At 49.1% G+C, this 286,203-nt stretch overlaps 4 protein-coding genes and 2 long non-coding RNA genes across 21 annotated transcripts; 5 read left to right on the forward strand and 1 right to left on the reverse strand.

The window, feature by feature from the left end:
• Nucleotides 1–29,845: 29,845 nt before the first annotated feature.
• Nucleotides 29,846–34,721, forward strand: CKS2 (CDC28 protein kinase regulatory subunit 2). Its single transcript, XM_036933100.2, has 3 exons — nt 29,846–30,039; nt 33,075–33,202; nt 34,389–34,721. Exons 1-3 carry the CDS (start codon nt 29,981–29,983, stop codon nt 34,439–34,441), a joined length of 240 nt encoding a protein of 79 aa, XP_036788995.1. The 5' UTR covers nt 29,846–29,980; the 3' UTR covers nt 34,442–34,721.
• Nucleotides 34,722–36,790: 2,069 nt separating this feature from the next.
• On the forward strand, nt 36,791–102,898 carry SECISBP2 (SECIS binding protein 2). Of its 13 annotated transcripts, XR_008996424.1 has the most exons (19): nt 36,791–36,946; nt 37,819–37,964; nt 44,338–44,593; nt 44,822–44,945; nt 46,519–46,745; nt 48,999–49,077; nt 50,503–50,651; nt 53,753–53,878; nt 55,085–55,174; nt 56,397–56,529; nt 78,541–78,707; nt 79,348–79,486; nt 80,685–80,835; nt 81,461–81,681; nt 95,483–95,637; nt 95,908–96,100; nt 96,422–96,538; nt 100,925–101,097; nt 102,359–102,898. XR_008996424.1 is itself a non-coding variant. In XM_036933090.2 (18 exons), the coding sequence occupies exons 1-17, from the start codon at nt 36,911–36,913 to the stop codon at nt 96,523–96,525; spliced, it is 2,496 nt and encodes an 831-aa protein (XP_036788985.2). In that variant the 5' UTR covers nt 36,791–36,910; the 3' UTR covers nt 96,526–96,538; nt 100,925–101,844. The 13 variants fall into 13 exon arrangements, 12 of the variants coding, with proteins under 12 accessions (XP_036788985.2, XP_036788986.2, XP_057354427.1 ...); XM_036933090.2 differs by lacking the exon at nt 102,359–102,898 and having other exon boundaries at nt 100,925–101,844; XM_036933091.2 differs by lacking the exons at nt 100,925–101,097; nt 102,359–102,898 and adding an exon at nt 98,280–98,388.
• Nucleotides 98,249–196,753, reverse strand: SEMA4D (semaphorin 4D). Of its 4 annotated transcripts, none has more exons than XM_057498442.1 (17): nt 131,276–131,601; nt 129,991–130,136; nt 127,422–127,484; nt 125,857–125,955; nt 122,539–122,632; nt 121,821–121,934; nt 120,795–120,946; nt 119,592–119,767; nt 119,351–119,507; nt 118,098–118,320; nt 117,217–117,332; nt 114,288–114,460; nt 114,150–114,193; nt 110,709–110,918; nt 102,895–103,104; nt 100,102–100,199; nt 98,249–99,596 (listed from the first exon to the last, which is right to left on the reverse strand). In XM_057498442.1, the coding sequence occupies exons 1-17, from the start codon at nt 131,379–131,381 to the stop codon at nt 99,591–99,593; spliced, it is 2,187 nt and encodes a 728-aa protein (XP_057354425.1). In that variant the 5' UTR covers nt 131,382–131,601; the 3' UTR covers nt 98,249–99,590. The 4 variants fall into 4 exon arrangements, with proteins under 4 accessions (XP_057354425.1, XP_036788980.2, XP_036788981.2 ...); XM_036933085.2 differs by having other exon boundaries at nt 98,249–99,601; XM_036933086.2 differs by lacking the exon at nt 110,709–110,918 and having other exon boundaries at nt 98,249–99,601.
• A 482-nt stretch (nt 196,754–197,235) lies between these two features.
• On the forward strand, nt 197,236–199,761 carry LOC130683173 (uncharacterized). Its single transcript, XR_008996788.1, has 3 exons — nt 197,236–197,919; nt 198,394–198,508; nt 199,374–199,761. It is a non-coding gene; the product is annotated as an uncharacterized LOC130683173 (long non-coding RNA).
• Nucleotides 199,762–262,763: 63,002 nt separating this feature from the next.
• On the forward strand, nt 262,764–264,633 carry LOC130683174 (uncharacterized). Its single transcript, XR_008996789.1, has 3 exons — nt 262,764–263,025; nt 264,171–264,218; nt 264,313–264,633. It is a non-coding gene; the product is annotated as an uncharacterized LOC130683174 (long non-coding RNA).
• A 12,666-nt stretch (nt 264,634–277,299) lies between these two features.
• GADD45G (growth arrest and DNA damage inducible gamma) lies at nt 277,300–278,778 on the forward strand. The gene is made up of 4 exons (XM_036933101.2): nt 277,300–277,458; nt 277,645–277,746; nt 277,877–278,090; nt 278,173–278,778. The coding sequence occupies exons 1-4, from the start codon at nt 277,406–277,408 to the stop codon at nt 278,281–278,283; spliced, it is 480 nt and encodes a 159-aa protein (XP_036788996.1). The 5' UTR covers nt 277,300–277,405; the 3' UTR covers nt 278,284–278,778.
• Nucleotides 278,779–286,203: the final 7,425 nt, after the last annotated feature.

Raw genomic sequence — 286,203 nt, forward strand, 5'->3', positions numbered from 1 at the left:
GGTGTGGGAGCCATTGAAGCACAACATTTCTTATCCCTGCAGTAAAGGCTCCTCACCTGGGCCATAATTCTCTGGACTATAGATGTCATTTTTCATGCCTAGGTTCCATAACATCTTGGAGCTCAGCATATGCCTGCCATCTAACAGGGGAGAATAGTAAATCACCCTGATTGGGCTACACAGCACGAAGTGCAACCATAAGCCAGTTGAGGAGGGAATAATTTCCTGGGGTCTGATGTGCATTTTGTAATCACTGCCTCAAGGCAGGATGAAGTGTCAGCGGAGCCAGATTTGCCATCTCTGATCCAGACAGAACAATTTCATCCTCCCCATGTCCCAAAGAAACAGGAGCCAAGTTGATATTGACTCCAAGGGCTTCTGCTAAAATTGGAGCCCAAATCCACCAGCTCAGCCTGACTGTAGGGGTGGAGCATAGAGTGCTACACCACCTGGGGAGGGAGCTGCTTCTCTCCCAGAGGAAACCTCAGTTGCTGTGTCTTTATTTTCTTTACAACCACTGGGAGTGCTTTCAGTAGACGAGGGGTCAGTGCCCTCAGCACCACGCCTTCATCCTTCTGGAGCTCTTCCATTTCTGGGGCTGATGGCACCTTTCCACTCCCCTGACTGCCTCCTCTGCTACAACCTTTACCTTTTCTACAACGCCTCACAGCAATGCTACCTCAGTCTTCAATGGCTCTCTTACCTTCAGCTCAATACCTCGCAGCTGGTCTTCTCGTGCTGCCTATTCCTGTGCTTCCCTCAGAAGCACATCCTTCTTCTCCATGGCCTTTGCCTCCTTCAGAGCACCAGTGCTGCTGTCTCATTCTTCAAATAATCCCTTACCTCCTCCATGGATCTTGCAGCTCATGTTCGCACACTGCCTCTTGTGCTTTTTGCAGGGGTCCATCCTTCTCCTTGATGACCTTTACCTCTTTCACAGTACCTCACAGCAACACCATTTAATTTTTTAACAAATCTTTTACTTCCTCCACTGCACCTTCCAGCCAGTGTTCTTGTGCTGCTTCCTCTCATATCAATGTCATTTCATTCTTCAGTGAATCCACAGCAGTTTGCAGCTTACATTCTCATGCTACCATTTCTTGTGTCTCTTTCAGGAGCGTGTTCATCTCAACCGTAGAGTATTTTAATACTATGAGAAACGGCCAACCCACAGTTCCCATAGCCTCACGGGCACTCTACTTCTCAAATGACCTATTTATTACACCAAGAGCCGCCTCTACTGCTACAGGTATCATCTCCACCTGCCTCCAGTCCTGGATTGGGGCTCAGCCTTCTAGGAGGCAAGCCCTCAGACCACATGCCCACTGGGGAACACTTGATTATCTCCCCATTCATAGGGGCAGCCTGCTGAAGCACCCCTCCCATAAGGGCAGCCTGTTCTGTTCCTCAGTCAACAATGAATCCTGCCCACATTGCCAATTGTCTTGCTAATGGTTTCAGCCCCAGGCAATCACTATGGATTCAATGAGACAGAGGAATGACAATGGAACGTTCTTGAGGTAAAAGCGTTTATTACCCAGCTTTGTTCTCCCTGCATAGGTTGAGCACTGGAATTCTGTCTGCATCCAACAGTCTGCAGGTCTGCAATCCTCCTTCATCTGCCTCTACCCAGAGCACTGGGCAGGGCTCTTTATATAATGACTCATCAATAATAGCTTATTGCCTACGGGTGTGGAAGCAGTAGCTTAGCAATAGGCCAACGACATCAAGTAGTTTAGGTTCAGGTGAGGATCCTGGCCACAGGAACTTTAATTTTCCCTACAACATTATACACTCTAAAGCATATTAAAAGTCACACCATTTGGCACTGTGACAGTTCAGAGGTGACCATCTAAGGACAAAGAGAGGGCATCATCATATTTCCTAGAAATCCCCTCCCTGTTCTGAGAAAACCCCACCTACCCCAATGAATATTCCACCCCCTGCTTAAAGTCCAGCTATAAGGCCACCCACACGATCCACACAGGGCTGCTCACTTCTGGTGCACACTGCACTCCCTCCCTGGGTGGGTGTTTTTGCTTTATTACACTACTAGGCTGCTCACCTCTGCTGCATGCTGTACTCCTTTCTTGAGTGTGTGGTTTTGTTTATTAAACTACTCCTTGCTTGCACCTGCTTGACCTGCCATTGAATTTATCCTCAATCAGAGTCAAGAAGAACTTTCTCCCAGGTTGAGGTCTCACCTACTGTACAGGGAGATCTCCCAGGATTGGTGTTTTGCCAATGGATTTCAGCCTCAGGCAAGTTTGCTATAGATTCAGAGACCAAAGAAATTGACAGCAAAACGTTCTTTGGGGTGAAAGGGTTATACCCAACTTTATTTCCAGGTAGCAGTTCAGTCACTTAAATACCATTCACTCAGAGCAAGCCAGCATGCAGCAAGCCAGTCTCAGACTCTGGGCCCCTCTGTCCTCACAGCTGTCCTCTGAGCCCCTATGTCCACACAGCCTTCCTCTGGACCTCTCTGCACAGTCATCCCACACAGCCATCCTCTGGGCCTCTTTCCTCAGCACTGCCACCACTCCAGCCTCTGCTTTGCTCTCCTGGAGCCTTGCAGCCCTGCCACCATGGCATGCCCAGAGCATGGGATGGAGCTCCTTATATAGAGTCAACAGCCAAGTATTGCCCACAGGTGTGCAGTGACCTAGTCAACCAGGGCCAGGTGAGAATCCTGGCCACAGAAACTCTCATTTTATCCACACTCCAACCCTCCAGGATTCTCTCCCCTCAATCTGTGTGCCCTTAGTCCTCTGCAATGGTCCCTGTGCAAGGAAGCTCGAACATTCTTCTCCAGCCTCTCCAGCAAAAAGTCTTGCAGACACATAGGCCAGACTCATGGCTCCCTCTCTGACCTCTGCCTCTTTGGTCTTAATGGCTGGAACTGCTGCTCTGGTTTCAGTTGTTACCATAGTTCCAGTAAGATCCTATTTGGCTTCCCATCTAATTTCCTTCCATCTACTCCTGCCCGTATCAAATCAACCCTCATCTGGGTCCTCATAACCCTCATGAGGCCCCTCAAATTCCTCCTGTGAGTAACAGGTCTTATTTTTTTCCAGGTTCTCATTGCTTCAGCTACATTGTGTCACCTCGCATTTTGTAATCACTGCCTCAAGGCGGGCTGCACTGTCAGGGAAGATAGCTTTCCCGTCTCTGATCCCGGCAGAACAATTCCATCCACCCCTAAGTCCCACAGCCACCAGCTCAGCCTGTGTATAGGGGGGGACCACAGAGTGCTCCACGACCTGGGGAGGGGGCTGCTCCTCTCCTTGGGGAACTTGCAGCTGCTGGGTCTTTATTTTCTTTACAACCACTGGGTGTGCTTTCAATAGAGGGGCTAGTGCCTCCAGCACCAGCCCTTCATCCTTCCCCAGCTCCTCTACTTCTGGGACTGATGGCACCTTTCTCTCCCCTCCCCCAAGTGCCCCCTCTGCTACAGTGACCCGCAACAGTGCCAGCTCAGTCTCCAGAAGGTCTCTTACCTTCACCTCAATGCTTCACAGCTGACGTTCTCATGCCACCTCTGCCTGTGCTTCCCTCAGGAGCTCGTCCTTTTCCTTGATGGCTTCCTCCTCCTTCAGAACACCTGGCAGTGCTGCCATCTCATCTCCAGTGGCACCTTGCTGCCAGCGCTCTTGTGCTGCTCCTCCCGCATCCAGGCTATCTCCTTCCTCAGGGAATCCACAGAGGTTTGCAGCTCGCGTTCTTGTGCCGCCATTTCTTAGATCTCCTCTGTAGACCTTTCTAAGACTGTGAGAAGCAGCCAACCCACAGTCCCTGAGGCCTCCCGGGAACTCTGCTTCTCAAAGGATTTGCTAACTATACCAAGGGGCACCTCTACTGCCTCAGGTGTCAGCTCCTCTTGCCTCCAGTCCTGGGGTGGGGCCCAGTCCTCTAGGAAGCAAGCCACCTCAGACCACATACCCACTGGGGGACAATCCACTGTCTCCCCACTCACAGGGGCAGTCCGCTGAAGCACACTTCCCATAGGGGCAGCCTGTCTTTTCCATTTGTCAACAATGAACCCTGTTGACTTCGTCAATTGTCTTGCCAATGGGTTTCAGCCCCAGCAAGCTTGCTATGGATTCAATGTGACCAAAGAAAATGACAGCAAAACATTCCTGGGGTGAAAGGGTTATACCCAACTTTATTTCCAGGGGGCAGGTCAGTCACTAAAATCCTGTTCACTCAGAGCGAGTCTGCATGTGGCAAGCCAGTCTCTGCCTCTGGGCCCCTCTGTCCACACAGTTGTCCCGCACAGCCATCCTCTGGGCCTCTGTCCTTGGCGCTGCCACCACTCCAGCCTCTGCTCTGCTCTCCTGCAGCCTTGTAGCCCTGCCATCATGTCGTGCCCAGAGCACTGGGCAGAGCTCTTTATATAGAGTCAACAGCCATGTATTGCCCACAGGTGTGCAGTGAGCTAGTCAACTATGGCCAGGTGAGAATCCTGGCCACAGGAACTCTCATTTTATCCACAACTGGACTTCCCAATGATGGTGTGATCTTCTTGGGTCACCTCTGATGGCACAGGATTTTCATCTGCTCTGTACATATGATGTGAAGGTATTGTCCAGTTACTTCTCTTTATGATTATGGTTTTTCCATTCACAAGTTAATACATAATTTGGGGGGATTAAAGATGGTGGTGTGAGAGGAGAGACAGAGCCTTCCTCCTAAAACTGCATACAATTAGAAAATATAGTGAGTGCAACTAAAACTGAGAGAGCAACAAGAAAGAGGACTGCGCCAGACTGCATACCCCTGGAGAAAAGAGCAGACCTCATGGAACAGGGTTAACATACTAAAGCTGTGGCCCAATGGGACCCAAGCCCTTCCTCCACCCCAGCTCACCAGTGGGAGGAAAAGAAATGGAGCAGAGAGGGAGTGGAAGACTTGAGACTGTTGAATACCTAGCTCCGGAGATCTTCTCTGGGAGCACAAACCTACATTTCATGGTGATTTCATGATACTTGGATGATTATGGGATTGGAAAGCTAAGACAGGAAGAATTCCTGGAGATACTGAGATTCCAGCCACTTGTGGTAACCAGGGATCCATATCTGGCTGCTCTGGGACAAAAGCATATACCTGTGTGCTCGGCCCACTGGTTCAGGCTGTGGAGACAGGCATAGCAGCCAGGAAGCAGGAAACAGCTCTTCCCTCCCCCTAGGCACCAATACTGCTCCGGGGAAATCCCCGACATTGCTTCAGGGCTGAGCAGCTCCAGAGAGTAGAGCTTATGGACACTAGAGGGCGCCATATACAAATATGAAATGCCCAAGGAACCTGGTCAAGAGTAAAATTAATATAACTCCAGAGAAAGATTTAAATGACATGGGCCTTATGACTCTTCCTGAAAGGGAATTCAAAATAAAAATCATCAACATGCTAATGGAGGTATGGAAAGACATCCAAGAACTCAGGAATGAATTCTGGTCAGAGATCTAATTGTTGAAGAGCACAATGGAGGGTATCAAAAGCAGATTGGATACAGTGGAAGAGATGATAAATGAAATAGAAACTAGAGAAGAGGAATACAGAGAAGCTGAGACACAGAGAGAAAAAAGGATCTCTAAGAATGAAAGAATACTGAGAGAACTGTGTGACCAATCCAAATGGAACAATATTCACATTATAGGGATACCAGAAGAAGAAAAAGAAAGAAAGAGAAAGGAATAGAAAGTGTCTTTGAGGAGGTAATTGCTGAAAACTTCCCCAATCTGGGGAAGGAGATAGTCTCTCAGGCCATGGAGATCAAGAGATCTCCCAACACAAGGGACCCAAGGAAGACAACATTAAGACATATAGTAATAAAACTGGCAAAGATCAAGGATAAGAACAGACTATTAAAAGTAGCCAGAAAGAGAAATAAGATCACATACAAAGGAAAGCCCATCAGGCTAACATCAGACTTCTCAGCAGAAACCTTACAGGCCAGAAGGGAGTGGCATGATGTATTTAATGCAATGAAGCAGAAGGGCCTGGAATCAAGATTACTGTATCCGGCAAGATTATCATTTAAATTTAAAGGAGGTATTAAACAATTTCCAGATAAGCAAAAGTTGAGAGAATTTAGCCCCCACAAACCATCTCTACAGTCTATTTTGTAGGGACTGCTATAGATGGAAGTGTTCCTAAGGTTTAATAGCTGTCACCAGAGGAAATAAAACCACAGTAAAGAAAGTAGAAGAGCTAATTACTAAGCAAATGCAAAATTAAATTAACTATCCCCAAAGTCAATCAAGGGATAGACAAAGAATATAGAATATGATACCTAATACATAAAGAATGCAGGAGAAAGAAAAAGGAGGAGAAAAAGAAAAGAACCTTTAGACTGTGTTTCTAACAGCATATTAAGTCAGTTAAGTTAGACTCTTAGATAGTAAGGAAATTAACCTTGAGCCTTTAGTAACCATGGATCTAAAGCCTGCAATGGCAATAAGTACATACCTATTGATAATCACCCTAAATGTAAATGGACTGAATTCACCAATCAAAAGACATAGAGTCACTGAATGGATAAAAAAACAAGACCCATCTATATGCTGCCTACAAGAGACTCACTTTAAACCCAAAGACATACACAGACTAAAAGGAAGGGATGGAAAAAGATATTTCATGCAACTAATAGAGAGAAAAAAAGCAGAGTTGCAGTACTTGTACCAGACAAAATAGACTTCAAAACAAAGAAAGTAACAAGAGGCAAAGAAGGACATTACATAATGATAAAAGGGTCAATCCAACAAGAAGATATAACCATTATAAATATCTATGCTCCCAACACAGGAGTACCCACATATGTGAAACAAATACTAACAGAATTAAAAGGGGAAATAGAAGGCAATGCATTCATTCTAGGAGACTTCAACACTCCACTCACTCTGAAGGACAGATCAACCAGAAAGAAGATAAGTAAGGAGACAGAAGCACTGAACAACACAATAGAACAGATGGACCTAACAGACCTCTACAGAACTCTACACCCTAAAGCAACAGAAAACACATTCTTCTCAAGTGCACATGGAACATTTTCAAGAATAGATCATATACTAGGCCACAAAAAGAGCCTCAGTAAATTCAAACAGATTGAAATTGTACCAACCAGTTTCTCAGACCCCAAAGGTATGAAACTAGAAATAAATTATGCAAAGAAAATGAAAAATTCCACAAACACATGGAGGCTTTACAACAGGCCTCTAAATAACCAATGGATCAATGACCAAATAAAAACAGAGATCAAGCAATATATGGAGACAAATGATAACAGTAATTGAATACTGCAAAATCTGTGGGATGCAGCCAAGGCTGTGATAAAAGGAAAGTATATTGCAATACAGGCCTACCTCAAGAAAGAAGAGCAATCCCATATAAGCAGTCTAAACTCACAATTAATGAAACTAGACAAAGAACAACAAATGAGGCCCAAAGTCAGTAGAAGGAGAGACATAATAAAGATCAGAGCAGAAATAAATAAAATTGAGAAAAATAAAACAATAGAAAGAATCAATGAAAGCAAGAGCTGGTTCTTTGAGAAAATAAAATAGATAAACCTCTAGCCAGACTTATCAAGAAAAAAAGAGTTAACTCACATAAACAGAATCAGAAATGAGAAAGGAAAAATCACTATGGACCCCACAGAAATACAAAGAATTATTAGAGAATACTGTGAAAAATTATATACTAACAAACTGGATAACCTAGAAAAAATGGACAACTTTCTAGAAAAATACAAACTTCCAAGGCTGACCAAGGAAGAAGCAGAAAATCTGAACAGAAAAATCACCAACAACGAAATTGAACTGGTAGTCAAAAACCTACCTAAGAACAAAACTCCTGGACCAGATGGCTTCACCACTGAATTTTATCAAACATTTAGTGAAGATGTAATACCCATTCTCCTTAAAGTCTTCAAAAAAAATAGAAGAGGGAATACTTCCAAACTCATTCTATGAGGCCAGCATCACTCTAATACCCAAACCACACAAAGACACCACAAAAGAAGAAAATTACAGACCAATATCCCTGATAAACATAGATGCAAAATACTCAACAAAATATTAGCAAACTGAATTCAAAAATACATCAAAAAGATCATCCATCATGATCAAGTAGGATTTATGCCAGGGATACAAGGATGGCACAACATTCAAAAATCCATCAACATCATCCACCACATCAACAAAAAGGACAAAAATCACATAATCATCTCCATAGATGCTGAAAAAGCATTTGACAAAATTCAACAGCCATTCATGATAAAAACTCTCAACGAAATGAATACAGAGGGCAAGTACCTCAACATAATAAAGGCCATATATGACAAACCCACAGCCAACATTATACTTAACAGCAAGAAGCTGAAAGCTTTTTCTTTAAGATCAGGAAGAAGATAAGGATGCTGTAGATAAAATGAGAGTTCCTGTGGCCAGGATTCTCACCTGGCCCTAGTTGACTAGCTCACTGTACACCTGTGGGCACTACATGGCTGTTGACTCTATAAAAAGAGCTCTGCCCAGTGCTCTGGGCAAGACATGGTGGCAGGGCTGCAAGACTGCAGGAGAGCAGAGCAGAGGCTGGAGTGGTGGCAGTGCCGAGGACAAAGGCCCAGGGGATGGCTGTGTGGGACAACTGTGTAGAGAGGCCCAGAGGACAGCTGTGAGGACAGAGGGGCCCAGAGGCAGAGACTGGCTTGCTGCATACAGACTCGCTCTGAGTGAATGGGATTCTAGTGACTGACCTGCTACTTGGAAATAAAGTTGGTATAACCCTTTCACCCCCAAAGAACATTTTGCTGTCAATTTCGTTGGCACACTGAATCCATAGTAAACTTGCCCGGGGCTGAAACTCATTGGCAAGACAATTGGCCAAAGTCGGTAGGGTTCACTGTTGACCAAGGAAAAAGACAGGCTGCTCTTATGGGAGGGGTGCTTCAGAGGGCTGCCCCTGTGCATGGGGAGACAGTGGATCATCCCCAAATGGGTATGTGGTCTGAGGTGGCTTGCCTCCTAGAGGACTGGGCCCCACCCCAGGACTGGGGGCAAGAGGAGGTGACACCTGAGTCTGTAGGGGTGGCCCTTGGTATAATAAGTAGATCCTTTGCGAAGCAGAGTTCCCGGGAGGCAGCAGGGACTGTGGGTTGGCTGCTTCTCACAGTCTTAGAAAGGTCTACAGAGGAGATCCAAGAAATGGCAGCATGAGAAAGCAAGCTGCAAACCTCTGTGGATTCCCTGAGGAAGGAGATGGCCTTCATGCAGGAGGAGGCAGCATGAGAGCACCAGCAGCAAGGTGCCATTGGAGATTAGATGGCAGGCTGCCAGGTTTTCTGAAGGAGGAGGAGGCCATCAAGGAAAAAGACAAACTCTTGAGGGAAGCACAGGCAGAGGTGGCACGAGAACATCGGCTGCAAAGCATTGAGGTGAAGGTAAGAGACCTTCAAGAGACTGAGCTGGCACTGTTGTGGGTCACTGTAGCAGAGGAGGCACTTGGGGGAGGGGAGAGAAAGGTGCCATCAGTCCCAGAAGTAGAGGAGCTGCAAGTTCCCCAAGGAGAGGAGCAGCCCCCTCCCCAGGTCGTGGAGCACTCTGTGGTCCCCCCCTATACGCAGGCTGAGCTGGTGACTGTGGGACTTAGGGGTGGATGGAATTGTTCTGCCGGGATCAGAGATGGGAAAGCTGTCTTCCCTGACAGTGCAGCCCGCCTTGAGGCAGTGATTACAAAATGCGAGGTGACACGTACAGTAGCTGAAGCAATGAGAACCTGGAAAAAATAAGACCTGTTACTCACAGGAGGAATTTGAGGGGCCTCATGAGGGTTATGAGGACCCAGATGAGGGTTGATTTGATACGGGCAGGAGTAGATGGAAGGAAATTAGATGGGAAGCCAAATAGGATCTTACTGGAACTATGGTAACAACTGAAACCAGAGCAGCAGTTCCAGCCATTAAGACCAAAGAGGCAGAGGTCAGAGAGGGAGCCATGAGTCTGGCCTATGTGTCTGCAAGACTTTTTGCTGGAGAGGCTGGAGAAGAATGTTCGAGCTTCCTTGCACAGGGACCATTGCAGAGGACTAAGGGCACACAGATTGAGGGGAGAGAATCCTGGAGGGTTGGAGTGTGGATAAAATGAGAGTTTCTGTGGCCAGGATTCTCACCTGGCCCTGGTTGACTAGGTCACTGCACACCTGTGGGCAGTACATGGCTGTTGAGTCTATAAAAAAGAGCTCCACCCCATGCTCTGGGCACGACACCGTGGTAGGGCTGCAAGACTGCAGGAGAGCAGAGCAGAGGCTGGAGTCGTGGCAGTGCCGAGGACAGAGGCCCAGAGGATGGCTGTGTGGGACAACTGTGCAGAGAGGCCCAGAGGACAACTGTGTGGGATGACTGTGCAGAGAGGCCCAGAGGACAGCTGTGTGTACAGTAGGGCCCAGAGAGACACTGGCTTGCTGCATACAGACTCGCTCTGAGTGAATGGGATTTAAGTGACTGAACTGCCACCTGGAAATAAAGTTGGGTATAATCCTTTCACCCCAAAGAATGTTTTGCTGTCAATTTCTTTGGTCTCTGAATCTATAGCAAATTTGCCTGGGGCTGCAACCCATTGGCAAGACAGATGCCCACTCTCTCCACTTCTATTCAACATAGTACTGGAGATCCTAGCCATGGCAATCAGACAACATAAAGAAATAAAGGGCATCCAGATTGGCAAGGAAAAAGTTAAACTGTCCCTGTTTGCAGATGACATGATATTGTGCATAAAAAACTCTAAAGAATCCACTCCAAAACTACTTGATCTAATATCTGAATTCAGCAAAGTTGCAGGATACAAAATTAATACACAGAAATCTGTGGCATTCCTATACACTAACAATGAACTAGCAGAGAGAGAAATCAGGAAAACAATTCCATTCACATTTGCATCAAAAAGAATAAAATACCTAGGAATAAACCTAACCAAGGAAGTGAAAGACCTATAATCTGAAAACTACAAGACACCCATGAGAGAAATTAAAGAAGATACTGATAAATGGAAACACATCCTGTGCTCATGAAGAGGAAGAATTAATATTGTCAAAATGGCCATCCTGCCTAAAGCAATCTACAGATTCAATGCAATTCCTCGCAAAATACCAACAGCATTCTTCAAGGAACTAGAGAAAATCATCCTAAAATTCATATGGAACCACAAAAGACCTCGAATAGCCAAAGCAATCCTGAGAAGGAAGAATAAAGCAGGGGGAATTACACTCCCCAACTTCAAGCTCTACTACAAAGCCACAATAATGAAGACAATTTGGTACTGGCACAAGAACAGACCCATAGACCAATGGCACAGACTAGAGAGGCCTGATATAAACCCAATCATATATGGTCAATTAATATATGATAAAGGAGCCATGGACATACAATGGGAAAATGAGAGTCTCTTCAACAGATGGTGCTGGCAAAACTGGACAGCTACATGCAAGAGAATGAGACTGGATTCTTGCTTAACCCCATACACAAAAGTAAACTCAAAATGGATTAAAGACTTGAATGTAAGTCATGAAACCATAAACTCTTAGAAGGCAGCATAGGCAAACATCTCCTGAATATAAGCATGAGCAATGTCTTCCTGAACCCATCTCCTCAAGAAAGGGAAACAAAAGCAAAAATGAACTCATGGGACTACATCAAACTAAAAAGTTTTTGTACGGCAAAGGACATCATCAACAAAACAAAAAGCATCCTACAGTATTGGAGAATATATTTGTAAATCACATATCCAACAAGGGGTTAACATCCAAAATATATAAGAACTCACACACCTCAACTCCCAAAAAGCAAATAACCCAATTAACAAATGGGCAGAGGATATGAAGAGACAGTTCTCCAAAGAAGAAATTCAGATGGCCAATAGACATGTGAAAAGATGCTCCACATCACTAATCATCAGGGAAATGCAAATTAAAACCACAATGAGATACCACCTCACATCAGTAAGGACGGCCAGCATCAAAAAGACTAAGAACAACAAATGCTGGCAAGGATGTGGAGAAAGGGGAACCCTCCTACACTGCTGGTGGGAATGTAAGCTAGTTCAACCACTGTGGAAAGCAATATGGAGGTTCCTCAAAAAAAATAAAAATAGGAATACCATTTGACCCGGGAATTTCACTCCTTGGAATTTACCCAAAGAATACAACTTCTCAGGTTCAAAAAGATATATGCACCCCTATGTTTATTGCAGCACTTTTTACAATAGCCAAGATATGGAAGCAACCTAAGTGTTCATCTGTAGATGAATGGATAAAGAAGATGTGGTACATATATATAATGGAATACTATTCAGCCATAAGAAAGAAACAAATCCTACCATTTGCAACAACATGGATGGAGCTAGAGGGTATTATGCTCAGTGAAATAAGCTAGGTGGAGAAAGACAAATGCCAAATGATTTCCCTTATTTGTGGAGTATAACAATGAAGCAAAACTGAAGGAACAAAATGGCAGCAGACTCACAGACTCCAAGAATGAACTAGTGGTTACCAAAGGAGAGGGGTGTGGGAGGGCGGGTGGGGACGGAGGGAGATGGGAATCGAGGGGTATTATGTTTAGTACACGTGTGGGGGATCACAGGGAGAACAGTGTAGCACTGAGAAGGCACATAGTGGATCTGTGGCATCTTGCTGCACTGATGGACAGTGACTGCATTGGGGTATGGGTGGGGACTTGATAATATGGGTAAATGTAGTAACCACATTGTTTTTTCATGTGAAACCTTCATAAGAGTGTATATCAATAATACCTTAATAAAAATAAAAAAATAAGTAATTTGGGTAGAAAATTGTCACACAGTTTACTATTAGAACAAGATAAAAACTTTTTGCATGACTTGACATACAAAAGTGTCTTGCCAATGGGTTTCAGCCCCAGACAAGTTCACTATGGATTCAATGAAACCCAAAAAAATGATAGTGGAACATTATTGAGGTAAAAGGGTTTGAGGTAAACTGAAGGTTCCTGTGGCCAGGATTCTCACCTGGCCCTGGTCGGCTTGCTCACTGCACACCTGTGGGCAATACATTGTTATTGACTATATAAAGAGCTCTGCCCAGTGCTCTGCACAGTGACACCGTGGCATGGCCACACGGCTGTGGGAGCAAGCAGAGACTGAAGCGGTGGCAGCGCTGAGGATAGAGACTGAGATGGCTGCGTGGTAGAGAGTCCCAGTGGCAGAGACCAGCTTGCTGTATGCAGACTCCCTATGAGTGGATGGGATTCTAGTGACTGACCTGCCACCATGGGAATAAAGTTGGGTATAACCCTTTCATCCCAAGAACGTTCCATTGTCATTCTTTGGTCTCATTGAATCCATAGTGAACTTGCCTGGGGCTGAAACCCTTTGGCAAGACAGGCTCTGCAGTAGCCCAGAGCACTGGGCAGAGCTCTTTATATAGAGTCAATAGCAACATATTGCCCACATGTGTGTAGTGAGCTAGCCCACCAGGGCCAGGTAAGAATCCTGGCCATAGGAACCTTCAATCTCTCCACAGAAAATTACTTCCAAGTATTTAACAGAATCAGGAAAGGGGACGTTGCTGCCAGCAGCACTATTCCTCAGCTCTGTGAGGCCCTGCACCTTGCAAAGTGCAGAGAGGTGAATAGCCCCTCAGACCACACTGTGTTCTAACAACCTTCACATGCTGGCCACAGTCTGCTGCTCCTAGCTCCAGGATAATAACGTTTTTAAGTTTTGAAGGGTACATTGGTCCAGAGTTTCCTTCTTGTTGGGCAAATTCCCACCTTTCCCTCCAGAAGCTCCAGATATAGGGTCACTTATTCCATGAAATTTTTTCCACATATTATGAACTTATTCCTTCCTCCTCCCACAGTACAATGCATTTCAGCTGTGAGCTGTTAGAATGCAAGCTAATTAAATGGGGTCAGCCCCTCCACCCTCAAGTGTGTGGGTTCTTTTAAAGCTACATTTTCACCAAATAAATTGTTAGGACTTCAGGTGAAGCATTTCCAGGAGGCAGCCTGTGTCTGTGCACACAGCCAAGCCATGTGCACTGCTCCCTCCAGGAGCTACAGCCAAGTGGAAAGCAGCCCCAGAGAGGCACCCCCCACATTCTAGTGATGTGCAAACTTGAGAGGCATACAGGTCCGATCACTTTTGGAGGGAAATAATCTCTCGATCCCCACTGTTAGCTTGACATCCACTATATTGAGAAAAATCCACATTTTCATTATAATGTTAAATATGTACAAAACAGAGTAATAATATCTTTTAAACAATTGAGAACAAAAATATTAAATACAAACTAACTTCATTTTAATACAAATTAAATTGACTAAGATTTAATGTGATGGATGTTGTTTTATGAAACCAACTGTTTCTGTTACTGTCAACACAGATAAGGTAGAGTTCTTAAAGATGGGCTTTTTTTGAGGCCAGCATTGATGCCAGGGGTCTTGTTTGTGGAGTCGAAGAATGAACTTAGCAAACACCCAAGGTAGGAGAGACAGGGAGAGGCTTTTATTTAGAGATAAAGTTAGAGGACAGAACTCCAGGAGGGGACAAGAGAGTCTGTGGTTGGCTTGTTGTCAAGGGGTTTTATGTGTGGTTGAGGATTATCAGGAATGGGAGTAAAGGGCTAAGGGTGCAGACTTGTTGAGTGGTCCCAGAATGCTCATTTTTGATGAGTAACAGAAGAAATTTGTGCTTTGATTCTTTCTCAGGATAGGAGTTTCCCTCTGGGAGCATGTCAATTAAGACTGCCTGCCCTGCCCCCAAGGTGGGCTGGGTTGTTGCCTGTTTGCTAAAGTGTGTTAAGAATCTTACTTCTTAACTTTTGGGGATGTTTATAGCTGAACTTGTTTACTAAATTAATCTTTTGCTAAGGTTGTCGATTACTTGATTAGGATCAGAGAAGGAAACACAGCACATAGGTACAGTTAAAAATAAGCTGGGTCTTTTAGCAGGCTAAGGTAAATTTTACAGTGTCATGATCTAATTGGTACAGTGAGGTCACGGGTTATGCTGAGACACTTTTCTTCATCTGCAGAACACTCAAACATTCCAGGCCAAGTTGTTCCTGGCCTTTTGAGCTTTAACTGAGCTCACTGAAGATGTCTATATTCCTAGTCCGGTATCTTTACTCTAGAGAATTAGTGTGACTGACTTTGCATAATGCTTAACACAGAGTTTCTATAGGGACTTCTTTGCACATTGCTACATTGTTCTGACTGGAATCATCTTGCTCTTCATCTCTCTGGAGGCCCTCACCCTACTCTGCCTAAACCCATGGTCCCTGTCTCAGCATGAGTTCTACTAACACCATTGGGCTTTTTGATACATCAAACTGCAATATTGTGATTTACAATATGAAACTTACTTTTGGTTTTTGTCCCACTCCTGGCACAGAACTCCTAAAACCCTTGGAATTTTCTGTGATGAGAATGATAAAAAAGTCCCTTTTGTTATGCTAATGGGGTGTTTTTGGAAGCACCTAAGGATGCTTAAGGATGGAGGTTGGTCACTGGAGGAGCGAACCATGTGGTTGGAGGGTTGATTGGAGTCCCCCTCCTGATTGGAGTGGGTGGGGGGGTGGGAGGGCTGGAGGTGGAATCAATCCTATGGCCCATGATTTAATCAATCATGCCTGTGTCATGAAGCCTCCACAGAAACACAAAGGGACAGGTTCAGAGAGCCTCCAGGTGAAGGAAGACATGGAGATTCAGAGAGAATGGCGCCCCTGAAGAGGGCATGGGAGCTCTGTGTCATTTTCCCCGTGCCTGGCCCTCTGCAGCTCTTCATCTGGCTGTTCCTGAGTTACATCCTTTTATAATAAACCAGTGATCTAGTGTTTCCCGAGTTCTGTGAGCCACTCCAGCAAATTAATGGAACCCAAGAAGGGGTTCATGGGAACCTCTGATTTATAGCTGTTTGGTCAGAAGCATGTGTGACAACCTGGACTTGTGACTGGAGTCCAAGGTGGGGTCAGGGACAATCTTGTGGAGCTGAGCTCTTAGCCTGTGGGATCTGGTGCTGTCTCTGGGTAGACAGTGTCAGAATTGAATTGAACTGTAGGACACCCAGCTGTCAGAATTGTTTGGTGGAGTGGGGAACCACCCCCAGCCTAAACACACACACATGCAACACATATACACACACATACATACACGCTGGAATTGATCATCAGGAACACAAGACAAATCCTTTTCTACTTTATTCTAATTACTGCAAAACTTTCCTGTGGTGCACCTTTTGTTTACATTTGTCATATTAAGTTCAACTCTATTCCTCATTGGAACACAAACTGAGCTTGGGCTCTGCAATTAACAAGTCATACAGATGATGTAGAATTAATTTGTTCGTGGATTTATGCAAAATTTAAACAGTCTGGCTGAGAACTGGAGGACCCTTCAGATCTGTGGACACAAATTTAAGAAATGCTTATCTTTTTTTTTTTTTTTAGATAATTATTTTTTATTGAAGGGTAGTTGACACACAGTATTACATTAGTTTCAGGTGTACAACACAGTGATTCAACAAGAAATGCTTATCTTATCAGTTGTCTTTCACGGCTTCTTCCATTCACATCTTTCCATAACTTTTTTTTTTGTCTTAGATAATTATTTTTTATTGAAGGGTAGTTGACACACAGTATTACATTAGTTTCAGGTGTACAACACAGTGATTCAACATTTATATACATGATAATTCTAGGTATCAGCTATCACCATACCAAGTTGTTACAATATTTTGACTATATTCCTTATGCTATACATTACATCCCGGTTACTTATTTATTTTACCATTGGAAGTGTGTATATATATATATATATATATATATTTTTTTTTGTGAGGGCATCTCTCATATTTATTGATCAAATGGTTGTTAACAACAATAAAATTCTGTATAGGGGGGTCAAAGCTCAATGCACAATCATTAATCCACCCCAAGCCTAATTTTCGTCAGTTTCCGTTCTTCTGAAGCATAATGAACAAGTTCTTACATGGAGAACAAATTCTTACATAGTGAATAAGTTACATGGTGAACAGTACAAGGGCAGTCATCACAGAAGCTTTCGGTTTTGCTCATGCATTATGAACTATAAACAGTCAGTTCAAATATGAATACTCATTTGATTTTTATACTTGATTTATATGTGGATACTACATTTCTCTCTTTATTATTATTTTTAATAAAATGCTGAAGTGGTAGGTAGATACAAGATAAAGGTAGAAAACATAGTTTAGTGTTGTAAGAGAGCAAATGTAGATGATCAGGTGTGTGCCTGTAGACTATGTGTTAATCCAAGCTAGACAAGGGCAATAAAACATCCACATATGCAGAAGATTTCTCTCAGAACAGGGGGGGTGAGGTTCTAAGCCTCACCTCTGTTGATCCCCAATTTCTCACCTGATGGCCCCCCTGCGACTGTGCCTGTCTTAGGTTGTCCCTCCCTTGAGGAATCTTACCCGTCTCTGGCTAACCAGTCATCTTCCGGGTCATACAGGGAAATGTAGTTAGTAAGTGAGAGAGAAGCCTTATTGTTTGAAATCTTTCCATAACTTTTACTAGATTCCATAGTCAGAAGTAACAAAAACTTTAGCAGAACTCATTTTCATCTATGAAACATTAACAAATGTTTCAATAAGAGTAACACTTTGAACAAGTCATTAGAACTTTACATAGCCAGACCTTCAGTTCATGGAAGTTTTGTCTAAACCAGATGGGTAAGGCACTGAACTAGTCCCACTTCTCAGTTGATATGCAGTGTTATTGTTGACCCATAAGTAACCTTTATTCCATTTGTCCATCATCTACTTTCTCTGTTTCCACTTCATTCTTCCATATAGGTACCTCTTGATCATGTGTTATTCAGAGATCCAGGGACTGTGTATATCACACTTGCAAAATATATAATGTTCCATATACTTTCTGTATGAAAAAAATCTGGCTCTTTTCATTTAAGAAAGTTATATTGAGTTATCAATTACATTTTTAAACTTTCTTTCTTAACGCTTTCTAGATCTAATGTTGACAGAGAGGTATACAGATATATAGCTACAGGTATATGAACCTTATGAATCAGTGTGAGCTACTTTTTTGGGATATAAAACCAGTGGTGGGTTGCTATTCCTTAGGGAATATGCATGATTTCACTAAGTACTTACTGCCAGGTTGCTTCCAGAAGGGACGAATCAGCCTATACTCTACCAAGAGCCCATGAGGGCTCCCATGCCCTACGGTCCTAACACTCGATAACACCCAACTTTCTGATGTTTGACAATCAAAATGATGGGTATAAAGAAGCATCTCATAATTGTTTTAATTTTCATTTATCTGATTAATGAGTTTGATCATCTCTTTGTATACCTTTAGGCTTTGAGTTTTCCCTTCAGTGACTGCCTATTTTTATCTTTTGCCAAATTTCTGTTGAAGTTGTGGTTTTTTTAGTGTAGACATTCTCAATAAAGTCTTGACCTAATTTCTTGTTGGAATTGTATTACCAATGTCTTGTCAGGTACTGGTTGAAGTTGATTGTAGTTATATCTTATCTTCCTTCTGATAAGGTGGTCTACTCTAGATGACCCTGTCAAACGCAAGTATTTACTGGTCATGTAGTAAATCCATCAATTTCTTGCTTCATGGTTACTATCACGTAAATATTCTCCTCTTTTGATCCAAGGTCACAAAGATATTGTCCAGTATTTTCATCTTTATTCTTGCAGTTTAATTTCTTCTCATTTTCTCCACATATTGGAACAATGTCCTCAACTATATACTTTCCCCAGTGATAATATAGTGCCATGCTTTTCAACTACCCACTCCCCACATACACAGGGATCTATCTGTACATTCCTTATTCTGTGCCATTGTTTTGCTTTCCCTAGGTTCCCTTCTTTTCCAAAATTGATTTAGGTATTTGTGGATCTTTATTCCTCCACACAAATTTTAGAGTAAGTTTTTCAACTTCCTCAAAAATCTCTTGTGGAAATTTTGAGGGATTGCAATGAGTTTACAAATTTATTTGGGGAGTACTAACATCTCACAAAGTTACATTGGCAATACTACAAACGTGTTTTATCTTTCCATTTGTATAGGTTGTTTTCTTTGCAAAATCTTTTGCATTCATTGGCGGGTATGTCTTAGATACTTCATAGCAGTGCTTATAATCTTTTCCACATCATATGTAAGAAATGATGACATCTGCATGTGGTGAGAGCAGACATCTTTGTACAATTTCCAACCTTAAAGGGGATGTCTAAAGTTCCTTCAGTAAATGTGTGTTTGCTGTAGGATTTTGGTTTGTAGCCTCTATCAAGTAAGGGAATTTTCCTCTATTCTGATTATTTTTATTATACATCAGGGTTCAGTTGATGCTTTCTCTGCATGTATTGGCATTATATTTCTTTTCCCTTTTGTCCATTGATAGATTGGCTTTCATTAAACTCATTGCCATTGAGTCTTTAAAACAAACTAATTGACGCAATCTTTAATAAAGTGTTAGGTTCACTTAGCTAAACTCACACCTCAGTTAATGGAGTGACTCTAATTTTGCTTTCCCTGTCCTCTTATTCCCCTTCTGTGATTATGGTGTAAAGGTTATGTTGGCCTCATAAAATGAGTTAGACTGTTTTTCCTCCTTTCCTAGTACCCAGATCAACTTGGTTAAAAGATCTATCTTACTTAGGTTTTCAAGCTAGTATACAGTTCAAATTTCTGTCCTGTTCATGAACACATTTCCAGAGCAACAGAGAGGTTGGAAAACCAAAAACATTTTATGGATTTCATTGCAGCTGTGATTCTGGATTCCCCTAATCAGATATTCTCTTATGAGACTTAAGCTTAGAACATAGATATAACAGTGTGTCAGTTGACTACTGCTGCACAATAAGCCACAGTCCTCCCTGAAATCAGTGCCATAGAAAAGTGGTTTATTTTTTCTCATGTTTCTGAGAGTTGGGCAGTTCCTTTCTTCAATTTTCCTTGCCTCACTCAGACACTGCATTTGGCACCTGGAGCACACATCTGGTTGGTGCTAACAGATGGCAAGGAGACTTAGATCTCTCTAGTCGCTATATGATCTTATTCCAGGGCAGAATTCCAAGAGGGAGAAAGCAGAAACTGCAACTCCTCGAAAGACCTAGCCTCAGAAGTCACATACTGTCATCTCAGCCACATTTTGCTTGTCAAAGCAAGTCACCAGACCAACGAGAAGAGACTTCATCTGTTGGTGGGAGTGTAAAGCACATTGCAATGGACAGGCATCCTCAGGTAGGGATTTGTGATAAGTTTTAATTCTCTTAAGATGGTATCAAGAATCAACTAGTCATAGTTAACATTTCTGATGATGGATTTTTAATCTCTTTCAATTTCCTAAATTTACCCACAGCTGCAAAGATAAGTGCCTTACCTAAGTGCAGAACTCACTTCCCTATCCTCCTCTTAGTCCAGTGTTCTCTGAATTGTTCAGTGAACAGTTTTAAATCCTCCTCTAGACAACAATAAAGGTACTAAGTTACTTACTTTATTTCCAATATATAGTGAATTATTGTCTTGAATTTATTTCTACTCTTTCATTGAACTTTATGACCAGCAACGCATTTTCTTCCTGAGTCCAGTGCTGCTTCTGTGATTGCCATTGTCAGTCTGTTTTGTGTATTTTGCAGGTGTGATCAGCAATTTCTCCCTGGAAGCTTTTACAACTTCACTTTATCTTTGATGTTCTTAAATTGCAGTATAATCTGTGGTTACTTTATCTTATTCAGGATTCTATAAACCATTTCAATCTGAAGTCTCTTTTCCTTAAAATTGGGAACTCACAGCCATTATTTGTACAAGTATTTCCTCCTGTTTATTTTTCTTTCTCTCTGTGGGAGAAGAAGCTCGCTTCTCGCTTCCATGTCTTTTTACTTTCTATTTCCCATCTCTGTCCCTTCCAGAAGTGCTCTGCAACTGTGACTCAACCCTGTCTTCTAGTTCGTTTGTTCATTAGCATCCACAATACTTTGTGTACCTACTGAATTTTTTATTTCAGCTAGTTCTCAGTATGGCCATTTGATTCATCCTTAAGACCAAAGTTGTATCTGTTTTACAGTATTTACAACTTATATTCATAAACCTAAAAATATTAACCAAATGTAAAAAATGTAAAAAATTCCATTTATGAAAGAAACATAGCAAACTAGGAATCAGAGTATGTCTTTAAAGTGACAACAGCAGCAAAGCTGCAGCGAAGAGCATTCCGGGTTGGGTGTTATGTCAAGTCAGTTTATTCAATGCCATGCTATTTAATTTTCATAAGCGACTGCTACACTGTTGTAATTACTACAGTTTCTTAATAAATCATGATCTCTGTTAAAAGTCCATTGAGGTGCCTTTGCTATTCTTGGCTCTTTTCTCATCCACACATATTTCAGAATCAATTTAATTAGTTTCTTGAAAGTGTTATTTCTATTGCAATTAGACTGATTCTATGATTGATTTGTCTCTTTATCATGAGAGAATTTCTCTGTCATATTAAGTCTTCCTAAGCAGGAACATAGTACATCTACACTCTTCCAAGCCTGCTTCTATGTCTCTCAAAGGCTCATAAATTAGCTTATTAGGGTTTTGTGTACATTTTGTTAAGTTCATTCCTAGGTATGTGACACTTGATGCTAATGTAGTAATATTTCTTTTTGAATATTTTCTAGTTGTTTCTGGTATATAGGAATGCTGACTTTCGTATGTTCACCCTATACCCAGATATAAAGATAACACATCAGTTGCAACTATTTCATTTCTCCCTTTCTAATTAGGAAGCCTTAAATTTCTTCTCTTTACTGTGCTATGATGTCTGGTACGTTGCTCAGTGTTAATTGAAGATTAGGAAAATTTTAAGCTAATGTTTCTGATGTCTCCCCATAAGAATTGTTTTTTACAAGTATTTTTATGAGGCTAACAAAGTTTTCTCCGATTCCTAATTACCAAGAGTGGTCTCACCAGTGAGTGAGTGGTGAACTTACTGAGTTTGCTTATTAAAAGTGAAATTATGGAATGTTTTTTCTGCATCTGTGGAGAGAATAATTTTTGTGTCCTTTATGCTATTGAAGTGGTGTGGATAAAGTGAAGATTCCTATGGCCGGGATCCTCACCTGGCCCTGGTTGGCTAGCTTTCTACGCATGTGTGGGCAATATGTTGTTATTGATTGTATATAAAAGAGCTATGCCCAGTGCCCTGGGCGACATGGTGGCACAGCTGCAAGGCTGCAGGGGAGCAGAGGAGAGACTGAAGTGGTGGCAGCAGTGAGACCGCTGCAGGGGTAGAGAGGCCCAAAGGCAGAGACTGGCTTGCCGCATGCAGACTCCCTCTAAGTGGGCAGATTTCTAGTGATTGACCGGCTGTGGGAATAAAGTTGGGTATAACCCTTTCACCCCAAGAATGTTCCATTGTCATTTCTTTGGTCTCACTGAATCCACAGTGAACTTGCCTGGGGCTGAAACCCATTGGCAAGACATGTGGTGAATTACAATAACAGATTTTCTAGTTACACTACCTTTGCATTTGTAGGATGTATTTTTAAAAATAAAACTGGCTTAAGTTGGCCAGCATTTTATTTAGGATGGTTACATTGACTGAGTGAAAAGGACATGTACACTCCTTTCTCATATTGTGTTTATTTAGTTTTTGAATCAACATTATTCTTGTGTAATAGAATAAACTCCTCTGATCTTGGGAAAACTTGATAGCTTGGTAAAACTCTTCAAGTCTTTTGAGTCTAGTGTTTTCTTTAGAAGACTTCTAATCACTGCTTCAATTTAGTATACCTAGGACTCATCAGTCTTTCTCTGGCTTCTTCAGTATAGGAAGACAGTGAAGGGGAAGGAGAAAAAGGAAAAAGGCCAAGCAGAAAACAAATAAAATGGTAGTGTCTCACCTGAGGGTTTCAGCACCAGTAAATTGAATCTGCATTCAGTGAGACTGAAAAGTGACAACAGAATGTTCTTGGGATAAAAGGGTTTATACCCAGCTTTATTCTTGCAGTGGCAGGTCAAGAGCTAGAATCCTGTCCATCAGGGCAGGTTGCATGCAGCAAGCCAGTCTCTGCCTCTGGGTCTCTCCACTGCCTTGCAGCCCAGAGCACTGGGCAGAGCTCTTTATATAGAGTCAGTAACAACTCATTTCCCACACATGTGCAAAATGTGCCTGTGAGCACTGCAAGCAGACCAGGGTCAGATGAGAATCCTGGCCATGGAACCTTCATTTTCCCTACAGGTAGACTTAAAGCTTAACACCAATAATGATGTTAAGTGCAGATGATCTTAACAGTATCAGAATTGACTTCAGAATACAGAAAATTACCAGGGCAGAAGACATATAATGGTCTACTCACCAGTTAAGACATAGCCATCTTACATGCACCAAATAACAGAGCAGCAAAATGCAGGAGGCAAAAACTAACAACTGAGCAGCAGCCTGAGGAGCAAGCCCTGTTATTCCCACATTTAGGAGAATCAAAAGAGATCAGGAAGGGTTGGCATAGATGTAACAAGACCATCTTGAACATCCTTTCAACAAAACACTAAAGATCTTGACAAGATCTATAAAATGATCATTCATGTCATCGGAGTCTCAGGAAAATGAAAAAAGCAAGCTGTTGGGAGTATTTTATTACTTTTATTTTGGTATCATTAATGTACAATTACATGAGCAACATTATGGTTACTAGACTCCCCCCATTATCGAGTCCCCCCACATACCCCATTACAGTCACTGTACATCAGTGTAGTAAGATGCTATAGAGTCACAGTTTGTCTTCTGTGTTATACTGCCTTCCCCATGTCCCCACCCCCCTGCTACATTATATGTGCTAATCATAATGCCCCTTTTTCCCCCTTATCCCTCCCTTCCCACCCATCCTCCCCAGTCCCTTTTCCTTTGGTAACTGTTAGTCCATTCTTGGGTTCTGTGATTCTGCTCCTGCTTTGTTCCTTCAGTTTTTTCTTTGTTCTTATACTCCACAGATGAGTGAAATCATCTGGTACTTGTCTTTCTCCACCTGGCTTATTTCACTGAGCATAATACCCTCTAGCTCCATCCATGTTGTTGCAAATGGTAGGATTTGTTTTCTTCTTCTGGCTGAATAATACTCCATTGTGTATATGTATCACATCTTCTTCTTTTTTTTTATTTTTTTTTTATTGAAGGGTAGTTGACACACAGTATTACATTACATTAGTTTCAGGTGTACAACACAGTGATTCAACATTTATATACATGATAATTCTAGGTACCAGCTATCACCATACCAAGTTGTTACAATATTTTGACTATATTCCTTATGCTATACATTACATCCCGGTTACTTATTTATTTTACAATTGGAAGTCTGTTTTTATATATATATATATATTTTTTTTTTTGGTGAGGGCATCTCTCATATTTATTGATCAAATAGTTGTTAACAACAATAAATTTCTGTATAGGAGGGTCAATACTCAATGCACAATCATTAATCCACCCCAAGCCTAATTTTCGTCAGTCTCCAATCTTCTGATGCATAACGAACAAATTCTTACATGGAGTACAAATTCTTACATAGTGAATAAGTTACATGGTGAACAGTGCAAGGGCAGTCATCACAGAAGCTTTCGGTTTTGTTCATGCATTATGAACTATAAACCGTCAGTTCAAATATGAATATTCATTTGATTTTTAAACTTGATTTATATGTGGATACCACATTTCTCCATTATTATTATTTTTAATAAAATGCTGAGGTGGTAGGTAGATACGAGATAAAGGTAGAAAACAAGAGTTTAGTGTTGTAAGAGAGCAAATGTAGATGATCAGGTGTGTGCCTGTAGACTATGTGTTAATCCGAGCTAGATGAGGGCAATAAACATCCAGGTATGCAGAAGATTTCTCTCAGAACATGAGGGGGGAGGTTCTAAGCCTCACCTCTGCTGCTCCCCATTTTCTCACCAGATGGCCCCCTGCGACTGTGCCTGTCTTAGGTTGTTCCTCCCTTGAGGAATCTTACCCGTCTCTGGCTAACCAGTCATCTTCCGGGGCCATACAGGGAAATGTAAAGTTGGTAAGTGAGAGAGAAGCCTTATTGTTTGAAAAGGTTAGCTTTTTACTTCTTTGCATATTTATGCCCTGTGGCTTCTATGCCCAGCATTTGTCTTGAGGTGTCTTTACCACTTGGAAGAATTATGATACTCAGTAAATTCGACATGTGGCACGAGTTCTATTTAAAGGTTGTGATTAGGTAGGAAGAAGAAAAGCTATAGAAGTAGCAGGCGGAAGAAAACATGGGAAGATTGATTATTTCTTTGACATATCTTCTTGTAGAGTAACTTCAGCATGGATAGGTTTTAAACTACTAATTAAATTGTGCACACACATTAACATAATAGGAATATAGTTACATAACCAAAGCATACCTGTAATTACCAGCCATCTCCAGTGAAACCAAGAAAACCAGTTAGGCACCTTAGGCATTTGTGAAAACTTATCTATGATATGGTGGATATTGTCCAACTGAACTTTGAACAGTCTGAGAGAATTCAGATAAATTAGAACAACCCATTCCTGGGGACTGTTCACATCCCATATGTTCTTTTAACAGTAAATAGTCTGTGGTTGTAAGATTTTGGAGTGCTACAGTTTGCACTTCTCCTAATTCTTGGTTGAGTTCCAACAGTATAGATCCAGTCCAATTTGTTGTTTTACTGTATGCACAGGCCAGCTTAGATATCTCCTTCCTCATTCCCATGGCAAGTCCAGGAGCTGGTGGGATGAGTGCATCTACAGCTGTAGCAGTGTGTGGATCTTTGTTGGGGTTTTTTTTTTTTTTTTTTTTTGCTGATCATCTTCTGTCATGAGTCTTCCCGAGAGTGCTGATGTTGGAAGTTCTTTTTCATATCGTATCTTTGTTCATTTTCGGGGTAGCCAAATTAGGCTTTGATCCTCTGTATAAACACAAACAGACCCTTTGCCTATACTTTTATATGCCCTTTATATCATTGTGTAGAACTCATTGGAGGTCACCACACAGGAACTGCTTTTTTTATTTTTTTTATTTATCATTAATCTACACTTACATGATGAATACTTTGTTTACTAGGCTCTCCCCTATACCAGGTCCCCCCATATACTCCTTTACAGTCACTGTACATCAGCGTAGCAAACTGTTGTAGAATCACTACTTGTCTTCTCTGTGTTGTACAGCCCTCCTCTTTCTCCCACCCTGCTATGGATGCTAATCTTAATACCCCTCTTTTTCTCCCCCCCTTATCCCTCCCTACCCACTCATCCTCCCCAGTCCCTTTCCCTTTGGTACCTGTTAGTCCATTCTTGAGTTCTGTGATTCTGTTGCTGTTTTGTTCCTTCAGTTTTTCCTTTGTTCTTATATTCCACAGATGAGTGAAATCATTTGGTATTTCTCTTTCTCTGCTTGGCTTGTTTCACTGAGCATAATGCCCTCCAGCTCCATCCATGTTGCTGCAAATGGTTGGATTTGCCCTTTTCTTATGGCTGAGTAGTATTCCATTGTGTATATGTATCACATCTTCTTTATCCATTCATCTACTGATGGACACTTAGGTTGCTTCCATTGTTGGAGTATTTTATAAAGGAAGACTATGCATATGAATCCGTAGTTCTCAAAGTGATACATCTGTATACAGTGTAGGCAGTAGTCTATGTGGTTAATGTACCATGGTGTTAAGCAGTACTTGCATCTGTGATACGGGATTGCTGAGAAAGGACCAAGAAGATATCTTATTTCTTTTAAATTAGTAAAAACAAGAGTAATTTTTATTTCACTTCTGTAATTTTCAAACAGAAACTGAACAAAACATACTAGGATAACTGGTATCTGGTGGAAATTGAACTTTTAAATTAAGAATCATATATAAAATTTTACAAACATTGAAAACAAACAAATTTTACAAACATTGAAAGGCAAGGGGTGCAGTCACTAAAATGGCACATGCCATCAAGTTCTTCCTCACACACAATTGTTAGCAAAACATCAGAAGTACGATGGAGAGCAGTATTTGGAGCTCTCACTTTAGCTCTATTCTGTATGATGCTGGTTCTGAATTAGTTCACACCCTCATGCTCACAGTATAGCGGAGAATAAACACCCATTTAAAATCACCTACTTGTTTGTACTTCTTACACGCAGAATTCACTGTCATAAGACACATTTATTGACACAGTGAATAAATGGTTTTCATAAAATATCCATATTTAAAATTTTAACTTTAGAGTGGGAAATTTTAGGGAAGGCTTTGTAGCTCAACTTCTTTTATCCACTGTGCTTACTTCACATGATTTATGTGGAGGCTCAGATGGGACAATGAAAAAATGTTCATGCAAACTTTAAAGTGCCTTCTAGACAGGTAATGTTATTAGAAGCAGTAGCATCAATGCTATTCCCAGGAGTAAGGTTTTCCTAGCACTTTGCTCAGTTAAGAACTTGCTGGTTAACTAAACATGGACCAACTGCAGCTTCTTTTGCCAGCTGTCACTACACTAACAGCTGCTAGTGGGGCTGAGAGGTTCCAGATACATTAAGATTTGTGGCAGCTCTAATCCTATAAACACCAACTGAACCTGAACTTCCTGTTTTAAAGGAAACTGGGCCTCTTTGAAAGGCCCATTTTAGAGGCAGATAGCCAATTCCTGTTGGTTCTTCCTTCAAAATTTCTGGTCTGAATCCTAATCAACCCTGCTGTCAACCTTGAGACCCTCATCCTATCAACTGCCATGGCTTTCTAACAGGGCTACTTGGCCCCAGGACCCTCCACATTCCTTCTCATCTTTATCACAGCTGATCTGACTGTGCCACTTCCTTGCTGGGATTATCAGCTGGGTCTACATTAATCAAAATATCCAAGAACCCCTTCCCAGTCTGTCCCAATCCACTACGTTTTAGCAAATTATCACAAACTCAGCAGCTTAAAACACAAAATTTACCTTATAGTTCGAGAAGTCTGAATTAGGTTTTACTTGGCACCAAGGTGCCGGCAGACCTGTATTCTTTACAGATACGTTAGGAATAGAACCCATCCCTTGCTTTTTCCAGATTCTAGAGGCCTAATTTCTGGCAAAACTCAGGAGAAAAAAGTTTCCAACGAGATAAGCGTTTAGAGACCTAAGCGTTACAGAGCCCGAACTACTTGGTTCCTGGTCACTCTTCTGTTACAGCTTCTTCCTGACCCTTCTTTCTCCCTCACAGGGATCCCTGTGACACCACTGGACCCATCTTCACAATGGGTAATCTCAAAATCCTTTACTCAAACTTGCAGTCTCCTTTGTCATGTAAAGTAACATACCCACAGGGTCCAGAACGTGGGTGTTTTTGGGGGCCATTTTTCCATCTACCCTCCCTGACTCACTTCCCACAACTTTCCTTTCCATGACCTCTATATTCTAAGCCAAACCCAGTCAGCATTCCGTGTAATCCACGTTTCCTTCTGCCTTCACAAATGGCAACCCACTCCTCTACGTGAAAGGCGAGAGACAGTACACAATACTGGGTAATAAGAGGACTGTAGGGCCTCAAGTCTGAGTCTGCCACTTACTTGCTCAATGGATTTGGACAAACTATTCTTTCAACCTAGCCCTAAATATCAAACCGTTTTAAGTGATATGAACAATCTTTTAAATTCCCTTAGCTGTACACAGTTAGTTCGAAGATATACACGGAAGTACTTATTTCAGAGTGAAAGGGCATTTGGGATCTCGTTCAAGATACTCTGGGGAAAAAGGGAGAGGAATAGATGAGACAAAATGGGCAAAATGAATCGCGGCAGCTGATTCTGGTATTATGGAAGGGTTGACTATATTCTCCTACTTTTAAATTTGAACTTGTCCACAATAGGTCTCTGTAAAAGCTTATCTCGTTGGAAATTTTTCTCCTGGGTTTTGCCAGAAAGCCAGTGTTTTTTCCTCATTTCTACGTCTCCACCACCACAGCGCGTAGCTGGACCCGCTTACAGAGGCACACGTCACTGCTCATTCGAGCGCAATGACTGCGGGCTCAGCCAGTGCAGGCGACCCCGCCGGGGGCAGGGGATGCGCCGGGTCCCTCCCGGAGGAGCAGCCCAGGCTGGGCCCGCCGTGTGCACGGCCTCCAGACTAGAGACCTGACCCTCGCTCCTCGCGGAACTTGTGATCCAAATTCCGAGGTTAGCGCCCTGCCAGCGGCGGCCTTTCCCCGCACCGGGGGATTCGCACCTGCGCGGCGGCACAGGTCCTCCGCCCACACAGGGAGACCGCTTCTGGAGACTTCCGCGTGGCCTGCGCTCCCGCGCCCGGGCCTTTTCAGTCGCGACCCGAAGCCCTCGAGCCGGCATCGAGCGGCTGCGGAGTTCACACTCGGCCCGCAGTGCCTCCAACCACTGCCAACCGGCTTCTCACTGCGCACCACGGAACTCGCTTCCCGACCGGTAACTGCCTTGCGCAGAGGTGGCCTCTCCGCAGGTAGCCCCGCCCCAGCCTCGCCAAATCCCGTGATACTTCACCTCTTCCACCGCCCCAACGGCTCTGCCCACCTGGAACCTTCTAAACCTTTGCGCACGCGTTCTGTGGCCCTTAACGTCCGGCTCCTCCCTCCTTTGACCAGGCCCCTTCCCTTCAGGGAGTTCCCCGTCTCCAACGCCTTGTCAATCATCCACTTCTTCCTTGGGGGTAACTTCGCAATAGGCCTCTGATTGGTTAATCTTGGAGCCAAGGCCTTGGAGGAACGGCGACAATAGGGTAAAACTGGCCTCGCCTACCCACGGTTTCTGCAAAAGTTGGTTGGTGGGCGCTTCTGTCCAATCAGTGGCTGGCTGTCGGATTCAAACCTGGATCGTTCGACCCGAGGTCGGTTGGCTACAGACGAGCTGTTGCCTTGGCCCGAAGTGCACGAGTCTTCCGCCGTTCCAGCCCCGCGCCGCCAGCCGCCCGCTGTCCGCCTTCTCCAGGATGGCCCACAAGCAGATCTACTACTCCGACAAGTACTTCGACGAGCACTACGAGTACCGGTGAGCGGGCTCCCTCAGCCGCGGCCGGGCGGGAGCCGGGGCCGGGCTGGGTGGCGGCTCCCGGCGCGGGTGCGGCAGAGGGGCGGCCGGGGGCCCGCGAACTCCCACCCAGTAGGCCTTGGGGCAGGGGCTGGCGGGGTGGTGGTCTGCTACCAGCGCGGGAGACGCCGCTTCTTGGTCTCGATGTCTGGGGTGCCTTGAGGGCACCCCCACAGTTGGCTGGCCTGAGGTGTGGGAGTGTTGGTTGGGCGCGCCAGCCCGAGCCGTGACGACAGGACCTGAGTCGGGGGGCTTCTTTCTAGGACGGGCGCGGGAACTCGAGGGAACTTTAGGCCTTTTTTCCTGCTAATATACATTGGCAAATGAGCTTGGGTTTTGAGGAATTGGGGCTTCAGAGTCCTGTAAAGTGCTAGATCGCAGTTGCTAAAATTAACATGTAAAGTTAGCACCAGGCTTGTGGGCGGGGAGAACATTACGTCCTCAAGCCTCGTTGGGTGCGGGCGACCTCCCTGGGGCGTCCGGAGGAAGGGTCTCAGCATGGGCGGGACTGGTAGCGACCTTTAGGTAGGGTGTCCAAAACTCTTTGAGGAAGAAAGGACGTAACTCTGTGGACTTGCTTTTTTTTGCTTTCTTCCAAGTCCTGTAGTATCTTGGAAATCGAAGGTCTCGCGAGAAAAACAGGATTTCTCCGTTCTGGTTTACAGATGAAAAATACCTGTATTGTTTCATATTCCTGGCTAGAAATATCTTTTTCCTGGCTATTGATGTTTGAAGTCGATCCGTTTGTTTTTATTTAGTAACTATATACACACGGTTCTTTTACTGTGTTATGTTGGCGTAATGTCCAATTATGTGATGTCGATCAAGAGCCCAGCTGGAGATATGCAATAACGACAGAATGTAATCTTTTAATATTTTTCTAAAATCTTGAAGTGAAACACATCTGGCGCCAAATAGATGAAGATACTTTACTGGACTTTTCCAGGCATTAGGTTTTTTTTGTTTTTTGTTTTTAGTTGCAATAACAATTATTGATAAGCACAAAATAAGCTGGACTGCTATCACAATTTTAGCCTATTTTACCAAGTGGTTTGTGGTAGTCATGTATAATAGAACATCTGTCACATCTGAAGTGATATATTACAATATGTAAATTGACTTTAAGAGAATTTTTTTTTACTTACGTTTAGGTTCCTTTGTAACCAGACTTCAAGACATAGTTCTGTTGAATAACATATGTAACAAATATTATAGGATTGTATGGAATTAAATTCATAGAAACTGTATAGTGTTTTAAAAATCCTATCCACGATTTGCTGTCTGCCCTCACTTGTGTTTTGTAGTGTTACCTTACTCCTTTTTTGTAATTGACAAGGCAATGGTACTGTAATAAACGTTGAATTTTGGAAATACTTTTACTCAGATGTAGTTTGAAAGCTATCTCCATGCAGTAAAATACAGGTAGAATTGCCATGTGAGTTTGAAGCTACTTTTTTCCCTTGTAATCAAACCTTGATGAAAGTGAGTCTGTTTTCATGGTACCTAGTACAAAAACTAATTAGCGTTACATTTCTCTTTGAGACTAACCAACAGTTAACATAGGAGACAGGGATGACAGTTTGTTTTCAGGGACTTAAAAATACATGTTAAAACGGACATTTCAAGAATAAATGAGGTAGTTGGTTAAGTATTGCTAAGACTCATCATGTTGTTCCCTGGAATTGGTGAAACTTTTTACCAACTTTGATAGTATAATTTGAATTTGACCTGGTGGCCTTACGGCAATCAAGCAACAAAATAGTTTTTTTAAAGCTCCATTTTGTTCTCTAAAGAATATTAAATTGTTACTTAACTAACCAACCACCGAATAGATTAAATTGATGACAGCTTAGTGCTTTTAATGGGTTATGGGTTCCGTTTTCCTGTGCACCAAAAAAGTGTGACCATATTGTACCTTTCTTGTCCTCCAGCCAACTGACTCATAGCTAGCTAACCTAGTACTGGTCAAAAAAAAAATGGGTTGGTGGTTATGGATAACTATAAAACACACTACTACCTGAAATGGTAGAAATCGGGCCTGGAATTGTGATTTTATAAAGGTCTTTTTATTGTAATTAAGAAGTGGGGAGTGCATATTTGTTTTTAAGACTTTCACGAAGTTACAGTTCTTGAATATTTCATGCCTTCCTAAAAAAAACCTAAATGCAGTTTTGTGTATATGTAACTTACTGGAAAACGAACTGTCTGTGTGAAGTTGGAGGTACATGCATATGTGCCATTAGTGTGTTTTCCTTTTAATTTTGGACAAAGTATAAAGCAACTTCTGGAGTACACAAGGACTTCTATCTACTACAGGTCTATAATGTTGAGTAATAGGGAGCCCAAATTAACAAATTGGCTAATTTTTTTCCTGTGTAAATGGCTACATGGGGCTGGGATAACAACTCTGCAATCAGGGACCGTGTTTAATTTCCAAAGGGTGCCTGTCCTCTTAGATGGCTTCTGGAGCTCCTTGATTGTGTCAATCTGCTTTATAACCAAAAGGAAGGGAAAAGGAGACAAGTTGGACATACTTGTTCCTTTTGAGGATACTTTATATAAGTTTAAATATTTTCCGCATATATCCTGTTGGCCAGGATTTAGTTACATGACCAAAGACCGCTTCAGGGGAGGCTGGGATGGTTTCACTAACCATGTGCCTGACTTAAGTTTTGTGAATTCTGTTCCTTCAGGAGATTTGAGATAACTAGTAAGCATTCTCTGATGAGGGAGAGAAAAGTTAATGCTAAATAAAATGCCTTCTGCTTTTTGGACTTTATATTCTTATCTCTCTAATTTGAACATATAGGCCATCCAAAATAATAAGTAAATGTAGAGAATAGTCCTTAAGATTGGTGCCAATGGTAAGTAACAATTGCTTTAAAGAATTTTGACTGTGTTGAGGGGAAAATTTTTAAGTGTACTAGAGATGCATATAATTGTAGGAAAGGCATATTTGCATAGAGCACTAATACTTGGCTATATCTCTTAAACAGGCACGTCATGTTACCCAGAGAACTTTCCAAACAAGTACCCAAAACCCATCTGATGTCTGAAGAGGAGTGGAGGAGACTTGGTGTACAACAGAGTCTAGGCTGGGTTCATTACATGATTCATGAGCCAGGTTAAGTTTTGCTATTTAATATTTAGGAAAACATTAACTGAATTAAAATAGTGGTGCTTGTGGTTGAAAATATTTTAGTAATATTGACATTCAATGATGACAAAGTAACAGTGATAAGTTTCACTATTTTTGAATGATTCCTTCTGAGTGTTCCAAAGCTATTTTTTAGTAAACTAAACATAAAAGTACTGCATTTAGTTTACTTGCAAAGATTATAACTTGAGTAAAAAAATAGTCTATTTTATATAAAATGTGTCATTTTTAATATATCCAGTTTTTCCATAAATGTATTTAAAATTCTGGTGTCTTTCTCTTTGGAAACTAGACTTATTTTAGGACAAATTAAATGTCTTTAAGTTTTGTGTGTATAGAAATGTAGGTAATTATAAGTGATGTGTCTTCCTTTAGTGTTCTACCAAAGGATAAATCGGATAAGTCTGTATCTACCCCATTAAGATGAAGTTTTCCAGATACTAAAGAGTAAACTAAAATTTTGTGGGTTTAAATTCTATTTTTGGATTATCAGTAAATATCTTAAGGATTTATAATGTTTTGAACAAAATTTGAAGGGATACTATAGAAGCCAAATTAGGTGGAAGCAAAACTCTCTTGCTTTCCACTCTTATCAAAGAGAAACTGCCCCCATCAAAAACCTAAGACTCCTCATAACTTTCTTGGGATTGAAACATGTGATTATATAAGGGCTCAAAGGGTCTTTCTACATATAACACAAAAGCAGCTGAGGAACTTAAATGTAGATGCCTGGGCCCCTACCTACTGTAACAATCTACAAGGCTCCTGGGATCTGCATTTTTATAAGCGTTTTTATAAGTGATTTTGAATGAAGTGTTAGGTTTCTTTTCCCCGTAGAGATAGCCTTTCTCTTTACTTTTCACCAGAATTGAAATTCTGAAAGTAGAAACTATTCTTCCCAGAGTAGCTTCTTACCAGCACTTTTCTCCAGGGTGGGTACAACTAAAACACCGGGGGAACTGTCAGGTTGTTTTCTTTCGCTTAGTATTGACAGTGACTTTGATGTAAAATTCATTTCAGTAGTTCACCAAGTAATATTAATTGACCACAGATTTATTTTACTTTATTTTGGTTCAAATGAGAGTTCTTTGAATTTTGGCCGAATGAAAATTAAACATACACTAAAATGGTATAAAACATTTTCTTTCTGCAGAACCACATATTCTTCTCTTCAGACGACCTCTTCCAAAAGATCAACAAAAATGAAGTATACCTGGGGGTCATCAATTAAATCTTGTTCAAATTTAATGTATATGTGTATATAAGGTAGTATTCAGTGAATACTTGAAAAATGTACAAATTGTTCATCCATACCTGTGCATGAGCTGTATTCTTCACAGCAACAGAGCTCAGTTAAATGTGCAACTGCAAGTAGGTTCCTGTAAGGTGTTAAGATAAAATTTCTTGTAGTGGGTTTTTCTCTTAATGTAAGTGCCTGTTTGACTTTACCTGTTATTTTGTTAAATAAAGTTTGTATGTTGCATTATTACTGAAGTTACTGGGGTTCTTTTCTTATGGTTACTTTGTGACTATTGACATGCTGGACGATTTCCTCTCTAGAATTTTAGTCCTGAGGAAATAAATTTCAAAAAAGTAAGATGTAAAATGGGTTTCAAATAGCTTGGTGTGATAAGGGTGCCATTTAATTCACTTAGGAAGAACCACGGATAATTTTAACAGAACCAAAGTGGATCTTATAGCTCTATTGTTTGTCTAGGTCCTAGAGAATTGTCTACTTAGGTATAAGAACAACGATGTGCAGTGGCCTTGGGACAAAACACTTGACCCTATTTCTCTTTTTCTCCATTTTCCAAGTGGGGATGTTTTCTGTAAATATCACAGCATCTTTTAAAAATCAAAAGCACTGTGAAACTCCCTTCATGCCATATATATTCTATGTTTGTTAAATTGCCTTTTTAGCTGCTATGGAAACAGAGTTAATGCCAACACAGACTATTTGCTATGCTGGAAAAACCTTTTAAATGAGCTGTTAGTAAATATCAAGACCCCTGTCTGGTGGTCCTCTGTATGGCCTCTTTAGAAATGGAAGCTTTTACACATAATGAGCACAATACTGAAGATGGTGGTGAGCAGCCTAGAACTTTCTGCTCCCACTTAGAGGCTTAAGCAAACAGATGGCAGAACTGCTAAGTAAACTTAGTTGCATTTAGAGGAAACCAAGGAATATTGAGAGCAGGGGTGGCATTCAACCTCCAGCATGGATTACTGCCAGACCCTCAGCCTTTACCCACTCTGGAGGTTTGGGTGTCCTGGAGTGTCTACCCAACCTGTGGGACCCAAACAAGGCAATGATGCTGGGGTTCTTATTCACGGAGCCAAAGAATGAACTTTGCAAACACTCAAAGTAGGAGAGCCAGGGTAGAGGCTTGTATTTGGAAAGTGAGAGGACAGAACTGGCTCTTGCCAGGAGGGCTCAAGAGAGTCCATGGTTGGCTCGTCTAGGGGTTTTATGTGCAGTTGAGTGTTTTCAAGAATGGGGGTAAAGACTTGAGTGAGTGGTCCCAGAATACTCATTTTTGATGAGTAACAAGAAATTACATTCTCTGATTATTTCTCAGGATAGGAGTTTCCCTCTGGGAGCATGTCAATTAAGATCGCCTGCTCTGCCCCCAAGGTGGGCTGGGTTGTTGCCTGTTTGCTAAAGTGTGTTAAGAATCTTAACTTTTTGGGATGTTTATAGCTGGGCTTGCTTTCCTAGGTTGCAGATTACTTGGTTAGGATCAGAGAAGTAAATACAGCACTTAAGTACACTTAAAAATAAGCTGGGCCTTTTAGCAGGCTAAGGTGAATTTTACAGTGTCACGATCTAATTGATAGAGTGAGGTCATGGGTTATTCTGCGACACTTCTCTTTATCTGCAGAACACTCAAACATTCCAGGCCAAGTTGCTCCTGGCCTTTTAAGCTTTTAACTGATCTCACTGAAGATGTCTATATTCCTAGTCTGGTATCTTTACCCTAGAGAATTAGTTTGACTCTGAAAGCATAATGCTTAACACTGAGTTTCAGTAGGGACTTCTTTGTACATTATTACATCGTTCTGACTGCAATTATCTTGCTCTGCTTTTCCTCCGGAGACCTCACCCTACTCTGCCTAAACCCACGGTCCTGTCTCAGCACCTTAGAGAGGAACTGGAGCTGCCTGCGCTTCCTGCGCAGAACACCTGTAAGTCATTACACTCCAGTCTCTGAGCAGGGGGCAGTAAACCTAGTTGGCCTCCGGCAACCTTCAGTCCGCTGCGCTGTCCCAGCGCAAGCCGTATGCGGCGCCTTCCCCGGGTTGTTTCCACCGAGAGACTACCGCTTTTACATCCACCTTTCCCTGCATGTCTCCTAAAGACCGAGCTGCTAAAGGAGGACGAACATTGTGGACTTGCTTCCGGAAGTTCAGGACCACGTCCTGCTGGCGTTCTCGGCCTAGGCCCGGCCACGGGACTCCGACCCACACAGCCACGCGCGCGGACCTACAGCTGTTGCCAGCGCCGTGCACACTTCCGGTCGGAAATGGAGCTGGCTGGGGCGCGTTTCTGTGACGCACTTCCTGGCGTCCGCTCCGAAGGCGGAAAAGCGAGCCTCAAAGGGCCGCGCATAGCTGTTGCGCTGGCCGACGGTCGGCTGCAGGCCTCCCGGCCCGGCATTCTCCGAGCTGTCCACCATGGCGTCAGAGGGGCCGCGGGAGTCCCCGGGCGAGGTGAGGGCGGCGTGGTGGTGCCCAGCTCTGGTCGCGCGTGGCCCGCGCTGCGGCAGCCGAAGGCGGGAAGGGGTGGTCAAGGGTCGCGTTCCGATGCTGCGGGCGAGCGGCGCCGGCAGGAAGGGGGGCGGCTTGTGCGAAGTGGCTGGTGAGCGCGCTTCGCAGAGCGGTGTTCTCGCCGGGCGTGCGCGGCGGCCACTGGGCGGCGGTCTGACGCTCGCGTGGAGCGGCGTTCAGACGAGCTCTGAGCCGAGGATGTGAGGTGGTCAGTGAGAGTGAATCTCGTAGTACAGATCTAAAACCCAAAACAAAAACCACGTTTTTATATTCTCAACCCAAGGGCTTATAGCGATAGAACTTGTTTTTACTTTTCGACAAAACTGGTTCATTGGGTGAAAAGCAAATGTTCTGTGTGACTTTTTGGAGACATTTCATAGATAACAAACGTCCGTACGGTGTTTTGAGTGCTGCGGTTATGCCCTCCGCTGGTGTTATTTGACTACCAACAGTTGTACGGTTCTCGGTTATGCCTGAATACAACTGGGGTGGAACACCGTGTTCCAGGTTAAAGCTCAGAAAGCGTGGTCAGTTTTGGTTCTTTTTGAGTTAAAATTTGCTTCCACTTTAATTGGTTGTCCTTGTTTTTCGCTTTTAGCACTTGGGAGACCGCTTTTTCTACCACAAAAGCACTGCGGGCGGGATAAGTTGTTAGCCAACAAATTCTTGTCTTTACATGACAGAAGTATTTGAACAGTGTAGCGCTGGAGTTAGCATTTCTGGCTGCTAGAACAGAGCCACTCTCTTTGGGTTTGTTTATTTACATTAGGTTGATCTCTGAATGTATGTGGTCAAAACCCCTTTTTTTCCCTTAGGGCATCAAGTTGTCAGCAGATGTCAAACCGTTTGTCCCCAAATTTGCTGGGCTCAGTGTGGCATGGTCAGAGTCTTCAGAAGCACGCGTGTTGCCTAGCTGTGCAGGCCGGTACTATCCGTGTGTTCAGGAACTACCAGTGGCTGAGTATGTATCTTTCTAAATGTCTTGCCTTACCTGGGGCTTTATATCTTGGCTTTAATGGCGATTAAATTTTGAAATATGCTGCAGCTAACACGTGAAAGTTCTCAGAGCAATCAGAGAATATCTTAGCCAAAGAGAGTACGAGCTAGCCGCCCAACTTAACCGAGCTGTGTACCAAAAACTGAAGTGTCGGCTCTCCTTTTCTTCATACTGGTGCGATTACTTTGGTCAAAGAAAGCTTGGAGATTGCATTGCATTAGTTAGTGAGAAATGCAGTTTCAGGGTTCATTTGTGTATAAGGTTTAAACTGTATCATCTATCTAATAAAGTGGCGGGTAGGCAAAATGAGGGTGGAAGGGAAACCGGACTAAGAAAATCCCCAAAAGATAAACATGCTCTTCCGTTTTAGGATTTTTTATTTAAAATGTTGGTTGGGCATGGAGTTGGGGCTAGCAGCTGTGGCTGCTGCTTTCTGCTGATAATTCTTTGAAAATTGCTAAGTTTTGCTTTCAACCATTTTTTTTCTTTATATATGTCCTATGGAGATTGATTATACAGCCTTCAGTTATAAATTCTTCTAAACTTGATTTGAAAGGAGTTTTGTCCTTAAAATGTTCCTCTTCCTTCTCAAGATTCATTCTCTAGGTATTTACAAATGGTTTCCTTTATTAGCTGAATTTAGAAAATTACGTGTGGAACCTTTCACATAACTGTGTAGACTACCCATAGATTTCTTTTGAAGGTATGCACTACCGTAATGCTTCTGTAAGAATCTTTGTCTTTATGCTCCTTTGATAGGGTCAGATGACTTTTTTTTTTTTTTCTGCCTGTGTGGTGTGATTGAAAATAGTTTATACTTCATGTAAATTCCAGAACTGTAGTCGCAAGAATGGAAATTGGAATGAATAAAATGATCATTGAGTCTTCTGGTGTACTTAGGAGATCTTGAAAATTGTATTTTTTTGACAAAAATTGAAGTCTTTCCTGTATGTGCTGAAGGCCTTTGGTAGGAATACTGTTGTTTTCCACTGTAGTTCATTCTTTGTAGAACGAAGATTGGCATGGGTCTCATTTGAGTTGTTACCTACCTTGGGTGCCACACATAATAAAATACAAAATTTATCTCACTCGATGACAAGGACTCTAAGACACCTGCTCTGTAGGATTCCAGTTACCTGAAATAAAGGTGGAAGCATTCTAGTAGCTAAGGAACAGTCTGGCAGTAACATGAATAGAGACAAATTAGAGGCTTAACGGGTGTGCACTGCTAAATTTTAAAATCACGTTTCTTACCTTTACCCTTTTTGCATGTGATTTCTTAAAAAATTGTTTATAACCAAGGAAAAAGTTGGCTGACAGAATTCCTGCTTGGCAAGAAAACAATTAAGGACAGAGGGGGCTGGGTTAGAAAGGGCAAGAGCCTTTAAAGTGGGGCTGAAATGGGGGGACTTTACACCTGGTCAGTTCTAACATAGGATGAAAAGTGCAAAGCTATAGTCAAATGTCATGTAAATGGAGAGCTCTTGCTGCTCTGACAATAAAGAGGAGCATTTTCCATAACTAACATACTTCCTTTTCCCTTGGTCCACTATCGCACCCCAATTCTCCGTGTTCCCCCCTCCCTCCAAGGAGTAGAGTGACCTTTAATGGAAGGTCCACCTGCATTACTTCCCACAGTGCATTCCAAGGGACTTTATTTTCTCATTTGCAGTTAATTGTTGAAAGGCTACTATGTGAAAAGTATTAGATGTTGGGGGAAGATTCTCATGGGCTGTGCTCTTTTTCTCCTTCTTATGCAGACTTCAGCTGAGGGAGAGGGCAGAAGATGTACTGACCTCCAAATCCACGTTACAGACCAGGCTATGCAGTATCAAAGAAGTGTTCTCTACAGGCACACCTCGTTTATTGCTCTTTACTTTATTGTGCTTTGTAGATACTGTGTTTTTTACAAAGTGAAGGTTTGTGGCAACCCTGCACTGAGCAAGTCTATAGGCACCATTTCCAGCAGCATTTGTTCACTTCATGTCTCTGTGTCACATGTTGGTAAATCTTAGAGTATTTTAAACTTTTTAATTATTATCATATGTTGGTGTAGGATCAGTGATTATAACTTCCCAAAAGCTCAGATGATGGTTTGTATTTTTTAGCAAAAAAGTTTTTTAATTAGGGAATGTACATTGTTCTTTTAAACATAATGCTGTTGTACTTTTAATGGACATATCAGTATTGTGTAAACCTCATAACTTTAATATGCACTGGGAAACCAAACAGTTCAAATTCATTTGACTTGCTTTATTGTGTTGTTCTGGACTGAACCTGCAACATCTCCAACATACGCCTGTGTATAGAATTGGCCATGTTTGGAAGGTACTGAGTATTTACTGGTGCAATGAACAGGTAGTCGCTAGGCAATCACATGAATTCTCTTTTCCCGTTGATGTCCTCAGGTGATGACTTTGTTGATTGTCATAATATATGCTTTGTGACATTAGGATGTGTGTGTTTTGCTTGGGTATTGATGTGCATTTTTTTTCTGTCATGCTTGCCACTATTCATGAAATTGGTGGGGAGGGGTAATGTACTTCACACATGAGAGACTGAGGCTGGAAGCACTGGTTATTCAGGTAGGAAGGGCAGAACCAGTTGTTAGCATTCAGCTCTTCTGACTTTAGTTCAGTCTTAGTTTCTGAAGCTGCTGTTGCTGTGCAAGAGTTCACTGAGTATTTTCAACACCTTTCAGTGTTCTGTGAAATGTTACAGCACATCAGTAGGTGCTTTTCAGTTAAAACCTCTCAGCCCTGAGTAGCAGTCCTCATATGGCTCAGGTGTGTTTGGTAGGCCTGACGGGAGGGACCAGGTGTGAGATATATTTCAGAGTCATAGAGGAGGAAGGTTCAGGTGCTAGGCGATGTTAGTCATTTGAAACCCACATGGTACTGCTGAAAAGATGAGGTTTGCTGGGTAGGAAATAGGGAACTTTTGGTTGTGTTTTGAGTGGTGTCACGATAATCATTCCTGGATTCTGGTTCGACTTTAAGGGAGAGAGGCCTAATGGCTTTGACAAGGTTCTAGGCCCCAGAAATAGAGAAAGTACACAGATACCTGCTGCAAGAAAAGAGGCTCCATGGCTGTCTGTGGGTTTTGGTGGCAAAGATTATCATTTCCAGTTGAGAACATGCAAAGGATTGTAGGCTCATTCATAACACAAGTGGGAAGTGGGGCTTAGGGGACTAGATGTTCAGTTTTGGACTTACATGCCAGGGGAAAAGGTGAACTATTAAGTGGAAATGACCTATGAGTTGGAGATAGAAGCCTAGAGGCAGCAGAAGTGCTGGGTTGCACCCCCACTTCCCACTGTGTTCTGAGCAGGATGGTGAGAGAGTCAGACTCAGAAAGACTCAGAAAGTTGAGATAGGCAGAGTGCAGAGGAAGCTGGGCCGCAGAAGAAAGCTGCTGGGAGGTGGGCAAGAGCAAAGAGAGGTCAGGGCTACAAGTCCAGGCCCGTGGAGCCTGTCAGGGGATGTGACAGAGGCCAGACCCAGCGGACATCATGCTGAGGAGGCGGCTGAGCTTGTGGGGAGGAAGTCCTGGGAAAGTCGGGCCAGGGTGGGGCTAGCGCAGGGAGTGGGGCAGGAGTTGATGGGTGCTGCAGGAGCTCCCAGGGAGGTTAGCTGTATGAGAAGAGATGGTAACACAGGTAACAGAGGGCACAAGGTTGCGGTAGGGGGCGGGTGTTGCTGTAGGTAAGGGTCATCTGGGCAGTTCCTGGCAACTGGAATTTGACAGACAAGTCATTTGAAACCCTGACAGATGCCATGGATTGTCTCAGATTTTGTATTGTGTGTAGTTTTCTTTGTGGGATTGTATGTGCCTTGGCTAGAAAGGAAATACACCAACTTTCCAGAGGAAGAAGGACCTTGTCCAAAGAGGGAAACAAGATTGTGATAGAGCTGGGACCCACACCAAGGTCTGCAGACTCACTCATGACAATTTCCTGGATGACAGCAGCCTTCAAGACCACCACTTTGGGGGACCCTGTCCCCTTTTCTTTATCCGAACTGTCTTGGTCTGGTTAGTTCCTAAACGTGGGATGTCATCTTTTGTACTTTTTTTGCTATCAGCCCGTTTTCTTTGCCAATCTTCTCTTGTGAAGAACAGATTGTCCACCTTCATCTGCTCCCATTAGATTTTCTGAGCATTATAAAACGGCGATTCACACCTAGGGTTAGCATCTGGGGAGTGGGGTGGAGCTTTCAATGTACCTCTTCTCTAGTAGGAGCAGCACTGGGTGTCTTGCCAATGGGTTTCAGCCCCAGGCAAGTTCAGTATGGATTCAATGTGACCAAAGAAATGACAGTAGAACGTTCTTGAGGTGAAAGGGTTATACCCAAATTTATTTCCATGGTGGCAGGTCAGTCACTAAAATTCCATTCACTCAGAGCAAGTCTGCATGCAGCAAGCCGGTCTCTGCCTCTGGGCCTTTCTGCCCACACAGCTATCCTCTGGGCCTCTGTCCTCAGCGCTGCCACCACTCCAGCCTCTGCTCTGCTCTCCTGCAGTTGTGCCACCATGGCACGCAGAACACTGGGCAAGGCTCTATATAGAGTCAATAATGACATATTGTCCACATGTGTGTGGTGAGCTAGCCAACGAGGGCCAGGTGGAATCCTGGCCATAGGAACTTTCATTTTATCCACACTGGGCCAGGTGTTCTGTAGGGCAGTAAATGGGGTTGTTCAGCTTTTCATTCGGAGTATTTCATTGCTAGAATTAGTTACCTGTAAGTAAAGGATCTTATAAGATCTAAGCTTACTGTCAGTGTCATGAACTAATAATGAAACCAGGTAGTCTGTAATTGGGTTCTGCATGGAAGTGAAAGCAGGGAACATTCCCGTGTGTTAGAGGTAGATAGTGACTCCCTTTCTCCTTCAGTGCAGGCTCTTAACTTGGAGCCAAATAGAAAAATGACCTCTAGTACATGGTGCCTATACCTGTATCTTCTGACAGTTAGGAATTAGGAGACCACACAGGATGTCTCATTAGCCTTGGAAATTTCCTCCTTTTCAATAGAACAGTTCACTCGAGGATTTCATTAATTTGCTACAAGAAAATTTTCAGCTCTGGAAATTTACAGAAACATCTGGTGCTTATTTTTGAGAATGAAACAGTGGTGATCTGTATTTTAACTTAGCTGCTTAGCATTTCATCATTGTATCAGCTTTCACTACAACAGTGGTAGAAAACTCTGTCCCCAGTCGAAACCTGTGACCAAATTTGCTGGAAAAAAAAAATCAATCTTATATTTTGGTTTAGCCTAGTAGTGTGAGCAAACAGAGGCAATAGCAGTGTTCACAGATGGTGTCTGTCTTGTCACCTGGGTGTGTGGTTCCCAGGCCACCATTCATGCAGTGTCCGCTTTGCAGCTCTGGCTGTGTGCGTCAGAAAGGTGCAGGAAGTGGAGGTTTCAGAGCAGGCAGAGGGCTGCAGCAGGCCATCTGCCAGCACACAGAGGCCCTTCAGGTTGTCATAGTGGAGGCTGGATTTGAGTGGTAGGATTTCTGTAAAAGTCCCTGGTAACTTTAAAAATAAAACTTGTTTTTTATTTTATTTTGTTATTTTCCCAACAAAAATGGGTTTATTTGGGAATAGCAGAGAACTGCAATCCAGGACAACCAAGCTATGGCAAAACCATAGGCATGTTGGGAGAACAAATGAGAAGAACACTCTTACAGAAGAAATGGCGAGTTGGAAGGGGTCATTTTGAAGGACAGTCCATTGGAGAAAAGCAAGAATTCAGGGTGATGACATTTTCTCATCGGCTGGGCTGATGCCAGGGGAGGTGGTAACCTGCCCTCTTCCTGCTGGGGGATAGAGTTGCCAAAATGGTATGATGTGGAAGGTGCCCTCTCTTCCTGCTGGGGGTTCTATAATTGAGGGGTGGGTGTGGGAGTTCCCCTCACAGGCTTCCCAACCCAAGTCAGTGAGGTTCGTTTTCTGAGTTTTCACACCTCCTCTGCAGAGAGAATGGTCCTGTTGGCCCTTTTGGTAAGTGTGGCTGACAGAGGCTTTCCCAAAGGTTTGCCAGCATGCACATGAAAGACTGCTGAGACGTCCTTGAGGTCTCCTAGTGCTCATTGTATACAGTCCGGCCACGGTTGGTCCTGCTCAGCAGTGAAAAACCAACAAGGTCAGCATCTTTCTTTGCGGGTTAAGATAGAAAGGCTCAGGTTTTGTTTGGCTTTTAATTAGAGATTTCTCACTGCTAGGATGAACAGTCTCAAAATTAATAAAAAGTTTAAATTTGTTTATTACAAAATGTTAAGCTCCTTGGTTTGTGCCATGAAATCTGCAACTAAGATTTACTCTTTTTATTTAGGCAGAGCCTTTATACTGAAGACACAGCTTTTGGAGTATCACCTTTTCCACCTCAGTATTTATCTTCTGAGACTGCACTTCATCCATATATCTACTCTCCTTACACACTGGACTCTACACAGAACGTGTGCCCAGTACGTGGCTCCCAGTGTGATTACAGCCAACCCGCTTGTTACCGAGGTTTTCCAACAGTGAAGAAAGGCTTCCAAAATGAGCACACGTGCCCTCTCCCGCAAGACACACGGGCTCTGCTTAAGGTGAGTGAGTCCTGTGCTTTTGTTGGTCACCTCAGCATTTAACATGCAGGGAACAGGGCAGTCCTTGCACGGTAGTTAAGCATTGCCTATCTATCCTGTGGCATTTAAGAATTGATTTGGTCTAACCTTTTTATAAATGGTTGAGTTGTGAATACACATTTGCAATTTTAAGTGTTTTTTTATAGTGTAGTTTTCTTAACTCATGTTACTTTTTTATCGTTCCTGCAGAAGAAAACATATGATGAGCAAAAGTTTGACAGTAAGAAGGTTCATGGGCCTGTGTCGTCTGATACAAAAGCAGCTATAAGTTCACGTCATGTGTCTATTCATGCTGATGCTAGTTTGAAATCAGGTAAAAATAACAAACTCGGTAGTGTTATGTCAACTTACCCCATCTACCCCAGAAACTCTGCTGCTTTTTATATGGTTGTTTCTGTGGGCTTGTTGATTATGAAAAACAGGCCATTGGACTACCTGTGGGATCCTGCAGGCCTTTTCTCCCAGGGAGGAACCTGTTGTGTGTGGGCTCTTTGATGTCCCATACTTTGTTAGTACCTTGTTTTATGGAGGACTTGCTTAAAGTCACATAGCAAATAAGTGACCAGCACACACCTCAGAACACATCCTGAAATAAAAACAAATCACAACCACATCCTTTGTACTATATTTGACCATGTTCACTCCTGAAATGGCTTCTCTGCTAATCTGTTTTTTTTTTGTTTTTTTTTTCCTGGATAATTATTTTTTATTGAAGGGTAGTTGACACACAGTATTACATTAGTTTCAGATGTACAACACAGTGATTCAACATTTATATACATGATAATTCTAGGTACCAGCTATCACCATACCAAGTTGTTACAATATTTTGACTATATTCCTTATGCTGTACATTACATCCCGGTTACTTATGTATTTTACAATTGGAAGTGTGTTTATATATATATATATATATACATATATATATATATATATTTTTTGTGAGGGCATCTCTCATATTTATTGATCAAATGGTTGTTAACAACAATAAAATTCTGTATGGGGGGTCAATGCTCAATGCACAGTCATTAATCCACCCCATCTGCTAATCTGTTAATGACACTTTTTGGTAGGTGGGAGAGCGTGTTTGTGGTTTAAGTCCCATCTTAAATAGTAACAAACCTGGGATAGTATAGTTAGAGGATGTGTCTGCGTTGGGCTTGAAAACTGCTGTTTGGGTGTGTGACTGAAAGTGATTCTACATGGTACTTGGCTTTTTACTGTGAGTTATTTACTAGTACAGTTGGATCACAGACATCTATTTATATGACTTAAACCTTTATAACAATGCATTTACTGGAAGTGGTCAACTTATTTAATGTATTATTTATGTTGCTTGGTATGTAATTTTCTCTTTGCCTTGATTCACTTGTAAACCATTTGGTACATGGAAGTGTGAAAGCAAAGTTGAACAGTTAACTGTAATAACTCTGGCTGTATACCTAAATGCAAGGACTTTCTGCATCATTCATTTGCATTTGAAGGAGAAAGATGGGAAGGAGGTTATAAGTTTAATTCTATTTGCTTTCCTCCAAAATTCCTCTAAAATAAGGAAAACTTATTACTTAAACGAAATTTGTTGGTGTTCCTTTAAATTTGCAAAACTCTAATAAAACATATATTAAGGATAATTAAAATGCCCAGCTACATAATCAGGTTTAAGTAACTCTCTCGCCAACTTTGGAATCACTTCTAAACATTGCAGCATGTTGTGTACTTCTCCATTTCCTACTGGTGCAGAAGGTTAGCACCCCTAGCAGAAGTTTGAGTGTTTGAACAATAATGTTGCATCAAGAGTAGCGGACTTTCTAATCTGCAATGTTAGCATGAGTACAGGTCATCAAACATCTAAATTTTTACCCCTGCTTTTAATTCTGTAAATACAGATGGTTATCATAAACGAACAGACAGGAAATCCAGAATCACTGAAAAAAGTGGATCTTCCTCCAAACCCGAGTATGAATTTGCCAGATTGGATTTTCCTGAACTGCAGGGTCCAGAAAGCAATGAGCTATCAGAGACCCAAAAGCAGCCCCAGTGGGGGCCTTTGCATTCCGCCTCTGACATTTCTCTTCTAAGAGAATCTGCGAAACCCACTGTGTTGTTACCAGAGGTGAGCCCAGGTCCTTTACTTTGTTTCCCTTGTTCCTTCCTGTCCTTCCTTTTCAGTATACACCTTTCCAGCACCACACAGGGAATCCTGCTGTGGGAGGGGCCCAGCACACTTGAATGGCCTTATCTGAATTGTTTACAGGCTGCAGCACCTCATCTAGCTGTTGGTTTAAAAGAATCAACTGGTTTGTTTCCTGTTACCTGGCAGGAGAGAGGTACTGAGGCACTTCCTCAGGAAGAAGATTCCAGTACGAGTCCAGCTGCATAGACAGCCCATTGTGAACATCTCACTTCCAGCATTATATTCTGACAGAGCTTTTTCCAATACAGAGAAAAAAATTTAATCAAATAGTAATATTAAAACTGCATAGTGTAACTTCTGATTTATTCAGGCTTTTTATCTGCATCTTTCTCTTGTTAATGACACAGCACATTAAGCAGAAGTAATTGCAGTAAGTGCAGTTTGCTGCATCATAATTTGAAATTACACTATTAACATTTGATCTCAAGGTTTTAGTGCATAAAATTGAGGCATTTTCCTCAAACTGATGGGGACTTCTTGGAAAAAAAAAACGTAATAGATGAGTAGTCCCTGAAGTGGCTTCTGATAAGTTTCTGCTAAAGGTGAGGTGGGACGGCACAGGGAAAGAAACAGGAACAGGAAACAGCCCAGTGTTGGTTCGCGTTCCCTCCTGAGTGAAGGAGCTTGTGTTTCTTGTCCTAGCACTCCCCTGGGGGCCTGCCTGGACCCCAGAGCCTGCGGGCCCTGTGCTGACGCCACTGCACTTTCCCGTTGCCTGACTGTGACCAGGAAGGCTGATGGATGGGTGGCTGTGGAAGCACTCGTTTTGTTGTGTCAGTCCATGTGAGTGGGTCTGTGCTCGCTGTGTGAGCAGTGGAGCAACCGAGGGGCCCCATGTCTGCCTCATGGGTGGTCAGTGGCTCGTTCCAAGCCCGGGAGTGCTGTAGAAGTAGGATGTACTGTGGGAGCCAGGGCAGGGGTGAGGGCTGCAGGGGCCAGGGTGGGGGTGGCCTGCATGCATCACTCCTGTCATGGTCGCCTGTCACGTGGGAGTGCCATGTGTTTGGAGATGACAAGAGACAATTGTGATATGTTGGGACACTTGCATACTTGTTGCTTTATTGTAGGGCACACTCTTAAATTATGTGTGGAGGTTCCTCCCACAAAAGAAATCTTTTTCCTGATCATATTAGTAGTGTCTTTAAACACCAGAAAAATATTAAGAAAAAAATATGTAATTGTCTGAAATTATGCAATGAGGAGAAAACCATGTTTAGCACTTAGTCTTTTCAGTGGTACGTTGTGGTAATTGAAGGGGATTCCCCTCAATTTGGGATTATGCATTTGTAGGGGCTTGTGTTTGAGTTTTTAGAAACTTTTGTCATTTTTTCCTGTCATCAAATATTTTTTGAAAACCTATTGCATTGACTCTTTATTTATATATATAATTAACTTAGCTGTCCTTGAGTAGGTAAGACCTTTCTAGTGTTTCATTGGCCTTGGTGAGCCTAAAAGTTGTATTTACTAAAAGAACAGATTGTGTTTAAATAATTTCATTTTTATAACTGGGCTCAGATGTAATGAGGCAAAGTGAGTAATTTATGAAGTATATGAGCTTTAGAATTTGTTTTAAATCCATTCAAACTTGAATTTATCGATTTCTTTTTTCCTTGAGTGCTGCTGGTCACCTTGAGGTTTCTTAATGTACTTGCCTGTCCCCCACTGTCACTCAGTGCATCAAGATCCATCCGTACAGCAACTTGCTGTCTTTATAAAAGGGTGCACGCCATACCCTTAGTTATCTCTGTGAACCTTTTAATGGATTTTTTGGAATTTTGCAGTGTGGGTGTGGTGACCACGGCTTTCATGTTCATACAGGGGCTCGGTGGCTTTAAGGATGGTGTAGGCACATCTGTGCTGATGTGGAAGTTGTGATTTGTTGATCTCTTAAAAGTTGCCTGAAATGTGTTGTGTGATCCCATTGGGATCCATATAAACACATGTTTATCTCCTCAGATATGCAGAGAAGTAAAGGGATGCTGGCTAAGCTGTAGATGGTGGGTGGTTTTCCTTGAGGGAGTGAGATTTGGCAGAAGGATATAATTTATCTTTACATGATGTACTTATGTACTTGGAGTTTTTTAATTAGCATATGTTTCACAGATTTTGAGAATGGCAAGGGAAGCTATATTTAAAACTTAAGTAATAGAAAGTAACTGGTTTGCCTTTTAGGGTGAAATAGTGAAGAGAAATAATCTGACCCAATCTGTAACTGGTACTGCTGCTAGTGGGCCCTCTTCATGCACAAGAGGTAAGGGGCTGCCATGGTTTCTTTTAAGAAGTGGTCATTTAGGTTCATTTTCAGTCTGGTGCACCTGCAATATGTTTGTTGTAAAGCCTTCCTGAAGGCGGCTGCTGGGTCGCTGGTAAACTGTCACCCTTGTTAGCATACTGAAGGAAGTAAATGAGATCCCGTGTATTTGCACGTGGAGTGTAAAATAGAAGCGGAGGGTTCTAAATGAAATCTGCTCAATTAAGTGAGAAATTTTATGATGAACTCAGAAATGACTGTATCGGTGGTTCTCAAGGTCTTTGGTCTCAGGACCTCTTCATACCTCCTAAAGCCCCGGAGAGCTTCTGTTGATGTATGTTATAGCTTTCAGTATTTGTACTATTCAAAATTTAAGCAGATTAAAAGATACTTACCAATTAGCATAAAAATAACAAAAAATGAACCCATTACATGTTAACATAGATGTTTTTATGAAAAATAACTTTTCCAAAATTAAAATCTAGTGGGGAGAGCTGTTGCACAGTTTTTACAACTCCTTAGGTCTGGCTCTGTGGATCAGCCAGGCAGGCCTTGCTTGGCCTGGGTCACAGCCTCCTGGAGCCCCACCGTGTACCAAGTGTGCACCAGGCGGGATGCTCCTCACTCCTGTCAGGAACGTGGTTTTTGGCAGCTGCACTTTGAAAACTGCTGATCTGTTCTGTCCTGGCCCATAAGTAATACATTCAGAGAGAGTTCAGTAAATTCTGTCCAGGAAATTTTTATAGTTTGTCCTACCACAGTGACTCCAAATGTACTCACATGTGTGTTTTCCATTGTATGTGTGTGGTTCAGTGAAGATCATCTCTATAGAGGTGATTCAGGATGCATAGCCCTGGTGACAAGGACAGTCTCACCCTCAGTTGGGTACTCCCAGACTGTCATGTGACCTGCCCGTGTCCTGATGGATGTCCTTTTGTTTTGTCTGCGCATAGCATTTCATGGGCACCTCAGGAGTAGTGTTGCCATGCTTATGCCTGTGATCTAAAAAGAAATAAGTTACCAGTTATTGTGGTAGCTGAAGTCTAGTGATCCTTTGACTTCTGATATAAAGGTACACATCAAGGTTAGTAAGGCCCAAATTTGATCTTTAGCTTGTTAATTCTGTGTTTTCCATGTGGGTATAATTGTGGGTTTTTTAACTGAAACTTGCTTGTCTACTCACCTGCATCTCCTATTAAAAGACCAGTTTCTAGGAAAATGAGTCGCCCTTACAAGTTAATTCAGCATGCACGTTCCAAGAAGAAAGTTCAGTGAATGCTGTCGTTACCAAGAGAAAGTTTTTAACACAAGTCTAAATATAACTGTGCTCTCAGTAATTACCTCATGTAATGCATGTTTGGAATTTCTAAGGAACTTCTTTTGTACTTTGGAGATTCTTCAACAATTTTGGTTATCTTTGAGCAGAGTTATCTTGGACACCAATGGGTTATGTTGTTCGGCAGACATTATCTACAGAACTGTCACCTATCCCTAAAAATGTGAGTATATCATCTTCTGAAGTTCTGTCTCCTGATCCTTCCTGCAGAGAGAAACCCATCCATTCTACTACACAGGTATGCGTCATTTGCATGGAGGCTCTCTTCCCTGCCACCGCATGTCTTTGTTTTTGCTCAGATCAAACAGAGCGTTTCATTCTGTACTGTGGCCACTGCTCTGAGTTGCGCCTGCAGCTTGGAAAGAGAACAGGCCCTCCGTGAAGGCACACAAAGTAGCCTCTGTCCGGAGTGGGGATGTTCATTTCAGTCCTATGGTCTTGAAATACCTGTGAAACATTTTGAATTCTTTAAAGGAGACATGTTGGTGGAAGTGTGTGGTGTAAAAAGTGCCGCACTTCTTCCTCTACTCTCCTGTCTGTTGTGTTGCTTTCACCTACTAGGGTACTTGTAGTAAAATAATTGATTCCTGCAGTTTGCAGTCATCTGGTCTGTGTTATTGATTCTTGGTTACTTGCAACTTACTTAGTGTAAGGTAGTATTTCAGAATCTGTTTTTTCCTTTCAACTCATTTTTAAGCTGTCATTCTTATCAGTCCCTGGATTGTTTCTTGAGGAGCCTGTTTTATTCATCTAAATGTTGTTCTTGGTTTACCTTGTGTACTGAGATGTTATTTTAGGTTGGAATATAACTGTGTTTGCTCAGTGCAATGACTATCCTTCTGATACGAGATATTTCTTGATTTCCATTGTCACAGCCCATCCATCCCACACAAATGGGTGCTGTGTGTGTATGCCCTGCTAACTGAGAGCGTGTGCTGGAAACAGTCACAGTGCAGGCAGGCTGGAGGCCTATTCCCCACAGCTTTGTGCACATGTTGGCAGCCCCCCTCTGAGCACCCATGGAGATGTCTGAGCATGGCTTGCACCACAGGCACCTAGTTGGTTCTCTGATCTGGCTGTCAAGGTCACTGCCTGAACCAGTTTCCCTTGTAGGCCATTAACATTCTAAAAAGGAGATCTTGTTTTATTGTCTCATTATTTTTAAGAACTATTTTTAAATTATAGGTGTAAGAAAAGTTTATTTTAGAAAAATTCTAAGATCAAAGATGAGAAGATTAACATCTCCTGTAATCTTATACGCAAGTGGCTTTGCATTATACATAGCAGGGATGGTAGTGGTCACAATGGGTTTCCCTCTAACACTCTGTGATGTGGATTTTTATTACCAGAGTAACAAATCTAATACCAGAAGGATCTGATTACAGAAAAGGTCATCTTTCCTACACCTCTCGTTTGCCTACCCCTCAGTGAAGTCTGCATTAATAGCCTGGTACATAGTTCACCTTGGGCTCCTGAAAACCTAGAGGTTTGCTTTGGTTTTTAGGTTTGGGGGTTGGTTTTTTTTTTTTTTTTTTTAAACAAAAATGGGATCTTTCTATACCTACTACCCATATAAGTTGCCTTTCACTTAAAATGTCACTGAGAGCCTCTCTAGGTCAGTAGCAAACTATTGTATTTAACAGCCACTGAAGCTTTTACCTCTGGAGGGTAGGAGGGTAGTGCCCTTTGGGGATAAAGCAGGCACTAAACATAAAAAGGCCCTGTCCTCTGAGGGCCTTCATTCTCGTGGAGAGCCTAGCAAGCACCAGCAGGCCCACAGCCAGTCAGGTAGTGACTAGTGCTCACAGGGGGATAGAGAGGGAGGGACTAGGCAGAAATGGTATGACTGGAGCCAGAATGAGGGTTAGGCCTTGCCTAGATCCAGGTGTGGGTGTGAGTGCAAAGGTCCTATGCAGTCAGGGTTTGGGCTCGCTGGCTGTGGAGGTAGGAATGGCCCACCTGGACTTAAGAAAGGAAGTTGGTATCAGAAAAATCATTAATGGGGCCTCCTCAGGCTGAAAACTAGGTTACATCCAAATCCACCAGTTTCAAGATAATTGGACATGATGCATACTTTCTTTTTTTTTTTATTAGGGTATCATTGCTATACAATCTTATGAAGGAGTCACATGAGCAACACTGTGGTTATTACATTCACCCATATTATTAAGTACCCGCCACACCCCATTGCAGTCACTGTCCATTAGCATAATAAGATGCTATAGAGTCACTACTTGTCTTCTCTATGCTATACTGCCTTCCCCGTGACCCCCCTATGTTATGTGTGCTGCTCATAATGCCCCTTAATCCCCTTCTCCCTCCCTCCCTGCTCACTCTCCCCCACCCCTCCCTTTGGTAACCACTAGTCCCTTCTTGGAGTCTGTGAGTCTGCTGCTGTTTTGTTCCTTCAGTTTTGCTTTGTTGTTATATTCCACAAAAAAGTGAAATCATTTGGTACTTCTCTTTCTCCGCCTGGCTTATTTCACTGAGCATAATACCCTCTAGCTCCATCCATGTTGTTGCAAATGGTAGGATTTGTTTTCTTCTTATGGCTGAATAATATTCCATTGTGTGTATGTACCACCTCTTCTTTATCCGTTCCATCTACTGATGGACACTTAGGTTGCTTCCATATCTTGGCTATTGTAAATAGTGCTGTGATAAACATAGGGATGCATATGTCTTTTTGAATCTGAGATCTTGTTTTTATCTTAGGGTAAATTCCTAGGAGTGGAATTCCTGGGTTAAATGGTATTTCTGTTTTTAGTTTTCTGAGGAAATTACGTACTGCTTTTGAAAGCGGTTGCACCAATTTGCATTCCCACCAGCAGTGTAGGAGGGTTTCCCTTTCTCTGCATCCTCTCCAGCATTTGTTGTTCCCAGTCTTTTTGATGTTGGCCATCCTAACTGGTGTGAGGTGATATCTCATTGTGGTTTTAATCTACATTTCCCTGATAATTAGTGATGTGGAGCATCTTTTCGTATGCCTGTTGGCCATCTAAATTCCTTTGGAGAATTGTCTGTTCATATCCTCCACCCGTTTTTTAATAGGGTTATTTGCTTTTTGGGTGTTGAGGCATGTGAGTTCTTTATATATTTTGGGTGTTAACCCCTTATCAGATATGGACATGACGTATATTTTAACAGGTTATTTTTCCTTGAGAATTATTCTGCTGAATGCTGGCTCTTTGGAAAATAGTGAGTCAGTAGCCAAACCCTGAGTAAAACTGCCATGTAGTTATACAATTTGATACCTTAAGTTTGCTGTGATACATGGAATTAAACATTTATATTGACTGTCTTTAAAACCCATAGTTTCTGCTTTGTTTTTTGTTCTAGTCCAGAGTATCACAAGGTGGAGACCCTGAGCAAAATGAAGCCTCAAGAAAGAATAAGAAAAAGAAAGAAAAGTCTAAGTTGAAATATGAAGGAGTCCTGACAGTTCAGGAGCCTCCAAGGATTGAAGTACATTTATATTTATTATTCACCTTGTATGATGTAATTGGGTTTGTCTTAATAGAAATATGGGTTCATGCTGGTTTTCGAAGTGAACATCTCCATTTTCTTTACGAGTCATTTTCTCATTGCTAAAGAAAATAGTTGTCACCCATGTTCTCCACTCCATCATTCCAGAGTCAGTGTAGTGCCTGTCTCAGAGCAGGCATCAGTGAGCATTTGCGGGGATGAGTGGTCTGGAGGAAGACTACTTGGACTGAACCTAATGGCTTGTGTGCTGCAGCACTCACAGTTCTCCCAGCACGTTACCTGCTTGTTCCCTTGCTTACGCATGCCCCCTTTTGCAGGACCTCCTTCTCTGTCCAGAAATCTTCATGCAGTGTGCTTCACTTAGAGGGAAATTCAGAATACCATATTTCCATCATGGGCCCTGGCTTCTGAAGGTGCCCTTTAAATTGTCTTGTGGTGCCCCAAGAATGCCCCTGTCCTCCCAGGAGCTGTCTGGGCTCTGTTTCATGACTTAGCAGCCTGGCTCCTTGTGCTGGCAGAAGGGTTTCTAGCTGTGCTGCCCAGCATCCAGCTTAGGGTCAAGCATGAGGCTTTCCCACAACCTGGGGGCTCCCAAAGCTCTAAGAACATTCGTCCAAGGATAGTGGGGTTACATGTTTGAAGACCCACAATTGTGGTAAAGCATTATGGGTTAGGCCAATGAATAGTTCATATTTCTGCCCTTACTTCCCACATAACTTTTCCAGGTCACCTCAAATGCTGACAACAACATTTAAGGTATTTTTTAATGATTTAAAAGTTGCTTAGAGGCCTGGTGCCCTTTTTTCTGTTTTCTAGCCTGGGATCAGCACATGTGACAGGCTATTTACCCCTCCTGAGTCCAGACAAATGGTTTCTCTGATGGAAACACACTTGAAGGATGGGTGCTTGGAGCAGTTCTGTGGACTGCTTGGGGCACCCACATTCTTGGGTGGGGCGGCCACCCATTCTGTGGGGTGGGAGATTTAGAACTGCAGTCTTCAAATTTTTCTGAGAGTGAATTAAACGAAGCCCTTATGTTGCAGTTTGTTTTGGCTGTTTTGTATTACCTTGAGAACTTTTATGGGAGCTTATTATAGAAAGAAAACACAAGCAAGGAGAAGGTTGCACCCGGGCATGTTTGATTCTGTGATTCACGAAGAGCTAAAGGGTGTGTGGTTTACTTAGGATGCCGAGGAGTTTCCCAATCTGGCAGTTGCATCTGAAAGAAGAGACAGAGTAGAGTCTCCGAAATTTCAGTCTAAACAGCAGCCGCAGGTAATTTTTAGATTGCAACCACAGTTGCTTTAGGCTTAACTTTTCTTGCTAAACTAAACTCTTAAGAAAAACTATTTTTCAGACTTCTTTGTATATACCAAGACAGGTCGTTTTGTTATGAGTCATTCCTTCATTGGAGAACCACATCCAGTATGTTGAAATGAAACTGTCCTTCAGCTAAAATGCTTGGCACTTTTGCAGTAAGACTTGGTAACCACTACATCAGAAAGCAGGCAAACACAAACTGCCAGAATTGTTGATTTAAAGAATAAGATACTGCTCAGTTGATTGAGGAAACACAATTCCTCTGTGAGGCAGTAACATCTGATGGAAATAAAATGAGAGCCACCAAAGGAGTCAGAGCAAGGTGAAGAGATAGCCGTCCTTGTGCCCCAGCCCCACTGGAGCTGGGGGTGAACTTATTGTCCATAATCTGGATAGAGAACTTACATACTTCTGGCCATTTCTTCTATAGCATGTTCATCATCATTTTCTTTTCAAAGTGGGGTAATTATTTTCAAATTTGTGAAAGGCAAAATTCTGGATCCTTGTGTTAACTCTGAATCCCCACATTATAACTTGGCTATAATCTTCCATCCCTGTGGAGGTCTGTGTCGCCCGCCTGTGTTGTACTTAGCACTCACCCCTTTCGTGAGCCCTTATCTGGTGGGAGCATCAGGGAAGAGAGTGGTGGGCAAGAGAGCAGACGTGGAGTGGGAGGCACATGGGCAGCAGCATGCCCCTGGGGCCTTTTATGCAGTCTCAGACTCAGATCACAACTGTCTCAGAATTAACTTGTTGAGAGGATATTAGACTCTGCCTAAATTTATTCTTATCTGCCAGGCATGGTTTGGACATATGCCTGTGATTTCAGGGCAGCTGGTTGGCTCACTTAGGCAGCTGGAGAATGAATGGTGCTCATGAGGCAGTGGTACCAACCAGTTAACCACCCCTGCACACTTGCAGCCGAATACTTTACACGCTGTGGCATCTTATCTGTTACTCACAAAGTAGGTGTAACAGAAGCGTGAGTGGTTTAATGTAAAACCCATGTTATGAGAAAAGAAGAAAGAAATAAACACTCATTCTTTAAATTTTTTGTAAGATTTTAATAGTCTGAATCTGTTTCATTTTATCTTTTATATGACTTTTTGTCATAAAATGAAAAGCAGTTTGTAAAGTACAGTATTATAAATACACTTCTGATCTTTTAACTTTGTAGAATAATTTTAAGAGTAGTGGAAAGAAGAGTCGAGTTCCAGTGCAGTTGGATTTGGGGGGCATGCTGACAGCACTGGAAAAGAAGCAGCACTCCCAGAATGCAAAGCAGTCCTCCAGACCAGTGGTGTTCTCAGGTAAGAGGCTTCATTTCAGACGAGTGGTGCAGGGTCATTTCCAGGTGGGCCATTCTGTGACTACTTTATCTTGTAATCAAAGGTTGGTTTTTTTTGTGATATCATTAATATACAATTAAATGAACAACATTGTAGTTAGTAGATTCCCCGCATTATCAAGTCCCCACCACATACCCCATTACAGTCACTGTCCATCAGTGTAGTAAGATGCTATAGAATCACTACTTGTCTTCTCTGTGTTATACTGCCTTCCCCATGCCCCCCAGACACATTATGTGTGCTAATGTAATGTGCCTTATTCCCCTTCTCCCTCCCTTCCCACCCCCACGTTCCCCACTCCCTATCCCTTTCCCTTTGGCAACTGTTAGTCCATTCTTGGGTAAATCTGCTGCTGTTTTGTTCCTTCAGTTTTTGCTTTGTTCTTATGCTCCACAGATGAGTGAAATCATTTGGTACTTGTCTTTCTCCACTTGACTTATTTCACTGAGTGCAATACCCTCTAACTCTATCCATGTTGTTGCAAATGGTAGGATTTGTTTTCTTCTTCTGGCTGAATAATATTCCATTGTGTATATGTACCACATCCTCTTTATCCATTCATCTACTGATGGACACTTAGGTTGCTCCCATGTCTTGGCTGTTGTAAATAGTGCTGCGATAAACATAGGGGTTCATATGTCATTTTGAAACGGGAATCCTGCATTCTTAGGGTAAATTCCTAGGAGTGAAATTCCTGGGTCAAATGGTAATTCTATTTTGAGTTTTTTGAGGAACCTTCATGCTCCGTCCAGCAGAGCTGTGGGTTGATCGCGGCAAAACACTGAGACCGAATTACTCAAGCACTTTTTATTAAGCACAATAAGCGAAATAGAAAAACTGCGTCAGAGAAAGCCTAAGCTTAGTGGGTGAAATGAGAGAACAAAAAACACAGACAACACAGACAGACAGACAATGGCTGCAGTCCCGATGTGGCGCAGCACCTTTATTTTTATACTGCCTTTCTTGGACCTCAGCCAAGTGCTATACTCATCTTTCCCTTCTTGGGGTGGCAGGCCAGAAGCAGGGGCGGTGTTTTCACACATCCTCAAGGTCTCCCTATTCTCAGAGTGAGGAGTCTTGGCTCGTTTTCGAGGACAAGATATGTTTTTGTGGGCAGATAACTTCCAAGGACTGCACCAGTTGTTCTCAAGCTTGTGCTTTCCCATGCTGCATTCAGACATGGGAGAAGGTGCTTTCCCATTCTGCCTACAAACATGTGAGAAGACAAAGGCCGTCCCCAACACCTCCACACTGCTTTCCATAATGGTTGAACTAGTTTACATTCCCACCAGCAGTGTAGGAGGGTTCCCCTTTCTCCACGTCCTCGCCAGCATTTGTTGTTCCTATTCTTTTCTATGTTGGCCATCCTAACTGGTGTGAGGTGATACCTCATTGTGGTTTTAATTTGCATTTTCCTGATAATTAGCAATGTGGAGGATCTTTTAATGTGCCTGTTGGCCATCTGAATTTCTTCTTTGGAGAATTGTCTATTCACATCCTCCGCCCATTTTTTAGTAGGGTTATTTGATTTTTGGGTGTTGAGCCATTTGAGTTATTTATATATTTTGAATGTTAACCCCTTGTCGGATATGTCATTTACAAATACATACTCCCATACTGTAGGATGCCTTTTTGTTCTGCTGATAATGTCCTTTGCTGTACAGAAGCTTTTTAACATGATGTAGTCCCATTTGTTCATTTTTTATTTTGTTTCCCTTGCCCAAGGAGATGCGTTCAGGAAAAAGTTGCTCATGTTTATATTCAAGAGATTTTTGCCTATGTTTTCTTATAAGAGTTTTATGGTTTCATGACTTACACTCATGTCTTTGATCCATTTTGAGTTTACTTTTGTGTATGGGGTTAGACAATAATCCAGTTTCATTCTCTTGCATGTAGCTGTCCAGTTTTGCCAACACCAACTATTGAAGAGGCTATTTGCCCACTATATAGCCATGGCTCCTTTATCGTATATCAATTGACCATATATGCTTGGGTTTATATCTGGGCTCTCTAGTCTGTTCCACTGGTCTGTGGATCTGTTCTTGTGCCGGTACCAAATTGTCTAGATTACTGTGGCTTTGTAGTAGAGCTTGTAGTCAGGGAGTGTAATCCCCCCTCCTCCCGCCCCCATTTTATTCTTCCTTCTCAGGATTGCTTTGGCTATTCGGGGTCTTTTGTGGTTCCATATGAATTTTAGAACTATTTGCTGTAGTTCGTTAAAGAATGCTGTTGGTGATTGGAGACTGACGAAAATTAGGCTTGGGGTGGATTAATGATTGTGCATTGAGCATTGACTCCCCTATACAGAATTTTATTGTTGTTAACAACCATTTGATCAATAAATACGAGAGATGCCCTCTCAAAAAAAAAAAAAAAAAAAGTACACACTTCCAATTGTAAAATAAATAAGTAACCGGGATGTAATGTATAGCATAAGGAATATAGTCAAAATATTGTTAACGACTTTGTATGGTGATAGCTGGTAGCTAGAATTATCATGTATATAAATGTTGAATCACTGTGTTGTACAACTGAAACTAATGTAATACTGTGTGTCAACTACCCTCCAATAAAAAATAATTATCTAAAAAAAAAATGCTGTTGGTATTTTGATGGGGATTGCATTGAATCTGTAGATTGCTTTAGGCAGGATGGCCATTTTGACAATATTAATTCTTCCTATCCATGAGCATGGGATGTGTTTCCATTTATTGGTATCTTCTTTAATTTCTCTCATGAGTGTCTTTTAGTTTTCAGAGTATAGGTCTTTCACTTCCTTGGTTAGGTTTATTCCTAGGTATTTTCTTCTTTTTGATGCAATTGTGTGGATTTGTTTTCCTGATTTCTCTTGCTGTTAGTTCATCATTAGTTTATAGGAATGCAACAGATTTCTGTGTATTAATTTTGTATCCTGCAATTTTGCTGAATTCAGATATTAGATCTAGTAGTTTTGGAATGGATTCTTTCAGGTTTTTTATGTACAATATCATGTCATCTGCAAACAGGGACAGTTTAACTTCTTCCTTGCCAGTCTGCATGCCTTTTATTTCTTTGTGTTGTCTGATTGCTGGGGCTAGGACCTCCAGAACTATGTTGAATAAAAGTGGGGAGAGTGGGCATCCTTGTCTTGTTCCCGATCTTAAACGAAAAGCTTTCAGCTTCTTACTGTTAAGTATGATGTTGGCTGTGGGTTTGTCATATATGGCCTTTATTATGTTGAGGTACTTGCCCTCTATACCCATTTTGTTGAGAGTTTTTTTTTTTTTGTAGATAATTATTTTTTTATTGAAGGGTAGTTGACACACAGTATCACATTACATTAGTTTCAGGTGTACAACATAGTGATTCAACATTTATATACATGATAATTCTAGGTACCAGCTATCACCATACCAAATTGTTATAATATTTTGACTATATTCCTTATGCTATACATTACATCCCGGTTACTTATTTATTTTACAATTGTAAGTGTGTACTTTTTTTGTTTGTTTGTTTGTTTGTGAGAGCATCTCTCATATGTATTGATCAAATGGTTGTTAACAACAATAAAATTCTGTATAGGGGAGTCAATGCTCAATGCACAATCATTAATCCACCCCAAGCCTAATTTTCATCAGTCTCCAATCTTCTGAGGCATAACAAACAAGTTCTTACATGGAGAACAAATTCTTACATAGTGAATAAGTTCTTACATGGGGAACAGTACAAGGGCAGCCATCACAGAAACCTTCGGTTTTGCTCATGCATTATGAACTATAAACAGTCAGTTCAAATATGAATACTCATTTGATTTTTATACTTGATTTATATGTGGATACCACATTTCTCTCTTTATTATTATTATTTTTAATAAAATGCTGAAGTGGTAGGTAGATACAAGATAAAGGTAGAAAACATAGTTTAGTGTTGTAAGAGAGCAAATGTAGATGATCAGGTGTGTGCCTGTAGACTATGTGTTAATCCAAGCTAGACAAGGGCAATAAAACATCCACGTATGCAGAAGATTTCTCTCAGAACGGGGGGGTGAAGTTCTAAGCCTCACCTCTGTTGATCCCCAATTTCTCAGCTGATGGCCCCCCTGCGACTGTGACTGTCTTAGGTTGTTCCTCCCTTGAGGAATCTTACCCGTCTCTGGCTAACCAGTCATCTTCCGGGGCCATACAGGGAAATGTAAAGTTGGTAAGTGAGAGAGAAGCCTTATTGTTTGAAATGGTTAGCTTTTTATTTCTTTGCATATTTATGTCCTGTAGCTTCTATGCCCAGCATTTGTCTTGAGGTATCTGTATCTTTACCACTTGGAAGAATTATGATACTCGGTAAATTTGATATGAGGCACAAATTCTATTTAAGGGTTGTAATTAGGAAGAAAGAAGAAAAGCTATAGAAGTAGCAGGCGGAAGAAAACATGGGAAGATTGATTATTTCTTTGACATTTCTTCTTGTAAAGTAACTTCAGCATGTATAGGTTTTAAGCTACTACTTAGATTGTGCACACACATTAACATAATAGGAGTATAGTTACATAACCAAAACATACCTGTAATTACCAGCCATCTCCAGTGAAACCAAGAAAACCAGTTAGGCGCCTTAGGCATTTGTGAAAACTTATCTATGATATGGTGGATATTGTCCAACTGAACTTGAACAGTCTGAGAGAAATCAGACAAATTAAAACAACCCATTCCTGGGGAATGTTCACATCCCTTATGTTCTTTTAACAGTAAATAGTCTGTAAGTTGTAAGATTTTGGAGCGCTACAATTTGCACTTCTAATTCTTGATTGAGTTCCAACAGTATAGATCCAGTCAAATTTGTTGTTTTACTGTATGCACAGGCCAGCTTAGATATCTCCTCCTTCATTCCCATGGCAAGTCCAGGAACTGCTGGGATGAGTGCATGTACAGCTGTAGCAGTGTGTGGATCTTTGTTGGGGTTTTTTGATGATCATCTTCTGGCATGAGTCTTCCAGAGAGTGCTGATGTTGGAAGTTCTTTTTCATATCGTATATTAGTTCATTATTGGGGTAGCCCAATTAGGCTTTGATCCTCTGTATAAACTCAAACAGACCCTTTGCCTACACTTTTATATATGCCCTTTATACCCTTGTGTAGAACTCATTGGAGGTTACCACACAGGAACTGCCTTTTTTTTTTTTGGTATCACTAATCTACACTTACATGACGAATATTATGTTTACTAGGCTCTCCCCTATACCAGGTCCCCCCTGTAAACCCCTTTACAGTCACTGTCCATCAGCATAGCAAAATGTTGTAGAATCACTACTTGCCTTCTCTGTGTTGTACAGCCCTCCCTTTTCTCCTACCCCCCCATGCATGCTAATCTTAATACCCCCTACTTCTCCCCCCCCTTATCCCTCCCTACCCACCCATCCTCCCCAGTCCCTTTCCCTTTGGTACCTGTTAGTCCATTCTTGAGTTCTGTGATTCTGCTGCTGTTTTGTTCCTTCAGTTTTTCCTTTGTTGTTGAGAGTTTTTATCATGAATGGCTGTTGAATTTTGTCAAATGCTTTTTCAGCATCTATGGAGATGATCATGTGGTTTTTGTCCTTGTTGATGTAGTGGATTTTCAAAGGTTGTACCATCCTTGCATCCCTGGAATAAATCCTACTTGATCATGATGGATGGTCTTTTTGATGTATTTTTGAATTCGGTTTGCTAATACTTTGTTGAGTATTTTTGCATGTATGTTCATCAGGGATATTGGTCTGTAATTTTCTTTTTTTGTGGTGTCTTTGCCTGGTTTTGGTATTAGAGTGATGCTGGCCTCATAGAATGAGTTTGGAAACACTCCTTCCTCTTCTACTTTTTTGAAAACTTTAAGGAGGATGGGTATAGGTCTTCACTAAATGGTTGATAAAATTCAGCAATGAAACCATCTGATCCAGGAGTTTTTTTCTAGGGTACTTTTTTGATTACCAGTTCAATTTCCTTGCTGGTAATTGGTCTATTCAGATTTTCTGTTTCTTCCTGGGTCAGCCTTGGAAGGTTGTATTTTTCTAGAAAGTTGTCCATTTCTTCTAGATCATCCAGTTTGTTAGCATATAATTTTTCATAGCATTCTCTCATAATTCTTTGTATTTCTGTGGTGTCCATAGTGATTTTTCCTTTCTCATTTCTCATTCTGTTTATGTTAGTAGACTTTTTTTTTTCTTGATAAGTCTAGCTAGGCAGTTATCTATTTTGTTTATTTTCTCAAAGAACCAATACATGCTTTCACTGATTCTTTCAATTGTTTTATTCTTCTCAATATTATTTATTTCTGTTCTAATCTTTATTGTGTCCCTCCTTCTACTGACTTTGGGCGTCATTTGTTCTTTTTCTAGTTTCATTAATTGTGAGTTTAGACTGTTCGTTTGGTATTCTTCTTCTTCCTGTAGGTAGGTCTGTATTACAGTATACTTCCCTCCTCGCACGGCCTACGCTGTGTCCCACAGATTTTGTGGTGTTGATTTATTGTTGTCATTTGTCTCCATATATTGCTTGATTTCTGTTTTTATTTGGTCATTGATCCATTGATTATTTATGTTATTATGCTTCCATGTGTTTGTGGGATTTTTCATTTTGTGTGTGTAATTTATTTCTAGTTTCATACCTTTGTGATCTAAGAAGCTGGTTAGTACAATTTCAAGGCTTTTTTGTTGTCTAGTGTATGATGTATTCTTGAAAATATTCCGTGTACACTTGAGAAGATGTGTGTTCTGTTGCTTTTGGATGGAGTGTTCTGTAGTTGTCCATTAGGTCCATCTGTTCTAATATGTTGTTCAGTGCTTCTGTGTCCTTACTGATTTTCTGTCAGGTTGATCTGTCCTTTGGAATGAGTGGTGTGTTGAAGTCTCCTAGAATGAATGCATTGCATTCTATTTCTCCCTTTAATTCTGTTAGTATTTGTTTCACATATGTAGGTGATCCTGTGTTGGGTTCATAGATATTTATAATAGTTATATCCTCTTTTTGGACTGATCCCTTTATCATTATGTAATGTCCTTCTTTGTCTCTTGTTACTTTCTTTGTTTTGAAGTCTATTTTGTCTGATACAAGTACTGCAACTCCTGCTTTTTTCTCCCTATTGGTTGCATGAAATATCTTTTTCCATCCCTTGACTTTCAGTCTGTGTACGTCTTTAGGTTTGAAGTGAGTCTCTCGTAGGCAGCATATAGATGGGTCTTGTTTTTTTATCCATTCATGATTCTGTGTCTTTTGATTGCTGTATTCAGACTGTTTACATTTGCAGTGATTATTGATAGGTATGTACTTATTGCCATTGCAGGCTTTAGATTCATGGTTACCAACGGTTCAAGGGTAATTCCCTTACTATCCAACAGTCTAATTTAACTCACTTAGTATGCCATTACAAACACCTCCTAAGGGTTAACTTTTTTTTTCCCTCCTCCTCCATTCTTTATATATTAGGTATCATATTCTGTACTCTTTGTCTATTCCTTGATTGACTTTGGGGGTAGTTGATTTGATTTTGTATCTGCTTATTAGTTAATTGTTCTACTTTGCTGTGGTTTTATTTCTCCTGGTGACAGTTATTTAGCCTTAGGAATACTTCCATCTATAGCACTCCCTCAAAATGTAGTGTAGAGGTGGTTTGTGGGAAGTAAATTTTCTCAGCTTTTGCTTATCTGAAAATTGTTTACTCCCTCCTTCAAATTTAAATGATAACCTTGCCGGGTAGAGTATTCTTGGTTCGAGGCCCTTATGTTTCATTGTGTATTAACAAATCATGCCACTCCATTCTGGCCTCTAAGGTTTCTGTTGAGAAATCTGATGATAGCCTGATGGGTTTTCCTTTGTATGTGATCTTATTTCTCTCTCTGGCTGCTTTTAATAGTCTGTCCTTATCCTTGATCTTTGCCATTTTAATTATTATATGTCTTGGTGTTGTCTTCCTTGGGTCCCTTGTGTTGGGAGATCTGTGCACCTCCATGGCCTGAGAGACTTGGGAAAGTTTTCAGCAATTACCTCCTCAATGACACTTTCTATCCCTTTTTCTCTGTCTTCTTCTATTGGTACCCCTATAATGTGACTATTGTTCTGTTTGAATTGGTCACATAGTTCTCTCAGTATTATTTCATTCTTAGAGATCCTTTTTTCTGTCTGGCCTCAGCTTCTTTGTATTCCTCTTCTCTAATTTCTGTTCCATTTACCATCTCTTCTTCTACATCTAATCTGCTTTTAAATCCCTCCATTGTATGTTGCATTTCGGATATGGAATTTCTTAATGATTGGATCTCCGTCCTAAATTTTTCCTGAGTTCTTGAATATTTTTCTTTACCTCCATGAGCATGTTTATGATTTTGATTTTGAACTCCCTTTCAGGAAGATTAGTGAGTTCAGTTTCCTTTGGCCCTTTTTATGGGGTTTGTGAGATTTTGGTCTGAACCATGTTCCTTTGACATTTCATAGTTCTGTGTGGTGTCCTCAAGTGCCCAAAAGTGCTAGTCTGTGGAGCTGCTGAGCCCCTGGGTTGAGGTTAGGGGTCGCAGGGGAGCAGCACTGGTGCCTGGGGGGAGGAAAGAGCTGTTTCCTGCTTCCTGGTTGCAGTCCCTGTCTCCAGTGTCATAGCCAGTGGGCCAAGCACACAGTTGTAAACCTCTGTGCTTTGTGTGTATAGCTGTCATAGGCGGGGCCTCCCTCTGGCTGTCCTGAGGCCAGCGCAGTGACTGCCAGTTTGTGAGCCAGTATCGGCAGGCCAGGAGGAAGGCGCAGCTAGCTGCATATCACAGTTGGGGGGGGCCTTGGAGCTCAGTAGCCAGCCAGGAGGATGGAGCACCTGAAGCTCCTCACAGTTCCCAACCTGCATGGCAGAGCATGCCCATACAACCTTTTCACCTATCCCTTCTCCTGTGCTGCAAGCTCTGTGCAAACCCTGTCCCTTCAGCAGCCCTCCCGCTGCTAGGAAGCCTCTCAGACCGCCGGCCTTTCCTTTGTCCCAGAGCAGCCAGATGTGGATCCCCATCCTCTACAAATGGCTGGAATCTCAGTCTCTCAAGTATTCCGCCTGTCTTAGCTTTCCAACCCCACTAATCTCCAGAGCACCATGCAATGTAGGTTTGTTCTCCAAAGCAGATCTCCAGGGCTGGGTGTTCAGCAGTCCTAGGCCTCCACCCCCTCCCCGCCCCGTTTTTCTTCCTTCTACAGGTGAGCTGGGGTGTGGAAAGGGCTTGGATCCTGGCGGATCCGGGCTTTGGTACGTTACCCTGTTTTGTGATGTCTGCTCTGTTCTCCAGGTGTATGGGTGTATGCAGTCTGGTGCAGCCTTCTTTCCTGTTTCTCTTTTAGGATTTGTGATATTAACTATATTTTCGTAGTATATGTGGTTTGGGGAGGAGTTCTCTGTCTCACCTCTCACGTTGCCGTCTTTAATTGATCTCTCAAGTTATTTATATCTAATCAAAATAGTATGATACTGGGATAAGGATAGATAGCTATGAGAGGAAGAGGATTGAGAGTGCAGAAGTAAACCCACATATCTGTGGCCAGTTGATTTTTGAGAAGGGTACTGAGTTCATTAAAAGAAGAACAATCTCCAAAAATGTTTTTGGTACCCCCTACCTCATACTGTATACAAAAATTACCTCAGAATGGATCAGCAGTCTAGATACAAGAGCTAACCTTCATGAACTAGGATTAGACAATTAATTTTAGATAGGACTCCAAAGCACAGATGACAAAAGCAAAAATTGATGAATTACGTTTCATTTAAATTAAAATCTTGTGTACCAGAGGACATTATCAAGAAAATGGAAAGACAGTTTACCTAACAGAATATGAGAAATAATATGCAAATCATGTATTTGATAAAGGTTTACTGTCCAAGTGTAAGAACTTCTGCAACTCAACAAATACCCATTAAAAAGGGGGCAAAGGACTTGAAAAGACATTTCTCCACAAGCTTGTGTGCAGCTGGCCAATAACACATGAAAAGATGCTCAACATCATTAGTCATTAGAGAAACGCAAGTCAGGACCACAAAGAGATAGTTCTTTATTCCTGCTATGGTAGCTATAATCGAAATCATGGAAAATAGCAAGTGTTAGGAAGGATTTGGAGAATTTGGAACCCTTGTTACATTGCTGGTAGAAATGTAAAAATGGTACAGCTACTTTGGAAAATAGTCTGGTGGTTTCTCAGAAAGCTAAATACAGAGTTGCCATAATGACCCAGCAATTCCACTCCTCTGTATGTACCCAAAAAAACTAAAAACACAGATTTAGGCGCTTGTACTGCTGATGTTCATGGCAACATTGTGCATTAATAGCTCAAAGGTGGAAACGCTCAAAATGTGTATCAACACATTAATGGATAAAGAAAATTTATGTGCATGCTAATGGAGTATTACTCAGCCTTAAAAAAGAAGGAAATTCCGACATATGTCAAGACATGGATAAACTTAAAAACATTATGCTCAGTGAAAGAAGTCAGACCCAAAAGGGCAAATATATATGACTCCACTTATATACAATGCCTAAAATAGTCCAATTCATAGAAAGTAGATTAGAGGTTAGTAGGGGTAAGGGGATGGGCAAAGGGAGATACTGTTTATCAGGGACAGGTTTTCAGTTTGGGAATGAGAAACTTAGAAATGGATTGTGGGGGTTGTACAACATTGTGAATGTAATTGATGCCACTGAACTGTGCACTTAAGGACAGTTAAAATAGTCTAAGCTTTTATGTTGCATGTGTTTACCACAGAATTCTTTTTAAGTTGCTCAAGTTATGTATGTATTTATTTATTTATTTTTTAATTTTGGTATCATTAATCTACAATTACATGAAAGACATTATGTTTACTAGGCTCCCCCCTTCACCAGGTCCCCGCAACATACCCCTTCACAGTCACTGTCCATCAACGTAGTAATATGCTGTAAAATCACTACTTGTCTTCTCTGTGTTGCACAGCCCTCCCCGTGCCCCCTCACACTATACATGCTAATCATATTGCCCCCTTTCTTTTTCCCCACCCTTATCCCTCCCTTCCCACCCATCCTCCCCAGTCCCTTTCCCTTTGGTAACTGTTAGTCCATTCTTGGGTTCTGTGATTCTGCTGCTGTTTTGTTCCTTCAGTTTTCCTTTTTTCTTATACTCCACATATGAGTGAAATCATTTGGTACTTGTCTTTCTCCGCCTGGCTTATTTCACTGAGCATAATACCGTCTAGCTCCATCCATGTTGTTGCAAATGGTAGGATCTGTTTTTTTCTTATGGCTAAGTAATATTCCATTGTGTATATGTACCACATCTTTATCCATTCATCTACCGATGGACACTTAGGTTGCTTCCATATCTTGGCTATTGTAAATAGTGCAGTGACAAACATAGGGGTGCATCTGTCTTTTTCAACCTGTAGTGCTACATTCTTAGGGTAAATTCCTAGAAGTGGAATTCCTGGGTCAAATGGTAAGTCTATTTTGAGCATTGTGAGGAACCTCCATACTGCTTTCCATAATGGTTGAACTAATTTGCATTCCCACCAGCAGTGTAGGAGGGTTCGCCTTTCTCTACAACCTTGCCAACATTTGTTGTTGTTTGTCTTTTGGATGGTAGCCATCCTTATTGGTGTGAGGTGATATCTCATTGTGGTTTTAATTTGCATTTCTCTAATGACAAGCGATGTGGAGCATCTTTTCATGTGTCTGTTGGCTATCTGAATTTCTTCTTTAGAGACTGTCTATTAGCTCTGCCCATTTTTAAATTGGATTATTTGTTTTTTGTTTGTTGAAGTGTGTGAGCTCTTTATATATTTTGGATGTCAACCCTTTATCGGATCTGTCATTTATGAATATATTCTCCCATACTGTAGGATACCTTTTTGTTCTATTGATGCTGTCTTTTGCTGTACAGAAGCTTTTCGGCTTGATATAGTCCCACTTGTTCATTTTTGCTTTTGTTTCCCTTCCCCGGGGAGACATGTTCAAGAAGAGGTCACTCATGTTTATGTCTAAGAGATTTTTGCCTATTTTTTTTCTAAGAGTTTTATGGTTTCATGACTTATGTTCAAGTCTTTGATCCATTTCGAATTTACTTTTGTGTATGGGGTTAGACAGTGATCCAGTTTCATTCTCTTACATGTAGCTGTCCAGTTTTGCCAGCACCATCTGTTGAAGAGACTGTCATTTCCCCATTGTATGTCCATGGCTCCTTTATCGAATATTAGTTGACCATATATGTTTGGGTTAATGTCTGGAGTCTCTATTCTGTTCCATTGGTCTGTGGCTCTGTTCTTGTGCCAGTACCAAATTGTCTTGATTACTGTGGCTTTGTAGTAGAGCTTGAAGTTGGGGAGCAAGATCCCCCCCACTTTATTCTTCTTTCTCAGGATTGCTTTCACTATTCGGGGTCTTTGGTGTTTCCATATGAATTTTTGAACTATTTGTTCCAGTTCATTGAAGAATGCTGTTGGTAATTTGATAGGGATTGCATCGAATTTGTATATTGTTTTTGGCAGGATGGCCATTTTGACAATATTAATTCTTCCTAGCCAGGAGCATGGGATGAGTTTCCATTTGTTAGTGACCTCTTTAATTTCTCTTAAGAGTGTCTTATAGTTTTCAGGGTATAGGTCTTTCACTTCTTTGGTTAGGTTTATTCCTAGGTATTTTATTCTTTTTGATGCTATTGTGAATGGAATTGTTTTCCTGATTTCTCTTTCTTTTAGTTCATTGTTAGTGTATAGGAGGAAAGCCACAGATTTCTGTGTGTTAATTTTGTATCCTGCATCTTTGCTGAATTCGGACATTAGTTCTAGTAATTTTGTAGTGGAGTCTTTAGGGTTTTTTATGTACTATATCATGTCATCTGCAAATAGTGACAATTTAACTTCTTCTTTACCAATCTGGGTTCCTTGTATTTCTTTGTTTTGTCTAATTGCCGTGGCTAGGACCTCCAGTACTATGTTGAATAACAGTGGGGAGAGTGGGCATCCCTGTCTTGTTCCCGATCTCAGAGGAAAAGCTTTCAGCTTCTCGCTGTTCAGTATGATATTGGCTGTGGGTTTATCATAGATGGCCTTTATTATGTTGAGGTACTTGCCCTCTATGCCCATTTTGCTGAGAGTTTTTATCATGAATGGATGTTGAATTTTGTTGAATGCTTTTTCAGCATCTATGGAGATGATCATGTGGTTTTTGTCTTTCTTTTTGTTGATGTGGTGGATGATGTTGATGGACTTTCGAATGTTGTGCCATCCTTGCATCCCTGGGATGAATCCCACTTGGTCATGTTGTATGATCCTTTTGATGTATTTTTTAATTCAGTTTGCTAATATTTTGTTGAGTATTTTTGCATCTGCATTCATCAGGGATATTGGTCTGTAGTTTTCTTTTTTGGTGGGGTCTTTGCCTGGTTTTGGTATTAGGGTGATGTTGGCTTCATAGAATGAGTTTGGGAGTATTCCCTCCTCTTCTGTTTTTTGGAAAACTTTAAGGAGAATGAGTATTATGTCTTCTGTGTATGTCTGATAAAATTCCGAGGTAAATCCATCTGGCCTGGGGGTTTTGTTCTTGGGTAGTTTTTTGATTACTGCTTCAATTTCATTGCTGGTAATTGGTCTGTTTAGATTTTCTGTTTCTTTCTGGGTCAGTCTTGGAAGGTTGTATTTTTCTAGGAAGTTGTCCATTTCTCCTAGGTTTTCCAGTTTGTTAGCATATAGGTTTTCATAGTATTCTCTAATAATTCTTTGTATTTCTGTGGGGTCAGTCATGATTTTTCCTTTCTCGTTTCTGATTCTGTTGATGTGTGTTGATTCTCTTTTTCTCTTAGTAAGTCTGGCTAGAGGCTTATCTATTTTGTTTATTCTCTCAAAGAACCAGCTCTTGGTTTCATTGATTTTTTTCTATTGTTTTATTCTTCTCAATTTTATTTATTTCTTCTCTGATCTTTATTATGTCCCTCTTTCTGCTGACCTTAGGCCTCATTTGTTCTTCTTTTTCCAATTTCGATAATTGTGACATTAGACTATTCATTTGGGATTGTTCTTCCTTCTTTAAATATGCCTGGATTGCTATATACTTTCCTCTTAAGACTGCTTTCGCTGCATCCCGCAGTAGTTGGGGCTTTGTGTTGTTGTTGTCATTTGTTTCCATATATTGCTGGATCTCCATTTTAATTTGGTCATTGATCCATTGATTATTTAGGAACATATTGTTAAGCCTCCATGTGTTGGTGAGTCTTTTTGCTTTCTTTTTACAATTCATTTCTAGTTTTATATCTTTCTGGTCTGAGAAGTTGGTTGGTAGGATTTCAGTCTTTTGGAATTTACTTAGGCTCTTTTTGTGGCCTAGTATGTGGTCTATTCTGGAGAATGTTCCATGTGCACTTGAGAAGAATGTGTATCCTGTTGCTTTTGGATGTAGAGTTCTGTAGATGTCTATTAGGTCCATCTGTTCTAGTGTGTTGTTCAGTGCCTCTGTGTCCTTACTTATTTTCTGTCTGGTGGATCTGTCCTTTGCAGTGAGTGGCGTGTTGAAGTCTCCCAAAATGAATGCATTGCATTCTATTTCCTCCTTTAATTCTGTTAGTATTTGTTTCACATATGTTGGTGCTCCTGTATTGGGTGCATATATATTTAAAATGGTTGTATCCTCTTGTTGGACCGAGCCCTTTATCATTATGTAATGTCCTTCTTTATCTCTTGTTACTTTCTTTGTTTTGAAGTCTGTTTTGTCTGATACTAGTATTGCAACACCTGCTTGTTTCTCGCTGTTGTTTGCATGAAATATCTTTTTCCATCCCTTGACTTTTAATCTGTGCATGTGTTTGGGTTTGAGGTGAGTCTCTTGTAAGCAGCATATAGACGGGTCTTGCTTTTTTTATCCATTCTGTTACTCTGTGTCTTTTGATTGGTGCATTCAGTCCATTTACATTTAGGGTGATTGATTATTGAAAGATATGTACTTATTGCCATTGGAGGCTTTAGATTTGTGGTTACCAAAGGTTCAAGGTTAGCTTCTTTACTATCTTACTGTCTAATTTAACTCGCTTATTGAGCTATTATAATGCTCAAGTTATTTTGGAAAATAGATTGTATTAAAAGGGGAGCTTACCACTTGGTATAACCACATTGTAGGCCTGAAAATCTCTGGTATATAAGTGCTTGTACAGGTTACAGAGCTGTATCTGATGGAAATGAAATTCCTGCCTGTCCGTAGGCACATAGCTGGTGACAGTGTTGGCCTGTGGTACTGATGTAATAATCCTCTCCTCTGAAACACCTGATCTTAGAACCAAGACAGTTAAAATGGGCAAAATGGTCTCAGAAAGAAATTACGCAAATTTGGTTCTGATTTTTTTTTCTACCATTGATGAGTTTCTCCTGTTCTTTAACGTCATATAAATGGCATCTTACTTTTATATGCTGCTCTGTGTAAGGCATCTTTCAACTCAGCATAATATTTTTGAGATTTCCTCACATCATGTATTTATGTCAGTATTTTTATTTTTATTGAGATTCATGTAACATAAAATGGACCATTTTAAAGTGTACAAAGTCAGTGGCATTTTGTTCACAATGTTCTGTAGCCATCACCTCTGTCTAGTTCCAAACTTTCATTACCCTTTTTTTTTTCAAGATGAAATCCCCTACTCATTAAGCTCCCCATTTCCCCAGCTCCTGACCACCATCGGTGTGCAGTTTCTCCATGGATTTACCTGTTCTGACATTTTATGTAAATGCAGTCATACAGTGTATGACCCTCTGCATTTGTCTGCTTTCACTTATTAGCATAATGTATTTGATGTTCATCCATGTCCATGTGTTAGTATCTCACTAGTTTTTATGGCTGAATCAATATTCCATTGACCATAGCTTGTTACATGTTCATCCAGTGATGGATATTCAGATTTTTTCCACCATTTGGATGTTATATAGTGCTACTGTGAGTATTAATGTACAAGTCTTTGTATGAATATCTGTTTTTAATTCTCTTGGGAGTGGAATTGCTAAATCCCATAGTAGGTATATATGTAGTTTATAAATCTGCCAGACATTTTTTCAAACTACTTGTGTATTTTATACTCACTGGTAATGTAGAAAGATTCTGGTGGTTCCACATCCTCACCAATACTTGGTGTCATCAGTCTTAATTTTAGCCATTTTGGCAGTAGTAGAGGTGGGATTTTTTTCAAGGTGAAAATTCTACACTGTGTTGCTTGTCCTGTGAATCATTTTATATAGACTGCCGAGTGATACAGGGAGCAATTTCCTAAATTGTCTTCTCATGGCTACAGCAGAAGTAAGTTTTATGTGATAGGTCTGTAGTGACCTTGATAAAGAAAGTATAACCGTAAAATGTCTGAATATTAATTTAGCCCAAGTATGGTGCCAGGAGACATGCAACTCTCAACCCAGTGTTTTTTTTTCTCATGCTTTGTTCCCAGAACTGCCTGCAATGGCTCTCCCTGGGAGTGCTGACAGTGAAGGTTCCGGGCACACCTTGGACATAGTGCATTAGAATCACTTGGGATGGGATCAGGGAATAGGTATTTTTAACAAGCACATGGTGGTTTATTTTTGTCTTTTTTACTTTTTATTATGGAAAATATTGAACATAATCAGAAGCAGAGGGAATATGGTGGACTTACTACCATGTGCCCATTACCTATCTCCAACAATTATCAATATTTTGCCAATCTTGTTGCATCTCTAGCTTGGTTTTTATTTTTCCTGAAATATTTTAAAGCAACTAATAGACATCATGTCATTTGTCATAATGGCATGCCATAAATACCTCAGTTGACATCTCTAACTGATGGTGATTTTGTTTTTAACAGAATCCCCCTCTGTCCTCCCATCTAATTTTAGTGATTATTCCTTGTTAGCATCTTGTGTCCATTTTGTATTTTAAATTTCCTTGATGCAATGATTTTAGTACTTTTATCCATATCAGGATTCACAGGTTCGTACATCACATGTTTGAGTAATTCTTCTATGCATCAGAGCCAAGGTCCCAGCCTCCTTACAGTCTTCCCTCTGAGTTGCTATTCTCAGCTCACCTTCTACTAGGAAAGGCCTGGGTGCTGTTACTGTGTATTAGTTCTTTCAGACCAGTCTTTGTTGGAAGTTCATAATGTATGAATTACCTACAGGCAAGGTCACCTTCTCTTGGGCAGTTAGCTTTGGGCTTACTTTGTTTTGTTTTTCATCAGGTGGTCAGTCAGGAGTGGCCACAAGAGGAGGAGACAGAGGAGAGGCTCATGAAAACAGTTTATTATACTCCCAGGTTCTAGAGACCAGAGGCATGGCCACATGAGGAAGCACCAGGACCGCAGGTGGCAGAGGACAGGAGAGAGCCTTTGCTGGGGTTTCCATGAGAGAGGCAAGGCAGGCGGCCGGTTCAGGACTGGCTGGTGTGAGTGATTCTGGTGAGTTCAGAGCTATGGTGGTGCGCTCCCTGGTTGCCTGGCGCCTGGCCTCTGACCCTGGAATGATTAGGGCTGTCACCTTCTGGGGCACACAGGCCAGCTAGAGGAGGTCTGGCTCCCCATTGGTCAGTCTGCCATATGTCAAGGACATGCTTCTAGCAGAGCTTTTACTGTCTCCAGGAATTAGCTAACACGGGAGGAACAGTCTCTTCTTGGCTTTAGAGGTTTTAGGCTGTCAAACATTATAATGTGCAGAAGTACACATGCACACAGGGCTTTACTCATGAATCCCAGCAGAAATTTCCTTAGCACGGGGTATTTTTCAGAGTGGATATTTGAGTAACCTGTATCACCCTGAGAGAAATCTGGGAAGTGTTCCTCCAAACCTCTAATCTAAAGAATGCAGCTTTGTGAGGAGCCTGGAGGGAAGCATGTGAACTGTCGGTTATTCCTGTGGTCAACAGTGAAGCAGGGAAAGGGAGGGAGCTACCGCAGGGGGGTGTGCAGTGGCTCATTTGCAGCTAGGTTCAAGTTGGACCTTTTAGATGGAGTCTTGTATGAAGTCAGCAATTTAGCAAAGATTGGGGCCCTCAGTCAGATGAGATTTTTAAGTAGTTTGAGGCTGTTGGATTGTGAGACTGGCTTTTTGATAGTACTGAAGTGATGTTTTGGCCTGAGAGCCCAGGGATGCACAAAAGTGCCCATCACCTTGCCTGATGGAACCATCCTTACCAGGAAAAGTAAAAATTAGCTAAGAGGAATTCAAGGTTCCTCTGTATCTTTAGCTAACCGTCAAATACTCCTGTGCAGAGCTTTCTGGCAAGAACATTACTTAACTCCAAGGCCTTTGGGGCCTGATTCTGGAGCCCAAATCAGGTCTTCCCACCTTATTGGATAGTCAGTGAGAAGGAGAAGCATGTTTTTACAAGCAGCAGAGGGAGGAGTATCCCTGGCCACTTATCATAAAGTGTCTTTACACCTAAGGTGTGTTTCTTGTAGACAGCATTTAGGCATATCTTTCTTTTTATCCTGTTTGACAATTTCTGCCTTTTAAATGGGGCGTTTTTGTCCATTGACGTTTAATGTAATTGTTACTATGGCTGGATTTACATTTGCTGGTTTGCTTTTTTTTCCTTCTGATTCTCATGTCTTACTCCTCTGTTTCTCCTTAACTTCCTTTTCTTTTAATTGAGGTATCGTAGATATGCAATCTTATATTGGTTTTAAGTGTACAGCACAGTGGTTCAACAGTTACCCATATTCTTAAGTCCTCACCCCCACCAGTGCAGTTACTGTCAGCATAAAAAGATGTTACAGAATCATTGACTATATTCTTCATCCCTGTGACCAACTTATATTATGATTGAGAATTCTTGTGCCCCTTTATCTACCTCACCCTCCACACCCACCCACCCTTAACTGCTTTCTTTTATGTTAAATGTCTTCAGAATAACATTTTGATTCCTTTTTTTCCTTTATTTTTAAAATTTATTGAAAGTAAGAAAATAAGTGTTTGCCTACAAATACATAAAGTGGTTGCTCCGGAAATTATAATACACATTTTTATCCATGGGAGAAATTTTAGTCCAATATAACTCTATTTTCTACCTCCACCCTTGGGGCTGTCATCATATGTGTTACATACCAGTGTTGTAGTTACTGCTTTATGTAATCATTCTTTTAAAGAAGCTAAGAAATGAGAAAAAAAAATTTAACAGTTTTATATTTATAATTTTTAGTCTTATTTATTCCTCTGGATTCAATTAACATCTGGTGTTGCTTCTTCCAGTATTTCTTCTTAAGGACTTCCTTTAGTTTGTACAGAAACTATAAGCAGCGAATTCTGTCAGTCTTTGTTCATCTAGGAACATCTTTATTTTGCATTCATTTTTTTAAAGGATAGTTTTCCTGGATATAGAATTCTTGGTTGACAGTTTTTTCCTCAGTACTTTGAATGTCATTCCACTGCCTTCTGGCCTTCATTGTTGCCATGAGACCTCAGATATTACTTGTCCCACTTTCTGTGATGAGTTTCTTTCCCCTACTGCTTCCCATGGTTTCTCTTTGTTCTGTCCTTTAGCAGTTTGACTGTGATGTGTCTAGGTGTGGATCTCTGTATTTATCCTGCCTTTGTTTGGTTGTGTTTTTTGGCTCTGTAGATTTATGTTTTCATCAAATTTGGGGAGTTTAGGATCATTGTTTCTCCAAAAAATTGGTTATCTTTTCTCTCTCCTCTCCTGACACTCCCAATGTGTGTATACTGGTATGTGTGTGCTTGCCCCACAGGTTTCTGAGGCTCTGGTTATTTTTTTTTCAGATTTTCCCAATCTTTTTAAGTCTTTTCTTTAAATTGAATAGTTTCTATTGTTTTTTCTGGTTCATTGATTTTTCTATCACCTCAAATTTGCTGCTGAGCCCTTCCTTATAATTTCTATTTATTGAAATTAGGTGTTTAAGTCTGTTCTCATAGTTGCCTTGAACTCTTGGTCTGCTATGTCCCACAGCTGGGGGCACTCAAAGACTGTTAACTTCTTTTTCCCTTTAGTGTGGTCACATTTTCTTTGAAAGTGTCAAGATTTTTTTGTTTAGTGTTGAATATTTTAGTTAACATAGCAACTCTGGATTCTCGTTTTTTCCTTCTGAGAAATGGAAAAAATGGTGATGGGTTGCTTTTGTTTTTTTCAGTAACTGCCCTAGTCTGAATCTGAAGGTGGACTTGCCCACGGTGGGTGCTTGCTTATGTCTCTGATCAGTTATTTTTAAATTTATTTTTAGCTTGTCTTCGCTGTGCTCACCCCTGTGTCTGTACAACACAGATGGGTCAGACATTGGGCTTGAGTGACTCAAGATTGCACAGCCTGTACTACCTGTGTAGAGGTGTATGTGGGCTTGGAGGGCATTAAGCCCTCAGGCCATGGTCAAATCTGTACTGGCTCAGTTTTCATGGACCTTATGTGTCTCTGCACATGCACACGGGCTCCATCGTTGGACAGGGGTGTGTGGGTGGACTTCGTTTTGCCCTGCCGTATATGCGCGCAGCCTGCAGCCAGCCCGGATATGTGGCGGGCATGGCTCATTGGGACTAATCTCCTGCGATTCCTTGTAAGGTCCTGCTGTCAGCAGGTCTGTTGCTTGCCTTCAGAGGACCTCAGCTCAGGCTAGTCCTGCTGCTGCACCTTCCCTTGTCGGCTGGCTCACCTCTACATGACCACACTCGAAATCCAGCAAGCCTCTTGTGGCAGAAACAGCTTCTGCCCTAATTCAGTTAGCTGATGGCAGGAAGAGAATGGGAGCAGCCTGGGTAGGACACCCCAGACCCTGGTTTCACTTGGAGTTTAGTAGATCAGAGGGCTTCCACTTTCTAGGGAGCTGATGTGATTATTTTTGGTGGTTCTTGTCCAGCCCAGTGGCTGCTTTTGGAAGAGGGGTTGGCTGTTGTCTGTTGCCAAGTGAGTAGGCCCCGCACCTTCAGGTCCACTGTGAGTGCTCTGTGGAGAGCTGCCTGGCCATGGGTGTGAGGTGGAGGATGGGGGTGCCCTGGGCAGCAAGAGTCACAGGTGCCAAGTGGAGGTCCTGACCTTGGAGGTGGCATCAGGGATGGGAGATGAAGCAGATACAGCAGGGTCAGTATAGGGCAGTTTCTCAAGAGGAGCTGATGAGAACCAAGCCAGTCACATGTATACTTGAAACGTAACATGGGGATGAGGCCCTCAGGGTAGCAGCAGCTGTGTTGTGGCCACACTGGCAGTGGCCTGGAGCCGGTTGTCACAGACACATTCTGCACTGAGGCAGGGCCTAGGACAGGTGAGTTAGGCACCTCCCAGTAACTTAACCATATATTCTAGACTAGGGAGGGAGGGTGAGTAAAATACGTTTGGAAAAACACTGAAGTTGAAGCTGGACAGTGGCCATCATGTGGGTTTTGTTGTCATGCTATTCCCTTCTCTTTGGTATGTGCTGAAAATTTTCCTAATTAAAAAGTAGGGAAAAAATTATGCACAGATTAACCATTTCCTTGGAGCAGAAGCCAGGTGGGAAGTAGAGCAGGACTGGGAAATGCAATGGGAATATTGGAGAGTGATCACGGTGATATATTGAATCTGGAGGGGCTGCCACCAGCTACACGTGAGGCAATTTGGGAAAGTAGATCTGTATCTGGGGAACTCAACAGAACCCACTAGAAATATTATGTGAATCTTATAAGGGCCTCCCAAGAAAGCAAGATAGAAGATACACATATGGAAACCAGGAGCTGACTTGCACAAAGGCAGTGTCAACTGAAAATGGACACTTGTGGAGAGGGATTACTCAGCACAGCCTCCTAAGTGCAGACTACATGGAAAAATCCTTACTCAGAAAATGAGATCTACATGTCAGACTTTACTGAGAGACAGATTTGATTACAGGGATAGGAAGATGGGTCTTCCCAGATTGATGATTTGCTTGGATCCCTACCAAAATATATCAGATTGTGCTCAGAACACTGTCAGTTAGAAACGGATGTGAGGAGCAGTCTGACGTGGGTGAGGAGGTGGTGGGCCTAGGCGGGTGGCAGCCTGAAGGCACCCCTCTCTCTGTGCAGTGGGCGCGGTGCCGTTCCTCTCCAAAGACGGTGTGGCGGGGAGGAAGGGCCACCGCATCAGCCAGGTGAAGACTCCACACAACCCCTTGGACTCCAGCGCCCCCCTGGTGAAGAAGGGGAAGCAGCGGGAGGTTCCCAAGACCAAGAAGCCGACCTCGCTGAAGAAGGTGTGTGGGCCACCGTGAGAGACAGGGCATGGGAGCCTCAGGGCTCTTCTTCCTGTTATTCTTTCAGCCCTAGGCTTTCAGATTTTAATGTTTACTATTGGACTGTGCAGGTCAAGATGCATTCATGATTCTCTGAAGAAGGTTCCCTCACGCTCCCTGGAGGATGTGGTAGAGCGTACAAAGCAGGGAGCCTGGGTTGCTGGAGGGGCGGCAGCCTTTTCCTTACTGTGGTGCAGTGACCTCGACCGAAAATCAGAAATGGGGGAGTTGGATTCTCCTCATTAACACTTACATGTCTGATGTTCACAGTGCCTGGCAGATGTTCTGTTAGGAAGGTGGCACAGAGTTTTTAATTTTCAAAGCAGCCTGTGGGGTGTGGTTCAGCTCAGATGGGGCAGGGAGTGCCTTGGCTGGGGTCACGTGACTGTGAAGTTGCACAGTTGTGTTAGAACTCTGGTCTCACACAAACATGATGGTTGCACCACTCCTGGGCTGCAGGGAGGCTTGGGTCTGTCCCCCAGGGTGTGTGGCCACTGTGAGGGCATGAGCAGGGACGTTGCCACCAAGCTGAACTTGGGTGGCTTATTTTGCAGAGGAGCTTATTTCTGAGTTCAAGTGTTTTAACCATTTAATTTTAAAGATTATTTTGAAAGAACGGCAGGAGAGAAAGCAGCGGCGTCTCCAGGAAAACGCTGTGAGCCCAGCTTTTGCCAGTGACGATGCTCAAGATGTAGAGAGCGGTGGTGATGACAAGGCCCTCGAGCAGGCTGACCCCTCAGGTACCCAGTTCTGCTGGTGTTTGCACCTCAGAGATTCTTCAGTTGGAGGGAGCTGTGCACAGCAAATGTCCAGGGAGGTGCCAGCCCTGGTCCCCGTGTGGTGAAAGCCAGTGGGTGTTGTGCTCCTGGAATGCAGAAGTTTTCAGGCTCCCACCTCAACAATCAGAGGACACCCCTGTGGCAGGTAGGGCCTCTGACAACTCCTCTAAGAGACACAGTAAGGCCCCCAGGTTTGATCTGTGTAGAAGTAGTTGGTCCTCTGTGGCCTGTGGGGGTGGTCGCCAATGGTCATTGCTACATGGCATCCAAGCATATGAACATGTCAGGTGGCGGGGGACACCTGGGAGTTCCTACTTTGGGGCCATTAGAAGCAGGGTGGCTGTGGCAGTGTAATATGCATGTGTATGTGAGACATGAGCCCTCCCCCCTGGCATTTACCCAAGGTGGGATTGCAGGTCAGGCCCACTGCCATCCAGTCTGAGAAGTTCCTCCAGACAGGCTTCTAGATGTTTGGCCACAGGTGGTGGGGAGGCCAGCCCCCAGAGACTCTGTGTAGTGTTTGCCCTCTTAGTGGGTGCCTTCCTTCCCTGCTGAGCTGTTACCTCACTTGCACTTTGGAAATCTCTAGAAGTAACTGTGGGGACTATAAGGTAATAATTAACCCTTTCGGATATGTTTAAACACACCTGTTGAGGCTTTCAAAGTTTAGATTTTTGGGTTCAGGTCTTATTTAGGGATTATTTGGTAAAGGAGTAGCACCAAGCATTTAAATGCAAAAACTTTAAAACTCAAAATCTGCTTTTAAAACTAACTGATAGAATTTCGGGTTAAATTTCAAAACTAAAAAATAAAGTTTGGCCACTGAACTACACATTTAAAAATGTTAGATGTTTAAAACTGCCATTTAAAATGTTAAAATGGTAAGATTTATCTTTGCCACAGTAAAAATAAGTAAATTGGGGGCAGGGAGGCAGCTCTAGGCAGCACAGAGAGTTGCTGCTGTTTCCCCAGCCCCTCCCCACACTGCCCTGCCCCATGTGGCACTCAGCAGTGGTGTCTGGATGTGGCAGGTGTGTGCCGGGTCTGGCCACTCTGGTGACACTGCCCTGTGAGGCACTATTGGGGTTCCCCATGCTCCAGACCCTCGGTGTGTGCACCGAGCCTGCCAGTGCTGTGCCTTCTTTCTCTGATGCTCCAGGGGCGATGGAAGAGCGGGTGTCCCCCACTCTGGTGGTGGAGAGCAAGTCTGAAGAGCCACTGGGAGCTGAGCCCCAGAAGGTGGTAGAGGCCTGCCACGAGGTCCCTGATGGTGCCAGCTGCCCCAAGATCCACAGCCGGAGGTTCAGGGAGTGAGTGAGCCTCGGAGCTGCACGTGCTGGGGTGGACTGCGCTCACTCTGGCTTTGAGCACCGAGTTCTGGGCCCTTCTGTGCCCCTACTGCAGAGCCCGAGGCTGGGCCCAGGGTTTTCATCCTGGTGGGAGGGGGCAGTACGCAGTCATGACCCGTGTCAGGGCCACCTGATCTGCTTCTGCAAGCTCTCTGTCCTGCTGATAGGATACCAGCAGTGCCCTTACGTCCAGTTTGGGGCTGGGGAAGGGGCAGTCCCGGCTCCCTGGTTAAATTTCCCAGGGTAATTTCCTAGAGTACCCTCCTCCCACCCACTCCTCTTCCAAGGTGGACCCTCCAGGTGCTTGTTTTCCCGGTGAGGGGCCTTAAGAGTGGTCACGATCAGGACTGCATGGGGGGTGGGGCACAGAGGCTTGTAAACGCCTGGGGTTGGGGGTGGGGGCAGAAGCTTCAATCCTTACCTGTGGGGAAATGCAGTCCATCAGGAGTCCACCTTCTGGACTAGGATTCTCAGGAGAGTGCTGTCTGGGAGGGCTATGCTGTCCTCATCTCTTCTCTCATCTGAGGAGTGACAGGCAGCACAGCATGCCACAGCTGTAGGGAGGTGACACTGCCCAACATTTCAGTTACTGCAGCCAAATGCTCAGCAAGGAAGTGGACGCCTGTGTTACTGATCTGCTGAAGGAGCTGGTGCGTTTCCAGGACCGAATGTACCAGAAGGATCCGGTCAAGGCCAAGACCAAGCGCCGGCTAGTTCTGGGGCTGCGGGAAGTCCTCAAACATCTGAAGCTCCGGAGGCTGAAGTGCGTCATCATCTCTCCCAACTGTGAGAAGATCCAGTCCAAAGGTAGCACTCCCTGAGCCCCCAGACTTGCCCGGCGGTCAGCCACAGGGGGCAGGCTTTTTTCTGTTCTCTTTTAATTGAATGATTTGTTTCCAGAGTTCATTTGACCACCAGGTGCCTTACCCTGTGTGGCAGCCAGACCCCTGGGGTCCTCCTGTCATGGGCCACCTGCGGTTCTGTTGTGCAGCACCTCGGGCATGGTGCCGCTTTGCTCTCGTGCTCAGCAGGGTCACTGGTGACTCCCCACAGAGACGGTGGAGCTGGCAGCTGGGCAGTGCCCGCACTGGGCCTTTGTCCATGTAAATTTACTTGCTCAGTCTGTGACTCCTTTATGTTTCCACTGATTAAAGCTGTGGGTTTGTCCAAGCACTTGGCCATCTTACTGACGCTGCCGTTTGGTTCTGTTTTGTGGGATGTGATATGCTGGTAAGGTGACGGGCAGACAGAAGTCCATGACAACTCCCAGGGACCCTCAGCTTGCCTGCTCTGTGTCCTCAGGCTGTGCAGGGGAGGGGTTGGTAGCTAGGAACAGAAGACCAGCACAGACACTGTGCCAGTCACTCAGCTGGAATTGTGCTGAGGGAACGTGGCCAGGTCCTGTGCTGAGCTTTCTGGGTGGCTGTTTTGCCGCCTGAAAATTTGAGGTTTCCTAACTCATCCCTGTGGCACCCAGGGCCCAGGAGTAGCAGCAGAACCTGCTAGCTGACAACGGACTCATCCCTGTCCAGGCTCGGGGCAGGTCCAGTCCCCAACACTGGGATATGACAGAGAGGGGCACGGGGGACTTGCCCGTTCAGCTGTGTGTGAGCAGCTCCCTCCTCTCCCCACCAGCTGCCTGAACCTCCTCTAGGACAGTGGGCATCAGGCATTAGGCATCCTCAGCTTCTGCGTCAGGGGAGCTCTGTGTGCATCCTGGGCTGCTATCTACCTGGGGTCTCCCTCTCCCTCTCTGGTTGGGGGTGTGGTTTGCTGGCGCTTGCTCACTCTCTTCCAGGCTCGAGCACTCGGTGGCTCGAGCACACCCTCCAGGGTTATGTGGGGCATGTGAGAAGGTGCTTGAAACCCAGTTTTTCTGATTCCTGACCTTTTTCCTTTGTTTTCCCTCTTTTCTGGATGCATGTGGGAACTGCCCTGTACCCAGGGCTCTGGGAAGTGGGGCGGGTGCATCAGGGGGGGCGTGGCTCCACAGCCCCTCCAGGCATTGCCCTGCTGCTCCTGGGCCGCATTGCCCACATGCTGGGCCTCCTGCACTCTCTCCTCTTGTTGCTGCCTCTCATATCACCTCTTCTTTTAGCTCTGCTTTTTGTAAGTATTGCACAGCTGACTTCTAAACTCCTATAGAATATTTTTTATTTCTGCTATTTTCAGTTCTGGAAGCTGTTTTTGTTCTCTAATGTGTCAGTGCTTGTTGCTTGGTGGACCTGTCCCCTCTACAAGAACTGTAGTCACTGGGGGCTCTCTCGCCCAGCAGAGCCTCCCTGCCGTGGTGTTTGGCTGTTTGGGCTCGGGGTGGAGGCTTCTGCAGCGGTCCGGCTGTCTGCTTGTCTTAGCAGCTGCAGCTGCTGAGGTGGCTAGAAACCTGGGGCATGGCTAGTGTTTGAAGGCTGTGTGCTGCATTGCAGGGCAGTGGTTCTCAAACTAGGGAGCATCAGAGTTTCCCAGAAGGCCGGTGGAGACACAGGTTCCAGCATTTCTGTCTGAGTAGGTCTGGTGGCTCCAGAATTCACATTTCTAACAAGTTCTTGAGTGAAGCTGCTGCTCCAGGGATCTTGGCTGGTCTGCTCTGGCATGACTGGTGGGCTGCCGCTGTGTTGGAAAGCGCCCGGGCAGTGTCTGACTCCGCTGGACTGGTCACATCCCCTGGAGGAGACTCTACCCCCACGGTGGGAGGGTGCGGGCCTGGCCCTCCACCCTGTGGGTTTGTCCTCATGTCCGCTGCTAGAGGGTTGGGCCCGGGATCCCACAGACCTGCCACCGTGCCCCGTTAGGGGCCCAGCACCCAGGTGTTGGCTGGGCAATGGGTCTGGACACCACTAGTTGTTGTCTCATCTGAACTTCTCCCCATTTCTGAAGGTGTCTAGTGCTGCCATTTAGTTGCCAAACTCTGGGAAAGTAATTGTAGGGTGTAGACGGCTACTTGAGGCTTTTCCCCACCATTGGCTAGGTTGACTAGCTCAGTAGACTGTTAATGTTTCAGCCTCTATAAAAATTTTTTGCTCTTGTCTTACGCTCTCCTGGGGCTTTGGGTCTAAGAAACAAGCCCCCAAACGGGTATGCATGTGTACAGTCGGCAGTCTGCCTTGCTTTTTCTACTATTCCTCTGTTCTGACTATGCCATAGAGTGAGGCTAAGGTTTTACTGACAGGCATCTTGGCAGTTTGTTAGCATTTAAACTATGTTTAACATCAGTTCTGTGCTTTTTGACTTTAAGGCATAAGGAATTTTATTTGTGCCTTAATAAATGTTTCTTTCTTAGAAGAGAATAGCCAATGGCTTGCAGTCATTTTAATGGTAAAACTTATTATTACAACCTTGGTAAAGTACTGTATTTGCTCAAGGTGGTATTTGACCTAATCATTCTGAAGTTGAACTGTTAAATGGGAATACTTTATCTGGTGGCACACTTGAAGTTGTCTCATGGGACTTTGAGAAGTCGGCACTTGGGGGTGCTTTCCACCCCTATGGGTGACACCGGCTGGGAGCTGGGTTGAGCAGAGCTGCACACACTCTGCTGCTGTGTCAGGGACCCAGGAACATGCTTCCTGAGTCCTCTCCTACGGGAGTCACATAGGACGTACTGGATCCCCTAAAATGTGATGTGCCAGCATTTGCACAGTGACATTCAGTAGGGGCGTGCCTTAGAGGTCAGTGCCTAGGCTTTCTGTAGGGGGCTGGTCACATGGGCATCTCTGCCTGGCACACACCAAGATTTCAGACTCGCAGTGTCAGCATAAACCCCACTGTCCCCATGTTTAAGGGCCACTCTTGCTAGGCTGGCAGGAGCCCTCCTGAAACCCAAGTTCCCGTGCCAGCCAGGGGCCAGCTGCACAAGCAGGTCTTTCTAGGGACAGCAGCCATCGGGGCTGCTCAACGCTGCTAAATAGCATTTGTGATCAATGCTATGGGGTGGACGTGAGGCCTAGCCCTGAGCAAGACCCCACAGCTGATGTCTGGGGGGCTTGCCCATCCCCTGTAGTAAGCTGAGAACCTCACAGTGGTTTTATCCCAGGTGCACGTCCACTGCCCCTTCTGTCCATCTGCTCCTCCCCACCCTGCCCAAAATTGTTTTTTTTTTAAGGTTGTATCCCCAGAGGTTGCTTTCCCTTTGCCTCCCATATTCTTCCAGATAGGTCTGGGGCAGGGGCAGGCAGAATTAGGGATATGGGGCTTAAACATAAATCCCCAGTCATACTGGCTACAGGACAAGCATTACATTCCCACGGAGGGGTGGATACATTGGAGAAGTGCCTCTGTTAAAGAAAAGTAGGTAATCATGTGTGATTCCATGCCAGGGAGGAGGACGTGTGGGAAATGGTTCCTTCTCGTGCAGCACACACACAGTCTGTGTAGAGAGGAACTGGAGACTGGCCCGTTGGGACCTCCTTCCAGATGCTAGGGTCAGGCAGCTCACCGTGGGGTAGCCCCATCTTCCAAGGGGTCAGCTCCCCTGCTTCCACCAGGCCCCCAGAGGCAGCCACCATTGCCAGACTTGGCTTATCCTCAGCTGTGTATGTGGTGGGGGGTGCGCTGGCCTCCTGGTCCAGATGTGCCTTACCTTTTGGCCTCGGGCTGTCTTGGGAGCCTCCTGCCACACTGCTTGCCAACTTGGGGTGCTGTGAAGGGCCTCACGGTCCCCTACAGGTGGGCACTCCACTCCCGCATTTCATCCATAGTTGAGGCGCCTGCATACTGTCATTGTTACCGTGGGGAAGTGTCTGGAGATCGTACCCGGAGTGGCACTGGAAGGTTACGGCGTGTGTGCGCTGCCTCCCAGAGACCCCGAGGCCCGCAGGGATGTGCACCACGCCCTGGCTCCCAGGTCCGTGGCTCCCTGTGGTTTCGCCACTTCCCCCGTGAGGGGAGGCATATTTTCTGTGACCCTCAAGTTCACAGTCTTGGCCTGTTTATATGTTTATGCTGCTATATTTATATTGCATGTACTTTTTTATAATATGAAAATTAGCCCTTTGAGTAAGAGTTGTAGTTTTCTGCTTTGTCAGTTGCTTGTTTTCAAACTTGTCATATATGTTAGTATTTTTTATTCTACATTTTTATTGCATCTAGGTTTTATGTCATTCCTCAATCTTTCTGCTCTAAGATTATTAAAGATTTTTTTTTGAACTTTGTTTTCCCTGGTTCTTCCATGTTTCCATTTTTATTCTTTTGGGTAGAACATACTTCAGTCTAAGATGGCTCTTTCCAGAGGCTGGCCCTCCTCCGCTGCTGTGGATGCTCTTCCTGACTTGCTTATGTGCCACATGCTCCAGCCATTGCCAGGCCCTCCATTCTGTCCTTCTAAATCCCCTTATTGTGTTCTTGTAGTTTTATAGCAATCTTTTACAGTGATGCTGGCCTGATGTTATTGTCCTCTTTCAGAAGGCTGTTTTCACCTGTATAGTTTTTTCTTTTTCTTTCTTTTTCAAAAAATCCTTTTGTGGTAATTTACATTATTATTTCAACGTTTTAGGTTAAGCAAGAACTGACATGCTGTAGTTGTCAATCATTCTGTCCAAGAGGGTAGGTGTTTTCTGTTTAGGCCTTCTGCTGTGCATGGGCGGCGTGGTGAAGTTGCCCTCCAAACCTTCTGTGCTTCTTGGTGGATCTGACTGCACCCCTCATCATTTCTTTTTTTTTTTTGAAGTGGATAAATCCTTTTCTTTTATTTGACATTTGTATATGTTGTAAAATGATCACTGTTATAAGTCCAGTTGATGTCCATCAACATACACAGTTATAAAAATTTTTTTTCTTATGATGAGAACTTTTAAGATCTACTTTCTTAGCAACTTTCAAATATACAACATACTATTCTTACCTTTAGTCGTGAGGCTGTACATTATATTCCATGTCTATTGTTTTTTTTATAACTGGAAGTTTGTTTTATATTTTTTTTTATTTTTGTAGATAATTATTTTTTATTGAAGGGTAGTTGACACACAGTATTACATTAGTTTCAGGTGTACAACATAGTGATTCAACATTTATATACATGACAATTCTAGGTACCAGCTATCACCATACCAAGCTGTTACAATATCTTGACTACATTCATTACGTCCTGGTTACTTATTATTTTACCATTGGAAGTGTGTATTTTTTTTGTGTGTGTGTGAGGGCATCTCTCATATTTATTGATCAAATGGTTGTTAACAACAATAAAATTCTGTATAGGGGAATCAATGCTCAATGCACAATCATTAATCCACCCCAAGCCTAATTTTCATCAGTCTCCAATCTTCTGAGGCATAACAAACAAGTTCTTACATGGAGAACAAATTCTTACATAGTGAATAAGTTCTTACAGGGTGAACAGTACAAGGGCAGCCATCACAGAAACCTTCGGTTTAGCTCATGCATTATGAACTATAAACAGTCAGTTCAAATATGAATACTCATTTGATTTTTATACTTGATTTATATGTGGATACCACATTTCTCTCTTTATTATTATTATTTTTAATAAAATGCTGAAGTGGTACGTAGATACAAGATAAAGGTAGAAAACATAGTTTAGTGTTGTAAGAGAGCAAATGTAGATGATCAGGTGTGTGCCTATAGACTATGTGTTAATCCAAGCTAGACAAGGGCAATAAAACATCCACGTATGCAGAAGATTTCTCTCAGAACAGGGGGGGTGAGGTTCTAAGCCTCACCTCTGTTGATCCCCAATTTCTCACCTGATGACCCCCCTGTGACTGTGCCTGTCTTAGGTTGTTCCTCCCTTGAGGAATCTTACCCGTCTCTGGCTAACCAGTCATCTTCCGGGGCCATACAGGGAAATGTAGAGTTGGTAAGTGAGAGAGAAGCCTTATTGTTTGAAAAGGTTAGCTTTTTACTTCTTTGCATATTTATGCCCTGTGGCTTCTATGCCCAGCATTTGTCTTGAGGTATCTTTACCACTTGGAAGAATTATGATACTCGGTAAATTTGATATGAGGCACGAATTCTATTTAAGGGTTGTAATTAGGAAGGAAGAAGAAAAGCTATAGAAGTAGCAGGCGGAAGAAAACATGGGAAGATTGATTATTTCTTTGACATATCTTCTTGTAGAGTAACTTCAGCATGTATAGGTTTTAAGCTACTACTTAAATTGCACACACACATTAACATAATAGTATAGTTACATAACCAAAGCATACCTGTAATTACCAGCCATCTCCAGTGAAACCAAGAAAACCAGTTAGGTACCTTAGGCATTTGTGAAAACTTATCTATGATATGGTGGATATTGTCCAACTGAACTTGAACAGTCTGAGAGAAATCAGACAAATTAAAACAACCCATTCCTGGGGACTGTTCACATCCCATATGTTCTTTTAACAGTAAATAGTCTGCAGTTGTAAGATTTTGGAGCGCTTCAATTTGTATTTCTCCTAATTCTTGGTTGAGTTCCAACAGTATAGATCCAGTCAAATTTGTTGTTTTACTGTATGCACAGGCCAGCTTAGATATCTCCTTCCTCATTCCCATGGCAAGTCCAGGAACTGGTGGGATGAGTGCATCTACAGCTGTAGCAGTGCGTGGATCTTTGTTGGGGTTTTTTGATAATCATCTTCTGGCATGAGTCTTCCAGAGAGTGCTGATGTTGGAAGTTCTTTTTCATATCGTATCTTAGTTCATTTTCGGGGTAGCCCAATTGGGCTTTGATCCTCTGTATAAACACAAACAGACCCTTTGCCTACACTTTTATATGCCCTTTATACCCTTGGTAGGACTCATTGGAGGTCTCCACACAGGAACTGCCTTTTTTTTTTGGTATTATTAATCTACACTTACATGACGAATATTATGTTTACTAGGCTCTCCCCTATACCAGGTCCCCCCTATAAACCCCTTTACAGTCACTGTCCATCAGCATAGCAAAATGTTGTAGAATCACTACTTGCCTTCTCTGTGTTGTACAGCCCTCCCCTTTCTCCCACCCCCCCATGCATGCTATCTTAATACCCCCTTCTTCTCCCCCCCTTATCCCTCTCTACCCACCCATCCTTCCCAGTCCCTTTCCCTTTGGTACCTGTTAGTTCATTCTTGAGTTCTGTGATTCTGCTGCTGTTTTGTTCCTTCAGTTTTTCCTTTGTTCTTATATTCCACAGATGAGTGAAATCATTTGGTATTTCTCTTTATCCGCTTGGCTTGTTTCACTGAGCATAATACCCTCCAGCTCCATCCATGTTGCTGCAAATGTTTGGATTTGCCCTTTTCTTATGGCTGAGTAGTATTCCATTGTGTATATGTACCACATCTTCTTTATCCATTCATCTATCAATGGTCATTTAGGTTGCTTCCAATTCTTGGCTATTGTAAATAGTGCTGCGATAAACATAGGGGTGCACTGATCTTTCTCATACTTGATTGCTGCATTCTTAGGGTAAATTCCTAGGAGTGCAATTCCTGGGTCAAATGGTAGGTCTGTTTTGAGCATTTTGATGTACCTCCATACTGCTTTCCACAATGGTTGAACTAACTTACATTCCCACCAGCAGTGTAGGAGGGTTCCCCTTTCTCCACAGCCTTGTCAACATTTGTTGTTGTTTGTCTTTTGGATGGCAGCCATCCTTACTGGTGTGAGGTGATACCTCATTGTAGTTTTAATTTGCATTTCTCTGATAATTAGCGATGTGGAGCATCTTTTCATGTGTCTGTTGGCCATCTGTATTTCTTTTTTGGAGAACTGTCTGTTCAGTTCCTCTGCCCATTTTTTAATTGGGTTATTTGTTTTTTGTTTGTTGAGGCGTGTGAGCTCTTTATATATTCTGGACGTCAAGCCTTTATCGGATGTGTCATTTTCAAATATATTCTCCCATACTGTAGGGATCCTTTTTGTTCTATTGATGGTGTCTTTTGCTGTACAGAAGCTTTTCGGCTTAATATAGTCCCACTTACTCATTTTTGCTGTTGTTTTCCTTGCCCGGGGAGATATGTTCAAGAAGAGGTCACTCATGTTTATGTCTAAGAGGTTTTTGCCTATGTTTTCTTCCAAGAGTTTAATGGTTTCATGACTTACATTGAGGTCTTTGATCCATTTTGAGTTTACTTTTGTATATGGGGTTAGACAATGGTCCAGTTTCATTCTCCTACATGTAGCTGTCCAGTTTTGCCAGCACCATCTGTTGAAGAGACTGTCATTTCCCCATTGTATGTCCATGGCTCCTTTATCAAATATTAATTGGCCATATATGTCTGGGTTAATGTCTGGATTCTCTAGTCTGTTCCATTGGTCTGTGGCTCTGCTCTTGTGCCAGTACCAAATTGTCTTGATTACTATGGCTTTATAGTAGAGCTTGAAGTTGGGGAGTGAGATCCCCCCTACTTTATTCTTCTTTCTCAGGATTGCTTTGGCTATTCGGGGTCTTTGGTGTTTCCATATGAATTTTTGAATTATTTGTTCCAGTTCATTGAAGAATGTTGCTGGTAGTTTCATAGGGATTGCATCAAATCTGTATATTGCTTTGGGCAGGATGGCCATTTTGACGATATTAATTCTTCCTAGCCACGAGCATGGGATGAGTTTCCATCTGTTAGTGTCCCCTTTAATTTCTCTTAAGAGTGACTTGTAGTTTTCAGAGTATAAGTCTTTCACTTCCTTGGTTAGGTTTATTCCTAGGTATTTTATTTTTCTTGATGCAATTGTGAATGGAGTTGTTTTCCTGATTTCTCTTTCTGTTGGTTCATTGGTAGTATGTAGGAAAGCCACAGATATCTGTGTGTTGATTTTGTATCCTGCAACTTTGCTGTATTCCGATATCAGTTCTAGTAGTTTTGGGGTGGAGTCTTTAGGGTTTTTTATGTACAGTATCCTGTCATCTGCAAATAGTGACAGTTTAACTTCTTCTTTACCAATCTGGATTCCTTGTATTTCTTTGTTTTGTCTGATTGCCGTGGCTAGGACCTCCAGTACTATGTTAAATAACAGTGGAGAGAGTGGGCATCCCTGTCTAGTTCCCGATCTCAGAGGAAATGCTTTCAGCTTCTCGCTGTTCAGTATAATGTTGGCTGTGGGTTTATCATAGATGGCCTTTATTATGTTGAGGTACTTGCCCTCTATTCCCATTTTGCTGAGAGTTTTTATCATGAATGGATGTTGAACTTTGTCACATGCTTTTTCAGCATCTATGGAGATGATCATGTGGTTTTTGTCTTTATTTTTGTTGATGTGGTGGATGATGTTGATGGACTTTCGAATGTTGTACCATCCTTGCATCCCTGGGATGAATCCCACTTGGTCATGGTGTATGATCCTTTTGATGTATTTTTGAATTCGGTTTGCTAATATTTTGTTGAGTATTTTTGCATCTACGTTCATCAGGGATATATTGGTCTGTAGTTTTCTTTTTTGGTGGGGTCTTTGCCTGGTTTTGGTATTAGGGTGATGTTGGCTTCATAGAATGAGTTTGGGAGTATCCCCTCCTCCTCTATTTTTTGGAAAACTTTAAGGAGAATGGGTATTATGTCTCCCCTGTATGTCTGATAAAATTCCGAGGTAAATCCATCTGGCCCGGGGGTTTTGTTCTTTGGTAGTTTTTTGATTACTGCTTCAATTTCGTTGCTGGTAATTGGTGTGTTTAGATATTCTGTTTCTTTCTGGGTCAGTCTTGGAAGCTTGTATTTTTCTAGGAAGTTGTCAATTTCTCCTAGGTTTCCCAGCTTGTTAGCATATAGGTTTTCATAGTATTCTCTAATAATTCTTTGTATTTCTGTGGGGTCCGTCGTGATTTTTCCTTTCTCGTTCTGATACTGTTGATTTGTGTTGATTCTCTTTTCTTCTTAATAAGTCTGGCTAGAGGCTTATCTATTTTGTTTATTTTCTTGAAGAACCAGCTCTTGGTTTCATTGATTTTTGCTATTGTTTTATTCTTCTCAATTTCATTTATTTCTTCTCTGATCTTTATTATGTCCCTCCTTCTGCTGACCTTAGGCCTCATCTGTTCTTCTTTTTCCAGTTTCTATAATTGTGACATTAGACCATTCATTTGGGATTCCTCTTCCTTTTTTAAATATGCTTGGATTGCTATATACTTTCCTCTTAAGACTGCTTTTGCTGTGTCCCACAGAATTTGGGGCTTAGTGTTGTTGTTGTCATTTGTTTCCATATATTGCTGGATCTCCATTTTGATTTGGTCATTGATCCATTGATTATTTAGGAGCGTGTTGTTAAGGCTCCATGTGTTTGTGAGCCTCTTTGCTTTCTTTGTACAGTTTATTTCTAGTTTTATGCCTTTGTGGTCTGAAAAGTTGGTTGGTAGGATTTCAATCTTTTGGAATTTTGTGAGGCTCTTTTTGTGGCCTAGTATGTGGTCTATTCTGGAGAATGTTCCATGTGCACTTGAGAAGAATGTATATCCTGTTGCTTTTGGATGTAGAGTTCTATAGATGTCTATTAGGTCCATCTGCTCTACTGTGTTGTCAGTGCTTCCGTGTCCTTACTTATTTTCTGCCCGGTGGATCTATCCTTTGGGGTGAGTGGTGTGTTGAAGTCTCCTAGAATGAATGCATTGCAGTCTATTTCCCCCTTTAGTTCTGTTAGTATTTGTTTCACATATGCTGGTGCTCCTGTGTTGGTTACATATATATTTAGAATGGTTATATCCTCTTACTGGATTGAGCCCTTTATCGTTATGTTGTGTCCTTCTTTATCTCTTGTTACTTTCTTTGTTTTGAAGTCTATTTTTTCTGATATTAGTACTGCAACCCCTGCTTTCTTCTCGCTGTTGTTTGCTTGAAATATGTTTTTCCATCCCTTGACTTTTAGTCTGTACATGTCTTTGGGTTTGAGGTGAGTTTCTTGTAAGCAGCATATAGATGGGTCTTGCTTTTTTATCCATTCTATTACTCTGTGTCTTTTGATTTGTGCATTCAGTCCATTAACATTTAGGGTGAATATTGAAAGATATGTACTCATTGCCATTGCAGGCTTTAAATTCGTGGTTACCAAAGGTTCAAAGTTAGCCTCTTTAGTATCTTACTGCCTAACTTAGCTCGCTTACTGAGCTGTTATATACAATGTCTGGAGATTCTTTTCTTCTCTCCCTTCTTATTCCTCCTCCTCGATTCTTCATATGTTGGGTGTTTTGTGCTGTGCTCTTTCTAGGAGTGCTCCCATCTAGAGCAGTCCCTGTAAGATGTCCTGTAGAGGTGGTTTGTGGGAAGCTAATTCCCTCAGCTTTTGTTTGTCTGGGAATTGTTTAATCCCACCATCATCATATTTGAGTGATAGTCGTGCTGGATACAGTATCCTTGGTTCAAGGCCCTTCTGTTTCATTGCATTTAATATAGCATGCCATTCTTTTCTGGCCTGTAGGGTTTCTGTTGAGAAGTCTGATGTTAGCCTGATGGGTTTTCCTTTATAGGTGACCTTTTTCTGTCTAGCTGCCTTTAAAACTCTTTCCGTGTCCTTGATCTTTGTCATTTTAATTATTATGTGTCTTGGTGTTGTCCTTCTTGGATCCTTTCTGTTGGGGGTTCTGTGTATTTCCGTGGTCTGTTTGATTATTTCCTCCCCCAGTTTGGGGAAGTTTTCAGCAATTATTTCTTCTAAGATACGTTCCATCTCTTTTCCTCTCTCTTCTTCTTCTGGAACCCCTATAATACGGATATTGTTCCTTTTTGATTGGTCACACAGTTCTCTTAACATTGTTTCATTCCTGGAGATCCTTTTATCTCTCTCTATGTCAGCTTCTATGCGTTCCTGTTCTCTGGTTTCAATTCCATCAATGGCCTCTTGCATCCTATCCATTCTGCTTATAAACCCTTCCAGAGTTTGTTTCATTTCTGCGATCTCCTTTCTGGCATCTGTGATCTCCCTCCGGACTTCATCCCATTTCTCTTGCGTATTTCTCTGCATCTCTGTCAGCATGTTTATGATTCTTATTTTGAATTCTTTGTCAGGAAGACTGGTTAGGTCTGTCTCCTTCTCTGGTGTTGTCTCTGTGATCTTTGTCTGCCTGTAGCTTTGCCTTTTCATGGTGATAGGAATAGTCTGCAGAGCTGGGACTAGTGACGGCTGGAAGGACTTCCTTTCTTGTTGGTTTGTGGCCCTCCTCTCCTGGGAGAACAGCGGCCTCTAGTGGCTTGTGCTGGGCAGCTGCGCGCAGACAGAGTTTCTGCTTCCTGCCCGGCTGCTATGGAGTTAATCTCCGCTGTTGTTGTGGGTGTGGCCTGGTTCGGGCCTCTGCTCCAAAGTGGTGGAGTCGCGTTGGAGGGGGAGGAGGCTGGAGGCTATTTATCTCCGTAAGGGGCCTCCCTGTTCCCTGCAGCCCAGGGGTTAGGGTGCCCAGAGATTCCTGGATTCCCTACCTGTGGATTAAGTTTCCCGCCCTTCCCGATTAAGACTTCCAAAAAGCACCCGCCAAAACAAAACAATGACCACAAAAAAAAAAAATTTTTTTTGTAATTAAAAAAAAAAAGAAAGAAAAGGTGGCCGCTCGTTTTTCTTTATTCTCTGGCGCCAGCCTCAGGCCTCTGCTCACCGGTCTTGCTGCCCTGTTTCCCTAGTGTTGGGGTCCCTATCCCTTTAAGACTTCCAAAAAGCGCTCGCCAAAACAAAACAGCAAAAAAACAAAAAAAATGGTCACTCGCTTTTCTGGTGTCCTCCGGTGCCCAGCCTCCGGTGCCCGCTCACTGTTCTTGCTGCCCTGTTTTCCTAGTATCTGGCCCGGATGGCTGGGGCTGGGTGTTCGGTAGTCCTGGGCTCCATCTCCCTCCCGCTCTGCCTATTCTTCTCCCGCCGGGAGCTGGGGGGAGGGGCGCTCGGCTCCCGCGGGGCCGGGGCTTGTATCTTACCCCCTTCGCGAGGTGCTGGGTTCTCTCAGGTGCGGATGTGGTCTGGATATTGTCCTGTGTCCTCTGGTCTTTATTCTAGGAAGGGTTGTCTTTGTTATATTTTCATAGATATATGTGGTTTTGGGAGGAGATTTCCGCTGCTCTACTCACGCCGCCATCTTCCGCCCATCCTCACCCCTTGTCATTTCTGGTTGCTGTCATAAGAGGAGTCGTTCTTTCCGTCTCCATCCTGCCTGTCTGCTGCTCACACATGTGGATGTTAGTGGTTTCTCACAGATGCTCTCATGTACCTCTCTGAGCTTTGGTGCTGCGGGCTGTGGCTGGGTGCACACAGCTCCGTCATCTGCCATCCTGTGTGCTGACCTGGCTGGCAGTGGAGAGGGTGAGCTCAGGTTGGAGGGGCTGCAGGTGCACGACAGGCTGCCCAGTGATCTCTTTGTGCTCTGGATTTCCATCTTTCAGGGCTTTGTGATCATACAGGATCTGATGCACACAAAGCAGTCAGAGCAGCGGCCTGGCATGCACTGAGACTCAGTAAACATTTACTAAGACTTGGTTTTCCCATTTGGCACATTGCTGGCTACTGGCTGGATGTACGCATATTGCATTATGTTACAGGAAGTATTGCTGTGCAGAGCTGACTTCTATGTGGCTTAGAGTTACAATGTGCTTTCTCCTGGGGAAGTCCAGCAGGGCCTACTTGAGTAGACAGTAGCTGGTGTCTACACAAAGAAGCCCTTTGCAGCCAGCATCAGCACCATGCCGCGTGTGATGCAATTCTGTCATTTTGCTGTCCTTTGACCAGGTGGCCTGGATGACACCTTGCACACCATCATCGATCACGCCTGTGAGCAGAACATTCCCTTTGTATTTGCTCTCAACCGCAAAGCCCTGGGGCGCAGTTTGAACAAGGCTGTTCCTGTCAGTGTGGTGGGGATCTTCAGTTATGACGGGGCCCAGGTGAGTGAGGTCCCCTGGCTGCCGGCCCTGGGGTGGCGGCTGTGTGCACCTCCCAGCTGAGTGGCTCAGAGCCTGGGGGCAGAACTCCTCCAGGGCAGGTGGCCCTTGGCTCCTTAACAGCATGGAAGTGGGGTTCCAGCTCTGAAAAAGCTGCCACAGAGGTGCCATGGCAACATGCCAGCCACTCGGCAGCCCCAGTGGGCATCCCCCAGCAGTTTGCGGGATTTAGGCTCTGGTCAGGGATGTCACCCGTGCTCTCTTCCCCCCAAGGACCAGTTCCACAGGATGGTCGAGCTGACAGCCGTGGCCCGGGAGGCGTACAAGACCATGCTGGAAAGTGTGCACCAGGAGCTGGTGGGGGAGCCTGGGCCCCTGGTACCTGCCAGCCCACTTGCACGGGGCCCTGGCTGCCCTGTGGAAGGCGGCCCCTCGGCTCCAGCTGGAGCAGAAAAGCCTCCCCACAGTGAGTGCTGGGGAGGGTGTGGAGTCACGCTGAGTGTCCAGCTCAATCCCTGCCGCCGACCAAGAGCTGGTCTCAGGCATTTGAGGGCCTGTCTTAGTAGCTCAGACGGAGCTCAGGTCGGACTTAGCCAGAGGGGCGCCTTGAGGATAGCGCGTGGCTGGCGGGAAGTCGTGCACTTGTGTGCCGCTGCTGCTTACTTGGCTGGGCTGAGCCTGGCCGGGCCCCGTCCTGGGCACTGAGCCGCGGGGCAGCATGCCGTCAGGAAAGGCTGTCCCGACTACTCCTGCCTGTGCGTCAGCCATGCCACTTTCTTGTTTCCAGTTGATATCTGGGGGAAACCTCTGGAAGCTTACAGTCAGTGTGTCCTGGAGCTGGAAGACTCGCTGGCGGCGTCAACCTCTCAGATGATGAACCTGAATTTATGAGAAGAGTGCTCTGGTGTGTGTGTGTGTATTTGGGGTAAGGAGAGGGAGTCCAAAAGACTTGGAGACCTTTTCTCAGTTCTTTGTTGACCTAACGTGTTCAGTGTGACTATTGGGAAGTTAAGCAGCGTGTGGGGGTGTCCAGAGCCATGGGTCCTGTGCACGGGCACACAGGCGTGCTGGCTCTCTTTTCCACAGAGCCTCCAGAGAGAGCTCTGGCTCTCTGAGAACATCAAGTCTGGAAAACACTGGAAACCTGGTCCTCGGAGTTCTCTGCTATGGAGCCAGCTGGGCCAGGGTGGGTGGTTTGTGGAAAGACTGGCATATGTGCGGTGTGGCTGATGTGCCCTTGCAGCAGGGACCCCACAGAGCCCTGCAGAAGCCACTGGCTGGGTGTGGCAGGGGTCCTGGCCAGCCATTTCTCAGGACCTGGCTTTTCAGCTGGAAGGCGTGGGGATCTGGGAGGGTTTGCTAAAATGAGCCTCAGAAGGAAAATTGGTTCCTAACCTGTGATTCTGTGACATGAATTACTTCTTTTTGTCTTTATTTTTCAAAGAAACAGTATATATGGAAGTTCTTAAATTTCAGCTTTGATAATCTATGTATCCTCTCTTTTGTAAATGAATATACTCTGAATGTGGTTTCTGCCTTAGAGGCCAGGAGGATAAAAGTTTACTTTCGTATTTCCTGTAAGTAAGAGGGCTTATTTATTTTGAATAAAGAGTGATTATTTAATTTTGCTGGAGGTCATCTTAGGCTTCTCAGGGGTCCCTATGTCTTGATCTGTAACTTTGGAGCACTCTTCGAATTACAGGGGACCTAGCAGGGAGAGGTTGGTTGAGATCAGACCTCCTCAGTCTTGAAGTGTCTGTTAGACTCTAAGAGATGCAGTCGCCGAACCCTGCCTCGGCCCAGCTGCTTGTGTTCATGTCATGGTGGGAACGGAGTTTCACCACCTTGCACTTATCTGCCAAGCCAGGTGCTGTGTTGGCTTTGAAAATACTGTTAGTTGAGTTCGGTCATGCCAACTGTTGTACCTGAGCAGCAAGTGGCCTGTGATGAGCAAGTGAAGTAAGAAGACAGAAATGTGTGACAGGGCTGGCAGCATGACCAGAGGTGTACAAAGCACTGGTTTCTGCTGTCGTCTGTGGCCCTTGTTACTCCTAGTGTGTGCCTGCTTCCGCTGGCCTGCTGAGCTGTTCAAATGGGGACAGGGGATCTGGTCCCCTGGCACCTTGGGGCCACTGTGGGCAACAGCAGTGGGGAGGTCTTTCCTGCTCTCCCCACCTCTGCACTGTGTCAGCAGGTAGGAAGCAGACTGTAGTACATTTGAAAATACGAGATTATTTGAGAATAAAGGTTCCAAAATTAATTTATGGGGAGAAAATTAAACACCCTGTCAGCTGCCCTCAACAGCCTAGAATTATAAAACTGATTTTTAAAAAAAATCACTTGCAGATCTCTGCTGGAGATGGAGGTTCTCTGTTCAGAGCCCCCAAGGTTTCAGGTCCATAGTGTATATGCAGCTAATCCAGGGAGAAGAGAAGTTGAAACAAAGTAGGTGGATTTTCAGCATTGTGTGCAGCTCCCAAGAGGGTGTGTTCTCATGTGGCTTAAGGCCAAGTTGCCCTGGTCACAGTGTCACCTTCTAGCAGGGGCCACCACTGTAGGTGGCACAGGAGGCAGGCAGCACCTGGGCCTCCGAAGTACAGACTCACTTCACAGAGCAAATGCACAACTCTTTATTTTCTCAACAGCGCCAGGAATCAGAACTCATTCTCAGAACCTAGTGGTCCGCCAGAACACCCCGTCTGGGACCCTGGAAGGGTCTGACTGACTGACAGCATGAAAGTGCTCGGCCTGTATCCAGACCTGAAGGGGGAATCCTGTGGGTGTGGAGAATAGCCCCAGGAAAGGCCTGCTCTCAGGCACATTTAGGTGTCTACAGGGGCTGGAGCCCGCCCCATGCATGAGCCACAGCAGGAGTGATGGATGTGAACTACACAGGTGTCCTTGGGCCAGCACCTGGGAGGGCAGCCCGGGCGACTGTGACCCCAGAGCCGGCCGACCTCCAGCCGCTGTGTGCACGGCAGGTCCCAGGAGGGACTAGTGGGAAATGTGTGCTGCTCTCCTACAAAGGAAGGCCCCCATCTCACAGTGACAGGGTCTGGAGACAGGCTGTGGTCCTAGGGCTGGGGACACAGCCATTTGCCAAGCTCACAAGAGGGAGCGCTTGATTCTGAGAGGCTTTGGTTCTGTGTAGTCTGCCATTCCATTAAAAACTAATTTTGCCAATGAGAAAGTGTCAGGTACAGGCTGAGCAGCAGTAGGCCCGGCGGTCAAGTGCACACACACAGTGGGCCGCTAGAGGCACAGCCTTAACAGCTAGACACTGAGGCCATGTAATAAGGCTCTCGGTGGACCACGCTGTCGTGGAAACCACAGCCTGGAGACTGTGAGGTGCGTGCCACTGACCTGGCCTGCCTCCCCAAGCTGGCGCCACAGCGGACAGGTAAACACTCGGAGCTGATGAAACTGGCCTGCTCACGGAGATGAGTGAGGAGCAACAGAGACCTCTCGGACCTTGTCTCTCTAGGTTTGAGGCAAATTGTTTGTGTGTGGAGTCTCGCCTCTCCCCCGTGAGCCTTTGAGAGTGGCTAGCTGGGAGGCAGGGAGCGGCAACAGGCAGATTCACGGCGTAAGGCCGTAAGTCCAGGGAACTGTACTGACATTCGAGCCCTTCTGGGGGGTGGCTGCTCTTACGCATGTGACTCAGGTCACATTGGAGAGATGTGGGGAGCGCAACAGCAGTGTTTCTGGGAAAAGCCGTCACACACACCCACCATCTTAACCATAGTTTCTGTGGCTTCTTTGCCATCTTGGTTCCCTGCTTCTGCCAGACAGCCCTTCTATCCCATGTAAGCACTTAACTAAAGTTTAAAAAGAAGTTCTGGCTTCTGTCAAGACTCCAAGTCGGGGCTGTGTTCCCCAGCAGCCTGGCAGGTGGCAGCAGGGCCGGCTCAGGCTGGGTGTCAGCACTGCCTCCTGGTGGCTACAGGATGTCCTTGTTACACCTTTCCTGAAAGAACAACACAGTCTTTGAATTTTTGGCAGAACAGATGGGCCTCTCCTGCTCCCCAGCCCTTTATCCCTCAGCCAGAGACGTGATCAAGGCCTAGTCATCCTTCTCCTGTGCTGCCCCTTGGAGTCTAGGAGGGCCTGAGGGGAGGGGATCCTCTGTGTGCTAAGCTGGAGGGATTGGTCAGAAATGCTGCACCGTTTGGGCAACAGAGGTGGCCTGGGGTGGCCGGGGAAGCCAGGACGCTTTGTCCAGGGGTCTGGTGGCTATGGGGCATCTAATCAAGACCAGCTGGCCCAGCCTACACTCACCCCTGTCCCAACCGCTATGAAGCTCATGCCCCTCGGAGATTTTCCCGGGGCTGGAGGCCTGCAGATGGCAGAAAGCTTAACTGCTCTGTACTCCCAAGAGGAAGAAGAATGGTCCCCTGAAAGATCCCCTGAAGGCGGCGGCCGCTCTGCCAGTCCCCTGCCCACCCTCAGCCCAGCTGTGCTGCGTACCCATGCCTCCCTCCAGTTGTGCATCATGTGGTCATGCTCCCCCACCACAGCCCTCCAGGCAGCGAGCTCTCTGGTCCACTTCTCCTGGTGGGTCGCATCTGCAAGACAGAAGTGGGCCCCTGCCTCAGCTTGGCAGGCCCTCAGGGCACTTTGTGTGCCCCCATGCACTTAGGCCTTGCCACCAGCTGGGGGGGCCCGGCCTTCTGACTGGGGCTTGCGCAGTGTCCCGACCAGTCCCTTCCCAGGCCACCAGCCTTGGCAGTAGCTCCCCCAGGTTGCACTGTGGCCCTGTCCACATATCCCTGGCACTCTATCCAGGCAGGAGAGGGTCTTTGCATCTCGTGGTGATGCCAGGACCCCGGGGCTGGGCTGGGCAGGGGTTGCTGCCTCCTGTGCCCTGTGCAGCCTGGAGCTGAGGCTGGCAAATAAGCTTGGCTGACCCAGCTGGTGTTCCGGTGTGGCCCTGCTACTGCCGGGCACAGCCTGCAGTTTGGAAATGGGCTGCCTGCAGGGCTGTCAGGATGGCACAAGCCTGCCACCACAGCTGCCTTAAGTGAGCACAAGCTGCACCTCTGCTTTGGGCTTCAGCATGTGTCGCTAGGTCAGAAACGGGTGCCAAGGACCTGACCCTGCAGACATGAAGCAGAGCTCACACCCAGGGCAGAACAGGGTGGGGCCCACACTGCTGGCTGCAGCCTCTGCTCCCAGGGGACAGCAGGGTGGGGCAAGCTCTGGAGGAGGGTCCCAGCAGGTCCTTAACCCCAAGTGGCCCAGCAGGGCTGGACTCTACGTCCTAAGAGCATCCTTTTATTTTCTTCCACAGCCTATATTCATCCTTCTCACACCATCAGTAACCAGGGTGGGTCAGCAGGTGAGGGACACGTGTCCTGACTGCTGGCACTGGCCTGACCCTGCCTTTACTGTCCACTTTCTGAAGAGTGTGACTTGGTGTAAAACTGCCCTTGATCAGAGTCCAGTCCTGCTCCTTACTGGCTGGTGAGCTCCGTGACCTTGGGAAGTCCCCTGATGGTCATCTGTTGCCTGGGAACAGTCACAGTCCCTACCTTGTGAGGCAGAACGGTCACAGGCTTCTAACTGCCTAGTTGTTTCTCTGGTGATTACCACTAAAAGCTACATGCCAGCAGCACCGTTCACCTGAATTCTGGGTGGGATGTCATACTTCGTAAATCACATTTATATGATGATTCATTTTACCATGGCAACAGGCAAAGCATTTTACGGAAGTGCAGAGAATGGAGCTTCTGGGTGGCAGTGAGTGTTTGCCAGTATTTTCCTTTCTCCCAAAGCTCCATTAAAATGACAAAAGGACCTTTTGGTATATATACATAAATACAATGGGTAGAGAAAAGAAGAGAAGACAGCAAACACCCAGAAGTTGAAAAGCTGGGTGGAGGGGCGTGAGATGGACTTGGCACACCCAAGAAAGCTGGATCCTGGGCCAGCATCGGGCAAGCTGGGCAGTGATTTCACAGACGCCCGGCAGCTTGGGTGCTGTGATGGCCCGGGCTCACAGCCTGCCTCTAAGGCTGCTGAGCAGAAGCTTGGCGCCCTAGGCCCTTGCCCACTCTGCCTAGCCAGGGCCCTGCCCTTCCTCTGCTGCAGAACAGACTGGTGGTCTTGGAGAGCACAGGATGATGTCTGTGTGCCAAAAGTGACAGGAACAGAGGACTTGATAAGGAGGCTCAGCCTCTCACCCTACCGAGTCCCCATGGCAGCCCCGCCTAGACCCTGGGGGGGCCAGCTGCCTAACTGCCCCCAGGAGGCACCTGGAGAAGCAGACCCCACAGATCGGGCTTGGGCGCTCTGCTCTGTCTCACATGCTCCAGCCCCCAGGAGCCCTACCTAGGGTGCCAGGGCCCTGCTGGGGATCTCTGTGCCCCTCCAACAGGTAAGCGGGCCATCAAAGGCCATGGGACTCCTGAGAGAAGCAAGACAGAAAGAGGCAGCTGGGCAGGAGAGGAAACCTGAAGAAGGCTGTCAGCAGCTTGAGGGAGGGAGGAGGACCACAGCGGGGAATGAGAGCAGGGTCAAAAGCCAAGTTGTCAAAGTGACAGCAGGGCGGGAGCTCAGCCCAGGTGTGCGAGGCTGAGAGCAGCCATTTGGGGGCAGGCAGACGGTTGGTGATGGGTAGGAAGAGGTGGGCAATTTGAGGACCAGCTCAAGTGCACCAGTGTCTTAGAAAATAGTTCCAAATGGTGAACGGTGAACAAATGTACAAGAAAACTTTCATGGGCAGGGGTCCAGCCAAGCGTGAGAATGCTATGTCATGAACTTTAAAGACGCAGCACTCAAAAGGCAGCTGTCATGGGAGTCACCAGCAAGGGACCAGAAGAAGAAGATGGCACCAGCTTCACACAGGCCAGGAGGGATTGTTAGGCCAAACCTATACCCAGTCCAGCTCATCTAAGCATGGGGGAGAGACATGCTCCCCAAACTGATGCCCAGGTGCCCTGATGAGTGCCATAGGACATACCCCACAAAAACCTGCAGTAAGGGCATGTGTGTATGGTATGTGGTGTGTTTGGTGTGTGTAGTGTGTGTGGTTATGTGGTGGATGTGTTATTTGGTGTGTAGTGTCTTGTGTACATGTATGTGGTGTATTGGGTATGTGGTGTGTGTGGCATGCAGTGTGCGGGGCAGTGTGTATGATATGTGGAGGGGTATGCACAAGTGTGCGCTGGCAGCTGCTCTGCGCTTGGAGCCCGCAGGCCCTTTGAGTTGGGGCAGCGGGTTATTGAGTCGCAGCCTGGCTGCAGGGGTCGGGAGGCTCACCATGTCTCGCCACAGTCACCCGCACTCGGGAGGTCTTGTTCCCCGCTGAGGAGCGGGCAGAGCAGCTGTACTCGGCGCTTTCTCGGATGGTGTCCCGCAGCCAGCTGAGTGCATGGGCCCTGCCACCGGGTAGCGTGTGGGTCTGCACGGGGACACATGTCTCCAGGTCTTGTCCATTCTTCTCCCAAACAAAGTGAACATCTGCAGGACCTGGGGGCAAACAGACCATCTGCACCTCACACCCCAAGATCCCCACTCAGGGTCCACGAGACCTGCCCTGGCGTGGGGGATGCAGGGCTACCTAGGCTAGAGCCTCTGTTGTCCCAGTAGGACAGTCCATGCCCTTCCCCTGGAGGAGGGCTGGGTGGTTTCCAGTGAGCCCCAAGGAGAAAACGGGCACCGAGCCTTACTGCCCTTGCTGCCCTGTGGGCCTGCTCCTTGACCTCAGCCCTTCCTCAGAGTGCACCTGCTCAGCTGTTCCCCAGAACACTGAGGAGACGGGTGCACACTGAAGCAGGGCCTGGTGGCTCTGTCTTCGGGGGGCAGGTGTCTGTTCTACATGGAAGTTCTGGGTCTGGGAACTTCATTCACCCGCCTGGGCCCTGCTGCCACTGCCTGTGGCCCCAAGCTCTGCCTCCATAGGGCCACGCCCGCTCCCCCCGAGACTCCCAGAGCTGGGCCTCATCAAGCCAAGGGGGCGGTGCCACTACCAGGAGCTCCCGCATGGGCCAGGGGACGCACTGGGGTCTGAGAAGGGCTGAGGGCCTGTTATCAAAGTAAGGACTTGGAGGACAATGGACTGGAGTGCAGAGGGGCCCAGGCAGACACCCCTTCCCATATTAGTAGGTCCTGTGAGGAGCCACTGTGGAACCCCAGTGCTTATTCCAGGGTTGCCACAGTGGCAGGCCATGAAGACCAGTACATGGAGACCCTGGAGCAAGACTGGGCCCAGCTGGAAGCAGCCTCAGGCAGTGGGTCTGAAGGTGGCCAGCCTCAGCCTGGGGCCTAGGGGCTGTGCTGTGCCAAGACAGGCCAGCTCCTGGCCCAACATGAGGACAAACAGGCCAGGGCACCTCCACTTTGATCTGTTCACACACTGGCTTCACTTAGCTCAGACTTCACTTAGGTCAGACTGAAACAGCCCGGCTGGGCACCGCTAGGCCCCCGTCTGGGGCACATGCAGACCCCTGGCTGAGCTGAGCAAGGGACCAGAGGAGATGCAGCCCCTGCATCAGCCGCTGGCCCTGCTGCTCCCCCATACTTCCCCCGGTGCCACCAGGCACCCCAGCACATGGATTAGGGGTGCCCTTTGGCCTCCCTGCTGAGGCACCTGACTGGCTATCACTGGCTGTTCTGCCTGGATTATACTGCCCGGGTGATCAAGTAGGCTCTTGCAGCCACCCAGACAGAGCGGGCCAGCCTGACCAGAACACTGCCTGAGGATCCGTTCTGAAAAGCTACATTCTACTGAGATGCCCACCAACCTGGGGTTGACACAAAATGTGGTTTTGTGGAAGACAGTCAATGGCAGACAGAAGGACTACGTCTCTGTGTGGCTGCAGTTCACTGAGCCAGAAAATCATGATAGAGCCAAAGGATTAAAACCTGCACAAAAACTTCCTTCGTAATTAAAACCCTTAAATAGAATTCGTGCCTCATATCAAATTTACCGAGTATCATAATTCTTCCAAGTGGTAAAGATACCTCAAGACAAATGCTGGGCATAGAAGCCACAGGGCATAAATATGCAAAGAAGTAAAAAGCTAACCTTTTCAAACAATAAGGCTTCCCTCTCACCAACTTTACATTTCCCTGCATGGCCCCGGAAGATGACTGGTTAGCCAGAGACGGGTAAGATTCCTCAAGGGAGGAACAACCTAAGACAGGCACAGTCGCAGGGGGGTCATCAGGTGAGAAATGGGGATCAACAGAGGTGAGGCTTAGAACCTCACCCCCCCTGTTCTGAGAGAAATCTTCTGCATACGTGGATGCTTTATTGCCCTTGTCTAGCTTGGATTAACACATAGTCTACAGGCACACACCTGATCATCTACATTTGCTCTCTTACAACACTAAACTTTGTTTTCTACCTTTATCTTGTGTCTACCTACCACTTCAGCATTTTATTAAAAATAATAATAATAAAGAGAGAAATGTGGTATCCACATATAAATCAAGTATAAAAATCAAATGAGTATTCATATTTGAACTGACTGTTTGTAGTTCATAATGCATGAGCAAAACCAAAAGTTTCTGTGATGACTGCCCTTGTACTGCTCACCATGTAACTTATTCAATATGTAAGAATTTGTTCTCCATGTAAGAACTTGTTCGTTATGCTTCAGAAGATTGGAGACTGACGAAAATTAGGCTTGGGGTGGATTAATGATTGTGCATTGAGCATTGACTCCCCTATACAGAATTTTATTGTTGTTAACCATTTGATCAATAAATATGAGAGATGCCCTAACAACAACAAAAAAAAGTACACACACAAAAAAAATTGTACAATAAATAAGTAACTGGGATGTAATGTATAGCATAAGGAATATAGTCAAAATATGGTAACAACTTGGTATGGTGATAGCTGGTACCTAGAATTATCATGTATATAAATGTTGAATCACTGTGTTGTACACCTGAAACTAATGTAATACTGTGTGTCAACTACCCTTCAATAAAAAATAATTACCTACAAAAAAAAAAAAAACCTGCACAAAAACAACTGGCTTTTGGGCATACATGTGTGTGGGAGCATGTGGTAGGCATGCTCACGTGTGTGTATGGAGATGTTCATATACATGCAGAGAAAAGGCCTAAAAGTGGCCATAATGCTGGTGGTGACTATCTTCAGAAATTAAATTTTGGGATGCTAAATTTTGCTCTTTACACTTCCCTGGAGTTTACAAAGTCAGTACAACAAACAGACATTGCTTTTATAGTTTTAAAAAATGGCTATTTTGAAAGAAAGCAATGTGCCATTGGCTCTAAAGGCAATTCTAGGTGTGCAAAAGAGCTTTGCACAGATGCTGTGGGCCGTCCTGCCTGGGGACAGGCCACAGGGGCTTGTCTTGTATTCTGTGGAAGATCTTTGGCCTTTTATTCTTGCACGCTATAATTTGTTGTACTCTTCTATAGATAACCCCTATAGTACACATGCATATGTGCCCACCTCTGCACTCGTCCCCCAGACGTGAGTCCCTTCCTTTAGGCGCTGACCGCACCTCCACCCTGCTTCCCGTTCACCATCCCCTGCTGACAGGCATCTCCGTGGAATCAATTTTAAAACTGATTCTCGTGATCAGAATGCCAGACCTTTCTTTGAACAAATGCTGAAGTCATTTCTGAAGAGACCCAGGCCCACCCTCAGACCCTTGCACTGCCTGACAGTGACACACACCCAAGAGTTACCAGGGCTGGAGCCACCAGGTGGATCACGGGCTCCTGGAAGGTTCTTAAGAGCAATCCTGGGACAGAACCTGGGTGGCCTGAGCTAGGGCTGAACTATCACCCTGAACCCCCTGGGCCAGGACCTTTCAGGAGTCAAAAGTCCCCGCAGACACGGCTCCTGGGATGTGAGCAGTGCAGAACTGCTTCCCACATGCACCTCTATGACGAAGGCATCATTACACATCGTTAAACAGCCTTTAAATGTGTGATCACAGCAAAACATTAAAAATGTTAAGTACTTACAGTCTATTCATTCTTTTAAAACTGTCCAACCCATCGTGAATGCAGAAGGGATTGAAGAGAGAGGGAAAGTAGACATTAATGCCAGTCAGCCAGGCCACCGCACTGCAGGTGGCTGCAGGGCAGTAGGCCACCCCCTCAGCCCACAGGGCCTGCTCAGTCTCAGCGAATCCCAGCAGTGGCCAAGCCATTGCCAAACCTGGATGGTGTGTCAGTCCAGGGAAGGCTGCTGCAGCCCTGGGTTCCAGTGCCCACCTCAGGGTTGACGTGGTGAAGAGGCTATTGACTATCCTGCTCCCAACCTACCCTATGCCATCCAAGGGGCCTGCTGGTGTGGAGGTGATTCTACTTTGCAAAAAAACCAGAAGCTCTTGGAGCAGGGGCCTCTCACCAAAGGGTGCCATTCTGTCCTGGGGGTGGCCCCGCCCTGAGCTGGAGGGGAGTGTGATGGGATTCACCCACAGTCTTCAGGCCATGTCCCCAGCATCTGTGCCACTCAGTGCAGGCAAGCTTTCCTCAGGCTCCCCATGCGTGTGGTCTATTCTGACCCCAGATGGGACCACTGCCATAGGGCTAGCCCAGCTCCCAGCTCATGCCTCGGATCCTCCTGCCAGCTCCTGGGCAGCAGAGTGCACCTCCAAGAGGCTGTTCTCCGAGCACCCAGATGCTGTTATCGCCAAAGGTGCTTACACCAGGTCCCCAAGCCTGGCGTTCCCTTGCACAGCCCAGAGTCTGTCACTGCAAAGAAATCAAGAGGACTGGCTGGGAGGGGAAGGGGGCTCTCCTAGGTCTCCACCCCAACTTTGTCAGCTTTCCTCCTCAGGGTGTCCCAAGCCCATCAGAAAGCTGCCAGTACCCTGGGTTGGCTAAAGACTGACCCACAAGATTTCCAGCTCCTAATACCTGGAAGCTTCCTAGGCAAAATGTGCTTTTGAGGTGTGGGAGGACCTGCACTGCCCAGCTTCATGGGGCAGGTGGGGAGGGCACTGATGACACTCCTGTACCCAAGGAGACCTGGAAACCAAGGGACAGACTACCCTGTTGTAAAGGTGTGTGGATTATCTCACACACTAGAGGAGAGACACTGCCTTGGCAAACACACTCAGGACTGAGACCCTGGCAGGAGGATGGGTCGCCTTGTCCTGCCGTGGAGGCATCCTGACCCACTCACGCAGGCCATCTGTCCCATGGCACGGCCCTGGCCTGAGCCCCAACGCGCACACCCCATCAGTCACCACAGGGGATCAGAGGATGTTTAGGCCCAGCACACCTGCTGCCCCCTTGACCCTGGTGGCTTAAAGGCTCTGATTCTAATATCCCAGTTACAGCACAAAAGCCCACTGTGACCCAGAATATGCAAGAGTTATTTCAAGTGCAAAGGATTCATTCTTGGCTTGAAAACTGACATGGTCTAACTTTGACACAGAGTCCTATCAAGGAAGGGGTGGGGCTCTCAGGGTGGAGAAGGACTCCTACTTTGTTAAAAAATGATACAGATCTATTTCCATGTGCATGTATGCATATGCAATGGGATTATTTGCATATTCATGCATATGGACATCATTAACAGTTATTATCTACATGCCCAAATTTACATATGCTGATATAAAGCTAAGTGTGCTCCTGGGTGGGTACTGGAAGATGTCTTTGCTTATCTATACTATTCCAATTTTGCCATGAGCATGGGTTCGTTATTCCAGAAACACAGCTACATGCCTACTTAATTCTTGAAGCTCAGGCCCTTTCTCTGCTTGTCAGCATGACTCCCTCTCCCCACACAGGGTGTTCCTTCTGAATGACATGTAAAAAGAACTGGGAGAGCCATTCCTGGATCTGGAGTTCTCCCCAGTCCCAGGCCTCAGGCCCTGTGGATGGAGGTGTGGCCACAAAACTCAATGTGCAGTGAGCTTTGGGCTCAAAAGGCACATGCACACAGGCACAAGCACACACACGGGCTCATAGACACACGGGTACACACCAACACGGGTGCACACACATACATACACACTCCCATGGGAAATGAGATATGCAGGGAGACCATGAGCTGAGAAGCCCCCCAAACCACAGCTCTGAGGTCCTGCCCATCCTAAGAAGCCGACCGGGCCTTGTTTGGACTAAGCCTGGGCCCCTGTGACACAGCTTTGTAAGCCCAGCTCTGTGGTGACCCACGGGCCTGAGACCACCTGGAGGCCACATGGGGAGTGAGCTGGGAAGGGAGGCACCTTCAGTCAGAGAGGCAGAAGCCAGCACTTTGGCAGAGCTCTCGCCTGAAGGAAAACGTGGCCCTTGTTCCAGTTTCCAGCACCTTCTGTGCCTCAGAAGGAGATGGCCAGAGATGCGGCCATTTTAAACACTTATGCTTGGACACCACACTCTACACTAACCAGTGTTGGCCCGTGAGCTAGGTTTAGGGAAGAGGGCCTAGGTTTAGACGTGTCACTCGGCTGCCTAATACCGGTGAGCTGTGGCAGGATGGGCCCAGGGAAAAGGCCTACATGGGGCCTTGCAAGGGACATGCTCCCCTAAAAGTAGAAATATCATTTGACCCAGTAATTCCACTCCTAAGAATTTACCTGAAGAAAGCAAAATCCCTGATTTGCAATGATCTATGCACCCTTATATTTACCACTGTACTATTTGCAATAGCCAAGATACGTAAGCAATCAAAGTGTCCATCAATAGATGAATGGATAAAGAAGCTGTGGTACATATACACAATGGAGTATTATTACTCAGCCATAAAGAGAAAAGAAATCCTGCCATTTGCAACAACATGGATGGAGCTAAAGGGTACTATACTCAGTGAAATAAGCCAGATGGCAGAGAAAGAATACCAAATGATTTCACTTATTTGTGGAATAAAGAAAAAGCAAAAGAGAAGGAACAAAACAACAGCAGACTCATAGACACTGAGAAGTGACTGGTAGTTACTAAGGGGGAGGGGTTGGGGCAGGTGCAGGGGAGAGGGGGCGGAGGATAAAAGGGCACAATAATTTGCAATCACAGTATAAATGTAAGTTGACCACAGGGATTACTGAATCACTGTGATGTACATTTGAAATCAACATAAGACTGTATATTAACAACAAAAAATGGCACACTCTCAACTCCTATGTCCCCAACAGCAGACGGCCCTTAGCAGCAGTGTGTGCGGTGTGCGTGTTTGTGATGTGCATGTATGAGGGTGTGATGTCTGTAGAGTCTGTGGTTGAGGGTGTGACTGTGTGTGATATGTGTGACTGTGAGGGTGTGACCGTGCGTGGGGAGCAGTGTGTGTGTGACAGTGTGATGCATGTGTATGAGGCATCCAGTGCAGCCCTGAGTGTGGCCTTGGGCCCTCAGGGTGGCCACACGTGGCGGTTCCTGGCTGACCCGGGCCAGAGGCTCATGGAGTCAACTCAGCAAGGAGACAGGCAGCCAACTACATTTCTTTTAGCAGCTTCTCATTGTTTAAAATTTCAAAACCAGAAAAAGGACTTGCTTTCCTCCCTCATCTCGATTCCTCCCTGCTGGACAGAGATGGACCTGCCATGTGCGCTGGTTTTCTGTGTGGCCACCCAGCACTGCTGAAGCCCGGATGCACTTGAAACATGGGTCTGGCTGACATCCCGGCCCAGTGTTATCCCACTCGGGGCAAATGCCTCCCAGTCCGAGTGGCACCCTAGACTCTCAATCTTTTCTGCATTGAAACATCATGAAGCAAGATGTCAAGACAACTCCCATTCTGGAGGCTCTGAGGTTAATTTTCAAATTCTCCAAATGCCACATGTATCAGCCCCTGAACCATTAGCAGACACAGAAGTCTTCTAAGGTACCAAGTGACCGGCCAACTGAGGCCTTAGGGCCAACGCTGGCTGCTGTGGACGAAGTTTGGCACAGCCACGCCCACTTGGTGGCCCTGAGCTGAGTGGCTATGACAGAGACCATGAGCCGCAAAGCCTAGAGAGTTAACACCTGGCCCTGTTAAGAAGCTGCCTGGCCCCTCTGCCCACGGGAAGAACTTCAGGCTTTAGATTTGCTGATGGGCTGTGGATGGGCCTGAAGGAGGCAGCCAGGAAGGGGGCCTTGCAGAAAGCACCCCTGCCCATCCTTGCCCCCCACCCCAAGACAGGTGCCCCACTCACCTGTGGCCTGGCAGAAGAGGTGGAAGGCCCCAAGGGCATGCACGTGCTGTGCCTGGTCACTGAGGAAGGGTGGCAGCAAGGAGACCCCGGGGCGTCTGTCAGACCCCGAGCCCAAGGACAGCCAGGGGCTTCGGGGAGAGGAAGATGAGTCGGGGCCCCGACAAGACAGAGAGGAAGACCCCGGAGGAGGGAGGAGCCTAGGAGATGAGGCTGCAAGACAGAGGACAGAAAAGAGAGGAGGAGCTGAGGTGGAAGTCGCCAGGAGGCCATGGTGTGCCAGGGCTGGGGCAGCAGAGGAGGGGAGGCCCCAGTATGGTCCACGCTCTGCCCAGGCCACACGCGGAGCAAACCACGAGCCGTCGTCGGCAAGGATGTAAGCTTCTCGTTTATTCAGTTACTTCCCAAATGTATACAATTCAAAGTAGAAAAATAAAAACAAAGTAAATCTTATTAAACACAAATGTTTACACCAAACGGTCGAATCCTGTCATGCTGGAACATGAGACTGTCCATGCAGGCACACGACAATCCAGTTTATTGCTCTCTGTGACGGCAAAGCCCCCACTGTGAGCATCTGCAAAGCAGGGGTGGGGTGAGATCAACCGTGGTGAGCTTTCCAGCCCTTCACACCTTCAAAGGCAGCGCCAGGCCACATGGGTCTGCAACAGCAGCCCCACGGGTGCAGGGCCAAAGGCCCGTCTGTCCCTGCTGTCAGCTCTCCCCCAGCTGTGGACAGCTCTGTCCAGCCAGGCTGGAAGTCTGGGCAGGCAGTGATGTGCAGCCAAAGCAGAACAAGGTCTCAGGCGACCAGAGACCTCCGGCGACCACCCTGCCCATCTGGACAAGCACTGGCCGTGGGCATCAGATTGCTGATGGCCTGTCCTGCAGCTCTGGTCCAGCCTGGCTCCACCCAGAGCCCACCCAGGTCACCGTTCCTTGTCAAAAGCCCGCCTGGGGTCCCCAGATGGTCCCCCACTGCCCTCACCTCTTCAAAAGAGTTAAAATTGGAGAAAAATAAGTACAGAAAGAAAATCTCTCTGAAAACGATACTTCCCTCAAGGAATAAAATATTTTAAGAAAGCAAGTGTACTCAAGAGATGGTTTTGTCTACATTCCTAAAAGCAGAAAGAACACATTTAGCAAAAGTAAGTTTGTCCCTGAGAATCTTAAGCAACATAAGCCACACTTTGTCCTAATATACAACACAATCCAGAAGATGTACATCTATCTCTAAAGAGTAAAACATCTGCTTTGGTGATAAAAAAAAAAAATGACCTAACGTGACACAAAACAAAGTCCTAAAAAAGTAATTATGTGAAAGAAAAGGTTTGTGCCAATCTGGACAACAGGCGGTAAGTTACCAATCTGATAAACTAAAATGTCACTTCCAATCTGGAATTAAGTTCTCTTTGAGTGGCTGCTACAAGGAGGGACGCTCACAGTACAACTCTTCCCAGGACGGTGGCTGTCCCGTCATTTCCCACCGCAGAGAAGCTCGGGGCAGCAGCGACCCACAGAGGGAGGCTGGTGGCAATGCTTGCTGTTTTCCGGAAGGACAAAGAGAAGCTGACTCACGAGCTGGACCCAAGGGAAGAGACACAGGAGACAAGAGTCTGCACTTGACGGGCTCCCTGCACGGCACCGCATGGGGCACTGGAGGGGTGGACGCAAGGCTGGGCCATGAGCTGTGCCTCAGTCCCCATCGGCGTCTGAGTCGGCGTACTTCAGCTCACACTTGACGTCGAAGGGCCTGTCCCTGACCGGGAGGTCGTCCATCCTCTGTGAGTCCTCCCTGTCAGTGGGCACCCTGCTGGCCATGGTGTCCTGCTCTGTCTCGTAGCCAGTGTCCAGGGCTGGCTTGGGCTGCCCTCCGTTCTGCTGAGAGAAGCTCCCCGGCTCCACCAGCGTCTCCTTCACGCTCTGCTCACAGTCAGAGAAGTCCGACGCCGGCTTCTTCCTGCTGAGCAGCACAGCAGAGCGGAACTTCAAGCACTGTCCAGGCAGGTAGCCCTTGTAGCAGTTGTAGGAAAAGAGGCAGAGGCAGAGGGCGAAGAAGAAGAGGAAGAGGAACATTAGCAGGCGGTTGTCGCTGGACTTGAGATACATCGTCTTCTCCAAGTGGACCTGGGGCACCGTGTTGATGACAATCTTCGGCTCACAGGATGTGCTGGTGGGTGTGGGGCTGGCAGGGGAGGTGACAGCACTGGGAGTGGTGACCCTCGCAGCTGGGGTCTGAGGGGAGGAGCTTTGGGTGGGCATCACTGAAACCTTGGGGGTGGCCCTACCACCTTCCATCCTGGTAGTTGGCAAGGTGAAGGTCACGGGGATCTGCGGGACCACTTTGATCTCCAAAACATGCTTGGCCACCACCTGCAAGACGGTCTTGTTCCTGACCCTCTCCTCCGACAGGCACTGGTATACCCCGGTGTCTCCTTCCGACAGGTTGAAGATGAGCAAGTTCTTCCTGCCCACCAGGCTGTACTTGGGCCTTTCGGCCTTGAGCACACTGTTCTGGAACTTCCATAGCACCTGGGCCAGGTTGGACTTTTGGGAGCATTTGAGTTCCGCTGTGCCACCATACTTGAAAAAACGCTGCCGGTAACTTTCTTTAATTTTATCTGGAACATCAAAATAAACGTGCACAGCATCAGCAACTAACTTCGTTGAAAAACAAGTTAATACGCACAAGAGGGCACAAGAGTTTCACGCACTGGAGCAACATGGAATCTTCCAGAACTAAGGAGATAAAGACACGCATGACCTAAAAGCGAAGATGAGCCCCAGAGGGCAGCCCACAGGGACAACTCTGGGCAGCAGAAATCCTGTTTGGCACCCTGGCTTCCCCAGAGAAGATGTGCCAGGTGGGGAGGCTAAGCAGTGGCTGGGGTGCCTCCTGGTGGCAGAGCTCCAAGCCAAACACAACACGCTTCTGCTAGGGGCACAGGGCACTCCAGCCTCACCATGTGCCTCAGCGCCCCCCTTCTAAACCTGTCTTCACTGATGACAGCTGCAAGGTGAGGGTCGGGAGGGCTGGAGCCCAGGGCACATGGCCTTCAGCTAGGCTGTGCAGGACCTGGCAAGTGGTGGGGTCGCCCCAGGAAAATGAGGTCTAATCTGTCAGGAGCTCTTCCCTCCCGCTCACAAGAGGTTCAGGTTTTGTTTAATGAACCCCAAGCGACGCAGAAGTGACACAGATGAGTGGAGGTTACAGTTTGGGACGGAGAGCGCTTTCCAGGAAACAAACACACTGCGTGAGTTCAGACATCCTTTTCTGCAATAAAAGGGAAAGAAGGGCCCCAGAGTCGGCCACAAGATGCCGGACCCCAGGTTCAAGGAGAGAAAGGAAAACGGAATGTACAAAATGCCACAGCACCAAAGCATTGTGAAATGGTTTGAGAGACCACCATTCCTGAAAGGGGCGTATGAGTGTGAGCAACTTACCGGGGCACGCAGACACATCGCCACCCATCTCCTGAATCAAAGTCCTGCAAAACAACCAGGTTTTGCACAGATTATGCACACGCACACACTTTTCCTGGTTGTGAGGCGGCTGCATGCAGCACGTTTCCCTGCCAGTACCTGCTGGGGCCGGAGGTCTGGGGCAGGGTGATGCAGGCGGCCCTGTCTGAGCTCCAGGCACAGTAGGGGTCCCGGGCTAACACGCAATCCTGGCAGGTGATGTGCTGTCTGCAGAAGGCCACTGGAGACTGCACCACACCTGAGTTGGCACCAGCATAGACAAACTTTCCATCCTGTAGGTGCAAGACAGATGGACAGGTGGGCATGCGGGCAGCCCTCCATGCGACAGGGCCAGGTGCTTCTCCAGACCCTGGAGAGTGAGAACTAAGATCTTCCCATGCTTCCTGGAGGAGAAAAAACCTCTCCTTCAGAACAGGAGTGTGGCCAGGTTACATCTAAGACAGAGCTAAACTCTGGCATCAGGACACACAGGCGGTGCCTAGTCTTCTAGCCCCTTTAGGGCCTGGGTGTAGCCTCTGCCCCCATATGGGCTGGACCACTAAGCCCAGGGCATGGGGACAGCACTGAAAAGGAAATGAAGTTACACTGAGAAGTCACATGGATCCCACAGCCCCGAGTCAAGCCCTCCATGGTTACAGCCCCAAAACCTCAACCTCTATCCAATGGGGAGGAAACCCCAAATGCCCTAATTGAGAGGCATTTCAAAAACACCAACCACTGCTCTCCAAAAGCATCACGTCCATCAAGATGAGGACAGACAGCAAGCTGTCCCAGACAAGAGGAACCAAGGGCAACATGCCTAAGGACACAGGGTGTCTGTGGGGAATGGGGGACTTGGACACTGGGAGGTGAGCAGGTGCTATGCCAGAGGGACCCTCAGCCCAGTCAGGTGTATGCCAGGTGGAGGCCCACGGGGACTCCTGGCTCTCCTGGGAACCTAATATCATTTCAAAATGAAGAAGTTTAAAAGCAAAGAAAACCAACCTGAGCAGGTCCTGGTTAACAGGTCCTGGTTAACCAGTCCTCTGGCCTGGCCCCCTTGGGCCCCCACCCCACGTGACTGTGCCTTGGTGGTGGCCCTGGGCTCACGTGGCCACATCTCTGTGACTGTGCACATGGGCCATGTGCAGCCCCGTGTAGGCCGTCCATCAGTGGACGTGGCCATGTGACCAAGTCCTGGCAGGGGCCAGGCAACCACAGGACTGACCCAGAAGCACCCTCACAGGCAATGCCGCCCCTTCCGCCCTCACGCCCCACCTCTACTGGATCACTGCCCACGTTCCTGGAAGCCTGGGTCCCGAACGAGGTCTTGGGGCACAGCTGTGTTCTCACTGCAGGTTTGCCCTGGGGGTCAGCCCCGGCTCTGATGAGCACTCAATGGTTTGGAGACCCCAAGGGTGCTCGCCACTGCCCAGCTGAGCCCAAGCACAGTGGCCACAGGCCAGGGCAGCTTCTGGGTTTCCATGTGAACCATGCTGGTTGGGCAGGCAGCGGACAGCACCCACCCACAGGCACCAGTGCCAAGGCTCTGCAGGCTTGTAACTTGCTGAGGCTATTCCGTATTCCTTCCCCATCAGAACTGGTGGGAGAAAACACCCCCAGCAGGGCTGGCAGCAGGCAGCCCTGTGGCAGGAGCCTGAAAACAGATCCAACTCTAACATGCTGGATAAAGGGGACCCGTGTGTGACATTCGCACACACATGCCTGACCAAAAAGTGGGCTTTTTCTTTCTTGCCTGGCTATCAGGGCCCTTCTTGCTGCTTGGGGCTGAAGGAGGAGGGCCTGACAGTGATGGAGTCCCATGCACTGGGTGGAGACCCCGAGCAGGGCAGGCAGGAAGTTCTAAGGGGCAAGAGGACAACCTTGTAGCATGAAGCACCCCCACACCTGGAGAGGGAGGTTCGGGTGTGTCAGGGGTCAAACCAGGAATTCTCAGTGGAAGAACAAAGCCATTCAAACCTGGGCAAGTGGGCGTGATGTCCCAGAGGAGGCAGCACATAGCCAGGCAGCCAATTTCTGGTGCTGACCCTGATGCTGCCAAACCCCCAGAACCCATCAGCCTAGGGGTCATAGTGTGGGACACCCACAAGGCCCCTGGGGGATCCTACAAGGATAAATGAGATCCTCAGCTTTCAGGACAGGGCAGGGGGTAGAGGACCCTCTCAAAGTCCATCATCCCCCACGGTGCAGATGAGCACAGAGGCAAGACCGGCTGCCCAGGCCTACAGTCATGTGCATGCAGCCGGGATTTCGATGAGGTAACCTGGTGTGCGGCCTGTGCTCTGCTCTTCACAGCTGCACCCCAGCTGTAAATGGGGCAGCATATGCCCCAAGGCCACTGTGCATGTACAGCAGGGGACAGCCTGGGGCCCGTGGGGCAAATTTCTATGGCTGTTTCTATGCAGCCCACTAATAACAGGTTTCACATTTTTGAATGGTTGAAAGAAACTCAAAATAACATTTCATAACACATGAGAATTTCATGAACTGCCCAGCTCGGTGTCCATACATAAGGCTTTGCTGGAACACGGCCAGGCTCACCTGCTTACGACTCTCCATGGCTGCTGTCAGGCACAGCAGCAGAGACCAGCACCATAGGGGCCTCAGGTGGTAACTCCTGACCATGATGGGAAACCTACCAACCCAAGCGCAGGCGAGGGAGCCTCCCTGCTGTGACGCACTGACATTTGGAGTCTGTTTCTTTGCTGATGGCTCTGCATAACAGACACGCAGTGATGGGTTTCAAGCACACCATCCAGGGCCCGAGGCAGTGTTTCTGTGGGGCCCGGGCACAGCCCCATGGCAGCATGACTCACCCTGGCTGCTCAGGGAGGTCCTGCCCACTTTTGAGAGACACTTTGTCTCCCAGTTGGCCCTCTTCTGTCCCAAACTCCAGGGCTCACAGAAGGACTTTTCTTAAGGCCCGAGGGTGGTTCATCTGAGCCAGATGAATGACGGGCCTGCCTGGCCAGCGCCCAGCTCCACCAGGGATTATGGACACAGGAGGCCACCGCCCAGGTTGCTTTACCTTCTTGGAAGACAGCAGCAGGGTCTGGATGGGCTCAAAGCTCTGGAAGAGCTGCGTCTCCTCAATGATGTGGACTTGGTTCTCCAGGCTGATGGCTTTGTGCAGGGCACCCCGGTCTGCAAGGTCAAAGTGACAGGTCGGGGATGAGCCCGGAGGACAGGCCAGTGCTGGTATGTCGCCACGGGGGCAAGTGGCCATCCTTCCTCCCCTCAGCGCATGCTCCCAGCCAGACACTGAGAAGAGCTGCCATGTTTGCATTAGGAAAGGAAAAGGAAAAGTCACTGGCAAAACAAACAGCTGCAAACTCAAGAGGCTTGGGTTACTACCACCTTTTTCTGAAAAATGAACTATAGTTCCACTGCCGACTCCCACACCCTCCCTGAGCACAGCCAGCATGGTCCTGTCAGATCAAAGGAGAACTGGTTCTCAGGGCCCACCTGACCCCTGGGGGTGCCGTCCCACGGGGAGCCCTGCCAGCTGCTGCAGCGGCCAGCCACATCCCCATTCCAGAGACACTCATTCCAGAGTCCGCAGACCACAGGGAAGGCGTGTCTCCCACGGCAGACCAGGACCGGGCTCGGCAGACCAGGACTGGGCTCGAGTCTGGCTGCTCACTCAGGGAGGCAGGAAAGCTCATATGCCTGCTCTCCCCCAGGCTGCACAGGCCCAGACCGACCAGACCAGAATTCCCAGTCGGGGCCAGGACTTGCATTTGTAACCAGTGCCACAGGTGGTTGACGGTCACAGAGATCTGAAGCCACCCAGGTGTGGTGACTTCTCAGAAATCTTTGCATGTTAATGGTTCTTAAGGACCACTGGGGACTCCATGCAGCATACATGAGCTGGGGTTACCACGTTCTCTGCCAGTGCCCAAGACCCACCTGTGCTGATGAACATGACGTCATACATGGTTCCGTCCAGGGCCTGGGTCCTGTCCACAACGATCTGTGTGTAGTTCACGTTGCTTTTGATGAGCTTGGGCCTGCCATCCATTGGAGTCACGGAGTCGTCCATCAGAGGGTGGTCTTTGACAAACTGCAGCGTCTTGTCTGGCAGGTTGAGGGAACTGGAGAAGTTGGCCACCCGCGCTTCCCGGTTGATGCACTGCCAGGCAGAATCCTGTCACTGTGCATGCACACACGCGTGGACAGCCCAGCACATGTCTGTACCGGCTGGGGCTCCCGGGAGTAGCAAAATGTGGGGCTACACAGTGGATTTCTCAAGAAAGGGGAAAACCGTGGTGACCTTTCCCCAAGAGCCCCCAGGAACTAAGTGCAATAATTGCATTTCATGATATGTAGGTAGTGATGTAATTTTTATCTATTAGTAACTGAAAAAAACCCATCAAGCCTTTGAAATGAAAAAATAAGCAAGTACTCAGGAGTTCTCCCAGAACAAGAGAAGACTGGTAAAATCTCTAAAAACAGCCCAAATCTCACAGCACAAAGGCCAAGAGCAGGAGGGCTGCATTCTGTGCCAGGGGCTGGCTTCATCATCACACGGGAACACATTTCACTTAATGACACACAGCAGGGACTGATGAGTGTCAGAAGTGTACCCCAGAAGGGAGGCGGTCCTTGTTGGGGAAGCTCCAAGCACCAGGTCACAGCCCACCCTGGGTCATATGCGCGGTCCAGACACCAGTTATCATACGAGTAAATGCATCCAAATCAGCCTAGAAACCACAGTGATTTCCACATAAAACTCATGACTTTCAGGAGAAAAAAACATGACTTGTATTAATGAATGGAAAATACAGCTCATCTCTTTGCAAGAAATCACATATGTCTCTGCAGGAGACATGAAATGAAACAGACCTAACTGTACTACACGATGTCAATTCCATAGAGCATCCTGTGTGGGCTAGAACAGCCTTCTTGTTCGAGCGTTACGTATGTGGCAATAGCTGCTCCATGACATGCCCACAGGCCATGGGGAAAGGAGAGCGCCCCCACTGTCCCTCCTGGTCCCAAGTGGATGCCCCTACCCAGCAGAGGCAGCCCAGCCCCAGGGTGGCACAGGGCTGTGTGCGATGGGGCACAGCAGGTCACAGCATGACCAAACCTGCTAGGAGGTACTGGCTCCACACTGGGCTTCATGCTCTGGGCCTGCCTACAGCCGGGGCCCCACTTACCGCGCCGGGCCGTGGCACGGGCACGGCCCCATTGTAGCGCACCCACTTGGTGTGGGACTGCTCCACCATGGTGCTCTGCATGTACTTCCCGCGGGAGAAGACCTCCTCGGCTGTGGACAGGTTGTAAGCGCACACGGCTGACAGCCCCACGTTGTTCCTGGAGGGGAGGGGCTCCGTGACTGCCCCGCAGGGTGGGAGGTGGAGAACCCCCACCCACGGGCCTGTCCGCCCTGCCACTTACAGCTGTGGGGTGAAGACCCCATAGAACACAGGCTCCTTCAGGCCTGGAGCCCTGAGCACAAAGACGTCCTGCAGCACATTGAAGACGAGGTTGCTATCTGGTCGGGAGCAGATAAGCCTGGCCTTCAGGAAGGAGGTCCACTTCTTCTGTAAGGTCCTCAAGCCGCCCTGGTCCCCCTGAAACCCCAAAGATATGCATGGTAGGGGGAGGGCAGACCCCCGTGAGCAGGTGATAAATGATGTGCATGGGCCCCAAGCAGCTCTGAATGAATGAGGTGGAGGCGAGGCTGAGAAGCAGCAGGCTACAGCCCCCCTGCCCCCACCCGTCAGCCTGGACCCCAGACTGAAGCACAAGCAGGCCAACAAAACCCTCGGAGGGAAAGTTGCCTAACTGCACCTAGAACAACAGTGTGTCCCCGACACATGCAGCTTCACTGAGGTGGACGTGCCCCACCAACCTCACACACTGCCACCACGCCAGCCCTGTGGCTGTGTGCGGCTCCAGACTCACGGCTTCCCCTGAGCGACTGTGGGGCTGCGGCGGGCAGACACACCGGCTCCCTGTCCACCTCGAGCTGATGCATGGAGGTGTGGCCTCCCCAAAACATGTTTCTCGGGGAGACTAGACCTTCACTTCATTGCCACCCCCTATCAGCTGAAGTGCCCTGGGCCTGCCAGGTTTCCTCTATGTACTTTATAGCGAGCTGAGCACCAAGACACTATTGTGAAATACCCAATGTGCCTTGTCCTGGAGAGAAATACTGAAACTCAGAAAGCTGGGTGCAGAATACAAAAATCGAAGTGTCCTTATTTACCTAGGACACCATGAACACACACCCCACCCCTCCACATCTCTACACTGGAATGCTGAAACCCCAATTCCAACAGAATTTGGCTTATGCAGTAAACAAAACCTAACTTTCTAGAACCTGGGGTAGATTTGAGGACAAATCACAAAGCAGCCTCTGAGGATGGGAGCCAATCGGCCGTACACAGGCACCAATGCTCCCTCGTCTGCAGGGAGATCTCTGGGCTGCCCAACGGGGCGAGCACCCGACAGCCCATCTGCACTGACAGCTGTGGCACAGAACTGTGCCAGGGGAGGGAAGCCGACATTTCAGAGGGAGGCTGCAGTGAAGTCACTACCCCTCCAGACATGCCAGCACCTGGGGCTGGAACCAAAGGGAAATGGGGTCGGGCTCACCTTGCACACCCTCGCTATCCGTGGGATCAGCAGCTTGAAGACAAACTCATATTCCACAGACACCTCCGTAAAGAAGAAGTACACCCTGTCATCTCCACCATCCACACCATCCAGGCTCTCTCGGATCACATCGGCAAAGACGAAGCTGGGCTCTTAGGAAGGAGACACCCCAGTTATCCCAGCACCACTGAGGAGCCAGGTACTTCTCTGCAAACAGGGGTCAAGCACCTCCCAGTACCCACCAAGGTGCTGGGCACCTCCTAGCAACCAACTGAGCAGCCAGGCACCTCCCTGCAAACACCAAGGTGCTGGGGGCCTCTTAGCACCCACTGAGCAGCCAGGCACCTTTTGGTAGTGACAGAGGAAGGTACATGTGCCATGGGACTCCAGGGTCCAGGAATGAGGCCTATGTGTATATCACCATCGTTGGCCTAAGGAGGTGCCCAAGGTGGTGGTTCTGAAGCAAACCCAGGCCTGGCCTTCCCAAATGACAGGCAGCCAGGGGCCGCAGGGAGCTGGATCCCACGTCCCTGGAGACCCACTGGAAGATGTGGATTTGCTGGTTCAAACGGCACAAGCCTCAATCAGATGACCTCCCAACCACAGATCAGGCACCCCACACCGAGGAAAAGCTAGGGTCCCAATCTCCCACAAGAGTCCAGGAGGCCCACTGGCCAGCACCCAGGAGGTGGGCCCCGTGTGAGCACTGCAGGCTGCCTGTGTGTGAAGCCACCATGGGCACGTGCTGTCTGCAGGTCACAGTGTGTCATGTGCCCATCTGACCAGCCTGAGTTGACCACTGCCATAAGCTTCTCACTTTAGGAAAGCTTCCCAGCCCCATTCTTGATTAGGGGTGAAAACTGTGCTCCTTTCCTGGAGAAGAAAGCTAAGGGATCACCGGTGCTGGCTGCGGGGCCCCCAGCAGAGCTGACACGGCTCCAGGACTCCCGGGGTTCTGAGAGCTGTGCACACCCTCCTGGGAGCCAGAAAAGGGGACAAGCAGGGGAGACAGCTCCTGCTTCTTACCGTTGAGCCAAGGTATCGCATACTCCGTTCTTAGAGGACTGTGGGAAGAATTTCGGGAGATGATGGGTTCGCTTCCCAAAAAGTTGTACGAGGTCCCGGAATAAAGCTCTCCATCTGCAGGGTCCCAGGAGGAAGGAGGCAAAGGGGATCAACAGGAGCGCAGGGACAACGCCCAGGACCCATTCCCGTATGACCCAGCACGGGCCCCTCTAGGGAAGCGGAGAGACCACCGCCCGCTCCGGTGCATACTCCTGTTTCCTGAACCTTTTGTCTCATTTACCTGACGTGGGCAATTTCATGCTCCACATTAAATTGTATTTTAGGAGAGTCAGGGGCAATAGCTAACACGAGCAGTACCTAAAATGGTCAAGTAACAATATAACGGCGGGTGCACTGGGGCCTGCGGCCTGCTCCATCACATACCCCTCAAACGGGAGCATGGTCCCAACATTACCATGAAACCAGATGATCTGCACAAATGATGGGTGTAAAATAGCCTCTTCCCACAAGTCCAACATGTGGACCATGTGGTGCCAAGCTGTCCTGTTGAACAGCGAATTCAAAAGCTTGTAAGTACAGACGGTGCCCGGAGTGGGGGTAACCGCTGTGAGCACAGCGACCATGGTACAATGCCACCAGTGACCTCAGGGAAGGGTGGGCCTGAGCATCCAGCGTAACAGGGAGCATGGCTGTGCTAGCCGGTCAGCGGGGGACTCACCAACCATGACAGAAGTGTAGCTCTGTGCCGGATCAAAGGGACACCTTCCTTTGCCGTCTTCATTTTTCCCCAGAAAGGTAAAGGTTATTAAGTTCTATAGTTGAAGGAAAGGAGATTATAAAAAGTCTGAATTTCTGGAGTGATGACGCCTTTTGGTTGTACCAGTTAATTTCACAGACTGGCTGTGCAGGGGGGTGGAGGGAGGAGTACGTGCTGCCAGCCACGCAAGTCCTAGGCCCAGATGCCAGCACTTTGGGCCTTTGCCTTGACAGCCTTGAGAGCCGGTCAAGATCCTGAGGCCTCAGTTTATCCACCTGTAAGATGGAGATGGCAGTACTGATGGTCCCAGGGCCATAGAGCAGCCAGGGCCAACTCAGCAAGGATGTGCTGGTGCGTGATCGGAAGGCCGTGTGTGGAATGTTGGAGTCAACACAGACCAGCCTTCATGGTGGCGGGAGCAGACTGCCCAGCAAGCGATCCCAGGAAAATGCAGAGTCTCTGCCACATCCCACCCGCACACCCCACAGATCGGCGATCACGTGTGAAACGTCCCTCGCTGCACTGACAGTGCACAGCGCCTTCGGTCTGGGATGATCCTCATGGGCGAGAGGCTAAACCACAGAGGCAAATGGGACAGCTGGCACAGGAAGTGAGGGAAAGCCTCACCAGAGATAGTGAGACAGCTCAACCCCAGGTGGCGAGTGGGAGGAAGCGCCTGCAATGGCAGACACGGGGTGTCCACCCCGGCACACAAGGAGTTTGGAAGGAAGTGGCTGCACACCAAGGGAGACAAGAAGAAACAAATCCAGGTGGCACAGACAGGAAAGGGCGCACATGAAATCAGACTGCTGCTGCCTTCTGCCCCACAGCCTGGAGACACCCAGAATGGGCACCTGACAGGGCTGCACAGCCAGCCATGTCGGGGGAAGGAGAGGTGGCCACACGGGTACACGAAGGGTTCAGGGCCAGCGAAAAGCCACTAGGCTGCTAATGGGCTGTGCAAAACAGCAGAGATCCTCACCTGCTAGGCTAGGAAGTGTGAACTGGGGGGCTGGAGCACCCCACTTGATGCGATTCACTGAGCACATCTTGAGAGGACATCTGGGGGCTGTCAGGGAAATCTGAACAGGGACAGGGGCTGGAGATGAGATGACATCGGGAAGTATCGTCAATCTCAGATGGGATGACAAACTGGGTGGTTTGCAGGAAAAAGCCATTATTCTCAGGTCTGTTTTGGCATTTGGGACCGTGGGTCACAGGCCTGAACACTCACACTTATTTACACACACATATTCCCAAAGGGGTTGCCCAGGAGGCCAGGATCCACCTGTCAGCTTGAAAATGTTTATTAAAGTTACTGGGGAAAGTTATACATCTAGATTTAAACTATGAATATATGACTCCTACTTCAACAACTGACATGTCTCAGGAATTTAAATTTCAGTCCTTGAAACTCCTGATAAATAGAGTTTAGCCAGGAAATCCTTTGATGTGCAAAGTATTTCTAATGTGACTTTGTATGCTTCTCCCTTGAGCACAGAGCAACAAAAACAACCTGCAGAGGCACCCCCATGCCAACGCCAACGCCAGCCTTTGCAGCCAGCACGTGTGGGTGCAGGCTTCCCAGTAGACCCCCTGTCTGTGTGGATCCCACCCCAGGTGTCTGTGTGCAAATTCAAGCAGGTGTCTGTGTGCGAATTCAAGGTTTTCTGGGCAAGTCCTTAATTCTCCATTCTTGTCCTATTGTTCTCACTGACTCCAGGGTAGAAAGTATTATCTAAACCCCAGTGAATTTAGGATTCCAGCAAAGCATGCACTCCACAGCAGCACACCTGCCTCCTGGGGGTTTCCACTTAACCAACAGTCACTAAATGACTGTGGAGAAAGGGAAGGTTCCTGTGCCCAGGATTCTCACCTGGCCCTGCTCGGCTAGCTCACTACACGTGTGGGCAATGCATTGTTATTGACTCTATGAAAGAGCTCCACCTAGTGCTCTGGGCAACACGGTGGCAATGCCGCATGGCTGCACAGCTGCAGGAGAGCAGAGGCTGCAGTGGTGGCAGTTCCGAGGACAGAGGCTGAGACGGCTGCAGGGGCAGAGAGGCCCAGAGGCAGAGACCGGCCTGTAGCATGCAGACTCACTCTGAGTGGGCGGGATTCTAGTGACTGACCTGCCACCATGGGAATAAAGATGGGTATAAATCCTTTCACCCCAAGAACATTCCATTGTCATTTTTCAGTCTCACTGAATACATAGTGAACTTGTCCAGGGCTGAAACCCACTGGCAAGATAATAACATACTGCAATCTTCCTCACGTGCACTCAACTCCTGCTCTCCAAGTATATAAACGGTCACCAGATCCTCTCAGTGAGAAAAGACTTCCCTCCAGCCCCATCAGTGAGGGAATTGGGGTGGCAGGAGGGTGGTATGGCAGTGGGGGTCCCTCTCCAAAGGACCCTAGCCCAGCAGGAAGGGGGTGCAGGGACGGCGCTGCGAGGCAGAGAGCAGATCCCACCCTCCACGGCTCAACCCTCCGAGTGGTGCTGCAACTCCTCAGAGGGGGAGTCACAGGAACTGTGGGGGCATGGGCCACCGCACCCTGACTGCGACGGTGGCACACTCAGCCCAGAGCAGCAGGCACACTCCCTGAGCTCCGGCTGCCATGACACGCTGCAGACAGGGCTTCAGCCACACATTCTCCTTCCTCGGAGTCCTGGAGGCTGGAAGCCCAAGACCAGGTGTCCCACTGTGGGTTCCAGGGGGGAAACCTCTCTCTCTGCTGGTGGACGGCTGTGCCATCACACAGAGAGGGAGCGCTCTGTGCCTCCTCCTCTTACAAGGCTACCAATCCTATGGATCAGGGCCACCCTCACGACCTCATTTAACCCTAACTGCCTCCTCATAGATCCCATCTCTAAACACTGTCACCTCGGGAGATTAGGGCTCCGACCTATGGATTTTGTGGGGACACAAACATTCAGCCCATAACATATACGAACCAAGAACACACAGACCTAGAGCAGAAGCCCTCAGTTTTGTCCTTGGCCAGGACCATGTCACAGCCAGACCTCCCTCACAAGACACAAAACAGGACAGGGGGAGATGAGATGCTGGATCGCAGCATGTTGGGTCCGTGTCAACAGTGCTCCCGGGAGGCCTCCTGCCAGCTCACGGTGTTTCAGACGGACCTGTGGGGCTTCAAGGAGCTGCAGAGAGGCTGAGGCGCCCCATCCCACAAAGCTGGCAGGAAGCCCTCCTGAGTGGCCTTGAGCCGCGCCCACTCTAAGTGCCTCCCAGGGAGGCTCCACAGCCTTACCAAGTGGTCACAGGCTGGCTGGAACGCGTTGGTCCCACACACGTACAGGGTGCTGGCACCGAGCGGCTGCAGAACCCGGATGTAGTTGAGGCATTCTGTCTACAGGAAGAGAGACATGGGCTTCAGCCACCAGCCAGCCTCCATGGACACCCCACTGGCCAGCCTGCAGGGCATGTGGTGATGCTCTGATGACCAGCCCCGGCTGTGGACTCCACTCCGACGCTCTCTGTCCACATGCTGGTTCAGTCCACGTGTACCACGGGGCAGGCTCACTGCGGTCCCACTCTGCCCCCACAAGACCTACAAGGCAGCTGGACGGGCGCTTTCCTCTGTGGCGGCTCTAGGCTGGCTGTCAGGTCAAAGAGATTTCACTGCAGTCACGAATTTAGACTCAGCAGGTGTGCTGGCTTCAAATCTTTGGATGCCCACCATGTGAAAACAGGTTCACTCTGACAGCACAAAACACGCGTCACACTGCCAGACCTAAGGAGCTGGGTGCTGGGCAGCATCTCTCTGCCTTCCTTTCTTCCCAGCTTCCTTGGGACGGGTGCGTCTGGCCACCCAGCTCGGGGAGAGGCAGGACCACAGAGGGGCTCCAGGCTGCACCCACCAGAAGGGCCCAGGTACCATTGAAGCACCCACTCGCTACTTCAGCTGAAATGCACTTGGATTATATATGCTATTGTCTGAAATTATCTCTGCTAGGGAGAGTCTTTTTTGCTATGATTGTTTTTTAAACTGGTTAGAAGTAATTCATCCTCCCCAGAAAGAACCAGGAGGGACCTGATCCACCATGCAGCCTCCACTGGGCAGGCACTGGTCTAATTTTGCTCTAAGAACAAGCCTCTGTGGCACCTCCATTACATCACAAAGCCTGCATTTTTCCTTATTTCCTAAAGTAACTTTGGATTTTAGTGACCTCAGTGAAAGATAGTTAGCATTTTACTAAAAATATTTAGAAAAATATTAAAAAATTTTTAATTGTTTTTAAATTAGCCAACAACTGCTGAAATTCGCCGTCTTGACCAATTACCAAGAAAGACAGGAGTCTTACCCTCTGAGACCCCTGTTGTCGGTCCAGCACTGGTCGGGGCAGGGTGGCCAGTGTGTGGTGGTGGCCCAGAGCTCCCCAGATGGCCACCACACTAGACCAGGAGCAGGTTCTCAAGGGATGGAAGTACCAACAATCCAGAAACCCGAGAGCAACCCCTCTAGAGTGCTGGCATGTCGGAGGCACAGGCCATGCATTTTATACCTTTAGCCAGCAGGCACTGGAAATAACTCTGCACAGAGTTGGGATAGGTTGTACAAATAAATTCAAATCAGTTAAACTTTAAGAAGTACTTCTCAAACGCCTACTGTGTTTGGCTTCCACTTTGAGGGACCCAGTCAGGCCATGTGGGAATGGATGAGCTTGCCCGCACACTGAGCTGTGGTTCCGGCCCAGCCCGCTGGAATACTAGGCCAGAACGGAACACTTGGACTGTGTGGCAGTAGAGGCGTCCGAGGATTAGAACAACTGCGAAAGGTCTGTGTGGTGACTATAGCTCACAAAAAGGAATTACCTGCTTTGATTTCCCCTTTTCTGCACATTTTGCTTGTTTATCTTCTGAGACTCTCCAGTATGCCTGTTGGGAGGAATGAGAGTCCATGTCAGTACATACTCCCCTTTTAAAAAGAGATTTTGGTGTAAAGAGTGTTTACAAAGCACACAAAGGTGTTCAGAGAGAGAAAAATCTGAGATGGCAAAGCAAGGCTTAGAGAGTGGACACAGGCCTGTGAGCAATTGGGGCTTCGTGGCCATTCTGGGGCCCTGGAAGGCCACTCTCAGCTTCTCTTTATTCACTGCAAAACAACAGCAAACCCGACAGTGCTGGGGGTGGGAGGGAGGAGTCAGTTCCCACGAAGCTGAACCACAGGTGTTTACGAACATCCACCGGGCTCTCGCCCATTCAAAAGTGACTCCAGGTGCCAGTAAGAAGCCTGACATAGACTTAAGCTATGCCTGCAATGGCAGGATGGGGATTCTTTACATTTTACATGAAGCCAGTAGTTGAAAGTAATGGAGCAACACCCCAGGTCGAGGCCCCCAACCCCACTGAGGTCTGTGTTCCTGCTTCTTCCTCACGTGCTGAACAGTGATCAGGACCCACCAGGCTGGCCAGCACCTCAGCTTTGCCCTCCAGAGGAGGGAGGGCAGCAGGCCTGCATCGTGGAAGGCTCCCACACTCCTGCCTCACCTTTCCGGGGATGCCCCACCTCCCTGTGTGATACTCCATGATTGATGCCAAAAAAATTACATATATATATACATACATACACACACACATGTGCACACATACACATATTCCCTTCCAAGACCAGCACTAATGATCTACCTGCAGTAGATCCAGGTACTTCAAACACATTTAAATCCACAAGTCCAAGGTCATACTAAAACAGTTAAAAAATCTCTCTGTATATTTTTCTACCCAGAGAATCAAAGCCCGCTTTCCAGTGCTCAGAAGTCACATGGAGCTTCTCAGCAGCTGTGATGTAAGGACCTGGGCAATGTGTCTTCTGCACGGACGTGGCTTGCTGTGAAGGCCTGAATGGCATGGGCTTTCAGAGAAGTGGAGGTGCTAGCTAATCAGGACACATGAAAGCAGAACACAGTCCCATTTCAAACAGCAATGCCCTTCAGAAATTACAAGGCAGATGATTCCATCGTTACCCGCAGGAGATGAACAAGGACATGGGAACATGAGCTTTGACAAGCCTTGGTCACATTCACGGGGTTTTCACCATGGCCTAGCTGCAGCCCCTTCACTCCGTCTTCTTTTCCACACCAGGGCCCTGAAGCCGCCCCCTCACTCCAGGGGCCACACGGCAGCATTCGCAGAGCATGGGAGACTCTGGCTGAGTGGCTGCAGCATCAGCACAAGAACTGCCTTTTCAGAGGGTAATCACTAGAATCTCATCTGTGAGTCAAACAGAAACTGGGCAGAATGATAGACTCTGGAGATGAAGGAAAAACAAAACAAAAAATAAGAGGTCCAGGCAGAAAATGCCAGGATGAGCCTGGACTGTCTTGATTGCAGAGAGCAAGGAAACACCCTGGCTGTGAGGGTCACGTCTAAGGATGCAGGAGCCAAGTTCAGGCTGCCGCCGGCAGGGAAGCAGCAATCTGAGCACCGGCAAGGATCTGGCTGCAGGGGGTCCAGGCCCTTCAAACATGGTTACATCCACGAGTCCAAGACTATATAGAAAATTCAAACCATGAAAGAACCACCAGCTCCCTTCAGAGAGCGCTCATTGAAAACTGTTAATAAAGGCAGAGATTTCAAATGTTGATCCGGCCATTATCAAAGAACTGGCCCTGAAGGGTGTGGACAGCTGGGATAGGCAGGTTCCCCTCATAGATGATCTCAGGCTCACAATGGAGAAGGAAGGGTAGGGCTGCAATGGCCCATTTTGCAATCCTTGACGTGCACAGGGCCGGACAGGACTGGGAGGTGGCTCTCCAGCGAGGGGACCTACAGTGCCTCCGAGGACCGGACAGAGTCCTGACTTCAAACTTACCAGGCAGACAGCGCCACAGCTCTCAGTCCGCAGGATAGAAACACCCACTATTTGATGACGTTAACTTCTGGGTGCAATAATGGTATTTTGGTTACTGTGCAACAAAAGCAGTCCCTTCCTTTAGGAGATGACCAGGGCAACATTTATAGGCAAAAAGCATGTGTGCAGTTTGCTTCAAAGCATTCCGGGGAAAGCAGAGGCTGAGGCTGTGAGTGGAGAGGGGCTGAAGCCCTGGCCTGCAGGGGCTGCAATGGGTACAGGGCTCACCTGTACCACCCCCTGTACTCCTGTGTGTGCCTGAGACCTTTCATAGTAGCAAGCTCCAAAATCCAACATGAAAAGCAGGGGTCCTTGGGTGAGCTGCAGGCCCAGGAGAGATGGAGGCTGTGGGGGACACCCCGAGTCAGGACTGCAGGACGCAGGGCCCTCACCTGTGTGTGGGCAGGTAATCTTCTCCCAGCCATGCAGGACATGTGGGGCTGGGATAGGGGTGGGCAGCCCACATGGCCAAAGAAGGCCTGCCAGCCTAGGAGCCAGCATGCAGACGTAGGGAAGCAGGGAGCCATGCCGTACCTCGTGCTGCTTCTCAGAGATGTTGACTGCATTCAGGGCAAATAAGGCCTCCCGGGCGCCCACGTACAGGATGTCCTTGTCCTCACTTAGCAGCAAGGCTGAGTAGTTGAAGATGCCAGGCTCCTGAAACTGTGCCAGCTGCACCTCTGGAGGACAGAGGGTGGGGTCACAGGTGAGTGCACTAGGCATTTCTGAGCCTGGACACACCCCGAGGGCCTGGGGTCTGCTGCCATGGCAGCCAGCCCAGGCTGAGGCCAGAAATCAGGCACCTCTGGGTGGAGCGCTTTGGTCATTCACAAGCCACTAAGTGAATGGGCCCCCAGGAGGCCCCAGCCACCACACCCCACCCCTCCTGCTCCCTCCAGTTCAGGCAAGCTCCAAACCCCAGACTCAGGGTGGCCTCCTGGCAGGTGACCTCCCAGGAGTGTGACCTCCTGGCAGTGTGATCTCCCTGCAGCATGACCTCAGGGGGCTACAGGCAGACACCTCCAGCAGCCTTTCTGCCTCTCATCAAACCCTTGTCTGTGTGTTTAATCCCCCAAAGATTAGGTGTACAAAGACTGTAGGATTTTAAGATTTTCTCTTTCAGGAAAAAAGTGATTTACCTCAAAACCTTTAAAAAGTCAATTTCAGTGAATATACCCCTTGCCCCAGAACACTCAAGGAACAAATGACTTTTCCCTTGGTAGGTGGCTGCCTCAACACTGCCCTGGACTGAGGTTCAGTGGTGAGTGGTCCCAGGGGTGGTGGGAATGGATCGACCCACTGTTTAAGGAGCTTTTGCTTCCTGGCCACCTGAGCACCTGCTTGAGTGTTTGGAATCTGGCTTTCCACATCTCACCCAGCTCAGGTTCATCAGCGGGCGAGTTCACACTTCCTGCTCTGCTTCTGCCTGCACCAGAGAAGGGCTTCCCCAGGATGTCCCTGCCGAGCACTGCAGGGAAGCTCAGCCCTGCCAACTGCTTGTCACGGGAGAGGAGCTCAAGCCCCTGGGGCTAAGAACTCCCAAGAGAGGAAATAGGACAGAAGCTAATGAACAGCAAAGGAAAGCAACTGGCCTGCTCATGGCACAGTTAACTGGACACTGTAGTTTGTGCCTGGCAGCATGCACCAAACATCATCAGGTCCAAGGCGGGGCAAGCTTCCTCTCGGGGGCCTGGACCAGCCCTGCAAGTTCCAGTAATGGCAGCATGGCCCGCTCAGATGGGCAGGAGCACAGGCCAGCCGCTCAAGCGAGCAGCCCATTAGTGACCGAGCAGAGTGGCCCTTTGCTCGCTGCCCTCACCTCTGTGCTCCCATGTGATCCTAGGTACAGGAGCAAAGGCTGCCGCTGTCCCCAACACCACGGCCAGGGCGCTGAGCAGCCCCCTGACAGGGGGACACATCCTCATGGGCAGGGCTGCAGCAGGGGCTTCCACAGCCAACACTCGCCGGGGAGCACCCGGTGGACGCTGGGGACACTGCTCAGAGACCCCGGGCTGGGGTCCGCAGCCCAGCCTGGAGCTGGTGGGCCACACAACCCCTGGTGACCCGCATTTCCCAGCTGCTGTCACACTGCAGACGTCACAGGTTCTTACACGGCAGGCTTCCTCACGGCCTTCTGAAGAAAATCTGGAAGACAGGAAAAAGGAAGAGGTTTCAGGGCAAGTGCGGTAGTAGTACCCACTTTCTGTTGCTTGGCTGCTCTCACCATATCACCAGCCACAGACCAACTGCTTAAGGGCGGGGCAGGGAGGGGTGGGGCAGGGAGGGGCAACCCGCATAGACGGGCCTCTGACACCTGGGAGAAAGCCCAAGTCGCTAGAGTCAGCGCAGGGTGGAGTGGGGCGCCTGGCCGCCCCTCCGCCCTCGTGGCCCTCATGTCCAGCTGGTGATGTGATGGCAAGGGAGGGGGGGCCAGGGTTTCAGTTTCCCTCAGAGGCTCTGGCTTCCAAACTCCTACAGTACTCACGCAGGAAATTGGCCAGAGCCAGAGCAGAGAGCTGCACAAGGCTGAGCTGCAGGAGAGCACACACAGGCACATTCACACAAGCAAGCACACACCCACACATGCGCAAGTGCATGCACACCCACATGTGTAAACATACATACGTGCAAGCACAGGCACACACAGCAACTCACATGTGCTAGCAGTCACAAAGGTATGCACACCACACATGCAAGTACACATAGCATACTCGCATGCAAACACACACATGAACACGGGCATGTGCACACATACGTATACACACACGTGCACAGAAGCAGGCAAGGCTTTGCCATGCAAGAGTGGTTGACCTCCTGCAGGGCACAGCCACCCCTAGTGGCCTCACTCCCCCAGCCTCCCCCTAAAAGCCTGCATGTCATGGAAAGCGTGGTCATGGGCTCTGACTGGTCCCTTTTTGGAAGAACAGGCCTGGGATGAATGGAGAGACTATGGGGCTGGGGTCCATGGCACTCCTGGCATGCACACTCTGCCCCAGCTCCACAGCTGCTCGGTCACACACATCAGCTGCAGGGTTCCCTACAGTGAGCTGCAGGTCAGCCTGGCTGCAGCTCAGCGAAGCAGGGTGATAAAGGAGTGGGGTTTCCCCGTGACCCAAGAAGGCCCCACCAGGATCCCAGTGGGACTCTTGAGGTGGACCTATACCCACTTCTCAGGAAGGAGCTTATGCTGCAGTGCTGGCCAAGGGTGGCAGGACCCTCCCCTACCACATCTGGGGAACACAAGGCACAGCGGACCCTTGAACCACAGACATGCTGACCCTTGACCTCTTCATGCCCAGTTCCCTCTCCTGCAAGATGGAGGACCAGCCCACCTCCTCATGCCCCTGCCACCCAACCTCTCCCTGGAGATCCTGGTGTCCTCACCTCCTTCTCCTCCTTCCATCCCAGATCTATCAGTCCAACTGACATGCTGGGCTCTTCCCTGGATCCTTCCCCTCACCCCCCAGGACCATCAGCTCCCTGACTTCACCATCCCTCAGGTGCCCTCACTCCCTCCTCAGCTTCCTTTCCTGGCTCCCCTTCCCCACAGCCCCTGCAACCCACCTTCTACCAGTGCTTGTCCAGCCACCCGCCCACCGCTGCCTGACACCTGCCAAGAGAGAGTTTTGGAAGAATTTTTGGCTTCCTCTTCATCTAGTCAAGTCACCGCCTCCAGGAAGCCCTCCCAGGCTCCTTCCTCATCCCACCCAGGGAGTCACCTTTCTCACCCCCAGGTCCTTATCTCGCCCCCAAAGCCCAGCACACTCCACAGCTTGCCTTGGCAGCACTCTGGGCTTAATGGATCTTTATGTTCATTATATTTAGGTTTCACCTGCGTGCATGAGGCCCTACCACTTCCCAAAGGAAGGATTCACAGCGGACTTTCAGGGCAAGCACTTGCCCACTGGAGACAGTGGGGGTGGGCCGGGCCTCATGTGTTCACCCACCTTCCTTGCTCAGGCACCTGCTCTGTACTTCCTCTCCCTAGCCTGGAGACATGCCTGGCCAGGTCTCCTGCTCTCCACCCTGATGTGACTATGCTGGCCCTCAAGTCAGGGAGCAGGTGCCCCTCATTTTCTCCAGGGCCCAGCACATCGTGGGAGCAGGTCAGCACCTCTTTTCTGCAAAGGGCTGGGCAGGGCATGCTTTTCAGCTTTTCGAGTCCTTCAGCTTCTGTCCCAGCTACTGGAGTCCACCACAGTATTGCAAAAGCAGCCACAGAAGAGCATGAATGGATGAGCGTGGCTGTGTGCCACCACAGCTATTTACAGAAACAGGTGCCGTCTGCAAGCAAGCCCTTCACTGGGAATCCACAGGGATGACCAGCTCAGACACCCCACTGCAAGGGCATATCCTAATCTAAACTCAACACCAGATGCACCCAGAAGCCAGGAGGAGGCCAGAGGGAGGAAGAGGCTGCTTCATGGAGCAGCTGTGAGTGCGCAGGGAGCCAGCTCCCAGAAGCACTCGCCTTGCGGAGACACACGTCGCCCCAGCCCTGGGTGGGGACCCTGCTCTTCCACACTCAGTATGGGAATGAGGCACACAGTGACTCTGGAAGCCCAGAGCAGGTAAGGGCTCTTCAGCTGTGGGCTTTCCTGCACACTCAAGAAGCCGCGTGTCAGGAGTGAGCATTCCAACTCCCCCAGGGGAAAGAGGCACACTGAGACTGGAGCCCCTTAGGAAGACAGGCTCCACAACGCCACTGCCAGTCCTACACCTAATGGTGCTGGGCCATGAGATGGGCACAATCCCGCTTTAATGTCAGGAGAATGTAACTCAGAGGGGGCTCTGCTCCTGTCAGGGGCCTGTCAGCACCTGTCACGTGGCAGCTTTCTACCCGAGGAGACTTGAATTGAGTCAGGGCCCATGGCAGAGAAAAAAGAAGGCATAGCCAGCAGCCAGCAAGAGCAAGAGCTGGGTCAAGGAACTGTGCCGACATGTGCCTGCATAGGTATATGCAGGCACCTGTGTATGTGTGCATATGTGCATGTGCATATGCATATGCGAACTGCACACGTGTGCATATCTGAGTATGTGGGGCTATGTGCATCTGTATATGCGCATACATGTCTGTGCATGTGTCTGAGCGTGTACATGTATTTGCACATGCATCTGTGTGCATCTGCACATATATATGCATCTATGCATCCATTTGTATATACATATGCATGTGTACTCATGTATGGACATATCTGTGTGTGCGTGGTGTATGTACAGCACAAAAATTCTGACCTAATGCTGCAGTCTTAGATGTGATTGCGACTGCCAGCTGGGGCCCTGTAAGACAGGAACTACAGGACAGCAGGTGCTCTCTGGGGCCTCTCGCACCCACCCCAGGCCTTGACTTCCCTTCCTTGGACTGGCTGTCTGCAGCTGAGGCAGGCCCCAGAGGAGGCACATAAGACATCGAGGCTTCTCTGAGCAACAGGATGCTAAGCCAACATTAAACATGCCCTCCCCAGCATCCCTAGGGATCCTGTGAAAGGGGGTCCTGGTGACAGCTGCAGATGGCTGCCTGGGGAGCCTGCACTAGGTTCTTATCTCCGGGGTGTGCCCAGACAGGGCAGGTGAGGCTCTGCTCCCCCTCCAGGTCCTGCAGCCAGGGCAGTGGGGCAACACACCTGCCTTGCCTTCTCTGCTGGGCCAGAAGCAGAGAGCGGGACTGCCTCCCCCAGATCGTGCCCTGCCAGTGCCAGCACCAGCCCGCCGACTCCTAGCCTGTGCCCCTCACCCACCCTCAGGCTGCCCCCTGCCCCTAGGCTCCCCTTGCTCAAACCATGCCCCCACCTCCAGCTCCCTTCCCCACCCCCTGACTATACTGATGTCACCACCTTGCAAAAATGGCCTTGTCCCCTCAGGAATCAGGATGGGTTTTAGGGGCTCTCTGTCACACATGTAACAAATAGGTGACCACTTCACCTTGAGTTCCCCTAGAACCTGGAACCATCCTGGGAGCGCGCTCAGCTCCAGGAACACCTGCTGGACTCACTCAGCTGCCAGGATGGCATTCTGGGACACTGCTCACCCTCCAGCCAACGTGTGCAACCTAACAGAACACCCTGACACACCTTCCCGCGCACTCCTTCACCCAAACCTGGGCATGGGTGGGCCATGCATGCGTCAATGGGAGCCAGGAAGGACACAGAGGGCAGCGGGTGGTAGGTACACATGCCAGTCAGTCAGCCAGTTGGCAATGACAAGAGGCTGGTGCAGAGAATGGCAGAGGTGGGTGGGTGACTGTCATGGCAGAGAGGCCAGGGGAAGGAGGGGTCACCCCTGTGACAGCACTAGGCCTTCCCACATGGGTACACAATGCTGCCTCCTAGAGGGCAGGTGGTGCTTGCATGGGTCCCAGGCCCCAGCTTTGCACAGGGGACAATAAATAACCCTCCTCCACTGGCCTGGTTTTTCCTGCTGGCACCTGCAGAGCGGCCACCAGTCTCATCAGACTGGACACTGGCTCCTGGAGGATGGAGGAGCTGTACTGGGAAATGGCTGGTCCGCCCCATGGGGAGGAAGACTCATCACAGATGCCACCCCCGGAGATGTTTCCCAGGTGCCAGAGGACAGCATCTACATGGAGATCATCTGAAACGCCACTGAACCTGGCTTCGGTCCCCGCTTGACATGTGCAGATGGCATCCTCAGGAAAGGTCGCTTTAAGTGGAATTTATTTGCATTCTTAATTTCCCCCACCTTATAAAACATTCCCAGCTTCCAAGTTAGCTTCAAGAATGCTTACCTCTACTAATAAAGAAATGAAAATTAAAATACCCATTTATTTGTAACAAAGCAGAAATTTCACAGTGCGGCCAGCGGTGCTGGTGCAGGGACATGGGCGGCACTCGGAGTTCCCGACGGAGTGTGCATGCCTATGCACAAGCCCAGCGTGCAGAGGCCAGTGCACGAGGATGGCCCTGGAGGGCAGCGGGCACAGGGCACCAGCCCGTGAACACACTGTACCTGACCACACGTAGCAGGTGATGTGGAGCACAGGCCAGGATGGCCCGTGGGCTGCTGGTCTGCACACACACAAGGACACACATGCACATATACAGGGACACACACAGGTACACACACATGAACACACACATACACGGACACACATCCAACTGTTAACAGTGGTTACCTCTTGGGGTGGGGAGGAGCAGCCAAGGAACTCAGTTTTTATGTTTGGTTTTAAAGAACGAATTGCAGTTTTACATTGCTTTGTAAAAAAGAGTTAATAGATTTAAAATGTATGTCCTCTCACTATTCTGCAGTAGGAGTGCATCAGCGTGGGGAGTGGCACGTCCTGGGGAGCCCCCATGCTGACCTGTTTCCTGTTGGTGTCTATTCTCGCCAGGTCTTTGCCCTTTTTTACATTAACACAGAAAATAAGACCTAGCTTCTTTTCCTGCATGCTTTTTACGGCAACAAGGTGGAAATAACATGAGAGTCACTCTGTTAGGCCTTCACGCCAGACTCTCACAGTGCTGACACAGCACAGGGCAGAAAAAGCCATCCTCACTCCCGCTGCCTTACATCCAAGGATTCCAAAGTATTTCTTTAAAATAAAGGGACCAACAAACAAAATCCAAAGACCAATGATCTAAGGGGGGAAAAAAACAACAACAAAAATACTTGTAACACAAGTGCTGGGGCTTGGAATTCCTAATGAACGCGGCCATCTAACCAACCAGAGCTGGCTACATAGCAGGCACTCAAGACACGTATCCACGTGCCCATATGCCAGCAAACACAGGAAGCGCCAAGCATCCCTAAGGAAGGAAAACTGGGCTCATTAACACTGCCCCCAAACTGGCCAACAGGGTGCAATGGTGCCACTCACAGCAAACAGGGCCCACCACGGCAGCAGGCCTGTTGGGAAGCCAGCCCATCCACAGACCTGAGGGACCGGCAGGGACGGAGGAGAAACGGGCGCTTTCCTGCTGTCTTTACAGATAACCTAACCATTTCCCTTTCTTCTAAATCTGGAAAGACATTATTGACCATGTATTAACTGGCCAAAATTAGGATCAATCACAAAATGATACAAATCCAGGACAGGGTGACACTGAGAGCCCCCTTTTACATCAGACCTCACTGATGACCTCCAAGGCCATCCCAGAAGGGAAGCTGGAGCTTTTCAGTGCCCAGCCCAGGGGCCGCAGGCCCAGAGACACACAGAGTGGGCAGACAGTGGAAGGAGGGAGGGAGGGAGGAAGGGGCAGGCCCTGTCGGAGCTCCAGGTGCTGGCACCTATGGAGTCGCCCTGTCTAGCCCCTGTGCACACACGCAGGGCCCCGGGGGCCAAGCTGAGGACCGAGCCCTTCCCCACTAGGCTTCTGAGGTGTCAGCCTTCCTACACCGGAAGCAGGTGGAGGAACTGAATGATTGTACCCATATCTGTGCCCCTCAAAATGTCCTACAGTCATTTCAAGGACAGAGTCTGCAGAAATCTGTGTTCTGAAAATAATGGGAAACAAGAATATTCAAACACTTAAACGGTCTGTCCACATAAACTCAGCATCGCTGCTGGAAAGGCAGTGATAAGAAACTCCTGCCACTTAAAAAAAACAGACTGGGCCCCGGCAGCTGATGTGCCCCAGGGTCAGCATGGTATTCGTACACTTGTGTGAACAGGCAGAGGAGTGAGTGTGCAGTTGCTCACCTGTGCACAAAGGAAGTGCAGCCAGGCCTGGAGCTGACCCCCAACCACTGACTGCTGCCCCCGCCCTGCAAAATAAGCCAAGCTTGACCCACTGTCACAGTCAGCCATCAATCCAGAAAGCCCCCTTCAACCGTCTATTAGACCTCTGGTTTGCAGCCTTCAGAACTCATCCTCGCTGAAATCCAAAGGCATGAGGTGAAGCAGCAGAGATATGTGTAACATGTAGACGAAAATACGATTTCCTGAAGAGTCCATTCATTTAGATTGCCATTTCTCTTTGTGTTTAAGCCGAACAGAAGCATGTCCACAGTGGTGCGAGCTTCTGTAGCATGTCTGTTAGCCCTTCACAGTGCAGGACAGGGCCCTCAGAATCAGGACCCCCAAGGCCAGTGAGCTCACTCACTAGTGGACACAGAGAGCCAGGCAACAGCAGGGGCCCCTGTGTAGTATTAGTGATGGCTTAGACTGGTTGTGACTTTGAGTGACCAACATATTTTTTAAACCTCAGAGTAAGTGCTAGCATCTTTTGTGGTTGGAGTTTTTGTTTTCTTTTGCTTTAAGAGCTTATACAACCTTTGCTGTTTCTCTAAAGGCAGATGAGAAGAAGAAGGGGCTCCCCGGACGCATGGCTGATACACCCCCACCCCCCCCAGGAGTGGGACCCCCTGTGCTGTGGGTGTGGGTTGCAATGCAGGGGAGGTGTTGGCAGACCCCACTAACTGCTGGGTTCACCTGTTCACACAGGCAGGTGGGCCCAGCAGCAAAAACCCTCAAGGGAACAAGAGAGCAATTCACACACAAATGAGGTGTAGATAAACAACGTGAGTTCCAAGAATTTTAAAACCATAAACTCCTCTCTTCTACATATTCAATAAGCTTTGTCACTTAAATAAATTAACACCCAGAGCTGCCTGTTCTGTGACTAGACAAAGTATGGGTCGCAGTCACCCTGATTCCATGGTATTAGACCACAGGTGACGGCAGCTTAGGGCACCCACCCAACTGTCTTCTTGAAACTCACACAACACACCCTCATTTTCTGCCTCCAAGCCAAGTCTCCGTATCTACTGTCCACCATGCACCTCCAGCCATCTGGCACCTAAGTAAAAACACACACTTCGGCTTCAGTCAACCATGAGGCCCTGGCACCAGCTGTCTGCACCCTTTGCCACAGTGATTTTTTTCTTTTCTCCCATAAAAACCCACAAGCCATAACTAGGTATCATCATACTGAAGAATGCAGAAGACATTCCCACGTAATTACTAATCACGTTGTACCAACCACACATAACTTCTCATAATGTACATGGAAAGATGCAACATCTGCAAAATAAAGAAATTAAACTGGTCCATAAAGAGAAAGTGGGCTTTACCCCAGCACCACATCCCCACTGGTGTAGGATGCCTATGCAGATGGCAGCTGCCCAATGACCATCTATGACACAGGCACAAAGCCCAGGCGGGGCCCGTCGCATGGGCGCCCTACCTGTGTTCTGCAGATGTGAAGGCCCCTTGCCCCAGCAGTGGCCAGGTGGTCTCTTCTGCATGTGAAAAAGCCACAGGTAGATGGGGCCAGAGCACAGGGATCGGAGGTCTGAACCACGTGGGTTGAGGCCTGGCTTCTCCATTTTACCAGCTGTGAGTCCTGGGGAAAGTTGCCAGGTCTCTCTGTGCCTGTTTCCTTCTCCAGAAAGTGGGCCTAATAACAGTGCCTATCATATGTGGTTGTTATGAGTACCTATGGGTAACCTCTGTGAAGAGCTTGCCCTGGGGCCTGCCTGGCACCTGGAAAGCACTGCCTGAGCATTACCTCTGACTCTTCCCACCAGTGGAACGGGCCCAATAATGCCCACCCGCTATGAACACTCAGTGGGATATAAAAAGCAGGGTCTGGCGCCAGCATGTCGAAGCTCCCTGCACCCTAGTGACTGGGGCTCCACCAGCCTCCTCTGCCCACAGGGAGCTCAGGGCTTGGCACCTGGGTTTGCCTGGGGCTATGTCCTTGCTCTCCTGGGACAGGGTCCCTGCCTGCCACTGCAGTTCTTGTTGTAGACAAGGAAGGGGGTCCCAGGCCCCTTCTGCTCAACCTCCTGCTCCCAGCCTAGAAGCCTGTCCCGGAGGTGCCAGGGCCGCATGAAATGGGGACCCCCAGTGGCAGTCAGCACACCTTCTTCCCCATGTGCCCTGTCCAGATGGGCCTGCACATTAAAGCAAGACGCCGTCCTCTCCTCGGAGGAGCTCAGCCTGAGACAGGCTCGCAGCAATGGCAGTGACAAGGGCCAGGCAGCACCCATGTTCATGGGACAACCTCTCTGGGAGCCAATGACAGAGCCTGCTGGAAACTTCTGACCAGCCATTCTCCAGCAGGAATTTAGCTGGACACATACCTACATGTGCAAGCGGCCCAAGTCCAAGGCTATTCAAAAGGAAAATTTTGGAAAGACCCAGAAGTCCATCATCACATGTGCGAGTGGGCACATACCTGTGTGTACACATGTATGTATACTGTCCCCACCTAAACTGACACATATACCATTGTGGCCCAACGACAGGATGGAGCACTACACAGCTGTCACAACGAACAGAGGCCACGGAGATGGAAGGATGTCCAAGAAGCTTAGCTCAGCAGCAATTAATGTTCCCAACAGCAGGTCCAGTACAGCTCCGTCTGTGTGGTCACCTGGTATGTGACCACTTGGTGTGTGTGCTTGGTCAGATCAGAACTGAACCAAGGGCCTGTTGCCAGTGAGAGGGCAGAGACAGGCTGTGGTCTGCAGTAGGACTATGCTTCATTTTTCACTATTTGTATTTCTTAGGACTACCTGAATTTTTACCTTAAGTATATAATCTCCTTAATTAAAATATTTTTAACCTGATATTAAGAGGTATTAAATGTCAAAATCTGGAAAGTAAAGGGAAGGCCAGAGAAAACATTTCTGGTTATTTCAAAGACTATTAAAATATGATTCCTTTTCTGAAGTTGGAAGTTTCTGGCTGATCTGACATGTTGTTTGACCTTCTTCGGAGAACCTCTGGCAGAGGAAAGCATCCCAGTGCAGGTGAGTGAGGCAGAATCACAGCCCGTGGGTGGGGGAGCCTGGCTGGCAGCTGCAGGGCAGCAAGAACAAATACCTGGAAGTCCCGGAAAGAAGGACTCCTGGGCTGGCCAGGGCAGCAGCTGTGTGAACTGCACCTCACTGCATGTGGTGTCAGGTGCAGCTGAGCACCCTTCATGGCCGTGCTGCCCTCCATGATTAGATACGACCATGCTGGATGTTCAGATTGTTGCTATTTCCCACTTAAAATTCACTTTTAAAGACTTTTTTTTTTTTTTTTTAGGAGAGCAAGGTAGAGGCTTTTATTTAGAGAGAAAGCGAGAGCACAGAGCTCCTGGCTCAGGCCAGGAGGGGACAGGAGAGCCCCCTAAAGGCTGATTTTAACCACAAGCAAAGCTTGACCTAGAAGCTCTTCTGTCTAGAAGGCAGAGCCTACCTGCAGAGACCTGGGCACCACACAGAGGACACTGTGGGATGGCCACAGGTCTGCCCTTTCACCTGTGGGGGGCAGGAAACAGGCTCAGAACACTCACACATCACACCCGCAAGTCGGCTGCCACCTCCCGGAAATGGCACAGGCGATGCGCGAGACTTTCATATGGCTGTCTTCTACGCTGTCCCATTAATCGTGCTGTTTCTGAAAAGGTGCACACTGTCTGCTATAAAGCAGCCAACATCTAGCAAAACATCTGTGCACTTCTTTCAAGCCAACTGGATGCTTTAATTGAGTTCCTGTTTTTTCTCCCCCTTACAGGAGAGGAAGTGAAATGTGGTGGCCAGAGGGCAGCTCTGAGTCCAACCTGCCTAGGTTCAGATAGTGCCACCACTGCACAGCTGAGTGACCCAGAACATCTCCCGAGACCTCCCCAGCCCCTCCCCCAGCCAGGACTCCTCCCCAGCCTATCCCCTTTCCAGTCCCTCCCCCTACCCGGCCCCCCAGCCTCTCCCCAGCCCCTCTCCCTCCCCAGCCCCACCCCAGCCTCTCCCCAGCCCCTCCTCTCTCCAGCCCCTCCCCCAGCCTCTCCCCAGCCCCTCCTCCTCCCCAGCCCAGCCTCTCCCCAAGCCACTCCCCTCCCCAGCCACTCCCAGGCCCCGCCCCTCAGCCCCTTCCACCTCCCCCAGCTACTCTCTGCCAGCCTCCTCCCCTCCTGTCACACCCACCGGCCAAATCCTTGTCTAGCGCTTGGCTCATGCCAGGGTAGAACTGCCCTCAGAGAACAGAGGCCTGGACTCAGCCCGGTTTCACTTACTGACTCTTGCAATAAATTAAGCAAGAAGAATAATGTACTTCCCACCAAAAGGCAAAGGCGAGAAAGTGATGACCGGTAACAGCAAGGCTGAGGTACTGCTGGATTCCACCAGCCGGTCACACCTGGGGGTTCTATCAGCTTTGCCACACTCATGCCCACACTGTGAGTTGCCAAGGGCACTCGTGGCACCTTGAGACGGGAGGTTGCCCACATCACCCATGCCGAACTTCTGGAGCACACACATGCCTGACCATACTCTGGACATCTAAGGGCGCCCCTCGGCATGGGCCCAGAGACTCAGACCAAATTCCACAGCCCTGGGGCACCCCCATGGGGCTCCAGCCATGTGGCCCCACTGCCTCCAGGAGCAGCAGCGACAATGCCCACCTCACGCCCCCAATCTCTCAGCACCCTGGTGAGACACGTGTTTGGCGCTGTGTCCAGGAGAAGCAGACTCAGAAAAGGCAAACTGCTTCAGCACTTCCGTCAGAGCTGGGGTGCTCTCCCTCGGAAGTCAGCGTCACCCCCAGGCCTCATCAGCATGTCCCGGGTCTGGAACCAGCCACTGCCCTGGGCTGCTGCTCCCTCTCCAGGAACTTGACAGAGATGGCGGGTCCCAGCCGCACCAGCGCCTCAGAAATGGTGGCTCCTTCTCCCTACCATCTGCTGGGTGGTGAAGGTGCCCCTGAATCTGCCCAGAACCATGAGAACCTGAGGCTGGCTCAGAACTGAGCTCTGGGCCACCCAGCCAGTGTCCTACACCCAAGTGCTCACAGTCCCCCAAGTGACCTCAGGGGAGTGCATGAGGTTCTCCCAGACACTAGACTCCTCCCCTGTTCACAGCCTAGGGAGGAGGATGTCTCTCCTTTCAGCCACAGCAGGAGGGATGAGCCTGGGAGACTCAACAAGTCCAGGCCTGGGCCGGGATTTCTTTTTTAAGTCTCAAAACCACAAAATGCCACTCTCTTTGCCTTCATCTTCACTGATTCCCTAAAAGTACACAGCAGAATTACAAAGCTGGGCCAGCCTGACCCCAGGCTGCCATCCAACTTGAGTCAGCAGGGCTGACTGGGCAGGAGGCCCTCTCCTTGCAATTGGCCTTCCTCCTGGGATGTGTGGCCTTTGCTCCCGGATTAGCAAAACCCACCAGGGAATCCACATGCCCCAAAGCGCAGTGAAGGCCCCAGGACACAAGGAACGTCAGCATCTGGGTGCTGTGGGCTGTAGCTTCCACACCAATTTGGCCCTGGAGTCAGCTGAGCCCCTTGCCTTGTCATTTTGAGACTCTGTTGCCTCTGATCCATCTTCAACTCACACATCAGTGGTGGCCCATGGCCCCTGCAGGTGGGTGAACTGGCTTCCCAGGGGCCTCAGAACAAGGCAAGTGGCACCCACACATGGAGACGTGAGGAGGGGAAGCAAACACTGCCGCCCCACCCCCCAGGCCTGGGAAGGTCTGGTTTTCTAAGCAGGTTGGGGGAGTGGCTGGGGGAGGTGGAGGGGCTGGGGAAGCACTGGGATGCTCCCAGCTGCTAAGATACTCACTGGCCAACCATCTCCATAAGCCATCAAGACAATTCCAAGCCACCAGTGGAGGCGCACCCTGATCTAAGCGCCACTGCCCATAACTCTAGGGGTCCACGAGGCCAGCATTGGGCGTGGCCCCCTCCTCCCATCACTCCGCCCATTGTGGCTCTTCTCCCATCTTCCAGATGCTTCCAGGCCCAGCTGCCGTGGCTATTGCACCCTCCCAGGGAGTAAGAGGGGCAGCCGACCTCAAGTGAAGCAGGTTCCACCCGGAGGAGCCTGGTCTGCCTGCCTTGCCAGCCGCCAGGGTGCTGCCGAAGCCTCCGGGGAGGTCAGCCACAGACAGAACAGACCCTGCCTTGCAGGGAGTGGGTCATCAGAGCAATACAGCTGTGTTCAAAAGAGTAAGTGCCCACCTCCCTGAAGGTGGCAGCAAGGTGCCTGGGTAACCTCTGCTGAAGCCCTGCTGTGAAATGAGGCGCACGTCACAGTGAACCCAGCACAAGCAACCAAGCAGACCCCAGACCTTAGAATCCAGGGATTCCCTCTGCAGCCTCCACACGGGAAGGAGGCACACCACCGGTGCCAAGCCACCACTAGCTGGCCCTGGCCCCTCAGGCTGCAAGCTGCCCTGCTGCCTAGTCTGATGGTGCCAGGACCCCAGGAAGGTCCAGTGCTCCCAGCTGGGCCCCCCCACAGCAGCTAGGGTGTTCCTCTTCTGAGCCCTGTGTCTCTTCCAGATGATTCAGGACGTGGGACATGGAAAAGCAGCAGCAGGTGTGTCACTGTCACAGGATGGCCTTCCAGGGGGCAAAGCTCGGCCAAGTGACCCTCCCTCTGTCTCCTGCAGGCCTCCCAGGGACCAGGCTGGGGAGCAGTTAGCAATAAGCAGGAACAGAGGCAGAGTGGTCTCCTTAATTCCAGCCAGAAGCACAGATCCTCACAATTGATGAGGACCAAAATCAACTGAAAAATCTAGAAGTTCTAGAACATTCTTACACTATGAAAAGCGGCTTACAGCCCCATGAGGGCCCTGCCACCCAGTCCCCGCAGAGGATGGTGTCTTGGCCCAGCACAACTCAGCTCCTGCCTGTGACAGCACAGAGGCCAGGTGCCTTTCTCAGTGGGCATCACAGCCTCTGGGGGCGGCACACACTGGCCACCTTGCAAATGCTAGGCGCCCTCACCCAGTGACAAGGGACATGTGGAAAAGATGCAGGAACAGAATAGAGGGGACCCCAAATGTGGCCCTGGGCAGTGCCAACCAGAGGAAAGGGCTGTTTTCCCATATTCTGGGCCCCTTTCCTAAAAAGCTGAGGAAATGTAACTCATTGTGCTTCACTGATCTGTTTCTGGCTGTCAGGCTTATCCAGCCAATGGAAAGTGCGTGTGCACACATAAGATGGCCCCGTCCTGCTGATGGTGACATGGCTTGGGGGACTCACTGCTGCAGAGCTGTACCTAGAGCTTTGCCAGCTGGCTGTGCCATCCTCCTAGGCAGAGCCAAGGGCCACCCCATGAAGGCCAACGCTCTGGTTTCTGGATACGCTCTCTGCCAAGGGGTGGTATGTCCCAGCAACAGAGACCACATTGTGCCTCCCGACTGGCACAACCCATGCTGAGCACCAGAGGCCTGCGGAAGTGCAGCTCCGGCCTGTGTGTCTGCCAGATCCCTGATGACACCCTCTCCCAAGACAGTTCCATGGAGGCAGCCCCCCAACCCCCACAGGGGCTCAGTCCTCCCGCCAGGGGAACGCTCACCTGGGAAGGGCCGCTGGCCAGGGCCTGGGTCTCTCAGGGTGGGCTGCTGCCCCGTGGGGTCAGAGAGTGCCTGGCGGGCTGCCCACACACAAACGTGGACTGGTTCCAGCCCTGCCACTGGGAAGGGGCCCTGCCCTTGCCGGCAGAGCCCCCTGCCAGGCCTCACCTCTGTACTTCTGCTTTCCCTGACCACGCGGCAGGATGCGGTCTAGACGCGCAGGCACTTCCCCAGGCTCCTAGCGCCCCACTGTCACAGCTTCCTCTGGGCTTACACTGTGTCCCACATGGTGCCACCCTGTCATGTCCCTGCCAGGGATACCTAAGCCACTGCAGGCCGGACATAGTGAGGGATGTGGGCCAGGCCTATGAGTGCCTGTGGAGGGCGACACCTGTGGCTGCCCAGGTGGACACTGGGCAGCAGAGGACCGGGTGGGAGACCCCTGCCAAGCACCGGAAACAGCTCTCCGTGTGGCACAAACACAGACTGGGTGAATCCTCAGCCCCCGGGCCCTGGCCTTTTCACTTCAGCCAGGAGGAAGCCGAGGCAGACTATCCTGCCCCTGCCACCCCTTCCTGTCCACCTTAGCCAACAGGTGCCCCGTACCCGTCCGCAACCCATGCCCAACCCCAGCAACGACACACCAGCCCTGCCTTGGGTGCAGGGTGGTGGGCGCTCCCCGAGTGGAAGTGCCCCCCACAAGAGCAGGAAGTGAATGGCCAAGCTGGCCGCATGGGGCTACCAGGGAAAGCAGAGCGCTGTCCTTATCTTGGACCTTGTCGGCAGTTAACATGCTTTCCCTCAGGACTGGCTTGGCCCTGCCTACCCATCTCCGGGTCCCTCAAGGCCTCCGAGACCCTCAAGTCACCCACACTCCGGGTCCAGAAGCTGACCACAGCACAGGGGAGGGGTGGGGGACACGGGCTAGGCCCATGAGACAGCGGGACAGCCAGGGCAGCCAGCTCCTTCCTCCAGAGAGGCACCCCGTGGGGGCCAGCTCCCCCCACCCACAGGAGCCATGGGCTGCAGGCCTCCTGCCTTCCTCCTGGCATCCCAGGGCGAGCCTTCTCAGGGCCAGAAGAGGGGGTCAGGTCACCAAGTGACAGCAAGAATGTGCTGACCCCTCACATTCTTCCAGCAGCTCCATGAGCCAGGAACCATTATCACCATCACTATCACCCTATTTCGCAGATAAGGACACCCGGGCTTGGAAACGTCCGGTGGCCATGCCAGCATCAAGCACTGTGGCCAGTATTTCAACACTGCCTCGAGGCTCCTCGGGGCCAGGAAATGAAAAATCTCTTCCCTCCTGGGAGACCCTGACTAATGGGCCACATCGAGTTAGTAACCACACCTGGGCCTACTGGTCTGGTTTAAATCTCTCTCTCGTCAAAAGCTCAAACTTGTCCCAGCGGGCACTTCATAAAGGATGGGTCCGACTGCTGACAGCTGCACCGGGATCTCCAGGCCCAGATGCAACCCAGGAGATGCCTCTGTTCAGGAGTCTGGGAAGCAGGCTTTTCCAAAGGCACATCGCTAACTGGGTCAGTCAAGGGTGTCTGCTACTCATTCTCTATAGCTAGCTTTTAAAAAAAGCACAAATATGAAATAAAATCATTCACCCAAGCTGAAGTCCACACAGTGAGTGAAGAGCCAGTCATTTCAAGCTCCTGTGTTACTGTGTGATGCCAAGCTGTCTCAATGGACATTCTGAAAACTCAGACAATAAAACCTCATGAAAAGCCCTGTAACTACAAAACCTTATCAACGTTTCCAAAGTTGTAGCCTCACCCTGAGCCATGGGCACCAAGGGGTTGGTCCTGCAGGACAGGCCCCAGGCTTGGGGTGCCAATCACACCCACAGGTGTCCACAGGTGGTAAGAAGACTCTAGAAACATTTCAGCCACTGGGAGCAGACTCCTTGCCTTTGAGGACATACATCACAGAATTTCAGAACCAGAAGGAATTTTTTCACAGTACTCTCCACCATGCAGAAAGGAAACTGGAAGTACCTGCCCCAGCTGGCCCAGACCGCCCTGGCTGCCTGGCCCCCACCTGGTGACATCCCCGGGGCCACCTCTACCCTAAAGGGCTGAGAAGAGCCATACTAGGCAGCCCCTTGTGCACACACACACACACATGGTCCCCTCAACCTTCAGTGGGAAATGTAACACCTCCCTAGGGGTGCCTGGCCCCTGGCTGCAAAGCCCTCACCCTGCGGCAGGGGGAGGGAGGGTGAGATGGGCCTGCTTTCTGGAGGACTCTGACTCACTCTGCACATTTACTTCCTGGCCCCAGCAATCCCAGCAGTTCAGAAGGATGCCAGCCCAGGAATGTGCACCTACATGTCACTTTAACAGTAAAAATTTATAACCTAAATGCATGCCTGTCAGGAACTGGCTAAATAAATCATAATATTATAGCACACTGTGCAAGCAGCACAAAACAAATCAATGCTTCTGACCAGAAGGGACGAACGCAATATGTTATTAAACAAGAAGAGAAGACGATAAAGCAGCACTAAATGCAGGCTCACTTCCCACAGCCAGCAGGTCGGCAGGTCCAGCATGCACACGGACGCCCTGGCGCATGTAGGCAGAGCAGCTCTCCTGCTTCTGCAGGTGCCCTGGGCCAGGGTGCAGGTCACAGATGGAGGAGGGGTGCTGGGTGCCATCAGTGCTCAGTGCTTAGTTTTTGGCTGGGACTTCAGGGCCATCTTTAAATATCCTCTTTGGAGTCTCTTGTATCTTTTGATTTTTTTAAACTTAGAAAATGCATTTTTGTGTGTGTTTTTTTCTTACAAAACAGTCATGCTTCCAAACATCAGTGTTCCCAGATTCTTTCAGCCTTCTTACCCTCAGGCCACCCTACAGCAATGGGCAAGGTGGCCCCAGGTCCCCCAGGGGTGTGCTCCTGCCATCCTCCAGCACATTCAGTCCTTCCAGCCCTCAGCTGGACCAGACCTGCACTTCAGGGCTCCTGACACAACTATGTGTCCTCCTGTGTCCATGTCCCTGCTGTCAGACCTCATCCACCCCACATCCGTGCTGTCCTGCCCTGCCAAGGGCTGGCCTTTCCACTTATCCCCTGAGACCCAAATCAGACTGAGTGCCAGGGTCCAGCCCCTTACCACCTGCATGATCTTGGGCCAGCTACTTAATGCCTCTGCCCATGGGACTCTGAGCTGTAAGATAGAGCCGGTCTATTTAATTTATAACCACTCCCCACATACACAATAACTACTAACAACTGAGGCAGTATTGTTAAGACCTACCATGGAATGGCTCTCGGCCACCTGCTAAGCCCCTAATGAGGTCTTCCCAGTGTAGCTGTCTGTCCCCGCTAAGGGTAGCTCATATAAAAAAGTAACTCCGCCAAGCTTCACATTTTACTCATTCTTTGACTTTTCCCCAAAGCAGCTAGTCATGGAGGGGAAGAGCCTGTCCTCAGCACCTGGGGAAATCCACCTGTCCACACACCTCCAGCAGCTCTGGCTTCGGCCTCAATCTCATGGACTGTCCTGACAGACGTCACACTGGGGGGTGGCACATGCTCATCTGGGGCCTCTGAGGACAGGTGCTGCTGACGTGAACTGACTCCCAGAGATCTAATGTTTATGGTCCAAAGTGGAAAGAGGATGAAAACCCTGGAGGCACAAGAACACTCGGGGTGTCCAGGGACACAGGGCGGCCTGCCGCTCACTGCACACCTGGGAACCGCACTGCCCTCAGGAGTGCCCATGCCCCCATCCCCCCACCCCCACTCTGCACCCCCTGCACCGGGGAGTGAGGCCCACAATGCCAGCCACTTCGGGTACCTGCCTTCCCCTGGTAGTCCTGCTCGATTTAACTCTACAACATTCTGAAATGGGGCTCAGTCTGCTGTGGCTCTTGGCCAGATGGCTGTCTCAAGGAGAATACAAATCAAACGGCCATCCCAATCCTGGGTGTGGTTAGATTATTACATTTTTAAGTGGCTGGAGTCTGAGCCTCTGAAGGAATGAGGTACCATTAGAGTCCACTCAGCAGGAGGGGCAGGCACAGTTGCCTGGCAGCAGCCAGCCTGGCCACACAGTTTCTGTGGCGCCTCAGAGTCCTCTGCTCCCTTACTGAGGTCCACGCTCGCCAGATGCCCCCTGCAGCCCCGGCTCCTACCACACTTGCAGTCAAGGATTTGGAAGCCCTGATCAACACTTGTACGAGGACCCAAGTGCTAACAGATAAGTTTGTGTGGGACTGACAGATAAGTTTGTGAATTAACAGCAGTGCAAGGACATTGACCTCCTTTGCCCTGAGAAAGCAGTAGCTAAACCTGCCTGTGGGAAGGGCACCCTCCCTGCCCCTGGAGGGGACAGGTGTGCGCATCCCCGAGGGAGTCCAGGGCAGGACCCCTTTGCCTTGTCAGTCCCTCACAGACTGATCTGTTTGCACACAGGCCCTGTGCAAACAGGACAGAGTCAGGGGTCAGGTAAGCAGAAGGTGGCCCTCCTTGTTGCTCTGTGGCTGCTCCAGGCCCTAGAGAGCTAGAAAGGCCCGTGGGGTTGGGGGTGGGGGGACTGGGAGCCGGACTGGAGGGCTGGTAGCTGTAAACCAGGGACGGAATCACGAGGGCCTCAGCGAGAGCTCTGGCGTCCCCCTGGTGCTCCCTCCTGATTACAGTAATGAGAGCAACTAAATGAACAGGACAGTCGAGCTAAGCAGTGTACCCAGCACACACACCAGGTGAGCCTACAGGATCAGAGACCCAGACATACCCTAACCACCATGGGGTGCAGCTCCTTGAGGGGGGCAGACTGAGAGCCACCAGGCCAAGCTGAGCAGACTCCCAACTCTGCACACCCACACCTAGGCAGCACCGCCCACACAACCCCGCCCACACCCGAGGGTCAGCACCACCCACAGCAGACATAGGTGGAGGCACCCCGGGAGGAAGCAGAGCACACACTCCCCACAGGTGGCTCTGGAGTGTGGATCAGTGGATTAACAGCGGTGCAAGGACACTGACCTCCTTTGCCCTGAGAAAGCAGAAGCTAAACCTGCCTGTGGGAAGGGCACCCTCCCTGCCCCTGGAGGGGACAGGTGTGCGCATTACCAAGGAAGGCCAGGGCAGGACCCCTTTGCCTTGTCAGTCCCTCACAGACTGATCCATCTAGAAGCTGTAAAGGCTGCCTGCTTTGGTCGGTTCCTCAGGACTCCTGTGCATATGAAATTTCTTTCTTCTCCCACTGATCTGTCTTATAGCAATTTAATTACTCTACCAGTCACAGAGCCCTGGAGGGAGGAAGGGTGAGGTTCTCTTCCCCTATAATCCCAAGTGTCCACAGATGGCCACATAGATGAGAAGAGATGGCACATGCACACAGTGGAAGATGCCTCCATGCCCACAGGGAAGGAGCAGGGGGCATTTGTCAGCATGCCTCCAACACTACTACACTGTTCCTGCAAAGTGGCCCACCGGCTCCACCTCCACCCCGCATGGCACGGGACATCTCAGCAGTCTCTCTGAGGTGCTGGGAGCTGCACTAAGGAGAAGGCATAGGTGTTCAGGATCCTGGGCCCGCAGCTAGTCCCCACGCATCTTTAGGTGAACCGAGAGCGACAGAAGAGGTCACACGCTCCCCTGAGTGTGGAGAGACAGAGGGATGACAGCATCTGGGAGCATCTGACAGTGCTCGAGTGCCAGCAGCCTGTTGCCCTTCCAGAACCTTCTGCCCCCACTGGGGCCCGTGGCCACTCCCCTGGCCCTAAAAGCATGGGCACCATGCACTACATAGCCCAGCCAGGTCCCCAGAGCAGGAAGGTGCTGGACAGACGACAGGTGTGGCTGGCTTGGCTTAGCCCTGCTGACTGCTTTCCGCTGCGCCCACAGCCCAGCTGGGGTGACAGAGAACTCTGTCCACATAGCAGCAACAGCAGGGCATCCTGTGGGCACAGTTTGAGCCCCCACGGCCCCTCAGAGTTTGCACGAGTGATTCACACCCAGGTGACTCACACGCTAAAGTCTGAATCCACTGGCCTATATGATGCCACTGCACACTACATTTTACACCTCCTTTGCTGCTCGCCAATGGTTTCATGTATCCTGTCTCTGAAACTGTTTTTGAAGCTCTTGTGAGCACAAGACCACCCCTTAAGGGACCTGGGTTGGCTTCCTGTGGCTGCTGTAGAAAATTACCACAAACTTAGTGGCTTAAAATGGCATAATTTGTTACCTCGACAGCTCTGGAGGCTGGAAGTCTGACACGGGACACACCAGGCTGCCGTCCAGGTGGCTGTGCTCCTCCCGGACGCTGCCTGCAGCCACACAGCCAGGGGGGACAGAACATGCCACCCCAAGCAGGCCACTTTGGCGTAAGGGTTATTTTGAGCTGAAGGCAAGTGAGAAGCAGGAGATGAGAGAAGAGACCCCTGCCCTCCCCCAAAGCCCCCTGCCCTCCCCTATTTGCCTAAAAGCAGCATATAAATGTTACTTTATAAAACCGTGCCAGGGCCGACACCAAAATGTGTCTGACTACAAGCCTTCCTCACACCTCTTATCTACTACGTGGCTCCCAGTCACCCCCTCACAATGTACTGCTCCTAGGAGCCCAAACCGCCTTTCCTCTGTTTTGTCATTTAACAATTTATCACCCTTTGTGGAAATGATACATAAGCCCCAAGTCTAATGGCTTCTTCAGGTTTTTACTTCTTTTCTCTGAAGCCCCTGTGTCCTTTCAAAGCCTTGTTAACATGTCGTTTGTCAGTTTACCTCACAGGCTCCAGTGACAGAACCTAAAAGAGTAGGGAAAAGGCTTTGTCTCCCTAAGCCATCAGCATGGCACCCACCCTCCCCTCTGCCCTCCCACCTCTTCATCAGGATCCATGTGATCACATTTATGTCCCACCAGAAAGCTGAGGACCATCTCCCCATTTCAAGAGCCTTAACTCAACCACACCTGCCAAGTCCCTTTCCCATGTATGGTAACACGTGCACAGGTTCCAGGAGTTAAGATACAGACATATTTAGGGGCCACTATTCTGCCTCCTGCAGACCCCTACTGCCATTCAGTAACGTGGCCCAGTAAGGGCCTGATTTTTTTTTTCTAGAAAGTAGATTTTTAGGTGTTCTCCCAATTTCTTGATGCTGAGAAGTAACTAATATAGAATTCTTAATGCTGAGAAGTCCAAACAAAACCTGTCCGCCTTCTGAGGGCTGAGTTAGCTGCCTGAAAGCTCAGAGCCCACCAGGGTGCTGTGCAGGAGAGGGGCAGTGCCATGCTGGGGACTTCCCTGAGGAAGGGAAACCCACCTAGGACGAGTCAGGATAAAGGCAAGCAGAAGGTAATACTAATTTTAAGAAAGCTGGCTGAATGAAAATGCAACTGATAGTTAATAGAAACTGGAAGACAGCAACGGGGCCATCCAGACCTGACGAGTCATTCAGATGCAAATTTTACCCCAATTTTGGAAGGATTACAAGCACCACCATTCAGAGCCCCGTTCCTGTGTAAATTCTAACCTTGGAACAATCCCTCCACAGTTCCCAGCCAAGTGCTCCCCTGCCACAGTTCTTTTCACAAGGTCCCGAAGCACCATGCCTTTTCAAGCAGGCCCTGCATGTTCCCGGTATGTTTCGGGCCTCTGCCCCGCCTGGCCCTCTCTGGTTCCCTGACTTCCCACACTCTGGCAGAGAGATGTCCGGCGCATCCATCTGTTGGCAAAAACAACATTTTAACAGACCCTGGCAGCAGCCCACCAGCTTCCTTATGTGGGGCCACCAGGGCTTCAAGAGAGTCTCTGATTCTAAGCACACCCAGCCCAGGTGCCCCTCCACCTGCCACACTCGCGGCAGGTCCCTTGCCAGGCCCCCGCCGGCTTCCTCACAGAGCACACACACACACAAAGAAACCAAGAGACAGTCAGCTGAGGTAGTGCGCGCTCCCGGTCCCCAGTGATAACTCCACGGAGTCCTACATGGGCTGTCCAGGCCAGGGACCCAGGAGCACCCAGGAGCACACACTTTCAGACGGATGCCCCCAGTCCTGGGGAAGGGTGGCCTCTCCCTTGGGCCCTGGTCACTCTGGGGAGGGGACAGAAGGACGCCTGCCTTATCACCTTGCTCTCACTCAACCATGCAGGCACGCCCCAGAACTCGGCCTCCATGCCGCCATCCCCGCCCCAAGCAGGCAAGAATCCTGTGCCTCCCAGCTACTCAGGGATCAAACTGGATCACACGTGTCCAGCACACACAACAAAGCCAGCTCTGACTGTAAATGACCCTGTACCCAGCAGTTTGTAAATCTTTGATTTTTCTAGAAGAAAACAACAGATCATACCACCTGGGGAAAAGAAAAGAAAGAAAACACTGGACCTCTGGGAACAAACCCTAAAATGCCAAGACCTCCTGCCAGCCTCACCTCTCCTGGGCCCTGCCACCCTCACCTCTCTTGGGCCCTGCTGCCCTCACCTCTCCTGGGCCCTGCCAGCCTCACCTCTCCTGGGCCCGCCCTCACCTCTCCTGGGCCCGCCCTCACCTCTCCTGGGCCCTGCCACCCTCACCTCTCCTGGGCCCTGCCAGCCTCACCTCTCCTGGGCCTGCCCTCACCTCTCCTGGGCCCTGCCAGCCTCATCTCTCCTGGGCCCGCCCTCACCTCTCCTGGGCCCTGCCAGCCTCACCTCTCCTGGGCCCGCCCTCACCTCTCCTGGGCCCACCCTCACCACAGGCTGGCTGACCTGCATTAGTCACGAGGAGCAGGCACTCAGGATGTGTGGCCACCCCCGCCGCACAGGGACCTCTGCTGCAGGGCCATCCATCCTGACAGGACAGGGCCTTCAGGCCCAGCCTGGGCGGGGCCTTGGGGCCGGGCCACCACAAGGTGCCCTTCAGCAGAGAAACAAGGCCATGCAGTGAGCCTCCCTCGGGCCATGGAACACGCTTGCCCCATTCTCCTCCCTTTCAATGGTAGGCTGTGCATGATGTGGGCCCAATTGTTCTCCTGTGTGGGCTCAGTCAGGGGTGTGCAGGGCAGGGCCCGGCCCAGGCTGACGGGGGAGGAAGGGGCCCCCAACCCCCAGGAGGAAGGCGCTTGGAGCCGTTTGGGGGAGACAGGCGTTCTGCCAAGGGCCGGGCCCTACTGGGCCCGAGAACCACACAGGCCTGGCCATGCAGTCACCAGTGCCTTGGAGCTCTGGGGTGATGATGGGCAAGCTGCCCCAACCCCAGCCCCTTAGCGCATCAGCGTCCCGCCTGGGACCCACAGCAGGTGGCAGGCACAGGTAACCCCATACAGCCGGCCTCAGCAGTGTTACAGAAGCACGCTCACCCACCCCAGCCTCACCTGGGCACATGCACGGGGTTTGTGGGGGGGTGCTGCACCAGCGGTCTGTCACCCTGCAGGCCAGGACGGCGGCGCCCACCCCTGAAGGAGAACAAACAGACGAGAGGCAGGCAGGGCCACTCTGACCTCCACTGTGGCCAATTCTTGCTCCACAAAGGGAGGACAGTGCCTGGACACAGCAGTGATGGGGGGCCTGGTCCACATGTGCTGCCCGCAGTAGACACGGGCCCCTGGTGCCCATCTCTGGCCATGGAGGTCACCAGGACCAAGGTCTGGCTGACATATCTGGTGAAGGAACCAGGACCTTGACCTGGCCGCTCACAGGTGACGGACACACACAGTGAGAGCTTGAGCCTCTGCCATGGGACTGGCCACGCCTGCAGGATGGATGGGTGCCACCCCAGAGGTGCCACACCCACCCTGGCACGACAGAAACTCTCTCTGCCCCAGACCCCAAGTCTAACGTCCTCTGGGACCAGCAAGCGAGGTTCAGTTCCAGCTGCCTGCTCAAACAAGCAGTGCCCAGGGGCTGCCAGGGTGACGGTCCAGCCCCTTGGGACCGAACAGTTTCAAATAACCCACAAGGGCAGGGCACACAGTCAGACTGTGTCCAGAGAGGGGGAGCAGCCCTGCAGGGAAGGACACACAGTCCCAGGCCTGGCTCCAGACCTCTCACCCTTCCCCATGTCAGAGCCTGTGGTGATGAGCCATGTGTGTCAGCACAGGCAGGATGCCAGGCTGGCGTGCATGGGCTTGGTGGGAGCACCATGCCCAGGATGGCCTGGAGACAACTTTCAGGGCCTCTCAGGACTTTGAACAGTGCACTCAACATTTGCCAGGTGACTGTGACCCTCATCAGTGACAGAACTGGGGTCACAAAGTTAGAGGAAATATTAATCCACCTCATCAAGAGCCTTCAGCTGTCCATCAAACCAGAATTATGAAAATGCTTTATTCTGTCTTTCACACAAGACAAGGCACAATTCTGGCGCTAAAGCGATTTGGAGGCAACAAACTGGAGTATTCCTTATTGTCTGAATATATTATATACAATATATATTATATACATATTAGACATAATTTACATATCTTAACACTTTTATGAAGTCTGCATAGACGTGTGCTTTACAAGTCTAGGACATTTTCATAGGTTTATAATAGAGGAGCCACCTGTTTTTAAGAACTGGATTTTTTATCTTCTGCATACATGGATGTTTTATTGCCCTTGTCTAGCTTGGATTAACACATAGTCTACAGGCACACACCTGATCTCTTACAACACTAAACTATGTTTTCTACCTTTATCTTGTATCTACCTACCACTTCAGCATTTTATTAAAAATATAATAATAAAGAGAGAAATGTGGTATCCACATATAAATCAAGTATAAAAATCAAATGAGTATTCATATTTGAACTGACTGTTTATAGTTCATAATGCATGAGCAAAACCGAAGGTTTCTGTGATGGCTGCCCTTGTACTGTTCACCATGTAAGAACTTATTCACTATGTAAGAATTTGTTCTCCATGTAAGAACTTGTTTGTTATGCCTCAGAAGATTGGAGACTGATGAAAATTAGGCTTGGGGTGGATTAATGATTGTGCATTGAGTCCCCTATACAGAATTTTATTGTTGTTAACAACCATTTGATCAATAAATACGAGAGATGCCCTCTCAAAAAAAAAAAAAAAAAAGTACACACTTCCAATGGTAAAATAATAAGTAACCGGGATGTAATGAATGTAGTCAAGATATTGTAACAGCTTGGTATGGTGATAGCTGGTACCTAGAATTGTCATGTATATAAATGTTGAATCACTATGTTGTACACCTGAAACTAATGTAATGTAATACTGTGTGTCAACTACCCTTCAATAAAAAATAATTATCTACAAAAAAAAAAAAAAAAGAACTGGATTTTTTAAATCCCCTCTACCTTTAAGATCTAGTCATTGAGAATCAAAACCACGCTGGCTTATAAACTGCCTATGAAGAGAATTAGCTCTGAGGGCAATTTTCTTAAAGCAGCAGTAACATTGAAAGAAATTTTTCTTGTGCGACTAATTGAACAAAACAATTAAGGTTCCAGAGAGAGACCAAGGGTCTCAAACAGCGGCCTTCCTGTCCACGGATGAGTGATGCAGAAGGGGGTCCAGCAGCATTTCAAAGGGCCTCTTCACTCAACACCTGTGCAGAAGGCAGCTCTCAAGGTCACCGCAGCCCACCCAGGCCCAGGGCCCCAGACTGTATCAATGGGTCAATTTGATTGACAGTAAAAAGCAAGTGAAGGGGCTATTTTATTTATTTATTTTTAAGTATCATTGGCTATACAATCTTAGGAAGATTTTACATGAAAAGCATTATGGTTTCAACATGCACCCGTATTATTAAGTCCTCACCACCACTGAAGTGTCTATTTTAAAAGATATCATATCCCCTTTATTAACAGCTAGCAAGGAGCCCACTGTGCAAACTTTGAACAAATGAAAACCAACTGACCCATGTTCAAATTCACTACATTTTAAGCATTCATTCAATCCTATTCAGCCCAAGAATGCCCTGTATAATAACTCTGCCATGGGGCATGGCCATGGTCAGAGCTGCCAGGAGCACTTACAGCCAGGGGGAGGAGACAGACAGGCCAGCCTTCTGTTCCACGGGGCAGCCGGACAGACAACGATGCCAATTCGTCACCCTCCCCTGACCTGACCTCTGTCAAGCAGGCCACCCAGGATGGGCTCTCTGCTCACCTGCCCACCCTCACCATTGCTGTTCCAGCTGCACTGACCCCCCTGGCCCTGCCTGTTGCTTGGGTACCTTCCACACATCAGCCCCCCAGAGCATCCTCTGTACCATCCAAATGCACTTCCCAGGGAAGTGCCATGATCTCCCACAAAAAAGGAGGCCAAGAAGAACAGGCCATCGTGGGGGCACCCAGGGGCACTGAGTGGTGCACAGGACATCATCCAGGTGCCCAGGGGGCTGAGTGGTATACAGGCCATCGTGGGGGCACCAGGAGTGCTGAGTGGTATACAGCCCATTGAAGGGGCACCCAGGGGGCTGAGTGGTATACATGCCATTGTCCAGCCGCACAGGGGGCTGAGCAGTGTACACGCCATCATGGGGGTATCCAGGGGTCTGAGTGGTGTACACACCATTGTGGGGGTGCCCAGGGAGCTGAGTGATGTACAGGTCTAGTCAGGGTTCTCAGGGGGTCTGAGCTATGGATGGGCCATCACCCATTTGAGGGAACAGTTATTTCCCAGGCAGAGGACTCAGAGGTTCTGAGGTGAGAGGTCCCGCACATTAGGGGTACAGCCAGAGTAGTGATGTGGCCAGAATGCTGATTTCAAAGGGGTGACCCTGGGCTCTGGCCACTGCCAGGGCCACACCGTATCAGATGCCCCAGAGATGAAGGGGCTGAGGGGAGCCATGGAACAGCAGGAGGGAGAGGACCCCAGCTGGCGAGTCCTTAGGGGGCTCCTCCTTGGGGCTGCAGTGTCCCAACTGCCCAACCCCCTCGGCCCACCCGTGGCCATGGATGCTTCCTGCCTGCGTGGATCCCTGATCGCTAACCCACCTACAGCTCTCTGCTTCAAGCCTTCTTCCTGGGCCTGCACTAAACCCTGGTGAATTGTGGCTTCTGTTCAGCAGCACAGCACGAGGGACAGAGGTGGCAGGGGCTGCCCCATGCCCACCTGCAGCCCCACTGCCAAGGCAGAAGCAGCCTCCTGCGTGCCGGTGTCCCAGTGTCCGCTAACTGCAAATGACTCTGCATGGAGCACTGAGCCTCCCCTGCCGGGCCAGGGCAGCACACACAGGATCTTAAGGAACCAGTGCCCGCAACGCTCAGAGGAGCTGGGCGCTCTGCAGGCCACTGGCAGGGGCAGGTGTGGAGCCACCGGAAAGGTCAGAGAAACAGGCACCAGGGAGAAATAGAGTCCAAGGCACCATGTGGGAAGATAAAGACTCTCACTTCTCCAGGCCCCCAATATCGGGCAGCCCATCCTCCCAGGGAGCCCTCCTGCAGACTGGAGGGGCCAGAGCAGCTGCCTGGCATGGCCGTGGCCCTTAACCTGTCCTCCTTGCCCCCTCCCAAGAAGGAAAGAGGCCAGACCACCCACCAGGCAGAGTGACCTGGTTCACAGGCAACCAGGCAAACCCCAGCCAGCCGTGCGCTAGGTGCTGACTGCAAACCCAGGAACGGCCCATCACACGCAGCCATTCCCTGTATGCAGACAGCCTGACACCCACAACGCCCTGCCAGGGGCTCACCACCCCCATCCTCCTCCCACGGGAGGCCCTGCTTCACCTTCTGCTGACCTTGGAGCAGAGTGCTACAGCCCAGTTGTCCTGAGGAGCCTCCCTGAGTCTGGGAGACAAAGGAGCCCGCCCGGTAAGCACATCCTGGACTCCACCCGCCCAGGACTGCCACCTGTGAAGCAGGCTGGGCCACCAGCAGCTGCCAAAGGAGGACCTGCTCAGGGCAGAGTGACTGGACAGCCCCAGGCCTGCAGCACCCACCCCACCCTACTCCCATCCACCCTGCTGAGGTCAGCTTCTTCGTATTCATCTGTCCTGTGTGGGGGCAGGTGCAGGTGGCTTAAGGCACACCTCCACCTGCAGTGTGGGTGGGGCCAAGGCCACCAGAGGGTAAGGGCAGGCCCTGACCTCACCAGGCTCCCAGCAGGGCCTGGCCAGTCCAGCTGGGGCATGGAGCCAGAGTTCAGGCACAGAGAGCATGCCGCGGGGACACAGAGGGTGCTTGGGGAGCTCCTGAGGGATGCCAAAGACAGAGACAGGGTACCTGGATACAGCAACATTCACACACACCAAGGGCACATACTCACCCACCATGCACACATATGCCCGGCCTTGCACACCCACACCCCACCACACGCAGAGTAGGAGCACCCAGAGGAAACCCATGACATGGCATGTTCCCGACAAGCCAATGGAGTCAGTGTCAGGTTCCCTTTCACTCCCCCAGGATACTGTTCTGTTTCATGCCTTCTTTCTCGGACACTGCTATTTCTCTTGTTTAATAACCTTTAAAAACTCGGCATGCACAGAGGGGTCATTTTACACAGTCTGCTGGTCTCCATGTCCTTTCTCACCAGCTCTCCCACTGCCACCACATGTGCCTCCCCACTACCCTGGCAGCGCGGCTATCACATGTCCACCCAAAGCCCTCTCTGACCGAGAGCCACGAGCATGTGATGCACACATGCAGCTATGCATGCATGTACAGGGGCACCCCTGCAACACTGCAGCCTCACACAGGGCACAGCACGGGGTCCTTCCCCAGCTGCCAAAACACCTGTCTAGCCAGTACCAGTGTGATGCTGGCACATGGCAAACAAACAGGCCAGCAGGACGCAGCATAGAATCCTCAAAGGGTACCAACTTACATGAGACTGCGAGTGCTGACAGTCACAGAGCTGAGCGTCAGCTCACCGGTCAAAAAGGATGGTTTATGGCACCATCAGGGCTGGAACACTGGGAGGAAATACAACTGGGCACTGCCTGCCTCAAACATTACTCCATATTATGCAAAAGCATTCTGGACATGCACAAAAGCTGAATTCAAGTATACAAGACAAATGTCTGCCAGATAATCGAGAGACCTCAAGGTAATCTTGCCAATCAACACTGGTACCTCCATGTCATAAAAGAAGAGAGGCATATTCAACTGCAAAGTGATTTAATCTTGATGGCAAATGACACATTAATAAAAGTAATTACCAAACAACAGAATTTGGAATAAATGTTTCCAAAGCAAAAGAGAACTGTCAATATCTGTGCTGACTAGCCCCCAGCACATGGGCGAGGGCAGGAGAAACAACTGGAGAGGAATGGGAGGCAAGACCACAAGTGGGCGGTTCTCACACAGAGGAAGGCAAACTGCGAGGGACCTTTCAGCAAAGATCCTAAACCCACCAATATTCAGGGAGACCTGACAGGCAACAAAGCTGCGACTCTGCCTCTCCCAAGCCCACCGAGTCAGAAGGACCCCTCATGCCCACTGCCAAGAGCACATGCGATATCTGGGGTGCACATATCCCTGTAACCAACTGCTGAATCTTTCTGGAAACTGATCAGGGGAGATCTACAAAACAGACACACGCACCCTGACCCAGCAGCACCTCCTCTGCAATCTGCACACCAGCAGCCCTTGGTTAGGGCTAGGGTTAGGATTAGGATTAGGATTAGGGTTAGGGTTAGGGCTAGGGGAGGTTTATGCTAATGCAGCAGTGTCTGTACCGGCTGTGTTCTTACACATGGCAGCTTTAACAAATAACCACCAACTGGGAGACTCAGAACAGCAGCAATCTCTCCTCTCACATTTCCAGAGGCCAGGAGCCCGAATTCAGTTTCTTTGGGCTGAAATGGTATCAACCAGGGACGTTCTGCCTCCAGAGGCTCCAGGGAAATCCTTCCTCCTTTCCTCCAGCTTCTGGTGGCTGCTGTCTGGCATTACTTGGTTTGTAGCCATAGCCACACTATTAGTCAGGCTTCTTAGAATTAGAATCAATAGGCTGTGTATACAGCAAGAAAGGCTTTAATAATAAATCAGATCATGCTATTCTGGAGGCTGACAAGCCCTGAGATCTGCAGTCAGCAAGGTAGAGACCCAGAAGGGCCAATGGTGCATGTTCCAACCTGAGGCCAGGTCTTAAGGCCGGAGGAGACCACCTCCCAGCTCATCGGGATGAGGGGGAGTTTTACCCTTCCTCCATTGTTGTGTTCTATTCAGGCCTTCAACTGGTTGGACGAGGCCCACCCCCATCAAGGGTGATCTGCTTATTCAGTTTATAGACTCAAATGGTAATCTCATCTAGCAACACCCACAAAGACACACCCAGAATCACGTCTGAGCAAGTTCTTGGATGTCCCACAGCCCAGGCAACCTGACATAATAGTATCAGCCAACATGCCACATCACTCTGATCTCTGCTTCCATCTGCACCCACTCTCTCCTCTTGGCTTTAAATCACCCCACCTTCCTTATGAGGACCCTCGTGATGGCATGTAGGCCAACAATAGATAATCTGGGATCACCTCTGCGTCTCAAGATTCTGAATCACACCTGGAAAGACACTATTTCTTAATAAAGTAACTCAGAGGTCCCAGGGATTAGAACCTGACTTCTTTGGGGGGTCGTTCTTCCAGCCAAGGGACCAAGACACCAATCAACCACCCCAACGTGGCTGAGAAGACAGGACGCATGCAGTCTCACCGCTGACGAATGGGACCAAACCTCTGTTGTTTGACACTGAGGACCATAGGCCAACTCTGCTGTCCACTGCGCTGTCCTGAAAAAACAAGTGCCCCCTCACACTCAAGGGTGGCCATCCACAACCCGGTAGCCAGGCCTTTCCAATAAGGCAGCTAAAGGACTGGATGTAGGCATGAGGCTTGCTCAGGAGAGGCACCTCCTTCCTGAACGCACCTCCTGTTACCTACTAAGCTGCGCCAAGCCGTGGCCCAGCATGGGTGGGCTCTGCCTTGCCCACACTCCCAAACCCTGCATGCCCCCCACCAGATGCCCCCCACACCCTCTCCTTCCCATGCAGCCACCCCAAGGAGTCTCCCATCTGCCCTGGGCCATCTCACCACGCAGGGCCACGCTGCAACAGGGAACAGCATCCCCTCCCACCTTCGAACACTTGTCCGCCCAATGGTGATGGAGGCTGCCTGACAACCGGGCATCCTGTGTCTGCACATCCAGCCCCTTCCGATGGATGAATGAACGAGGTGCGGTCCCAGGCAAGGTGGCCCATCCTCCGGGAGACTTGGCACTCCGGCTCTAGCTGGGATCCACTCTCTGAGCCAGCCCCCCGTGTCTTGCCCATCCCAGGCTTGGGCTCCCAGAGCACCCTTCCCTCCCTTCAAACTCCATGAGTCCCCACACCCCACTCCCCACCACCCAAGGTGGATGCCTCTGTGGGATCAGGGCTGCTGGCCAGGCCACAGACCCTCCATCTTCCCAGTGCTTAGTCAAAACCTCAGCAAGTCCTCAGCTCCCACCCCACCCCAGATCAACCTGGCAGCAAGTCCTCTCAGTCCCACCTCCAAGTAAACACCCAATCCAGCCATCTCCCACCCAGGGCCACCCCTCTCCCCAGCCCACCTCATGCCTCTTCATGGGGCATGTGCACCTCAGCTTGGTGCATTCTCCTAAACCCTCAGCTCCCAGGGCTCCCACCTCCGGGCTCTGGAGCCCTAAGCTCACAAGCCCCCCACAAGCCTGAACACCACAGGAACACTCCAGCCTCAGGGCCTTTGTACCTGCTGCCCCCTCTGCCTGCAACGCAGGCATGGCCCTGTCTGTCCTCCACCACTGCCCTTCCCCGCAAGGCCCACAGTCACCTGACTCCCAACTAACTTGCTGATCCATGTGTGCTCAGTCCTCCCCAACACTAGAATAGCTTTTCTGAGCGGAGGCCTCGGTGCCCAGAACGTGAGTTCTGTGCATTATGGAGTGCAGGGGCCTGGAGGGGCCTATCCCTCCCCCAAGTGTCGGGGAGAGTCAGAGCTGGCCGCCCTGCACCTGTGTCATCCCGATGCTGGGAGTCAGACCCTGAGGCTGAAGCTCCCCACACTGCATGCATGCGCTCACACAATAGCAGCAGGGCAGATGAGAAACACCAAGGCCAGTGCACACAGACAGAAACGGAGCAGACACACAGAAAGTCATTTCACGAAAGGCTCGTTGCACTGGCCACACCCATGTGCACAACAGCATTGCCACATGCCCGCTCTTTTTGGAGAATAACGGGCCTTTGTGTGATATAAATAGCCTGGCCAGATGTGGGAATGCCTGAGGGGCTCTTCCCAGGACTCTGGCATGGGCCCCGCAGCTGCACGAATGACCAGCAGCCCCTGTCCAGCAGCACCTCAGCAGGACCCCCATGCAGGCCAAGCAACCACACATCCGGGGCCAGGAGAGCATTAAACATGGTCTCTCCTCCCCACAGAGCATGGCAGTGCTCATCAAAGCCACTGCCGACATGCAGGTTCCACCTCCAACCAACGTGTGCACGCTACAGTTTTAAGTAGAAACAATGCTGTGGACTCACTGTACCTTTCTTTATCCACAGCAGACAGACAGAAAGAAGCCTGCAAATGGGGAGCCTGGATTGTCTTTCAGGGGGCTGGGTTCCTCATGCAGGAGAAACACGCCAGCAGTGAACCCCTGGCTGTGATAAGCTAGCTGTCTAACTGTAACTGTTTGCAGACACGCACAGCAGCAGCGTGAGGAAGCTGACATGCCCGCTCCTCATCAGTGCCTCCCACCTACGCCCAGGCCCTGATGAAAGGGGGACTCAGAAGCAGAAGGCCCCAAAGAACTGTCTGGATCTGTGAGATCAGCCAAAGGCCAGGTGAGCCAGGTGCCAGCCACGTGTGTCTACAGGTGTTCCTGTAAGTCACACTGAGATAGTAAGCACAGACAGGTGAAGTCACTTTTGAAAATATGCTTTACTTAACCCAGTACAAATCCATGCAGTCCAGAGTCATGCATGGGTACAGTCCCTTCTGGCCCGGGTCCTCGCAGCCTGCAGCGTATTCATGCTCCCAGCGCCACCCAGCTCTGCAGGCACACGTGCACAGCCCCATGCCGTGTGGGAGGTGGCCACAGCCCTGGACAGTGCGAATGGTCGGTATTGTCCCCGCGTGTCCCTGACAGGAGCCGGTGTGGCACAGGCGTGACAGCCTCCAGTCACTCTAATGCACCCAAGGTCAGAGGTGAGCAACTGGTGTGGACGGGGGACTGGATAGCAGCCTCTGCCTGCCTCAGTCCCAGCTGTTCGGGACCCCTTCCTCGGGTGGAGATGGCACCCATGGGCCATCTCTGGTGTGACCTTGGCCTGAGGCGGCCAGCGGGTGTCAGGCTCCAGGTCCCGGCAGCCTCTGGACACCCAGCTCTGCATGTCTCCTGCCCTGTGGCTTCTGGTATCATCTGGACCACATGCCTTGAGATGACACATTTGGGCTAACACCACACACAGTTCAAGGTTAGGATGGCTACCTGCGTGCACTTTGAACAACTTGTGGTTTTCCCATCCCTCCTGCCAGTCCTCAGAGACTACAGGCACAGATGACTCCCCATCAGTCCGATCAGTGCCCACAGGACCTGGACGCCCCCAGGGCAGTCCTGGGCCTCTGTCTGGTGACAGCCTGCCAGGGCTGCTGCCAGAAGGCCAGGGAGATGCTGCGGGGCCCCCCGATGTTCACAGAAGGAAGGAACTCCCTCTTTAGCGTGATTTAACCACATTTGCTGTCATCCTCTGCCCAACTCCACAAGATACTGAGCATCAACTGCTAAAAATAAGCACATCTCCTGTGGATGGGCAGCCCATCTCCCAGCCGTGGAGCCCTGCCTCTGGTGGCTACCCCCACCACTGACAGGCTTGTTACAGGACACTAGCACCACCATCTGCACGCAGGTTCTCAGCAGGAGCTCCACGCTGCACGAGCCGGGCCCAGGAGAGTCCACAGTGAGACATCAACTCCTATCCTGCCGTTCCCTGGCTCCCCAGACAGGGAGGCCGCAGGGCCCTCTGGGCCCCTCCTGTCCCATGCTTTGTGGAAGCTTGCCCGCAGGCAATGGCCCACGATGGACAGCCCTGACCACATGCCTTGGAGCTGGGCCTCCCAGACCACCTAGTCCCTGCCCTCACGGGGGACACACTGTCCCAGCAGGCAGCTTCTCGCAGATGCTGGGCCCCTGCTCCTCGTTCTGGGTCAGGCGTGTCCATGGACATGTCACGGAGATGATGGCCCTCAGAGATGACAGGCCATGCCTCCACTGTCCCCGCACAAAGCTTCCACACAAACCACTTCAGACTAGAAAAGCTGATCCCTAAAACATGTTTTTCCACTTCAACACACATTCTAGAGTGTATTTTTTTGATCTTCTGAAGCATTTCCTTTTAAATTGCCTTTTCTAAGCAGACTATCATGTGAAAGGTACAATCAGAGGGAGGTTTCCCACGTGGAGAGCTCCAGGCTGGGCAGGAGTCGGGGAAGGCCACCAGGATCAAGGGGACGAAATAGTCTCTCCCGGAGAATAGCTGTCAGCTCAACAGGCTTTCTGGAGAGGATGCGGTAACTTAAATATCACACATGCTGAAACAAAACTCGCTTTTGGACACCCTCTAATGCAGAACCACCTGCACAAAGCTTTAACCCAGGTGTCCAGACAGCCACACAGGGCTGCAGGGCTGAAGCGGCCGTGCTGCACCCCTGCACACGGTGCGACTGATGGGGCCGTACTCCACCCAGCCCGACATTTCCTCCAGCTCCCAGGGTTGCACCCAGAGCTACCAGGAATGGATCTGGCCACTTCCCCAGCTCATCTGGAAGTCTGCCCTTAGGCTTCTGGTACTCAAGCCAAACAGAACGTCTTCCTCCGACTCTCCTCAACAAGCGTGTGTAAACACCATGGAAACCTCAGGGTCCAAGACAGCCCCACTCGGAGCAGCAGCAGTGATGGATGGAAAGGAGGCGGCTCTGAGCTAGTACACCCCCTAACTCGGGGCATCCACCCCACTCTGAAGCCACAGAGCAGCCATCCCACCCAGGGACACTCCGTGAGCCAGCCTTAGAGATGCTTGGGCCTGCAGGGAGGGATGGTGAGGCCATGGGGCAGCTCCCCAAGCCCCCAGCCTCCCGACACCTCAGCCAAGCAGCTGTGTCCCCCAGCTACCCTGACCCCAGGTGTGACTCAGAGGACAAGGGACCACCTGCTGGCTGGGTGCAGTGACACATGCCTTCAAGGACCCCCCCATGTAACCAATGCATGACAAGTCATGTGCTGAGGGTCAGTCACAGTATAGCTCACCTGGCCAGGTGAGGCCAGAGAGTACCAGCTGCACCCCCATTCTGTCTGTGCCCCCTCCTCAGCCCTGGTTCATGCAACACATGCACGCTGAGTATGAGCCCCTGGGGGGCCTGCAGGGAGCTGGGGCGGGTCAGGCCTTGCCAGCAACTGTGCTCATACAGTCAGAGTGAAGAACAATGTGTTCACAGAAAGCTTCCAGAATTGGGCCCTAATTCAGAATCACGTAGTAAGAAAACCTTGGTGTTCGAGCTTAGAGTTTCAACATTTAAGTCTTAAAATGAATTACAACTTAAAAACTAAGAAAGATGAAGAGGGGGAGGTAAAAGAAAGCAAGCAGCACATCAGATTTTTGAGGGTTTTTAATAAACCACCCTCAAAAGCAGGTGAGTCACCAAATGTCAAACAACTCAGTAACGCCAAGAAGCACAGACCTGAGAACGCCCTCCGCAAGGGGCTGCTTCCTCCAACAGGGCTCCAGGCCACCATCCTAGGGAGCCGCATCCCCCCACCCCAGCAGCTCCTGCACATGATGCACTGCAGGCGTCAAGGGTGAGGAGGAGGTGAGAGCCCTTGCCCTCGCGGGGCTCTTCTGTCACAGCCATCCTACCCACGTCCCCATCCATCACAGCCAGCTCAAAAGGCAGGTCCCTAGAAGCAGGTCCCCGAGGGAAAGGCCTGGGGGTGGCCCCTGTAGTTTTATGGCAGAAGTGACTGAAGCACACAGACCACACGGGACAGCAAGGCACCCACCACAGGACAGACCCGGGGGCTAGAGCCTCTGCCCCTGCTGGAGCTGCTGCAGCCCTGCCTGCATCTGGCCCTGCTGTCAGCAGGTATGGAAGCCTTGTTCTCTGCACTCCAGACAGGGCTCAGAGCACATAACCTAGAGTAGACTCACGGAAGCTCCCACTTGACCTGGAGCAAGGGTGACACCCCCTCCCAAATTCATGGTCTCATCAATGACAACCTGAATGGCAATGTCCCCACCCATCAACCAGAACAAAATGTTCCTTAGCCAAGCTCAGATCCAGTTCCCTCCTGAGAACAGGCTGGCCTGGGAGGTCATGTCTCTTCCACCCTTCATCCCCCTACCCACACCAGCAGCCTGTCTACACCTCCTTACAGGAGAGACACCCACTCTGCCTGACAGATGACATACTTCTGGTCAAACACCTCCCCCCTGGACAGCCCCCTGTCCCCTGCAATAATCCTTGCTAATAAGCCTCTTACTGTGGATGGGTTTGTTTTTCACCTGACATCTGACTACAAACGGCTTAAATCTCCAGAACACGTGGGCCTGATGCAGAGGTTCTAAGATCTTGGATTTCTACTTTCTCTAAGAGTCACAAGGTTTCAGGACACCAGTTCAGGGTCACAGTACAAACAGGGACTGGCTCAAGAGACAGCTCAGGGACATGTCTGAGACCCCATGTCATAGTTTGGGGGGTGGGGGTGGGAGATGTGGGTAAGACAAAGGGAGAGCCACATTGGAGGAAACACCATTCTCACACACCTGGCAGCACCCATGCCACGGAAAGCACAGCCCTTGAATGTCAAACACAACACACGGATGTTCTGCCTAATGGGACTGTCCCTCCAGGAGGAGGGCAGGCTATGCAGGGCCATATAACACAGGACACACGGCTGGGTACACGCACCTCCCCATGCCCCTGCTGGGAGGGAAGTTCCCAGTGAGCCACCCCACCACGTACAAGGAAGGGCTCACGCTCGTGCTCCAGGACTGCAGCTGAACTGGCCACTGCTCTGTGAACTCCCAAGAGCCTCCCTTCTAAAAGCATTGCAAGCAAATGTGTGAATGAAATACAAATTAAAGCAAGGTGCCCTTCTCCCCTGCCGAATTAACAAAGGAAAGATGGGAAGGCTCAGTGGCGGTGGGGAGACATGTCAGTGGGGAGCCTTTTCTAGAAGCAACATGACAGATCCCCTGGGGCCTCAGAGACGTCAGTGCTGGCCACCATGCTAAGACAGGAAGTAGAGACAGGCGATGCACACACGGAAGTTCCCATCCCAGTAGACTCCAACAGCATAAAACTGAAAACATCCCCAGAGAAGGTCAAGCAAATGAGGGTCCATGAAGGACCAGACTGGCTCCAAATGGTGGGGTGTCTTTCTGGACACATGACCCCAGCAGCATAACTCCTCAGGCACCTAAGGAGCAGTGGGGACACCCACCACTCTACATGAGGTGTGTCAACACAGGGAAGATCGCAAAATGACCCTCTAAACTGCATGCATCTGAGTCTCTCTCCTGTGTGGACAGTGGCTTATGGACAAAAACCACAGTGTCCTGGATATCCTAAAATCGATGCTTCTTCAGTAAGAAAAGGAATAGTGAGTTATACTTAAGAGAAGGACAGGATGAGTTGTAGCAACTCAGTTTTCCTAGCAACTGATTAAACTCGGTTTGGGTTAGGAAGGAAACTCAGGCTTTGCTGAGATCCACACCGTGGCGCAAGACGCCAAAGTCACTCACACTCCGCCAGGACGTTCTCTGAAGGAACAAAGTAAGAGGTGCAGAAATGGCTTCATACATCATGTTACAAATCCTTGAAACTTGACTTCTCACGAGTACACATGCTGGGACGTCTCACTAACTTCACTTGAAAACAGGCTGGTGCTGCTGTAACTCACAGAAACTAAGGTCATTAGCCGCATGCTGTTCACGAAGGGAAAACCCACACAGCTGACTTCTGCACAGAAGTGGGGCCTCCGAGGACATGGGCTCCCTGCTCTTCCCTTATGCTGTGAGTGATGACAAGCAAACATCCGTTATGATGGGGCACAGATCTTTTTTGTAAGATAACAGAATGTATTACCATGGAATGATCAGAGCCCCCAAAGTATCAGCGTGTGGACAGAGCAGGTGCCTATCATTCCAAACAACAAGCCAACGACACCTTGAACTGAAAGCTGTCCGTGGCTGTTTACAAACACCAAAAGCCCATCCTGAGTCAACAATATACTTGAGGTTCAGAGCAGCCACCTTCCAATCCTGCTGCAGCAGCATCTGTTGTGCAGATAGCTAAAGCCGTTCAATGGGGCTCCTCGGGGGCTTTCCACAATCAAGTCTTGACCTTCATCTTTCTGCTCAAGGTCATGATCACCTGTTTGTTGGTCCTGGTTTTGGAGACAGGTCCTTCCCTGAGTGGCTGCCACTCAGGGTTTCAGAGGGCAGAGGTCAAACCTCTGGTTCCACTAAAAGTGCAGGCCCTGCAAGGAAGGCTGACGTGGCTCAGGACAGCTATGCATTCAGTGGGGGCATGAAACAAAAATCACCCCTGGTTCTTCAGGTCTGCTGGGAGCTGGTATGTGGGGGTCCACAGCCTCCTGGGATAAGCCAGGCCAGGCCACTGCCATGGGGCTGAGAGTCCTCCGCTGGTCAGGGTGCCCCTGTCTGCTCAGCTGACGCTGAAGCCACACCTGCCGGCCCCACATCACACAGGATGTCTTCCCTTATTCCGACGTACCTGTGCTCCGGGCACTGTGCCCTCCCACAGCTGGAACCATGTCACAGGTCAACACAGTCCTGGGCATGGGAAAAGGAGCCCATGTGTGCTGACTGGCAGCACCAAGCACAAGTCCAGGAGTGGATTGGTCTTTGCCCCTGAGACAAGTCTGGGAAAGTCCTAGTGTGACCTGCTGGCCCCACTGCATGACTGCTCAGCCTACCACACCCACTGCATCCCATGGAGGGCTGACCGCGGAGGGCCTGGGGCCCCCTGACAACATACTCAGGGAAGAGCAGGATGGCTGTCCGAAGGCCATTAAAACGACCATGTGATGGAGAAGTTACCTGACTCATTATCCACGAGGAACCAGTGGGTGACACCGTCCTTCAAAGGAGAAGTCAGGGCACCGAGCTTACCTGGAGCTGGCAGGAGAGGGGACAAGGGTGTCCCGGGGTGATGGGGATATCCCGGGTGCACCAGGTGGAGGAGGTGGCCGCCCAATACTGTGGATGCACACAGTGCCACTGCATCCTGCCCTGGGATGTAGTTTATTTAATTCTGTGCATTTTAACTTGGTAAGAAAGTTACACAGAATGAAGGAACATGGAATTTCCAACCAGACAAACTAGCTTCTCCCACAAAAGGACGCCAACTGCCTTGCCAGCTGACGGAGCTGGTAGATGCACCTACAGACGAGTACGTCTGCGGGGTGATCATCACCCACCACCGACAGAGCCTGGAGGTTCCCACGTGCCAGTCAGAGGCCACGCACTCCAAGCCCGAGGTGGGCTGTGGGGAAGGCACAGCTGTGAGGTCCAGGAGGAAAGGGTCTCAGGACCAGGATAAGATGGAGAGTGAACTGGTGTCAGGAAGGACCCCTGTGCTTCTTGAGAAAGCTGGGGGCTGGGGAACAGAGTGAGGAACTCAGGTCCAGAGGCATGGAGCCCAGTGCGAGGCCCAGCCTGTCTCAGCAGCCCCCCGCCAAGCACAGCTGTAGCAGCCTGGGGCACCCAATGCATAAACTGCCAGGTGACATGAACAAAACAGATCTCCTGGACTCCAACAAATGTGAGCTCCACTCTGAGCTCACACAGCCTTGAGGTAAGGAACCATGAGGCCAGCCACTTTGAAATGCCTTTCTTTCTGCCAATCGAGATTTTATTCTGGGGCTAGCACATTTCTAAGACCCCAAAAGTCCAAGAGAGGATGGCCTCAGGCCTTCTGCTTTGAGCAAAACCATGGCTCTCAGAAGCCACACACTTACCCAGGTCCCCACACCCAAAGGACCCATCCATCGTGTGCACATACTAAGGACCACATGGCACAATCTTAGCTGAGAGGCTGCCAGGGGCCAAGAGGTCCCTTTGTCCACATGAGCACAGTGTCAGGTCCAGGGAGCACGTGCTTCCGCATGCACCAGGCCATGCTCCAGAAACCACCACCTCATGGTCTGACACGGCCATGTACATGCACAAGCTCCATAGGCAGCCATGCTGCACTCCCCTCCCTTTGCTAGGGTGCCAATCAACACCTGCGTCATGGGGCCTGTGTAGCACAGGGTGCGGTCTGCAACCCCATGGCATGCTTTCAGGCGACTACTGTTCTGCGAGGCTGAGGGAGACGACTGCCAGGTCACAGGGATTCCTCACTGGATTCACACAACAACAAATGAGAACTCCATGTCAACTACTGGAACCTTCCGCAAGAATGTGGCTCCGTTTCCATTGCCCTCTTGCTACTATGTAACTAGAAGGTTCTAGGCCACAGGCTCCAGAAAGCATGACCCCAAGAGGGTTTTGTTACTCTTTTACAAGCCATCAGAACAGAAAACTAAAATGTCACCAAACTCCTGGAAAGAAATTGAATGATTAATCTTCAGAGTTCACTGCGAATTGACACACTGAGAATTGACAGGATTCTCCCCTCAGCTGTTACAGCTGAAAACCCTCCAAGAAGAGAAGAGGTATTCCTTTCCCAGTGGGACCCTGGCCCACGCCCCACACCTGCCACTCTGGTGGCAGCCACGTGCAGGAGCCTCTTCCTGGGGAGCACGCCCTTGGCGCACTTTGATGACCCCACAGCCGGCTGCCCATCGTGGAGACCTCAGAGCTGGGTGATGGCACGATCCCACATGGGATGGCCTCAAGGTACTATGCCAGCTTCCCATCCCTACAATTTGGCCTTGAGGGAGACCAGGGCTGCGAGACCTCCTAAGCCCTCCTGGTGGAGGATGAGTTTAAAGTCCCTCTGTTGTGTACTTCCTATGGTACACATGAGCTCCTCCTGTAACAGGGGCAGAAACCACCCTCAGAAGGGTTACAAAATCACCCCCAGAAAGATTACAAGTCTTATTGACTGTTGCAAGAATATGACCACAGGGAGCACGCCCCACACCCACGTTTGGGAACTGTCCCCCCAGTGTGTGCACTGCTCTGGCACCTGGCATTGGCGCCACTGCACCTCACCTGGAATGTCCCAACCAGCCACACCACACACAGCGGGACAGTCTGAGCTACCACAGGACAGCAAGGTGGACAGCTGCCAAGCCGTATCCCCAGAGGGCTCACCGTGCTGGGCCTGGTCATCCCAACGGCTCACCATCACTTACAAGACTGCACCCACAGCCGGGCCAGGGTCCTCACAGGATGGCACTTCACTCTGCCTGTTACAGGGACTTCCAAACCGTTCAGCATTTGCAAAAACCTACTTTCCTCCTATTACTCATAAATCCCTCTCCTAAAGCTCTGTGTGACACGGATTTTTTTAATTAAACAAAGCACAATTAATCTTGCTTGGAGAATTCCTGAACAGCTGTGCTTTCCCTCACGCAGGAAGGCGCTCCAGCAGCAGGGCCAGGAAGCACTATGGGCTGAATGCTGTGTCCCCACAATTCATGTTAAGTCGTACCCCCAATGACATGTTGTTAGGGGGCGGGGCCTTGGGAGGCGATTCCGTGCTGACGTGGAGCCCACGACAGGATTAGTACCCTGATGAAAGGGACCTCGAGAGCCCTCTGCCCCTTCCACCACAGGATGTGGCGAGACATCTGTGACCTGGAAGCAGGCCATCACCCAACCAAGCGGCAGCCTGATCTCAAATTTCTAGACTCCAGAACTGGGAGATATAAACGTCTGTTGTTTATAAGCCCCCAGGTGGTGGTGCTCTGACAATGGCCCAGCAGACTAAGAGCTGCAGCTTTTGTTATTCTCAGGACATCTACTTTCAGATTCACCAGCACGAAGGAAGTCAAGGCAGGCAAACGTTCAACGGCCTCCCCTCCCCACTCTGCCAAACACAACGGCTCTGCGTGAACCCCTGATGACACACTGCTCCCTTTGGCCTTATTTTGCCAGGGTTTTAAAAGCAAGCCACCTTGTGGCCTCAACTGGAAATAAAGGTCATGTAAATCAGTCGGCACTAGAGACAGGCCATCAAGAATCTCCTCCGCCCGTGGGGAGGTGTGCAGCTCCCCTGTGCAGCTGCTGGCAGCAAACTGACGTTCCTGGAAGTACATCAAGATGGGCAGGTCACTGGGTGCGTGGCTTAGCTTTCCACCCCTGGGCACCAAATGCTGACCCGGTGCTTAAACACCTTAATGTTCCTCCTAACGCATCTCATTTGCTACTCCCTAGAGACACCTCGAGGCCCAGGGCACCCAGCCTAGGGAGACAGGCAACGCCTTCCGCTAGGGTTACTACCCTACTCCAAGCTGCATTCCAGATTGGCGAACTGAAGCGTTTCCACTCCCAGTATCAGGAGCGACAGGTGCTCTCACTGCAGACCCGCAGACACCAGTGGATGACGAGGTAGCAGTGTGCATGGCCCTGTGCTCATACAGTGAACAGCTCAGGGGGTGGCCCAAGTTTCAACGACCACAGACCAGCACAACCCACCTGAGATGAAACACATAAGTTGAACAAACTATAAATACTAAAGAAGCTGAATTTATGGTTAAAAAAACTTTCTGAAAAAGATGTCTCCAGGCCCAGAAGGTTTTACCAACAAATTCAAAGTTTAAGAAATAACAATGATTCTACACAATCGCTACCAGAAAACAGAAGAGCAAAACGTTCCCCAAGTTAAATGAGGCCAGTGTTACCCTGATAGCAAAACCAGACAAAAACAGCACAGGAAGGCTGCAGACCAATATCCCTCATGAACACAGATGCAAAAATCCTCAACAAAATATTAGCAAATTGAATCCAGCAATGTATGTATAAATGGTATGCCACAACCAGGTGGGACATATGCCTGGTTCAGCACACAAGCCTGGTTCAATAGGCAAAGATCAGTAAATGTAATCCACTGTATTAACAGTGTACAGAAGAGAAAACACGAGCATGTCAACTTACGTAGAAAGAGTTTTTGAAAAGATTCAGCATCCAGTCATGATAAAATTCTCGGCAAACTAGGAAAAAAAGGGCACTCCCATAGTCTGACACAGCTTGGTGGCAGGTGGCTGAATGCCTTCCCCTAACCAGTGACAAGGCAGGTCATCCCCTCTCCTCACTTCTGCTCAACACTGAACCAGAGGCCTGACTAGTGGAGAATGCAGGAAAAAGATCAGAATGCATACAGATGAGCAAGGGAGAAAGAAACGGCTTTTCACAGACAGCATGACTGACTATGCAGAAAATTCTAAAGAATCTATTGAAAAAAGCTCTCAGAACAAACAGGTAAGTTTAGCAAAGTCACAGGACACAAGATCAGGAACAAAATGGGCCCTCCTTTCCACCCTCTGTCAACAATGGGAGACTGACACACTCAACATCACAATGAAAATGTTTTGTTCTGTGAAAGATCCTGTTACAAGAATTAAAAAGCTACAGGCTGAGAGAAAATATTTGCAAATCACAGATCTGACAAAGAATTTGTATTTCAAACATATGAACAAATCAAAACTCAATGGGAACAAAATAAACAACCCCATTGAAATATGAGCAAAAGACTTGAACAGACTCTTCACCAGAGTGGGTATACAGATGCTAAATAAGCACATGAGATGTTTAACATCCGTAGCCACTTCCAGGAAATGCAAATTAAAACCACAAGGAGACACACTGTGCACGTATTAGAGTGGCTAAAATAAAGCAAGAACAACGACACCAAGTGTGGGAGCATGCGGGGCAACTGGAACTCTCACACGTTTGTGGGTATTGCTACATTACAGCGTTATAATGGAAAATGGTACAGTCACTCCAGAAAACACTTTGGCAGTTTACTATAAAGTTAAACACACGCTTACTGTACGATCCAGCAATCTCACCCCTGGGTATTTATCCTAAGACAATGAAGCCACCATACATTCACAAAAATGTCTGCAACTCTATTCACACGTACGAGGGAATATTACTCAACGGTCAGAAAGATGGAACTGTAACTCCATGCAATAACTTGAACCACACAGGCACCAAGCTGGGTGAAAGAAGCCATCAGAAAGCTACCTACTTACAACTTCACTTAGACAACATTCTAGAAAGGTAAATTGCTGGGACAGAGTAGGACAGGCAGTGGTAGGTGGTTGTGGGTGAGGAGATGTGGACATAGGAAGGGCAGGGGAGTTTTTGTGGAGATGGAACTGTAGCCTGTGGTGGTGGTTGCACAGATCTATATGCTTTAAAACTCACAGCACTGCATACCAAAATAGTAATTTTTATTGTTTATTTATTTAAAATATAAAGAAAAAAGAGTAAAAGGACTATACCAATTTGATTGAAATGTTTTTTAATACACTTTTAGTTTTAGCCAGACACAAGAAAAAAAATACTACATGATTCCACTCCTGAGGTCCCTAGAATCATCAAATTGAGAGACAGGAAGTAGATGGTAGTTTCCAGGGGCAGGGGACGGGTTGGGGAGTTGCATTTAATGGGCACAGAGTGTTAGTTTGGGTAGATGAGAATGTTCTAGAGATGACATTGGTGATGGTTGCACAACAGTGTGAATGTGCTTAATGCCACTGAATTGTACACTTAAAAATGATCAATATGGTAAATTTTATGTTGTGTACATTTTACCACAAAAACCAACCTTTATTATCATAAAAATGGATTTGCAAAACTGAATTTGTATAAAATAAAACAATAAAAGGGCACTGTAAAAGCTGGCAGTTACAGCCTTTAACTGCAGGTCACACTGCAGATGCACTGCTATTCCATTTGGCACACATCCTTGCAGACGTCCCCTGCATGTACCGCACACGGAGGCTCAGTCACAGGTGGAACAGGCTATGCTCGTACTGTCACTGGGAGCAAAACAGAGACTGAGAGTCAATTCATCCAGTCCTTTGGACTTTCAAAGAATCATGCTTTTGCTTCCCACAAGAGGCAGCCAGAAAGTGGGTGAAAATGGAATCTGAAGCAGCAGCTTGCACTGTTAGCCATACCATACCCGAACTAACCCAAACTTAAACAAAACCACATGTGGACCCTGGGCTACAGGGACTACAGACCAAACAGTGACGCAAGTTTGGGGCCTCTTCCTCGCCTCGTCCTGGAGGGTCACCCAGAGCAGGGGGCTAGTAGAGAAGAGGGGCTACACCCCTGCAGTATATCTGGATCCCAGGCAGCTGCACTGTGTGGTCTACTCCTGATTTGGAAAATCACCAGCCACTTTGTAGATGCACAGCCACCAGCTTCCCGGCACAAGCCTTCCTGTCACCTCCCAGTGGTTGCCAAGAAGCTTAACCCAGTGAGGTCCAAATGCAGCTTGTAGCTAGCTTCTAGACACTTGGCACCAGTAAACAGCAAAGATAAACACAATCTGACTCATTCATGCAGCTCTGAGCACTGCAAGCATTTCAGCAGTAATTAACCTTCTTTTAAACTCTGTGTTGGTGGCTGAGTCAAGAAGTCTGGTAAGTTATGCTGGACAAATAAAATATAAACCAATTCGAATGTCTCCAAATTCTTAATTTCTAGCAACATTCCCTTGTACACACAGATGAAAGAGCCAAGTAAATCATGTGTAAACTGTGTTTAGTTTCCCTTTCTTTCTCTGTGGTTAGGCCTTTAACCATTCCCTGCAGAACCATGCCAAGGACAGGGCTAAAAACCTGGAAACTGTCAAGCCTGTTTCCCAAGCCTCTTCCTGACAGATGTGTGTCCCTCAAAGAAAAGGAAAAATTCAGAAAGCCTTTTTACTTCACTTGCCAAGTTCCTCCTGGCCAAACCCTCCCACAGTGGAAGGCTGAGCTGGTGTCAAAACAGAGATTCTGGTCTGAGGTATGTCCCTGGCGAGCCCCTCATGGGTCCCACATGTGGGGGCCACCCTGGGAAGTCTGAAAGTCACTTCCGAGAGGAGATGGTACTTCAGAGTCTGGGGGTGGGCCTGAGGCCACCACACTTTCTGTCACTTGTCCCCACAACGCCCCTGTCCTCCAGTGCTGGCCCACCACCCACAGCATCTCCCCAGCATTTCTGGCCCTCCACAGGGGGACGGGGCAACTCAGGGTGCCCACAAGGGCCCGCCAGGCCCAGACGGATGGACTGTGAACACCAGATAGCCACAACCCAGGCACATCCCAGGCTGCCAGGAAAGACCATGCTCTTCTAGGAAATGGAGAGACCAGAGACTTGCAAGGAAGCCTCAGAGGCCTGGGGGAGGTGGCCCCGTATAATACCCTCACACACCCGGGAGTGAGGAGAGGACATGTCCCAGTTCTCCTCTGGGCCTTGGCCAGCTGGGAAGCCACGGACATGCACCAAGGCCAGGCCCAGACAGCCATGTTCACTCCTCTGCCCAACCCCAGGGTCACAGCCCCATACCCCTGCCCCCAGAGGCCCACCCACTGCCTGGCGCCCTTCCAACCTCCCACCCATCCACTCACCCTCCCATCCATCCATCCGCCTGGAACATCACCCTGATGGGAAAGGCAGGAACCACCTCCTGTATAGCTCTGGGAGCCCTGTGCGCCCCCCCTCTGCTTTCAGCCATTTCTCTACCAGGCAGGTCATTTCCAAGCCTGCCAAGACTAGGCTGCACTGCCTCAGGATCCCACACTGTTCTCCTCTGTTCCACTGTGATTATTTATCATCAAATTAACAGGATGGCCACATGGGCCGTTAAGAGCCCTCCAGGCAGATAAGAAGACAACATCCATGGCTAGTGAAGGGCAGGAACAGAACAGCAAGACCATGACCTCAACAAAGGCTTTTCCTAGAAAAGGACAATATCCCCAAGGCTTTCAGCGAATGAAGACCTCCACCGTGCCCAAGCCAGAGAGAGCCATGTTTGCTGGGGGCAGGATGACAGGAATCGTCCCCAGAGGCACCAAAGAAGGTCCTTGGGCCTAAACATAGGGCTGGGCAACAGGAACCCTGCAGCTGCCCCAGTCAGGCCACAGGTCAGCCACGCGCAGGGTTCAGCTTGCACCAGGCTCAAGCTGAGGCCCCAGCCATGTCACAATGCAAGAAATGTTGGCCTTCATGCTCGGTAAGCCTGTCACCCCTTGTCCTCATACACCCTGAGCTAACTCAGGCACCTCACCTGTGCCCTGTGGTGCAGACACTTGGGGATGTCCATCAGCATCATGGTTAATTTTACATGTCAACTGGCTGGGCCACCATGCCCAGATATTTAGTCAAACTATTCCAGAGGCTTCTGTGGAGGTATTTTTTGAATGACATCAACATTTAAATCAATAGACTTTGAATAAAGCAGAGTACCCTGGATAATGTGGGTGGGTCTCATCCAGTCAGGTGGAGGGCTTAACAGAAAAAAGGCTGACCCCCAGCAAGAGGGATTCTGCTCCAAACAGCCTCAGTCCCCAGCCTCAGCCTGCCTGCAGTTTTCAGGCTTGCCAGACTCCCCAGCGATGTGAGCCAATCCCTTAAAATAAATCTTTCTCTGCCCTCCCTAGTTCTCTACACACGACTGGTAACAGTCACAGACACACTTTCAGAGATGACCCCAGGCCAGGCCACCAACGCACAGAGCAGAACCTCCCTCTGAGAGAAGCCCCACAAGCCCAGGCACTCAGGAAGGGTCCAGTGAAAAGCCACGAGTGCGGGTGATGGTGACACTGCCCAGCTCCTGGCCAGGAGCTCCTCCCAGGAAGGCACACCGTGGCCCGGTGACATCATGGTGAGGTCTCACCTGGATGTTATCATTCCAGACAAGCAAGAGGATTGGAGGGAAAGTGGGCGTCAGTTTTATCATTTCGCTAAAAATACAATTAAGAAGGATGGAAAACAAGGTCGATAAGGCACGTGATGGGCAGAGGCTCCTAAATCCATGAATGCATTTTGGGATGCAGTTCTCAAGCTCTGCTGAGCACTGTTTTTCAGGAACACACACGTGTGCACACATATACACCTGTACACATACACACACACAGCCAACTATAAACACTACAATTCCTTTCTTCAGAACCCGCCACTCACGGGGGCATTGCATGTCCTGCGGGCAGGAGGCCAAACTGGCACAGACCATGGTGACCGATGCCTGGGAGCAACGGACTTGGGCTGGCCCCTCAGGGCACCCCACCCCCTGAGGGGTGGGCCATCAGTCTTCAATCTGAACTTTTTTGCCTGTTAAAGAGTTTGCAAATAAAATGCTTTCGAACAGGCTTTTCTTTTCCAAAATACTCTAAAATGAAGCACTTGAATGAAGTTTGTAAAAGAATAAGACAATTGCTATTAAAAAGGGTGAAGCCCAAGTTCAAGTGTTTCAGGGAGAAAATATAAATGACCAGTAGACAAACAAGCCATCAGGTGGGAGACCATGGCCTCCCCATTTCCCCATCATGCTGGGGAGGACCAAAGGACTAAACACGCTAATTCTCTGAGGGGTCGGGGTGGGGGCCCTCAAGGTCAGAGTGGGAGCACAATGGTGTCCTGGCAGGCAGACAGCCACTTCGGTCAAAACAGAAAATGCATACACCCTTTGACTCAAGTATTTTGATTCTAAGAGTTTCCTATAAAAATTCCCACTGAGGCACACCAAAAAAATGGTCAAGGATGTGGCAGACTGGGGAGACGCCTGTTTCCCCTGTAGGGTTAGCCTCACCGAGCCGTGCACGGCTTCTTTACAATGCACAGCATGCATCTCCATGCCACGTGCCGAGTGGAAAAGCAAGGTGCCCATCTTTAGGAAACCACCTTTGGGCACCACCTATACGAATGTCCTGTGCATGTGTGTGCACATATGTGCAAATATCAACCTCAAGAAAACCCAGAAACACAACTGTCCACAACGTCTACCCCAGGCACAAGGAGGCAGCTTTTCTCTTTGCTTGCTTTCTTCATTTTCTAAACAAGAAAAATATCATTAAAATAAAGGAAGGGTTAGTCAGCATATCTGCCTTCCTGTTCACACCAAAGATTCAACAAGTATTTTTGTAGAAACACTACTGAAAAGGCCCCACCAGCAGAGATAAACTTGCATTTAAAAGATAGAAGGCCCTTTCCTGTTTCCTCTGAGTCAATGCAAAATTATTTTACAAAGCAGCAACTTTCCACTGTGTTCCCACTTCTATAACTTCCCATGAGTATAGAAAGCAGCCATGGTTTCCATTTCCCTGCTGATAAAGCAGCACTGAAATATATCCTGGAGATGGGGAATGCCTGCCAGCCCCATCCCCGCCCATCGGGGCCACCAGCCTCCAACAGCCCCACAGAGCATTTCTATTGCATTTCTGTTCTGATGTGCTCTGGTGGGTTGCAAAGGACGTCCACGCAAAGCCCACAAATATGACCTTACTTGGAAAAGGGGTAAATAAGTGAAGACCAGTAAATAAGTGAAGATCACTGAGTTAAAATGAGATCATCCTGGGTCATCTGAGTGTGTCCTAGCTCACTGACAAGCACCCTTAGAAGGGGTACAAGGATGGGAGAGACAAGGAAGAGGCCCTGTGAGGATGGAGGCACACACTGCACTGATGGGGCAACAAGCCCAGAGATGCCTGGGGCCTCCGGAAGCTGGAAGAGGCAGGAAGGGGCCTCCCCAAAGGCATCCAGAGGGACAGCGGCCCTGTGACACCTTGACTTTGCACCTGTGGCCTCCAGAACAAGGAGAGAATATTCTGTCATCTAAGCCCCCCAGTCTATGATGCTTGGTCCAACAACCGCCCCAGGAAACAGATGCACATGCCGTGATTCTACAGTGTGAGCCATCTCCGTGGCCAGTCTTCTGAGAAGATGGGAAGGCGGCCCTGCCACACAGACCATGCAAACATGCAGGATGAAGTCCAAGAAATCACCTTTGTTGCACGTGTTAGGGTTGGTCCACCCAGCATCTGTGTCCTGGGCCACTGCCACCCCACCCCAGACCCCTGCCCTCTCCCTGGGGAGCCAGGGAGCTCCCGCTATGTAACAAACTACCCTGGACCTGGTGGCCTACACCATTCACTGAGACCATGGTTCTGTGAACCAGGGGTCCCCGTGGGCCACAGAGGGACACTTATCTCTGCTCCGACAGCTGAGGCCCTGGCTGAACAATGGTCACCGCATTGGTGGCCCCTTCACATGCTGGTGTCGGGCCTCCCCACAGCATGGTGGCCGCTGGGCCATCCACCCCTCACTGGGCATCTCACAGCTCCCAGATCAAAGCAGACATAATGCTACCCGACCTCTGGGGAGGGCAGACACTGCATCTCAGAGAGAAGAATGACAACAGATCCATAAGCCATGTCTTTAAAACTGCCACAGCCTTTCTCCCCACAGCTTCCAGCTGTTGACTCAGTGTCCCTGACTTCAAGACCTCAAGCCTACCGTGTGGGTCGGCAGAAGCCTTCTGCACCACTCACGTGGGAAAAGGCGAGGGGGAGCTGTTGCCTCCCCTCTGAGCATAAGGAGGGGAGTGTGCTTCCAGCTCCTGCCCATTGCGAGGCAGATGTCTGCGCCGGGCTGGCTGGTGGCCTGCAGGAGGCTGCGTCTTGCTGGAGGCGGTGGCCACAAAGCCGGCACTGTAGGAAGGGCCCTCCCCATCCTGAAGGCCCACCGCTCTCCTGCCCTCAGGACCTAGGGTCTATTTTTAAAATAAGCCTCCTACAACCTCCCCAGGGTTGCTAGTGACAACTGAGCCCTGCCCCCATGGTGGTCTCCAACCACCACTCAGAGAGACCATATTTTCACCAAACACAATAGCTACTGCTTTCCCGGGAGGCCCGAGGGAGCCGGGATGCCTCTGCAGGAGCCCACATCTGAAACCCAAGCCCTCCCTTGGGTTTCAAAGTCATGCCAGCAGTCCAATCCTGGGACTCCGCTCTGACCCATTTCCCAGCCCCGTGGCTCCTGAGCATGCAGTCCCGCAGCCACCCAAGGGGCAGCCGCAGCGTGCCTCCTGTGCTCCAGGCTCCAAGTGTGCCCAGCCTGGTCTTGGAAAGCCAAGATGAGGGGGCTGCAGGCACAGTTGGCTGACAAAGAAGCAACATGAACTATGTAGCTTGTACATATTTACATAACGCCAAAATTTTACACTGTCCATCAGTCACACACACGGCTAGAGGGCCGGATGTCAGGTGAAGTATTTTTCAACCTAGGAGGTGGAGACAGATTTTAAGTTAGATGCATGTAGTCATTGGTGAGTATACTCTGTTGAGGAAAACTCTGGTTTTAGTGGTGTGTGTGTATACATGTGTGCTTGTGTGTGTGTGTTCTGTGTGCACATGCGTGTACTGTATGTGGGCATGCACACACGTGCACTGTCTCAGACAATAAAATATACGTTTTACTGTAAGGCACACTCAGGGTCTGAAAGCAGCCAGGCTCCCTGATCACCATGAAGTTTTAATTCTCTAATAAAAAATGTTTTTGGCAATACTACATATTGAAACGTCTCTGAAGCTTGGTTTTAAACCTGACGCTGAGCTCCATGTACATCCCAGTGCACAGTCTGCCACGAAGGGACAGACATGTCATGTGTCATCATATTACATAACCTTGAAGTTCTCCAGGAACACTGCCAGCTGACCCCACTTTGAATGGGGCAGGCCTTGCTGAGGCCACACACACCACAGGGGTGACAAGCCAGAGCAAGGCCTTCTGGCCAAACCCATGTGGCTGTAACAGGCTCTGGCTGGAGCTGAGCACAGGAGAGGAGAGCCCACATCCATGCCTGCGGGCCCACCTCTGTGTGGGCACAGGGGAAGCCATGCTCCTGCTCTGGAGCTGGCCCCACCCAACCCAGGAGAGGCCAACATAGCCGTTCTACTTCCAGTGGTAGGTTCCCACTTAGAAGTACGACAGACAGTGAAGCACCTGCCTGCTTTTAGACAAAGCAGGAATAACAAGCCTAAGAAAAGTGTGTCAGGGTGTGTGTGTGATCGAGAGTTGCGTTTTACTTCTTTTTCTGTGTATTCTTCCTTCATGACTTCCACAAATATTACTGCAGAAAATTGGAGACACACAGACAAAACAGGAGTGACGTCCTTGACTCCACCCATGACGGCCCCACTGGACAGCCCCTTCCTGGCGCTTTCCGGGCAGATGGCAGGTCCTCACTGCTGCTGTAGGATGGGCTTAAGCATCTGATGCATGAGGCTGATTTCCCGTAGCATTAGTCATATTTTACACTATCATTTTTGGAGATTGGCTGGCCTGACTGCACCTAGTCCTCTGTGACCATCTCAATAGCTGGGTTTTCTATTTATAAACACTGGGAAATACCATTTCCAATATGTGCTTCTTTATACCCATGATTCCTCACCATAAATTTCTATATGTTGAACCAAACTGACCAAGGGTACACACGTCTTTAAAATCTTTAAACCCCCCTTTCCCCCTGACCAATCGCCCTCGGCGCCAGTGTCAGGTGCTGAGTGCTGGAAGCACCTCCGCTGCGGGCCTCGGTCACACTCCTGAGCTTGCACCCTGGCTTCGCCACTTCCTGGATGAGTGACTCTGAGTAAGCTTCTGATTCTCTCTGTTCTCGATATCCTCACCTGTGAAAAAGGCAAGGATCACCCCAATCTGACCAGGCTGTGGTCAGGCATCAAAGGCAGTGGGCACATCACTCATGCTGAGGCCACCATGATCACAGTGGCCTCCCCACCTTCCCCGACTCTTCCAATGTGCCAGGCAGAGGGGCTCCAAACATGCATCTGGTTACGCGAGTTACTGCTTAACACAGCAACAGTGTAGTCGGGTTGTGTGGAGGAAGCCGGACCAAAGGCTGCAAACGGTGAGACTGCACTTGTATGACATTCTTGAGAGTCTAAGGACTTAAACAGATCCACGGGTGCTGGCAGACTGGACCTGGCTCCAGAGGGGATGAAGGAGTCTGTGAAGTCAGGGAAATTTCCAACATCTGACTTCGTGGCTCTTGCATGATTATGGGTCAACATGCATAGAACGGGACATTGAGAAGGTACATTTTGCTGTAGACAAATTATACCTCAGTAAAGCCAACATGAAAACAGACGGCCTCACAGAGAAAAAGTCCAGCCAGGTGTCCAGCCTTCCAGGCCTCGTTACCGGCCCAGCTGCTCTCCTTCCCACCTCCGCTCATTCTGGGGCCAGCACTGCCCAGATGCCCTCCACGCCACAGGCCCACCCACCTCCCAGGCCAAGCCCAACACCCACCAAGGCCACCGCCTGGCACCCCCGGACAGAATGCCTGCTCAGGTTGCAGGTCTCAGATGTGCCTTCTCTTCCTGGGAGGCCTGCCCAGACCACCAGTGAGTAAAGATTAACCCCACCTTCCTCTGCCTCGAAGATTCTCTGCTCTGGCTACACATTAGAATTACCTGAGCAGAATGAAACCAGATAGCTGTCTTAAACCATATACAAAAATAAACTCAATTGGGTTAAAGACCTAAATAGAAGACATGAAACCATAAAACTCCTAGAAGAAAACATAGGCAATAAACTCTTGAACAGCAGCATTAGTTATTTTTTTCTGGATACATCTCCACAGGCAAGGGAAACAAAAGCAAAATAAACAAGTGGGACGTCAAACTAAAAAGCTTCTGCACAGCAAAGGATGCCATGAACAAGATGAAAAGGCTGAGAGGGAGAAGGGATCTGCAAATAATATATCTGATAAGGAGCTAATACCCAAAACATATAAAAAATATACACAACTCAACACCAAAATAAATGATACAATTAAAAAAATGGGCAGAAGACCTAACAGACTTTTTTCTAAAGAAGACATACAGATGGTCAACAGGCACATTAAAGATGCTTAACATCACTAATCATCAAGGAAATGCAAATCATACCCACAATGAGATATGACATCACATTAGTCAGAGTGGCTAGAATCAAAACAAGAAATATCAAGTGATAGCGAGCATGTGGAGAAAAGGGAACACTCATGTACTGCTGGTGAGAATATAAACTGTTGCAGCCACTATGGAGAGCAGTATGGGGGTTCCTCAAAAAACTAAAAATCAAAATACCATACAACCCAGCAATTCCACTTCTGGGAATTTACCCAAAGAAATCCTTCATCTGAAAAGATACATGCACTCCTATGTTTATCACAGATTATTTACAATAGCCAAAATATGGAAATAACCTAGATGTCTGTCCACTGATAAGATGAATGGATAAAAAAAGATGTGGTACATATACACCATGGAATATTACTCAGTCATAAGAAAGAATAAAATCTTGACATCTGCCACAACATGGATGGACCTAGAAGGTACTATGCTACATGAAATAAGTCAGACAGGGAAAGACAAATACCATACGACTTCACTTACATGAAAAACCTAAAAAACAAATAAAACTGAAATAGACTCATAAACACAGAGAACAGAGTAGTTGCCATAGAGGAAGAGTTGGGGGAATGGGTGAAATAGGTGAAGGGGAATAAGAATTAGTGAGAATGTGTGATATCTTGATCTTGGTGATAGTTACATGAGCCTATACACATGTCAAAATTCATCAAGCTATACATTAAGGTGCATGCATTTTATTATATGTACTTCAACTTAAAATTTTTTTTAAAAAGCAATTACCTGAATAAAAAAAAAAAAAAAAAGCAATTACCTGAGCAGCCTGTCAAACCGCTAGTGCACACCCTCCCTCCTCTCATTCCAAGAAATTCTGATGTAACTGGGTGAGTGTGGGGTCAGACACTGGGGTTTGGTTTGCCTTTTTTTTTTTAAAGGATCCCAGGTTCAGAAATGAAAGAGGGGACATCATGCAGCTCCTACAGATATTAAAAGGAAAATAAAGGAACATTATGACAACCTTATGCCAAAAGTTTGACATCATAGATGAAATTCAGAGATTTCTGAAACATACAACTCTCCAGGACTGACCCAAGAGGAAAGAGAAAATCTTAACAAGACTATGTCAAGAAAAAATCGTACTTAAAAGCCTTCTTATAAAGAAAACCCTAGACGGCTTCACTAGTAAATTCTATCAAACATTTAAGACACAATACCAGTCCTAAACAAACCCACTTCTAAAAAGCAATAAATAAATAGGGAACACTTCCCAAATTAGCATGTGGGGCCGACATTACCCTGACACTGAAGCCAGACAGAGACATCACAAGAAAAGAATACACCATTCCTCATGCATGTAGTTACAGATGTCCTTAACAAAACTGCAGCAACTCAAATCCAGCAATATGTAAAAAGGATAATATATTGTGATCATTTTGGGTTTGTACCAGAAACGTAAGACTGTTTAACGTTCAAAAATTAACATAACTCACCATATATATATGAAAAAGAGAAAAACAGCATATGATCATCTCCATAAAGAAAAAGCATATGACAAAATTCAACAACCATTCATGATGAAAATGCTCAGCAAATTAAAAAACTCCCTCAACCTCAGAAAAGGCATCTACGTAAAACATTCACCTAACATCATATTTAATGAAAAAACCATTAAGTTCTTTCTTCCTAAGATCAAGGACAGGCAAGAATGTCCACTTTCACCACTTCGGTTAAACACTGCACTGAAGGTCCTAGACAGTGGAATAAAAGAAGAAGAAATAAAGAGCAATCCAAATAGAAAGAAGTAGAAAGTTCCCTATTCACAGGTGAGGATTTTCTATGTGCTAAATTTTAACAGACTACAAAAAAAGCCACTCAAACAAGTAAACATACAGATAAAAAAATTTTTTAAAAACCGTATTTCTATACACTAGCAATAAGCAACTGAAAAGTAAAAAAATTTTTAAGCTATTTACAATCACAGTCAGAAACATTAAATACTTACGAATAAAGTTGATAAAATTCATGTAAAACCATACACTGCCCACTATGCATCACTGCTGAGAGAAACCAAGGAACTGCACACTCGGAGAGAGCACTGAGACTCGAACCCGCTCAGACGTCAGCTTTGTCCACAATGATCCAGAGTCACTGCAATCACAATCAAAATCCAAGCGGGCTTTTTTGTAGAACTTGATAAGACTACTTTAAATTTATATGGAAATTTCAAAGGACCCAGAACAGACAAAACAATTTTGAAAACAAAGCACAGTTGGAAGGCTCTGACTACTTGACTTAAGAGTTTTTATATAGCAGTAGTCATGCAGATAGCATAGTGTGGGGCCTGATGGGGAATTGGCCATAATGGACCAGAATCAAGTCCAGAAACACGGGCACACTGATATGCTCAATTACTTTTCAAACATGGTACCAAGAGAATTCAGTAGGAAAGGATAATTTCTTTAATAAACTATGCTTGAACAAGTGAATATTCATATGCAGAAAAAGGAACCTCAATATTTAGCTCTTTTGAGTCCAAAAGTAACTCAAAATGGATAATAGATCTAAACATAGAACCTAAACCATATTTTCAGAAGAAAACATAGGAGAAAATTGATCATGGGTTAGGCAAGGATTTCTTAAATAAGACACAAAATCACAAACTACTACAATTGATAAAACTGGATTTAATCAGAGCTAAAAACATCTGCCCTTTGAAAGATATTGTTAAAAAAATAAAGAGGCCAGCCATAGACTGAGAGAAAATGTTTGCAATACAAACATCTGACAAAAGACTTGAATCCAGAACACATATACAACTCTTGGCACTCAAATTTAAGAAGACAAACAACCTAATCCAAAAGTGGACAGGAGATTTGAACAGATACTTAGGAGGATATATATAAATAGTGAATAAACACAGGAGAAGCCTCTGGACTAAAATCTCAGTGTCACAGCAAAACATGCTAGAAAGCTAAAATTAAAAAGGCTGACAACAGCAAGTGCTGACCAAGGACATGAAGCAACTGTACTCTCCATGTCAGTGCAAGTGCTGGAATGTTAGGGATCCCAGTGCTCTGGAAAACAGTGGGCCAGTTTCTTACAAAGTTACATGCACACTTAGCTCACAACCCTACAATTCCACTCTAGGCAGTTACCCAAGAGAAATGAAAACACATGTCGTCTACACTAAGATTTGCATTCAAATAAATGCACATAGCCCTTTCTCATGTATTTTATTACTGTGGTAAAATACACCTAATCTAAAGTTTGCCACTTTTACCATTTTAGTTACAGTTGAGTGACACTGAGCATATTCACAGTGTTAGGTAACCGTCACCACTCTTGAGTTCCAGACCACTTCCGTCCCCGTGAAAGGGAGCCTTGTCCCCGTTAGCACTCACTCCCATTCTCCCTGGCCCCAGCCTGGTCACCACTCCTCTGCTTCCTGTCTCTGTGGATGTTTCTTCTGAGCATTTCATGTAACTAGAATCATTCAACATGTGACCTTTTATGTCTATTTTCACTGAGCATCATGTTTTCAAGGTCACCCATGTTGTGACATGCTTTCAGTATTTCAGTCCTTTGGCGGCTAATATTCCACTGTCTGGATGGACCATGTTAATCCATTCACCCCCTGGTGGGCATTTGCATTGCTTCCATTTTTGGCTGTTGCGAACAGTACGGCTATGAACAGTCACGCACAAGTTTTTGTTTGGAGTATCTGTTTTCAGTTCTTTTAGGTATACATCCAGGAGTGGAACTGCTGGGTCATATGGTAATTCTATGCGTAACTTTTTGAGGAATCTCTAAACTGTCTTCCAAAGTGGCTGCACCATGTCACATCCCCACAAGCAGGGTATGAGGGTTCCAATTTCCCCACATGCTCACCAACCTTATTATTTTCCATTCTCTTATAAACGCCATTCTGGTGGGTGGGAAATGGTTCTCACTGTGGTTTCAGTCTGCACTTCCTCACTGACTAGCAATGTTGACTACCTTTTCATGTGCTTGTTATTCATTCATGTCTTCAAAAACTGGCTGCTCTTCCCTTTGTGCTGAGCTCACAGCACTTACATGCATGATAACCCTAAACAGGGAGGAACCCAAACATCCACCAAGCAGCGAATGAATCAATAAACCATGGTACAGCCACACAGTGAAAGAGGACTCAGCAGAGACGTGAGTTACTGGTACACACAGCAACATGGAAGGACCTCAAAGACAGCGTGCCAAGTAAAAAGTCAGACAGTCTACAGCAGATGCTGTTTTGAAATTCTTGAAGAACCAAATCTCATCTATAATAATCTAATCTCAGCAGATCAGTGATTGCCTGGGTGGGGTGTTCAGTGCATTAGGGAATTTGGGGAGTGCAAACAGGCCAGACCATCTCTGTCACAATCGCACAACTCTGCGGCAAGGGCACAAAGTGACGTGCAGCCCAGCAGGAACAGGCAGGGCACATCTGACCCGCCCACCCAGCTCAGCAGCTCCTCGCGGTAATCCTGACCATCTTGGAAGCTGTGTGACTCGGCAGGAGCTGAAAACGAGTACCTTTTACTGTATGTAAATTATACCTCCATAAATTTGGTTAACAAAACACTGCTTCTATGACCTTCAGAGTAAGGGCTATGGCCCCACCCCTACTGTCCTGTCTGTCCCCAGGGTGCCCCACCCAAGGCCAGGCCAAGTTGTGATGCAGTGGCTCTTAAGCCCCACAGTAAGTCAGAATCCCCCAGTAGCCTGTTAAAACAGAGCTTTCGATCCTGGGACCTGGGGTGGAGTCAAGAATCTGCCCTCCGACAAGTCTGGGGACACGATGGCCTAGCATGGGGACCAGGCCTTTGGGAGCACTCTCACCCAGTGCTCTGTGTGGAACTGAGTCAGTGAGCAAATAAAACCCATGTCCCGCTAGTAGGAAATGCCAGGGGACGCTGAGAACGACCACAGTCCCCACAGTCTGTCGGGGACAAGACAGCCTCAGGACAAGGCTCCACTCCCCAGGTTCCGGCCTGGTGGCAAGCCCGTGGACCTGGCCTTCTCCCTTCTGCTGCCCCACACAGCTGACCTCTCAGACAGGAAGCATCCAACCCCACCTAGGATCTCGGTAAACTCACCTCTCCGGCTTCCTGCTGGCCCGCCACCCCTGCCTGCTCCATCAACCGTGTACCTGCCACTGCACTCAGGAACCCGGCTGTCAATGCTTCCATAACATCCTCTGACACCTTGCCCCTAATCCCATCTGCAGACCCAGGCCCAGCAGTGGGGCAAAGCACACCACAGGCTGGTGAAAGCCTGTGGGGACCGCTGGCCTGACGTGGGAACCCCTTGGGCCTGCCCCACTCCGACTGCTCAGCTGGAGGGCTCCGGCCAGCGCCGCCTGCCCCACCAACAGACTGCCTCCACAGCTCAGCCCTGCGGCTCCGTCCTTCCCTCCGGAACGAAAGCCTGAGCCATCAGCCTCTCAACCCCATTTGCCCATCAGCTCCTCCTGCCTCCAAGGTGCCCTTCATAGCAAAATTCTCAAACTAGTCACGAGCTGCCCCCGTGCACCTCTCTGTGAAGTCGGCCCACCACACAGGGGCCACTCGTCAGGGCAGTGGTGGCCTCTGTGTGCTGAGGTCAACTCTCCAAGGTCGGGCCTCACCGGGCTGCTCCCTGGGCAGCCCTTCCATCCCATGCACACTCTGCTGAAGCCCCGGGATACCCCCGAAGCCTCGTTCCCCGTGCCTTGTCAGCTGCTGCTTCTTAGTCCCTTGGCCTTGGGCCTCTCTTTGCCACCCACCCCTTCCGGTCTCAAGCCTTTAAAAACATGGCCTGTGTGTGGCAGTGGCTCCCCCAGACTGCAGCCCCCTTGGCTGGGCAAGCTCCTCCCCACCTCTGCCTGGATGCAATGGAGCTCTGGGGTGCCATGCGGGAACCCGGCCAGCATCCCAAATGCCCCACAGCTGCTCCACCCGCGGACAATCCCACCTCGATGCTGCTGATTCCATTCCTCTGGCTGCCTGAGCCATGAACCTTTGGGTCACCTGGACTCCTTGACTGCTAGCTCTTCACCACACACCCAGAATCCAGCCAGACCCCACTCCTGCGCTGGGCTGCTCTGGCCGTCCCAGCAGCCATGCCGCTCGAGCCTTGACTATGCCAGGTCGTCCCTACCCCCCCTCCACCATCACTTGGCACTTGGCACCTCCACGAGGAAGGCCTACTGGCCACTTGATTGAAGACTCCAAATACACCCAAACCGCTGGCCCCCAAGTGCCTGCACCACACGCTTTCTCACCCACAGCACTATGGCCCCTGATACGAGATAGAATCTGAGAGATTTCCTCTACTGTTCGCCTTTTGTCCTGACTTGCCCATAAGCTCCAAGGGGGGAGAGCCTTCTGCCTCTCTGTTTCTTGCTGCAATTAGCACTCAAAACACACCTGCCAGAGGAAATGGTGAGACTCCGTGAGTTGATCATCTGGCCTGAATGGAAAAAGGGGCTGTGTGCTTGTCGAGCATGATGGCTGGTGGCTCACGGCCGTACAGAGAGGACCCCAGGCTTGGGGCAGCACCACCTTGTCCCTGCCTGGTTGTGCCCTCCCACAGCCACAGAAAACACTGCAAACAACAACAAACAAAACTTGCAAACACGGGTGAGAACACGGGAGGGGGGTGGGGGGGCAGCTGAGTCCCTTATTGAGAGCAGGCCCCCGGGAACTAGCAACCTTCCAAACCACATCAAACACACCCAGATGCTGGATCAAAGCAGATCAAACTTCTTGCACTAGGCCAGGAATATAGAGAAAGGAACCCCAGAATTCCAGGCAACTTGTACTTTTTAATTTGTAGACTGACTATTCTATGCTTTTCTGTTAGTGCGGATCAAGGTTATTTAACGTGCCCTGTGCCAAGTGAAGAGAGAAAACAAGGCAACGGCCGAAAGTGAGGGAGAGCCCACCGAGCCAGGTCATCACGCCACCCGAAGGCTCTGCACCCTGCGGCTCTCGTTTCTGGGCCATGAACCACGGAGGGGAACATGCTTCCCCACTTCACCCGGGGCCATGGTGGGTCTGAGCTGAGGGCCTCCCACCCCACAGCCCAGGACCCAGGACAGCACAAACCTGGTGACATGCTCTGCTTAATTTTCAGGGTGTGGATGCTGTTCCCCTAATGTTGAGGCAGGCCATCACATCTACCTTTTCCTAACCACGGAGCAGGAATGCCGAGGGCCAGTGACCGATTCATGGAGCACCTCACATACACTACATTATCTCTGATTAAGTTGTGTAGGGACATGGATTTCTACAAATTAAATTCTATTTAAAGTAAACAAATTTGGATTTTGAAATTCAGAGTATTTAAAATAGAATATTACATTATCTAATGGCGACCCCCTTCTTAAAAGTTAATTTTATAATTACAAAAATAATTCCACTGTAAAAGAAAGAAACTGTAAAGCCATAAACAGAGGGAAAAAATGCAGGTTCTCGTCCTCTTCCCTTCCCCTACCAGCACACACACTCACACACTTGCACACAGCCCCACACCCACACCCTTCCTACCCACCCCATCCCTAGAGCAGTCAGCTATGCTCACCGGGCACTCCACAACATCTGTTCAATAAATGGTGTGTCCCTCCAGACCGTTTTTGTTTTCTATATGTAAGTACCTACACACATAAATGGGGTCAGTCTATATAGTCTATGCTAAGGAATGATGTTTTCCCTTAATATACTGGCATTTCTTTTAAATTAAAATTCTGAACTATTTCATGAAGTGAAGGTCCTATGGTACATCTTTTGGGGTTCTCATTACAAATTCTGAAAATCACAGAAGTAGAGAACAGAATGTTTTCAGGCTGCCCTCACCCAGACCATGGCCAGCGCTGCGCCCCCCCACCCCACCCCCACCTCCTGCCCATGCCAATCTGAAGCAGAGCCCAAAGACTGCATCATTTCCTTTGCAAATACTCCAGTATCCATCACTGAAGATAAAGACTGTTTTAACACAACCACAGTGCAATTTGTAAAGAATACAACTAAAACCATCATTCACTCCACAAATGTATAAGTCTCATAAATACATAATTTTTGGAAAGAATGATTCTTGGATCAAATGGACTTCATCCAAAGCCTGCCATCCTGGGTGCTGCTTGGAGGAAACCTGGAGAAGGGGTGCAGTCTCTGCTTTCAGAGGCAGCACCTGAGACTTTTAGACCACATCAGGGACCATATAGCACCAGGAACTCACGCAGGCACGCAGGAAGCACCCTGGGCTGCTCTACCATCAGGAGCAGCAGCAGGGCAGCAGGGGATCAGCCCTGGTGGCACTGCCAGGTGGGTAAGTGTCCATGCCCTGGGGGAGAGGCAGACAAGCTGAAAAGTGAGCCACTTCAGGGAACTGGGATGAACCAATTTGCTCATCCCAAAGATCACCTTAACTGACATGCCAAAAAATGCCATCCTAGCTCCAGATGAGACCCACTGGCATGCCGGTGAGCTTGACCAAATCAGCAGATACTTTCTCCTAACAAGTCTCTTTTCCATGTCGTCTACTAATGCAGGCAGATTGGAAGCAGGTGTGAGGTGCGCCCAGTCTCCAGTGCAGGGAAGCCTGCCAGACCAGCCCCGTTCCTGGGCAACACCCTGAGATGCTCCCAGATGGCCATGGCCCAGTGGCTCAGGGGGATCTGGAGACTACCAAGCCCAGGGTAGACCCAAGACGGGGAAAAAGGATCTCCACCATGCCTCCATCCCTTCTGTTCACCATTTTCCTTCTTTTCTCCCTCTGCAACAAGAAAAGGTCAGGAGAGAGGTCCATGCCCTCGCTGGGAACTGCAAAAATAGCGCCTTTCTTTCAGTGACCACCCTCCACAGCCGGCCTGTGGAAAGTTCATTTGTGCATTTTTACAAGGCAGCATTGTCCCACAGCCCCCTGCACACCTGGACGGGTGACAGATCACCACTGCTGCTCCTAGAGGAGCCTGGGGACAGGGGACCAGGGGCACAAGGGCGCTGGAAACCACTGCCATCCACCTCACCTTCCCAGGAGTTCTTTTAAACCAAGCAAATTCTTAGTATGAAGGGGAAGGTCCTGTAAATCATGGAACAATCCAGAATGAATTAACTTCCATGGCAGCAGGGGCCTTATCCAGGAACCCTGGGTACACATGGTCAGGAGGAAGTTCTGTGGTCACCCTCCTCCCCAACCACAAATGGGACCCAGAGCGGGGCTGGGAGGGCTGGGAGACCTGGGCCTGTTCACGCTGGTGTGAGGAGGGAGGTTCCCCCCAACGCTCTTTGCAAAGCATTATTGATTATGCTGTGCGCTGGCATTATCAGTTGATGGTCCTCCCCACTCACTGAAGAGCTGGCCATTAGCGTGCACTCCCAAGCTCTCGCCAAGACTCCCCCACCTAGTGTGGGCAAGGAGCTCAAGATGAAATCTGCCTCACATAACCCACACGGAGGGGGTCACAAGTGAATGATGTCATGAAGATCATCTCCCTGCCCCCAACCTGCCAGATCGCTGCACACCACACCTCAGCCAGGTGGGTGCCCTGCCTTGTCCAAACCACCAGTGCCCCCCAGTCACCAGTTAAGAGGAGGGGCTCTGCAAGGCTGCATTTTCCAACAGACACGTGTGCCAGTCAGGAGGGTGAACAGAGGAACTTAACGGCACTATTTCAGAGGCAGACAGATGGCAGAGCCGAACATGGGGAGCTAGTTCCCCTCCATGCCAGCTCACAGTCCTGCCTCAGTGCATGGGAGGGACCCAGCAGGCTCCCTCTCAGTGCCTGCAATTAGCTTGTATTCTTTACTTGATTCACCTGCTGGATGCACTACAGACACTTCTGGCAGTCTGAAGGTCTGGCCAACCGGGGGACAGCCCTTGCCCTGGTGTGTTCCTCACCCTCTCCTCCCTGTTGAAGGTTTGAAGGTTTTACTCCTGGTAGTACATGGTGTGGGGTGTTCTCGGAGCAGAAGGCTTTATTCTTCTTTATTCTTGCATACGATGTGCAGAGACACCAACCGTTCAAGTGACAATTGGGCATTATGTCTACCAGAATCCTGGTCCTGGCACTGGCTGGGGCAGCCTGTTTCTGGGACACAGTAAACATTCCCAAATAACTGTGCCCAGGCAGCCAGCAGGCAGGCCCCAGGCCTGGGCAAATATGAGGTGACAGGCCACAGGGGGAAGAAAACTTCCGCTCGGTGGCGCCTAGTGGATTTGAATAGACGCCGACGGGAGGGCCAGCCACTTGGCCGTGTGCCCCAGGTCCGGCCTGGCCTGCAGGGCCCTGGCCACCCACAGGTCTGGATGTGCTCACGGTAAGCGGAGATTCTCAAAACAAAAGCCAAGCAACTTCTCTTGGCACAGGCTCCTGAAAGCAGGGCCCGGCCCTTGACAACAGGCCTCATTTCCAGCGAACTGCCCACCTCCAGATTCCCATGCACCCCTGCCCCAAATCCTAACTCACAGAAACCAAGACGACTGAGACGCAACCCCCCTTTCCTGCGTGTGCTGGCACAGCCCCAGGGGATCTAACCCCGCTGCTGGCCCAGCGGCTGCAACAGGTGCACGGAGGAGTGAGGCCGGTGACTCTCCTCGGATGTTCCAGAATCACGCAGCCAAAACCCTACAGGAAGCCGAGGCCTGCGGCCCTCAGCACCCCGCCGACGTGCCCCACCTGTCTGAGTGCGCGGCTCTGGGTAGGCGCACGGGGCCAGCGGCCTCCGCGACCGAAATAGCAGCCAGCCGCCAGGCCAGAGCTGGGCGGGGGCGAGCGGCGGGAGCAAGCAGGCGAAGTAGAGTGCCGCCCCGCCCCCGGCCCAGGTCACTGCACCCCCGCGCGCGCCCCGCGCCCCCGAGCCACCTGCGCGCCGGGCTGGAGGTCGGGTACAAGGAAGGGGTCTCGGGGTCTGGGGAGGGGCCCGGGGTCCCTGGAGGGGACTCAGGGAGGGTGTCGGGGAGGAGTCCGGCGAATCCAGGAGAGGACTCCGGGAGGGTGGGGGATCCGAGGCGGAATCGGGGGGCGCCAGGGCGGGGGTCGGGAAGCGGGGGCTCAGGGGCTCGGGGGCTGGTCCCGCCGCCCCGCGCACCTGCCCGCCAGCGCGCCCCTCCGCCCTGGCCCTTACCTGGCGCGGCGCGTCCTGGCGGTCCCGAAGGTGCCAACCCGGCAAGCACGGGCGCAGGATCCGCGGCGGCGGCGGCGGCTGCGGCGGCGGCGGCGACGACGACGACGACGGCAGGACGAGCGGCCGGGCTCGACTAGGGCGGCGAGGCCCGGCGCGCGGGGATGCTGCGGCGCGCGAGGGAGCGAGGGCGCGAGCGCGGGGGGGGAGGGGCGCGCGCGCAGGCCCCGCCCCCGCCCTCCTCCCCGTACGGCTCCTCCCCTGCCTCCCCACCCCTCTGCCCCGCCCCTCTCTCCCCACCCCTCTGCCCCGCCCCTCTCCCTCCCCTTTTTCACCTCCCTCCGCTCCTCGGGTCCTTGCGCCCCCTCCAGGGCCCTGCACCTCCCACCTCCCAGGTCTCCCACCATATTCCTCCGCCCCCCTCCGCCTATGCCCCCCAGTCCCCCAGGGGCTGCCCCTGCCCTGACCGGGCCTCTCGTGGGTCCAGCCCGCTTCTGATTAGCTGTCTAATTGCCCCCTTCCTCACCATCTGCTGATGGACCGCCTAGCCCCTTCTGGGAGCTTGACTTTCCCCCACCCCTTTCCAGGCCCCTCAAATCCTCAAGGTTTCCTCTAACCCCAGGCCTTCCTCTAACCCCAGGCCTGGGTGCCACTCGGCTGGGGACCTGATCTGCACAAATGTGTAGCCAAACCATGTGGGCTCCCAGGACAGTCCATTCTTCTAAGCAAATCTGACTTTGGGCAAGAAAATCTCACACCAGGCTCCCTGCCCTTTGCCCAGGGTGAGGTGGACAGGCACCTCGTCCAATCTAGGTTTTTCCCAAGGCCTTCCATGCTCCCATGCCAACTGTTTGCTAAGTGTTCTCCAGTCTCTACAACAGAGGGCCAAGGGTTCCCCAGTTTGGTACCTGGTGACACACATGTGCACTAACCCACAGGGGTGGGACCTGGGTGACCTCAGGAGGCTGCTCCCTTTCCCGTGAAAAGAGGAGTGACAGGCCTGGGACAGTGGCTGGCTGGGCCGAAGACCCCTGAGGGATTCTATCTGAAGAAAGGGACACAGTTGAGCCAGCTAGGATTTCCCCACATGTGGGGGTCGGAGTGCTCCCTCACCAGGCCTGGCCGCAGCTCTGTGGTCTGTGGTGCCTCCAGGGGACCCTGACGCTACTTTCCTGATGACGTGGCTGCTGAGAGCCAGAGCAAGAGTTTAAAAAGGAAGCCAGTTCTAAATGATCGTAATGGTCCAACAGCCCCTGTCCCCTTCCCAAGCTGGAGTCCTGAGAACCAGGCCTTAGGCCCAGTGGACCAGCAACAGGCCAGCAAAAGGTGAAGGTATTGAAGCTGGTGCTGAGGGGGCAGTGGGGTGGGTGGGAGCTCACCCCTTCTCCCTTTGAGGGGTAGGTCATGACCTGGAATTTGATATTCCAGTTTGTCATGGCCCAGTGCTTCCAAGGTGACTGTGGGAGCCCCATCCTGCCCCTCCCAAGAGAAGGAAAGGGCAGGATTTCTGCCACTGGGCCAAGAATCTCTGGTAGAGCCCACAGTACCTCATGCTCAGAGTTCAGTGATGACAACTGTACATGAAATGGGGAGGTGTCCTTGCCAGGCTCCCTTCCAGCTGGAGGGGCCCATGAATCTATGCTCCCCATGCCATTTGGATTAAAACTCAGCAAAAAGAGATGTGGGCAGGCTGTTTAACAGCATCCTTTGTCGAGAAGGGACCCACTCTTGGGTTCCATCACCTCAAGCTTTGCAGTGTGTGGATAGGTGGCGGGACTCTCATTTTCTCTCACTCTTGGACTATAGGACATGGTGCCCTTGTCTGATGCCTCAGGACAGCCCTCAGCAGGCTGTGAGTGGGTACTTGACACACAGGGAGCCTTCACCCAGGAAAATCAATGCATGCAGCACAAGACGGCAGGTTCCAAATATTTGCAAAACTGTCTGGGAAGGATTACTTCGTGGGCTTTGGAAGGGCAGGAGGACAGATGGGTTGAAATTAGATTAGAGCAGATTTCACCCACTGTGAGTGCTTTCTGGCAGATAAGTGGCCAGAGGAGCTGCTGCCCTAAAGGAGCAAGTCCTGTGGGGCCCGTGTCTAGACAGGCTCTGGGGCCCTGGCGGGAGCCTGCTGGAAGCACCTGCCTTGACGGGGTGACCTCGGCGCCTCTCCCAGCTGCTAGACCACACCACACTCCCACATATACATCTCGGCCTGCCCTCCTTCCCTCCTCCTCTGCGGAGCAGAAAGCACTGGCAAAAAGGAGGCTTTTGCAGCCTGACCTGGAGCACAAGTAACCCTCTCCAGCCAGTGTCCTGGCTTGTCTAAGAGGGGTAAGGGTAGATTCATGAGATGACAGCAGGCTTCCCACCATCTAGCACCTGGCAGGACCTCCTTTCCCTATGGCCTTGCCCAAGTCACGCAAAACGACCCAGTTTATCTTTTTGCTCTTGTTACTGTTTTACCTTCTATTCTGGGGCATCTTAAACATGTAAGAATAGTAAACAAGCCCTCTTTTCAGCTCAAGTGCCCCCAGTGTGTGCCATCCTCCTCCCTGGCATCTTGCCGGACATGTGGCGCCTTTCTGGAAAGCTGCATTGGGGCAGCAGCATGGAATGAAGGCCTTGCCAAGCCGTCATCTCTCTGCATGCCCCACGCAGTATTTCAGCTGTCAGACCAGAGTGTCACTGATTTTGGTTAAGGGGTATAATCTAGGCTTCCTAACACTCTTGGCGTCCCCAGGCACACAGCATGCTCATCAAGCCTGCCTTTGTCATGCTTACAGGGCGTAAACATTCCAGAGAGAGGTGCTGGCAAAAGCACTCCCCAGTTGGAACCAGGGGAGAGTGGCAATTGGAGAAGGCAGAACAGGCCACCAGCAAGCCGCCCATTAGCTTAACCAGAGCTGGTGGCCTCGGCTGACCTGCATCAGCAATGCCTTCGAGACCCCCAAGGCCACTTACACAGACAGCTGCTTGGCTGGCCTCTGGGCAAAGGCCCATCAGGCTTTAGTGCCCAGACTTGCAGAGCAGCATCTCCCCAACAGTCCCACCCGGCTGGGTCGGGCAGAAGGTCCCCTCAGATTGATATGTCAGTTACATATTGTAGCATTAATTACACTACACTCCTCTTTCAGTTACAGCCTGCACCAGGATCTACTACAATTGCTTCCTGGTGTGTTTTTTTCCAGTCTGGTCTTCATATTGAGCTTCTAGAGCTTAGTGAAGTCTATTGACCTTTTTTTTGGAATAATGCTTTTGCATAAAATAAAATACAGTATTAGGAAAAAAAGCTATTATTTTGAAATGCAGTAATGAAAGTTATTGCGATCCATTTGTTTTTTTATTTACATGTTGTGTAACACACTCTAGCAGCAGGCTTGATAACTAGTAATTATGAAGTTGTGATAAGCTGCCTGGTATTTTGCAGTGTGAAAATATCTGTGATTTCTGCTGGGGGCAGGTGGCACAGCTCTGTGTCTTCTGCCTACACTGATACTTGAAGGGGGTGCGTCATTTCAGTTACAGACCCATGGGGGAAATGTGTTTTTTTCCTTCCCACCCCTTCTATCTGCATGGACCCTCGAAAGGCTATCCAGATTAGCCTTAATAATCTTAAAAATCACTTAATATTTTAAAGTGAAGGGACTTTGTACCCCTAGCACAATGCCTGTGGAGTATCACCTCCAAACATGGTTACTGCATTAATGAAGGAAATGGGTCTCTGGGCTGCACAGGATGGAAGTTCAGCTCAAATTCCTAACTCACTTACCTCTAAAGGTGCTGCAGGTACAGCTGGATCAAGGGGCTGGATCTTGTCCTCTCCTGCTTTCTCTTTGGACCCTGCTTCTGCTTGGGTCCTGTCTCGCCACATGGCCACTGGCAGTCCCAATCCAAAAGGATTGCAGAGACTCTTTGTTACCAGACTGCGAGTCTCATAGAAGGACTTTGGTTGGCTCATTTGGGTCTCATGTCCATCCCATGAACTTGTAACCTTGGACAGGGATGGGGAGACACAGCCGGTCAGACCTGGGCCACATGTCTATGCCCACAGTGGGGTATGGTTGGTAAGCATGCAGAACTGTGGGGCTGGGTGAGGAGCAGCACCCTAGTGAACACAGGGTGCTGGGCGGACAAAACCAGCCCATGTCCACTGTGTTAGAGACAGAGGGTGAGTGAGTAATCACCTTGCATTCTTTTGTGGGCAGAGTTTCCTGCTGTTTAAAGAGACCCACAATCAGGGGCTTAACCAAGGAAGAAGCTTATTTACTTCTTATATAACAGTGTCTGAGGTGGACAGGCAGACCAGGGCTTTAGGCAGCTTTGCCATCCACCATCACAAGGCTACCACCCAAACAATGGGAGGGAAGAAGGGCACATTATCCAGTTCAGTGGGCCAGGAAGTGGCACGTACCACCTGTGTCCCATTGACCAGAACTAAGCCACATCACTGCATTCTCTGTGAGGGAGGCTTGACCATGTGGTGGCTAGCTGAGTAACTGTGTGGCCAGCTTGAGGTCCATTATGTTAAGGAGAAGAAGTAGGTATGCCTGCACAGTTAGGAACCACCACACACTCTAGTGTAATTAATGCTACAGAAGTGTACATGGAATACTACTCACCCCCTGGAATACCTGAAATTGAAAGTACCAAGAGCAGGCTAGGATGTACAGCCACTGGAACGCTCATCCAGTGCTGGTGGGAGTGTAAAATGGTGCAGCTATTAAAGGTAAACATACATGTGCCCTGTAACTTCCAATTCCTCTTCTGGGTATATACCCAACAAAATTATGTGCGCATGTTCCCCATGAGATGTGTAGCAGCTTTATTGTTACAACCTCAAATTAGGAACAGTCCAAGTGAACATCAACAGTGGAAAGAAGGAATCCAGGTGTATTCACACCATGGAAAACTACTCAGCCACGAAAAGGAAGAGTTCCACACAATGAAGTGGATGAATCTGTTAGATATAGTTCTGAGTGAAAGAAGTCAGACCCAGAAAAGCTCACTGTCTGCTAGCTGAAGTTCTACAACTGACAACATAATCAGTGGTGAGCAGAATCAGAACTGCTGTGACTCCCAGGCAGACTCTGATTGGACAAGGCATTGTAGGGCTAGAGCTCCACTCTCTGGCCCTGGGGAGCAGTTGGTTGAGTAGATGCAGGGGGCACAATGCCCTCAGCTCTGCACTGAGGCTTCTGCACTTTAATGCTTGTATGTTATACCTCAATCCAAAAGCACAAAAATGCAAAACAGGAAATTTTATGTAGTTGAAAATGATTGTTTGTTCAACTCTCGCTAGAGGCCCTGCCTTGGGTTGGGAGAAACCCAGCCCCCAGCAGAGCATCGCTGAGGGCAGAGGCTGCCAGCAGGCAGCAGGCATTATGTCCCTGAGAACCCACGTTTGAGTTTTCCAATGTGGGTGCACACAAGCATGCTGGTCTCATTGTCCAGAAAGGAGATGGGTTCTGGTGGCCTGTGTTTATTGCCCACTGGGTGTGCCTGTGGGGAAAATTGCAGTATTTCCAGAATCTCTCCCATGGCCTTAGTGCATCTCCATATCAATAGGTGTTTCCAAAGTGTGCAGAGAAGTAGTCTATCTCCATATCAGTAGGTGATTACAAGGGTGAGTGAGGGCATATCTAGACTGGAGACATTGGGTGGGGTCTCTTCTTATGCAGCCAGGTTGTGAGAGACACGGAATGACTGCTTGTAAGAAATAAACTGGTTTCTCCCACTTTATTTCTCCTTTTGACTGATTTCAGTTTCGAAGGTACTTTACTCTGGGATTTTCCCCTCAGAGATACATCTGGCATAGTTGGCAGGATCTCTGAACTAGAAATCTGTCTACTTGAGTGTGACCCTTGGGCAGGCTGCCCCTAGAGATGGTGGGGAGATACCCAGAATGGCTCCCACCCCGTCGATAGTGGGGAGGCCCCAATGGCTACAGCAGTAGAGGGTGCAGCTTCACCCAGGAGCCCCCTATCTGTGAGGCTTCTAATTGGAGAGCCCCTAGTGGGGAATTGGTCCAGGGTAAAGCACCTCCTAGAGGGGTCGGGCCTTGCCCAGAATTGGGGAAGTGTGGAGAAACTGGAAGCTGTGGAATTATCCCTCCATGAGATAGAAGACTGCTTAGAGGCCCTGAGTAGCAGGGTAGCAGCTGGCATTATAGGGTCTCTTTTCCTCAAGATAGTGGAAAGTGTTATTGAGGAGAGAGAGGGTTATCAAGGAGAGAGAGACACACACTTCAGCATTGCTTGGAGAAGCTGGGTGATGACCTATGGAATGCCCTTAAGAAAGAGAGACAGTTATTGAGAAGACAGGTCAAGCTCCTGGAAGATAGATTAGCAGCAGCGAGGAAGGAGATATCAGGAGAAGCCGCATTGCAGGAGGCAGTGGGGGAGGGGGAGTAAAGAGCGCTGCCTTCAGCCCCAGAGATGGTAGAGGAGATGTTGGGAGAGGATGAGGTGGTGAGGCCAAGGGCTGATCTTTTGCTGAGGCCACTGCCTGAGGCGCCAGCCTTTCCTGTATTAAAGGCCCACCCAATTGTAATTAAGAAAATAAAAATGCAACAACCATGGGCTCCCCAGGGGGAAGAGCTGCCCCCTCCCCAGGTTGTGGAGCACTCCATTCTACACCCCTATACCCAGGATGAGCTGGTGGAAATGAGCATCTGATATTGGCAGAAGCCATGGGAACCTCTGCCTACGTGGCTTCTGCATCTCTGGTATATGGGGGTGGAAAACATTGTCATGTCAGGTTCTGAAATGGGTAGACTGGCTTCCCTGACCACTCACCCTTCCCTCCAGCAACAGTTGCGAAGTGCCCGTCACAGCTCAGGAAATCAGGTGCTTCTGGATTGGCTGACAGCAGCCATCAGGGCAGTTTGGCCTAATCAGGGTGATTTACCATACTTACCCACTAGCTGGAAAATGTATGCAAAGCTCCAGCAGGTGTTATAGGAGCTGGGCATGAAAAATGTCTTCTATAATATGGACCCCCAGGGCCCCTGTAAGGAGTTGTTCACCACAGGAATGAGAAATCTGGTAGTGCATACATCTCCTCCATCTCTCTTTGGGTCCCTAGTGACTACTCTTGCCCCCCCACATAGAGCAACCGTAAGTAAGGCTACTCATATTTTAGCATATCTGGGGGAAGTTGAAACAATAACAGAAGGAAGTTCGGACTGTAACTGAAAGGAGAGGTGCAAAGGGCCCCATGAAGGTCTCAAGGACCCAGATGTGGGTTGATTTGACAAAGTCCGGGGTAGTGAAAGAAAAACTTGATGGGCAGCCCAATAGGGTCTTGTTAGAACTGTGGCACCAATTAAAGCCAGAGCAACAGTTCCAGCCACTGAGAGCCAGGACACGGAAGCCAGAGTCAAAGCCCCATGTCCAGCCTGCGTTTCTGCAAGACTTTCTCAGGGACAGAACTCAGGCTCTGCCTGAGCCCTCACCCCTACAGGACAATGATTGGGCATCATGGTTTGACTGGGAGGCAGTCAAGGTTCCCACCTTGGCAGACCTGGTGGGGACTGGAAGCCACATGTAGAATTAGCAATTCATTGGTCCCCTGTGAATGTACAACGTGTCCTGGCACTGGTGGACACAGGAGCTGACTGTTCTCTGATTCATGGCAACTCTGAGCATCTTCCTGGGACCCCTGCTGTGATAGATGGCTATGGGGGTAAGGCAGTTGGAGTGAAGAAAGCCCCAATCCTATTGGTGATAGGGCATTTACCCCCAAAGGAGTATACCTTGTACATTTCTCCATCCCTGAATATATTTTGGAGGTAGATATCCTGCAGGGCCTGTGGTTACAGACCACTGCAGATGAATTCAGAATTAGGGTATGTCTGGTAAAGGCAGTTCTGAGGGTACATGCTAATCATCTACCTGTAGCTCTGCTTATACCTTGGTAGGTGACAAATATTAAGCAGTATAAATTGCCTGGGGGGCACAAGAAATTGGAGAAACTCTACAGGAGTTGGAGAAGTTATACCACATAAAGCCCACTCTTAGTCCTTTCAGTTCCCCAGTGTGACCAGTGAAAAAGCCAGATGGCTCCTAGCGTATGACTGGACTACAGGGAATTGAATAAAGTCACACCCCCTTTGCATGATGCTGTCCCCTGTATAGTAGCCTTTATGGACACCCTCAGTCATGAACTAGGGATGTGGACCTTTCTTTTCTATTGACCTAACATGGGAAAGCCAGGAACAGTTTGTCTTCACGTGGGAAGGCTGGTAGTGGATGTTCACTGTCCTTCCACAGGGATAGCTCCACAGTCCCACCATCTGTCATGGACTTGTAGCCCAGGACTTGGCCACATGGAAGAACCACAAACAGTGTGGCTATATCACTACATTGATGATATCGTGCTCACATCTGATTCTCTTGCAGATTTAGGAGGGGCAGTTCCTAGAGTGCTGCCACATCTACAGGAGACAGGATGGGCTGGGAACAGCACCAAGGTTCAGGGCCCTGGTTTGTCTGTAAACTTCTTGGGGAATGTCTGGTCAGATAAAACTGAAGTTATCCCAGAAGCAGTTATACACAAGGTCCAGGTTCTCCCTACCCCTACCACTGTGGCAGTATTAGAAGAGTTTTTGGGTATTTTGGGCTACTGGAGAGTGTTTATACCGCACTTGGCACAAATTCTGAAGCCCTTATACTGGTTGAAATGAAAGGGCATCAGGTGAGACTGGGATGAAGCAGTGAAGCTGCTTTTACTGCTGCCAAGTGGGCAGTCAAGGTCATGCAGACCTTGAGTGTAATGGACTCATCAAGGCCCCGTGAGCTAGATGTTCATGTAACCAAAGATGGTTATGGATGGGGCCTTTGGCAGTGGCTTGAATGGACACGCCAACCTATTGGATTTTGGTCACAACTGCGGAAAGGAGCAGAGGTCCGGTACACCTTGATAGAGAAGCAACTGGCTGCTGTGTGCCACGCCTTGCTTGCTACAGAGCCCATCACCAGAACAACTCTGACCAAGGTAATAACCACCTGTCCCATCATGGGATGGGTGCGAGACTGGACCCAAAGCCTATGGTGTGGCATGGCACAGATGCCTGCACTGGCCAAATGGGGTGCATATTTACAGCAGCACAGCACCCTCTCTACTAGCCCCTTAAGTGGAGAGCCCCAATGCTTATTGGGGCCAGTGACCTTTACCAGTGGAAAGCAGGAAGAACTTGCTTTTGAGCCATTGGTATCTGAGAGTCCTTATCAGGAGGGAAAATCCCCTGTACCTGAAGATGCTTGGTACACAGACTGCTCCAGTTGTGGGCAGCCCCTAAAGTGGAGGGCTGTGGCTTTCCATCCTAAGACTGAGACAATGTGGATGGAGGACAGAGAGGGGAAGAGCAGCCAGTGGGCTGAGTTGTGGGCAGTATGGCTCGTGATCACTCAGGAGCGCCCACCACCCCGCCCGCATAGTTGTCTGCACTGACAGCTGGGCCACCTATTGGGGCTTGACCCTGTGACTACTGATATGGTGCCATGCTAACTGGATGGTTGGTCACTAGCCCCTTTGGGGTCAAAAGCTGTGACAAAACCTATGGGCCTCTGGTCAGACTAAGACTGTCCGTATGTCATGTGACTGGCCATTTGCCTTTGGCATCCCCAGGGGATGATGAAGCAGACACAGTGACCCACGTGCACTGGCTAGAAGGAAAGCCTGCCTCTGATGTTGCCTAATGGTTATATGATGGGCAAAAGACAATGTTGGGCTGTAGCCTGTTGGTGGGGCTTGCTGTTGACCTTTGAAGAAGTCAGCAGAGCCCAGAAGGAGTGCCTTGTGTGCTCTAAGAGGGACTTACATGGAGTCCCGCAGCAACATGGGACAACAGTAAAGGGGCCGATACCCCTTGTCAGGTGGCAGATAGACTATATTGGGCCTCTGCCTGTATCAGAAGGATATCGGTATGCCATGACTTGTGTAGACACAATTACTGGCCTGTTGATTGCTTTTCCTGCATGTCCTGCAGATCAGCAAACCACCAGGAGGGATCTAGAGCATCTCTTTGCAGACTATGGCCTGCCGCAGGTGACTGAGAGCTATCAAGGCACCCACTTTACTGGACATGCGTTACAAGAATGGGTGCAGCAATTAGGGAAAAAGTGGAAGTTTCATGTCCCATTTTACCCTACTGGGGCAGACATGATAGAGAGGTACAGTGGTGTGTTGAAATCTGGCCTGAAGTCGGACAGCAATAGTCTATGTGGCTGGTCAGTTTGCTTATGGACAGTGCTACGTAGTTTGAATGAGAAGCCACAAAAAGGAGCTTTGAGCCCTGTGGACATGCTAACACACCTTGCTGCCTCTCCTATACAGCTGTATGTGCAAACCAAAGAGGAGTTACTGAAGCCAGGATATGGTGAGCAGAGCAACATCCTGCCTGTAGCCCCAACTGCATTAAACCCTGGAGATACTGTAGAGTGGTATTTTATTCAGTAGAACCCAAATCATTTTGAAAGGGAGTATAAGAGTAAATAAGACATTTTATAGGACAGACTAGGGAAAACATTAGTTTGGGCAGAAAGGACTGCACGATGTAGATCTGCATCCATTTATGTTTTAAAGTAATTACGTGAACATATCAACAGTTGTCACATAAGACAGAAGTAAACAGAGTAAGACATGGCGACTGTCCTTTGTAGGACATCAATCTCAGCATGCTGGTGCTTTTTCTTTGGGTCTTTCCTGCCCTCAAACAAATGTGAATATGCACACACTCTTTTAAAAGGTCTGGTATCAATTTCTCTCTCTCTGTTTTAAAAGTGGGATGTATGATTTAAATGTCATTCTGCAGCTCCCTAGAGGACACCCCTCAGCACACACACTCCCTCTACTGCATTCCTTTTACAAGTCATTATGAAGCCCTCTCAGAGTCACATGTGCACAGGTAACAACGATTTAATCCAACCACACAGAAGTACATTTCGCAAAGATTTCTCACCCCGCCTCCTATTCCAAGCCCCAGAGAAACCACATTTCAATTCTGGGAATCACTGTGTCACTAACAGAAGGTGCTGTGTTTCTGTCGCCTGGTTCGTTGGCATCAGGCAGTAGCTGATGGCTTCTTGGGATGAGAGAGGACCATCTGCCGCAACATCTCTTGTTGCCCCATAAAATTTAAAATACATGCACTACTACTAGTTCTCTGTGGGTTTCCTGAGTATTTTCAGACACTAGGCCCCGGGGTTTCTCTTCCCCACCCACTCTCAGGGGGGCGCCGTGTAAGAGGAGAAGCACAGGCTCCTGTTCTCCGGCCCTTCTCTCCCACATCGTTCCACCTACTGTGCCTCATGCACTGTCTCAGGATTGTTTTTTACATTTCAAAATTTCTATATTGGAATCCATGTAGACCGATTTCAAACACAGAACTGGAAAGAACATGTGTGTGATTACAGTTGGAGCTATCGTATCGCGTGGGATGAGGGAGTGGGAACCACCTCAGGGACGTCCTGTCCAGCACCCCTTCCCCAAAGCTCCACAACCATGCAGTTTGCTTCGTGGTTGCGCCACAGCTCTGCTGTTTTCTGCTTTTGTTCTCCTGGAATTTCTCAAGCTTTTCCTCCTGAGCTCATGCCTTCACCATGACAGCAGGTTTCTGCCCTCTTAGTTTGATACTGTTCATTACTGTGACCCTGTTTCTCCCTGCAGACCTGCTCCTCGGAGCCCTGCCTACTGCCCCACTCCTGGCATCAGGCAGGCCCAGGCCTGTGTTGGTGTCTCGGCCACACTGCCTCTGTTCTGGGCAGGAGCCCTTTTCAGGAGGCACACCCCGGCCTCCCCTCAGAGCCTGTGCCAGCTGCCGGCCCTGCAAAGCTCGTGGCCGCAGCAGAATGCTAGGCTCCTTTCTCTCGCTGCCACCTGAGGCCCCCAGGGCGGCCCTCCTGCCCCTCAGACTTGCTGGTGGCCTATTTCTCTCTGGAGCTGGCTGTAATCATCTCTGTCCCTGGTTCTCTGAAGTTCCGTGAGCTGTCCAGTGTGGGCATGTTGTCTAGGATGGCTTGATGCATCGTTTCTTCTCCACAACTCCTTCCTCCCATTTCTCTTGGACCCTGTTGCTCAGAGGTCGGGCTACACAAATTGACCCTCCAGTTTTCTCGGCATTTCCCTCCATTACCACCTCCTACCTCTGTCCCACTGCTATATCCCCTCTGCTTTCTCTTTAGAGCTTCTGAAACTTCTGTCCGTCTGAACCTTCACCCGCAGGAGCTCGTCTTGGTCTGGAAGGCCCCCTACAGTGCCTCATTCTGGGTTCATGGATGCTCATGTCTCTTCTCCAAGATTCTTGAGTTCACTTTCTGGGGGGATTTTTGAATTTCATGTGATTTTCTGTACCACCTCTAGCTTCCTTTTCCTGGTGGGTTGATCTGCTTGTTTCTCTTTCAGTGGTAAGGGTTCCCCTTTGGTGACTGGGCAGCACCCTCAAAATCACATGTGAGCCACTGAGTTCCTGACTGGTCCCTGAATATGTCACCAGGGAGTGCTCAGGCAAGGACCAGCCCCTTCTCCAGGGCCCCAGCTTTCTGTGTCTTTTCTCTCTGGCTTTCCATTTCCCTGGGAAAGAACTCACTGACCTGCAGCCTGGACAGGGGTGGGGATGAGCCAGCTCTCAGGCGTTCCCAGGCTTTGCCGGGGCAGGGATGGAGAGTGACCTTGTCCCCCAAGGTAGATAGATTTTCACTCCCTGCTCCTGCCCTCCCCTGTCCCTGACATTTCTGAGGACAGAAAGCACAGAATGGGATGTGGATGTGGGAGTCTCATTGCTTCTTAGATTCCCACCCAGTTCTCCCATTACTCATCTCCACACTCAGTGGTCCCCAGTGCCCAGGACTTCCCAGGTTCTGTGGCAAAGCCACGTCAATGCTGGCCCCCTGCCCTTGTGGCTGGCCTGCTAAAATGTCTCACTCATCATCTGCCTCTTGCTTCCAAATGTTGCTGGCTTCTTTCAGCTACTGTCATCTCTTCTTCTATTCTCCTCATTGCTCATTTCTACCCCAGCATTTTCAGAGGAAAACTTCCAAACAGACAGAAAAGTTGCAAGAATTGGACGGCGAACATGTGTAGGTCCACACCAATTCTTTTTGAGTTCCTGGACCTGATTCCAATGCATGTGTGGTGTTTTCCCCCGCGGGACACCAAGCAATTCTCAAACACCAGCAGGGTGTCTGGGAGCTCAACTTAATTCTGATTCTTAATTGCCAGGACCTGGAGAGGGCACCAGACTCCCCAGGTGAAGGGCTCCCTCCTACAAGACTCCATCTCTCACTCCAGATGCCAGGCGCAAGCCTCAGGCAGTTTCTTGTGCTTCAGACCTACCGGCTACAGACTGGAGGTTCCTACAACCTCCTCCTTAGGTTTGATTAATTTGCTGGCGGAGTGCTCACAGAACTCAAGAAAGCACTTACCTTTATCACTGTAATAAAAGCTACAAGTTAATAGCCAGATGAAGAGAGACATAGGTCAAGGTCCCAAATAAAGGAGCTTCTTTCCTTGTGGAGCTTGGGGCCTGGCTCGGGGGCTTGTGGAAGCTTTCTGGTTCCCAGAGCTTGGAAGCTCTCTCCCACAGAGAAGCGGGATCTAAGAGAGAGAGAAGCTCTTCTGTGGGGGCAGGGTGGGGAGGGGTTGGGAGGGCTTCATTGCAGTCATGAATGACTAAATTATTGGCCATTGCCTGATTGACTAAAATTAAGTAAAACTGATTGACCAAATTATTGGCCATCCCCACCTCCAGCCGCCCTTGGGTGGGGTGCAAAAGTCTCTCATTAACATGGCAAGACACCCATTTCACCTTTAAGGCTCTGCAGTGTTTCCAGGAACTGTGGATAAAGGTCAAATATGCCTGGGAAATATGTATTTCTTATAACTCATTGAATTGCAACATGAATACCTGCCACGAATTCCATGTTAGCACATTGCTGCACTTGCTCCATCACACAGCTACTCAACCGTACATCCGACCATTAATCCATCTCATTTTGAAAAATGCACTTCTAATTACAGATGCCACTACACTTCTAAAGACATAATGTTTTCTATTGAAAATTGGTTTGTTCCTTTTTATGTTTTTAATACCCCTCCAGTGTCTGAGAGGCTCCTTGGACCCTTGGTTAATCTGGGTTTCTCCATGGCAGCCAGATTCTCTTCTGCAATTTTCCCAGGTGCACAGTAAGTTTTGGTTGTCTGTTCATTTGTAAGGATGAAGACTGGGCTGGCTGATTCATGGGGCTCTTTGCTTTCCTCTGCCTTTGAGAGTGTAGGTCAGTTTCCCCATGGGCACAGTTTCCTGGAGCTAATGGTATGGGGGCATCATGCAGGGGAAGGCCGGGTGTGTGGTGTCAGTACAGGGAGCAGCGACTAGCTGGGCTTCACCAGGTGTGGCATGTGGGATGTGCTGGCTGGCTGTGGTGTCCCTTAGCTAAGCTTCCTACATTGTGCAGGGTTAGCATGGGCCACACTGTTTGGAGGGCACAGAGACCTGTGAGCTTAAGGGGGCAAGGCTGCCCAACCATGGCCTCACAGTCTCACTCCCTGGGTCAGGGGCCAGGCCCGGCTGCTCCAGCATCAGCTGGGGCCTCTCTCAGCTTCCCCATCCCTGGGCCAGTGCATGACCTGCTCTGGATGACCCACATCACTAAGGCTGCTGCTTGGAGGCAGGGAGGGGTGCATGCAGGGTATGGGCCAGCCCATCTCTGGGTTCTAGCTCACGTGCACTGTCCCCTCACATCCACCTGCCCTTCCCGTGCCTACTCCTGAGCTTCAGAGAGGGCAGCCCCCTCGGGCTCTCAGCTCATTCCTGCAAGAGGTGGCGTCTTCCCCCATGCAGACCCCCACATGCCCACCAGAGCAATTTGACCACCTGAGCAGTTTAAACTCATTTTTGCAGGGGCACTTCTATTTAAGTTTTTGGTTTCCATGTGTTCTTTGGACATAATATGGAGGTATCATGCTGTTGTATTTATAATTAAATAAATTAAATAGACCTGATACTACTTAATGACTCTAGGAACTTGCCTACCAGGTGAAACTGGGGCTTTGTTTATTTAGTTGCAGCCCTTCATCATCCTTTAAAAATATGAGTCTCAGACTCCAAGCTCATACAAACCCAGGGAAACTTCCCCTCAGCCCCATGCCTTGGTCACACATTTTTCTGGGTGCCTCTCACTCTCCTTACTCCTTCTCTGGGCTCCCTCCAGATTCCGGAGCCACAAGCAATCAAACAAAGGCTTTCCTGAGAGTCTGCAAGAATTCAAGAGGCTCCATGCATGCATTCATTTCCATTAGCAGAACAGTCACCTAAATGTAGAGGCCTAATGACCACTAACCGCACAGTTTCAACAGAATACTTTAGTTGGCCATGCTCGGGGATCAACTCCATATTCAAATATTTGAAATTTACCATGGCATATGTAAAGCATTTAAAAGGCACTGCAAAGAACAGATCAGATGCCCACCTGGAAGACAAAGAGGCTGCAGGCAGAGTGAAGTCCCCCAGTTCCCACTCCCAGTGTACTCCCTGAAATAGGGACAGTGTGGGTTTTGGTGTTGACTTGTGTCCTGCAAGGCTGTGTCATTACAGCTGCATGTGTCTGTGCCCTGAGGAACCCCATGCTTTTCCAGCAGGTTTGCAACTTTATAGAAACAGTTAATACGCCTAGCTCAGGGATTCTTTGGGAACCTTGGGGGAGCCCAGGATGCAAAAATGTGTGCAAATCAGCCCCTGTGCCCTGGGGAGACAGCGAGCCTTTGCACTAGCTCCTTTTCTATTCCAGAATCCAATTCCCACACCCCTTCACAGGGCCCCAGGATTTGAGTGCCTTCTGCAGTGCGCCCTGCTGTTTGGGCATGGCATTCTCTGCCTGGATGTGGCTTCTCTAATTACTGTTCATCAAATTCTATTTATCCGCGTCATGTCAAAATCAGATGGTGATTTTTCCATCTGTTATCCTAGTCTGTTCAAAATGTCATGTTCCAAGAGCTCATGGTAAACCGCACAGCCTAAAAAGGGAAATAAATGTGCTCCTGCCAGGCTTAGCATGGACGGGTTTGGGTGTTCAATACCATATCGGGATTCCTGCTTTAGAATGTAAAGTTGGGAAAAGTTGCTGTTTTCTCTGATGCGTGTAGTGGATAACATGAAAGTGATAGGCGAGACACAACAGGATTAAATCTGAAACCTTCAATATACTCTCCTTCTTATATAATAACATGTAATAAAGGGCTTTCCTTACCCACAGCCTTTCCTCAACCACGAACATTCTTGGCTCAGACAGAAAGCTGGAGTACTTCTTATACTTCCTGAAGGCCACACACCTGCATTTGAAGGGAAAAATTCTGTTCTTGAAAGTATTTCATGAGAAATGGGCGAATGGTGCTGAGCTGCTCCTGTTACACAGAAAGTGGCTCCCCTTCCCACTAAGTGCTTTGAAAGTTGCCCTGTGGATTTTTCTAATGGCATTAGGGCGTCAGGCTGCAGGTGGTCAGAGGCATTGGCCAGGCAGGGCCAGGGCCAGCCCGGGGGAGTGGAGCTGTGGCAGTGGTGGGGAGTCCCCTGGCAGGCTTGGTGATGGTTTTCATCAGGCACACAGCCGCTGCGGATTGACTGCAGGGGCACAGGGACCCAGACTGCCGTGAAGGTTACTCTGGAACCAGTCCAGGCTAGCGAGGAGGGAGTGATTTGTCTAAACATATTTTCCTGGAGAGCATGGGGTGTGCTTCCTCACAGGGTTGGTGCCTCGCCCATCCCCAGGATGCCCTTGCGCTGGGAGAACAGTCCCACTGGCCCGGGGGCCATCCTGGAAGTAAAGATGAATCTGGGGATGCCACCACATGCAGTGTGTACCCCCGTTAAGTGTCAGTTTGTAGTAATCTGTTGCTTCTGCTTTCAGAGCAGGAAATAGACTCATCCCAAAGTCTGTAAACAGTGTACTTCTTGGCCAATATGTTCAGATGTTTGACACGTTTATTTTCATTGTGCAATTATGAGCTCTCACTTTCACTTAGTTCTGGGAAACTTCAGTTAGCAGGAGTTAGTAATAGGTTATGTGTCTTGCTCACCCCTGCCCCATGTTTGCACCCAAAGGCACATGCTGTCTGTGACTTGTGATGAATGGTGATCCTGGAGCAGACCGAGGGCCCCATACCTTGAGGGTTTGCTGCCTTCTTGTGCTGGATATGACCCCTTTCTGGTGTGGTGAGGCAAGATGCCCCTATCTGGAACATTCCTCTTCCTTCCCTGCCCTCACTATGAGAGTGGCTGGTGCACATGACCACAGCCTGTGGTCAGGGGCCCAGGGAGCCGCCCTGTCTCACTGTGGGTTCTGGCCTCTAGGCATCGGGCTGAGGAAGCAGGGAAGGCCTCCTCCTGTGAAAGTGCCTCTCCTCAGATGGTGCCCCACTCCACCTGGAGAGGCCCGTGTCTCCAGAGCTCAGGCAGACTAGGAGTGCTGTGCTGGAATCTTACCACCGCTGGCTTAGGAAGCAGGTTCTGGCCAGTCTGAGAAGGTTCTGGAATGGTGGTGCTCTGGGAACACCAGAAGGGCAGCGCTGCACAGACTGGGGCTGCCTCCTCACTTCTGCTTTGCATTCCTGGCCTCTGGCCTCTCCCTGAAGCCTGTAGGGACAGGGAGAGTGTGGGCACTGCGGTGGTTCCATCTCCACCCTGAATTCATCCTGACCCGGGGCTGCTCACTCCCCCTGCCCAGTTCTTTCTTTAGATCAAGTACTCCAAGAGGCTTTGACCTTTGGAGGATGGAAGAGAGAGCATAAAGGGCAATGAGTGGGGAGAGCCTCAGGAGGAAGACTCCCACGCTGGCCATGCAGGTGGGCAGGACACCCTACTCAGAACTGTCCCCAGGACCCCAGTACTGGGAAGCATAGCCATGGAGACCCAGCCTTGGTCAGAAATTGTGCCTCCTGAAATGCACAACTTGTAGGGACCAAGAGCAGGCCACCCCAAGGGGTGCCACTGTGACAGGCAGATTGTTTTGAGCTGAAAATCATCAAGGCCCAAAAGACTCCAGAAGATACTTTGACCTCCCCACACCTCCCACAACTGCATAAAAAGCATCTAGATGGAGGAGCTCCAGGGGGAGACCTATCCCCATAGACAGCTAATCATAATGTAAATCAGGTGTGGTACACAGGGAGGGGTGCGGCTAAGCCTGTTAAAATTCATCTGTGTCCCTGCGGTTTCTGTGTGGCCCATCAAGTACTTTGTTTATCAAACATTTACTCTTCACATTCCTGTGAATGGCACCCCTTTTCCTTTGGTGCCTCAGAGCCCTCCTGCCCTCCTTGGTTCAGGGGGACACACACACCTCATTCTCCCGATTGTCTTTGGAACCCATGTCTATGGCATCTGTGTACGTAAATAAACTTTTTTTTTCTCCTGTTAATCTGTCTCATGTCAATTTGATTCTTAAAACAGCTAGAACCTTGAGGGGTAGAGGACATTTCTTCTTCCCCAACACACGCTTGGTATCTGAGGCCTATTTGCAAAACCTTCTCTGCCAGTCTTGTCTACACACAAGTGCTTGTGCATGCCAGCATCTGAACGGCAAAGGTGAACCACCTCTGTGAATTGACAGGAGAGGCCTGGAGGCTCTGAGCCCAGCAGCGTTCCCGGGATGGCCCTGAGCCACAGGCTGTAAGGCATTTATTTGTGTTTGCTCAGCATCCTCCCATGTACACTTTCAGACACAGAAAACTTCCCCCATTTACCAGTGCATTGGGATGTTCCTGGATCTTGGCTCTTAAAAGTAAAACTGCCCTGCACATCCTCATGTGCACCTTTGGTTGGGAGTGTGTATGTTCATTTATCTGGTTGAATTACTGGGGTCAGCGAGCACCTTGTCCTAGGTAGGTCAGGTGAGCCCTCCCATCCAAAAGAGCCTGCCAGGTGCTTTCCATGAGATCCACTCTTCATCCTCACACCAACACACGGGGCCACTACCTCTCCCTGGCCAATTGCTCATGCTGTTGACTGTTCTAATTCCACCCACTTGGGGGGGTGAAGCCCAATGGGAAACTCCTGGCATTTCCCAAATGTAACTGGCCACAGACTTCCTAACTTCCATGGAGGAGCCATGCCAGCCTGGGAATCCCTGCCGAGGGTGAAGCTGAATCGGAGATGCTCTGGCTCAGGGTTGTAGCCGAGACTTGCTGGAAGTCCCGAGTGCAGGCTGGTCTCTTCTCCCGGGCGGGGCGCCCGCACACAGGTACGGCTGCCACTGGGGCTGCTCTCTCCCACCTCAGTGTGGGTGCTGCAGATGGGACACTGTGGCCCACCCTCTGCATGGTAGCAGGTGTCTAGGTGGAAGCCTGCAGGCAGGATTTGCCACCAAGCAAAGGGCTGGCAGCGTAGTGACTGCCCACCACAGCTTCCCCACTGGGCCTGGACATAGGGCATGTCCACCCAGAGAGGCTTCTTTCCCATCCCCCCCACCCTCAGCTTTGGCCAGCAGTTCCTCCCAAAGGTGAAATCATCTTGATGAAGGCATGACTCTTTCTGAGGTCCTGCCTAACCCCTTGGAGGGAACCTGCCTTCCAGAGCCTCAGAGAGAGTTGTTGCTCTGAGCCCACATCCCCCAGGGCCCCATGCAGCTGGGCTCCCACCCCCCAGAGCCCTGCCCTCTGCATGGTCATTGTGGCCCTCAACATTGCCGTGCTCCTGAAGTCATGCATGGTTGTGCAAACTTGGGCTCAAGTGTGGACTTAATCTCTAAGACATCATCATGGACAATTTTGAAACTCTTAGAGAATGACTCCATTCTCTAGGGATGCACCTTCCACACCAGGATGTGGGGCCCTGGGGCGTGGACACTGATGAATGTCTAATTGTGGACATGTCCTAGGCTGCCTGGTTCTGATGGGAGGACAAAAACATACCTGTGGCGACAAAAACACTGGCATCTGGAAGGAGACTGTGAATCTCAGATCCAGACCACAGGAAGGATGGTCCCCACCTGGGGTGAGCTCCTGGCACATCTACCCCCAGGGTGGGGAGTGGCCATGCCCCCTAGATAGCTGTATGCAATGGTGGGTGTGGGGCCAGGAGGCTGCACCGCCTGGGCCTAGAGTGAACTCTTTGATGGAGACATAAACTTGTTTTGGTGCTTTCCACTCCCCAAGCTCCTTCTGGGGATGGGGAGGGGCAGGCAAGGGATCCCCAGGATCACTGGATGCTCAGGAATCACTGAAAGCCCTGGAGGGTGAAAACTAGCCTTGGGCTTGGTTTAGGAGGCAACCGGTCTTGGAAATGTGGACCTCAGGGGTGCAGGGGAGTGTGGTGCCGAGCAGGAAATTGGAGGAGGGTGGATTGATTCCCTTCACCAGAGCCAGGCTGGCTCAGCTGCACGGTCTGCAGCTGGTCTGGAAGCAAATTATTTTCTTTGTCCTTCCTCTAGAAGACCCCTGCCCTCCTGGACGTGAATCTCATTTCCTCACTGGTGGGCAGTCACAGCTCCAACCCTTATACCTGGGGTGTGTCCCAGAAAAGCCTCTGGACTATGTGAGCAGAAGGAGGAGGTTTTCAGACAACGTGTGACAGGCTCTTGCCCTGCAAGTGGGGTGTGACGGAGCTGACAACTCTGTGCCCAGGGGCTACCACTTCCAAAGCAAAGATGTGATACAGGAGGTCAGAGAGGAGGGGACTGGCAGGAGGTAAAGACTGAATACTAGGTATTTTCCATGTGAAAACAGAAAACAAACCCCATATTGAGGCCCGCACTGAGGGAAGAGCCAGCATAACACTGGGCATGGCCTGCCTGTCCTGCCCTGAACTCTGTGTGAGGATGTGCATGGAGATTACCCTCAGCATGTGTGGACAAGGAGATCCTCAAGGTCAGTGAGGGACCAAGGGACAACAGCTAGGCTCAAGTCCAAAAGTGTCCTAAGTGGATCACTACAGGTGCAGGCGGAATCACAGTGTGCCTCGGTCCAAGGGGACACAGCCACGCCCTTCCCCATGTGTTCACTGAGCGCCGAGGAGGGGCCTGGCTGGGAGGAACAGGATCCTTGCCCCACTTTCTTATCCTGGAAAAGAAAGAAAACAAGCAAGGGAATGTTGGGATGTTTCAGGACAGAAGTAACCTAGGGAGGGGACAAATAGCAGGCAGGGACATGTCTCCTGAGGATGGGAGGGGCCAGGCCTGCATGGCAGTTCTAAGAGGCAGCTGCAAGCCTTTGACATGCCTCCATGGTGTGAGGCATGTGTCTCTGTCCCTCTGCCTGCGTCTGGCAGGCTTGTGCCCACTTTAGCTGGAGGAGGATGGCTGCAGTGGTGCTGTGTGCACAGGCTAATCATAGAAGACAAAGCCCTCAACCTGCTTTTGCAGAAGCCCTCTTTCTTGGGCTCTGAGCCACCAAATAAGAAGTCAGGACCCTCTGGAGGCCCAAGCTGCAGGGAGAGGCAACACGTGGAGCTCAACTCAGCAGCCCCACTGAGCTCCCGGCTGGTAGCTTGCACCCACGGCCAACCAAGCAGTGAGCCACCTGGACGCCTAGCCTTGTCGAGTCTGCAGATGACTCCATGCCCAGCTGACACCCTGCGGTAACCGCAGGAGAGACCCCAACAGGGATTTACCAACCCAGCCCTCCCCAAGCTCCCCCAGACCCATGCAACCATGAATTACGAGATGATGAAGAAGTGCTGTTTAAAGCTACTAGACTGGGTGATTTGTGTGTAAGCTCAGGAAGGACCTGAGAAGGCCATCAGGTCTCATCTCTGGTGGGCTCTGAAGCCTGTGCCAGCAGGAAGTGAAGGCGAAGGCAGTGTCAGCTGCCCAGCTGAGTGTCGAAAGGGCCCCAACATGCAGCAGAGCCCTACGGAAAGATGGGGGGCTTGCTCGTCCCAGTGTTTAAGGAATCTCTGTCCAGCCACTAGCTGACAACTAAGCTACTCAGAGACCTCAGTGGCCACCCATGACAGAGAATACAGTCTTTACAGAAATTATTCAAGAAAGGTCATTAAAGACATAGCAACAGCAAGCCCTGGGGAGGGGGCAGAACCACTTCTCCAGAGTTGTCACATTGTATTATTTAAAATGTGTTTTCAACAACAACAAAAAAAAATAGGAAGTGTGCAAAGAAATGAGAAAGAATACCTCATTCACAGGGACAACATTAGGAACCATCCTATTTCAGGTGGAGGAAGCTATGTTTGGAGTTCATAATAAGGCCAAATCCCAACTATCTTTGCAGGTAGAGACAGAAGAACACAAACAAATGAGCAATGAAGATGACGGCCTGACGCCTGCGCCCACCTCCCATGCTCTTGGAGACCTAACAACACACAGAAAATGCTAGATGTCGGCGTGACCCTGTACTCGGGGAGGGCTCTGTCCTTCCCCTACACAGTGCTCCTCCCTGCTTCCTTTTCTGCCAGAAGAGCCCAATTTTGTGCATGTAGCAGACAGAGCCCTTGATCCCAGGGAAGGTGGCCCATGAACCCTTTGGTTTAAACTAGTCACAGCAATCCCCATTTCCTTTGCCACCAATTGTTCTGGGGGTGATGGGACCCTGTTCTGCACACTCAGAGGCCCTAGCTCAGATCCATTGCCCACTTGGTTCTCCAGGGCTGGAGCCGGCACACCCCACCCCTCCCACAGCCTGCCCTCCCAGTATCTAGAAGCTTCTCTGGAGAGGGCAGGGCTGGCGAGAGAGGAGGAGCATATGGACAGTCAAAGCCCACTGAGCTCCAACCCTGGACTGGACTCTGTCCCCGCCATTACTGCTGCATCTCAGACAGATGAAAACAGTGGCCACCTGTGGTTTTTCTCAATTCTGTGCTGACGTTCAGCTGGGTGCAGACACCACAGGGTGGCAGTCCTGGGGACTCCCCACGTGTCGGGAATTCCCTGAGACCCTTCCTGCAGGTCTTCAATCCCAAGCTTCCCCATGCAGTGGCAGTCTGTGGCTGGCCCTCATGGAGTGTCCTCTAGGCCACCTTCCATCTGTGGAGGCCAGGGAGAGTTGGGGTGGGGATGTGGGCCACCTCCTGAGGTGGAATGTGTGGCCCCATCTCGTCCACTGCAGGCCAGTCTTCAGGACAACCAAGTGGAGTTGTCCTGCCCCTTCACATGCTGGTCCCTCAGCACAGAGGTGCAGGCAGTGGGATTGGTCCTTGGAGATGAGGAGCCTGCCTCTCTGTTTACTGGCATCTACCTGTTTACCTGTAGTCCCTGCAGGGCAGACAATCACACGGCTGGTACTAGATTTAATCTCCAGGACATGTGGGCTACAGAAGTGTATGTAGTGATGTTCTTGTGTGTCTTAAGTTAGGGCTTTCTACCTGTGCCCTGGAATCTTGAAACACTGCTGTTGTTTCTTTTAACTTTTGAAGTTAAACATTTCAATAAAATGGTATATATTTCAGGTGTACAACAGAATGATTTGATTGAAATGATTACTCCCATCGAGCCATTAACCTATCTTCTCACATTGTTACTATTGTGTGAGCATGTGATGAGATCAGCAAATTTCCAAATTCCATACTGTATCACTACGGCCACCCTGCTGCACACTAGGTCTCCACACTTACTCACCTTACGTCACTGCACCTTTGTCCTCTGCAAACGACATCCCCCAACACCCCTCTCTGGCCCAGGTAATTGCTATTCTCCTCTTCTATGCATTCAGCCTTTTTAGATTCCACGCCTAAGTGAGACCATGCAGTCTTTGTCTTTCTCTGCCTGGCTTATCTTAGCATGATGTCCTCAGGTCCACCCCTGCTGGGGCAAGTGGCAGGATCTCCTTCCTTTTTACGGCTGAATAGTACTCCTCCACCATATGCACATCAGGTAGTGGGTGGGCACTCAGGTGGTGTCCATGTCCTGCCTGGGGTCCATACACTGCAGTGGACAAGGATGCAGGCATCTCTTTTAGGTGGTGATTTCATTTTCTTTGGATCAATTCCCAGAAGTGGGATTGCTGGGTCACATGATACTCTTATCTTTAATTTTTCGAGGAACCTCCATGCTGTTTCCCACAGAGGCTGCACCCATTTGCATCCCCACCGACAGAGCACCGTGCTCCCCTTTCCTCCACGTCCTGGCCAATGCCTGTCATTTTAGGGAAGAGTTGAATAGTCCCTTTAATGCCAGCAAAATGTCAGGATGAGTCGAGGGAGATAGATAATCTTTTTACTTGGGAGAAAAAGACTGAATCTCCTGAAATTCAGGGAACATGCCTCTCTCTGTTGAGTCAGCCAGTTCACCCTGGCCTGAACTGCTGACTTGAGTTTTACTGTTGCTGGAATACTCAAAAGGTTAGGGACAGAGAAGGAAATGGAGAGAGAACGGAATGAGCGACTTGAGAGGCAGGAGAAACGGCTGGATGGCAGGAGCCAAGATGCCGGAGAAACGCATGGGGTGCAGGCTGAGCCCAGGGTCAGAAACACGCCTCTGCGGCATTGACCCTTTGCAGCCTGTCTGCTCCGCTGCCACCCTCCAGAGTTTGGCTGCCTGTCCTGACGGGAGCGCCTGTCCAAGCCCACGTGCCGTTAAACACGTTGGTGTGTGTCGAGGCCCCAGCTCTAGGCCCAGAGACTCCAGACTGTGGTTATTATTTGTGAGTCATGCCAGCAGCCCCAACAGGCTAATGTGGGGAGTTTCCTCTGACCAACACTTGCAGTAATGACTTATTATGTGTGATTTCTGATGGGACTGGAGACGTAAGTGGAAATGATTGGTTTCTCGGGTTTAACCATTTCTTCCATTTCTCATGATTTCACAAGGAGCAGGAGAAGGGGAAGGAGTACGTTTGGAGCCTGAGGCTGGTGGGGGAGATGCCCAACACAGACCTGGAAGCCCCCCTGGCCTCGCACCTCAATGGGGGGCACAACATCCTGCTGGAGGGGACCAGGACCTGCTGACGTCACTCAGGTGACATCAAAAGATTTAACTGAGAAGAGAATGTTGGGGTTTTGCTGTTTAAAGACCTTTCCATGAAATCCCCAAATGTGTCTGTAAGCATGCACCATGTTAATTTCATGTGAATTTTCATCCAATACTTATCTTTTCATCTATCCAGATCCTCTGTCTAGGAAGACCATTAAAGGGAAACAGTAAAAGATTCCACTCATGGACTTTTCCAGAAAAACTCCAGGAATACGGAGCCAGCCCAGAAAGATCCTGAGGAAAACTCAACTCTTACTTTTCCAGCTTCGATGAGACGGTCCGTGCGTGCCCCTCAGCCCCCAGCCTCTCAGCCTGTGCCCTAGGCATCACCGCTGGCCTGGGCCCTCTTCGCCCTCTGTGAGGCGGTGCCTGCGGAATCTTCTCTCTCGATGCATGCCAGGGCTCTGCACACACTCGCCACCTGCTTCTGTTCCCTCTGACAGGAACATCCTTGCCGTCAGCACTGTAGGAAGCCACCCACTGCCACAATGCCCTTTTGGGGAGGCGACTGTGCCCCAGAATCAGGGAGGTGCAGACCTGTTTCGGAGACTTTCCGGGAGCAGCTCGTGTACACCCTTCGGTGGTGGCAAGGATCCACGTGAGGCGCGCTCTGGGTGTTGTGTGCAATGGCAAAGAACGGCGGGGGTAACTTGCATGTCATCAACAGGGACAAGTTAAATGCGCGGGGCATCCAACATGGGAGGCACATGGCTGTAAGAGGAGGGTGTAGATGCCCAGACTTGGGAGGATGCCCGCACCAGAATCTGTGGATAGAGAGCAATACTACTGCAAACCCAGCAGTGTAAAGCAGCAGCCTTTCTTGTGTCATAGTTTCTCTTGGGGGGCAGTCCAGACACAGCTTAGCTGCTCCAAAATCAAGGAGTCAGCTGGGCTGACTGAGGAGGGACCTGTGCCTGTGCTCATGTGGCTGTGGGCGTTCAGCTCCTGATGCTCTGTCAGACTCTGGACCTGTTTTCTGCCTTCTCCACATGGCTGCTTGCTTCCTCAGAGCTGGGAAGAGGACATGTCTGCTAGGGAGACTGGCGTTAGGACCTTATGTGACATGACCACGTATATCCTGTCACCACTGCCATATTCCACTGGTTAGAAGCAAGCCAGAGGTCTTTCCCGCATTCCAGGGGAGGTGAAAATGAGGAGGCAGACCCCCAGGGCTCATCTTAGCCTGTCTGTCACAATGCCCATGGCATCTATTTTAATTTAAAAAAGCAAGAGAAGAGGAACACTGCAGAGAGGGATGGTGGCTGACCACAGGGATTCCACAGACTTGGGCAAGTGCTGAGCGGCCCCCAGCCAGGACCCCACTCCTCAGCACCTGCTTGTGTCTGGCCAAGTGGATCGTTCTCGCTGTGGAATGTGAGTGGACATAGCAGTGCTACTTCTGGTCCAGGGGGTTCAGAAGTGGATGGGGCCTCTCCATGGTCTCTCGCCTGCCTGCCCTTTGAATTGGAGAGACCTGTGTAGTCCTGGGGTCGCCAGGGGAGAGAACTTGGGCCCATGGACCACTGCTCCGAAGAGAACCACGCAAACAATAGCACTGACGGGTGGTGGTGTGACCAAGAAACGCACTTTAATCCTGTTAAGCTGTGCAGATTTTGGGATCTATTTAAGGCAGTTGATGATGTTACTTTAAATGATGCAAATGGTGCAGTGCAATCCCATTCAAGAAGCCTCTGCATGCCTGTGGGTAAGCATGTATGTGGCGACCATTCCTTCTATTGGGCAGCAGAGTCCCTTATGCTCTACTGCTGCAAAACAAACTCCAAGCTGCAAATATTTATGATGCTTCCCAGTGTCTGGGTCAGGAAGCGGGGCGTAGATGCTGTGGTGGTCCCATCTGAAGGCATGGGGCGGCTCACTTCCAAGGCAGCTCCCTCGCCTTGTGGAGGCTTCTGCGCGGGGCCGTGGGACATCCTCATGCATGCTTGCTGCCTTCCTTCAGTGGGAAGCATCCTAAAGGCAGCCACTTGATGTCTTTTATGGAGCCTTGGAGGTCACACACAGTCACACATGCAATGTCCTGTTGGTGACACAGGTCAGTGCTGCTCCGTGTGAGAGAGGCTGCAGGGTGAGGGCACCAGTGCAGCACCGTGGAGACTGGCTAGCACGGGAGGGAACCGTAGGAAACCACAACGTTGAGATCCCTGGGGTGGGGCATGGATGCCTGCAGAGCTTAAAAAAATGAGCAAACAATACAACAAGTGGAAGGTAGGCCAAGAGCAGAGGCGCAGAAGGGGGCATGATGGGCAAGCGGGGCGCAGTGCCAAGCAGCACACCAGTGCATAGGCTGTGGACCCAGTAGTGCGGAGGGCCAGGGAGGACTAGGGTGGTTCTGCAAGAAGACACCAGGCACAGACAGCCCTCCACTCACTGGGCTGTTCGAGAACTGATGCTCCCTCCCCTCTCTGGGCTGGAGCTGAAGTGCTGGCCTTAGCAGTGGGGTGCTTGGGGGCTTCCTGTCCAACACTCCCACCGGGTGCAGGCAGGCCACACAGCACTGCAGTGTCCCAGGCTGAGAGGCTGGGGAGTGGCTACCCCAGGCCTCTGAAGTGGAGGGTTCACACAGAAAAATTCCCATTTCTGTTTCCATTTTCAACTAAAGAGTAAAAACCTTCCCTGTGACAACACTGGGAGTGTGTGCTGCCTGCAGCAGGAGTGGTTACATGAGATCAGGGCCTGCATCCTCTTGCCCCATGGCGTCCTGCCCCACAAGGGGCAGCTGGCTCCAAATGGCAGAGTGAGGGTTTCCTTGGGGGCGAGAAGACAGCTCTGATGGGGTGGAGACATCTACTGTTCATGGGAACTCATGCGAGGCCTCCCCCAAATTATACCCCGTGGACTTATCCCCAGCCTCACCCTGTGGGGGCCCTGTCCACTGAGAACTAGCCAGTGTGGTAAAGGCCTGAATTTTTAACAGAATGATGAAAAATACTGTGCCAGCCTTGTCTCACCCATTAGAAGTGTCTGTGTGTGTCTCACCATGCATGTCACAGGTAAAGAGCAGTTCCTTCTGATACACACATGCACGTGTATCATCTATTCCAAACGCTAGTTCCCCTTCAGAAAACGTCAGGAGCCATTCTTCCTGCCTCCCTCCACCCCCACCTCCCTGAACTCCCACCCTGGGTGCCTCTTGGCCACTTCCCTGGACAGACAGGCGCCCTGTCTGGGTGGGCTCCCCATGTGCGTCCTGCCAGTGCGGTCAGGTGGCCGTTGGGCTCTGACAGAGGATGAGGCGGAAGTGGGATGGTGGGGCCCGGGAGCATGTGCGCCGTGGGGCAGCACCACTGCCGGCTGGGAATGCCATCCTGTTTGTGGGTCTCCCTCTGCTCCAGGGGCACCCCAGTCAGGCTCGGACCTGCCCCTGGCATGCCCTGCACCTCATCCACCAGCCATGGGGGACGTTCTTTCCCCCATATCCTATCTTCTTCTAAGTTGGCCAAGTCTTAGGGCAGATCTCAGGAACCCCTCCACATGGCAGACCCTGGACCCCACTGCCCACTAAGGGCCAGCACTCACCTCTATAACACTGTCCTGCCTTCCTCCATTCTGGCATGGTGAGGCCCAGCTGCAGCAGCGCTTTGTGGCTGCTGAGTGACAGGTGTCCTGAGGTCACCAGCACTGGCCCCCACCCCTTGGGACAGGAGGGTTTTTGGAGCACTGGATGATGGCCTTGCCAGGCATTTCAGGGTCTGTTTCTGAAGATGGGTGGAGAATGTCTGGGTGCCCCCTGTCCATCTTTACCAAGTGCCCACTGTAACAGGAAGCTTTGAGAGAGGGGTTCTTACATCTCCCTGAACCCCCAAATCCAAAGCTGTGCCTCTGGGCTGCAAGTCTCCATCAGATACACTCTGTTGGGGTGATCAGCTGTTTCCATGCACTGGTTTGCACAACCAGGCTGATCACTCTCCAGTTTCTCCCCTGCCCCCAAGTTAACCTCCCTTCTTGACATCCAGAGGGCAGGTGAAGGGCAGCCATGGGCACCTACCAGCCACTTCCAACCCTTCTCTGTGCTCTGCAGATTGACCCCAAGAATCTGACTTCTGTCTGCTAATCTCTGGTTGGGGTTCTCTGTGAGAGTAGGGGGCTCCCTGCCAAGGAGGAGCTATCACTTGATAGGAATAAACAGAGCCAGGAACGTGTGCACATAATGCTCTTAGGGTCCCCAGCCTCACTATGGGCTTGGTTCCTAGCCGGGAGCCCTTTTTGCCTGGTGTCCTGGCTTCTACTGTCGAGGTTTGAAAGATAAGAATGGATGCCACGCCAGGGTTCAGTCCAGCTTGCCTCTGGGGTCTGTGCTTTCCACTAGATAGAGCAGTTTAAGTGCTAGAACATCACCAGTCAGAAGACTCAGCCTCCAGTTAGCTCTGGGGCCAGCGCCCTCTCTGGTGCTGGGAGTCAGCCTGCCTCACTCTTGCGCTTGGGGTGCCAGCAGCCGTCAATCACTGAAATATCATCATCTGGTGCCCAGGAAGTGGGGTTGCTCTGAGGGCCTGCTCACAGCCTCTGCCAGCCTCCCGTAGTGGCACAGATGGCCTGGAGTGGCCACAGTGAGGGGCCTCAGAATCTCATTGCTTGTCCAGCCAGCAAGCAGCACAGACGTCCAAGGCCATGAGCAGCCACCTGCTTTAATGTGGTGGGAGCCATGTCCACCACCATGGGGTTACCAGGGGCAGCAGATAAAAATACTGTCCCATGCAATGTTTAGGATATACTTACACTAAAGCTTTTTTGTGTTTGTCTGAAATTCAACCTTAACTGGTGGTCTGGATGCTGCCTGACCTACCTGAAGCTCAGTTTTGCAGTCTGTAAAATGGAAGCGGCACCTGCCTCTCTCTGCCGTAAGAGTGGTAACATGGACCCATGTGAGAACCTTCTAACTGTGTGCTGGGGCTCCTGGCACCATCCTGCTGTCATGGGCAGGGAAACATGACTGCTGTCTCAGTGGGCAAGCAGCAGAATGGAGATGGCACAGGATGGCTTGTAATCATGCTGGTAACAGGGTGGCCATTTATAAATGGAATTCCTGCTCAGCACACAGCGGGCCTCTGTAAGTGCTGGCGTGTCCATTTCATCACTTCCATCGTCAACTGTGGGCATGAAAGGGTCTGGGAGGGCCAGTTCATCACAAGTTATCCCCTCAGGGATGCTCTGTCACCCAGGAAGAGTACCACATGGGGTGGAAGTGGTCACCCTGGTGCTGGAACACGAGGCTCCATGCCCTGCAGGCCAGATGGCAACGCTGACCACTGACAGGGGCCAGAGCCAGCCACGGCCAGGTTCTTTCCTTGTCTGCAAAGGGCACCGCTAACCTTCATCCCCAGGGGTGCTGGCCAGGCCAGGGGCTCACCCATGTCTCCCCCACCTGCTGGTGGCATCAGGAGAGCCGTGGGCCTTGGCCCACCTGGTCACCAGGCACCTCTGCAGCTTCAGAGGCTGAGCGTTTGCACTGGGAGATGCCTCGAGGCCAGTGTCCCAGAGCTTTCCAGTTGCCATGGTGACAGACAAAGACAGATGATGCCTCCCATGGTTGACAGATGTGGCGTCCAATGTCGACATGCTCACGGTTGGTGTGATTCTAATCCGTGAGTGACACTAATTCCACAAGTGTCAGTGGCTTAGCACTGGGAAGGGGGTGGAAAGGTGGCAGTTCCGCCTCAGAGAGTGGGACCACTGCGTGGCAGGTTGATGTTCTGATGCTATTATAGGTCATCCATGAAGAGCAGCTATTGTTCTAATGAAAAATCCACTAGTCAATGACGGAAAGAAAATTGAGAAATAGACTCTGAGGGCAAAGCGAGGCCTCGGAAATGATTCAGTCCAGTGAGTCCTGAGAGCTGCCTCTGCTGCTGTACGTGTCTGGAGCTGTTGATAAGAAATGCTTTCTACCTGTTAGCGGGGCTCCTTTCCCCTGGTTGTTGGTGCCATAGCTATATTGGTTTTCTTTTTTAGTTTTGTTCTTTAATGGCTTCTAGAACTAAATCTCCTTTTTTGTTTTTTGCCTTACTTTCATTAGGGGTGGTGTGATGATTAATAAAATAATGTTTATGCATGTGTTTTTATTATTTAAAAGGTAGTATTTGTCAGTTAGAAAATAAGAAACTTGTACAGAAATAATCCTGGTCACCCATGATCTCCATGCAGGTGTGTGTGTGTGTGTGTGTGTGTGTGTGTGTGTGTGTGCAGGCATGTGGAGCTGTTTCTCAAAGGACATGGACATGCGTTAACATGCACATATGTTAACATCATAATTTTGCATCTGCTTACTTGGATTACACTTTATGACAGTTAAAATGGACACATCAGAACAACACTGGAGGGGGAGAGCCCTGCTCTGAGTGGGAGCTCCTGCCTGGCCACCTCATCCGTGTTGTCCTGTGGCAGTGGCTCCAGGCCCTACCCTGCCCCTTGGCTGGGCCGGTGTCTGATGAGTGGGGGAGTACTGTGGGCCTAAGGGGCCATTGGTGAGTGTGTGGGCATGCCCTGTGAGTGCCTCAGTGTTATTGGCTTTGGGTGTGGAAATAAGTACAGGTTTGCTACAGAGAAAGATGGGCAGGTGCCAGACCAAATTGCTGGAAGTGGTGGGTGTGGTAAGTGAGGACACAAGCAGTTTCCTTGGCTTTTTCTCTCCTTTCTCTGTTTTCATTTTTAATTTTTGCTTATCTGTATTTGGCCATTTTTTACAATAAACATATATGTGTTCAACGCACACGTTTCCACATGGTTTAAGTAAGTAGAGCAACTCAAGGAAAGCAGTGAAGGAGGCCTCTGGTGTGGGGACAGAGCAGCATGGCCCCGCTGCCTCCCTGGGGGTCTGCAGTCTTCCCCATGGTGGGCAGGTCATCTTTGGGATGCAGCTGTGCCCAGGGCATGAGGAGGTGGCAGCACATCAGTGCTCAGGGCAGGAGAGCTCTCCAGTTGCTGTGGGAAGGCCCGAGCCTCTGCAGAGACCTTAGGCCAGCCATCCATGCAGGGAGCAGAGCAGAGGTTGCTGGGCCCCAGAACACCGCTGGGCCCCTGGCCTGGGCCTGGGGGCTTGTGGGGGTTTGGTGACTGTCAGTAGTGGGGACCCAAACTGGAAAAATCATTGAGAAGCCCTCACTGTGAGGATGGCGGGAACATCTTGGCAGGATGTTAAACTAAGATCCAGATGTCCCTCTTGCTTCCTGTCTTGGGGACAAGGGGAGGCCCTGTCCTTTTGCAGTGAGCAGACACCCTCTGTGATGGGGGTGGAAGAGACCATGGGATGGGTGGGTGGTGAGTCCCCACGCTCCCTGGGCGACCGAGCAGCCTCCACTTTATCTCCTTGTTCATCACGCACGGGAGGAGCCGGCACCCTTGCAGAGCACATGGAGTTCTTACACTTAATTCTTCAAAACCTACCGGAAGGCTGGGGGTTTGGACACACATTCACTGGGCACCTCCAACAGCCCTGAGCCATGTCCACACTCACAAACCCTGGGCTGTGGGCCTTCACACAGACCTGGTTTTCCCCTTGACCCACAGGCCCCACAGTCAATAGTGGTGTCACAGGCCCTCTGGGAGTGCTCCTTAAAAGACACAGGCCTCAGGAACAAGACATGCCTTTCTTGTGAAATCCAGCTGCCCATGAGCAGTGCATGCAGGGTCTGTGGGAGCGGCTCAGGATCCAGCAGCAGGGGCCCTTCCCTGCTGCAGCCCAGGGCAGGGAGTGGCTGCTTGCAGAAGCTGCTGTGCAACCTGGCCTTGTGCAGCTTCTGCAACCTGGCTTAGTGCACCTGGGCGGTGGACTTCCCACGCTTGAGGGCAGAAGCGCTGCCTCTGCTCTCCTTCCAGACTGGGGATAGGCACTTCTTGAACACAGTAGGTGCACAGAAATAGTCTTTGCCTGCTGACAGAGCTCAGCTTCCTGCTATTCCCTCCAGACACCTACTTTTTCAAACCCACACCCTCTTGGTGGAGTGCACACCCTGTAGGTTGGGCCTAGGCTGCAGGCATGGGAGCAGGTTCCTCCTGGCTTAGTGGTGTCACAAAGCATTTTTGCTCTGTGTAACAGATTCACCTACAACATGAGGCAAAACCGTGTCCCTCACAGCAGGCCAAGCTGACACCCACTGCCACAGCCCGCCATGCCCTTTCCCTGTCCTGGGCTGACGTGGACTCAGAGCTCGGTACTGCTCTTCTTTTAGGCCTCTGGGCATCTGCTGAACTTCTGCCACTTCCGGTTCCCGCATCAGCAGCTGGCGATGATGTGTCTGCTGCAGGAGGTCAGGCTGCGCAGTGAGGTCCCTTCCTGGAGGGACGACTGTTGGTGGTGAGGACTCTCCTGAGCATCCACAGGGCAGAGCTGAGCCCCGGGAGGGGCAGGGGGACCCCTGGCTGGTAACTTGATGGATAGCTGTGGTCTGGAGGTGGCTGAGTGACCTGCAGGGGACTGTTTTGGCCTTGTTTCTGCTAACTGGTGATCTCACAGGCATGTCTGGGGCACCTGAGCCTAGACATTTGGGGGTGCTGTGGTGTTGGAGGGGTGAGGGCAGAGCCTTTGTGAGTGAGTGGGCTGGGGGCATGTCTGCAGTTAATCTGCAGAGGGAGGGACTTGGGAGCCTCAGGGAGGCTGGGGCATGTGAGGGAGGAAGGCTGTCCTGGTGAATGGTGGTCAGTGGACGCAGTACTAGGGGCCAGTCACCTCCCTTCCCCTCCTCCCCAAGACCCCACTGTCTCCCTGATTCCCTTGCTGCCTCTCCTGCCCCATGGACCTTGCGGCGGGCGACATCCCTAGGAACTTGTGTCGTGGAGCCTGAGGCCAGGGGGATGGTGAGGAAAATGAGTCCTGGCCCCAGGCCCCATGGATTGGTGGACCTGAGAGGACACATCCTCAGTGAGCTGAGAGGAATGATGTCCTTGAAGGAGGTGCCCCATGTGGGGTATGGGTCTACCCTGCTCTGCCACCCCTCCCCACCACATTGCCCCTTAGAGCATACCTATGGTGCAGCCGAGTGTGTGTGCTTGTCTGTGAGCTTATGCGTGTGTGTTGTATGCATGTGTATGTGTGAGTGTACGTGTGTGCTCTGTGTGCATGTGCATGTGTATGTGTGTGTGGGAGAACTGAGCGCTCTTCTTTCCATGTAAGTACACACCTCATGCCTTCAAGCTCTGGTGTGTCCCCTTTGCTGACACGTGCACCTCTGTGTCTTGGTCAGACACTCATGTGTTTGAAATGAGTGTGAGTGGACAGGTCACAAACACTCTGTCATGGGCTGGTGGTGAGTAGCCCCTGCAGGTGAAGCTCCTGGCACTGGGAGCCTGGCGTTGCTGGGAGGAGGGGCCACCAGCACTGCCTCCCCTGGGGTGCTGAGGGGCTGGGGCCACTGAGTGCCTCCAAGCCCACAGGTCCAGCACCTGACACTTGGTGTTGGTTCCCAACATGGATGTGTTTAGTATTTTTTAAAGTAATGTTTGTTTTTACCTTTAAAAGCTACAGACTTGGGAGAAAAATTAGAAGCCCCTGCCCCATTCCTCCAGCTTCACTTCTCTTGGGAACAAGCCTCATGTCACCATGTCACCTCAATCAGAGAGCACGGCTGTGGAGTTCGGTGGGTCCCACACAGGCGGTTAGGTGAGCATAGGTTTATTCATCTCATCGTTGCTTAGCATTCCCCTGTGTGGCTATGCCATGTTGCAATATGTCACTTACATAGGTAAGTAATACAATAGTACTCTTGATGACGTGTAGAATAATGGTATAATTATGCAATAAATAGTATATGTCATATATGGCCTATGTGATATGTAATTTATATAATATATTCACTGTGCATACTTTTTACAAAAGGTCTATAGGTAACATGTCATATGATTTACCTAATATGTTACATTTGATTATGTGTATTTAACCATTCTACTCTTGATGGCCACTTGAGTTAGCTATTACGAATAGTGTATACTATGGACATTCTTCTAAGTTCTTTCAGTGAATACAGCCTCATTTCCTGGGAAAAGGTGAAAACAGTGCCGGCAGGGTGGAGCCCCAAAAGGCGTGCGTTCTCAGGGCCCCACAGCCCCAGTTAGGGTGGAGCTGACAGGGGGCGCTCTCCACCCTGCCCGGCCTGCCCACGAGGCGCCGCAGGCTCCTCGGCCAGGAGGGGCTCAGCCGCAGGGAGCAGCGCCCGCGGTGGGAGGGTCCCCATTTCCCGAGCACCACCTTTAATGCCACGCGGTTGTCCCTCTGTGTTCGGCAGCGAATCCCCGAAGGTGGAAGGCGTGGCGAGCAGGTTCTTCTCTGAAGTCTCTCCCTTTGTCACGGAAGCATGTCTTCATGTCATGGCCAGAATCGGGCCGGCTCTCCTGCTCCTTCTCTGGGTTTGCGGGGCATCAGCCTCGCACCACCTTCCCTCATTTGTGGGGCACTCACTATCCCAGAAATAAAATTTGGGATCTCCGGTGGGCCAAAACGCAGGGGAGTATAGATGAACTTGGCGGCTGATAGTTTTATCAAGCAGTCAATAAACCAGCCCCGGGATGGCCAGTTGTATGGGACTAGCTGCATGTTACAGAACCAAGCATCCGCACAGCGACAGAGCCTTTATGACTGACTGACGCTGAAGTGCCGGCTGAAAAATGGTAAGGGGATCCGAGCAACAATTAACCAAAAAAGAATCCGTATGGTCAAGAAATATGTTATAAAAGGTGTGCGACCTCACTGGGGCCATGAAAAGCAAGGCAGTGCAATGTCATCTAGTGTTTAACCATCACAGTAGCAACGATTTAAAAATATTGCTAATAGCCAGAGAGTGAAGATACAGGGAAATGGGAACCGTCATACCCTGCCGAAAGCAGCAGAACTGGGGCAGCTCGCCAGGAGCAAAACTCACCAATGCGAAGGATCTGTCCGAATTCAAAAGGCACAGACACACACGTCCATCCAGTAAATTCACTTCTAGAAAAATTTTCAGAAGAAATGCAAGCACATTTGCCAACCTGTTCTCAGAGTAAACAATGCCTAGTAACCAAGGGGACGGGAGTTGGGGAGAGGACGGGGGTGGGGGAGAGCAGGGGGGTAGGGGAGAGGATAGGGGGAGAAGATGGGGGTGGGGGAGAGGATCAGGGGAGAGGACGGGGGTCGGGGAGTGGTCGGGTGTGCGGGAGGGGTTGAGAGGACGGGGTCAATGGACTGATGCACCGTACGCCGAGGGTGCACTGCTGAAGTGGCTCTAGTATCAATGTGCAGATGTCTCTACAGTTTAACATTACAAGAAAAAAGGCAGGTTATGAAATAGCATGTGCCCTTGACTAAAAGCCTGTATATGTATGTACATGCAGGACAAGTTCTGATGGCATGTCTGTCATACAGCTGGCAGCTGTCACCTGCGAAAATGGGTTTTGGTGGCTGTGACTGTGAATTTTCTCAGTTCACATTTTTACTCTGTACACACATATTGTCTGAAATCTTTCCAGAAAGAAAACAGCCTCTCTGCTATCAGAGAATCAGGTAATTGGGGTCACACTTAGAGTCATCGAGGCTCACAGTGCTTGCCCGCTGAATGCAGGATGGTGCCGCAGGCTGACCCCATGCCCCACCCTGCCTGCCTCCTGTGGCGTCTCGGGATCCGCAGGGAGACTCCAGCCTCCAGCCCCTGTGCCCTGGCTACTGCCCTAGTGCACATTGAGGGGCCGGCAAGTCCGCTGGGAGGACGCGCTAGGGTGTTGTCAGGACGGCGCAGGTGGCCGCCCTCAGAGGGCCGCGTCCTCTGCTGGTGCTGTCTAATCACTCTGGCTCACACACAGTGAGTGCTTATAAACATTTTTGGTGAATGAGTGAATGGATACATCAAGCAACCTTTCTGGGCCATCAGCCCAGGTTATAGATATTTAGTAATTTCCATTTTTTAATTAAACAAATTTGATAATTTATAATTAACTAACCGTATTATCTCTGCACTTAGGTGTCCCCCCTGCTCCCCACATACACCCAATAAAGCCCCAGCATTCAAAATATTAAGGTTTGACTTGGAGACTGTCTGGCAATGTCAGAATAGGGAATTCAGTGCATTCCTTCTGCTGAAGACAAGTGGGGATGCTGGCCAGATTATTTTTAAAGTTTGTTTGAAGGCATCTGAGAGCCAGCCAGGATGTGACAGATCACAAGACTGAGATCATAGAGAGGACAGAAATTCAGAGTCATGGGCCTGGATTTGGTCTCTTTGGCACTGGAGGGTGTGGGGGCTATTTGGGGTGCCAGCACCCACAGGGTGTCCATGGCCTCTGCTGTGCTTTGGGTCAGAAACCTGGAAGTAACAGTGAATCAGAGGCAAAGTGGGGGGAAAGAGCAAAGACCTCCGTGGCCAGACTGCAGCCCAGGGCTGACACCCCACCCCAGGGGTTTAAAGATTCTCAGTTTTTGAAAATGGAGTTAATTCCAGATTACTAGTCAGCCAGGAGCCTCGGAGTAGTTGTGAACATCTGTGCACCTCAATTATCTCTAAAAGTAATTTTCAAATATAATGTCTAGTACATAATCAAAGTTAGTCTGACACAGAGGAGACAAGATAACATTAAGAAGAGCAAACAGAAAGAAACCGAGTAGACTGCGCCCACGGGGATCCGTAGATTAGCATGAGAACATGAATCTTTGGCTTTAGTCCGGGGCTTTGCCCACCTGGACAGGGCAGCCTGGAGAGATGCCCACACACAGTTGAGAGAGTGCCCCTCGCAGAGTGGGAGAGGCCTCACTGAGTGTGGTCCCAGTGCCCTGCTGCCTCTTGGGCTGCTGCGACCATGCATGTCACTTCTACAAAAGTCGAACACTTCTACAAAGGGGTTATTTTATTTATTTTATCTTTCCCTTTCTCCTCTTCCTTTGTTTCTCTTTCTCTTGCTATGGGCTGGATGTTTATGTTCCCCCCAAATTCACTTGTTGAAGCCCTAACCCCCAATGGGATGGCATTTAGATGTGGGCCTCTGCAGGTCCCTAGGTTTAGATGAGGTCACGTGGGGGAGGCCCTGTGATAGGATTGGTGCCCTTATAGGAAGCGAGCAGGGTCTTCTCTCCTAGTGAGGACTCGGCAGGAAGCAGCCTTCTGCAAGCAGGGGGACATCCCTCACCAGAATCTACCATGCAGGCACTGTGACCTTGGACATCCGACCTCCAGGACTGTGGGAAATGAATGTCTGCTTAAGCTGCTGTACTGTGCTGCTGTGTTAGGGCAGCCCCTAACTCCTTCTTAAATTACCTCTCTTTTCTCTCTCTCTCTCTCTCTCCCTCCCTTCCCCCTCTCTTTCTTTCTCTTTCATCCTTTCCTTCCTCCCCCTTTCTTCTTCTTTTTAATATTTCAGTCTCTGTGGTCATCTGAGCCATAATGTCACTGCAGCTACACTGTCCCAAGACCCTCAAGGCTACACAAGCTCCCCTGTATGTGCACAGAACATTGGCTTTCAGGTTGTTTATCCCCAGATGAACTAGACCTTAATTGTTTTAACTTTTCATCTGATTTTCTAAATCGGATTTGGGCATTCCTGAGGATGATTTGTTATCTGTATTTAGGCCGAGGCTGCTTGGGCATCATCTAAGTGCTAGACAGCAGGCAGCTCCTACAGACGTGTCTGTATCCTCCTTAGACGACAGAGGCTGCAGACAGTGACCACCTTAGGGAGGCTGCAGACAGTAACCACCTTAGGTAGCATACCCCATAATTGCACCATGATTACACTTTCCTCCCCTCACTTAGAACTGGCCACACCCCATGCATCTTTACAGTTGATGAGGAAGAGACATTCAGGTGAATCAGACTGACCCCTCAGAGCAAGCATTTGCAAAAAAGGCTCAGCACGTATCTATACTTTGCAAAGTAGATGCTAAGCACATGGACTTTTAAAGCAGACTTGGTGTCATGTTCTTCTGTGACTATAGAATCAATGTCATACTGGTAAATGTTTAATAATTGCCTGGGCAGCGGCTGTGCCCTGTAGAGTAAGCAGATTCCTGTGGTGTAAATATTCACCCTGTGGCTGAATTTAAGCTACCATCATGACATCAAATACCACAGCTGATGTTTGCAGCTCAGGGCTTGGGGCACTGACCCCCTGCGTTGTCAAAAATCTGTATATAACTTTTGACTCCCCCAAACTTAACTACTGATAGCCTACTGTTGATGAGAAGCCTTACCAAAGTCGTAAAGAGTTGATTAACACATATTTTGTATGTTACATGTATTATGTACTGTATCCTTATAATAAAGTAAGCTAGAGAAAATGTTTTTTCAAACTGTTGTAAGTTTCCAAAGAATTTCCCACTATCCATGTGTCCATGGACCAAGCTGTTAAAACATGTGCTGTCCTCATGGGTCAACTGTATTTCTGTCATACAGACACAATAGAGATAAACATTCTCAAGGGCATGCAGAGATAATAGTAAAATAATTAGGAAGCAAGTTTTCAGTCCTCATTACCTTTGCTTCAATACAATTTAATTCTAAATTTATAGAACTTAATCTTTCACGATGGCTGTGTTTAACAACCAGCTCATGCGTTCCCTGAACCACCAACCATGGACTTGGAGATCAGTACTAGCAGGCTCCTGCACGCTGGTCATAAGGTGCTGGGGAAAGCAGATGCAGGAGAGGACTTGGCCACAAGACTCGATTGGTGGGGCCTGTAATTTGGATAGCTCTTGGGGTTGCACACTAACTGTAAGTGCACCAAGGGGCCTGCCCAGCGGGGCAATGGTTCAGGGAGACTCAACCTGTACAGCAGACCCAGTGCCTACGTCAAGCATTGGGGGCAGCTGCTACTTCTGCCCCTCTCTCCAGGAAGGGAACTCTGCGTTTGCAGCCCCTTTCTCCAGTAAGGGGAGTAAAATTGTGCCCCTGGAAGGAAATGAGAATAGAAATGATAGAAATAGAAATCAGACCTGCAATCATGAAAAAGCCAATTGAGATCCACAGAATTGCCTCTTCTGAAAATATCTGCTTTGCATTTACTGATGATACTTGTACTCATTGTAATGTGTGCAGAAGTGTTTCACTTGCTGGTTATTGAAAACATTCAAGAGCAACTGGTACAGCAGTCTTGTAACTTTAATTAAATATTTAGAAGAGTTGAGTTTGCAACCAGTGTTTCAAATTTTAGGAGCATCTGATTTTTCTTAGAACATCTTTGATTTACCAGTTAGGAGAGTGGTATGCATTTTGAGCAATGGTTCCCCAAGTCTGGTCAGCATCACCTGGGAACCATTAGAAATGCAAATTCTTAGGTTCTACCCCATACTTACTGAAACAGAAACTCTGGACTGGGTGCAGGACAGCAAATGCATTTCAGTGAGCCCCCATGGGGTTGAGAGCCCTGGGCCCAGAGGGACTGTTAATTGCTCAAGGCTGCAGTGAAGGACTGCCCAGAGCTCTTTGGGAGCTTCCCTGCCCACCCTGGGCCCTCCGCTGGCCCTCTCAACAGTGCAGGGTGGGGAGGCCAAGGCCCCAGCGCTTTCTCTGCAGGTCTGGGAAACCAGGCTCTGCCATGAAGCAGAGGCTGGGTGATGTGAGGCTCTTCAACCAGATACTGTTTGTATTTGTTCCCTTGATCCTGTGCTAAGCAAAACATCAAGCCCTTATATGGCCTTACACCCTCTGCAGGAGGGGATCGCCCTAAAGTTGGTGATTTAGTTGGTGGTGTGTGTGTGTGTGTGTGTGTGTGTGTGTGTGCTTTACATCCTGTGCTCATTGGAGAGGTGATGCTGGGTAGGCTGGGGGAGGAGAGAGACCTCAGGGGAAGAGATGCTGGTGGGAGCCCCCAAGAGCCTTTGAGACCTCTTGCCATGTGGCAGGGGAGGGAGCGCAGGTACAGCATGCCCCAGACTTCGTGGGCCTGGCAGCAACCCTGGGGGATCTCCACCTCCCTGCATGCCTGGTCCTGCTTGCATGTCCAGTGCATGGAAGCTCCCTCATTCTTCTCATCTGGTCTAATGTTAGGCAGGAAAATAGATATGAGTGGGCGAAGAGAGAATAAGGCCAGTAAAACCCACTAAAAGGGACTCAAAGAGTTAGACAGTTTAAACAAGAGAGCCAGAAACGACTCAGAGTTAATGAGTTAATCAGGTGAAACTCCAAAAGACCAAGCCTAACTTGGAATGTCTAGATATTCCCCAGATAAAGAAAAGTATCCAAGCACATAGCCTCTGTCTTCTTTGTGTCAATTAGATCATGCCATTGTAAGATTTACTTTAGCCTGCTAACAGGCCCAGCTCATTCTTTAACCTATGTGCTGATTTTTCCTCATCCAGCCCCTAATCACGTAATTTGCAACCTGGGCAGGAGACAAGCATCATGATTAATTTAGCAAACAAGCCCAGATATAAACAGCATAGTAAGAATAGGAAAGATTCCATCTTAAAGCTAAGATTGCATTTTAAAACCCAGGAAGTTAAGAAGTAAGATTCTTAACATATTCTTTAACAAACAGACAGTAACTCAGCCCACACTGGGGGCAGGGCAGGCGGTCTTGATTGATATGTTCCCAGAGGGAAGCTGCTATCCTGGGGAACTGGATCAGTAAATTTCCTGTGTTAAGTTAATTTTGCAAAATTACCTGGAGGATTGATAATAGAAGAGAAGTAATGTCTCCCAACAAAGATAAACCTCTGAAGACCACTTAACAAGTCTATACCCCTAGCCCTTTGTCATTCCTGAAAAATCCTTAAAAGGGGGAACCCTCAATCTTTTGGGTGCGTCTCGTCTCTGAGGTCGCCAGCACTTTCTAAGTGCGTCACTTTAAATAAAACTTTCACTCTGCTTCACTACTGTGTCTCTGTCCTTCAATTCTTTGTTGTGGTGGGGACAAGGACCGAGGACAAGGACCGAGGAAAGTAAACAACTGCCCCCCTAACATATTGACAGAATATTACACATTGAACTCAAGTGCAACACCTGTAACTGCTTGAAAGCTTCCTCTCTCAGAGAGGTGCCTCTGAATCACTAGTGAGGGTTCCTGCGGGTTGTGAGAACAGTGCCCACAATTCCTAGGGTGAAGGGGCTTGGGGACAGTGAGGGGGCACCATGTCCAGCTAGCTCCGAGCCTGGTCACGCAGGTCGCCCCGCCATCCCCCGCTCAGCATCTGAGGTTGCAGAGCCCTTGTGACCAGGCTGTATGTTTGAGGGGCTGAGTTTACACAAATGCTGTGCAGGGTGGCTCAGTGAGTGGGGGGCATGGTGGACAGGGGAGTGGCTGGTGCTGGGCTCTTCCTTCTCTGAAGGGTCAGCCTCGGGGGTTTTCTTACTGACTTCTGTTTCTAAACATTTGAGCAATGAGCTCTGCCATGTTTGTAGCAAAACTGTATTTTTGGTTTGTCGTTGTCTTCCAGCTTCCCTTAGTGCATTTTTGTATGTGTGTGAGTGTAAACCTTTCCCACAAATACACAAATACCACCTTTCTTTTCCTTCATGGATTTTTCCTTTGCTTTTGTACTTAGAGAACCTTTCCCCACTTTGGAATTAGTTATCTATTAACCATTTTTTCCTTAAGTAGTTTTATGGCTTGGCTAATATAAAACTAAGTTTATTTTGGTGTGTGCAATACCAGTCTGAATTTAAGTAGATTTCTTTCCCTTAACTACACTATTTGTTGAATAATCCATTCCTCATTCAGTGTTCATTCTGCTTCTGTTTTCCAAAAGACAGCTTTCTTGAGGCATGATGTACATGCCATAAAATCTGCTCGTCTTATCAGATGATTCAATACGTTTTAGTAAATGTGTGCAGCATGCACCTATTGCTGCAATCCCTTTTTAGAACATTTCCATCACCCTCAAGACAGTCATTGTGTGTGTTTGCAGCCCATGTCCCTACCCCGAGGCACCTGCTGATAACTTTCCATGCCTGCTTTTCCTGGGCATTTCATGTCAGCACAGCCATAAACATGTAGTCTTTTGCCACTGGCTTCCTACACATAGCATGTTTTTTAGGTTCCCTGTGTTGTAACATGTAAAATCGACACTTTTCTCCTTTTAATTATGAAACAGTATTCCTTGGTGTGGAGGAGACCAGGTTTTACTTACCCATTCACCAGGTGATGGGCGTTGGGTTGTTTCCACTTTTTGGCTATTATGAATAAAACTGCTGTGAAAATTCACCTACAAACCTTCATGTGGATGAATGTTTTTATATATCTCTGGGGCAGTTTACTCAGAGTGAAATTCCTGGGTCATATGATAAGTTTAACTTTTTAAAGAAACTGCCAAACTGGCTTCCAAAAAGTCTGCACCGTTTTACATTCCTTCAGCAGAACACTTATCACTGTACCCCTTTCTAACAATTTACCCCTGTTTCTTTTTCATATTTTAAACTGGTATAGATGCCAGCCTTTCCCAGGTCAGACTTTCAGAGGACCTGTGTTTTCGATTCCTTCCCTAGCCAGGAGAGTGAAAAAGGCCATTTCCCTACGTACTGCTTCTCCTCGCAGGCTATGCAAACTCCCATGAAGGCTTATTCCCTCCAAAATTTACAGAAATATTAAATGCTCTTTTATAATTTCTTGCAACACCTAAAGTAATTTGAATTGAGAACCAAGTAGATGTTGACTTTGACCCTTGACTCTACTTTGGCTTTGGGGATGATGAAAATGTCACAGAAGTGTCCAAGTCCTTGAGACCTTGAGTCTTAAAGCCACAAAGTCCTCTTGGACATTGGGGCCTGAGCAAAACTTTTCTCTTCATTAATCATTCTGGGGGTTCTCCATCGAGTACGTTGCTCTGTGACCTTTGCCCCAGCTTTGGAGCTGCCTCTGAGGACATCTGGGCTGCTTCCAGCAGCACCCAGGGGGCTGGTGTGGATGCAGCGATGCAGGGCACCCTGGCTGCCCTCGGGCCTGGCCTGGCCTTGCAGCCAGCTTTTGCATATGCTGGGCATGCTTGCCCGTGTTCGGTCACAGTGTCCTTGGAAACATGGGGACTTTCCAGCATGGAATGGAACTTTTCACTCCCTATTATTCCTTTTCACAGACTGAAAGAGGCAGACACGAAGGTGAGGAATCCCTGCTTGGAGGACTGCCCCTTGGTTACTGTTTCTTGCCCAGAGCCGCCTCTCTGGGACCCCTCAGCATCTCTCCACAGTGCTTGGACTGCAGGGCAGTGGGTCTTGAGTGGGCATCTCTGACTTCATGAGCTGCTCTTGGTTCTGCAGAGCCCTTGTGGAGGCCAGGTGGATGGGCATACATGGGGCAGAGGTGTCAGTACGGATGCTCGATCAGAGCTGCCCCGTGCTCAGTACCTGCAGCCTGACACCTGGTAGGTTCTCACCTCCTCTTTCCAGAGCTTCCTGAGGGGAGGTGGGGTACTTTCAGGGAGAATCTCACAGACTGCATCTTTCTTAGAAGTACATCTCACATATCACTATCATCTATTTCACAGAAACCACTTCCTCCATCCTAGTGGGTTAAAAGAGTTAAGTACTATGTATGTATTTTTATATATTTCCATTGTGACAATGGCGCACATTCAGGGAAGTTCAGAAAACCTGTGGCCTTTGCTTCACTCATTATTATAAATCCAGCCCCTGTGTGAACACCTCTGTCTGGGGAGCTGCTCATGCCTGCCCCAAGGGTGCCCGCGGTGCTCCCTGCCTGTCGCTGGCTCCCCTGCAGGCCACTCACATGCTGTGGCCGTGGCCCCTCTCTCCTTGCTGCTGCCATCTCAGCACCAGACACTGCCATTCCGTTTCATCCACTTTTGCTTTCTTGATGGTCTGTTTGATGAGCAGAAGTCCTTGACCTCAGTGTAGTCAGCATCTCTCAGGCTGTCTTTGGCAGTGGCTGATGCTTGCCGACCTGAGGTCTTGAAGAACACCTGCCATTCTTCTAAAAACCCCATCATTTGACCTTTTACAAATAGACACTAAGTCCCTGTGGAGCTGTGTGAGGCAGGAACTGAGGCTGACGGTGGGGCCCCCGGTCCTGGTGATGCCCCGGAAAGGCCCCACTGCTCGGCAGTACCACCTTCCTCGGAAGTCAAGTTCTATTTGTGTGAGGTCATTCTGAGCTTTCCAGTCTCTGTTTGCTTTTAATCCTGTGCTGGCTTAATTCTGGAGCCTTTATAGCAAACCTTACCATCCTGTAGAACAAGTTCTTCCACCCTCCAGAGTGCCATGACTCCTCTGTGTCCGTGAATTTTAGATCAGCTTGTCAAGGCCCACACATGCACAGATGCTGGGAATTTTCTTGGAGCCATACTGAATGTATAGGTCAAATTTTAGAGAATTGACATCCTTACAATATGTGATGCTTAATCAATAAACATGGCATATTCCTCCATTTGCTTAGGTCTCCTTCTATTCCTTAATGTCGGTCTTTGGTTTGCTACCTGGATTCTTGCACTTTGGGGTGTGCCCACAGCCACCTCCTGGGGGCTGAGCACTGGCCCAGAGCCCCCACCCCAGTTACCATCCTGACTGGTCTGAATCTTGACTAACTAGGGAGGGTGGCAGCAAATTCCTCTCCTCTCCAGGTCTCGGTTTTCCCATCTTTAAGACCTGGACCCTAATGCCTGTGTGGCAGATGCCAGAGAAATAAATGAGAAAACACACCTGAAGCTTTGGTTTAGAGTCTGGCAGATGATAAGAGGTCAGTTAATGGTAGTTAAAACAAAATAAAACAGAGCCAAGGAAGCAAGTAGCCTGCAGGATGAGCACAATTCAGAGGAACCGAGCTACCCTTTGGAGAACCCCACAGAATGCCCTAGGCCCACTTCCTGGAGAATGTGGTCCTGGAAGGATGGGAGGATCTGCATATGGGACCAAGCGGCCAGCAGACGGGGGCCAGGGCCTCATAGTGTGCACCCAGCCCAGCCCGGAGGAGGTTCAGCTGGAAGACAGACCTGCCGTCGGTGAGTGGGGGCAGGCAGTGGTGGGGTGTTGTCAGGTCATGGAAGGAGCCGTGGCTTGGAGCAGGGAGTCCGCCCTGAATAGAGCATGTCTCTTCCCAGCTCAGGCACTGGTGAGGCCGCCTGGGTTCCACTCCCTCAGCCACGCCTTTGTGCCCCGGAGAGGTCAAGCTGGGCCATTCGTGGGGCTGCAATCATAAATGGAAATATGGAGTCACAGACTGCAAGCAGGGCCTGGGTGATACCACACATTTGACTACACAGAAGGACCCGGAAACTCTGTCGTGGCCTCACCGCATGTCCCAACATGCCAGAGAATTTTACAGGCAACACCTTAAAATCATAGTCACAGTGATGTCTCTGAAACATCAGACAGCGTTTTAAAGCAGAAGGATGTACGTGGGATGGATGTGGGCGTTGAGCTTGCAGATTCCAGAGCTGGAGCTTATTAGTCCTGGTTTGTTTCCCTGGCAGTGTGACCAGGAGATCCACCCCCCAGTTCCTGTGCCTCCCAGAGGAAGTGCCAGGCCCGGGGGGCCCTTCCTGCTCCCAAGTATTGCCCTGGACAGAGGGTCAGGAGCTCTCGCTGGCCTGGCTGCTCCTGAGGATCTGTGTGCTTGGCAGCCACAGTCCTGATCGGCTTCCTTGCTTGTGCCCAGCCGCCGACCGCCTCTTTCCCAGGGTTCCTGCACAGAACATTCTAGTACTCCCAGCTTGAAGGGCTCAGGTGTTTCATGGCATTTGCTCTGTGGAATCACTTCTCCAGGTTCTCTGGTGCAGCTGCTTGGGTTTCCAGGTAAGGAAATACAGGCTTGGGGCTGGTGTGACCTCCTGAGATGGCCTGGTAATTTGTGTCAATGTTGGTGACAGAACTTCTGTTCTGAAGTTACGCATGTCATAGGAAAAGTGATTTCTGACCCTGGCAAAGGGATGGGAAGCCTTGTGTAAATGCTTCAAAGATGGGGTGCAGAAACTCTAAACAGTTCAGAGAAAAGCATGGCAGCATGACAGCTGGCTGTGGGCAGTCATCCCGGGGCACATTTTCATTGGGCACGTACTGTTCCAGGTGGTCTCTGGATGCCAGGAGGGGCTGCCCTGTGGGCCTGCATCTCACTGCAGCATGGACAAGACACAACAAAGCGAGTTAGGGAAGGTGCTAGAACAAGGCCACAGACATGAGTAGCCAAAGGAAGCGGGGCAGGTGCAGCCAGCTGCTCCTTAAACCTCCTGAGAAGGGACAGGTATGGAGGGGCAAAGGTGCATATTTGAAAATGGGAGGCCCTGGACTTGGGGTGTTTCTCACAGAAGAGGTGCTGGCTTCCAGCTGCAGCAGGAGCTAGGTGAGAGGTGGGAAAGGCGAGTAAGCAGGGCCCCCTCAAGCACCCGCAATTCTGGTGGTTCCCAGGTGACCCTGGTGATCTGCGACAGCCTCTCTCCTTGAGCCAACTTTACACAGGTTTGCTGGGCTCTGGGCCTTGCCCCTATCCTGTCTGCAGCCTCTCTAGCCAAGTTTAGCAAGAACCCTGTTAAGCCAATTAAGGAGAGTCCCCACCCCAGCTATCTGCTTGCATGGGATATCTGATCATATCTTCACCCCCACCCTGAATTATCTGAGCACCCCTGCTGCCTCTGGCAAGGATCCTGTGAAGCCAGTCCAGGGGGGATGCCCCACCTGAATGTCCCCTCTTGGTGGTTTCCTATCCAGGAGCCTCCTCTGCTTGTTGGGCTAAGTCTCCCGCGTCCTTTGCTGCCCTGGAGTTGGGCCCCTTTTCCTCGTTTGCCACAGTCCTCAGTAAAGTCTGTCGTGCTGTGTGAACAGGGGCAGCATAATGTTTTTCCTAAAGGTTTGTCCTGTCTTCTAAGTGGGCTTATACTGAGGTGGTGTGAAGGGTTGAAACTTCAGCATGGAATGGAGGCCCGGCTCAGGGGCTCCCTCCCCTGCCTCCACCCAGCCTGGAGGCTCTGGGGCCCCCCGCTCTGGAGGGGTCAGTGCATTCCCACCAACTCGGGCGCTAGAGGTTTAAGACAACAGTCCTTTCTAGGGATAATTACACTTAATATAGGATTCTGGGAGACTCTCAAAACGTTAAGACTCAACATTTATAATGTTTTATATAGGCATACCTCGGGCTCAATATATATATATACATGTATATATATGGTGGGCTGTTCCAGACTACAGCACTAAGTGAATGCTGCAGTGAAGTGAGTCAAATGAACGTTTTGGTTTCCCAGAGCATATTTCATGTTCATACTACACTATAGTCGATGAAGTGTACAATAGCATTATTTAAAAAAAACTATGTATATACCTTAATTAAAAAACACTTTATTGCTAAAAATGCTGACCACCATCTGAGCTTTCAGTGAGTTGTAATCACTGATCACAGATCACATAACAAATCTAATAATAATGAAATGCTTGAAATTTTGTGACACAGACACAAAGTAAACAGATGTGTCAGGGAAATGGTGCCAAAAGACTCCCAGACACAGGGCTGCCGCCCACCTGCGTTTGTGAGCCCCGTTCTATCTACCAAGTGCAGTATGATGTGGGCAGGGGGTAGCTGCATTGGGCAATCGCAAACATATGCAATAACAGCCCATAGTTGTACCTGCCACAGAGCACTTGGGGGCCACTTTGTTTCCTCCCAGCCTCACCGCTCCCTCTGCCATATGTATACATGTGCAAAACTAAAATTCACATCCAACAAAATGTATGTACTGCAAGTGTACCCTTTGTTGAGCTTGGCAAATGAATACATCTGTGTACCCCAAACCCTTGAAGATATGGAACATCGGAACCATTTGCCTGCTGATGGACAATGAGGCTGTTCCAGGTTTGGGCTACTGTGAACCTGCCATGAACTTTTTTGTGCAACGCTCTGTGTGAATGTGCATGTGTGTGTGTGTGTGTGTGTGTGTGTGTATAAACATGTTTTCATTTCTTGCAGGTAAACACCTAGGAGTGGAATACTTTGATGAGGATGGGTAACATATGCTGTATAAGAAACTGCCAAGAAGGACAAAAACCACATGATCATCTCCATAGATGCTGAAAAAGCATTCAACAAAATTCAACATCCATTCATGATAAATACTCAACAAAATGGGTATAGAGGGCAAGTACCTAAGCATAATAAAGGCCATATGTGACAAACCAACAGCCAACATTATATTTAACAGTGAGAAGCTGAAAGCTTTTCCTTTAAGATTGGGAACAAGACAAGGATGCCCACTCTCCCCACTGTTATTCAACATAGTACTGGAGGTCCCAGCCACGGCAATCAGACAACACAAAGAAATAAAAGGCATCCAGATTGGCAAGGAAGAAGTTAAACTGTCACTGTTTACAGATGACATGATATTGTTCATAAAAAACCCTAAAGAATCCACTCCAAAACTACTAGAACTAATACTGAATTCAGCAAAGTTGTAGAATATAAAATTAATACACAGAAATCTGTTGTGTTCCTATACACTAATGATGAACTAGCAGAAAGAGAAATCAGGAAAACAATTCCATTCACAATTGCATCAAAAATAATAAAATACCTAGGAATAAACCTAACCAAGGAAGTGAAAGATCTATACCCTGAAAACTACAAGACACTGTTAAGAGAAATTAAAGAGGACACTAACAAATGGAAATTCATCCCATGCTCTTGGGTAGGAAGAATTAATATCGTCAAAATGGCCATCCTGCCTAAAGCAATCTACAGATTCAATGCAATCCCTATCAAATTACCAACAGCATTCTTCAGTGCACTGGAACAAACAGTTCTGAAATTCACATGGAACCACCAAAGACCCCAAATAGCCAAAGCAATCCTGAGAAGGAAGAATAAAGCAGGGGGGATCTTGCTTCCCAGCTTCAAGCTCTACTACAAAGCCACAGTAATCAAGACAATTTGGTACTGGCACAAGAACAGAGCCACAGACCAGTGAAACAGAATAGAGAGTCCAGATATTAACCCAAGCATATATGGTCAATTAATATATGATAAAGGAGCCATGGACATACAATGGGGAAATGACAGCCTCTTCAACAGCTGGTGTTGGCAAAACTGGACAGCTACATGTAAGAGAATGAAACTGGATCATTGTCTAACCTCATACACAAAAGTAAACTCAAAATGGATCAAATACCTGAATGTAAGTCATGAAACCATAAAACTCTTAGAAAAAAACATAGGCAAAAATCTCTTGGACATAAACATGAGTGACTTCTTCATGAACATATCTCCCCGGGCAAGGGAAACAAAAGCAAAAATGAACAAGTAGAACTATATCAAGCTGAAAAACTTCTGTACAGCAAAGGACACCATCAGTAGAACAAAAAGGTATCTTACAGTATGGGAGAATATATTCATAAATGATATGTCTGATAAGAGGTTGACATCCAAAATATATAAAGAGCTCATCCACCTCAACAAACAAAAGGCAAATAATCCAATGAAAAAATGGGCAGAGGATCTGAACAGACAGTTCACCAAAGAAGAAATTCAGATGGACAACAGGCACATGAAAAGATGCTCCACCTTGCAAATCATCAGAGAAATGTAAATTAAAACCACAATGAGATATCACCTTATGCCAGTTAGGATGGCCACCATCCAAAAGACAAGCAATAACAAATGTTGGTGAGGTTGTGGAGAAAGGGGAACCCTCCTACACTGCTGGTGGGAATGTAAATTAGTTCAACCATTGTGGAAAGCAATATGGAGGTTCCTCAAAAAACTAAAAATAGAAATACCATTCGACCCAGGAATTCCACTCCTAGGAATTTACCATAAGAATGCAGGAGCCCAGTTTGAAAAAGACATATGCACCCCTATGTTTATCGCAGCACTATTTACAATAGCTAAGAAATGAAAGCAACCTAAGTCTCCATCAGTAGATGAATGGATAAAGAAGATGTGGTACATATACACAATGGAATATTATTCAGCCATAAGAAGAAAACAAAACCTACCATTTGCAACAACATGAATGGAGCTAGAGGGTCTTATGCTCAGTAAAACAAGCCAGGTGGAGAAAGACAAGTACCAAATGATTTCACTCATCTGCAGGTATAAGAACAAAGCAAAAACTGAAGGAAAAAAAACAGCAGTAGACTAACAGAACCCAAGAATGGACTAACAGTTACCAAAGGTAAAGGGACTGGGGAGGGTGGGTGGGAAGGGAGGGAGAAGGGGAATAAGGGGCATTATGAGTAGCACACATAATGTGGGTGGGGGCACGGGGAAGGAAGTATAGCACAGAGAAGACAAGTAGTGGCTCTATAGCATCCTACTATGCTGATGGACAGTGACTGTAATGGGGAATGTTGTGGGAACTTGATAATGGGGGGAGTCTAGTAACCATAATGTTGCTCATGTAATTGTATGTTAGTGCCGTCTCACATTCCCACCAGCTGTGCACTAGTAACTGGCGTCTGGAGCTGCCAGTTTTACTCCTTGGCTGCGGTAGTGGGTGTATGGTGGGTCTCAGTGTGATTCGGATTTGCATTTCCCCACGGTGAGGGTGCTGAGCACTTGTTTTGTGCTTATCTGCCACATGTGTGCATTCATTGGTGTCCAAAGCCTTTGCCCATTTGAATCAGACCATTTAAAGAGCACAGGTTCTTCATCCCGGTTCTTTCTCAGAGACACCCAAACTTGGTATTCTCAGACTCCATGTTTGAAAATTTGCCTGCATGCTGAATGTGTTTGTAACCCCAGGATCAGTCCTTGGGGCACTTTTCAGCCATCCAGGGACATGCACAGAAAAATGTGAGTCATCCAACACACACCTTCCCAGCCGCATCAATGGGGGACACTCGCCTTCTTGTCTCAGCTCATACTGTAAACAAGTGTGGTTTTCTTGGTCTATTTAGTGACACACTTTTCTCAATTTTGTGCTTTTCGTTGGTAATTCTGAGGTTTGTAATGGCCTGAGCTCTGTGGAGTGCTGCCCAGTGTCCTGGTGCCCCTGTGCGGCGCCGACCAGGGATCGGCTGCAGCAGCATGTTGGTGTGAGTCCAGCGTGAATGAATCATCGCGTTCATTAAATAAACAAGAACACACGAACAACAAGGCTACATATTGATCGACTGACAAAGATGTGCCCAGAGGCTCATAGGGACCTGATCCTGCATTTCTCCTGCGAACGATGTTTCATCAATCGCTAATTCAGGGCTGGGTGATGGGGAACACGACTATCACCAATATCGAGAATCCACTGGGCCTGTTTTGCAAATGCTTTCTCCCAGCAGGGGGCTTCCCTGCTCATTTCCTTACTGATGTCTCTTGAATGGTACTTTTATATGCTGACAGATGCTCCTTGCTTTGTGTGTCCTAAGAAGCCTTCATCTACACCTGAGGATATTCCATGTTCCCTTCTGGAAGCCTTGTCATCGCAGAGTTTATTTTGTGTCTAAAATGCATCCCACACTCACCACATTGTGTATGTGTGAGGCAGGGTCAAGGTTTATTTTTCCTACGGATATCCATTCACACGGAGCAGACCTCTGCTGGTCCACCGTCTCACCTGAACACACTTCATTGTGAACCTCTGACAGAAAGGTTGCGAGACGCCACTGTGTGTGGCACCTACAGGCCTTCTGCGGCACGGCCTACCCTCAACATGCCTGGCCTGTGGCATTAGTCACACTCCAGTCACAGCACAGGCTTCAGGCACAGAGCTGGAGTATAGCCTTCAAACTAGCAGGCTTCTCTGTCTGAGTTTGTTACCCTGGCGCTCCCTGGTCCTGGGAGTAAATGCCACCGAAGCCCTGGATAGTTACAACATTTAATTCATGGCTTTCGTTACTCATGTTAGAACTGATGAGTGTCCCCTTTCCAGATATTAACATTCTTCTAATACTTAATCATTTTAATCAGGCAGTACACACATTCATTTATTTAACATTCCATCCCTGAGGGGCAAAGGGACAGTGAACGGTGGGTGGTACAAGCCAGAACTTAGGTTGCAGGACTGCTTTGGAGAAGTACTGGGGGCCATGGGATTGTCCTGAAAGGGGCCTTGACCTTATATGGGAAGACAGGGGATCCTAGGCAGTGACACCAAAACTGAGCTCCACAGGAGGAAATTAGCTCGATGGGGGCAGGGCATGTGCAAAGGCCTTCGGGTGAGAAGGGACTGTAGGCAGTAAGGATTGGCATGAGGAAGAGGTAAATATGGGGATACTGAGGGGTAAGCATGGAGAAGCCGTGGGATTTTAGGGCCAGTTAAAGGGTTTGCTTTATTTTCAGACAGATGCAGCACCGTCCAGCAGAACTTCCTGTAGTGAGAGAAAAGTTCTATCTCTATGGTGTCCCATGTGGTAGCCGTCAGCCGCACGTAGCAACTGAGCCCTCAAATGTGGCAGTGCCACCGAGGAGCTGAATTTTTAAGTTTAATCAAGTAACACTTAAGCTGCTTATGAGTTTGGCTGCTAGATAGGGCAGCTTGGCCTTCAAGTGACAGCAGGTCATGGAGAGTTTGGAGCAGGCAGATGACACAGTCAGATCTCTGTCTGCTATTTGTCATTTGTCTCTCTGGTTCCAATGTGAGCAACGTGGTTTCCTGCCCTTGGGGGGTGGGTGCAGTGTGGAAGGAGAGAAATGAGGAGACTCAGGAATGTTTGGGGGTTAGAGATGACACGGCCTGCTGTCTAAGTGGCAGGAGGAGGTGTGGTCCAGGCTCCTTGCCAGACCGCTGTCCTCAGGGTGAGTCAGTTGGGGGAGTTCCATCCCCACGCAGAGTGGGCACTTCGTGTCCCAGGGAGTGGGGTGCCCCTGAGTGCGGCTGAGGGGCTCCAGGCAAAGGCTTGGACTGCCAAAACTTCTAAGCATGTTAAGAGGAAGCTATGTTGGGACACATCAGTGTGGAAATGCAGCATGAACAGCACAAGTGGAAAGAGAGCCAAATAAAATCCAAACTCTATTCCCTGGGTCCCGCTCTTCAGGGCGCACAGTGGTAACCAGGTACACAGGCCTGTCTGATGTTCTTAAAAAAGCGAAGCAAAACGAGGGCCTTGGCTGCTCATGGGCTGTTTTCATGTGTTGAGAGTCTGCAGCCGAGTGCCTCAGGCGCTCTGGTGTGGCTGTGCCTCGTTGTCCGGATGCTTCCCCAGTTTCACATTCTCATGCTTGGTTGGCCCGTGGTTGGCAGCGCAGCTCACAGGGCTGTTATTTAGAATAAGGGAGTCACTCCTGATTTTTGGCCAGCATTGTGGCACCTAAGGAGTTACCCCAAGGAAAGAGCTGGAGGAAAAGCAAGTGCAGGCAGATGCTCACAGTGGCACCGTCTCTGCTGGTGTGATTTCAGATGGCCAGCGAGGTCAACACTGGGGGTGCCCAGGTGTACTGGAGAACGGCTGTGCAGCCTGAGAAGCCCCACCATCTGCCACAGTCAAGCTGGAGACCCAGGGGGACCACTGATGTGAGTTCCTGTCTGAGTGTGAGTCTGAAGCCAGGAGAAGGCTGCTGTCCCAGCTCAAAGGCAGGCGAAGAGAGGGAGCTCCCCTTCCTCCGTGGTTTGGTTCTATTCAGGCTGTCAACTGATTAGATGAGGCCCACCCACAAGGAGGAGGCCAGTGATCCTTATTCAGTGATCTAGATTCAAATGCTAACTTCACCAGAAATATGCTCACAGACACAGCCAGAAAAATGTTTGACCAAATGTTTGGGCCCCTGTGGTCAGTCAAGTTGCCAATAAATTTGCCTTCCAATGTGTCTTCCCTTTATTGGACATGTGTAGACATGTCTTAGCAGTCAGCTTCTCCACAGCTTTTAGTTGCCCAAAGGGTCCCTTAGGTTTAGAAGGTTTATCCTGGAACATTCCAGTTTCATGCCATAGAAAGTACCCAAGCCTTTAATTATATAACCCAGCACCATCATTTGGGGACGCTCACGGAGCCCTGCCCTCTCTGACTGGGAAGCAGGGCCTGGAAGCTGGATTCCAGGATTCCAGGACCCAGGGCCCATCTCCAACCAGGCCTGGATTGGCCTGTCCAGAGCTGTGCCTTCACCTCAGGCTACTAAATACAACAGATTCATATTTGTTGCCTGGCTTGTCTCCTGATATTGTCTGTCTGTTACAGTAGTCTTGATGTAGAAAGCAATTAGAGCAAGCTCTGAGGATGACAGATCATGAAATCAGAGCAACAGGGTGATGGGATGCCCACCCCTTAACACACCCACATAGGCTCTCTGTCTATCTCTCTCTCTTTCTCTCTCTCACACACACACACACACACACACACACACACACACACACACACACACACACACACACACACACACATACCCTGAAGGGGCCATTCTCCTGGCACTGTCCCTAGTTTTTCCACCATGAATGATAGACTCAACCTTGAGTCATTACATGTGCCACCCAGGTGAGGGGTCATGTGCTGAGTGACCTGCACCAAGCCAGGGACCTGGGCTGTCATTCTTGCCATTTGTGTCTAGCACCTGAAGGATGCAGGGGACATAGGAGGGCTCAATAAATAATATCAGATAGGAAGTTCCTAGTATCTGGCTTTTTTGGCCCATGAAATCATTTATAGTTTCACCTATGTTGAAATGTTGAACGTGGGTTAAAGGAGCTGAGCATGTGCCCCAGCATGCAGGGTGAGGCCTGGGCTGCCTGGGGCCGACATGGGCCACCTTACCAGAGGCCTCTCCCTGGAGCTGGCTGTTTGCCAGGGGCATCGTCTGCTGTCCTGGGGCTGGTCCCCAGCATCAGAGACACAAATCACTGAACAGGTGCCAGGACTCTGCCCCTCAGGCATTACTGGGGGCCGATCCCTCCAGGGAACAGTGGCCTCTGGGCACCAGTGAGACCCTGAGGCCTAGAGAAGAGAAAGTGTCAGGAGGCCAAAAGCTGACAGCACAGCCAGCCACTCACAAGAGGACAAGGGAAGGGACTTCTCTGTCCCTTTGGTGCCTGTGGCCAGAAGAGGCTCTCAGTGGGGTGGGGGTGGCCACCAGCCGGCCCCTGGTGGGTGATGCTGATTATTGGTCCGAGGCGCCCATCACAGCCGAGCTGTGTGGATGATGCCATGAGACTCCTGGTGGTTGGTTTTTGCTCCGCGGTGTTAGCACAGAAGTCACACTGGAGGCTGGCACAGAGCCATGCACAAGAGGACGCAGCAGACGGGCTGGTGGGACGGTGCCAAGTAACAGAAGACAGGAGAGCAGGGCCCAGCGGCACAGTGCTGACCCCGTCCCCGCCGACGGCCAGTGACCTAGGGGCTGGCAGGTGGGGCAGCCCCTCCCCCCCACCTCCTTGCTCCAGAGACGCAGTGGGTCATTCCTGGGTGATGGTTCCTGACCCGCCTTCCGAGGCTCCCATATGCCCTATGGCCAGGGTGCTCAAAACTTTTCCTTGTACTTCTTATAAGAATTTTGAAAAACCAAGCACTTTCTTGCATATTTGGACATCTGTCTGTCTCCATGTCTCTCTCCACCCCCACCCAGAAACCTCCTTGATATAAACAAGAATATATGGGTGGAAGCAGGTTTTTAAGAAATGGTTGATTCACTAAACTATTTGGGCTACTTCTGTGACATATCAAATAGCTACACAGCAATCTCTCATCAAAAAGTCATCAACTCTTTAGGTCCATCTTCAAGTTTTTTGAAACAAAGAGCAAGGAAGCTGCTGGATGGGGGTGGGTGGCACCAGCTGCTGTTCTTCAACATCCCGCCTCCTGCTCTCCCTGTCCATCAGCCTCCACTGGCATGGTGGACCCCAGCCCCCCAGGCCCCTAGGCCGCAGTGTGGGGAGGCTCAGTCTATTTTGTGTGCTGTGACTTCACCATGGAACTCAGCTTACCCTCCAATTTGGGATGGGGAGCTTGTATTTGGAGGGACTGGACTTCCAGGACTCTCTGGGGCCCAGACTGGGGTGCCTCCTTCCAGACAGGCTGTGAATTTCATGTTCTGGTGCCACCAGGCCAGGCACACACTGATTTCCTGTCCTGAGCATTCCTGGGTCACAGGACCTGAGGCCTGAGCTTACCAGTTTCAGGAAATAATATTCTCCCTGTCATTGCTAGGGTCAAGAAAGACATGTCCTTGCTGCCCTTCTTCATCAGCAGTGGATTTTTCCAGTACCTCCTGTCTCTGAGTGTGCAGCCTTCCTAGGTTCCGGGCTTCATTTGGGGGTCCCAGTTACAGTTCTCCAGCACCTGTGGGCCAAGCTTGTCCTGTTCCCATGGTGCCATGGTCAGTCAGGCCTTCCCGGAGCGGCCAGCTCCTCTATCCACATAAAAAACATTGGTGGCATTTTATCTATTGTTTCTGGAGTCATGGGAAGTATATCCCCCCTCCTCCTCTTTGCCCTACCCTGCTTCTGCCCTCCTCCTTCACAACATCTCTTTCTAGGTCCTTCCAGGATGATCCAGAATTTGGAATCCATGGCAAAGACCCCTTCCTGTTTCTGTCTCCTTGTAGGTGACCTTTGACACCTGGCCCTTTGTGAAGCTGGCTGACCCCTGCAGTCATCACTGGAGTCCTGCCTAAGACATGCCCTGCTCTTGGGCACGCCATGGTCCCTTGTACCGAGCCACTGGGAAGGGATCCCCCAGCATGGCCAGTGTGCCACGAAGCAGCCTGTCTACCCTGAGGCCTCGACGTTCTTTGGCTTCAGTGACTCTGGGAGTCTTCGCCCCCACCCAGAGGTGCCTCTGCTCCAGGCTGGGCCTTATCATTGACACCACGCCATCTGAGATGGGGGGCCCAGGTGCTATGTCCTGTGTCACCTGTTCTTCTGCCCTCTCATTTTCTAGGATCCATGATTCTGAGACTTGACACAGTTGAGCCCTCTGGTCTGTGGCCCTTCCCGTTGGTCATCTGCTGTCCGGTCACAAAGACCTTCAGGGATCTGTGGAGAACACAAGGTTGTAACCAGGGGGAAGGGAACGCTGGTCCTGCCATGCCCAGCCTGCCTGGTCAGCTGAAGAATAGCCCAGCACTGCAGAGCAGGTGGTAGGGCTCCAGGATGAGCCTGAAGCAGGTGTGCAGAGGTGGCCCATGGGAGTCACTCGTCCTGGGGGAGTGAGCAGGGACCTGGTCTGAATGTGTCACCCAGAATTCGTGTGCTGAAGTCCTACCCCCAGGTGGGGTCCCTGAGAGGCAATTAGGCAAGGAGGGAGGGCCCTGTGATGGGATCAATGCCCTGAAAAAAGGGATTCCAGGGGCTCGTTGCCCTCCCACCACATGTCCACTGCCCAGATCAGGCCCTTGCCTGACCCTGCGGCCCGGGGCTCCCACTACCAGTTCCAGAACTTTGCTTGAGCCTCCAGCCCATGGTGCTTTCTTACAGCGGCTCCATCTGACTCAGAGGGACAGAAGGCATGGGCGCGATGGCATGTACAGGACTTGGTGGCCACTCAGGGCTGGTTGGTGAGGAAAGTGGGAGGTTCCAGACGATCCCCCAGTCTTGGGTGTGGGTAACCAGAAGGAGCAAAAGGGTAAGAGGAGACAATCTCCCCTAGCGGGAGGATGAAGGAGGCGTCCTGGGAGGTAGGGCCCGTGTCGCCTGCAGGGTTCCCGACGGGGAGCTTGATCAGAAAGGCTGCAAGGCCCTGGCTGAGGGCAAGGGGCCCCTCAACGCCCAGCTCCATGCCCCAGGTGGCAGGTGAATGGTCCCTGGGCAAAGCAGCTCCCCAAGGCCCCAGAGGCACTCTGGTGTGAGCCTAGCTGTGTTCCCAGCTGGGCCATGAGGGTGATTCATCCACAAGCAGGACAGACTGCTGGAGAGATGGATGGACAGAAATGACACCAGCCTGACCAGGTGCCGATAGAGGAGCACGGGTGAAAGCAGGCCACCAGATCCAGGTCAGGGAAGTTTCTGGATCACCTCTGGAGGTTGAGTGGGAATCAGGGAACCAGGACTGGCTGAGAAGGAGTGGGCTAGGGGAGGGGTGGGCTCCCGGGGCCTGAAGCTGGTGGGGCTCACGGCGCAGTGAGGAGGGAAGTCTGGAGCTGACCCCACTGCAAAGCAGGGCCACTGGCCAGCATCGCAGAAGGGTGGAGCAATCAACACAGACACTCAAGACTAAAAAGACCTCTGTATTACTTATTAAACAAACAGGACTCTATATGCATTATATGATTGCTTATCAAGTCATAAAGTCATAGTATAATCATTCAATGAAACATCCTAATAATGCTCATGTCACTGGATGAAGTTTCCAAATTACTGGCATCATCTCTGGTGTGCCCCAGCTGTCACTAACTGGTGCACATGTCTATGCCTAGGTTGGATGGACACAGTGGCACAGAGCCCTCTGTTGCCACTGCCCACCCTACTCTGGCCTGCGGCCCACTCATTCCCTGAGATCTGACCTCTGTGGCATTGACCAACCAGGTGAATGGAAAGTGTTTATTGGAAGGATTTATTTATCGGCTGGCTTATACTAATTCACCTTCAATCTGCAATCTGTCATTTGGCCAACTTTTATGACCCAGTCACTTGAAAGAACTTCTGGTTCAATGTGTTTTTCACTTTTGTTGTCATAGGACAGGTGTTGCGTTTGTATAAAATGTGTTCAGACAATGCAACAGTTTCTCCTTGGAAACCAGATTTCATTTTGCTTTGCTTCAGTTGATAACATCACAACCCTTCAGGGCTTCCATAGCTTCTGCTTCGTTTTCACAATGTGTTTTGTTCTACGTGTTCAGTCGTGTTGGCCATCCCTCGGGTTGATGCATTCGCTCTGACAGCTGGAGCTGTCTTCCGGTAAAGCAAGCTTCCAAGAAAAGCTGTCCTGTTCTGATGTTTAGGACTGTGGCTTCATGGTTTGGGCTGGAGGGAATCCACAAGGCTCAAGGTCACCCAACTGCCTGTGCAGGGCCAGCCCTCCAGCCGTGGTGTCATTTTCTATTTTCCATTCTTTTAATCCCTGTTTTTTACACATACTATTTAATTCTCTCTGAGGTGAACTTGATATATGGTGGTAAATATAAAGTTTATTGAGAAAATGATAAAGTGAGTTAGCTGATTTATAGTTTTTATTACATTTTTCAGAGATAAATGAAGTAGTGTTGTGGATGGTGCCAAATTCAACCACCCTAATATTTGCCAACTTCTGGCTGGAACTCCATGTTTTCCTACAGTGATTGCAGCACCCAGACAGGAGCAGGATCTGCATGTGAGTACCGCCCCCTGAGACCATGTTTTATGAGCACTGACCATAAATACCTTGGATTTCACATTTTAAGTACATGATTAAAATAATTTTTATACCAAAAGATCAAAGCTTCATTGGTTATGACTGAAATTTTTGTCTTGATTCACATATTTTCCGCAAAACTGTTCTCTGCATTCACTGCAAATGTAGATGATACACCTACACGATACTATCTTTTAAGTTGTATCACATGTATCATAGCTGAAAATGTTAATTATTTTTAACTACCCAGTAAAACTTAAAATTGCAATGGTGTTTTTTAAAATGTTAATTAGATTTATTAATATAATCTGATGAGCTTTTTCCTGGTGCTTTACTGTGTGTGACTCATTCACAATGTTTTACATGCTTTCTCATTAGAGGTCACAGATGGTGTGTATTTGAGCCAGGAACTTTCTTACCGCTCATTTTGATAAAATAAATGTTTGCACTTTCCACCTTCACTACAACTCTTGGTGACCTTTGCATCCAGCAACTGTATCACCAACAGGAAAAGTATGTCGTTTTCCTCTTAAAGTTAGCAGGTTTCACAGCAATGTGTTGCAAGTTCTCCAAGGCATAATAATATAAGGAGGGACTTATTTTTTACCTCTCTTTTCTCCTCAAAGTTAAGAAGGACTGTACATGGGTGGACGGGAGGCAAATGCAAAAGGACAGAGACCAACCAGCAAGGGAGCGGCAGTTTCCACATCTGGGTGCTGGAGGTGAAGGGACAAGGGCACCGGAGTGCAGGGCTGTGAATTCCCGCCCTGCCCAGAGCCTGCCGAGAGCAGGCCTGCTCAGCTCCAGAGCTACCCAAGATACCCTGATGGTGGGGGAAGTGGGTGCAGCTGGGGGAAGCAGCATGTTGGAAAGTTTGTATGGGGAACTGTTCCACCCCTTCAGCCCCTCCCCACTGCCACCTGCTCTGTGACTGCCCTCCCTGGCCCTGGAAATATCTGGAAGTGTGCTCCCTGCCGAAGACCCGGTGAGGGAGGCTGGAGGTAGGGACCGTGGCTCAGGGTGGGGGGGAGTGACACCAAAAGGTCACCTGCCCCCTTTCTCCATGCGACTTTAAGAACACTGGTGGCCAGGGGCACACCCTCCAGGCAGGAGACCCTATGGCCTTCTCCAGAGAAAGCCCAAAAGGAAAGCCCATTTGTGGAGAAATAGTCCAGGTGGCTCAACGTCACCCTGCTGGGAAGCCCCCAGGCTTCCCAATCAGAACTTCAGCACCTCTTTCTAAGATCAGGCAGCCAAGCTTCAGACATTTGAAGACACAAAGCTTGCAACAAAAGAGACAGAAACCAAACAAAACAGGAAAAAACAAGGAATTAGGTGAAAAGAGAAACAATGTAAAAATAAAGATAAAACTTCCTAAAAACTGTGATTTGTATTTTCAAAGAAATGAAGGAAAATACTGCTCCTAAGAAATGAAAGAAGAGAGCAAAAAAAAAAAAAAAGGATATTCACAGAACAAAGATAAATTTTGGAAACTAAAGAGTAAGAACACAGAAAAGCTTTGTGGAGATGATGGAAGGAGGCTGGGGGATACCTCCTAGGAAACAGACTTACAAAGAGAGTCAGAGGGAAAACAGGAGCGGGAAGGGAAGGTCACTAGATGGTGGATCCAGGAGGTGCAGCATCCGGACAGAGGGGCCCTGTGAGGAGGTGGGAGGAAACAGAGGGGGACATCATCACACAGATCATTTGTGAGCATCCCTAGACCAGAAGGGCTTGGGTTTCCAGTCTGAAAGATCCCACAAGTACCCTGAAAAATGGAAAGAAAAGATCTTCCCAGAGCTCAAAGCCTGGAATGTCAACACATCCAGAGCAGAAAGACGACGACAGCTCAGGGTAAGGGAAGAAGGGACCCTCTCTCAGCAGCATGGGTGCTCGTGGATGGTGCCACATGCCTCCCTGAGATTGCAGGCAGCTGCTGTCCAGCTGCGATCTGAGACCCAGCAAGGCAGGCGTCCAAGCGGGTGGGAAGTGCCCTTTCAGTCTTGCAAGCTCTTGAGGAGCTCCCTTTGTGGGTAACCCTTCTCAGGCTGCCATTAGAGGGTATGCTCCAGAAAATAAAGGCTGAAATCAAGAGAGAGAGGGACATGAGATCCAGGAGGTAAATCTTTTTTGGCATGAGATTATTTGCTAATTTCAAGAAAAATGAGTGGCTCATTTTTGCTGTTAATGACATAAATGTCAGATGCAAATATTACTTGAAAGTCATTAAAATTTGGAAGTAGCGAACACATATTTTATCAGGACACTAATCCCATCGTGGGTCCACCCTTATGACCCCAGCTAAACCCAATCACCTCCCAAAGGCCCACCTCCAAACACCATCCCACTGGGGGGCAGGGCTTCAACATGAGTCTTTTGGGGACACAGATCAGTTCACAGCACATATGCAGTCTTTAAAGAGGAGATAGTCCCAGGGCTGCGGTGCACCGCCTCTTTGGAGAGCAGTTCCTCATGCCACGTCCTGGCAAGTGTGTTCACAGATGTGTACAAGTGTCCTTATAGGAAGAGACACCAGACGGCTTGCTTCTTGAGGACACAGCTCTGAGAAGGCAGCTGCCTGTGGCCTGGGAGGGCTGTCACCAAGAACCAAATTTGCCAGCACCTTGATCTTGGACATCCAGCCTCCAAAACTGTGAGAAGTAAACCTCTCTTGTACAGTCATTCAGTGTTGGTATTTTGGGTAAGGCAGTGTATAATTGTAAAAGAGTGGGTAACAAAATGCCATCCACAGAAGCATGGGTGAACTGGGGATGTGTCTACAGTTGAACTCCCCATGTAGTTACATGAATACATCTCAAAATGGAACTTCTGTGCACAAGAAGACAAATCCCAAAAAGATGCGTTTAGTATGATGCAAATTATACAAAGTAAAATGGAAAGGGCCAATACAATGTGGACCATTGTTTATGGGTTTTTGCATGTGTAGTGTTTAGATTAACTTCAAGTATATGAACAAATTCCAAAACCAATAGTATAATGATTTTAACTGAAGTTCCATAAAGCATGTAAGATAAAATGAAGAGAAGGGACATATACTATTAAGTCTCTCCGTGAGGAAATGTCTCACCAGCATATAAACTTTTTTGTATTCTATTCAGTAAAGTTTTCTTCTTCCTTGGGCTGTAGGTTGCCTTTAGGATTTCCTATAGGCATTCTACGTATTTTTGTTGCTGTTACTTCTGCTATTATTAATGGAATCTTTCCCCCATTATAGCTTATACTCTGTGATCATTGTTTTATAGAAAAACTATTAATTTTTGTCCTTTAATCACTTAATGCACTGTAAAAATTTTAAGATGGTTCTCATATTTTGTTAAGTTACATTACTCCTTTATCTTCCAATTATGATATTTCTATTTCCTCTTTTTAAATAAGTATGCATCTCATTTCTGCTTTATTTTTTAATCTTTTGAATTCACCCAAACTTCCAGAAAAATATTAAATAATAGTGATGGAAAGCAATTTTTTTTGTTGTTTCTAATAAAAATGAGATATCTCTGAAGTATGACTTTGGTTGTTGCTCAAAGGTAAGCAATAAGCTCTTGTTCTTAGGTCTCTTAACACTTACTACTAGTAGGTATTAAGTATTTTAAAATTAATTTTGAGTATTGTGGGTAAAATTGTAACATTTCCAGATTATCTCTCCTGGCTTTGGTGCATTTGCATATCCTCAGCGATGGAGAAAAGTTCATCTGCATATCAATAGGCAATTAGCTGGGCAAGGAGGGCATGTCTGAACCTGAGAGGTTAAGGGGAGGGGCTTGCTTGCTTGCTTGCTTCTTCTGAAGCAGGGGAGAGACAGCGCTGGACTGCAGTTTGTAAGCAATAAATGGGCTTTAAATTTATTTCTCCCTTTGACTGATTTTGGTTTTAAGAGGTATTTTGCCCTGGGATTTCCTCTACTCGGTCTTACAGGTATTAAGTAAAACATGCTTTCACTAGACTTTTCATGACAACATATTAACAGAATCTTTTTAAGATTATGATATGGTAAGTGCACAATTTGGCCACTAGATGGTGCTGTGCCCCATTTTTTGGATCCCCTAGCACTGACTGTAAAGGTTAAACCTTTCAAATTTAATACAATCTTCAAACTATTGTACTTCCAACTTCCTTCAAAGTGACTCTAAGAATAAGCTTTAAAAGGTAATTCTTTTCTCCCCTTGATTTAGTCAGTTTCTTGGGGGTATAATTTACACATAATCAAATTCACAATTTTTAAGTGTACAATCCAAAGAGCTCTGACAAATCCCCGCAGTTCACCCATAGCTGTAAGAGTATCTCCTTCATGCAATACTCTCCCCATACCTTTTGTAGTCAGCCCTCTCCGCCCGCCCCCCTCCCCGAACTACCAGCCCCTGGAAACCTCTAATCAGCTTTTGTCACTAGATTGTCCTTTTCTGTCATTTCCTGTACACGGAACCACCCAGTGTGTGACCTGTCGTGTCTGGCTCCTTTCCCCTACCATCACACTTTCAGGGTTCATCCATGTTGCCAGGTGATCCTGTAATTGTTTCTTTTTATTGGGCAACAACATTCCACTGTTCGGATATGTGACAATTTGCTTATCCATTCTCCAGCTGATGGACACTTGGGTTATTTCTAGCTTATGGCTGTTATGAATAGAGCTGCTATTTCATGACAAGTCTATGTGTTGCCATGTATTTTCATCTCTTTTGAGTAGATACATAGCAGTGGAATTGCTGAGTCAAATGATCCGTATATGCTTGTAAGTCCAGGGAGAGGAAATCCCAGGGCAAAATACCTCTAAAACTGAAATCAGTCAAAGGAAGAAATAGTTTAAAATCTGTTAGGCAGGAAAATAGGTATGAGCGGGGTGGAAAGAGAACAAGGTCAGTAAAGCCCCCTAGAAAGGGCTCAGTTAACCAGTTAAAACTAGAAAGCCAGAAAAGACTCGGAGTTACAGTTAATCAGTTAAAGCTCAAAAAGTCAAGAGCAACTTGGCCTTGAAAGTTTGAATATTTGCCAGATAAGGAAAACTATCTGAGCACAGCCCATGCCTTCATTGTGCCAATTAGATCATTGTAAGATTTACTCTAGCCTGCTAAAAGGCCCACCTATAAACAGCATAACAAAGACAGGGAATCCCATCTTAAAGCTAAAATTGCATTTTGAAAAAAAAACCCAGGAAGTTTAAGAAGAAAGATTCTTAATACACTCTTTAGCAAACAAATAACTCTGCCCACCTTGGAGGAAGGGTAGACAGTCTTGATTGACACGCTAATTTTGCAGAATTACCTAGAGGTCTGACTGATAGGAAACTTAATGTCTCATCAGAGATACTTGAGACCACTTAACAAGCCCACACCCTAGCTCTTTGTCACATTCCTGAAAAATCCTTAAAAGGGGGAGCCCCCAACCTCTCAGGGTGCTCCTCTCTCTGAGGTCGCCCGCACTTTCTACGTTTGTAACCTTTCAATCTTAAAACTCTCTCTCCAACATCTGAGAGCGCTCCTCTCTCTGAGGTTGCCTGCACTTCTTTCTAAGTAACTTTGAATAAAACTTTTGCTCTGCTTCATTACTGTGTCTCTGCCCTTCAATTCTTTGTCATAGCTGGGACAAGAACCGAGGAAAATACAAAGCGCCTCTCCCCCAACAAATCCATTTATTGCTTACAAACTGCAGTGTGGGGCCCTCTCTCCTGCTCCAGCAGAGCAAAACCGGCACCTCCCTCCCCTCTCAGGTAAAGATAAGCCCTCCCGTTGCCCAGGTAATTACCCATTGGTATGGAGATGAACTTCTCTCCACCCCTGAGGATACGCAAATGCACTAAAGCCAGGCGAGATACTCTGGAAATGTTACAATTTTACCCACAATACCCAAAGTTAATTTTATATTATTTAATACCTACTAGTAGTAAGTGCGGTCAGCTGACAGAATTGGTTAATCAAAAACAAACCAGCTAGATCTAGGAAAATAACGATGACAAAACAGAAAACGGTTTCTAACCAGTATGAACCAACTTGATCTGGGTTGGGGAACAGTAACCTGCAGTTACCCCAGAGCACGTTAGCGTTCCACAAGTCGCACGGCTGGGTGTCATGGCAGGTCTGGGGCAGACCATCTGAGGGCGCCCTAAAGGGAGGGCGTCACCCTATTTCCCGGAAATCCCCTCCCTATTTTGAGAAAACCCCACCTATCCTGATGAATATTCCACCCCCTGCTTAGAGTCCAGATCAGACCCCGCACCCGACCCGGGCAGGGCTGCGCTCCTGTGGCGCCCGCCCCCTCGCTCCCAGGGTCTGTGCTTTGCTTTATTAAACTGCTCTGCTTGTACCTGCCCGACCTGCTCGTGATTCTTCCTCCATCAGTGTCAAGAGCCCTCTCCCGGGCTGAGGCGGCCTGCGGGCGGCCCTCCCTGGCCCGGCCTGCCCCCGAGGCGGCAGAAGGACGGCTGCCAAGCCGGGCACTTTCTGACCCTCAGGCCTGTGAACACGCTTGCCCGCTGTGGCAGGTGGCAGGTAGGCCTGACCTCAAGATTGTCCCGGATGATGTGGTGGACCCTGGGGACCCTTATGAGGGCAGGAGGTGGAGGGAAGGAGGTCGGAGAGTAGAAGGAGCGGCCGTACCGGCTCTGTGGGTGGGGGTGGGGGTGGGCCCCCCTGGGCCCCCCCCCCGCCAGACCTGAGGAATGCCTGCGGCTTTCAGAGGCTGGAGGAGGCTCCGGAGGGAAGCGGCCCTGCCCCAGGCCCTGGTTCTGGGCCCCTGGGCTCGCGTCAGGCCTCCACCCCACAGGCCGTGGGGCAATAGGTGTCTGGTTTGGAGGCGCTGACCTTGGGGTAACTGCCACAGCAGCCCCAGGAAATGCACGCCCCCACCGTGTTGAGGACAGGTGGTGAGTGTGGACGTGATCAGGGTGTGTGTTGACTTGTTAGAAATCACAGCCTGTACAAAAACGACCGCCATGCCGGCCGCTCCGTGAGCCCCGGCCCTGCGTGTGACCCGTAGTAGGATGGGTGTGGGGCCATTCGAGCCCTGCCTTGGTGCCTGCGACCCCGGGGCGAGGGGCATCTTAACTGAATCTCCAGCTCCTGGCGGTGGGAAGAGTTGTTGCCATTTTGCTCCGTTCATGAAACTGCCCTTCTTGGCGGTTTTTACTTTGAGTTTTAGGGATTCCATACCACACTGCCTGAAAATCAGGATTAGTGTGGATTCCTCGCTTTGAAGAAGTCATGAGGAATTAATCTCACTAAAGAATACAGCAAGGCTGAGGCACGTTGCTGAAGTCTCCCTAACCCTCTGGAATCCAGACAGAGCCAGACCCATCTGCCGAGCTGGCCTCGCTCAGGGGTGGCCCTTGTTCAGTAGGATCCATCTTGAGGGGATTTCTGAGGGCCTGGGGAAATGGTCTGGCTGTGGTCTGGCCCTTGTTTCTTGGAGAGTCTGTCTGTCTGTCTTGTTTCCTTTCTTCTTCTGTCAAACTGTGTGTCCCTCTTGTGCTGCGTCTTATGCTCGACGCTTTGGTGCACAGGAGACACGTGGGTATTTCTCTTGCTCCCTCCAGCCTCTCTCCCTCCCTCCCTCCCTGAGTGGCCACCTCCCTGCCCTCCAGTCTGTCTTCACTTCCCTTTGCCTCATTTTGCTTTGGTTTTGTTTCGTCTTGCAGGCTGGGACTGTGTTTGGAAGCCATCATCAAGTACCTGGAGATAAATAGGTGTGCAAGTGCCAGCCGTCTATCCTCCATGTGTAAATGTCTCTGGGCCTGAGGGCTGCTGTGGACTGACATGGTCTGCTTTGCTCTGTGGCAGGTGTGGTCCGTGGAGGAGCTGGCCACCGAGGACAGCTGGGGCTACGACCACCCTGACTCTGCCACAGAAGCCCATGGCCAGACCCAGTGCATGCAGGGCCCTGAGGAGGGATTCACTGAACTGTGCTTGGCCATTCACAGTATGACTGACCCAGCTTTTGGAGAAAACAATTTTCCCAGGGCTGGGATGAAACCAGGCTCCACCCTTGAAACATGATGTTAAGGGTCTCCCTCTTCTAGTTCATTCTGCCAGGGCTGCTCAGAGCAGCTGTATGTGTGCACGTATGTGAGTGGATGCATGTGTGGATACGTGTGTGCAGAAACAGGTGTGCATATGTGAAAGGACAGTGTGGACATGTGTGCATGTGTGTGTGCATGTGCGGGTTGGCCCTCACTGGACTTTCCCATCTCTTGGTCCCACAACCTGTGAACAAGCTCCATCTGTGTCCCCCCTTCTTGGCTTGTAGCTGGTCATCTCCCAAGGAACTCTCTGCTTTGTCCCGTGGCTCCTCTGGCGTGGAAAAGCTACCACCCAGGTCTCTCCACGGATGTGTCAGTCTTCCTGTGACAGCATGGGTGGATGTCACCGTTGGTCAGAGAAGAGCCCAGGACCACAACGATTGAAGTCACAGGAAATTTGCTGTCACCAACCTCTAGCAGTGGTGCCCAGCAGTCTGGTGTCCGGGTGCACAGCCCCACAGAGGGACTAGGAGCCGCTGTAACCCACCGCCCAGTTCTCATTCCAGGCGGGAATTCACCTCTGGGGCAGGACAGCCTTACCACTGGGGTGGATGCTCCAATTTAGAACAGAGGCCAGAGACTCACACAATTTTAAATGCCTCCCTCCCAGATGCACAGGCTGTCCTGTCCTGAATCCCGCTCAGGACAGTGTCGCGCCTGAGAGGCTCATGTGCTGTTAGCTTGGTGCTTGGAGCCGCCCCATCTAAGTTGACAGGTGAGCTGAGGGCAGCTGTGTCTGGAACCCCCGCCCTCCCCAGACCCTGACGGCTCTCTGCCTTCCCTGGAAACAAATATGTCCGTGGACCTCAGGGAATAAATTAGACTGCCTAATGTGCTTCTGAAATTTGAGGTAAATGCCACTATTTTAAATTGCACATGAGTATATTCAGACCAAAATTGTGGGAGACTTTCCCCAAGTATCACACCCCTCGAGTTCAGGAGTGACTTTCTAAATTAGAGTCCCACAGTTCAGGGTGGAGATACCCTTGCCCCCAGCTGAACCTTTACAGGATTTAAGAAATTGTCAACATAGCATTAGACTGGACATTCTCCTGAACACCCAAGAAACCTGCAAAATGTGCCCCCATCCCATTAGTTGAGCTGTGGGGGGATCATGCAGCCAGCCCCTGCCCTGGGGGGACAGAGATGGGGTGGGCAGCTGGCCTCAGCCTCAGATTGTCCCCTGGGTGTGACCTGAGCAGCTGCCACAAAAGCAGCTTGCTAGGGGTCACCGTGTTACTTCTGCTTAGTTTGGCCCAGTTTCCAGCAATAAAAGTTCCATTAGAACATGGGCTGTACACGGGGTGATGTTGCAGCATGACAGCTGGGGCCCTGGGGCCCGTGGCAGCCGGCTTTGCCTTGCCACGTGCTCTGTACAAGCCTCTCACTGCAGACCAGCCCTGGGCTTCAGGTGGCTTCCCGGCTGCGCCGTCTGACGTTGATGTCTGCAGTCTTGCTCAGGGGAGGGAAAGCCCAGGTCAGACCCTTCTGGCCATCTCTGCGCCTAGTGGTGAGGCTGCACACAGGAGGAGGTGACCAATGGAGAGGGTGCTCCATCACCCCAGAGAGCATCCCCAGGCTTGGCTGCATGGCCCCTCACCTGTCTACCATCAGCTTGAGGGAAAAGCCCCTAAATTTACTCACACCGTTCTTATTGCCTCTGGAGAGGCTTGGATGTCAGAGGCTGTTGAAGCCTTGTCTACCCTCTTCCAGTGGTGCCAGAGCTGGGGCAGGCATGGGGTATCCAGGGGCTTGTCACAGTGCAGACCACCTCCCTGCCCCTAGAGTTTTCCATTTCTCAGAGACTCACATTTCGAGTAAGTGACCGGGTGAGGGGGGTGCCTCCGGACAGGCTGCCCTGTGTGGGCCCAAGGCCTCACAGTGTTAGGGCTGCAGACATGGGGCAGCTGCTCCCACACCCTGTGTTTCATGGAGCCCTGCTTCTACAGTCCATGACACGGGGTTTGTGGTCACAGAATTTTGACCTGTGGTCTGCCACAAGCTCCCTGGGAGATTTGAGGCATGCTGCAATGGAATAGGGAGTGTCAGGCTCCTTTTAACCCAGCAGCCCCCAAAGCTGGGTAAAAATGGACCATGTCGCCACCCACTCTTCTGTCCTGGGGTAGGGTTCCAACAGGTACTAGTTTGGGAAGCCCTCCAGAGCTTACCTGTAAGTGGGTTGCGGCCAGTGTCTGCAGGTGGGGCCTCATTCATGTTCCCTGTGAGGCCGGCCTGGTTGAATCATACTTCGGGAGTTTGTGCTCACAGGAGCCGCACTGGCTGTCCATCTAACCCCAGTGCATCTTCTGGACCCTTCACCCACTGCCATACTGCCTCCATGGGGAGCCCCTGCCATGGGTGCAAGAAGAGGCAGATGGTGATGAGCAACATTTGGGTGCTCAGCAGATGGTTTGCCTCCCCAGGGCTGTGGACTTGCTGAGGTCAGAGCCCTTGGACTGCCCAATGCCCAGTCCAGCACACTGCCTTGCACACAGTAGGTGCTCAATTAATGATTGTGGCCACAGTAGAAATGAGCCTGCTGCCCGCCCTTCCTCCTCCTGAACACAAGAAGCCTTTGGAGGGGGCCAGTGAGGATTGCTGTGGGGCACAGGGACGTCCCTTTGGAAATGCTTCTTACCTTACAAGTTCAGCGCCTGGCAGACAGTCTGCAGCAGGTTGTTGGGGGCGTGCTGCCCCTGCCCTGGGGAACGCCAGGGCCTCCAAGCTTGGAGCAACCATCCTACCCTGTGACACTGGTTCCGAGGGCCAAGACGGCAGAGGCCATGCTTTCTCGGAGGCCTGCTCTTGGCAGGCTCCTGGCCCCCTACCCCAGGGTTTTTGCGTTCCAGGGGCCCCCAGTGGGGCTGCACTCTGGAAGGTGGCAGCAGCCTCAGGACTGCCCTGTGCGGGTGGCCCGGCCTCCTGCGAGGCTGACATGCTTTCTGTTGCAACAAAATACACAACTACATCCACACACACATTGTCCCTGGCAGCAGGACACTGGTCATGCCCAGAGGGACATGTGGTCAGGTGCCCAGTACTGTGCATAGAGGGAGTGGGGGGTGTGGATGTGGGGGTGGCTGTCCAAAGTTGGCTTCCCCACCGATGACCTTGTTGGTGAAACAACAGGTCCCAGGCCCTCAGGACTACATGTATGTCTGCTGGTAAATACTCAGTGTAAAGGGCTGGGTGGAAAATTCCATTTGGCGAATGTGACCCATATCTGTAGCATTTTGAGAGGCTTCATTTGGAGTAGACTGTGTCTCAGGACTTGGTAGCCTTCAGAAAGGCACAAGGATGGCTGGCTGAGCAGGGTATGAATAATGTCAGCCCACTTACAGGCTCTGGGCCCCCTTTTCTGTCCCAGGGACCAGAGTGGGCAGCCTAATTCAGCTCAAGGTAGTATGTGCCCAGCCTGCCCCGTGTTAGTTATAAAGGGAAATGTGTGTGTCTCCTGAGCTACGCCCGGGGGAGTGTTGTCCCACCGCGTGTTTATGGTCACACACTGGGGAAGACGGTCTTTCCTCCCCTCTGGTTCCATCCCATTCATGTGTCCACTTATGCAGAAACCATCTGCGCCTGTAGAGAGTCTGGCACTGGGCTGTGTGTGACCCCCGCGACCCCCACTGCCCAGCCAGCCCCTCCGCATGGGTCTCCTCACCTCCTACCACCCCCCCCCGCCGCCCACCGCCTGACGTGCGCCACCCTTCCCCCATCCTACACCACGCGGTCCCTGAGCCTTCAAGCAGGGAACCCCGCCATTTTATTAGGAAGACCTCTCTTTCCACCTGCAGTGAAGCAGACACCTTCCTTCACCAGGTGTCACCATGCCGGGGGGTGGGCAGGGTCAGGAAGCCCCCTGTGTCCCTGGGGCAGAGGGGCCATGTGGAGGGGCAGGGCTGGGGCAGCAGGAGGGGGCAGTGACCAAAGGTGCTGGTAGCGGAGGTGGAGGTCAGGCAGGGAGCAGGGCTGGCTGGAGCCAGCAGGGCAGGAGGGCAGGGCCGCGGGCAGAGCCCAGGTTGCCGGCAGGTAAGGGGGCTCATCCCCGCACACACAGGGTCTTGAGGTTCCTCGCCGGTGGTCACCTCCCAGAGGCACAGCAGCTGCGGGCTGGGTCTGCGCAGGGAGGGCTGGGCAGGTGCTGCGAGGCAGAGTGTCCTGGGGAGGAGGGGCGGCCACACAGACAGGACAAAGGAAGGGGCTGGCAGCGGCGTGGCCCCGAGGCGGTCATCTGTCATGGAGGCCGAAAGCTCCCAGTGGGCAGAGCCAGTCCCAGTCCTGCAGGCCAGACACTGCGTTTTCGGGGAAAATGGAAGCACACCATCCATGCTCCCTTCTGGGCTAGCTGAAAAAGCTATTAAACTTTAATGTGGATCCAGAGAAACCAGTAAAAATGTCCCTTCTGTCAAAAATTCTGTGGGAGGGATATGAGTTCATAATATACCTAATGCCTGTCATTAAGTCAGGGAGCTTGGACTTTTCTGTTTTCTCTGGCAGAGGCTTGCTCCTATTTAGAAGTCAGCATCGAATCTAAGCCCCTATGGTGCCCCCAGCCCCTCCCGCAGAGTGCTTGTTCACCAGAAAGGGTAAGACAGTAACTTTATGTTGGGAAAACCTGGCAGACTGCACTTCAGTGAAACCACGAACCTGGGACTGTGAGGAAGAACAGACCGATTCAAGCACGTGCTACCCCTGCCCTGCAGAGGACACCACATCCTTGTCTGCACCCCTGAACCGAATGGTGAGGAGACCTCACCAACTCAAGTCCCAGATGGTCTATGCCAAAAGGGGCCTGGGTCATGAAGACATCGATGTCAAAAAGCAGCTGGGTCACAGAACAGACTGAGGAATAGTTTCAGACATGACAGGTGGACACACCCGGGCACCTGTGCCTCCTTTCGCCATAGAGGACGCCACTGAACAGTCGGCGCAGTCACACTGTGGTCTGTGCACTGGACAGAAGCTACAGTTCTACTAGTGGTAATCTCCTGGTTTTGATTATTTTGTGGTGGTTTTTAGGACACATACACTGATGTACGTAGTGGTGAAGGGTGTGCCCAAGGCTGACTCTTCACTGGTTCAGGAAAATATGTACAAATTTGAGGAAGAGAGGAAAGGATGAGCACATACAATGGAGTGAGGGAGCTTGGTCAGGGGGCACGCTTGAGCCCCTTACTGGGCTGTTCTTGCAACTTTCCTATGTCTGAAGTTTCATCAACATTAAACATTTCAAAAAGGCCTCCGAAACGCAGTGACTCAAGCCAGAAGCCTATGTATCACTCCACTGTGACCATCCGGGTCTACTGACCAGCAGGGAGCTGGGACCCATGTGGCCAGGCCAGGACTGTGGGCCGGCGGGATGGCTGTCCCCTCCTGCCTTGCACGGGTCACCACCACACAGCAGGGAGGAGAAAACTGAAGGTGGCTGAAAGCAATTCCTTTCGCTCAGGTGATGTGGAAGTTCATGTTTTCCTGACGAACTAGGTCAGGGGACCAGAGGGCCTGGACCAACAGCTCTGTGGGATTGGAACTGAGGGGACAAGCAGCCTGTCACCCCACCCCCCTCTCTCGAATTCCACGGGCATTTGGCAAATGGCCATGGCCTTGAGGAGTCTGGAGGTTATGCACCCAGTCCAGATGTCCCAGGCCTACCACTGCCCAGAGGTGGCTTCCCTGGCCGCAAACATCCAGAACCGCAGTGGCCCAGAGCAGCTCCTCCTGTGTCCTCAGGCCATGCTGCACCATGGTGTCTGCGCTGCCCCTGCCCGCCACACCCCACCTGGCCTCTTGGTTAGCTCAGCTCATTGGTCGCCCTTGGTGCACAGTTCTCCAGCAGTGCTTCTCACACTTGCATGACACAGGGGTCCCCGGGGCTTGTGAAAGTGTGGGAGCTCAGTCCAGGAGGCTGGGGCAGGGCCTGAGGCTCTGCATTTCTGACAGTCTGGGGGAAGCTGATACTGCAGGCCTGGGCCTCCAGGACATACAGAGGCAGACTTCTGTTGGGGCCATGTGGTGGGGCAGCATCCTTGGACATGTGGGGGTCATCTCTGCTCTCACTACTGAGGGCACAATTGGGGACAGGGGTGGATGGATAGGGGAGTACCAGCCCTTGGAGCTGCTGCTTCTGGGCTGGACATCTTGTGAGCACTGTCTGTGTCCACGGGTTCTGGAGAAAGTTGCCTTATAGGTCTCCCTGCAAATTCACATTTGCTTGTAGTTTGGAAGAAAAAATAATCTGTCAGCTCCCCCAGCACAGCTGAGTGCCTCAAGGGTGGTGCCTCAGGGCAACGGTCCAAATCCTGCCCCAGGTGCGGAGGCATGAATGTGAGGTCTGGCAGAGGTTGGCCAGCAGCCTGGCTCTGTCGCTAGCTGTGTGAACTTGGGCCTGTCAGTCTCCCCGACGCTCAGTTTTCCCACCTCTAAGCAGGCAGGATACTACAGCTGGCACATGATGTTCTCAGAGGCTGGATTTAGTCTCACAGTAGCCGACAGTTCAGTCTGCGGGCTTCTTCCAGTAGCCAACCCTGCAGAGGCACCTCCTAGACCTGCCTGACTCTGCCGTGATTTAGCACATGGACGGCAGGGCGGGGTCAGAGCTTATTGCACCAGGGGCAGGCTGCATGCTATTAACTTCAGCGTGTGACCAGAGCCTGTGGGCTTCCTAGACACCGCACAGAAGGCTTTAGATTTGGGTTAAAGAGGCAGTTTTTCAGAGGTGGGGGCTATGTGCTCTTTGACCACAGGAGGGCACCCTGCAACTGTGCTGTTGGGACTGCCACCACTGCAAAGGGGCTCGTCAGGGGAGCCAAACATTCTGGGAAATCACACTCAGATGACCTCCTTATCCTTGATGGACCAAATGGTGTGCCACAGGCTCTAGAAAAGGTTTTGTAGAGAAGTTTGTCATTTCTCTTGGTGATGAGCCAGAGCTTCAGAGCCAGATGGACTGGGTTCAAATCCCAGCTTTGCCATCTCCTGACTGTGTGACCTCAGGCAGGTTGCTTCACCTCTCTGTGCCCATTTCCTCATCTGAAAGTGATGGAAGGTAACATCTAACGGGGTTATTATGAAGATGAAATGATGTTTTTAAAGTGCTTGGAATAGTGTTTGACACATAGCAACCCTATAAAAGTCCAGTAAATAAAATCATACAGCTAATGCTTCAGTGACGGTGCACTCAGGAGCTGCCCTGCTCTTTCCACATGGATGAGATCAAACACTGAACAGCTGAATTGCACCTACAAGTCTCAAAAATAGGTTGAGTATATCTAAATATTTAGAATTTTTGACATATTATATAAACAATGATAACATATTTCTTAATGTATTGCTGTAATTCATTTCTGGAAAGTGGACATTTTGCCAGAAAGGAAGTGAAAGAATATTATCCATTGCCACTTGCTAAAATGTGTGAAAATGCGTGTCTGGTGAATTGCTTGTCTACTGCAAGGCGCCTCCGGGTGTCTGGCCGCTAAGCTCCTGCTTCACACCTCTAGTGTGCCCTCTGAGATTCTACCCCAGCCCCTCCAGGGTTAACCTCTGAGGGCCATAGACCCATTTTCACTCAGCTGGGAACAGACCAAATGATAAGATGAGCAGCTCAGGAGTTAAAGGTCACACTTGGCATCTCACTCCTTGGAAGCAAACCCTGAGGACGTCTGGCTTCTTGATCTGTTACCATATGGGCTAAAATCACTGGGCACAAAGTCCGAAGTACCAGTCAGGCTGATGATGAATGGTGCTGAGATTATTATCCATGAGAAGTTTGAATTTTTATTATATGAAATAAAATTGTAGAATGTTTAATTGCAGAAAAGTATAGTGAAAAAGATAAAAAATCATCTGTAATCTCACCACTTCAAGATATAACTTTTTCTGTGTTTATATTTTGTATGGTAATAGTTGTGCATTAAAGTTTTTGCACAGCTAGAATCACAGATTTGCAAAATTTTGCATCTTGCTTTTCCACATTACATCTGAAGCTTTATCATGCCATGAAATACTCTTCAAAACTTCTTTTTATGGTAATATTTCCTTTATGGGTATACCATGATTTAACACTCACCTCCTTTTTATGACTTCTAATTTTCACTCCTAGAAGAAATATTGCAAAAAACATTTCCTTGTAATATGTATTTTGAGTGAACTTCCTTAGGTGAACTTAAGAAATAGATTAAATGGATTGACCATCATGGACTCTTCTTAACTTACACTTCATATCATGCACTAACTTTCTGCTCAAGATCAAAGTTGAGTAAGCAGCAAAGCCCAGCTTTGAGCTGTTCAGATAACTGCAACCTCCAATGTCATGTGTCTTTTCTGGGTATTATACACTTATTTTAAAATATCTTTCAGAACATAAAGGAGCGTTTTCAGTTCAGTAGTTCAATGGTTCTACTAATCTGTTGCATACTCTGTGTTAGTGATTGAGAAAGGCGACCCTGACAGTATCTCAGCTTTCTGTATCCCAATGGAAAAGAAGGTTTACCAGAAACTCAGATGTCTGCAGGGGCCAGGTGGGGGCTACATATTCCAGTAGGCCGAATGGTGACATTTGGGACATGTTGAGGGTGACATGGAAAGTGCATGCCACCCACTCTCACCTACACAAACAACCAAGCCAGACCTGAATTTGTAAGTTGTTTTAGAACACTGCCCACCAAACAAAACCCCAGTGGGGGCCAAATGGTGTGACCTTTAGAAACTCTTAATGAGGCTGATGAAGGGCAAAGGGCAAATTTTTCTTCCATGGCAGGTAGGTGGGGGACTGAGACTTGGAAGACTGGCACATGGCCAAGCCAGGAAGCACAGCCCATCTGTGGCTTCTCAGAGATTTTCAGCTACAGTGAGAGCTGCTGTGCTCTGCCTATGGCTGTGACACGTGTCCCAAACCATGTCTTACTTGTCATAAAGAAATGCATGAATGAGTTAGTGTCAGGGGGATTTCACGGAGGTAGTCTGACCCTCTCCAGTGCTATGTGATTGCTCACCCAGAATTACCACCCTTTCCAGAAAGCTTTCTCTGTGTAAGGACTGTCTGAGGGTGTCCAGCTTGTGCTATGGGGGGATTTCCCTTTCTGGTTCTTGCTTCCTGTCTCAGCTGCCATCTGCAGCCTCCCCATCCCCGGACCTCACATTTTCACCAGGGGTACGGGTCTTGCGCAGCTCCCAGGGTACAACGGTGGGTGGGGTGTGCCTGTTAGATGCTGGGAAGCATTTGAGATGATGCTTCTGGGTTTTACAGGCATGTGTCATACACAAAGAGTTTATTTCTTTTTTGAGTTAGTGTAGCACTGTCACCAACTCATTGCTGCCCACTCCACTACTCATGAGCTTTTCTGGGAAAAAAATGATCCTCTTCTTGAAACCCCAGGAGGCTGCACAAAGGGATGGGGTTAAGGGAGAGAGTGCTGGCCATTTAGAGAGGGACCCACCCTGCCTGCTCCAGACTGTGTCCTGCAGAATCCAGGACCCACATGATGCTTACTATTTGAGCTCATCTTTTAAGAACTTGGCCCCTTTATTTTGCTGTTCAAAATTCAGTGTCTTCTCAAAGATTGCAAATGCAAAGGCTTGCAGGAGAAGCAGGAAATGTAAATGACAAAGCAGCCAGAGGCTTCTAAAGAGTAGTCTGAGAACTGTGGTGGCCTGAAGAGCAGTGCCCAGTTTGGGGGTCCCAGTCCCCCTCTAGCTGATGGTCATTACCATGGGGTGGGGGTGGGGGTGGAGCCACAGGCACATGGTGGCCAAATCCTCCTGTTTTCCAAGCTGAAAATCCAGATTTTTATGTGTAAGCTGCTGGTTTTGAAAGGTGGCAATGGTTTCAATTTTTTTCTGAGATACTTTTTAGACTAAAAGAACGCCACCTCCAGGCGGCACAGAGCTCTGAGTGGCCCTTCTGCGGTCATACGGGGAACGAATGTGCTATTTAACAACAGTGTGTAGGCTCCAGAAGTAAATAATTTGAGAAATTGTAACAGGAATTGCGATTGTCATAAAGTTTTCTGCTTACTGAAAGCCCACTTCTTTCCATACCCAAACGAGTGGTAAGTCTCCACCACTGGGCCACGTGAGGAACCGAGAAGTGCACTGCCAAGAATGTGCTGATGGAAACTATTGGATATAAGCATTTCCAAAGGGTTTTTAGAACAGAGCATCTTGGAGGATGTCTCCTTAGTAAAGACACCGTCACCTGCATTATTAAGGTTTAGGGGAAGGCTTGGGGGTGTAGTCACAGGGAGTTGGCTCCAGCAGGTTAACAGTGGCTGAGTGCAGTTTGGGAGCACCGTGGCAACATGGAGGAGCAGGTGGGGCACCACTACTCTCACTATCTTCTGTCTTAGGGAGGCCATTGGGGGGGGACACCTGAAGGTAACTGGAGGGGGTGCGGGCACTACCCACTCCCTTCTTTAGTCTGACTAGCAGGCTGGTAACGGCTCCTCCTGACCCAGCAGCTTCTGGGCTTGCCTACACTGCAGGGTGGGGGGTTCTGGTGGAGGGCGAAGTTTGCCTGCAGATAAAAAAATCTCCCTCCTAATTGTGATGGGGACTTTGGGGCCATTTGTACTGACCTAATAAACCCATGTGTAGTCATATCCTATGTCAGAAAAAAGATTTCCCTGAAATTGAATAGAACACTGTAAAAATTCAAGCAAAGTACAATAGCTGGGGCTTGTCAATCAGCCCTCTTCCTCTAGGCTGGCTCAGAGCCAACTGCAAATGCTGCCCTTGTCTCCTCCCCAGGCAGGCCTGTCCAGTAGCCTCCTCCAGAGGCCTGGTGTGTGGGCAGATTCCTAGTGCTATAAATTGGGGTAGGGGCAGCATTAAAATGCCAAAAAAGTGTCATTTGCAACATTTCCTGGGGATCTGGAACTAATGCATTTTAAGAAATGTTTAATACATTAAAAAGTGCAATGCCCAAGTCTCACACACTTAAACATAAGCATATCTCATCCACTCAAGGCACACAATCATTTTATATACGAGCAAGCAAGCAAGAAAGGTAACAGCAGCCAATAAACACGGCACCAAACCACCAGGCTCGGTGATGATAAAACACCTAGGAATTCGGGAAGGTAAGTGGCCTGCTTCTGCAGCTTTCCTCTGCCAGCCAGTCACCAGGGGCCACAGGACGCTGGCAAGTCGATTTTCTTGCCATTACCTCCTCAGTCTCCCTGTTGAGCCTTGGGCTCCAGCGGATCCCCAGTCCGCCCACTGCCCTGCCCAGCCACCAGGGCCTCACTTAGAAAAGGAGGCCAGTGCAGTGCACCCTGGCGCGCGATTCTACGTAGTGCAGACAGAGGTAGACACCAAAACTGATGTGCTCAGAGGGCCAACTGTCTGAAAAGTGCCGTTTGCAGGTCCAACTCGGTTACATCGCAGCATTAATGCCTATCAAAGCCTCTCTAGAGCTCTTCCAGTTTTATTACTCGATTACAGGAAAACAAACTTTACAGACGCATACTTAAGAAATTTAAAAATTCAAAATAGCATTAAGAAAGATAGGCTGATTTTCCATCAGTACTACTATCACAAAGGGTCAGAGTGTCCTTTCGTCCCCAGTACTCTCCGGGTGGATTTTGCAGCCTTTCCTTTGCCTTTCATTAATGCACATCACGGACGGGGCTCAGCGGATCCTGCCAGGGCCGCTCGGTGACCAGAGAGCTGGAGACCAACCCCATAGAGGCCATGTAAGCGGCGGCGAGAAAGCGGTCAGATCTTTCTGGCCGGCCTGTAGATGGCGCCCCAGTAAAAGGACTGCGAGCCGCGGCCCCCAAGCTCCTGAGGACTGGAGCCAAAGGGTCCCGGCGGAGCGCACCTTGCATCAGGCTCAGCTGTTCTTTTCAACCCCGGGGCCTCTCCGCACGCGGGCGAGGACCGGGTGGGGCGGGATCCCATGCAAACGAACAACGGGTGCAGCAGGACCCGGTGCAGGGGCAGTGCACCGAGTGGCGCAGGAGCGGCACGTGGCACCGACCTCCAAGAGCCAAGGCACCCACGCGCGACGGGGCCCTGCCCACCCCACCCGGCGGCAGGTGGACAGTGTCGCTATGAAGAGAAAGCCTCGATTGTCCCTCCTGCAAACCGCCACACGCCAGATCTCCGCTATTGTGCGCCCTCCATAGAAATGCAAACGAGCCGCGTGCGCCGGCTGCAATCTGCTCTCACGCCCCGGCGCCCCGCCGCTCCCGGCCTCAGGCGGGGAGGTGGGCTCGGACTTTGTAGCGCTGTGGGGTCACGTCGTTGAGAGTGCAGGGAGGCCTCTCTGGCGCGCCCGGGGCCGTGTTGTCAGCTGCAGGGGCTGCGGCCAGGCCTTTTGCAAGCTTAAAGCCAGCACTGCGTGTTTTTACTTCACGTTCCAGTTTAAAAGCAACAGTCTCATTAACTTCAAATTAAAAGCACAACAAAAATACAGGCCTCCCCAAAATTCTTTAGCTTCTCCAAAGGTGCCTGTCACAAATTTCAGCGTCCTATTAACAAGCAAATTTTTTTAAATTTTTTCCTTTTAAGGACTTAAAAAAACAAAAAGGCGAGATGGAATCTGCAGGCTCCAGTCTGCCTGGTAACACCCCGACAAAAGAGGCAGATATGAGGCATTGTCATCCCCCGCACCCCTCCCCACGCGGCCTTCTGGCACGAGCCGCGGCCGTCGCCTCATTTGCATCAGAAAGCGGGCGCCGGCCAATGGGCGCGCAGCCTCGCGCCAGCTGGCGGCGCCGAGGCCGGGCCTATATAAGGGCGCGCGGCTAGCTGGCGCTCACTTGCTGGCCGTGGGCGCGCCGGGCAGGTTCTCTCAGTCTATCAGCTTTCTGCCCGTTCTGCGTGTGGACAGCTCACAACTCTCCGACAGCACCATGACTCTAGAGGAAATCCGCGGCCAGGACGCTGTTCCGGAAAGCACCGCCAGGTAGGTCGCGCCAGGCGCCGGGCGCCTCGGGGCGCGGGGGTCCTGACCCTGGGCTGGCCGCGGCTGGCCGGGCCGCAGTCTTCGGGGCCCGCGGGGTGGGGCCGGAGCGCCGGGGGTGCGTCCCTAGGACTGCGGACCTGCTGCACCCCCCGCCGTACCCCCTCACGGCTCTTGACTCGTCCGCAGGATGCAGGGCGCTGGGAAGGCGCTGCATGAGCTGCTGCTGTCGGCGCAGCGCCAGGGCTGCCTCACCGCCGGCGTCTACGAGTCCGCCAAAGTCCTGAACGTGTGAGTATGGACGGGGCCGGCGGAGAGCTGATAGCGGCGCGCGGGGCCGGGAGCAGCGCGGTGACCGGGGGCTGGCGGCGGAGCGTCCGGCTAGCCTCACCGCGCTCACCGCCAGTCCTCATCTGCGCAGGGACCCCGACAACGTAACCTTCTGCGTGCTGGCTGCCGACGAGGAGGACGAGGGCGACATCGCGCTGCAGATCCACTTCACGCTGATCCAGGCGTTCTGCTGTGAGAACGACATCGATATTGTGCGCGTCGGTGACGTGCAGAGGCTGGCGGCGATCGTGGGTGCAGGCGAGGAGACGGGCGCGCCTGGGGACCTGCATTGTCTCCTTATTTCGGTGAGTGTCGCCTCCTTCCGCTGTTACCCCCGCCGCTAACGGCCAACCTGCAGCCGGGTTGACCTTTGCGCTCTCCCCGCAGAACCCCAATGAGGACGCGTGGAAGGACCCTGCCTTGGAGAAGCTCAGCCTGTTCTGCGAGGAGAGCCGCAGCGTCAACGACTGGGTGCCCAGTATCACCCTCCCCGAGTGACAGCCTGGCAGGGGCCTTGGTCTGATCGACGTGGAGACGCCGCGGGGCGCCTAGCGCGGCTGGCTCTGTGGGTGCGCCCTCGGAGGGCGGGCGCCCGAGTGTGGCGTGGAGACTGGCAGGCGGGGGCGCGTGGAGAGCGGCGAGGAGGCGCGGGGTCGGCGGGCGGCGCAGGGGCAGGCTGGCCCCAGCGCAGGACTCCGCGCGTGCGGCGCGTGCGGAGAACGGTTGTTTGCCCAGAAGGCCGGAGGCGGGACGCTGGCCGCGGGGTCGGAAAGAACGGACTGGCGGGGCGGCGTGACTCAGCAGGCTGCGCTCCCTCCAGGAAGGAGGGGAAAGGCCGGACAGGCGAGGCGGCCTGGACTCGTACAGTCCCAGAAGCTGGGACGGACTGAGCAGTCTTGCAGGGCTGTTTCAAAGCGCATTGGCCGACGCTTCGTTTCCTAAAGGATTATGCTGGTGCAGCTTTGAATTTCACAATAAACTTAACGAAACAAACTTACTCTCTTCATTGAGGGTGTATGTGGGGGGACCTTGTGTGAGGGGAGGTGGTTAGCAGGGTTGCAGATGCCCTGCTGAAACTCCTGAAACGCGATGCCACCTGCTCCAGCTTCCTGTCGACGGAATTACTGGCTCCCAGGGACCTGGAAGTGGGGGAGGGGACGCTGGCCGGGTGCGAGGGCAAAACTTGAGCCCTGCTCTTAATTCTTCTTTTAGGAAGATTTTTAAACTTGCAAGGCAGGCGCATACTTGAGATAAGACATCAGTGCAGCAGCTAAGGCTTGCCCTCCGGCCTGATAACAGCGGCTTCCCCCTACACCCCGCAGCCCCCTCCCTTCCGACAGCTGCTTATCAGAACAGCTTGCAGGATGCGGGCTGCGCCCTCCTGCACAATGAGCTTTGCCTTCTGCAGGCGTGCCCTTTGTGGTCCCTTGAGGATGGTGGCGACTGCTCTCAGGAACCTTTTCCTCTTACAGGCATGGCGCTTATAGCAATGTCACCAAGGTATTAATACCGCCTATGACATGATGACTGCATTTAAGTATGAGTCATCATTTTGTCACGGCTGTGATAGAACTTAAAAAGATCTGAGAAAAATGGGAAGGCAGCCTCTACACAAGTAGGCTGAGCAGTTCTGAGTGGGGCCAGCATCTGCTCTCTACTATTTTGAGTTCTCTTCCCACATCAGAGTTCTCAGATGGCTGCTTCTCTTCACAAGCCCCTTTAAAGACTTAGGGAAGAAAAAGAATTTAAATCTTTCGACAAAGACTTTAAGAAGCTGATAGGGAAATGTTCCTAGTGAATCAGTCTTTTTTATTAAAACAGTAGGTCTTGATTTTACTCCTGGGCAAGACTGTCATCGTGTTCAGCAGAAGAAATGCACATCAGGCTGGAATGCTGTTTGCAAGCTGCTCAGTGGTCCACGGAGCCATCTGGGCAAAGGAGGCGTGGTGTGCTGTTTTTCTAAGAACATTGTACTGATTTAGCAGCAGCCCAGGTGGCTGATTGGCCTTGTTTTGGGGGATGCCCTTAAACTTCTCTCCAAATTGTGGGAGCACTCAGAGGGAAACATGTACAAACTTGAATAATTCCGGAATGAAAGCATGCTTCACATTTATCAGTTCAAGAATACATCTCTCCTTGATTAGACTGAGACCCAGTGAAATAATTAAGCTGTGTTTGTACCCAAGTTTCATGAATAGATTAGCTCGTTGCTCAAAATCTTGGGTTTTCTCTATTGCGGTGAAGTCTGTCAGGGTAATCCTCTAACACCAGTCTACATTCTGGCATAAGGACCATTTGTCACAGCGTGCTATAGTAAACACAAATGGGGGGTAATTACTTTAAAATGTCCCCTTCAGTGGGTGAACTTAGCAGAACATTGCGAAGAGCTGGCAGGCAGACCCTCCTGCTGGCCAGCTGGAACGTCCCATCCTGTTCCATTGGCAGCCCTTAAGAACTTGGTTTTCTCAGATCAGAATTTACAGCAAGGGCACCTGTCAGAGGCCCAGGGGCTAGGAATTTTCAGGGGAAAAATGCATGCTCGGACATAGTTGCCAGCCCCAAGGGTTGTGCTTAAATTTTGGTGTTGGAGGGATGAGTGGGCATTTAATGCTATTAAAATATCCCAGAGGACAGGCAATAAAGTGTATGGTGCTTCTGCACACATTGTTGCAGCCGAATCTCCAAAAACCCTCAGTGGCAATGCATACAGAGGCTAGTGATCACATACTTGTGGAGGTGATCTGGGGAGCACAATTCCCTGCGTCTAGAAGGGGCTGAATGAATGAATGTGAATGGTGATAATACTTAAAAGTTAAGGGAGGCCTTTGATAACGATCATAGAACATAGAAAGCTACTTTCACAAGATAACTTTGAGGTGTATAAAAGTTTTCTGTATTCATCGTAGAAACATTGTAAAATACCAAAAATAAAAAAGGAGAAAAAACAAAAGCGTTGTAAGGGGCCACCTCCTCATTTTGGTGTATTTCCTTTTCACCTCTGAACTGTCCTTGCCTAGTAATATACATAAATACAACAACAACTTTAAGAAGCTCACCTCAGCCTGCATTTGGGTGTCTGCTGCATTTCTTCTTTGACATCCTATTGCATGCCCCCATGCCACGCGGTGACCTTGGAGACCAGAGGGTCCCAGCGCTGCAGCGGGCTCCAGCCCTGGAGGACACTGCACATTGCTGCCTGTGGTCCGATTAGGCAGACTTCTTTTCCTTGAAGCCCTCACCAAGCAAGAAAGATGCCAGCTGTGTGCAGGCTGAAGGCAAAGTTGTGCCCGCCCCAGAGCACGAGTGTTCATCGGCTCCGCTTTTATGTCAAGGTGGCCCTTGTGCACACGGCATCGCTGGGGCCCTGCTGCTCTCCCTGGTCAGACAGGGTGAAGAGATGGCCGAGGCACTTTTGTTTTTGCAGGCTGTAATTCCATGTGTGACACATTTTATTACACCATCAGCCCTGGTAGCACAATGGTCATGCATTGCTCTTGATGCTTACAAAGAGCCACTTGAGAAAAACCAAGAAAAGAATTTTTCAGAAGAAAAGCAAGGATGTTGGCAAACAAAGGGACGCTTGTGGGGTCAGCTCAGGGAGCAGACGTTCATTTTTGCTTTTTTCTGAGTTCTTGAGCTTTTATGTTTTTTGCCCCAACTATCAGCCCCTGTACTCCTCATTTGGGTGTATCTCCCCAAAGGTCAAAGGGAATCCCCCAACCCCTGTAGAGAGACTTTATGGCTGAACTGGGGGCAGTGAGGGTGGGATCCTGCATTAGGGGTGCCTCAGTCTCACTGAGGGTAGCAGGATGCCCGGAGGTGTGACATGCCTTCATTTCTGTCCTAGGACATCTGTCCAAAATTTCCTTCTTTGTCTTCTAGAAGAAAATTGCCAGATAATTTCACTTCTCTTGGCAAATAAGGTGTGTGTGAAGATCTGGTGAAGTCCTCTCTTCCAGGCCAACAGGAGGGAAGTGTGGCCCGCAGCCAGGGAGGGTCCAGAGCCACTTGAAGGAGTCTGGATTCTGGGAGAAGGTGGCTGCTGGAAGCTTCTGCGGCTGCCTCCAGGGCTGTGTGACTTCAGCTTCAACAGGGCAAAGACTGAGAGGGCCTGTGCTAGTGGGCTTGGGAGCTGGGAGGGGCTGCCGCTCCACCTCCTGATGGGGAGGCAGGTTCAGCCCTTGGCCTCTGGGCTTAGGGTGGGAGGTGGACTGTTTATTCATTCATTCATTCATTCATGCACCTGTAACCAAGTGACAAAGTGGCCTCTCTGTCTCCACATTGTATTGGTCTCTTGTGTTGCCTTAACCTTTGAGCCAAAAGGAGAAAAAGGAAAAGGGCTTTTGCTCAGTCTGCAGCCCTGCACGCAGGCTTGTTGGTTGTAAAAAGGAATTTTGCTTTCAGCTTGAGATTTCTGCAAAGAGCTCCTTGCTCGAAGCTTGCCTTCCCAGGAGGTAGGGAAGTATGTGTGAAAATAATGATTGCCCAGTCAAAGAGTTTTAGGAACACAGGTTGGTAAGAGTCAACTAAGCAACGGCACAGAATTTCTCAGCTCTCCTCGGACCCTTGCTGGCACCCAGATGTCTGCAGCCATCATTCGCCCCCTAGCCTGCTCCCCATCTTGTTCCCCCTTTCAGAGCATAGGAGGAACATCGTTAAAAGGGTACAGAAGCTTTGTTTTCCCCAAAGCAGGCTATGATCCTATGGCCACTGGCCATTTCTTTATTTCATACCACACTATTAATGTGGTTTTACCTCATTATCTCAAGGCAGAATGGAATTCATGATATTCATCATTCGTTTTTCCAGGATTCCAGGTTTGCTCTGACCTGACAGTTGTAAACTGTTCAGTTATGCAACCTGGTGGTTTAATTGGTTCAGGTTTTTGACACGTTGTCCTCAGTTGCCCCACCTTTGTGCTGGAGGCCAGGGCAGCATCCACTTACATTCTATCCTCTCTGAGAGAGAACAATCCAGATGTTTGATCTTAAATTTGTTAGGTTTTTATTACAATAAAGTAAAGGCTGATAGAGCCCTAATGGGCAATGTTAATACAGCAATTAAAAAGCAAAAAAAGAAAAGAAACAGGTTGGAGAAAGTACCTCCTTTCTAGCAAGATCAAAGCTCTTCGGAGTGGTCCACACCAGCAAAACGATTCCTGCAACTCCTTGCATCAGGCAGGTACTTGACCCGGGATCCCAGGAAGGAGAATGCTGAGGGCAGGTCTGGCACATGCTCTTGTTTTCCACCCTGGGATTTCTGCAAATTGCTCAGGTTCTGGTTCTGTGGGGCCCCAACAGTAAGAGGAAGTCCAGGGAATGGGGTGCCTGGCTCAAGGCCACTGGATGCTCAGCTCAGCCCTGGGACATGCTCTGAATTTGCTCTTATGCCCTTTCTCATTCCTCTCTAAGGGTGAGTCTGGGGAGCCACACAGTCTGGGAACCTGCACTCAGGAATTCTTACAATAGGAGAGAGTCAAGGCTGTGATTCTACTGTGGGAGGAGGGGGGCTTTCCAGAGCCATTTTAGGGCTGCAGCTCTCCTCCTGATCATTGGGCCTGCCCTTTCTGCTGCAGAAATATGTCTTTCTTTCCACCATCTGCCTCTCCCCACACCTGTCTCTCTCCACACCTGTCTCTCTCCACATCTGTTTCTCTCTTCACCTGCCTCTCTCCATACCTGCCTCTCTTCACACTGATGTCTCTCCATACCTGCCTCTCTTTTCCACACCTTTAAAGCAGGCTCCTTTTTCAGATCTAGGCTCTCCAATGCCCTCTGCACTGGCCTTGAGCTTCCTGTCCACCTGACTATTGCTCTCCTACCTTCCACACTGCTCGCTGCCAGTTACCTGCCTACAGAGCTGCTGAGCATCATCACAGTACCCCTTTCCTTGCAGACAACTGGAACCAACAAATTCCTCCTGCTTTATGGGCCCTGCTCTGCTCCAAGGGCTGGGTGGGTCTCCTTCTGCGTCCCAACAGACCTCTCTCCTCTCTCAAGGTTATCTTGTATTATAAACATCTGTTTATAAGCCTGAGCATTTCTCATAGCAAGGGACAGAGTTTCACCCAGGAAACCTTGAACCCCACATGGTGCAGGCCCGCTCTGTTGGCTGACTGGATGGAAGAAAGCTGTGTTCTTTGGAGCACATAGGCACACCATACTTACATCCTGCCGTGTGGCCCAAAACGACCACACTGCGGACACTTCAGGGAAGAGGGAGCAGCAGAGCTGAGCATCCACACTGGCTTGACACCTGTTGTAGGAGCTGGGATGGGATTTGCCCTCACTGTCCTCATCACAACCATCACTGTCCTCATCACTGTCACCATCACCAGCGTCACCACGTCTGTCACTGCTGCAGTCGTTACCAAGCCATTTGCCAAGTGCCATCAGGAAATGGCAGAGAGATGCTGGACAATTTGAAGGTTTCCTAATTTATAGGAAGCAACAGCAATTTTTTTCATCAGTAGGAAGACAAAAACTGGAAAAAGCCCCAGCTTTAAGAAGGATTGAGGGAGGAGGAGGAGCAGGCAGGCTGTGAAGCTCTGAACATGGGATGTGCAGTGGGAGGGTCTTGACCCTTTTTTGCAGGAAGCCCCCAGCAGTGTCCCCACCGCCTGCACTGCCAGATCCGCTCCCCCAGATGCTTTGGGGTGCCCACCTCCTCCCCTGGCTCTTGGACAGAGCGCCTGGCTTCGAGTCCAGCATACCTGCCCCTCTCTCCTATGTCATTGGCCAAAGCAAGGCGTGTGGCTGGGCTTCAATCAGACTGCAGAGCAGTGTCACCTGGCACATGCCTGCAAAGAGGGGGCCCACAGTGAGGCTTGGTTAACTGGGTGCCCACTCAGCCCTCTGCCCAGTCACCCCTTCTCTGCCAAATTGCCCTTGGCCACCAGGAGCCTCCATCCAGGCAGATAACCCTCCTCAGACAGCCACAGCCTGCAGACGAAGCCTGCCCCAAGGGCACCCCATTGCCTTCAGGGGCCCATTCTGGGTGCTTCTGGGGGTCAGGTGGCACTGGCACTGTCCCCACCCTCTGCAGCCTCCTCATGACCTCTCTGGAGCACACCCTATCCTCACCGCATGCAGCCCCAGGTTGGCCTCTAGGTTCTGACCCAAGACAGGAGCTTCCCTGATGGCAGGGGAAGAACTGTACTGCTTACTTCCTGTTTAACATGGGTCCAGTTATTCCATCTGGGAGGTGGGAACTGGCCTATTGGGTGGTGGGAGGACACAGGGGGACAGGCACAAAAGGAGCGCCTAGAAGCACACCACACAGCAGGGCAAGCCATGAGGCTGTCAGTGTGAGCTTTGGTGTTTTTAAGTGGGGGAGTTCTCCTTTTTCTGCAAAGGAACAGTTCCTCCTGAAGGCAAATTCTGGCGTGCTAAGACCCCCATCCCTAAGATCCAATCACCACTGACCAGATGGTTGCCCACCCCTTAAGATCCAATCACCAACGCAGAACACACCCTACCCCTACTCTTTAAAAACGTGCTTCCTCACCCTTGAGCTGCTGCTCTCTCTCCCTGGGGGCAGCCACTCTCTCTTTCAGATAATAAAATCTCTTGCATGGGCCCGAGTCTCCTGAGTCGTTCTGGGATAAGAGGGCTCCCTAAGGGGGCTCCTGGGGAGATACCCTTTCACCTCCTATGCACACCTCTTTGGTGAGGGCAAGGAAGTTGGACCCTGACTAACAAGCTCCAGAAGCCCAGGGGCTTAGGCTGCCTGCAGAGAGTGGCTCCAGGCCTTTCTACCCAGGTGTGGCCAGGGACAGAGCCTGGGGTTTGCGGGCTGCCCCCGGGGCCTGGGGAGGAACCTGCAGAGAGGGCAGCCAGGACACCCCAAGGCAGGGGGTTGCCCCTGGGTGATACTCTTGGTGGCTTCCAACAGGCTCTGGCTGGCCCCTCTTCTTGGCCCTGGCACAGCAGCTCATCTCAGCCCCCTAGTGCCTGTCCATCTCCTGGGGTCTTGCGCAGATTCGGGAGTCTGGGGTGCTGGAGACTTTTCCTTTCTATTGACCCCAGCGGTGCTGCAGCTGCACGTTCGAGCGCAGATGACGCCCCAGGGCTGGGCTAATCCTGGATTCCTCTGAGTGGGAGTTTCCCTTTCCTCCTGACACACAACCCCCACGGGGGCTCAAGGCCCTACAGCCCCTGGCACACGGGGCTATCTCAGCCCAGCCCTGCAGATTGGACCCTCCAGAGGGGGCCAGCGAGAAGGGATGGATGCCAGCCACACAAGGGGCTGGGAGCTGGTCTGGGCCCTGGGCCTTTATTAGGCCTGGGAGCAGAGCTCTGGGTTAGGATCTGGGGTGGGGCTGCATTCAACTTCCTGACCCTTTCCAATTCCAAGGACGGCCACAGGATGCTCAGTACCTCTCTGAGCATTAATATCCATATTTTAAAGAACTCTGAC

Source organism: Manis pentadactyla, chromosome 3 (genome assembly GCF_030020395.1).
Source record: "Manis pentadactyla isolate mManPen7 chromosome 3, mManPen7.hap1, whole genome shotgun sequence".
In the NCBI taxonomy this organism is placed as follows: domain Eukaryota; kingdom Metazoa; phylum Chordata; class Mammalia; order Pholidota; family Manidae; genus Manis; species Manis pentadactyla.

What these genes read in the sequence shown, in the direction of transcription:
- CKS2 (XM_036933100.2), top strand. Translation starts at nt 29,981, where the DNA reads ATGGCCCACAAGCAGATCTACTACTCCGACAAGTACTTCGACGAGCAC. An exon ending in GACGAGCACTACGAGTACCG is followed by an intron (nt 30,040 to 33,074) that starts GTGAGCGGGCTC and finishes TCTCTTAAACAG; the next exon opens with GCACGTCATGTTACCCAGAG. An exon ending in TTACATGATTCATGAGCCAG is followed by an intron (nt 33,203 to 34,388) that starts GTTAAGTTTTGC and finishes TTCTTTCTGCAG; the next exon opens with AACCACATATTCTTCTCTTC.
- SECISBP2 (XM_036933090.2), top strand. Translation starts at nt 36,911, where the DNA reads ATGGCGTCAGAGGGGCCGCGGGAGTCCCCGGGCGAG. An exon ending in CGAGCAGGCTGACCCCTCAG is followed by an intron (nt 79,487 to 80,684) that starts GTACCCAGTTCT and finishes CTGATGCTCCAG; the next exon opens with GGGCGATGGAAGAGCGGGTG. An exon ending in TCAGTTATGACGGGGCCCAG is followed by an intron (nt 95,638 to 95,907) that starts GTGAGTGAGGTC and finishes CTTCCCCCCAAG; the next exon opens with GACCAGTTCCACAGGATGGT.
- SEMA4D (XM_036933084.2), bottom strand. Translation starts at nt 131,381, where the DNA reads ATGAGGATGTGTCCCCCTGTCAGGGGGCTGCTCAGCGCCCTGGCCGTG. An exon ending in AGCCAGCCTGTGACCACTTG is followed by an intron (nt 122,633 to 125,856) that starts GTAAGGCTGTGG and finishes CTTCAACTATAG; the next exon opens with AACTTAATAACCTTTACCTT. An exon ending in CGTCATGTTCATCAGCACAG is followed by an intron (nt 117,333 to 118,097) that starts GTGGGTCTTGGG and finishes TTGACCTTGCAG; the next exon opens with ACCGGGGTGCCCTGCACAAA.
- GADD45G (XM_036933101.2), top strand. Translation starts at nt 277,406, where the DNA reads ATGACTCTAGAGGAAATCCGCGGCCAGGACGCTGTTCCGGAAAGCACC. An exon ending in TCCGCCAAAGTCCTGAACGT is followed by an intron (nt 277,747 to 277,876) that starts GTGAGTATGGAC and finishes TCATCTGCGCAG; the next exon opens with GGACCCCGACAACGTAACCT. An exon ending in TGCATTGTCTCCTTATTTCG is followed by an intron (nt 278,091 to 278,172) that starts GTGAGTGTCGCC and finishes CTCTCCCCGCAG; the next exon opens with AACCCCAATGAGGACGCGTG.